The 233,841-nt window shown below is 53.7% G+C and overlaps 64 protein-coding genes across 64 annotated transcripts in view; 33 read left to right on the forward strand and 31 right to left on the reverse strand.

Annotated features, from left to right (window-relative positions):
* Positions 1-12,830: 12,830 nt before the first annotated feature.
* Positions 12,831-13,778, forward strand: CkaCkLH20_07716 (uncharacterized protein; the record flags this gene model as incomplete). Its single annotated transcript, XM_038890432.1, has 1 exon — positions 12,831-13,778. One exon carries the CDS (start codon positions 12,831-12,833, stop codon positions 13,776-13,778), a length of 948 nt encoding a protein of 315 aa, XP_038744040.1.
* Positions 13,779-23,790: 10,012 nt separating this feature from the next.
* Positions 23,791-26,859, forward strand: CkaCkLH20_07717 (putative alpha-l-rhamnosidase protein; the record flags this gene model as incomplete). Its single annotated transcript, XM_038890433.1, has 1 exon — positions 23,791-26,859. The coding sequence occupies one exon, from the start codon at positions 23,791-23,793 to the stop codon at positions 26,857-26,859; it is 3,069 nt and encodes a 1,022-aa protein (XP_038744041.1).
* Positions 26,860-27,624: 765 nt separating this feature from the next.
* CkaCkLH20_07718 (LamB/YcsF family protein) lies at positions 27,625-28,430 on the forward strand (the record flags this gene model as incomplete). The annotated part of the gene is made up of 2 exons (XM_038890434.1): positions 27,625-27,687; positions 27,741-28,430. The coding sequence occupies 2 exons, from the start codon at positions 27,625-27,627 to the stop codon at positions 28,428-28,430; spliced, it is 753 nt and encodes a 250-aa protein (XP_038744042.1).
* A 511-nt stretch (positions 28,431-28,941) lies between these two features.
* CkaCkLH20_07719 (acetyl-propionyl-coenzyme a carboxylase alpha chain) lies at positions 28,942-33,297 on the forward strand (the record flags this gene model as incomplete). Its single annotated transcript, XM_038890435.1, has 11 exons — positions 28,942-29,132; positions 29,185-29,455; positions 29,556-29,729; positions 29,785-29,818; positions 30,637-30,813; positions 30,873-31,125; positions 31,186-31,243; positions 31,303-31,451; positions 31,521-31,965; positions 32,030-32,165; positions 32,231-33,297. 11 exons carry the CDS (start codon positions 28,942-28,944, stop codon positions 33,295-33,297), a joined length of 2,955 nt encoding a protein of 984 aa, XP_038744043.1.
* A 1,982-nt stretch (positions 33,298-35,279) lies between these two features.
* Positions 35,280-37,590, forward strand: CkaCkLH20_07720 (uncharacterized protein; the record flags this gene model as incomplete). The annotated part of the gene is made up of 2 exons (XM_038890436.1): positions 35,280-35,573; positions 35,632-37,590. 2 exons carry the CDS (start codon positions 35,280-35,282, stop codon positions 37,588-37,590), a joined length of 2,253 nt encoding a protein of 750 aa, XP_038744044.1.
* Positions 37,591-37,743: 153 nt separating this feature from the next.
* CkaCkLH20_07721 (uncharacterized protein) lies at positions 37,744-38,461 on the reverse strand (the record flags this gene model as incomplete). The annotated part of the gene is made up of 2 exons (XM_038890437.1): positions 37,744-38,380; positions 38,436-38,461. The coding sequence occupies 2 exons, from the start codon at positions 38,459-38,461 to the stop codon at positions 37,744-37,746; spliced, it is 663 nt and encodes a 220-aa protein (XP_038744045.1).
* Positions 38,462-38,994: 533 nt separating this feature from the next.
* On the forward strand, positions 38,995-44,087 carry CkaCkLH20_07722 (uncharacterized protein; the record flags this gene model as incomplete). The annotated part of the gene is made up of 5 exons (XM_038890438.1): positions 38,995-39,154; positions 39,206-41,271; positions 41,325-41,391; positions 43,061-43,209; positions 43,266-44,087. The coding sequence occupies 5 exons, from the start codon at positions 38,995-38,997 to the stop codon at positions 44,085-44,087; spliced, it is 3,264 nt and encodes a 1,087-aa protein (XP_038744046.1).
* A 9,727-nt stretch (positions 44,088-53,814) lies between these two features.
* On the reverse strand, positions 53,815-55,392 carry CkaCkLH20_07723 (uncharacterized protein; the record flags this gene model as incomplete). The annotated part of the gene is made up of 1 exon (XM_038890439.1): positions 53,815-55,392. One exon carries the CDS (start codon positions 55,390-55,392, stop codon positions 53,815-53,817), a length of 1,578 nt encoding a protein of 525 aa, XP_038744047.1.
* Positions 55,393-56,776: 1,384 nt separating this feature from the next.
* On the reverse strand, positions 56,777-57,580 carry CkaCkLH20_07724 (hd family; the record flags this gene model as incomplete). The annotated part of the gene is made up of 2 exons (XM_038890440.1): positions 56,777-57,347; positions 57,408-57,580. 2 exons carry the CDS (start codon positions 57,578-57,580, stop codon positions 56,777-56,779), a joined length of 744 nt encoding a protein of 247 aa, XP_038744048.1.
* Positions 57,581-58,997: 1,417 nt separating this feature from the next.
* Positions 58,998-60,065, forward strand: CkaCkLH20_07725 (quinate utilization oxidoreductase; the record flags this gene model as incomplete). The annotated part of the gene is made up of 1 exon (XM_038890441.1): positions 58,998-60,065. The coding sequence occupies one exon, from the start codon at positions 58,998-59,000 to the stop codon at positions 60,063-60,065; it is 1,068 nt and encodes a 355-aa protein (XP_038744049.1).
* A 923-nt stretch (positions 60,066-60,988) lies between these two features.
* CkaCkLH20_07726 (glycoside hydrolase family 43) lies at positions 60,989-62,791 on the forward strand (the record flags this gene model as incomplete). Its single annotated transcript, XM_038890442.1, has 1 exon — positions 60,989-62,791. One exon carries the CDS (start codon positions 60,989-60,991, stop codon positions 62,789-62,791), a length of 1,803 nt encoding a protein of 600 aa, XP_038744050.1.
* Positions 62,792-62,933: 142 nt separating this feature from the next.
* CkaCkLH20_07727 (geranylgeranyl pyrophosphate synthetase) lies at positions 62,934-63,879 on the reverse strand (the record flags this gene model as incomplete). Its single annotated transcript, XM_038890443.1, has 2 exons — positions 62,934-62,989; positions 63,045-63,879. 2 exons carry the CDS (start codon positions 63,877-63,879, stop codon positions 62,934-62,936), a joined length of 891 nt encoding a protein of 296 aa, XP_038744051.1.
* A 3,155-nt stretch (positions 63,880-67,034) lies between these two features.
* On the forward strand, positions 67,035-68,231 carry CkaCkLH20_07728 (uncharacterized protein; the record flags this gene model as incomplete). Its single annotated transcript, XM_038890444.1, has 1 exon — positions 67,035-68,231. The coding sequence occupies one exon, from the start codon at positions 67,035-67,037 to the stop codon at positions 68,229-68,231; it is 1,197 nt and encodes a 398-aa protein (XP_038744052.1).
* An 895-nt stretch (positions 68,232-69,126) lies between these two features.
* CkaCkLH20_07729 (uncharacterized protein) lies at positions 69,127-69,695 on the forward strand (the record flags this gene model as incomplete). The annotated part of the gene is made up of 2 exons (XM_038890445.1): positions 69,127-69,283; positions 69,346-69,695. The coding sequence occupies 2 exons, from the start codon at positions 69,127-69,129 to the stop codon at positions 69,693-69,695; spliced, it is 507 nt and encodes a 168-aa protein (XP_038744053.1).
* Positions 69,696-72,855: 3,160 nt separating this feature from the next.
* CkaCkLH20_07730 (dihydroorotate dehydrogenase) lies at positions 72,856-74,355 on the reverse strand (the record flags this gene model as incomplete). The annotated part of the gene is made up of 1 exon (XM_038890446.1): positions 72,856-74,355. One exon carries the CDS (start codon positions 74,353-74,355, stop codon positions 72,856-72,858), a length of 1,500 nt encoding a protein of 499 aa, XP_038744054.1.
* Positions 74,356-74,691: 336 nt separating this feature from the next.
* Positions 74,692-75,577, reverse strand: CkaCkLH20_07731 (Mpv17/PMP22 family protein; the record flags this gene model as incomplete). The annotated part of the gene is made up of 2 exons (XM_038890447.1): positions 74,692-75,127; positions 75,189-75,577. The coding sequence occupies 2 exons, from the start codon at positions 75,575-75,577 to the stop codon at positions 74,692-74,694; spliced, it is 825 nt and encodes a 274-aa protein (XP_038744055.1).
* A 1,289-nt stretch (positions 75,578-76,866) lies between these two features.
* On the forward strand, positions 76,867-78,303 carry CkaCkLH20_07732 (het domain protein; the record flags this gene model as incomplete). Its single annotated transcript, XM_038890448.1, has 1 exon — positions 76,867-78,303. The coding sequence occupies one exon, from the start codon at positions 76,867-76,869 to the stop codon at positions 78,301-78,303; it is 1,437 nt and encodes a 478-aa protein (XP_038744056.1).
* A 1,416-nt stretch (positions 78,304-79,719) lies between these two features.
* On the reverse strand, positions 79,720-82,251 carry CkaCkLH20_07733 (uncharacterized protein; the record flags this gene model as incomplete). The annotated part of the gene is made up of 1 exon (XM_038890449.1): positions 79,720-82,251. One exon carries the CDS (start codon positions 82,249-82,251, stop codon positions 79,720-79,722), a length of 2,532 nt encoding a protein of 843 aa, XP_038744057.1.
* Positions 82,252-89,276: 7,025 nt separating this feature from the next.
* Positions 89,277-90,721, forward strand: CkaCkLH20_07734 (Nuf2 family protein; the record flags this gene model as incomplete). Its single annotated transcript, XM_038890450.1, has 2 exons — positions 89,277-90,551; positions 90,602-90,721. The coding sequence occupies 2 exons, from the start codon at positions 89,277-89,279 to the stop codon at positions 90,719-90,721; spliced, it is 1,395 nt and encodes a 464-aa protein (XP_038744058.1).
* Positions 90,722-90,871: 150 nt separating this feature from the next.
* On the reverse strand, positions 90,872-91,579 carry CkaCkLH20_07735 (uncharacterized protein; the record flags this gene model as incomplete). Its single annotated transcript, XM_038890451.1, has 1 exon — positions 90,872-91,579. One exon carries the CDS (start codon positions 91,577-91,579, stop codon positions 90,872-90,874), a length of 708 nt encoding a protein of 235 aa, XP_038744059.1.
* Positions 91,580-92,123: 544 nt separating this feature from the next.
* Positions 92,124-94,562, forward strand: CkaCkLH20_07736 (ap-3 adaptor complex subunit beta; the record flags this gene model as incomplete). The annotated part of the gene is made up of 3 exons (XM_038890452.1): positions 92,124-92,163; positions 92,227-92,369; positions 92,430-94,562. The coding sequence occupies 3 exons, from the start codon at positions 92,124-92,126 to the stop codon at positions 94,560-94,562; spliced, it is 2,316 nt and encodes a 771-aa protein (XP_038744060.1).
* Positions 94,563-96,143: 1,581 nt separating this feature from the next.
* CkaCkLH20_07737 (RTA1 like protein) lies at positions 96,144-97,285 on the forward strand (the record flags this gene model as incomplete). The annotated part of the gene is made up of 3 exons (XM_038890453.1): positions 96,144-96,378; positions 96,492-96,990; positions 97,048-97,285. The coding sequence occupies 3 exons, from the start codon at positions 96,144-96,146 to the stop codon at positions 97,283-97,285; spliced, it is 972 nt and encodes a 323-aa protein (XP_038744061.1).
* Positions 97,286-97,790: 505 nt separating this feature from the next.
* CkaCkLH20_07738 (uncharacterized protein) lies at positions 97,791-98,198 on the forward strand (the record flags this gene model as incomplete). Its single annotated transcript, XM_038890454.1, has 1 exon — positions 97,791-98,198. The coding sequence occupies one exon, from the start codon at positions 97,791-97,793 to the stop codon at positions 98,196-98,198; it is 408 nt and encodes a 135-aa protein (XP_038744062.1).
* Positions 98,199-98,248: 50 nt separating this feature from the next.
* CkaCkLH20_07739 (apses transcription) lies at positions 98,249-101,899 on the reverse strand (the record flags this gene model as incomplete). Its single annotated transcript, XM_038890455.1, has 6 exons — positions 98,249-98,971; positions 99,091-99,264; positions 99,333-99,360; positions 100,537-100,560; positions 100,614-101,766; positions 101,818-101,899. The coding sequence occupies 6 exons, from the start codon at positions 101,897-101,899 to the stop codon at positions 98,249-98,251; spliced, it is 2,184 nt and encodes a 727-aa protein (XP_038744063.1).
* Positions 101,900-104,536: 2,637 nt separating this feature from the next.
* On the forward strand, positions 104,537-105,111 carry CkaCkLH20_07740 (uncharacterized protein; the record flags this gene model as incomplete). The annotated part of the gene is made up of 2 exons (XM_038890456.1): positions 104,537-104,709; positions 104,853-105,111. 2 exons carry the CDS (start codon positions 104,537-104,539, stop codon positions 105,109-105,111), a joined length of 432 nt encoding a protein of 143 aa, XP_038744064.1.
* Positions 105,112-105,579: 468 nt separating this feature from the next.
* On the forward strand, positions 105,580-106,594 carry CkaCkLH20_07741 (uncharacterized protein; the record flags this gene model as incomplete). Its single annotated transcript, XM_038890457.1, has 3 exons — positions 105,580-106,299; positions 106,361-106,409; positions 106,464-106,594. 3 exons carry the CDS (start codon positions 105,580-105,582, stop codon positions 106,592-106,594), a joined length of 900 nt encoding a protein of 299 aa, XP_038744065.1.
* Positions 106,595-107,226: 632 nt separating this feature from the next.
* On the reverse strand, positions 107,227-108,728 carry CkaCkLH20_07742 (uncharacterized protein; the record flags this gene model as incomplete). The annotated part of the gene is made up of 4 exons (XM_038890458.1): positions 107,227-107,684; positions 107,741-107,995; positions 108,057-108,290; positions 108,599-108,728. 4 exons carry the CDS (start codon positions 108,726-108,728, stop codon positions 107,227-107,229), a joined length of 1,077 nt encoding a protein of 358 aa, XP_038744066.1.
* A 2,784-nt stretch (positions 108,729-111,512) lies between these two features.
* CkaCkLH20_07743 (zinc knuckle domain containing protein) lies at positions 111,513-113,169 on the forward strand (the record flags this gene model as incomplete). Its single annotated transcript, XM_038890459.1, has 3 exons — positions 111,513-112,175; positions 112,247-113,050; positions 113,116-113,169. The coding sequence occupies 3 exons, from the start codon at positions 111,513-111,515 to the stop codon at positions 113,167-113,169; spliced, it is 1,521 nt and encodes a 506-aa protein (XP_038744067.1).
* A 1,319-nt stretch (positions 113,170-114,488) lies between these two features.
* Positions 114,489-115,435, reverse strand: CkaCkLH20_07744 (cell surface protein; the record flags this gene model as incomplete). Its single annotated transcript, XM_038890460.1, has 2 exons — positions 114,489-115,264; positions 115,327-115,435. 2 exons carry the CDS (start codon positions 115,433-115,435, stop codon positions 114,489-114,491), a joined length of 885 nt encoding a protein of 294 aa, XP_038744068.1.
* Positions 115,436-123,367: 7,932 nt separating this feature from the next.
* Positions 123,368-123,904, forward strand: CkaCkLH20_07745 (uncharacterized protein; the record flags this gene model as incomplete). The annotated part of the gene is made up of 1 exon (XM_038890461.1): positions 123,368-123,904. The coding sequence occupies one exon, from the start codon at positions 123,368-123,370 to the stop codon at positions 123,902-123,904; it is 537 nt and encodes a 178-aa protein (XP_038744069.1).
* A 342-nt stretch (positions 123,905-124,246) lies between these two features.
* Positions 124,247-124,607, reverse strand: CkaCkLH20_07746 (uncharacterized protein; the record flags this gene model as incomplete). Its single annotated transcript, XM_038890462.1, has 2 exons — positions 124,247-124,306; positions 124,398-124,607. The coding sequence occupies 2 exons, from the start codon at positions 124,605-124,607 to the stop codon at positions 124,247-124,249; spliced, it is 270 nt and encodes an 89-aa protein (XP_038744070.1).
* A 724-nt stretch (positions 124,608-125,331) lies between these two features.
* Positions 125,332-126,738, reverse strand: CkaCkLH20_07747 (tubulin-tyrosine ligase; the record flags this gene model as incomplete). The annotated part of the gene is made up of 1 exon (XM_038890463.1): positions 125,332-126,738. The coding sequence occupies one exon, from the start codon at positions 126,736-126,738 to the stop codon at positions 125,332-125,334; it is 1,407 nt and encodes a 468-aa protein (XP_038744071.1).
* A 3,045-nt stretch (positions 126,739-129,783) lies between these two features.
* CkaCkLH20_07748 (NAD dependent epimerase/dehydratase) lies at positions 129,784-131,069 on the reverse strand (the record flags this gene model as incomplete). Its single annotated transcript, XM_038890464.1, has 5 exons — positions 129,784-130,085; positions 130,145-130,244; positions 130,303-130,475; positions 130,573-130,750; positions 130,812-131,069. The coding sequence occupies 5 exons, from the start codon at positions 131,067-131,069 to the stop codon at positions 129,784-129,786; spliced, it is 1,011 nt and encodes a 336-aa protein (XP_038744072.1).
* Positions 131,070-132,408: 1,339 nt separating this feature from the next.
* CkaCkLH20_07749 (amidohydrolase) lies at positions 132,409-133,686 on the forward strand (the record flags this gene model as incomplete). Its single annotated transcript, XM_038890465.1, has 1 exon — positions 132,409-133,686. One exon carries the CDS (start codon positions 132,409-132,411, stop codon positions 133,684-133,686), a length of 1,278 nt encoding a protein of 425 aa, XP_038744073.1.
* A 1,295-nt stretch (positions 133,687-134,981) lies between these two features.
* On the forward strand, positions 134,982-136,485 carry CkaCkLH20_07750 (glycosyl hydrolase family 28; the record flags this gene model as incomplete). The annotated part of the gene is made up of 3 exons (XM_038890466.1): positions 134,982-135,478; positions 135,532-135,656; positions 135,710-136,485. 3 exons carry the CDS (start codon positions 134,982-134,984, stop codon positions 136,483-136,485), a joined length of 1,398 nt encoding a protein of 465 aa, XP_038744074.1.
* Positions 136,486-136,687: 202 nt separating this feature from the next.
* Positions 136,688-137,224, reverse strand: CkaCkLH20_07751 (infection structure specific protein; the record flags this gene model as incomplete). Its single annotated transcript, XM_038890467.1, has 1 exon — positions 136,688-137,224. One exon carries the CDS (start codon positions 137,222-137,224, stop codon positions 136,688-136,690), a length of 537 nt encoding a protein of 178 aa, XP_038744075.1.
* Positions 137,225-138,502: 1,278 nt separating this feature from the next.
* CkaCkLH20_07752 (short chain dehydrogenase) lies at positions 138,503-139,537 on the reverse strand (the record flags this gene model as incomplete). Its single annotated transcript, XM_038890468.1, has 3 exons — positions 138,503-138,678; positions 138,737-138,959; positions 139,019-139,537. The coding sequence occupies 3 exons, from the start codon at positions 139,535-139,537 to the stop codon at positions 138,503-138,505; spliced, it is 918 nt and encodes a 305-aa protein (XP_038744076.1).
* Positions 139,538-140,086: 549 nt separating this feature from the next.
* On the forward strand, positions 140,087-141,547 carry CkaCkLH20_07753 (uncharacterized protein; the record flags this gene model as incomplete). Its single annotated transcript, XM_038890469.1, has 1 exon — positions 140,087-141,547. One exon carries the CDS (start codon positions 140,087-140,089, stop codon positions 141,545-141,547), a length of 1,461 nt encoding a protein of 486 aa, XP_038744077.1.
* A 326-nt stretch (positions 141,548-141,873) lies between these two features.
* CkaCkLH20_07754 (coatomer WD associated region) lies at positions 141,874-144,575 on the reverse strand (the record flags this gene model as incomplete). The annotated part of the gene is made up of 4 exons (XM_038890470.1): positions 141,874-142,879; positions 142,928-143,091; positions 143,147-143,562; positions 143,612-144,575. The coding sequence occupies 4 exons, from the start codon at positions 144,573-144,575 to the stop codon at positions 141,874-141,876; spliced, it is 2,550 nt and encodes an 849-aa protein (XP_038744078.1).
* Positions 144,576-145,706: 1,131 nt separating this feature from the next.
* On the reverse strand, positions 145,707-146,894 carry CkaCkLH20_07755 (uncharacterized protein; the record flags this gene model as incomplete). Its single annotated transcript, XM_038890471.1, has 1 exon — positions 145,707-146,894. One exon carries the CDS (start codon positions 146,892-146,894, stop codon positions 145,707-145,709), a length of 1,188 nt encoding a protein of 395 aa, XP_038744079.1.
* Positions 146,895-159,812: 12,918 nt separating this feature from the next.
* CkaCkLH20_07756 (uncharacterized protein) lies at positions 159,813-161,721 on the reverse strand (the record flags this gene model as incomplete). The annotated part of the gene is made up of 5 exons (XM_038890472.1): positions 159,813-159,900; positions 159,956-160,388; positions 160,458-160,564; positions 160,622-161,155; positions 161,222-161,721. The coding sequence occupies 5 exons, from the start codon at positions 161,719-161,721 to the stop codon at positions 159,813-159,815; spliced, it is 1,662 nt and encodes a 553-aa protein (XP_038744080.1).
* Positions 161,722-163,694: 1,973 nt separating this feature from the next.
* CkaCkLH20_07757 (uncharacterized protein) lies at positions 163,695-165,748 on the reverse strand (the record flags this gene model as incomplete). Its single annotated transcript, XM_038890473.1, has 3 exons — positions 163,695-163,898; positions 163,961-165,525; positions 165,592-165,748. 3 exons carry the CDS (start codon positions 165,746-165,748, stop codon positions 163,695-163,697), a joined length of 1,926 nt encoding a protein of 641 aa, XP_038744081.1.
* Positions 165,749-172,286: 6,538 nt separating this feature from the next.
* Positions 172,287-174,782, forward strand: CkaCkLH20_07758 (alcohol oxidase; the record flags this gene model as incomplete). The annotated part of the gene is made up of 10 exons (XM_038890474.1): positions 172,287-172,363; positions 172,417-172,642; positions 172,693-172,811; positions 172,871-172,918; positions 172,981-173,107; positions 173,167-173,303; positions 173,356-173,639; positions 173,689-173,911; positions 173,959-174,451; positions 174,504-174,782. The coding sequence occupies 10 exons, from the start codon at positions 172,287-172,289 to the stop codon at positions 174,780-174,782; spliced, it is 2,013 nt and encodes a 670-aa protein (XP_038744082.1).
* A 625-nt stretch (positions 174,783-175,407) lies between these two features.
* CkaCkLH20_07759 (FMN-dependent dehydrogenase) lies at positions 175,408-176,777 on the forward strand (the record flags this gene model as incomplete). The annotated part of the gene is made up of 2 exons (XM_038890475.1): positions 175,408-175,522; positions 175,573-176,777. The coding sequence occupies 2 exons, from the start codon at positions 175,408-175,410 to the stop codon at positions 176,775-176,777; spliced, it is 1,320 nt and encodes a 439-aa protein (XP_038744083.1).
* Positions 176,778-178,381: 1,604 nt separating this feature from the next.
* On the reverse strand, positions 178,382-180,109 carry CkaCkLH20_07760 (uncharacterized protein; the record flags this gene model as incomplete). The annotated part of the gene is made up of 1 exon (XM_038890476.1): positions 178,382-180,109. One exon carries the CDS (start codon positions 180,107-180,109, stop codon positions 178,382-178,384), a length of 1,728 nt encoding a protein of 575 aa, XP_038744084.1.
* Positions 180,110-180,595: 486 nt separating this feature from the next.
* CkaCkLH20_07761 (uncharacterized protein) lies at positions 180,596-181,627 on the reverse strand (the record flags this gene model as incomplete). The annotated part of the gene is made up of 1 exon (XM_038890477.1): positions 180,596-181,627. The coding sequence occupies one exon, from the start codon at positions 181,625-181,627 to the stop codon at positions 180,596-180,598; it is 1,032 nt and encodes a 343-aa protein (XP_038744085.1).
* Positions 181,628-183,200: 1,573 nt separating this feature from the next.
* CkaCkLH20_07762 (uncharacterized protein) lies at positions 183,201-184,046 on the forward strand (the record flags this gene model as incomplete). The annotated part of the gene is made up of 1 exon (XM_038890478.1): positions 183,201-184,046. One exon carries the CDS (start codon positions 183,201-183,203, stop codon positions 184,044-184,046), a length of 846 nt encoding a protein of 281 aa, XP_038744086.1.
* Positions 184,047-184,583: 537 nt separating this feature from the next.
* On the forward strand, positions 184,584-186,497 carry CkaCkLH20_07763 (uncharacterized protein; the record flags this gene model as incomplete). The annotated part of the gene is made up of 1 exon (XM_038890479.1): positions 184,584-186,497. One exon carries the CDS (start codon positions 184,584-184,586, stop codon positions 186,495-186,497), a length of 1,914 nt encoding a protein of 637 aa, XP_038744087.1.
* A 320-nt stretch (positions 186,498-186,817) lies between these two features.
* Positions 186,818-188,511, reverse strand: CkaCkLH20_07764 (cyclopropane-fatty-acyl-phospholipid synthase; the record flags this gene model as incomplete). The annotated part of the gene is made up of 3 exons (XM_038890480.1): positions 186,818-187,112; positions 187,166-188,289; positions 188,392-188,511. The coding sequence occupies 3 exons, from the start codon at positions 188,509-188,511 to the stop codon at positions 186,818-186,820; spliced, it is 1,539 nt and encodes a 512-aa protein (XP_038744088.1).
* Positions 188,512-189,949: 1,438 nt separating this feature from the next.
* On the reverse strand, positions 189,950-191,374 carry CkaCkLH20_07765 (uncharacterized protein; the record flags this gene model as incomplete). The annotated part of the gene is made up of 2 exons (XM_038890481.1): positions 189,950-190,397; positions 190,464-191,374. The coding sequence occupies 2 exons, from the start codon at positions 191,372-191,374 to the stop codon at positions 189,950-189,952; spliced, it is 1,359 nt and encodes a 452-aa protein (XP_038744089.1).
* A 1,694-nt stretch (positions 191,375-193,068) lies between these two features.
* CkaCkLH20_07766 (RTA1 domain-containing protein) lies at positions 193,069-194,390 on the reverse strand (the record flags this gene model as incomplete). Its single annotated transcript, XM_038890482.1, has 4 exons — positions 193,069-193,434; positions 193,539-193,912; positions 193,971-194,106; positions 194,157-194,390. 4 exons carry the CDS (start codon positions 194,388-194,390, stop codon positions 193,069-193,071), a joined length of 1,110 nt encoding a protein of 369 aa, XP_038744090.1.
* Positions 194,391-195,679: 1,289 nt separating this feature from the next.
* Positions 195,680-197,931, forward strand: CkaCkLH20_07767 (ion transporter; the record flags this gene model as incomplete). The annotated part of the gene is made up of 4 exons (XM_038890483.1): positions 195,680-195,816; positions 195,890-196,024; positions 196,100-196,923; positions 196,973-197,931. The coding sequence occupies 4 exons, from the start codon at positions 195,680-195,682 to the stop codon at positions 197,929-197,931; spliced, it is 2,055 nt and encodes a 684-aa protein (XP_038744091.1).
* Positions 197,932-198,848: 917 nt separating this feature from the next.
* CkaCkLH20_07768 (uncharacterized protein) lies at positions 198,849-200,213 on the forward strand (the record flags this gene model as incomplete). Its single annotated transcript, XM_038890484.1, has 6 exons — positions 198,849-199,197; positions 199,290-199,383; positions 199,432-199,489; positions 199,545-199,622; positions 199,676-199,937; positions 199,996-200,213. 6 exons carry the CDS (start codon positions 198,849-198,851, stop codon positions 200,211-200,213), a joined length of 1,059 nt encoding a protein of 352 aa, XP_038744092.1.
* A 3,294-nt stretch (positions 200,214-203,507) lies between these two features.
* On the reverse strand, positions 203,508-206,826 carry CkaCkLH20_07769 (importin-beta domain-containing protein; the record flags this gene model as incomplete). Its single annotated transcript, XM_038890485.1, has 3 exons — positions 203,508-204,075; positions 204,126-206,363; positions 206,489-206,826. The coding sequence occupies 3 exons, from the start codon at positions 206,824-206,826 to the stop codon at positions 203,508-203,510; spliced, it is 3,144 nt and encodes a 1,047-aa protein (XP_038744093.1).
* Positions 206,827-208,332: 1,506 nt separating this feature from the next.
* On the reverse strand, positions 208,333-212,968 carry CkaCkLH20_07770 (uncharacterized protein; the record flags this gene model as incomplete). The annotated part of the gene is made up of 2 exons (XM_038890486.1): positions 208,333-210,653; positions 210,706-212,968. The coding sequence occupies 2 exons, from the start codon at positions 212,966-212,968 to the stop codon at positions 208,333-208,335; spliced, it is 4,584 nt and encodes a 1,527-aa protein (XP_038744094.1).
* Positions 212,969-215,000: 2,032 nt separating this feature from the next.
* On the forward strand, positions 215,001-215,496 carry CkaCkLH20_07771 (uncharacterized protein; the record flags this gene model as incomplete). The annotated part of the gene is made up of 2 exons (XM_038890487.1): positions 215,001-215,116; positions 215,220-215,496. The coding sequence occupies 2 exons, from the start codon at positions 215,001-215,003 to the stop codon at positions 215,494-215,496; spliced, it is 393 nt and encodes a 130-aa protein (XP_038744095.1).
* A 383-nt stretch (positions 215,497-215,879) lies between these two features.
* Positions 215,880-218,374, reverse strand: CkaCkLH20_07772 (ring finger domain-containing protein; the record flags this gene model as incomplete). Its single annotated transcript, XM_038890488.1, has 4 exons — positions 215,880-216,988; positions 217,038-217,467; positions 217,506-217,968; positions 218,079-218,374. 4 exons carry the CDS (start codon positions 218,372-218,374, stop codon positions 215,880-215,882), a joined length of 2,298 nt encoding a protein of 765 aa, XP_038744096.1.
* A 2,023-nt stretch (positions 218,375-220,397) lies between these two features.
* On the reverse strand, positions 220,398-223,608 carry CkaCkLH20_07773 (rad4 family protein; the record flags this gene model as incomplete). Its single annotated transcript, XM_038890489.1, has 2 exons — positions 220,398-221,274; positions 221,324-223,608. 2 exons carry the CDS (start codon positions 223,606-223,608, stop codon positions 220,398-220,400), a joined length of 3,162 nt encoding a protein of 1,053 aa, XP_038744097.1.
* A 672-nt stretch (positions 223,609-224,280) lies between these two features.
* Positions 224,281-225,216, forward strand: CkaCkLH20_07774 (AN1-like Zinc finger; the record flags this gene model as incomplete). The annotated part of the gene is made up of 1 exon (XM_038890490.1): positions 224,281-225,216. The coding sequence occupies one exon, from the start codon at positions 224,281-224,283 to the stop codon at positions 225,214-225,216; it is 936 nt and encodes a 311-aa protein (XP_038744098.1).
* Positions 225,217-225,556: 340 nt separating this feature from the next.
* On the reverse strand, positions 225,557-226,482 carry CkaCkLH20_07775 (uncharacterized protein; the record flags this gene model as incomplete). Its single annotated transcript, XM_038890491.1, has 2 exons — positions 225,557-226,241; positions 226,289-226,482. 2 exons carry the CDS (start codon positions 226,480-226,482, stop codon positions 225,557-225,559), a joined length of 879 nt encoding a protein of 292 aa, XP_038744099.1.
* A 524-nt stretch (positions 226,483-227,006) lies between these two features.
* CkaCkLH20_07776 (uncharacterized protein) lies at positions 227,007-227,385 on the forward strand (the record flags this gene model as incomplete). The annotated part of the gene is made up of 3 exons (XM_038890492.1): positions 227,007-227,054; positions 227,150-227,274; positions 227,340-227,385. The coding sequence occupies 3 exons, from the start codon at positions 227,007-227,009 to the stop codon at positions 227,383-227,385; spliced, it is 219 nt and encodes a 72-aa protein (XP_038744100.1).
* A 1,162-nt stretch (positions 227,386-228,547) lies between these two features.
* Positions 228,548-229,519, forward strand: CkaCkLH20_07777 (gluconolactonase precursor; the record flags this gene model as incomplete). The annotated part of the gene is made up of 3 exons (XM_038890493.1): positions 228,548-228,604; positions 228,694-228,744; positions 228,821-229,519. 3 exons carry the CDS (start codon positions 228,548-228,550, stop codon positions 229,517-229,519), a joined length of 807 nt encoding a protein of 268 aa, XP_038744101.1.
* Positions 229,520-230,473: 954 nt separating this feature from the next.
* On the forward strand, positions 230,474-232,507 carry CkaCkLH20_07778 (uncharacterized protein; the record flags this gene model as incomplete). Its single annotated transcript, XM_038890494.1, has 2 exons — positions 230,474-230,752; positions 230,804-232,507. The coding sequence occupies 2 exons, from the start codon at positions 230,474-230,476 to the stop codon at positions 232,505-232,507; spliced, it is 1,983 nt and encodes a 660-aa protein (XP_038744102.1).
* A 281-nt stretch (positions 232,508-232,788) lies between these two features.
* CkaCkLH20_07779 (uncharacterized protein) overlaps positions 232,789-233,841 on the reverse strand; it is a gene marked incomplete at both ends in the record, with an annotated part of 1,527 nt that continues 474 nt past the window's right edge. The window contains one exon of the mRNA XM_038890495.1: positions 232,789-233,740. Within this exon, the coding sequence (XP_038744103.1) occupies positions 232,789-233,740 (952 nt within the window). The remainder of the gene's footprint in view (positions 233,741-233,841) is intronic.

The raw sequence follows: 233,841 nt of genomic DNA on the forward strand, positions 1-233,841 counted from the left end.
TAAGCTTATTATAACATAGATACTAACCCTTCTATCTTCCCTTCTTTCTACTTAATATTCTTATTATATAACCTATATCTACTTATAACTAGAATCTCCTCTCTTTACCACTCTCTCTTAATTATTACACCACAGCTTATACGTTACCCGGCATAATCGGCTGCTCTCTATACCGCCCCATCGAATCCGCTCACCAAGCCATACATACCATCCCTTTACATCCTCTAATACGCCCCCTCGGCCGGCCTGCCCGTCTGCTTTGCCTAAGCTTATTAAAACCTCCTCTACTCGCTGTGCCCTACACCGTATAAGCCCTACGGCGTATAGCTCTATAAGCCCTCTACTATACTGGCACTGTACTCCCTCCCGGGCCCTGAACCGGCCCCCATCTTCCGCCTCTGCCTCCCACCGCTCGCATACCTCCTGTGGTAGTCCGCAGTAAAAGCATGCCGAGAAGTCCTCCAACCGCCTCAGATGGAACATCTCGTGCGTCGTCTGCTCTATGCCATAATGGACCATCTCCCACTCGCCACCGCTCTCACGCTCCGGGCACCCCTCGAACTCGTGCTCTGCCTCCCTACCGCCCCGTCCGAGACAAAGCACGCACCGTCTGTGGCTCTGCTGTAAAAGACGTAAGAAGCCCTCGACCTCTCCCGCCTCCGTCATCTGCTGCCTCTCGAGCTGCCACCGCTGGATGATATTGCCCCTCTGTGCTGCTTCGAATGCTGCTGCTCCTGTCGCCTCTGACCCCGCCTCTGAGCCCGACCTCTCCGTCTCTGCCTCCAACCCTAACCCTGACGCTAAACAGACATCACACGTCTCCTCGTCCGCCTCGCAGCTGAACCGGTCCGTCCGCCCGTCCATCACCCGGTCGAGCACCACCCGGCGACACTCCTTGCCGTGGAGAAACGCCGAGCAAGCCGTCTCCCGCTGCCCTTCTCCCTGCACGACCACGACCGACCGGCTGCTGAGCCCGTCCCGCCCGCCACGCCCGCTCTCCTGTACGAATCTGCGTAGCTCCCGCGGCATGTCCGCATGCACCACAAGCCGCACGTCCAGTATATCGATCCCGAGACCAAGTGCGTTAGTTGCCACCACAATACCCCCGTCCGCTCCATCTCCTCTCCGCCATATCTCAAGTCATTCGGCTTTGCCCTACGCCGTATCGACGTCGCTATAAAACACTGGACACGCCAGCATCATCCCTAGCCGTTCTACTCGTCCAATAGAAGTTATATACACAATTACCTTCCCTCTCGCTTTTCCATCTAACCACTCTCTAATCACCTTACATACTTCTTCCTCAATTACGTCTGCCTCTTCTAGCCACCCTACTCCCTTGCTTATAACCGCCCAGACCTCATACGTGATGTTCTTCCATGTAGACACTGCACGAAACATCCGAACCCTGACCCTGTTGATGCCCATAAGCCCAAAGAACGCCGCCTCATCCGCCAGTACTAACGTCGCCATCAGACAGACCAGCTACACCCCAAACTCGCCAACCGCCGCCCCAAGCTCTCTCAGCTGCAGCCGGAACGTCCACGTTCCCTCCAGCACCACGTAACACTCATCCATAACGACCCTATCTAGCGCCTACCTCGCTTCCAGCCGCGCCACAAAGTCTTGGAAACCCTTACTTATAGCGGATTTGGGCGTCATAAATACCACCAACGCCGCCTAGTTGTTCTTATGGCTCTGCCACACGTGCGACGGGATCCCCGCCCGGGTGCACCTCGCGGCCATGTCCGTACGTAGCGCCACAAGCGGCGTCACCACCACCGTCACCCCATCCGGCGAGCAGTACGCCGGGAGCATGAACGACAAGCTTTTGCCCCCGCCCGTGCCCATGACCTGGACGATGGGGCTGTGGCCGTCGACGATAGCCCGGAGTACCTGCTCCTAGTTGCCGCGGAACTCGGCTCCGTTATCTCCCATCATCTATCTGAGCTGCCCAGCCATATTGACAAGCCGCAGCTTTTCAAACCGTCTCAGCCGTGCCTAGAGCCATAAGTTATCATGCGGCTCCGCCTTCCGCTTCATCGTTACCACTGCCAAGTCCTCTACCCCAAAGCCCAGAAACCAATGCCACTGCCGGCTGACCTTGCGGAACCTCTGCCGCTTGGCCGCAAGCCCCGAGCCGAACTGCATCAGCTCGCGCGCGTATACCATTCCCGCCAGCCGCGTCCCGTGCCCAGCCTATAAGTCCCATATATTGTCCTCAACCTCGTCATCCTCATCGTTAGCTGCCTAGCTCTCTTCAGCTTGCTTCCCAAACGCTTCGTTTAAGTACCTATTAGCAATACCAATAGCAATATGCCGCCATATACTGACGTTAACTCAGTTTCCCAACACCCTAGTGCTATGCCGTTGCATAATCCGCCGTGCCCGGTCCGTCGTCCATACCTGCTCTTCCTTCCACGTCCACTCGCCCATCTCGCCATCCTCGTCTTCCTCTCCGTCATCGTTATCGTCCCCTCCACCACGGGACCTCGAGATGGCCCCTTGCACCGTCTCATCCGCCCATAAGAACGCGCTATACCGGCCGGCCTCCCGACTGATCCCCTGCACCTCCTGCCAGAACGGGAGTATAAGCCATAGATACCACACTAGCAGCTCGCCCACCTCTCTTGGTAGATACCAGTGGATTACCTTAGCCTAGCCCATCGTCCGGTACCCTTTGTGGTACGCCGTCACGAAGCATATCATCTTATTATGGGCGAAAATATTGCACACCCCGCCGTTAGCCGTGTTCACCGTCCATAGCCCCCCAATCTCCATCGCCCGCCCAGGCTGTCCTCCCAGCGTGTGCAACAACATCCATAGACGCTCCCTGAACTGCTCAGCCGTGTGGCTGTAGTCCCGCACCGCTCGCTCGTCGAGCCTTGCCGCTGCCGACTCCAAGTCGAGCCCCCACCGTCGCCGTGTCTCCGCCAACTCCGTTAACTAGCGGAAGACCCACCCATCTCCCTTCCATACCCATTCGTTACGGTCGTCCAAGAGAAATAAGTACCCAACCTTGGTCTCACTGTGATCGTCCTCAATGGACGACCACGGGATGGCCGGAAGATGGCCTCTTTCAAGACCGTCTGGCTGCTGCAGCATCGCCAGCTCGTCCAGCAGTTCCCTGCCTTCCCTGGCGAGCTCGTGCAGCGCGTCCGACAGTTGGCCCATAGTGAATCGCACACGGCGGAACGAGACCCAGTCGCCTACCCAGTCGATGACGCCTGCTGCTGGCGTGTTATACTGGATATACATCCCGTACGTCCACGTGTCAAAAATCCAATCCATTAGTATTAGCTCCGCATCTTTATCGCCTAACGTCCGCGTCATAAACCGCCACACCTTAGACCATACATACTGGAATAAGCTTATGGCCTTTTCTGCAGCCTCATCCTTCCCCATCTCCTCCTCCAGTCCTAATATCTCATCGCGCCGCTCCACAACGGCCTAGGATACAACGAGCATCCTTGCCACCTTAATAACGGCTGAGTACTTCATTATGTAGTCTATGATCTAGATCCAACTTCCATCCTCTACAATGCCCATTACAGCTAGAGCGCTAATAAGCGCGTTCTCATACTGGCCTCCCTTGAGCTGGTGGTCTAGCATGCTGACGAGCATGTCTAAGCCGGCGCGCTCCAGTTCGTCCTCTTATAACGGCGTCGTTATGGCTGTTCGTGCTGTCTGCTCGAAGCTGTCCCATAGCTCGCCCTGCTTAGTCGTAAGCTCATACAGCGGTCTCTTGTCGTCGTCCATCTCCTGCGTTCAGTGCCAGATACACAGCAAGACCCGCCACACGTCCTTGTACCTCGCCCATGTGTCGTCCTCCATACGGTTGTCGAACGGCCTCACCAGCTTCACGTGGGCTTCTTTACGCTACGCCTCAAAGAGTACAGCGTGTCCAACCCTGTTCGGGCTCGACACGGCCCGTGCCGTATCCAGCACCATGTCGATGGCCTTCCACATGGCCCCTAGCACCTCCTCGTCCTCCTGAATTAGGCCTGCTGTTGCTCGCAGCTGACCTATATCGAGTCCTCATAGATGGTCTGCCCAGCCGACACAGTGCAGCCATAGGTTGGGTTCAAGCCGTTCGGATATTACCCAGATAAGCTCCTCATGGCTAGTCTTTACACGCTGCTTTTGGGCTCCCCGGAGCTAATCAATACGGCTAGCGGCCCATTGAGCTGCCGTCTATTCGGGTAATACATCCACAGCTAGTAGTCCTCGCCCAACCTCAAACCAGCGGCTGCCTATTCGGGATGGGAAGAACCGCTAGCAGAGAACGCCTATCGTCCACAGTACCTCCCAAAGCTGCTCTATCTTTTATTTTATATTGCCACCTTTTACCCAGTCATTCTTCCAGCTATGCTCCTTCCGGCAGTGCTCTTGGATTCTCCGGACTTACCGGCAGACATAGTGGCAGCTATGGCACCAAATGCCATCCGTCTGTGGCTTAGCTAGATGCTCAATTGGAGTAGATGCTGGGCTTAGGAACTAGATCTATAACAGCTCAACCTAGCTGCAAGTAACTCCTAGGAGATTTAAGATAGTGCTAATGATTTAAGCCCGCTCCTAGGCTATAATAGCTAGGTATCAAGTCTACAAATAGGTTGCTACTTCATTAGCAACAACAGCAAACTTATATATTATATATATATAAAGAGAATACTAGGTATTAAAAGTAAATAGCTCCATCTTCTAGGTAGAAGAGGGCTATAGGGATAAGGGAGGAAAGTGAGTAAATAGAAAGAAGCAATAATATAACATAATATTAAAAGGAATATCTAATTAGCTAAGCCGTGAGGTCAATACGTCTATCTACTGATTAGCTATTTCTACGCTCAGACCAGCCTCACAAGAACTAGGTATAAAAACAATTATAAGTAGATAATACTGAAATGAGGTAGTATAGAGAAGATAAATAGATATCTAAATTAGCCTAACTCTCAGCTTTTATTACATACTGGTTTAACTGATTTTACTATAGAAAACCTCAACGGACTCTACCCCCTATTATTTCAATAGACTCTACCCCATATCTTCATTAACTCCACTTTTTTTAATGTGTGGTTTTCAATAGACTCTACTAGAGTCCGTCGTGGAAGGTATGTTAGGGTTAAATACTACCTAATTATAGCTCTATCCTAAGTCCAACTAATTCTGCTCCAACGCCCGGACCACCTTCCGCCATTTGTATGGCCAATTTTACTAGAATCGCCTGCAAATAATACCTAGGGTAGTAACTTCTTTCTTAAGTTTATAAGTGCATTAGGCCTATTCCTAAAGTTCCTTTAGAGCAGTAGCGTTCTTATTAAATAGGTTTTATATTTCTTAAAAGTCGTTCTTAGTTTTCTAAAGCTCTTACTTAAGTTTATTATTATTATTATTACTCTTAATATTATCTCTATCCTTTATCTTCTAATCTCTGAGTTCTTAGGCTAGGCTCTGGGGAGCTTGTCTGCTAGAGGCTGTAGAGGAGGATCTAGGGGTAGGGGATTTAATAGAGGCGCAAGAGGACATCTTATCTATACTATTTAGTAGTATTAAAGGTTAACTTACTAAATAGGAGTAATTAAAGTATTATAGTTAGCTAATCTAATAGTAAGGTCTACTAATAGAAGCTAAGGGATAATACTAATAAATAGTATTATATTATTATAAGGTTATTAGTATAGTTCTAAATAGATTAGAGTCTTAAGGGTTATAGTGATTAGTTATAAGCCTAATAAGATATTTATAGTATAAGATATACTAAAAGTATCTAAGGGATGAATATAAAGTTGATTGCTAAAGAGCTATAGAAGTCTGTTCTTAAGCTGGGCTTAAGTCTATCCTATATATAAGTCCCAAGCCATTCCTCTGTACTTCTACCTTGGAGTCGTAGGAGTTGACTACTAACTCTATTGACTTTGTATTGATTGGTGTGCTTGAGAGTCGCTAGAGTTGACCACCGACTCTATTGACTCTCATCTTATTGGCTGAGGTTACGTGACTTGTTCTATAGTTCTTCCGTTCTGAGGTGAGTCCTTTCTGTTCCCGTGATCCTGTATATAAATGTGACGTTCCAGCCGCCCAGTTGTCCTTGTGGGGCTTTTTCTCTGCTAAGCATGCCTAATGGGTCGTAACAGGGGTATATCTCTATTTTACACCTAGGGGCATATAGATGCTTTTATACCTAGGGGTATATCTTATTTTACACCTTAGGGTAGATCTCTCTTTTATACCTAGGGGTATATCTCTATTTTATACCTAGGGGCATATCTCATTTTATACCTAAAGGTATATTCCTATTTTATACCTAGGGGTAAATAGATACTTCTATACCTAGAGGTATATTCCTATTTTATACCTAGGGGTAGATCTCTCTTTATACTTAGGGGTATATCTCTATTTTACACCTAGGGGTATATCTCGTTTTATACCTAGGGGTATATCACTATTTTACACCTAGGGGCATATCTCTATTCTATACCTAGGGGTAGATCTCTCTTTACACCCAGGGGCAAATAGATGCTTCTGCACCTAGGGGCAGATCTCTCTTTTACACCTAGGGGTATATCTCTATTCTACACCTAGGGGCAAATAGATGCTTTTATACCTAGGGGTATATCTCTATTCTATACCTAGGGGCAGATCTCTCTTTTATACCTAGGGGCATATCTCTGTTCTATACTTAGGGGCAAATAGATGCTTTTATACCTAGGGGCAAATAGATGCTTCTATACCTAGGGGTATATCTCTCTTTTATACCTAGGGGCAAATAGATGCTTCTATACCTAGGGGCAGATCTCTCTTTTATACCTAGGGGTATATTCCTGTTTTGCACCTAGGGGTATATCTCTCTTTACACCTAGGGGCAGATCTCTGTTTTATACCTAGGGGCATATTCCTATTTTACACCTAGGGGTAGATCTCTCTTTATACCTAGGGGTATATCTCTATTTTGCACCTAGGGGCAAATAGATACTTCTACACCTAGGGGTATATCTCTCTTTTACACCTAGGGGCAAATAGATACTTTTACACTTAGGGGTAGATCTCTCTTTTACACCTAGGGGTATATCTCTATTTTACACCTAGGGGTATATAGATGCTTTTACACCTAGGGGCAGATCTCTATTCTATACCTAGGTATAAATAGAATATTTTATACCTAGGGATATACTTTTAATATAGTTAGTTATTTATAGCTTAGTTATTAATTATATATTATAACTTTATTTTATCCTTATACTCTCTCTTCTACTACTACTACTACTACTACTACTACTACTACTACTCCTACTCCCTCCTCCTCACTCACTCCTCTTCCTCTTCGCCTTCCGGCCCTGGCCCCGCCCGCCCCTGGGCCTCGCCCTAACCCGACCGCGCCGGGGCCGTGGGCGGCTTCTACTAAGGCACATAGGGCCGTCACAATCTGAGACGCTTCCAGTACCTCATTCGTACAGAGAGTTCCATTCTATTACAAATGCGGACAGGATTTATTAGCCTCAACGGATTCCTACGCCCCCAAAAGGTACATTATATACGCTCCTACTTTTCCTTTAGTCTTCTATCGTCTCTACTCGTCTAGCACGCCTCTACGCCTCATAACCTCAGTCAAACGGAACGTTTAGCTATAGGAGTAATCACAGATCTCATGCGGACGTTCCACAGTCCTCTCCACGAGCACCCTTATTTTTCACTTACTTCCCCTTCCGACTTCGCTACGCCTTAAGCTATCCCAGGTCATAGTCCCTTATTATATCCCTACCAGCCGGTCTTTTCCAACGTACCGTCTAGCCTCGCAGCCCGCCCTCATTCTGCTCGCTAAGTACTTAACTTATAGGAGCCAATCTCAACATCTTATCGATTCCTTCCGCTTTCTAGTGTCCCTACGTGCCTCTACCATTATCAATTCTCTCTAAACCCAACCATAACTTACTCCCCTAACATTGCTCTCCCCACAGCTTACCAATAAAGCCCTATATCCTTGCGGTCGGAGTAGACATACAGTCGAGCATCTCCTATTTAGTTATTCCATCCTAGATAATAAAAAAAAAAGCCTCCCTTTCACTCCGTGGGAGCTCCGCCAGCTCGACCACCGCCATCGTCTCTTAGACCGTCGGCAGCGCATTCTTTACCGCCTGCTCGACTACTGCCCTACAGAAATTTCGAAACGGGCCATTCGCTATTTCGGATTCTCTCAATTTAGGTGGACAAACCAACACATAACGTAATTAGGTAGTCCAGCCCTCAAACCCTCGTGTGTCCCGCAGACTGATAGAATCCCTAGTCATTTAGGTCTTCTTATAACTCTACAAGCTTGAAGTTTTCATCCATTTAGTCACAGTAGATAGTGGCTGCTGCTAAGCTTTCATCTCTTTTTGGCGTGGAAAGCTTCCTCGCCCCTTAGGCTCAAAAGGTTACTAGTAATAATGTAACCACTGCGTAAACCAACTATCCGCTTCCCATCCCATTATGTAATATTTATGATGAAGATATAACACCGCACTATCTTACGCTCAGTTTGGGTTTTGCTGATCTCCACGCACCAATTCAATATGCTTCTAGAAATGCCAAGTGCTACAATTAACTTAATGCTGCATATTGCTGCCGTAATGTGACATACCCTGTGTATGTGAGGATTTATTAAAGCAAGTAAGAAGCTTTCTAGTTTGTTAGCCTCGGCGTGTGAAAACCTTCTTTACCTCTGTGGCTTAAGTTTGCGACCTTTTTAGGTGAAAGCCGAAGTACCTAAGGTTACTTTGTCCCGCATATCTTATTTATGGCTATTGCCCGCTGTAGACTCATACGGCGAAAACTCAAATCAAGCAGAAGCAGTAGACTCATACGGCGAAGACTTGAATTGAGCAGTTACTCTGTCCCGTCCTCCCGTCCCCGACACCGCATGTGGATTTGGTTGATGCGACTGTGCCACTTCCATTTACATACCTACATGAAGACCCGACCGCCCACTTTCTTCTGCAACACACAACGAAAGATTTCCCCTCTGGCGAACAAGATCCGACACGATGACTTCTTTCTCACCTTTCCTTTCCCTTCCCCGCGAAATCCGGGACAAGATTTACGAGCATTACGTTACAGTTCCAGGGGGGTACAAATGCGACCCAAGCCAATTTGCTGCAAACGTCCTAGCGCGCAAACGAGACAGGCTCGGCCACTTCAGCCTCGCCGGCATCTTGAAAGACGCGGACGGTCAAGCCATCGACCTAAACATGTTATATACATGTCGCCTCGTTGCTTCAGAGATGCACGGTGTTGCCCTGCGCATCAATACGATATCCTTCTCAACCGTCACTTCTGACCGGCTTCGCAGCCTAGCGTTAGAGCATCAATTGACGTTAGGACATGTCAAATCCATGCGGCGAGAGCTGACCTACTACGTCGTGCAGATTATGTCAGAAAAGTCTTTGAACGAACTCAAGCTCAAGTATCCACCATTCGTTCCGATCTTGGAGAAAATGAGAGCGGAAGGAGAATATGACATTGATATGATGTGGAAGGGCCCGTATGGAGAGGCCAATTCGCTGTGGTGGAGCTTCTGCAAAGATGTGCTCGAGCTGGGCCTGCCTCCAGATGTTGGCCATGAAGCTGTCTGTCGATATCATTCGGACTACACCCGCAGGTGGTACGAGGAGCTTACCCTTGACGATTACATCTCCTGTTTTGCTGACGTACTTGATTGTCAGCTCACAGACTGGTCTATCCCAACCGAAGATATCATCACGACTGTCGGCAGAGACCATATGGATCAAATCGAACAATCTCGGGGGATGAGAGACCGAGTAAAGTATCGCTTTTCAGCTGCGGCGGCAGCCATATTCTTTCTGAACAACCTCGATATTGGGCTCCGCACAACACTACGCAGGATTGTGTTGAATGAAGACGGCGAGGCTATTGGATATCCCCAAAGTCATGCAATGGGCTTGATACCTTTCTGCCAGCAAAATCCTCGTCTTTTTGTGGAGCGTCGTGTTGACCTCTGGAGGAACGCTCTTCAATGGGAAAAGTTCTGGTCGACGACTGGGTCCCAAAAATACAAGTATCAGGACACGCACCGAACAACTTGGCAAATAAGTTCTTCCCAGATTACTCAGGTCTTTAACAACTGGATCATAGAAGGCTTGGCCCTTGCGGCCGCAGGTATGCCTGCAAAGTCATTCCGCTTGGTGCTCGATGGCCAGCCACTACCTCATTTGGTCACGGAAATGTTTCAGTCTGTTGTCCAGCGGGACGTCGCCCGACAACTCGCCTGGGAAGAATCAGTGAAGCGAGGTATTATCTCCGCGCCGCCACTGTTCGACTCAGAGGTCAAGGAGAGTCTAGCAGACGGACATGTTATTCCCTGGAACCACTTCAAACATCTTCCTCGGGCTATAAGAGATATTGCCGAGAACAGATCGGTCGTCCGATGCAATTTCGACGTTGGAGAACCATGGGACGTGGAAATGATGGTACATGATAACAAAAACTGGACAGTTACCCAGTGGAGGAAGGAAATGGGAAATGGCCATGAACCGGAAACATGGGAAACGGAGGCTCCTCTGCCACCGTGGAGATCTGTCTTGGAGGAAAATCTTGTCCCCATACCTGATGTGCTGGATATGGGCGTCGGTGCTTTTCTTGATAGTCTCACTGATTCCTGAGGCTGGTCATACTTGGCATCGTTTGTGTAAGGCCAACAAGAAATAAGGGAATCTGCTTGGCTGTGTATGAAAAGTTGGACAAGCTGGAGTCTATCTCTAAATGAAGCTACCGTGTGTTTTGCTTGTCCAAAAATGCGGATTTAGAGACTAGTCTATCAAAAGCCACTGGAATTTATTCTTCCCGGAAATCTAAATCCAGACCACCAAGACCAGATATTCAGTTACATTGGCTAATGTTGTTCCAATTTCTGCTACAAGGCAATTGCAGCCCCTTTCTCGGCAAGCTTGACCGCAGCCTCGTTACCTTCAGTGCCGGCGTGACCCTTGCACCATTGGAAACATGTTTTGACTGTACGCTGGCGAATGAAGTCGAGAATATCTCTGAACAAGTCCTGATGATAAACCGGTCGCCCAGCCGCTCTCATCCCATTCTTTATATCGTTCCGTGACGGCTGAGAGCACATACTGGCTGTCCGTCCAGGTGAACATAGCTTAGTCCTTAGGCACGCTCTGCAATGCGCGCAAAACGGCAGTGGCCCCTGCACTTTGGTTCGTCTTATAGTAGTTGCTTGCTCCTTGTACCGATTCTGCGAGTGTTCTGGCTTTTGGTTAGCGTTGTCATCGTATGATACTCTTCTCTTAAACTCCCAAGGCAAGCTTGATTCCCACGGCGCAGAAGAAAAAGTAGAGACCAAGGCTCAGAATATGGCAGCATTACCTCTCATCGTTGGGTCCAAAGTATACTCCCAAGCCTGCTATCCGAAAATCCGGTTCCCCTTTGTCGGGGTGTTTATTTACTAAACTGCTGCTATTGGTATACACCTCAATCATACCGTCCGGCAAAGGGTGAGATCTTGCACGTCTGTTGTCGACCATTTTATTCACTGTGTTCAAACTCTTGCCCATGAAGTCCAAATAACTCGCATCATCGTTGACATTGCCTATGTCGTTATCTCCAGACTGTTCCGCATCGGGGAGAGGGGGAGCGTTAGGAGCCACTCCAGTCCGTTCCTTGACATAATCCTCTGCATCTTGGCGAGTGGCGACAGACTAAGTGTACCACTCCCGGTGTGACTGCTTTTTTATTATATCAAAGTCAGCAACCATGCCCGTGAAATTGCTGCCTACGATACCGCGGTATTGAGTTGTTCTGAAGCCCTTGCCAGTCGCGTCTCTTACAAGGGCTTGTCAACCACAAATGCATGCGCTTCCTCAGAATAAGTGAACATGTCGTCTGTGCAGTTCACAAAAACGTGAACTGGTGCTGCCCGGCGACGGGTGGTCACAAATGGGAAGGGGGGGGGATGACACCCACGGTGAGCTCCACGATATCCAGCTGTCTGAGCCCGGCAATGGAACCAGTCTGAGTTAAAACTTAGGCATGGCCTCTCCGAACGCCGTACCAGAGCGGCTTGTTCACGTCTATCTGCACTTCGGCTGCAGCTTTGATGCCGCCGGTCATAGTATTGGTCGATGATGTGAGAAATCCCAACTCCGGGTTTATAGTGGAGCGGGGGCCGGCCATCAGGCACGCAAAGGCCCACTCACGTCGGACCAATCCATCCCCACCCGGCCCAATCCCGGCCTGCTAACATTTAAGAGTATCAATAATTTTCCGTCGACAGGCTAGTAATAAGGCTGCTTTCTGCAATTTCCACCTCTCTTCTTTGTCGTTTTCCAGCTGTCGTTGGCCAACCCCCGGCTTGTCGTCAGGTGTACCTTGAAGGCCAATCGCTTCGGGCTTTTTCGATCCGGGATCGGTCTTGGCTACTTGCCAAGCGGTCCATCTCCGCCGACAACGTCGCAATGCCGAATGGCGCGCTTACCTGGCCATAGGACGGGATGAGAGTCTCCGGGATAGCTAATTACTCCGTGGCGCGCTTGGGCACGATCAAGCCTCGCAATTTGCACACACACATGTTCGACAGAGGTAGGAGGTAGATAGAAGCTGCGCAAGAGGATCGCAACTGACTTATAAAGCCCCGGCCAAACCGTAGATTCTTTCCGCTTTTGTTTCCAGATGTCAGGCGATAACCCGTTTCCCTTGTCTTTGCTCCCCTCCTCCGGAACGCCAGCCAGCGCAGTAAACCGCCACGGAGAGAATCCAATCACCAGCCCAGTCCGCAACTTTGTCACGAAGACCCTGGAACGGTGAACGCAGAACACAAGATGTCACCCATGTGGAAAGGAATCCTCAATGGCTTGATTGCTATTGCGTCGCTGGTTCCGGCTGTTAGCGGCCAGTATCCTAACCCGGGCGTCGTCTCGGGCAACATCAATGTCCATGACCCTACTGTCGTCAAAACCCCGAGCGGCACTTATCTCATGGCCCACACGGGAACCAACGTTGCTCTCAAAACCTCTACCGACCGCACCGTGTGGCGTGACGCTGGCGCCGCTTTTCCTAACGGCGCCTCATGGACAACTCCTTACACCAATGGGGACACCAATCTCTGGGCACCAGATATCTCATATCGCAATGGAAAGTACTTCATGTACTACTCAGCATCTACTTTTGGGTCACAGAAGTCGGCAATCTTCCTTGCCACAAGCTCCACCGGTGCGTCGGGATCGTGGACCAACCAAGGGTTGGTTATTGAGTCCTCAAGCTCAGTTGACTACAACGCCATCGACCCCAACCTTATTGTAGACGCGCAAGGCAACTGGTGGCTCTCATTTGGCTCCTTTTGGACAGGAATCAAAATGATTTCACTGAACTCCAGCACCGGCAAGCGGTCAGGCACCAACCTGGTGTCTCTTGCTCGTCGTACCGTGGCAGATGGTGCTATCGAAGCACCTTACATCACTCGTCGTGGCAATTACTACTATTTGTGGGTGTCGTTCGACAGGTGCTGCAATGGCGCCGCTAGCACCTATCGTATTATGGTTGGTCGTTCCACTAGTGTGACGGGCCCCTTTGTGGACCGGAACGGGGTGAACATGATGTCTGGTGGCGGGACTGAAGTGATGGCTACCCACGGCTCCATTTATGGACCCGGCCATCCATCAGTGTTCACGGATTCAGATGCTGATGTTCTTGTTTACCATTACTACAACAGCAACAACGCCGCTCTGTTGGGAATCAATCTCATTCGTTACGATTCGGACTGGCCGGTTATTTATTGATCGAGGTCTCTTTGGAACACAGACGTAGCTTGTATCATAGGGGTCGTTCTCAGAGTCATATAATAAGCTTTAAGCTCAATCATGATATAACACTCACGAGGATGAATCACACCTTTAAGCTTGCATCTTGAATAAGTTACTTAGCGCTTGTGCTTGTGGTTCAACCAGACAATACCGATCAGAAAAGGCTGTCGTGACATCCTGTGCATAGCTTGAGACCCCCACACGCAGCCACTTTCCTCACGACACCCGGTGTTACTTACCACTGGAAAACGCACCTACTGCCAGAGTCTTCACTTGTCTTCATTTGACTCCTCGTGCAATACTGTCAATGTGAGGCTGCGTCTTTCCCAGCTGCTCCGTCTGCGCGGTGACAGTCCAAAGAAGTGAGAATACATTTCTTGCTTTAACAATCAGCGAAACCATGGGTGTAAGAAATGGGGTCTTTTTTTGGTATTCTGGAATCTATCGTTGAAGTGCGGGCTCAATCTCTGCTCCAAGTGAGCGTTGGCGCGACCCTGCCAACATAATTGGCATCGGAGATGTATTGAATCCACCCCAATTGAAGCGGCCGAGGTAGGCCATTCCTTCTGTTTTCCTGCTGAAATTGGTGAGGCCTCTGTAGCGGCCCCTGCACTCAGTCCAGTATCAGTGCAGAAGGAATGGGTGGTAACATTTCATGCAGTATCCTAGCAGGTTGTGAGTTGAGTCGTTTTCAAAGGCCTTGACACGCATCCAGACGAAGCCATCACGATCGAGGTGGCCTAAATGTGAGAACCATGCAGTTTGTTGTTTTCAGTTCTTTTATGTCCTGCCGGGTGTTATCGATTATGTAGGTCTGCCAATTCTAGCATCTTGATGCGCAGAAGACCCTCAGCGACTCAGGCTTATCGTACGTTGCGTTCGTGGCTTTCCCAGATCGTGTGCAGTTTGAGGGACAATAATTTATTTTGTTACTTGCAATTATCGACATTCCGGCGCCTTCAACCCTCATTGGCAGCCACGATTTGTGCCACATAGTGTAGGCAAGTGTGCAATCCCTGATCCTGACTGCGCTTGCCTCCACCTATGGGAGATATTGCTGGTATTTAACAACCTGAGTGGAATGTCGTTCATAAAGAACATTGTCCGAATAGACATAGCATGGCGTCAATGTGACGTATCAGTCAGGGTGTCGTAGTTCGGCAATGAAGGATTCAGTCATTGATGAAAATAATATGCCGTTTGGAATGGGTTGCGTGCAAACAACAGGCGTATAAACAAGAGTCTCTGCAGCTGCAGATGATGGCTACTTTGAGCCTGGTCTTGATGGATTTGGGTGGTAGAAAAAAGGTTGTTGATTGAGTTTTAGAATGATGCCGGGTACCGGGTTCATCCATAAAAAAGAAGGTCGGCTCGTGTTCAAAGGTGCGCACATGCCAGTGAAGCTACAGCACAATTTGCCTGTTCTAGGCAGAATGAAAGCTAGCACTGGAAGGAAGTGGGTGCCTCTTAAGAAAGGACTAGTTCTACGTTCCGTCTTACTTGATATACTAGCAGGAGCCACCCTCGTTGACCCTCGTTGACCCTCGTTGACCCTCGTTGACCCTCGTTGACCCTCGTTGACCCTCGGTGTTACTCAGCCTCAGCGATCACGCCGGGGCTTCAACATTCTCGAGAAACACAAGCAGGCACGGCTCGCACACAGACATCTCTTTGTGCTTAAGAGAGTTCGCCTGATACATATATCATGGAGGGTCGCTACCACCAGTCGCGTTCCATGATCTGTATAAGCAGGAACTCAAACCTAAGACGCAGGTATCATCGCGGGCAGAGTTGAGCTTGGCCCATTGGGTCCAGCGGCTTGACGGCTATGTTTCATACCTGTAAATCTGGATTGAGAAGAGGTTTACCTTCGGGCTGATCAAGATTATCCATGTATAAAAAGACAGGTCAGCCCACTTCATGAGTGTACCATATCTCTCAATGGATTCCTCAATACGAATGTCACCACGGCAATTCCATACGGCGAGCAAATTACACATTTCCGACGTTCACATGAACCATGGCAAGAAACACCATTCCTCACGCCCGAGAGAATGCCGCGAACACCTTCAAATTTCCAGAATTACATGACGATGTGTTTCGAGCGGTTCGAGACGATGTCCCATCCGCGTGGTTCAACCGAAATGGCTCCAAGCATAACGCGGTGAACGAGTATTCCACCAACGTCATGGGGCGATTCACCTGCGTGAACATGTCCTGCTCCAACAAAACCTGGGGTAGCAAGATGGTGGCTGTTCTCATCAGGGGTTTCAAAAACAACGGTTACGATGCGATCGTGTTTAACCAACGCTGCATTTCATGCAGGAAACTTGGCACCTTCATCCTAGATGAAGATTCTTATGCCGAACGAGTGGCGTATCGACTAAAGAAATGGGCGGGAGTCAATGTTGAGCTACCCTTCTACAACTCTAAGGATGGTCCACCCCACGAGAGCGATCTTTGTGAAGGCTGCAAACGAGGATTTTGCAAGCGGCGTAGTTCAAACACCTATCGTTCATAGATTGAGATAAACTTTAAAGTTTGAAGTTCGAGGTTAATTATACTAGTGACTTGAGTTTCTAATGGAACTCATTACGATATGCGGGAGGCCTACTAGCATTATGAGGATCATTATATTGCCTGGTTATGTAGTTCCATAGGCAGAGTATTGATTGGATGTTTGGGGAGTTAAGAGCGAAGAACAACGCCTGTTTTATAGGTGGAAGTTTAATGCGTCCTGAAGAGCCATCGCTTGGCCTTTGAGGGTTTAGTGAGTGGGAAGACGACGTGGGTGGCATCCATTACAGCGGTGTCAAGTGGCACTTTAGGAATGTTCCGATTCCGATTGTTATCAGTGTTCCGATCACTGATAACGGGTTCCAAGTCAATCTATTGGTGGGATCAAGGCGCAGAGATAAAGTTGCATTTACTGAGGGCTGTACAATCATAGACATAGGCCCGGCACCTCCTACATTCAGCCTTTAGGGTGGATGCATTCCTGCTGATGGTCTTCTATGTGTTGCTTTGGGCCTCTCCTATTTAAGGAAACTAGCAGAAAATGAGCTTTTGCAAAGTGATTCTGCGTGGCTCTCTCTAATAAGAAGTAGTTGAAGAGCCTGAGACATTTGGCCTCATAATAATCTATAGGCTGCACGCGCACCTGGTTTATAGATTACATTACGTCTTGATCTGGCAATCAGATTTCAGCTAAGTTACTGAAGAACCCTTTTCTCTAAAATTTAGTTATCGTTGTAAAAGTAAATCTCGGATTTTCTAAGTATCTTCTCTTCAAATATCTACGGTGGCTTCTTAAAACCCTCCCATCTCTCAAAACCATTAGTATGAATCCCTAGAGAGTCCAGCATTCTACCAACAGTTTGATCAATAACCTCCTTGAGGCTCGTAGGTCTCGTGTAGAAAGCGGGTACGGGTGGAAATATGGTGGCTCCAGCTCGTCGAAGAAACAACATGTTATCGAGGTGAATGTCGTTCAATGGTGTTTCGCGTACTGCGAGTGTGAGTCGCCGTCCTTCTTTGAGCGTAACATCGGCAGCGCGGGCTATAAGGTCATCACCAAACCCTGCCCGAATAGCTGCTAATGTTTTCATGCTACATGGAACTATGATCATACCATCATGTTGGAACGAACCGGAGGCAACAGGGCTGGAAACATCGCGTGCGGTGTAGTTGACAGTTGCAAGTTGTCGAATTTCCATCTCCGTGAGAGGAGTCTCGTACTTGAGCGTCGCAAGAGCCCACTTGCTCAAAATCAAGTGGGTTTCAACTTCAAGTCCGCGTAGAACCTCAAGCAACCGGACTGCGAAAACAACACCGGTAGCACCGGTAATTCCGACAACCAACCGCCTCGGTCGATGTGGCATGCGACGAACTAAGTGTTGGGTGGCCGGTTTCCGTGGGGATGTGGAACTGCCTTGACTGTTGCTGAATGACGTCGGAGACAAATTCGATATCGTTGGCTTTCGTTTTCGTATTGTTTGCGACACGTCTTGCTCTTTCATTCTTTTGAGTGTGGTGTGTATACGTCCCGCTTTCAAAAAAAGTAGCGGCCGTGGAAGAATTCGTCGCATAGCTTCTGTTGAATGTTTTGATGCCGGATACTTGGATGCTGAAGTCCGTAAGCAGAGATTGATAGTTACGGCTGATGCTTGTGACGATTCGGCAAGCTGGCAAAACTTTTGATTATCCACTCAAGCCTCGTTTGAAGTATTGGTGGTGTCAAATTATATGACCGGACATAGGTTCTGGATTTATTTATTTGACTTCATTCAGGTCAACCCAATTGAACAACGCGGATCATTGATATCTGACGCGTAGTGGAAAGCTCCCATCTGCAGTAGATCGCCAATTCCGTTCCGCATGACGGAATAACACAGGAACGACTTAGGAATGATCCGGAAACGGAATGCAGCCGCTTGGCACACAATGCATGCACTGCTTAATTTGAACTTTTGCCGTAAGCTCCATATTGAAAAGATGCTTCCATCTATGATCACAGCGGATGCTGAATGTTTGTGTGAACTCACTCAACATTGAACCTTCAGAATCTTTCAAATCCTCGGCTTCTTTAGGCACTGCATCAGCTCGACGTCAGTTTTGATGTTCATTACGGCTGCGACGACAATGGGGAAATTATTTCCGCCGTGGATTCCAACGATACGCCGGGGCATTCGATTTCGGCATACAACAGCCAGAAGTCCAGAGCGAAACAGCATCGGCCACATCCAGCCCGATGATTTCGAAGCCCAACTGGACTTCAGAAAGTTCCTAGACGTCCTTCGCCGTGATGGCGACATTGCAGAGATCAACGTTGAGGTAGATCCGCACCTAGAGGTTGGGGCAATCATCCGCAGGGTCAGCGAAACCTGTGGCAAGGCACCGCTCTTTAACAACGTCAAAGGCTGTCGAGATGGGCTCTGGCGTATATTTGGCAACCCAGCCAGCTTACGGTCAAAAGAGGGTGAAAAGTTTGGCCGTATTGCAAGGAACATCGGGTTACCACCAACTGCCAGCTGGAGAGATATTTCGCACCGCTTTCTTTCATGGAAGAAATCTACTCCCTTGCCACCCAGGATTCTCCAGAGCGGGCCTTGCAAGGAAAACAAGATTTTTGGCAATGAAATCAACTTGGAAACCCTACCAGCTCCGTACCTTCACGGCGGTGATGGCGGCAAGTACTTGCAAACCTATGGTATTCACGTTCTGCAGACTCCAGATAAGACATGGACAAACTGGTCAATTTTCCGAGGCATGGTACACGACAAAAACCATTTGGTATGTCTTGTTGGTACGGGACAACATAACTCAATCATACGCGACAAATGGCTTGAAAAGGGACGGACAGAAATGCCTTGGGCCTTGGCTTTAGGAGTTCCCCCTGTGGCTAGCATCGTCGCATCAATGCCTGTTCCGGAAGGTGTGTCAGAGAGCGAGTACGTTGGGGCTGTGACGGGCAGGCAGCTTGACATGGTCAAATGCGAGTTGAGCGACTTGTTAGTTCCTGCCAGTTCCGAGATCATCTTGGAAGGATCTATGTCATTCGTGGACAAGGGATTTGAGGGCCCTTTTGGCGATTATCTCGCAGCAGTCTTCGACAACGAGAAGCAATTGGGGCCATTGTTTCGTGTGAATGCGATCACCCACAGGGACCATGCCATCCTGCCAGTCTCGTGTCCAGGATATATCGTGGATGAGTCTGTGAGTCAATCCTTCCTGCAATACTCTTAAAGCTGTGTACGGTTCGATAACTGGTTCGATGAAGCATACTACGGCACAACTAGCGGCGCCAGAACTTCTTCTACTTTGCCAGCAAAACGGATTGCCAATAAAAGAAGCCTTTGCTCCAGTTGAAACGTTGGCAACTTGGTGTGCGCTGCAGGTTGATACTCATAAACTCCGCGAGATGAAAACAACATCGCAAGAATTCTGCACAAGACTTGGGCAAGTTGCGTTCAACGATAAGAGCTGCATGCTTATCAACCGCATCTTACTAGTGGGAGACGACATTGATGCATACGACTGGAACAGGATTATCTGGGTCTTCAGCACACGTTGTAGACCTGGGCATGATGAGTACATCTTCGAAGATGTTCGGTCTCATCCGTTGACCCCGTACATGTCCCAAGTCAAAGACGCACCTCGCCGTGGGGGAAAAGTCGTCTCAGACTGCTTACTAGCATCTGAGTACCACACACCTCGGAATTTCACTCATGTTGACTTTGAACATTCCTATCCTGATCACGTCAAGAGAAAGGTGCTGGCCAGGTGGAATTCAATGGGCTTAGGCAAGCAGTAGATCCGACTGAGACGCCCAGAAATCAAGATCATGTTTAGACTCAACATTGGTTAATGTACTTGAGCATAACTCAATTACAAGATTGCACGATCAAACTCTTTCATACCGATCGCGAGTGGATGTACGTAGAGTTGCTTACTTCTTTTATGCTTCTTATGAAACTATTATTCGACTCTCAGTACAGGGTGATGAGCGAGCCTCGCCCAAAAGAAAAAAAGAAAAAGACAAAAACAGTATCGCAATGGTCGGGAAAGCTGCCACATGACAGCGTTTCTCATTGCTCGCTCGAGTGATCAGCAAGACCACAACAGTCAGAAGGTTTTTTTTCGCCTAAAACCCTAATAAGTAAACCCCATTGACTAATAATACTGAATTATGTAGTAGTCTTGAGACTTCGATCGAACCGCTGCAAAGTAGGCAGTGGCTAACATTGCTAACTGTATGACTATACATCTTCAGCATGATACGGGGGAAACACCCGGATCCAATGATGTAATGGTGAATCTTGTGTGTTTAGCTAAGTAAGCATTACCAATACACGTCTGTCCCGAACCACAAAAATGGATAACTCTAGTGTCTGAAAATCCGATATAGCGAGGGAGAGCTTCAAGCTCGCCATACCTCCCCCCTCCTGAATTTCCACCTGGATCCAGGGCCTTGTCCCAAAGATCAAACGGGGCTGTATTCCGCAACAGGTCCAGAACCTATTGAAGCACGGCAGAACGGACAGTTGCGCTCTTGTGCCTTTTCAATGGCTTCCCAGCACGATCCACAAGTGACATGCCCTGTGAAAGGGTTAGTCGAATGCATAGAATCATCGGACGTTAATAATCGGTGACTTGTGGGCGCCTACCGCAGTTGAAAACGTTCAGAGTATTGTTGTCCTCGAAGCATACCGGACAAGTATCTTTGGCAGCAAAATAGCAAAGCACTGTTTCTTGGTTGATTCCACAGCACATTGCCGAGGTTTCGAAACACAATCTGCATGCCCTCTGTCGAAAGGTATAATTGATTAGTAAAGGCATTGTATAGACTTTTATGCCAGCTTCAAACCCGAAATCGAAAGGGGGAACTTACGTGCTTGCACTCAAGGAAGAGTCTCGTCTTGTCCTCGGCCTCGTCGCAGTTGCAGTTTTTCACCTGTTGTTTGGCCCTTAATTGACTGACAAGCCAGAAACCCAGCCTAACATGTGCGTCCAAACCCTCAGAAGCATGATTCTGTGATGTGGAGGTATCCATCAAAGGCTGGTTTTCAAGGGCGGTTAGGGAATCTGCGACAGCCAGGAGTGCCTTGAAGTGGACATTGTCTTCTGCAAGTGAAGCTGGAGCGGCGGCTAGAAGTCCCATTGAAATTGCGCTGTGCGATGGCGGGCTAGCAACATCTTGTCTGGGCAAGATTCTTGAGTGTTGCGTTGGCTGAACTGGGTTATCTTGGTTAAGTGGCAGACCTAAACTGGGCGTTGAGCTGCTAGTAGGAATCCGGCTGATGGTAATGGAGTGATCTCGGAAGGATGAAGCCTGACTAAGAGGGGGCAGTGAATTGGGAACAGAAGTATAGTTGGTTGACGGTGTGTTGCTGAGGGTCGATACTGCGTTTAGACAGGACGTGCTGCTTCCGCCCGATGGGCCACTTGAGTGGTGAGAAATATTTGGAAAGGACGTGCTGTCTTGGCTTAGAGGCCGTCGTCTGAGGAAGAAAGGGCTGAGCAGCGGAGGTGAAAATTGGCGACGAGGTGGCGGGCTGGTAGGAAAATTGGCTGAGGCTGAGGGCAAAAGCCTAGGTAGTTCTGGACGTGAAGACTTTCCAGCGGTAGCATTGATAGAGCTTCGAGGGTGTTCCGCATCGTTGGCCCAAGCCCGAAAGGGAGGTGGGCTGCTGGGGTGTCGGAAATCAGGCGATACATCTTGCGAATTCTCGGAATTCGAGCGCTCGAAAGTGCGACTTTCCAACGAGGCGAGACTGGAATTGCTCGTCGAATCGGTACGGCATAGTTGTAGGGCAGCTCGGTTCATCGAAAGGTCCTGATAAGAGGTATTGGCGTCTCTTTCCTGTAACAACTGTCTTCCTGTCGACGTACGCCTGTCCCTGTGTGGAGTCGATGGCTGTTGTGGGAGCTCTGAAGTCGATAAATCGACAAACATTTGCCTTTCTCGTACAGCAGGACTCTGCGATGTTTGTTGAGTGTTAGACTGACGTGCAGCTGTGGATGTGGGTAAAATAGGCTCAGCGTAACGCCGGCGTGGAGAGAAGATCGGTTCGTCTTCCGCGGGAAATGTTTCTCGCCGACGCTTCCCCAAGCGCGCAGCTAAAGGAGAGTCTGAAGCCATTCGGAAAATCGAGGGACTCTGGCGTAAGGGGGTATGCAATTTCAATTGACCGGCACCGAGTTTGAGATAGCTGGTAAAGGATTGCTGGCTGCTGGGAGGTCCCAAGAGATGTAGTTGAAACGGGAACGTTCCGTGCAACGATTCCGAGCGATTTGTTTACGTGCAGTGCCTGGTCCCTTACCTACCTAATGAACAGGAAGGTGAAGCTGGGAGTAGAACCCGGTGCCTACCTGATTTCTTTTTGGTCCCCACGTAAAGTAGGTACCCCGAGGATAGAATCGGCGAAGTAGGTAGGTACTCGGAAGCGTGACTTCTGGCTCTTTTCTGCTTCGAGATATCTTGCACCCTAAGGCAAGTGCGACCGTTCTAGAAACACCAGATTTCAACAGAAATTCATCTGTTTAGAATGGAAAGACGGCTGCTTTTGAGAATCTAACTTGGCTCCAAACCAAGGGCTTTACTTTTCCGTTGCACCTCGGGAATCGTGAATATAATCAATTGAATCTTTCTTCTACATCGCAGAATTCCGGAATATCTAAGCACGATGGCTTTGGCTGTTGCATCATTACGTCTAAGACCATAGATGATCTGAACCTTCCGCGCGAGATGGACGCATATGGCCGATTGTTCAGGTGAGTGCTCCGTATCATGAGATTGTCCCGCCCCATCAAGTGCTGAACGACGCCAATGAATTCGCCGACTTCACGATTTCTGCCCGGCTCGGCAGTACTGTCGTTTAAGTGTACTGGCCCAATACCCCTCAGATATGTGGCGTTGTTCAACATTCGATGTGATGGTAGTGCTAAAAATGGAAGCCCGACAGTCCCCGCTTTCCCGGGCTCCGCTTCTCCGCTTCCCCGCTTCCCCGCATACTCTTCCGCCTGCTAGCCCGGCTCGTCATAAGTCTCGGAGCTAAGAAAACAATGGACCGAGTTCGTCAGCCGGTGGCATATAAGTCGGTCCGAAATGCAATGAGGACCAGCATTTGCGAAATAGACCATCTGGGTCACTCAAAGTAAGAATTGGTCACAAGGGACCACTCGGGCTGATGATCTAGCGAACGATCTTGTTTGTGGCTGCCAACGCTTGCCACGAAACGACCTCGGAGCTTCATTACAAGGCGCACGTCGGATGATTGATGCAGCGAACTGCGATTGTTCTAACCTCGTAATAATGGTTAAATCTAAGAGTACAGCGGCGAAAACGCCCATATTTTGAAGCAGAGTTCACGATTGTTTTGTTTGTGACACTTCTTGTTAAGTGTTGAGCGTTGTTGCTTGCTTCACAATGAGACTCCTCCTCAGTTTCGTTATCTCTTCTCTTCTCCTACCAACAGCAGTTTCTGCCATGGAGGAAAGTTCAGTTCAAGTTGTTCGACTCAGCGTCGATGGTCGTTTTGACGAGCCCTTGGGCCTCGGCAACCCCCTTCCTACACTTGCCTGGACACTTTCTCAAAGAAGTGGCTGCAGTGATCTCGTCTGCCCTGGGGACCGACAGACCGCGTACAATATTCAAGCCGCCGCTACTGTTGCCGATCTCGATGCGATGAAGTTGATCTGGGACTCTGGAAAGGTCGCCGCCAACCAGCAGCATGCACGTTTTGGAAAACGTCTTGGGTCCAGAGAATCAGTTGCCTGGAGACTGCGGGTTTGGGATGCCCTCGGAAACCCCTCGAGCTGGTCGAAACCCTCGACGTGGACCACAGGTTTGCTCAGCAAGGAGGATTGGGGTGAAGCCCGCTGGATTGACTATCCCGATCGCACCAACAGTCAACCATTACCCCTCTTCCTCAGGGAATTTACCATTCCTAGTGATAAGGAAGTGGTCGACGCTCGTTTTTATCTATCGGGAGTTGGACTTCACCACGCCACCGTGAACGGAGAGCAAGTCACAGATGAGGTCCTGGCCCCGGGCTACTCCAACTACCAGCTGTCGAGCGAATATCGCACCTATGACATCAAGACTATCCTACGCGCTGGACTCAATTCCATCGCCGTCCGCCTGGGCAATGGCCCAGCTTATATACGTTCGGATGTCACGAATCCGGCTGTTGGGCGCAATGCCCCTTACGCATGGTGGCAGAGCCAACTCAAGGGCAGCAGCACCCTCGATCAGAGCGTGCAAGCTGGAGCTACCTCGGTGCAACTCAATAACGTCACTGGATACCATTTGGGCGGCACCATCAACATCGATACGGCGGCGGGCGGCGACAATCTTGAGTCGCGCACCATTGCCAGTATCGACAACAAGACTTTGAGCATAACCTTCGATCCTAGTTTACTTCATTCTCATGAAGCTGGTTCGAAGGTAACTGGTTCCGGAAACAACATCGCTGCCAGAGATCCCTCGGCCGGTGCTGCTGTTACCCCCCGCCTAATCGGCCGCTTAGAGATCACCTACGCAGGCGGAAGCAACGATACCATCGTTACCGACCGATCGTGGCGCACAGCACTTGGTCCTCTTGTCCTTGATGCGTGGTATTCTGGCTCCGACTACGATGCTCGTCGTGAGCAGCCGGGATGGGATCTTCCCGGCGCCAGCCTTAACATGACGGGCTGGATTTCAGCTGGGATTGCTCCGCCTCCGAACCTCGCCACAAAGCTAGTGGCTCGAGCTGCTGAGTACGTCAAAATACAAGAACGCATCACGCCTGTATCGGTCACCAACCCTGCTCTTGGAATCTGGGTTTTCGACTTTGGTCAGAATTTTGCCGGATGGGCCCAGATCAATCTGCCTGAGCTTCCTGCCGGTGTAGTTGTTAAGGTATCGCCCGCTGAGTCTCTCAACGCCAACGGCACTATTGAACAGTCATCGCTGGGCCCCGGAACCCGTGGGACCGACTTGTTCTATACTTACACAACGGCGGGGCGCGCTGGCGGAGAAACTTGGCATCCTGAGTTCAACTACTTCGGCATGCAATGGGTTCAAGTCACTGGACTCCCCGACAGCTTTGAGCCACAACCAGACTTGATTACTGGCATTCGCTTGCAGACAGATGTCCCGGTCAGCGGAACCTTCAGTTCTTCCAACAGCCGCATCAACAGGATTCATAAGATGTCTCGGTATTCGTTCGCAAGCAACCTACTGTCAGTGTTTACTGACTGCCCTGGAAGAGAGAAGCTGTCGTATCCTGCCGACTATACCATGCCCATGGGAGCTATCTACCGCAATTTTCACGTTGACGCCCTTTTGCGAACCAGCATGCATCACTTGGTGGAAGGTCAATCTGTTGCAAATACACCAATGTATGGTAACGTCGCTCTCAAAACACCTGTCTATGACTGGGGGTATACCGGTCGTTTCGGTGACGAGATCAACTGGGGTAATGCGATCGTTCTTGTACCATCTTTTCTCTACGATCTCTACGGTGACACGACCATCATGGCCGAGTACTACGACCAGATGACCGACTTTATCGACTACATACAACGCGAAAAGGCCGACGGCTACATCGTCGACGCAGCTCTGGCTGACTGGGTAGCAGACGATGCCTCGACCTCTGGTCGCATCACTGGTACATGGGGCTACTATCTTACTACTCGAGCAATGGCCCGGATAGCCAACCTCACAGGACATGAAGCCGATTCAAGTCGTTATACGACATTAGCAGAGAATATCCATGCTGCATTCAACGCTGCTTTCTGGAATGACGCCAGTGGCCGGTACACAAATACTGGTAATAACGGGACTAGTAATGCTACCCAAGCTACACAAGCACTTGCATTAGATGCTGGCCTCGTTCCAGAGGACCGCCGTCAGCAGGTTCTTGACGCTCTTGTGGAGCTCATATGCTCCTACCCATTAAGCACAGATCGGAATCCTCATTTAAGCGGTGGTCACTTGGGTTTGGGACCTATTATAAGAGTACTTTCCGCCAGCGGCCGTGACGATGTTCTCTGGGAATCTCTACAAGAGAACGATAAGCCCAGTTATGGCTTCTTCCTAGCTTCGACGACGGCCAACCCAGATGGCTTCACTACGGTCGGCGAAAACTGGGACCGCTCCTCGTCCAAAAATCACATGATTCTAGCACAAATCGATGAATGGTTCTATGCTGGAATAGCGGGTATCCGTCCCAATGCACTCAACACAGTCAGCTCCACGTGGGAGAATCATCTTGTGTTCCAGCCAAAACCGATTGGTGATCTGGTCGCCGCTACCGGGACCTTTGAAACGCGTTGGGGGAAGGCACGCAGCGAATGGAACAAGACGGCTGATGGCCATTTCACATTGGAGGTCACGGTTCCATGCAACACCCAAGCTGAGGTTCGTTTACCAGCAGCGGGTGATTTACAGGCCTCGGTCCGTGCCAGGTGGGATGGAAATGCCAATGGTTACGCATATTTCACCGTTCCCGCGGGGAAGCACAGCTTCAACACTACATTCAGAACACAGTTCCTCGTTGATATTGAATGAAGAAAAGCTCCGCATGCAGATAGCCGTCTCTTAGTTTGACAGAAAAAACAATACTTTTATTTTATGCTTGAGGCGAAGAACTTCTTCATCCCTTGCTCAAAAGCGAATGGCGGTGCCCACGGAGAGGCGTGCCGGACCTCTCAGAATCGAGTCTTCCTTGGCGTTCATCCGCACTCGTATCTATTCCGTGGTTTCCGTACTGTATCAAATACAAATCTGGGTGTGCTCGATGTCGTAGTTGTCAGAAAGCTTTCAGAGAGTGAGGAGCGAACACCGCCGGCGGAGATGGTCTAAGAACCATAACTGCAGTTGCATCTTAGCAGGTAGCAATGCGAGATAGAAGAAGAAGATTGCGGTAGATCACCGTTCCTCGTTTCTCTTGTCTGTTGACTCGGTAGCCGGCCGGTTGTTAGCTCGGTTGGGCGTTGCACTCGGCGAGTGACCGCTGCGGGTGGTCTTGGCGGCCGGTGGGTTTCGGTTCCTCCAAATCATGACGTTGGAGTAGTGTTGGACGCCGACCCTTTCCGATAGGCCGTAAACTCCAACATGATAACGAAGTTCTTTTGGAGTCAAGGCGGGGTAGCAGTGGAGCAGTTGTGCAAGGAGACCATTTGGGAAGCCGGCCATTGACGCTGTTCCCGACCTGACGTTGCCAACAGTGAAAACGATCTGGCCCTGGGTCGCTCTGCTGTCCCGACTTTTAAAGCTCAGGGAATCAAATCGTTCAACGTCGGGCCAATACACCCAGAGCATACCAATTTCAATATGGCCAAGAAGCAAATCGAGGTTAATTGTGATATGGGAGAGGGTTTTGGCAGATGGAAGATGGTAAGTGACTTGCATTCATTGAGGCCTAACCAATTCTAATGACTTCGGAACAGGGCCCAGACGAGGAGTTGATGAAATTCATTGATGTCGCCAACGTTGCGTGCGGGTTTCATGCTGGCGATCCCTCCATTATGCTACGGACTGTTCGTCTGGCCAAGCAACATGTTATCCGAGTCGGAGCGCATCCCGGCTTTCCAGATCTCTTTGGCTTTGGCCGAAGGAGAATGGAAATCGACCCAGAAGACATGTATGCACTCATGCTCTATCAAGTCGGCGCATTGGTCGGGATCCTGGAGGCGGAGGGAATGAAGCTCAACCACATCAAGCCCCATGGACAATTATACTTCTACGTCCACCGCGATGAGGAGATCCGAGACGCCGTCGTCAGAGCTGTCAGCAAGTTCGACGTTCCGTTGTATGGCCTACCACATGACACAATGAAGGAGGTCTGTAGCAAGTATGGTGTCACGTTGGTTCACGAGTTTTATCCCGATATTCAGTACGACGCGACTGGTCATCTTGCTCCAGTTAAGGGGGAGCAAGCCAACGGCAAAGTTGTGGGAGAAAGGTTGGCCAACTTCGTCAGAGATGGACATGTAACCACTCCGGACGGCGCTCGAGTTGATCTCGGATTCGGCGACGTTTCGAAGGCGAGCTTTAGTATCTGTGTCCACTCTGATTTCCCCGCAGCGCTGGAGAATGCTGCTGCTGTCAGGAGTGTTGTAGATCGTCTATTCAATTAAGGCTAGTTTTAGCCGTTCTCAGACTTCATGCTAGCTAAACATTTGTATCCGTGAATTTGGCCCGCATGAAGCTCTTGTCGCCCAACGGCTGAAGCGTAGATGAACCGCAACTTGGAAGTCTAGCTTCCAAAGCCACGAACATGGGGGCTGCAGGGCCTCAGGCTCTGGTCGGTATTGGGATAGATACGGTTCACTCAACCCGCAGATCGACCTCACACCCCTCTTTTTCAGACAGAGTTTGCGGGGTCAAAATTGGAGGTGCTTCTCCAAATGGAAATATGTCGCCCAAAACTTCCGTTCAGCCGGAGATAGGACCAAAAATGTTATCATAATGCGATGCCTATCTCTTGACCATGTTTGATAAGCTCCTGGGCGTCTTGTACGTCACTGCCTCCAGCACCAAGTCGGATAAATACTACTGCTAAGTGCTAACAAACAGGTCCATTTCACGCGATGGACTAACTTTCGTCATAAATGCCCCCTCTTACTTGACTTCATCACATGCTCCAAAATGCAGGCACTCAAGACTGTTCTTATTGCTAATCGCGGCGAAATTTCCGTCCGATGCATCAGGGCTTGTAAGAAATTGGGAATAGAGACGGTGTCTCTTTACACGGCAGCCGACTCCGGCTCCCTTCACGTTTCTCTGGCCACTCGAAGTGTCCTTCTTGAAGAGGACGGTTCCGCTGCATTTTCAAACATGTATGTTTCGTTTACGAGTCAAATAACCTTGGTCAATACTGAGCACACCTAGCGACAACATCTTGAAAATTTGTCAAGATCACAATGCGGACGCAGTTTTTGCAGGCTATGGTTTCCTCAGCGAGAGTGCCGAGTTTGCTCGCAGAGTAGAGGAACATCACATGGTCTTCGTTGGCCCTGATGCAACATCAATCGAAGCTATGGGTATGAAACATACGGCCCGTGAAGTTGCTATTGCCGCAGGAGTTCCCGTGATTAAAGGCTCTGGGCTGCTGGGCAGCCCTGATGACGCGGTTGAGGCGTCGAATATCATTGGTTTGCCAGTAAGTTCATCGTAACCACAAGAACAGCACACGACGAAATCGGGATGGTACATAGTGAATAAGCCGAGACTCGGAATACACTAAAAGTACGTTTCTCCAGGTCATGCTGAAGGCTTCCGGCGGTGGTGGTGGCATGGGGACTCAAATATGCTGGTCCGAAGAAGAGGTACGCAACGGTTTCTCCTACGTGAAGGGAAGAGCGCAGGCTCTTTTCAAGGATGCCGGTGTCTTTTTGGAGAGGTATTATCCGAAATGCCACCACATCGAGGTTCAAGTAAGTCTCGAGTTCTGCGATACGCATTTTGAAAGAACAACTATTAATCATACAGATTTTCGGGAATGGTTCCGCTGTCATCCACTTTGGTGAGCGAGAGTGCAGTATTCAACGACGATTGCAGAAGGTACAGAAGCCCGCGGAACATGCTTGTTGTGATTCGTTGTGAAAACTAACTGTTTCAAGGTGGTAGAGGAATGCCCGAGTCCGCATTTGAGCGACAAGCCTGAGTTGCGGAAACACCTACTCGAATGCGCTTTGTCTCTAACGAAGGCCATCAATTATCGTTCTGCTGGAACTGTGGAGTTTCTTGTGGATGATGAGTCGCACGATTACTTCTTTCTAGAGATGAATACGCGTCTTCAGGTTGAGCATGGAATTTCCGAGTTATGCTATGGAGTCGATATCGTGGAGCTGATGTTGAAGCAAGCCGATCATCAGCTGATCGGAGCTGGAGGCATTCCGACTGAAGAGCTGCTCCCTCTTCAAACGGACCATCCCGTTGGGGCGGCCATTGAAGTGCGCATATGTTGCGAGAATCCGGCCGCGGGCTTTCTTCCATCTTCTGGTCTAATACAACAGCTTCAATGGCCTCATAATGACCTAGCCCGAGTTGATACCTGGATCCAAGCAGGTACTCAAATCAGCTCGGACTTCGGTAAGAGCAAGACCTAGCATACCAACACTGCTAAATATTTTAGGCTAATTACTCTTAAGACTCTCTTCTTGGCAAGATCATGGTACATGAAGACAATCGAAATTTGGCAGTTCGGGCCTTGATTGATGTGCTGCAAAATACCAAAATTGGCGGCGTTGTCAATAACCTAACCTTTCTACGTCATGTTATTTCATCCCAAGGTATGTAATGCGACAGTTTATGGAGCACCCATGTTCTAATATCATCAAGTCTTCAGAAGAGGACACACGCTTACGACCTTCCTTTCTGAGCAATACAAGTTCTCACCTGTCGGTTTCCAAGTCGTGAACCCGGGTGGTCATACAACTATCCAACAAGCCCGCAACCGCAACATCAAGGGATTTGGCGTTCCTACTGGAGGTCCCATGGATGACCTCTCAGCAACGCGTACGTATCTCATGGAGTGTTAACGACATATCGGAAGATGACTGACGCTCTCCGCGAAGTGGCTAACCTCGTCGTGGGCAACCCTGAAGATACCGAGTGTTTGGAGGTAATCATGATGGGCCCTGAGCTTGTGTTTCTCAACACATCTGTGATATCAGTCTGCGGCGCTGAGTTACCTGTCACGTTAGATGGCAAGCCCGTCGACATGTGGTCCCGTATTCAGGTTCAACCGAACCAGAAGCTCAGGCTTGGTATTGTCAGCGGCCATGGATGCAGCTGCTACATTGCATTCAAGGGAGGCTTCCCCTCAGCGTACGTAACCTTCTATTTTCATCTTTCAAGTTGGCTCAACATTCTGACAAGATTCTGCAGTGCCGACTGGTTGGGCTCCAAATCAACAACGCCGAGTCTCGGCTTGGGAGGACTGCAGGTAAGGATTCTGCGTTCCTCTCCAACTATCGTACTATTCGCTGATGGCATATGATGAAGGGGCGCGTATTGAAACACGGCGATTACATTGAGCTGACAGATCCCTCTCTTGGCGAGTCCATGCAAACGATCAGCCTGCCGGCGCAGCTGAGGCCTCCGCTCGACGTCGCCAACATATACGTGATGCACGGCCCTCATGATTCTGACGAGTTCATTACCAAAAAAGGACGGCATGATCTTTATTCGACAATATGGAAGGTCAATCATAACTGTAGTAGAACTGGTATACGGCTCGACGGCCCTGCCGTTGACTGGGCGCGTGAAAGCGGCGGTGCTGCGGGCGCCCATCCAAGCAACGTAGTTGACTACCCGTATCCTTCTCCCGGCGGGGTCAACTGGACTGGTGATACACCGGCTATTTTTCCCAGAGATGCTCCTGATCTCGGTGGGTTTCTTTGCTCGTCTACTGTTCCCTCAGCCGACCTTTGGAAGTTGGGTCAGATCAAACCAGGGCACGCTTTCAGGTTTTTACCAGTGACATACGATATGTCTCGCAAGCTTGCCAGAAAGAAGAAGGACTTCATCGCTGCAGTCCGCGAGTTTCTTGCTGAAGGTGTCATCATTCCGGTGACATTAGTTTTGGACGAGGAAGAGCATGGCACTAGCTCTGTGCTTAAGAAAGTGAAGGGTACCACAGATGCTTCAACCTTGATAATTCGTCAGGTAAGTCCAATTGACTCTTGGTGTTCCAAAGACGCAACTATACTGGCACTGACATCACGATAAGGCCGGCGATACTGCCGTTCTTGTGGATCTTGGCTTCCAAAATGCCACGCTCGAAACTTCTGTGCGGGCAAACAGCCTCGCCTCGGCCATTCAAGCCTGTGCAAAGAAATACGTTTCCATCCGCATCAACATCAGCTGTTAGTGCTCCTCGAGTTGCATTGAGGAACGTTCTTCTCGCATTGAAGTGCTAACATACTTGTAGCCGTACTGCTAGAGTTCGACCCCAACCTAATTTCACAGGCAGAGATTGTCAATCTCATCGAATCATCTAGCAGCGACGTCAAACGCGTAGATGTTCCCATGAAGTGCCGGCTTCTGAAGTTGCCAATAACATTTGATCATCCTGCCTTGAAAGAGTCGGAGGAACGGTACACCAAACTGATTCGTTCAAAGGCGTCATACCTTCCTGACGGCGTCAAGTATGTCCAGGAGAATAACGGTCTGGTAGAGAGAGAGGATGTCTTCCGTATCTTGAGCAGCCATCGTTTCATGGTGGTTGCTGTAGGGTTCATGACTGGCCTCCCACTCATGCTACCCCTCGACCCTCGAGTACGGCTGTCAGCTCAAAAGTATAATCCCCCGAGGACGTCAACGCCACCAGGGACTGTTGGACTTGGAGGCCGCAGTTTTTGCATCTATCCTGCTGACCAGCCCGGCGGTTACATGCCCATCGCGCGTTCAATTCCCGTCTGGGACACGTTCTCCCTCAGGAAGGGTTTCGCCGATGGTCAGCCATGGCTCTGTGAGCCCTTCGATCTCGTGGAATTCTACGAAGTAGATCTGGTGCAATACTCTCACATAGAGAAGGCCTTTGAGTCGGGAACCTGGGAGCCCCTTATTGAGGACACCACGTTTGATAGCGCGCGTGAGCTTGCAAACGAGGCTCACATTGAATCCTCCCTTGAAGGCAAAGAGTTTGATCAGCGCCAGAAAGCTGCGGCAGCGGAGATGGCACGTCGAGAACAGAGGCTGTACACAGAATGGAAGGCCGAGACCACTAAGGATGATGGAGATGCCGCCTCAGAAGGCGAGGAAGGGTCCTGTGGCATCGGGGTTATTTCTCCTCACCAGGGTAAAGTTTGGAAGAGTTTGGTGAAGCTGGGAGACAGGATCAGCACAGGTCAAACTGTTGCGATCTTGGAATCCATGAAGATGGAGATTCCTGTCGTTGCGACTGAACTTCATGATGGCCTCATGGTCAAAGCAATTATTGCGAAGGAGGGTGTTTTGGTTTATCCTGGTAGTGCTGTAGTCATGGTAGCCAACTAGTGCAGGTATGAGAAGTCGGAAGACTTCAAGACCATGTAATCACTGGAACCCTCAGGACACCGCTTTCCTCCGCATGCTATGTCGTAACTGCAACATTTCAGATTGCATAAAACGGAACTTGATCGGCCAGTCATAACTCTGCACGAGTACATATGCGAGTTGGGCAGAGCTTTATTGCAACCCCCGCGATTAAGTCGTACTTCTGTACATCGTCGCACCGTTCATTTGAACCCTCAGACTTGCGCAGAGATTCATTCACCCTCCAGCTAAATGTCGAAAGGATTTTGGCGTGGTTTGTCTACGCAGCATCTTCTGTGGTTAACTTACGGTGGCTACATAGTCCGTGACGTCCGGCGGGTAAGGTAATAATCGTGACTGGCGGCGGTGCGGGCTTCCGAGTCGGCATCGTCAATAGGCTCACTTCTGAAAGCGTAAGGGTCGTCGTTTTCGATATTATGGGCGACAACGCAAAGAGAACTACTGCTTGCAGCCTCAGGGATACGCGGGTGCCATTGAATGAGACGTTTCAGCAGAGCCAGACTGGAAAAGTGCGCTGGACATGTCTGCAAAGACATTCGGCAAACTTGGCATCATTGTCAACAACGCTGGCGTCATTTATAACTCCTGTCTCAGCATTGAAACCAGCGAGACCAACTACGACCACGTCATGAGGGTTAAGCTTGAATCTCGCTTCTGGAGTACGAGCGTTGTGATTCCATACTTCCTTGATCGGGGAGAAGGCGGACCATTGATCAACATATCCAATACTTCGGCAATCCAACTACGCCCAACTCCCGTCTGTTATGAAGCAAGCAAGTGAGGACTAACAAACGCCACAAAGGGACTTGCGTTGGATTGGATCAAATAAAACATACGGTACAATGTGATTCACCTAGTGGCAGGAGAAAGCGGGATGTGAGCAGTCATGCAAGCCAGGTCACGCATAGTCGTTTGCTGACAGTTTTCAGGATTTCAATTTATCTTGACGAGCCGAATACTCAGAAAGGTTGTGACCTTGATCGCTTCTCTCATCCTGAAGATATTGGCAGTGGTATGACCTTCTTAGTTAGCAATAAACCCAGCCTAATGACTAGGGCATCTCTGGATAACGGCGGCGTGGGAGTTTGAGGTTTTTAGGCACTGCAGTCTTGGACTTGTTATTCAGCCCGAAGGGACAAATGATCATGTTAACGAGTGAAAACTCAATTGTTACTACAAAATAACCATCCACTGATAGACACTGAGATCCACGAGGACGGTTGTATTGGGCTGCAAATCAAATCAAAAGGTTTCTCACTTGTCTTCATGGTACCCGGCGCCGTAGCCGGTGTCTGGGTAACTTTGAATGGCAGGATCGCATTTAATATGGAAGCTTTGCATTTCAGCCCGGCTCGGAATTGCAAACTGGGCGTCTGTTATGTCCTTAGGCTGGTGCCACTGGACACTTTCTTAGCCGGGTCTTCTAACAGGGTCCTGATTGTACCTTACCGGGGTATGAATACGTGAAGGTGAGAAACACTAGGATTGGTGTGTTGATATCAGACAGGTATCAGAAAAAGTCTGGGCAATACGAGGAAGTGATGGCGGATGGAGAAAAATGCGTAAATGTTATGGGACAAGGTCAGCGAAAAGACTTGGAAATCCCAGGAGGTGACAACTACACCGATACTGACCGAGGTGAGCGAAGGTGAGCCACGGTCACTGGTACCTAGGCAGGCATCAGCCAGAGACCCTTGACCGCCTAGCGTCAAGGTACACTGTCCCTACCTGCCTGTACTGGGCTGATCCCTCCACCGCTGTTTCCCCCCACCATCAACCTAATCAACACAACAAATGCGCTTCCTGCATTTGGCGTCTGTTCAATGCAATACCGACCCTGTCGAACCTGCGCGTCCCCCTTTTCTTCGAGGCGTTCGGCCGATGAGAGATTCAAATCTGAACTCTGATTATACATTCCCGCCGTTCTGCAGCAAAATGTCGTCATGGCGACTCTGCCGCCCAACTCTCTGCTTGCTCGATCCCGGCAAACGCGCGCCGGCGCATCAACAAAGGCTTCCTCAAGTGCAGCTGTCACCACAACAGTAGCAGCACCGCCCATTGCAACGTCCAATCTCAGTGTCTTTCTCACCAACCTTCGCCTGCTCGACTTCCCTTCCTATCCTGATTGGCCAGGGTTCGACGCGCATACCTTCTCCGTGCAGAAGAAGCGCATTCACTGCGTCGAATGGACCCTCTACCAACTGTTCGTGCTGTGGGATCCGGAGGAAGCGCGGAATGTACGTGAAGCAGTTGTTGACTCACGGCCAATGGCATTGCTGACAATTACTGTTCTAGAAACTTCAGCCCTTCTTCCCGCCCCGAGAACACGTCCAGTCCCTAAATCTGCGAGCTGCCCTCCTGCGAAGCCTCGAGCTAGCCAAGAAGAATGGAGTCCTCGGACGAGACGCCGTGGTTCGCAAAACCATGTTAGACGAATGCAAAGGCGAAAGACTGGAAGAGGTCCTCGCCGTATTTTCCTCGGCTGTCTTGAAAAAGATGGTCGCCGATGTTGCGGAAGCCGAGTCTGAATATCCTGCAATCGCTCAGCAACTGGCTTTGGAAAACCGTGGTTACAGCGCTGAGCGGGCCGAACTGATCACGCTTGCTATAGCCCACAGGGTATCGATTGCCAATGCCATGCGGCGCAAGGACGGAGCGAGGAAGGAGTATCGCCGTCTTGCCGACTTGCTCGATTCCAAAGAGCTGGGAATCGTCCGGAGAAAGGAACAGGTCAAGTCGGCTCGAGAACATTCCAAGAGTCGGGGCATTTCAGACGATCTGAAATTGGATACCTGGAGGACGGTCCGTAACAACTGGGCTGGGAATGAGCAGTGGATGGAAACTTTGCTCTACGGAGACGCCAACGCCCGTAAGGACGGTTTGTTAGCGGCGCCTTTCGATCGGGTATGGAGACGCCTGCAATCCGGTCGCCTCTCTGAGCTGGAAGACCACGGCAAAGGTCTGCTGGAGCAACTGGATGGCCGCGTGCAGACACAGAGGGAGAGACTGGCAAAATGGCAGGACTTCCGTCATAGCATGTTCGGCGGCCAGATCCCCTCAGCTCCTGCTGCGGCATCGCGGCCGGCAAAACCAAAACAAGGCCTAGATCTCGAGTTCAACAAACACGAGAAGCTTCACCTCGATCGGATGGGTTCGAGCAGACAGCTCGCCAAGAAGACCCCTCATCTGACCTCGGAGTATGCTGACCTTCTGGACGGATGTGAGAGAGAGTTGGCTCAAGTTGGGTCTGCGCCTTCGGTTGACCTTACCCAACTACTGGGGCCGCCGCCCCCGACCCGGCAATCCGGGCACCCAGAGCGACCGGATGGTATTTCTGGAACAAGAGAGAGCCTTGGGGAGGAAACAATCTCGGAGCTGAGCGAGCTAGAGGAGGAGGGACAAGTTCACCTTGGCCTACGGCGACCGTCGATTCAGGATTCCTTACCCCAATCACGACGTCTCGAGCGTCTGTCCATCAAACTCCCCGACGACATGAAGAAAGCGGCCGACTTGCCACGACCTCTTCCCAGCCCACCGGTGTTGCCACCAGATACCCACGACGAACTCGCAATACCGCCGCCCACCCCACCTTTGCCAGACGATGAAGAGACTACGGAGAAGATTTCTAGTCGACCTCCAAGCCCTCCGCGACTGAAGCAGCGTAGTGTCTCGTTTGACAGCGAAGACTCGCTACCTGAACCGGAGGCTCGATCGCCTACGCAGGAACTTGCAGATCAGATTCTCAACGACATCAACAACGCCTCGCCCTCGCCCGCCAAACGTCCGAAACCTCGTCACACTCTGTCTCTTGCGGAGCGGACAAGACTCTCAATGGCACGGTCATCACGAGGTGTTCGCTACGACCCCGATGACGACGATGACGACACCTTGGCCCTCAAACCCTTTTCTACTCCAAACAAACCGATGGAGGACATCACAATCAACATCACGGACGAGGACGACTTGATGTCTCGCACGAGGAGAAGCATGGCAGGTTTCGAGGCAGCCCGCCAGAAAGCCCAGTTGGATAGGCAAAGATCGTTAAAGAAATCCCGCGCGCGGGCAAGGACCGAAGGCAGCCAATTCCCAGTCGTAGAAGAGGAGACGCTGCAACTGGACCCGGATGCGTCCATCCTTGCGGAAGAGTTGATGACTGTGGAGGATATGGAGGCCGTTTTTAGGAGCCGGCCAAGGATCAAGACGAGTCCGGCACCCTCGCCCTCGAGAAGACCGCTGGAGGCGGAGGATGTGTAGACGTCAAGATGATAAGACAACGACTATTCGATTAACGTTACTCATGAAACATAATACACGGGCTTCGGCATTGGAAGATCTCTATGATTGCTACATGTTGTACAGTTCCAGGAGGCCGGCCAACGTCGACTGCTTGCCACCGTGACAGCCCGACTACCACCCCTGGTTCGTCAATTCCTGCACCCGCCTCACGGTTGCCGAGAAGCCCTCCTTAAACCTCCTCTTGAATCTCTCAGCCTTGAGTCTCTTGCGCTTCAATCCCGGACGCTCATGTCGCTTCTGCATCTGCCACAGGCGCTTGATTCTGTTTTTGGCGACATTGATCTCGAGCGTCTTGATAGCGGTGAAGAAGTCTCGGCCGGCAGTGACTTGGAACGTGCGTCCCGTCGCGGGGCGAGTTCGGATCTCTGGCGTGCGCGCTGTCGCTGGGTAGTGTTTTTGAAGGAAGTCGTCGTGTTCAAAATTGATGAGTTTGGCTATGTCGAACCCGTCAGATGTGGCATCGTACGCGTAAGGAGAGTCGGCCTTTTTGCTGCGAGGGGCTGCCGTCTTCGAGAAGGGTAGGCGGGGGGTCGACGTCTGGGCGGGAGTGTTCGGCACGGTGGGCTCCTTGGTGGCAGGCTTGGAGGCGAAGGAGGACGGTTCGTTGTTGAAGCGGATAACAGAGGTCGAGAAGTTACGCGGCTGCGCCCAAAGCGGCTGGCGAATGGCTTGTGAGGCCTGTGAGCAAGTCCCACGAATGGAGCAGGAGGTGAGCAGTCTCCTGCCCAGGAACCCAATCTCGGACGCCCTGAGCGAGAGACAGTTAGCCAAAGGTAGAAAATTGTGCCAGAGTGATATCTTACATGGAGATTGAGGGCTGGCTGGCCAGGATACGGCGATGTTCGGGTGTGGCTCAAGTTGCGCTGGATATCGAATTGTCACCACGCGAGCTCCTCCGAGAAGATTTCCTGGGAGGATGGAAGGCCCGGCAGATACGTACCTTACCTTGCACCTTCCATCAGGTACCTACTGAGTGTGGCCTAGGTAGATCCATATGGATGGACCTGATTGGAGCAAAAGCCGACACGGATAAGTGTGACACCGAACTCCCGATAGACCCACAGCGATACCCAATCAGACACCCGTCGCGTTACAAGGCTGCTGCGCGTTGGCCTCGCGCCGAATTTTGAATCTCGAGAGCTACCCAAGCTCGACCTGTCTCCAGAACCACGCCATTGCCTGCGACTTGCTCCCAGTCACCAGTCGATTCCGCATAATCATCACAAACCCCTCTCTACACGATACCGCCCCCGACTTGCGCGATCCTGAATTCGGCGGCCTTTGCCCATTAGTTGCCTGCAGGCGCCGACGGACCAGCCTGGCAAGCATTCTTCAATCAACAGCATCGCTGATTCTGATACAATGTCGTACAATCCGTACGGAGGTAGGCCTTTCTGGGCCCCATACACTCACTTCTACTCACCCGAACTCTCAGCAGGAAATCCTTACGGGCCTCCTCCGAGCTATGGCGGCTTCCCAGGATCGAATGCCGCGCCTGGCATGGCTCCCCCACCTGGTTTAGGTCCGACGCGCCACGCAGCACCCTCTCGATACTATACTGACCGATTCTCAGGCCCTCCGCCAGGCATGTCTTCCGCTCCAGGAATGGCACCACCTCCCGGTGTCCAACAACCCAACAACGCACAAGCTAACCGACAAAGCGGCCTGCCGCCCAGCTTCCAAGCTCCCGCGAACCTGCCCAACATCAACTTCAGCGCCCCCGTCATCCGACTGGGAACCATAGGCGCCAAGCCGGGTGTCCCTGAGTTGGGAAGGAAGGACAGCAATGCGCAGACTGGTGGACGGCCAGGTCTGGGCATGGACCGTGGTCTTGACCAGTCAAGAGCCGCAGCTCGAGAACACATGCAGTCATTGGTGCCACCTACCAATGAAGAAAAGCTACGCACATTGTTCATCCACAAGATCCCAGATGGCGTTGGCGGCGATGACGGCGTCGAAAGGCTTCTCAACGCTGTGGGAAAACTACGCAGATGGGACGCTGCGGTCTCTGTTCTGTCGGACGGCAAGGGTACAAAATTTGGTTTTGCACAGTACGAGGACCCCGACTCCTTTTCAGCCGCTGTCGATATACTGCAGGATGTCAAAGTCCCTCTGAAGCGCCAGAATCCTGCCGAAGCCCCTCCCTCCGCCGCCGACGACGACGACACATTTGACGGTGTCGAGATGGTCAAACTTCAGGTTACAGTCGACCCGAACTCCCTCAAGTACCTCGAATCTTACAAGGAGAGCAGAGGCGATGACGGCGCAGCTGAATCGAGAGTCCATGCTGCAAGGACAGCGTTGAGGAACGTGGTCAGGGATCTCGTTTATCCCAAGACAGCGGTGACCGACGGCGAAGGCGACATCGCGATGGGCAATTCAGGCGAAAATGTTGAGGTTGTCAACATTCCTCTCGCACAAGACGATGAGCTTGCAGATATTCCTGCCGAGATGCGTGAAGTTGTCGCTGCTGAGATCGCAGCCTTCAGAGAGCGCAGTAACAAGCGAGACATGGAACGTCTGAAGCGCGAAGAGGAATTGGAAGAGATGGAGCGAAACCGAAACGGCCCTTCACGCCCATCCAGACTGGACTCGCCGCCACCATCCAACTCCAACAACATCCCCGTCGGCCCTCGGGGTGTACCGAATGCTCCGTCAGGCCCTAGGGGCCAGAATGGCACCCGGTCAACGTCTTTCGTTAATGGCGGCATCTCAAACACCGACTTCTCCGTCAACCGAGAGGATGAAGACACAGACGCCGATGATGAAGAGCTCTACCAAAGGGAACTTTCCAAGCAAAAGTCCGAGGAGGAGAAGATGTACCTTGAGGCAGAGCGAAAGTGGGTGAATCGAGAGCGCTCCCGAGCAGCAGCTCTAGAACGAGAGAAGGACCGCGAGATTCAAGAAGAGGAGAGCTTCGAGAGACGGGCGCAAGAACAGTTGGAGAGAGAGAAGGCCTGGGACGACGAACGCGAAGCCTCCAGAAAGAACCACCTTTACTACCGCGACCACGCTGCCTGGGTGAAGAAACGACAAATTGAGAGGGCCGACGAACTGGCTAGAGACGAGGCGGACCGCAGAGCGGAGGAGGACGAGCGGCGCAGAGAGGCGGCAGACATGGAGAAGGCGCGTGGCATGGCCGATTCGTTCCTCGACCAGCAGGCTCAAGAGATGGAGCAAAGGCAGCAAACCACTGTCTCCGCGCCAGCGCCTTTCAAGTTGTCTCTTGGTGCCGCTGCTCAACGTTCACAAGCACAGCGTGCCGCTCCGCAACGGCGTACTGTTGCCGAAGTGGAAGGCCTTCTCGATGACGAGGAGCAGGATGGCACCGCCAAGAGACAGCTCATTCCCATCCAGTTCGAGCCTACGACTGCTGCAGACAAGATGACGGAGGAAGAAATCAGCAAAGCCGTTCGCGCACTTGCACAGGAAATTCCGTCCGAGAAAGAGGGTTTGTGGAATTGGGCCGTGCAGTGGGACTACCTGGACGACGCCATCATTCGCGAGAAGCTTCGGCCGTTTGTCGAGAAGAAGATCGTCGAGTACCTCGGTGTGCAAGAAGAGCTGCTGGTCGAGGTCGTGGAGGAGCACTTACGCAAGCATGCCAAACCCTCGGAGTTGGTTGAGGAGCTTGTTCCAGTATGTACATCAACATCACCTCTTGAAGTTTTCATGGCTAATTTTTTTCTTAGGCTTTGGATGATGAAGCGGAGGACATGGTCAAGAAGTTGTGGCGCATGGTCATCTTCTTCACCGAGAGTGAGAAGAGGGGATATCCGGCATAGTGTAGGCAGCCCGTCACGATGTATCTTTACCAAGTTTCTCTCGGCAGCAGGACCAAACAGAGCCGGTGCTGCTCATTTCTGGGACGCGGACTCGCCGCCAAGCATTTTCGCCTAACAGGACTTCCTGCAACAAAAAGTGAGCGAAAACATTAGAGGCGAATCCCAAACTAGCAGATTTGAGAATCCAGCAACTTACTCTGCTGAACCAGATTGCCGCCGCCTCTGCCATCAGTTGAAGCTGAACCAACCCCGACTTGACTTGTACGAGCTATGCACAAGTTCTCGATATTAAGAAAGATAAGCAGTCGTGAGTGGTGAACACTATTTATGTTTTTCTGCTTGTGTTTTCTAAATAAGTTCACTTTCTTTTCACAAACCATCCCCTCCCACCGCACGAGCGCGAGCCTTCAAGGCCGCAAAGTCCCAAGGCACCGGAGAAGGCGACGGAAATGGCAGGCCCGTAATATCGTATCCGGTATCGTGGGGGAACCCTTCTCCCGGCGGGCCCTCAACCCAGGCGTGCCGGCCTACCTACCTAGTTAGCCTGGAGATCACTCAGCCCACGGCACAGGGGTAAGGCCTTTCGTTCGGCTCACGGCACACTGACAGAAAGCTTCGCATCCATCGCTACCCTGGACATGGATGGTGACACTAACTACTAAGTCTTCGGTGATTCAATTGCAACAGAAGCGTGCATTTCACGAAATCCACGAAGTCTTCGTCGAGTCATGACACATTCTTGCAGTGGAAGAAGTTCAGGCTCGCTTCCTCGTTGGTTTCGTCCTCTTTGCTACATGTACAGTTATCTGTGAAGTACTTACTTTGATTGGAGTAAGCGGAACAGACTGCGATCTCTCTCACCTTAGTGAACGAGCGCACTGGGATCTCGGCATCCATTGCCCTCCATTCGCGCGGCTTGAGATCAATTGGGATCACATATGGTGGGGATACCCCCTTTGAGTCATGGATCTGTTCATTTCAATCTTAGTTTCGTCTATCCTCATGTCTACCACGGTTGATCCCGACTCTTCCTGGCTCAAGGAACTAAGCCGAGCTTTCCCAAGACATCCCAATTCTCTTTTACGGCCAATTGCATTGCGATGACCTGCAACCTCTGCCCACTCGGCATCGAAGTATGGTGCACGCTAGTTATTGCCCAGGAAGTCCCCAAGACCCTCCAAGACTCTCCAAGCCCCCCAAAAAAGCAGCAGGCCCCACTGCCCCAAGCATTCGATACGAGGTCAGTCGGTGTTGCTGACCACCCAAATCCTGGCTGAGGCCATACGGAAAGTGTCGAAATTGACATGCTTCGGGATAGGCGGTACTAAGGTAGACAAGCCATTGTCACGGCAGGCCTAGCCTCGTATAATTGACTTTTCTGCGAAATCCTTCATGCCGCCATGCCGCCAAGAGGGGCACTTCCCTGCCGCCAGGAACTGTGTTTCCATGCCCTTGGGCTGAATTCAAGAGATAAACTCGCTGTCCGCATCGTGTTGCTGCATGGCGGCATGCATTTGTCTCAGATGGCTGAAATGCCGACCACAGCATGCCGAACATGTTCATCCCATCACTGAGACGCTCATGTGTCGTTTTGCTGACCTGTGGCATCATCACCACCATTCTTCTGACAAGCTATCGATTAGACTGGGAGCATCAGGTCTTGGACCTACCACAACCTCTGAATAACGAAAGCCGGACCTCCCTCGCGTCTGCGTCGGAACCGAGCCATATCGTCGGGTCACGTTTCGCTTACGCGCAATATGCAACAGACTTGAACTATCTCTGTAATGCGGTAGGTTTTCTTGACGCGTACCTCCTGGGTGAGACATGGGCTAACATCGACGCCAGGTCATCAACTTCAACCGCCTTGAGCGGCTTGGTACCAGCCACGATATGGTCCTGATTTTTCCTGAATCCTGGACGAGCGGCACTTCGCAACAGGCCAAGGCGATCCGTAAGGTTCATGTCGAGTACCCCGAAATCGTGCTGCGGCCCTTCGAATATCTGCGCATCTCCAAGACGAAAGCGAGCGCCACCTGGGCCGACAGCCTCAATAAGTTCCACGCTTTCGATCTCGGAGAGTACGAACGTGTTTTGTTGTTTGATTCGGATACCCAGGTTTTGAACAGCATGGACCACATCTTCTCGTCACCCAAGGCCGCCGTCGCCTTGCCTCGCGCGTACTGGCTGAATGAAATCGATACGCCGGTTTCTGAGCAAGTTTTGAGCTCTCACGTCATGCTCATTGAACCGAACGAGAGCTTGCATAAGAAGCTCGTTAAAGGCTCGCTCTCGTCGGGCAAGCTAGACATGGACTTGGTGAACAGCATGTTCAAAGACAGCGCGACAATCTTGCCGCACCGGCGGCTGGCACTTCTGACGGGAGAATTTCGCGACAGCGATCATCAGAAGTACCTCGCACCCGGCAACGACAGGTGGGATCCCGTGAAGGAGGCGTCGAACGCATATCTGGTACATTTCAGCGATTGGCCCATGCCAAAACCTTGGGAACCGCGCACGAAGGCGCAGTGGGAGGCCGCGTTACCTGGATGTACAGACGAGGGGGCGAACAGCACCGATCAACCACAATGCGCCGACCGCCTTGTGTGGACTGGATTTTACGAAGACTACGATGCCGATAGGAAGCGATATTGCAATCACTGGGGATGAAGAGATTGGGGATGACCAGTCACAAGCAGCACATGAGCTGGGCTTGCTGGCCACCGATTGACTTCGAACAACACAGAAAGGCCGTCTCAAAAGACGTCGTAATGCCCCGGCTGCATCATACTCGATGTTTGAAGACGGAAGGATCCCTCAAATGCATCATCGACACCAAATTCCTTCGTTGGCCACACTCCCGAAATAGAGAGTGTCGGGAAAGGTCCGACACCCACGGCCTCAGACATTTAGGTGGCCTTCATTACGCACAACGCCCCAATTCAGTCCATCAGCTTACTAGCAGCCTTTTACTGTCGGTAGACTGCATACGGTTTTCTCATCGGAGCTGAAAAACTTAAGCGCCGTTTGTTGATAAAAGGAGTGCTCATCTTGACGTTGGGCCCATTCCATGGAAGACGGTTGGTTTGACTCACGACAGGAATGATCTAGTGCGATCAAGGAACGATTGCCAATGCCACGTCAAAAACCCGTCGTCTCGACACGGATGTCGCTGGTGAATATGAGTGGTTCGCCGGCGTGACGTTGCTGTAGGATGCAGCCGCTGCGAAAGCACGCCATTCGTGCCTGGATGTTGCAAAAGACTACGCAACAGGGCCGCGGCCGGGGATGCATCGCGGGGCTGTACCGGCGAGTGCCGTGGCGATGTGGAAGTTGCCATATAAATGAAGGATCAAACAGGGAAAAAAAGCATTTTGGGTCCAAGGCTGGTGGCTTCTCATCTTGGGCAACAGATCAGTACATCCTAAACCATTGACACCGGATCACTGGAAGCAATGTATCTCAAGTCTTTTGCGGCCTATGCCGCGCTTCTATCTACTGGCGCTGCTTCTCGCTTGACGTCCGATGACAGCCAACTCCCTCTTAGCCCTGCGGGCACATCCTCGCGTCGGCCCAATATTGTCTTCATTCTCACCGACGACCAGGATCTCCACATGAACTCCCTGGACTATGTACCTCTCATCAAGAAGCACCTAATCGATCAAGGCACCCTCTATAAGCGGCATTTCTGTACAACAGCAGTCTGCTGCCCCTCTAGGGTGACACTTTGGACTGGCAAGGCTGCACACAATACCAATGTCACCGATATCTTTCCCCCATATGGTGAGTGACGACAACTTAATGAGTTGACCGTTACTCATTCCAATTCAGGCGGATATCCCAAGTTCGTGGCAGAGGGTCACAACCAAAATTACTTGCCCATCTTCCTTCAGAATGCCGGCTACAACACCTACTACACGGGCAAGTTATTCAACGCACACACCGTGGACAACTACGATAGCCCTCATGCAGCTGGATGGACAGGGTCTGATTTTCTTTTGGATCCTTTCACGTACTCTTACCTAAATGCGACATTTCAACGCAATCAAGATGAACCGATCAGCCATGAAGGGGACTACAGCACCGATGTTCTGGCTGGCAAGGCTCTGGGTTTCCTCGACGACGCCCTTGCTGAGGACAACCCTTTTTTCATCGGCATTGCGCCGGTGGCGCCTCATTCGAATGTGCAAGCCAATGTCATCAATAATGGCAGTGAGCACAATCCTCACGGAATCATAGCGACGCCACCTATTCCTGCCCAGAGGCATGCCCACCTGTTCCCTGATGCAGTCGTCCCACGGACAGACAACTTCAACCCCGATAAGGAGTCAGGGGCCAACTGGGTAAGACAACAGCCCAAGCAAAGCCACGAAAACGTTGCCTTCAACGATCACTTCTATCGCAATCGGCTTCGGGCACTTCAGGCAGTTGATGAGCTCGTCGACTCCGTTGTGGCGAAGTTGGAGCAACATGGCATCCTTGATGAAACGTACATCTTCTACACAACGGATAACGGCTATCACATCGGTCAGCATCGTCTTCAACCCGGGAAAGAGTGCGGGTACGAAGAGGACATTAACATCCCATTGATCGTCCGGGGACCCCGAGTCCCGGAGGGCAAGGTAGCGGAGATCGTGACCACACACCAGGACCTGGTGCCCACGATTCTTGGTCTCGCACAGGCTCCCATTCGAGCTGATCTCGATGGTCTTGCTATTCCGCTTACCAAAGATGATTTTGCGGATGCTACGAAGACACGGCACGAACACGTCACGGTTGAGTACTGGGGCTTCGCTGCGTCCGAGGGCCCCTGGGGGTACTTCGGGAGGAATGAGTCCTTCGTGTTCAACAACACCTACAAAGCCCTCCGCGTGGTTTCGAAGGAGTATAACCTATATTACTCGGTATGGTGCAATAATGAGCACGAGCTCTATGACCTCAACGTGAGTTTTATCCCGACCAGACTCTGGCCCGATTGGTGAGATACTGACTGAGCTGAACTCAGACCGACCCGGGTCAGTTGAACAACCTTCTGCATGAGAAGTCGACGGCTGCATCCCTTCTTGGATTCTCAATTGAAAAGATAGTTTCTCGTCTTGACTCTTTGTTACTCGTGACAAAGTCTTGTAAGTGGTCTGTCTGCACCCGACCTTGGCGTTCTCTTCACCCACAAGGCAACGTCGACAATCTGCGCGATGCGCTGTCCCCTCGATTTGATAGTTTCTACCAGCAACAGCAGGTCCGGGTTGAATACTCGCGCTGTGAGATGGGTTATTTGATCGACGCTGAGGGCCCGCAATTTGAACGAGATGGACTTGTTTACTGGAAGGGCCTCAACTGGGGCGATTGGGTTTGAACAGGTCGACAGACTATGTCGCATTGTGCACGATACCTTCCAGGGAACTAGCCGGTATATGGATTCATTGACAATGTTACCGCGACCTTCAAGCTCAAAGCTTCATAGCCGTTCCCACCATAACTCAATGTTTCGCGGTCAGTGTGATTCAATCCTCAAATGATAATGAAAAATCAACGATAAGAATAGATCAGTTGCACTGGAGTGAGTAAGCAGCTACAATACTCGGCGCAACCGTGTCAATAGTCTGGAAGATGTCTTTAGTCAATGAGATCATTAGATCCACCAATCGGTTCTTGAAAAGCCAGCAGGCCGCCATTCCAGCAATATGATTTGCGGGTTTTCTTTGGCGCAAGATCCAGTATCAACTGAACAGTAACACCTGCTTGCCTTCTGCTGACTTTCCATCAGCACATTTTGAACACACCAAGGAGATCTGCGTGGGTCACAGTATTCGGTTTCATGTGCAACAGCAATGCCTCTCAGTTCAACATTCACCCAAGGAGTCTGAACTTGTGGCCAGTTACCAGTTGGTGCCTCGACAACTAAACACGCTACTGGGTGGCCTTCACAACAACCAACTACGCAACTTTGAGTGAGTAACCCCAGATGGTATCGTACCATCATGTATACTCGCACCTGCTCACTCAAATAGATGGAATTCCGGAACATTTGTCCCGTGAGATTTGCCCGGGCGCGAAGGTACAATCTTTTCCAAACTGCCCGCTGTTGTTTTGTAAGTCTCTTAGCGGACATTAGGCAACTATGAGAAGATTTGTACATCACTGCAGGAGAATTCGGTATCTTGAAACGGACTTACAGACGGGGGAATCGATGTTCTAGACGTGGATTTTGGAAGCTTTCATGAGGTGAGGTACCACCCAGAACCCTCTTTCAAGTCTCGGTTTAGTATGTCTTGGCTTGGCATGCACTCCAGAATACCTGGTAAGCTGGCGCGCCGTTTCCATGTGTTTCCAGAACCATACTTTGAAAGAAGCAGATTCTGATGTCCTTCGCGTATTGAAGTCATTGTTGAAACTCATCCATGTCAGGCAGTCCGGAATCGATCTGGACCAAAACCGCTTCATTCGACGACGCTTATCTAGACTATACCATGACGACCAGCGAGCTTCAATGCCACAATGGAACAAGAATCAAGCGGGTTCTGTGCCCAGGCCAATCGAGATCCGGATTCCATCATCCCTTTCACAGTCTTGCCAGATGGGTCTTCGGGCCTCAAGGCATAGCTTCGCTCGAATGCCACGTCTACATGCACGGAGACTTTGCTTATGGCAGCCGGGCCGGCACGGGAAACATAGTCTTTCGTAGAAGGTCCGAAGACTCACGCGGTTATCGGATGTACGCCTGGAACGATTTGGATCGGGTCAACTCGTTCGAAAATATCAGGAGAAGAGGGGCATGCCCGGCGCAATCATTCATGAACGTGGAATTGTAAGATTTCTGGTCTCCAAGGGCCGTCTTTTCAATGTTCAAACCCTCTGATGTGACCTGCGATAGAGGTTAACAAAACTCGACCTGCGATGTAGGCAAGTTTATTGAAGCTAGCACGCAAGGCATTGAAACCAATTGCAAGGATTGGGTAGGGTCGCTCAACGGCAAATAAGGAGCTTGTAGAACGCGGAAAATTCCATTTACACCAGGTACTACTCCCTGCTAATCGGTGAAGACGACTGAAAAGGCTGGCCACCAAGACAAGTAATATGCAAGCTTCGATTGAACCGAGTAAAATAATAGCTCTTTGCAGGTGTTCGCCATCGAACATTCGCACCAGTGATCCTCGCATATCGCTACCTGAAAACTGACTGGTCGTCCAGATCCAGTCCCGATGCAGACAGACAACTTGTTTCGCCTCAGCTGAGATGCAACAGAACATCAGACGAGTCGCCTGTTGCTGATTTCCAAGCGTCGAATACTTGCTGCTTTGGTCGAATGAAACAGATGGCAGTCCAACCACCGATTACCCATTTCCAAGCCCGTTTCATTCCCGTGTTGGTCTGTGTTTGATTCACACATGTTAGGCGGAAAAGCATTCGGAGGAGGGAAACAAAACGGACTCGGCGATAGGATTAATGACGGCCTGGCCAAGGCTTCTTCTTTGCCTCCTTCGCGACGCGAACTTGGCCGATGACATCGGGACCGCAACGGCGTCAACCTTCAGCAGAGTTTCACATTCCAAGTCAGCTGGATAATGAGTCAGATGAGTGAATGTTTCCGAGATCCCGCATCCGACTTCGCAACAGTCAGATTTGCTGTCTTTCCGGGTGGCACGGGCGAGATCCGGCGAGGAGCAAATTCTGACCCTGGAAGATCTCATCTGCAACGGCCGGGTGAGCCCCCACGTGCGACTGCAAGTCAAGGATCTCGGTAGACTGCATTTCAAAAAATTGATTGTTACACCATCTACCGCATTTTAAGGGGTCCTGCACCGAGTTACCATGTCCAGCCGGCCGGGAAACAACCGGGCCCCGCCGGCTCCCCGGCCATTGTGGGGGCCGAGGATGACCGAAGTCGTATGGCGGCAATGGCGCAATATGTCGCAATAGCATGGACCCAGAGCCTGGATCCCCTTATCGGCAACTTTTCATCCTGCCAAGGATGTCTTTTGCAAATTCTCCCATCAGTCATCGAGTAATGAGGACCGGGAGCTTAGGAAGAGGAAATCGGAAGTTTGTGTAAAGTCTGATTGGCCGACGTCATGCGGACATTTGGGGATCTCGGCGGGTGCGCGTAGTATGCCTTGCACAGATGCGCCGTCCCCGGAAACCTGAAAAGGTTCATCCTAGCAAACAATGAAGTCTGAGAAAGGTCGATGACACCTTGGTCATCTTCGATCCGTGACGGCACACTTGCGGCTCTTTGTCTCTTCCATCTCTACAACCCACGCAGGAGCGAAGCGATTCGACCATGGCTCGCAGCAAAGAGACGCTGCATAGCAGCAGAAGTAGAGATGAAGAGACCGAGAGAGTGGTAGACGAAAGGTCGCCGCTGCTGTCGCGGGCTCGAAGAGAATCGAGTTCGTCAGGTGAGAGCTCCTTGACTTCGTCGTCGTCCAGCGGAGACTCGGACGGTCAATTCCTTCCATGGCATCTCACACCGTCGACAGAGGTCGACGAGGCGTGCGTCGATATTGAACGCACCGCACCCGCCCGCGCCGACGATGCGACGGAGACGAAGACCAAGGGGACGCCGGCTTCGGCCGTCATCAAGATCGTAGCGATCTTGCTGGTTGGGACATTTACCGCCAACGCCGACGGTTCTTTGGTCATGGCCACGCACCCGACGATTGCCTCCGAGTTTGATGATCTTGAGAATTCGAGCTGGTTGTTTGTTGCTTTCGCACTTGCCGGAGCAGCTACTCAGACTTTGGTCAGTAGACAAGTGTTTGTATGGCGAGCCACCCAGGGTAATCTAACTGTGGGATAGTACGGAAAATTGAGTGACATCTACGGCCGCCGGGCCTTGCTTATGGTATCTTATCTACTATTTGCCATTGGATGGTTAGTTGGTCAGGGTTCCTGGCAAAAGATCAGAGGCTGACAGATATAAGTGCAATGGTTGGTGTTGGCGGTACGATGTGGCAGGTTGTTCTCGGCCGTGTAGTATCTGGATCTGGCGGTTCATCGTTGAACGTGCTTGGATTACTTCTGATCACGGGTGAGTATGCCAGCCAAATCTGAGACGATCACTTCTGACCTTGATAGACCTGGTACCGCTCCGCGAAGTCGCCGCATGGCAGGCCGGTCTCAATCTTGCCGCCACTGTAGGCCGCAGTCTCGGTGGTCCTCTCGGAGGGTGGCTCGCAGACACGATCGGTTGGCGATGGTCGTTTCTCGGCCAAGCTCCCATCTTTCTAGTCGCAGTTGTGCTTTGCTGGCTTTTCCTGCCGAAGGGAAAGCCTAGTCAAATGGCACAAACAGAAGTCGAGGAGGATGTCAAGCCTGAAGAAACGAAAGGTAGCCCCTTGGCCAGGATCGACTTCTTGGGAGCTGGGCTGTTGGCGCTTTTCATTCTGGCCTTCCTCTTGCCGATCGAAATCGGAGGTACGAAGGTCCCTTGGACGCATCCCGTCATTTTCGCGCTTTTTGGTGCTGCGATCGTGTTGGGCGGCTTGTTCGCTGCCACGGAAGAGTGGTGGGCAAAGGAGCCGATCTTTCCCTTGGAACTTTTGAAGCACCGAGACGTCGTCATCACGTACTTCATCACCGGTGCCCAAGTTGCTGCTCAGCTCGGCCTCATGTTCTCGGTGCCGTTATACTTCCAGGTCACTCAAGGAGTATCGAACACAGTCGCAGGGCTCCATCTCTTTCCAGCAGTGGCCGGCAACGCCATTGGCGGGATCGTGGGTGGTTATCTCATCAAAGAGTAAGGCTCATATTTGGCGGCCAGACCTGTTTGTTTTGCTAACTTGTATAGAACTGGCCGCTACAAGCATCTTTTGATCGTCGCAAGCATAGCCTCGTCGATTTCGTACGTCCTTCTCCTTCTCCGGTGGCATGGAAACACCAACGTATGGGAGTCGCTCTATATCTTCCCAGGAGGTTTAGGAGCTGGTCTTGTGCAGACAGCCGGGTTCATCAGTGCCCAAGCCGGCGTCAATCCGAAACACAAGGCGGCAATTACATCCGGTGTATTCTTGACGGTTCAGATCGGCATGATCATCGGCCTTTCGAGTGTTAGCGCTGTGATGATGGAGACGATGCGATGGAAGCTGGGCACATTGCTGAAAGAGATGGGAATTGACGCAATTATGCGACAAAAGGTGAGCCGAATCCGCCGTCCCAGGACCCAGGTCTTTCTTTTGCTGACACAGATGACTGTAGATTATCCAGAAGGCAACTTCGAACGTGGAATTCATACACCACACTGATAGTAACGTTGCGAAAGCCGTCGTACAGGCATATGTCGAGGGACTGGGGTGGAGCCATGGCTTCTCACTTGTGTCATCTGCGCTGGCGTTCTTTGCGGCCTTCTTTCTTCGGGAGCATCAGCTTTGATTCATGAGACACTCATAGAGGTAGACGTGCGATCATTGCAGGCGAGCAACGTTGCGACGACATTCGTTCATAGAGACTCATTGTGTATCATAGTTGGTGTACTTGCTGGATGTCCGGCGTAATGGCGAGTCGCGTTAGAAAATGGGCATGTTCAGAATCTTCATAAGACACGCTGCTGATAAGGCTTCTTATAATAAGATCCAGTCTGTCTTGTCGCAGCTGGAGGTGAAAATTTGCGGTAAATTCGGTATGGCGAAGATGGACAGCAAACGCGACCGTTCGCAAGACAGTGTCAAACTGTGAAGCACGGGCCATGTTCTCGGTGTACATCGGTGAGACGCTTGCCCGAGTGCATCCCGTCCACGTCTCCAACTTCCATTTGAACATGATCATCGTCATCCAGTTGAATCTCATGAACTCCAGAACACAGCTCACCGCGCCCAGAATTTCATAGTCCCGAAGAAATTCGAAAATTTCGGCATTTCACATAATCCTCACTTGCGGCGACTCAGGCTCACGTCACTCAGCAACCCCGCCCCTTTCCATATTCATCAGTAGTCTCCGAGCCCTCATCGAATTCGAAAGTCTAAAGCGGACAGACCGCCTCGGCGATCCATCATCATGGTGTAAAAGACCACCCGAACCCTGACCTTTCTTTGCTCAGGGGCACTCAACTGACAACCTCCCAGCTCAGACGCCCTCGCCGACGCAGCAGGGGCGAGATTGGCCTATCTGATGGAGCGGCTGGTAGTCGAACACCTCGGCCACCGCATGATCGTCCTCGACGACGGCGACTACGACGATGAAAGCGAAGCACTCTCGGCGGTAGAGCTCGAAGAGCCATGTCCCAACTGTCGGTCTCCGTACCACGCCATCCTCGATTGCGGGGCCGACTGCGGCTACTGCGGCCAGGACTGGCACACGGTCGACGTGTGCGAGAGCATCCCGCGGAACCACTGCAAATGCACCACCTTCCCGCAGCGGCACCTTGCCAAGCGCTGCCCCGTCGTTTGCACCGCCGAATGCCCCAAGACGGAGAATGGGGAGCCACCGGGGAGCGACTACCACCGCAACGCCATGATCTGCAAGGCTCGGTGCTGCATGTGCGGGCTGCTCGGCCACGCAGGCCGGGATTGTCACCTGAAAAAGTGCCGCTGCGGCACGAGTCACCTGACGATCGACCATCCTCCCGGGAAGAGGAAGTGCGTCGTTGAGGACTGTCCGAGGTTCTTCTGCACGAGGCACTGCCAGAACGCTGACTGTAGGGTTCAGTTGCAGAAGTTGGGGGAATCTGTATGCGGATCTTGCGGCGCGGATCAGTCCACGCTGTTTTCACAGCGGCTGGGTGAGGATCACCAGCGGCCACCTCCGAAAGGCTGACAAGTTGCTTCCCGGGAGATGAGGCCAGGTTTGGGCGGTCCATCCCTTCGTTCAGTTCTCCCCGTGGTTCAGGGCTTCACCGTTAGATCAACAGTCATGGTGTTCTCCCGAAGTTGAATCTGCGGGAACAGAGGATGGCCCGGCGCTAAAAGAAGTGCCTTGGGCTCACTCGCAACTCTGTCGAGGAGCGACCTGGCCACGAGGCCAAGGTAGCACGAGGATTGATGCCGCACCAAAATACCAGTTGAAGAGGGTGACGGACGAAGATGGATAGGCGCGGGTGGTTTGAAGCGACAACGGTTGTTTAAGCATTATGATATCACTGCAACACAGATGCATTAGCATCGAAGCGGCCTATTTCTGACTCGCGCATTTGTGATTCCATTCACGATCGAAATCTCGTAGGTGCCCAATCTTGCACACTCTAGCAATTATATCAAAAGAAACTCCAAGCCCAGCCTGATGGGTACGCCGTCCTTGGCCCAGAGCAAAAACAAGACCAGGCTCCGGCCAGCGAGTACGCCAGTATGTAAGTAGGTGGTATCACGCGCAATTCCCTTAACTCCCCGCCGTCAGCAGAACCTAGACCGAATGTGTGTAGCAAAATGCAAAACGCCGCTCGAAGAATCATCCACAAGTTGCAATCTCAATCGTCCATCCATCCACCGTCGTCACCGTCAATTTCGATCTTCGTACCGAGGGCTTCTCGGCCCTGGCGGATCATCTCCTTCAGTCTCTGGTTCAAATCGTCAATTCGCGCGTCTGAATCATGCTCATCGCGGACCCTCCTAGCCGCTAGTTTCTTGGCCTCGGCATCCAGACGAGGACTTGCACGGATGGAGTCAACACCGAATTCCTTCTGTCTTCCCCGTGACGTCGCTGCCGATGCATTGCTATGCGAGCGTCGGTGTGACTTGGGGCTGGTCTTGGGCTGGACCGGCGAGGGAATGGCGCTTTGGCGCATGTTCGGGTTGCTGGGTCTCGCGAAGGGATTGGGGCTCATGCCGGCAGGCTGGGTCGGCAGAGGGATTCGGCTCGGAGACGGGCCTGTAAAATGGGTAGTGGTTTCGGGCGACCAGGCACCGGCGAAGCTGGCGGGCTGCCGCGGAGACATTGAAGCGGTTCCAGCGTGAGAGATGTTACTGTGGCTGGTAGTCGGCCTACGTTGGGTGTTGGGAGTCGAGCTAAGGCGCGGCTTGGGGACACTGATTCTGCGTCCGGTCACCATGGATGCTCTTGTGTTACGAGACACCGGACGCGATGCTGGCCGTGGCAGAGTTCTCCTGTGGGCAGCAGCCTGGTCGTCCACCACAACCCAGTTGCGAAGCTCATCATGGTTCCCGGCGCTAGTCTGCCTACGCTTCACAGCTGGGCGTGACGGAGTAGTTTCGGGGGCAATGGTATCTTGGATATCTTGGGCCTCGTGGGCAAAGGGGTTTGTGGTCGTGAAAGCGTTCGCAATGATGAAGTCGGGCTGAGGAAATCCACCAGGCGGCGTCATGTCGAGGACAGGAGCGCTGGGCTGAGGACTCTCGATGCCAAGGACAATCGACTTCTCCGATAGCTGAGCTTGAAGCTCGGGGCTGGGCTCGGGCGCCGGACTGGGCAGGCTCTGGCCGTCGATAGTGTAGGCTTTGCCGCCTCCAGCGGAGAAGCCTCTGAATGGACCGGCCTTGCAAAACTCCCAGACTTTGCCGACTACACCGCCAATGGTGTTGATGGCAAAACGGCTCCACCCCAGCGAAACGGGCTGGGGCTGCACAAGCATTGTTGGTTGAGAGCAGACGGGCGACTCTATCTCCTCGTGGGGCCGTTTCGATCCCAGCTGTCTCCTGTAGTCGGCATCCGAGTAGGTGCTCTCGTCGAGTGCGCCGTTCTCGAAGGGCGGTTTGGCGGCAGTGCCGGGGGTCTCGAGCTGGCCGGCGAGTGTGTAGCGGGCCTCTCGGTTCGGCTGGGGCGTCTCTTGATTCGGGGGCAGATGGCCTGAGCTATCGAGGCTCATGTTCCCATCGCACCAGTCGTGCAGAGGGGTCGCCTCGCGGGAGACATCGTTTCGACGTTTACGGTTTCGCTTCGCAGCATCGGAGTGGAAGCTTCCAGTAGATCGTGCTAGGTAGAAGGAGGAGCTTGCGGAGGGAGAAGAAGGGGTTCGGAAGACACCGGGGTGAACTCCTCCGGGCTGTGCGTCGAAGTAGGTACCGGGCATACGGTACTCGAAAGCCATGCTGAGAATTGCGGCCGTTGTTATTCCAACGACGATATGCAAGGACAAGCAGCTCCGCGCGATCGGATGATGGTTGTGAAGGGTCCGCGACAGAGACAGAGGGGGGATGCGAGGGCGAGCTAGGTCTTGGCTTGAACGGTGGTGATTCACACTGTCGCAGAGCTCAGAGGGAGATGTTCATGGCCGATCGGTGGTGCCAGGGCGCAGGATTTGCGTCGAATGTCTCGGATGATAAGGACTCTGTGTTGTTCGTGATGGACGGTCTATCTGTCGTCTGTCGTGTCAGCGGCCGTGCGATGGACAGTTTTGCGCGCAAGCCGGACGCTGTCAGACTTGACGTTGACAGGCGACGGAGGTGGACGGATTTCCGTGTTGACAAGGCGCGTGATGACGGGAGGAGGAGGTGCTGTGACTCTGTGAGCCAAGCAACACAAGCCAATGTCCGGGGGACAGCTGGTTTCCAAGGTTGGAGAAATGCGGCGGTGGGCGGGAATGGGTGTTATTTTTTTTCGGGGTAGCAAGGAGTAGCTGTCGGCGACCAACAAGCTTCCACCCGGTTGTGTTGGGTGTATTGGTGTGTTCGATGGCGTTTGCTGCCTGCCCAAGCTTCCAAGTGCCGGCAAAGCCCTTCTAGCTGAGTCGCTGTCGCACGCTGGTTGGTCGATGTGGCGGGTGATAGGACTGATCAACAGGCGGGAAAAAAAGATTGGATATTCGAACCAACTTGGTGGTGGCGTTCAGGTGACGTCGAGTTCGTTATGCGCCAGGAACGCAAGGGATCAATGATGCGAATGACGACGTCGCGGAAAAGGAGAAAACGAGTAAAAGCAAGATTGCGATGAAAGAAGACACTGTTGCTGTTCAGTGCAGAAGGGATGAGAAAGGTCGGATTCCCGCTGGAACTCTAATTAAAAATTAGAAATAAAAAAAATCAATAAAATGGGAGGTCGGTCTCGGTATGGGAAGACGCGACGGCGATGGAGTTGCCGGGGTGCTCGCCCGGGGGGCCGTGTCCGAGTCCCCGTACCTAACGCGTAAAATAGAGGGGCAATAATACCACACCGCCTCCCCAATCTCACGATGCTTGACCTTTGGTAATAGGGCCTTTGGTAATAGGCACCCCGTATGTTGGAAAAGTCCAATTCCTAGCGTCTATGGATATCAATTAAAAGCCTTCCTTCCTGTTGCCCATCTTCATGCAGCCATGCAATGCAGAGTGTCATGATGCGAAAACCCATCGCAGCTTCATCACCGCCCCGCCCCGCCCCGTGCCGTACCGTCCGACCATCCTGGCATCTCTCTTTTTCCAGCCCAAAAAAAAAAGTAGCGCCAACGGGAATCAGTCTCCCCCATCCGTGTCATTCGCATTCCACGCAGTCCTCCCTTAGTCGCGCGTGTAGTATTCGTGCTGCTGCTGCCTCGTGTCCTGCTTCACGCCACCGTCCACCTCGCCATGGACGTGCTCCTTGGCACCCCAGAACTGATCCCGCTCCTTGAGCAGCGCATCTGCCCACTCCTTGGTCTCGGGAAGCGAAAACTTGGTAGCGACGTAGGCGAACTCGCCAAGATCCAGCTTACCCTCGCCGCGCTTCTCGTACTCCATCATCTGGAGAAGCAGCTCCATCTTGTCCAGATCGTGCACGAAGTGGCTGTTGAGCGTCTTGGAGTCTTCGTACTCTTGCCAGATCTCGCGGATCTCGGCGCCGGCGAGACCACCATACACGCTTCCAAGCAAGCCCTTGGTGATATAGTCCATCGTCTCGGCTTCGCGTCGGTTCTTCTCGGGCTTGGGGACGCCGTCGACTGGGGTGATGTCTCCGACGAGCGACTCGGCCATGTCGTGGATGAGGCACATCTTCATGCATCGGGCGAGGTCGACACGCTTGGCGAGGTCGGGCGGGCAGAGCATCGACAGGAGGGACATGCGGTACATGTGATCGGCAATTGACTCTCCTCTGTGCACCATCATGTTATTCGAGTGATATCTCAGCAGTACCGATAGGGAATAGGCTTACCTTTCAACGCCGAAGCGACGCCAGCCCTCTCGTTTAGTCGTCTTCAGACGTTCGAGCATGTGGAAGTAGGGCAGCGGCGAGGTGGAGTTCTCAGGAGGCGCTCCAGAGGAGGCCTTCAGAGCCTTTTCGACAGTCCAGGTTCCCTCGACCTTGGGTGTCGCGACGTAGCCCAGGTCTGGCAGATGTTAGCAGAGGGGTAGCAGAGGAGCCGCGTGGTCCAACTCGCTCTTGATGTCTACCTCGCCGTTTGCGGCAGAGGTGCCGTTGGTGCCGTTGGCACCGTTTGTGCTCGATGGCGACATGGCTGTGAGCGGTGCGACACTCGAGTTCAGTTGCAAGTCTTGAAGAGACGTTGGAGGTGTTTCGGCGTCGTTGCGAAGAGAAGACGTCGCTAGGAGGAATTGGAGGAGATTGAAGTGCGCCTGGGTGCGGGGCAGGTGAGGAACGGAGAACTATCGCGGGGTCAGTTGATGGCGCTAGCCAGCCCAGAATCACGAGGGCAGAAGATGACACCAAATGAGCATAGGCTTACCTAGAAGACACTGGAGTCAATGGGTCGACTGATATGAGGAAAGGCATGAGGAAAGGAAAGGAGAACAACATAAACACAGCGCGGGCAGGCGAAAAGAAAAAAGGGTCGTCAAAAGGAAGGAGCATCCCAGCTTGATGTCACCGCCCAACCGCCCTGCGCTGCGGCTTCCCTGTGATTCCGCGCGACACAGTGGAGTACCACGACGCTGGAACGGACATCGGCCCCACCTTCGGCCAACCGGCCACTCACGTCAGCGACATTTGTGAGCGATGCCGCCCTCCGTCATAGGGCACTCCCGTCGTAGGTAGGCAATCCATCATTTCGCATCCTCAAATGGCAAACAAGCTCTATGCATCTTGCCTGGTTGCTTGCTTTTCTGCAGTTTCTTCAGCCTCTCAGAACCGAACAGAGCAAACTGACCTCCCAGTCGGATTCCGCTGAACATGCACAGCTGTCGACGTGGTCTCTCACTGTCCTTTACCATGTCCGCCTTGGGTCTCAAACTCCTACTGACAAGCCGGCATTGGATGACAGTCGAGCTAGCTAAATAACTTTCAGGTGTATTCTGGCGCAACTATCAGACCATGTCTGTGCCTTTACACGTTACACAATATCGACATTTAGCAAGGCCTACTAGTCTGGTTGTCTGAGCAAGGAGGGCGGCCGTTGGGAAAAAGCCAAGGTTCGCATCCTCGTCGAATCCTCGCGTACCTATCTCACGAGAACCTGACAACCAACATTTTCAGATCTGCATAGATATCCACAACAGCCATACTTTCTGCCAATTGCGATGAGCTGGGCCGTGCCGTACTCCCGTCCTCCTGGGCTGTCGTGAAGTGTCCGGATAAGAACAAAACCGCCTCATGACAACTAACGGCTGTTTCATTATGCGGGGCCCCGGACCCAGCATCCCACGTCGCTTATTATCCCATCAACTACCCCGCGATATCATCCATCAGCACATTCAAACGGGGTATCTTCCTCTCGGTCGTTCTCATCGCCATCACGGTACGATTCCTTTATCACCCATTCCCCGAAGCACGTTCTCGAATCTCGATATGGCTGCATCTCACCAAAAGATTTCCTTCGCCGTTATCGGCGTTGGTCTCATCGGCCCACGTCACGCCAGAACTGTCATCCAAAACCCCGAAACCACTCTCGTCGCCATCGTCGACCCAGCACCAGCCGGCAGGGAACTGGCAACCGAGCTGAACGTTGCTCATTATGCGTCCGTCGACGACCTTGTACAATCTCCCCACCCTCCCGAGGCCGCCATCGTCTGCACCCCGAACCACACCCACGTCAAAATCACCAAGCAGCTGGCTTCTCACGGCCTCCATCCACTCATTGAGAAGCCGATTAGTTCCGACCTTCCGAGCGGCCTCGACCTGTTGGACCACCTGAAGCAGACAGGCGTCAAGGCTCTCGTGGGACACCACCGTCGCTTCAACCCTTACATTTATGCCGCAAAATCCAGTCTGGACGCCGGAAGCGTAGGCAAGATCATCGCCGTCAACGGTGTTTGGGCCTTGTACAAGCCAGACGAGTACTTCGAAGGTCCCGGCGCCTGGAGAAAGGGCAAAGACGGCGGCGTCATCCTCATCAACATGATCCACGAAGTTGACATCCTCCACTATCTTCTTGGGCCTATTGTCAGAGTTCATGCCGAGAAAACAATGTCAGAGAGAGGCCACGAGGCGGAGGAGGGAGCTGCACTCACTCTTCGTTTCAAATCCGGTGTTGTCGGTTCTTTCCTAATCTCTGACAACACCCCATCGCCATTCAACTTTGAGGCCGGCACTGGCGAGAATCCTCTCATCCCACAGACACGCGGCACGTTCTACCAGGTATTTGGAGCCAATGGTACTCTCAGCGTCCCCGACATGGCCCTCTGGACATACGAAGACAAGAAATCGTGGCACTCCAACATGGCTACGCATACCATTGACGTGGGCAAAGGTGTCCCCTTCGAAATGCAGCTGAGTCATTTCTGCCAATACATCCGGGGTGAAGTAGCTCCGAGTTGCACGCCACAAGCTGGTCTTGCCGCATTGATCGTTTGCGATGCCATCAAGCAGTCGCTGGAGTCAAACACCACAGTTGATATCCCGGAGTACGAGCTGTGATATCTCCACGCGAGAACGGGCTGGACGTGGGAATCTGGCCAAGTGAGAAAGACGATCTGCACCACCAAGGGAGGATGCGAATCTGTGATACCAAGATCGTGATGGAGATATCATGTGTAGTGAAAACAAGAGCAGCTCGACTGCGCCGCAAGTTCATCAAGGCATTATGACCGTGCGTGTCGAATGCGGGGTCAGATCGACCTCGATCCAACTGACATCGCTTTGAAGCGGAAATGATCATTTCCAATGTAACGTCGCTTGCAGCGGTAGAAGTCCTCCATGTAAGCACATGTTGCCGTACCCGATGCTCACAAGTCCAGATACTTGTAATTATCCCTTCGGCGTAAGGGTCCCCGGTCGCAGACGCCCTCGTCTGTTCAAGGAAGGTCCCGATCTCTGACATCTGAAGTCCTTTGCCATCTCGTTCGGACCAGATCTCTTCCACCGGTCCCCTTCATGCGCGCAAACTAAATTTGAAAGGCTTGGCCAAAACCTAATTCGAGCCGGTGGATCCAAGGTTCAAGATCTCGAGCAGGCCGGGTACCGGTCTAACACCCCCTTTCACCAAGGTGGCAGAGAGTATCGAACAGCCAAGTCTCTGCAACTCAACCCGTTAGTGACGTACATTGACAAGTTCGGTTGGTTCAGCAGGTCATGTCTGTGAGGGGAAATTGTGGGCCATCTCAAGGCCCGGGCCTTGTTTGCACAACGGACCAGGGACTCAATAGGATGATGAGATGAAGGATCACGCTGCTCGGGCCCCCAGGAACTACTCACATCTGAAAGAGGGGAAACGAGGGTCTGATGGGACGCGGTCTCGTGGTATAAGACTCCCGTCATGTCGATACGGCCCCAGGACTTTTGTGCCACTCTTCGAATCGACTGCCCTAGTTGCTGGTGTCTTTCACTTACCGTACTCGAAGATGCGCCTTTTCAGTGCTCTGATAGGGACGATCTTACTCTTCCCGTCCGCATGGGCCGAGTCTGACAACGGCAAAGGCCGACAACCCGAGTTCTATAACTCGGCTCGACACGCCGCGGCAGATCCGTACGTCTTCTACGACTCGGAGAGTGGTCAATATTACGCCTACTCGACCGAGGGCGCTGATTCTGGATACCACTTTGCAATCTACATAAGCCCTGACCTCTCGACATGGAGCAAGCACCCAGGCGGCGTGTTGAAGGCGTGTTACGATGATCAGATGAAACGGATCGATGGCGGCCAAGCGTGCTGGGCCCGCGATTGGCAGTGGGCTCCCGAAACCTACTACAACGAGAGGACGGGATGGTACTTCTTCTTCTTCGCCGGACGCCTGCGCGAAGACATGGCCAAGGACCACTTCCGGTACTCCAAGTTTGAAGAGCCGTCCAAGCTCGGTGTGGCCGTCTCCCGATCGCCGACGGGGCCATTCAAAGAGATTCGGTCAGAACCTATTGGATATTACCCATTCGACCCTAATTATCACGATGTCAATCTCATCATGAATGAGCAGCAAATGCTGCCGCCGCAAAGTCTCGACGAAGGCAGGACGGCGCCCAAGGGCACCTACATCCCCACCATCGATCCCAACATCTTCTTCGACAGAGATGGCCGCATCTATCTCTACACTTCCCGGAATGCGTACAGGAACTGGAACTGGGACGAGAAGCTGGGGAAGTACATCGAAGAGTCAAACATCATCGTCGTTGAGATGAGTCGAGCGTGGTGGGACGACCCTTTCGCGCGGACCATGCCCGACATTGCACCCTCGGAGATTGACGTTCATGCAAAAGACGCACCAGAATTGCCGGCTAACATCACTTCTTACAACGGCACCGGAGAGATTGGGAGTCCGCCGCGGAAGGATGGCTGGAAAACGGTCATCTCGTACGGCGCTGACCCCCAAGATTGGGAAAACTTCCATGTCGACGACTACAAGAAGAATAACGGCACGAAGAAAGACCGGCGGTGGTCTGAAGGGAGCACGCTGATTAGGCGGACAGGTAAAGACGACAAGCCAGTTTACCTGCTCACCTACAGCGCCAACAACTATGAGGCCTCCAACTATGGTGTCGGCTTCGCAACGGCAGAGTCTCCTCTGGGTCCTTTCCGCAAGTCGGCTAAGAACCCCGTCTTGTCACAAGCTCCGGACGCAGAAATCCCCATTTACTCTACGGGGCACGGAAGTATCGTCGCTTCACCTCCTCGCAGCGGAAGAGACAGGGTCAGCGCTCAAGGGATCACCCACCGCACTCCCGAGGGAGCCGAGCTATTCTACGTGCATCACGCTCGAAATGATACGACGCGTGATCGCTCCATCTACACTACCCGTATGACGCTTAACGATTCCGCAATCTATTTCGGCTCGGACGATGCCATCAGCATGAGCTTGACGCCCATGGACCAACCACTGCCGAAGAACACATACCCACTTCAGTTCGACATTGGTTGTCCCAGGAGAAGAAATGCAGGTTCACAGTTCGAAGTGCGGGTGTTATCGAAGTCGGGTGCCCCTTTCGATCTGACTGAAGGCTCGAACAGAGTCGTGGCCCAGCCCGAGTCTATCGAGGCTACCTCGGTTGAAAAAGGCAATACAAGGGATGGCTCCTTTGTGCTCAAATTTGAAAACGGCTCGGTGAAAGAACTGGCTTACCAACGCTTTGGCGTCAAGGGCAACTGGACAACCATCACGAGTAAGCAGGTCAGCTGTGGGCGTGTGGAACGGCGGCTCACTTCACAGTCGTGAGATGAGTCGAACGCGTAGACTGTGTTCTTCGAGTACATACTGCATACGAGGGGTAGGCTTTGAACCAGAATCCCGTATCAACTGGGAGCAGTTTCCTGTATAAAACGTGTCTTCTTATATTTAATGATAGCCATAATGCAGATTAATCTTGCCTGGTCATATTCGAACCGAACTGAACAGAAAATCGCCCAGTCTCAACTGGAAATACGGTTCACAACTCCGCTCCACCCTCGCCTTCTTTGCCACAACTCACTCTGGCTCCAATGCCTCTCGATGAACTCGACAGAGAGGGGTTCTGTCTTTTTCTGGGCTGTCCATATCTCCAATATGGTCTTGCTCCTCGACTTGTTGATGATTCCTACCCCCTGGCCACCTAAAGATCCGACCCTCTCGCGTAGAATCATGATGAGTGAATCGAGTTTCTGCAGCGCCTCCTGGTGCCTCTCTTCCCAGATTGAGAACTCAGACTCGGCGTTAACAATACCACACTCTTGAAAGTTGCCCTCAGCATGTTTTCCGGTAATGATGTAGGATGTTCGACCGAACCAAAGCTGATTCATGTGGGTCCCGATCGACTGGAAGAAGCACGATGCCTTCAATTCTGCCATCTCACTGGGAAACGTACCGGCTCCAGCCAGGCGCACCTTTGTCAACCCGTCCGTGCTTAATTGTTCATATCGTCGTCTGAGCCCAGCGGAAGGTTTGATGTTCCCGAACGAGGAGCCCCTCTCTTGGTATGCGGGATGTTGTGGACCTTGTGGCAACTGCGAGTATGAAGCATCTGCCTCGTGGCAGACAGCAACGGTGACACTTCCGAGCTTGTACTTGATAACTCGATGGTGGGAAATACTGTCACGGAGCTCCGCACTATACGATGTGAACGCGTCCTCGAAGGCATGACCCCAGTTAGGACGCTTGCGGGGGTCATTATACCGCCGATTTTTCTCTTCGTCGGCCGCGATAATCAGAGTGTTGTTGATCAGATGCATTTGCATAGCAACTGATCTCTTGATTCCGGTCTTGACAAAGGAGAGCAAGCTCCGAATGGTGTTCCGGGTAAGGATCACATCAATGTCGTCGAGCTTCATTTGGGGATGCAACGCTGTGAGTGCAGAGAACATAGGCTCAAATGGCCTGCGTTGATTCCTGGCTGAGTTTATATTCGAGTATGCAATGCCTCGGTCAGCTTTCAGCTTGACGGGACAAGCTCGGTGCGTCCATTGACGAGCAGCGCCTAGAACCGTTAGATTACTTCAGAAGAGGCCCCAAACCAGCGTCGGCCCGAAGATCATGACGGAAAGTAGACTGTACTGGTTTCAACCGACGACTTGGAACTACTAACCTGGGACGAGTATTTCAGGATGCGGCGCATTGGTCCAGTTGTACGAGCACAGCGTCTCGTAGCCTCCGGCGGATGAGACTGGCACGCCGGTTGGTATTATGGTCTCGGCAATCACAATGCCTGCTGGGTCGGCGACTGTCTTATAAAACCAATTATGCTTCCCGGATATGAGTTGAGGCTTTGACTGCAAATAGGGTTGCGAATGAATTGAGCATAGTGGTTGGGGAAAGATGTAAGAGAGAGTCTCTGAGACAGGTGGCGACGGAGATCCCGAGGGTTGGGTCGGTTGAGCAGCTGGAGACGGAAGTTCGGTGACAATCGGCTGTGGCCGTCTGGACGACTTGTTCAGTCCCGTGATTGAAGGCGAAAACGCGGGAATGCTCAATGGCCCGGGTCTGAACGAAGCCTCTGACGCACTTGGCGGAACGAACTCCGGGGCGCAGGTGGAGAGCGGTCTGGATTCGAGACCTGGAGCAGCAACGTGTCTAGAGTGGACAGCCTCCAGGTCTCGGCCAGGGCGGTCCTTTGGACAGGCAAGTCTGTAGATTGACTTAAAATGCTCATCTGTTTTGCTTAAACGGGGCGAGAAGCGCCAGGGGCTGTGAGCATGGCCCGATTCAGGGGACTGAGGTTCAGCGTCGTTCCTGGGACGTCTTCGCCTCGCTGCATGTACCTCGGCGAGGGAACGATGATCACGAGCCTCCAGGTCGCGTGATATTAGACTACGGATTCTTTTTGTGACCGAACGAGTGTCGCGGTTGACCGGATGAGTGTCGTGGTTGAGTTCCAAGAGGCCTGAATCTCTGATGGCCTCATGATTGTGCTGGCAAGTTGGTACTTTCCGCCCCCGAATGCGAGTTATCCGGGGCAGCAAGGCTCTGCGGCTCATACCTTAGGTATTCCTTTTTCCTTCCTGGGGGTGAGAAAGAAGGTGGGAACAAAAACGATATCGGGATGATATTCAGTGAAATAGCAGTTGCGCAATTCCTCCGAAACATGCTGTAGTGTGAGGTCAGGAAGATGATGGTGAGCATTTCAACTGGCGCAAATCTCGCGGTTTCGCACGGCCAATCACTCTGGCGACAATCTAGCCCACACTGTGGTTGTGGTTGAAGACCGCACTGTGACGTCGTCAGTCGCATTAAAGTGACGAGCGCGACACGGGCGACATGAACTAGCCGACCAAAAGGCGGAAAGAGAACTCTACAGTAGCAATTGAATAATCACATGTTTAATGGCACAGGAATAAAGATCCGCCATCTTACCACAGAGCGCCGGTTCATCTCAGCAGCACGTTCAACCCAATTGTCGTACTCCCCTGAGTCCCCTCGCCTCCCTCCCATCCCTCGACCGTGCTTCAACCCTTTCTTTTTCATTAACTACCACTCCTTGGGAGATGCATCAATGTAAAACTAGACCAATCGCTCCAAAGTGCAAACAGTAAACGGGAGGAGGCCCAGCAAGACAGTACGTTGGAACATCTCGGAAGCCTAGACATCAAAACATTGCCGGTCCATTGGAGTTAAAGAGTAAACCACAGCTAATATCACTTACGCCACCCTCAAGGTAGTAGATACGGACACAGTAAGTTTCAAACATGCCCCTGACCAGTGCAAAGCTGTACTTACTCTCGCTGCAACCATACTTCTCGCCAAGGACTACACCGTTTTTGCGTTGTCAAAGACTTCAGACTTTGCGCCGTCAGGCAGTTTCTGTAGATGATCGACCACACACAGTCGTAAACCTCTCGTGTGAAGTTCCTTTTTATGAACATCAGGCGGAATAAGGAAGCATGCCGTCGATGGCTTTGGTACTTAGGTATAGCGTTCTACGGCTACACTTTATTCCTTGAAACTTCAGCGTTGAAGATATAGATGGTTTCACAAGTTGGGTTCCGAGTCGAAAGACGGCCTGGTTGTGTGTAGCTTTGGAACGTAAGCCCTAGGCAGGTGCATATGCATTATCTTCAGAAAGTCTGGCATTGAGCGGAAAATTCTTGGTGACAAAGACAAGTTCTCATAGGGTTGGTCCGATCTAGGTAGGGGCAAAATAAATAAACCCGGCTGACCGTAGGTCTTCCAGCCATAACGTCGCGTGCAACTGGAGAAACGCCCAAATAAATAGCAGTTCGTACTTGTCAAACAGTTGGATGGCAAAGGAAATGGTGGAAGAAACCTTGCCGTTTTTGAAGAGTAGGTGTTGCAAAACACAGCATGTCTGGCAACAGGCTGGCTGATTTGTGTTTTTGAGGGTAGCTCGTAATGCCTGTGATTTTCGTCCACAACTCATCTGATGCATCTGACTATTAGACTTATGGCTGAAACCTTTAGCTCTATTCTGACGTCTGAAATCTGAGTGTGGATCGTTCGACCAAGCAGTCTATGTTTTGAAGACGTTGCGTAGCCTACTTGACCTGATACATGCGAAAGAAATCGAGAGCAGGTGTTCAAGGGCCTTAGCCCGGCTGTTCTTGTCGTGCGCGCAACTAGAAGTCACATTTACTGTTGACTGTTTTATCTATCTATCACTCTCACACAAGAGTCATTACACATTAACTGCGGTGACTATGTTGCAACTCCTGTCATAGGGATAGACTGGTGCTCAGGACAGTATGCTAGAATTTCAACTCAGCCCATGCATTCTCGCCCTGCTTTCTCTCTGCTCTTTATGTACCTTTCCCAACATGCAATCATGTACGTATAGGTTGTCTGGGGTGGACGTGGCGGGGCATCAGGACAGGTGGGGTGCTAATCAATGACGGGAGCTTGGGCAAGGGTAAGAGTAGTCATCTTGCGAGACGTACTATGATGGGTCTGCAAGACGTGTATATAAATGCCATGGGAGGGCCTGAAGTTGACAGTGCGCTTAGCATCTTAAGGCTCAAGTCTCTCATCGCTCAACATGGCCCCTCGTTTCCGTGCCGACCAAGTGGGCTCTCTCATTCGGCCCTCTTCTCTACTGAAAGAGCTCGACTCTCTGGGTTTCTATTCCGACAAGCTGTCCAAGGGTCAAGCCGCAGTGACATCCGATGCCATTGCCTGCGCGACCAAGAAACAGCTTGACCTCTCGATCCGGCCCATTACTTCCGGTGAATATGAACGCACCATTTTCTTCGGCGGTTTCTTCGAGAACCTCCAGGGCATGGAGGTTCGCTCAGATCTTCGGATCCCGCATGATTTTCGTCCAGGCCTTCCCAACATCACCGGTCTATCCAAAATGGGCCTCAACCACTTCGCCGCCGTCATCGCCACTGGGAAGATCAGGCATGTCACCTCAGCTTACCTACCTGCTTGGGAGATGATCAAGAACGCCGTGCCTCAGGAGCACTGGAAGGATTGCAAGATGGCAATCCCATCCATATCCTGGCAGCACATGTATCTGGCCAAGGGGACGGCCTATTCTCCAGGAGTTTACGCCTCGGACCGAGAGTACTTTCTCGACCTAGCTTCCGCCTATCATGCCGAGCTCAAAACCCTGTACGACGCAGGTCTAAGATCGGTTCAGATCGATGACCCCAACTTGACCTTCTTCATCGTTGAAGAGTTTCGAGAGGGTCTGCGGGGCGATGGCATTGACCCTGACAGCCTGCTGGAGCTTTACATCTGGGCGCATAACGAAGCCCTCAAGGGTCTTCCCGCCGACTTGCACGTTGGCGTTCACCTCTGCCGTGGAAACATGCCCGACGGACCCTCATTTGCTGAAGGGTCATACGAGAAGATTGCCAGCCAGGTGTTCCCCAAGCTGAACTACGCCACTTTCTACCTGGAGTTTGACGATCCTCGCGTGTCTGGTCACTTTGAACCCTTGAGGTTTGTTCCTCGAGGCAAGAACGTGGTCTTGGGTCTTGTATCGACCAAGTTGTCTGAGTTAGAGGACAAGAGTGCCTTGGTCAAGCGCGTCCATGAAGCTTCGGAAGCCATGGCCAAGGGACAGAGCAGAAGCGCGGCTGAGGTTCTTGAGGATTCGCTTGCCATAAGTCCCCAATGTGGCTTTGCCAGCCATAACACCAACAAAGGTGTGGCTTCGGAGGAGAGAATGTGGGAGAAACTGGTTCTCGTAAGGGACATTGCGAGAACTTTGTGGAGTGATGCCGTCTAGAACATACTTAGCAAGGACGTATCTAGCTACATATTACAGAATGATCGTTTTCTCTCGGGGGCTAAACAATACATCATGGAACCTCTGCAACTAGTGCTTGAAGTAAATGGGTAGGACTCTTTGGACTCGTCTAACCCGCTGGGGGCTGTTGAAGTCTTCATCAATCGCCGAACTACCTTGTGTATTTTCTTTTTTTTTTTCCTACTTAGAAAAGGCGGCAGTTGGAACGTCCAAAAGAAGGTGGGGGATGGCCAGAACCATAATGATTCTGGCTCGGAGCTGGAGTCTAGACTAGCGCCGAGGCCGAGATCGATGTGGAGTTTGGACAGCACCAACCCCAGTTGTTCAGAGGGGCAAAGCGAAGCACTATGCGTCTTTTCATTCAGACCATTGTTTCTTCTAGGGACTTTAATGAACGTGGGATAACTCTGCCATACGTTTGGTCAAGTTACCCAATCTTGAATAAGGGGTTCCCTTGAATGTCGCGTTGCTATTTGAGGTAAGGTAGGTTAATGTACCCTGGAAAGTTAGGTAGGTTGAGGGAGCTCCCGCCCCATCCCAAATTCAATTGGTTCGGCTGATGTTGCAGGCTGAAATGGAAAAGCCCCGTAACATACCCTACGTTGTGCTGCCGTCACTCTTTCAAATTCGCTCCTTTGAGAATGCTGGTGTACAGTTCTCTCGATAATTGAGGATGTGTGTAAGTCGTGGCTTATGTAATCTCGCAGTAAGGTAGGTGCATGGTCAGGTAGCTCGCCAGGGTTCCCCACGCTAAATTCAAGCGTCGCAGGGGTACGGAGAAATGCCCCGCGTCAAAGCTCCCCGCTAAAGTAAAGCTCCAACTTCGCGTCAGAGTCCAACTTTGCTTCGACTGCAGCTCCGAATCCCCTCGCCCATGAACGCCTTCTCGCCGCGACTTCTATCCTTCAAACGTACCATGGCGACCATTGGAACTCTCCAGCGCATCACTGCTGACAAGCTCTCTGCCATACTTCTGGCTGAGCAGGCTGCGGCCAACCCATCTGTGGCCGTGGTTGACGTCCGCGACGATGGTTCGTGTCTACCCTCAAGGTCTAAACATTTTGCGTCATCACTGACATCTGCCTAATGGTAGACTATATCGGCGGCCACATCAACGGCTGCATCAACGCGCCCTCCCGCACCCTCGACGCCATGATGCCCACCCTCATCCGCCGCCTCGAAGACAAGAAGACGGTGGTTTTCCACTGCGCCCTCTCACAGCAACGCGGACCCAGCGCCGCCCTTCGCTACCTCCGAGAACGTGACCAGATTCTTGCCTCCAAAAAGGCTTCGGAATCGTCAGATGATAAAGCCTCAGTGGAGCCTCAGACCGTCTACGTTCTCGACCGTGGCTTTGTCGGGTGGCAGGAAGTCTATGGCGAAGATGAGCGATTGACTGAGGGATATCGAAAGGAACTCTGGAGGGATGGGTACTGGGGCTGAGCACATCGGACCATCGAGGTGCCCCCATAGATTTCACTCGCTTGCAACAGCCGCATATCTACCCTTCGACGGTGAAACCTTTGCGGGCGATGTCTAAGGTGCAGCTCTTCGCTATCCAACGCTACGTCGGTGCTAGGTCTTTAAAACCTGCTCTTGCCTGTACTTAAAGTCGCGGTACGAGTGCCAATTCTTATCGGTTCTCCCACCGGCAACTACACCTTCAAATTACTCGCAACAAGACCCAGCAACGCACCACAAACTCGGCCCCGGAATCTTCACCATTCACATCATTCACAGCAATACCAAGAAACGCACCACAAACTCGGCACTGGCACCCGTGCGGAACCGCTCTCTGAATCGATGTCCATGACCACGATGCAACTTCTCAACTCGAAAGGAATCGTAGGCATCGGTACTGGCTGTGGTATAATTGGTTTCTTCATGGTTTTGGGGGCCATCTGCCGTATAAGCAAACTCCTGAAATCGAGGGAGGACCAAGTTTGCCTTCAGGTCGTGATTGGAGCGCTTCTACTTCTCATTGGATGGTCTATACTGATCGGGCCTGTTCTTACCTATTACGCGGTCGTGGTCTGTCTTTTCGTGGCTGCCATAGTCCCGTCATTGATCTTCAAAACATGCATCGCGCCGCTTTGCGGTCCCTTTGCTTGTGCGAGGCGGATCTCAATACGCGACGTCTTGCACACAATCAGCATTCCTCCGACCACCATCTTCACCCACTGGGAGCGATTTTCCTTGTGGATGATAGGAGCTGCTGAACCTGGGATTCCCTCTCAAGATATCTCTCTATCGCACATATCGCCAGGGGGGGTGCCCAATCGCAAGGAAGATGGCATCGAGCGGGCAGGAAGTTCCGCATGAAGGTTATGTCGAATTTGAGCAGATGAGAGAAACAGACCTGGGCTACAACTGCGTGTCTCGGAGTTTCGATGCCGCTGGTTTCAAGTTTGCGATCCTTCGAGGCAGATTTTGAAGCTCTGTGATACTCACTGATCACGGTCTGTGCCATTGTCCTCGCAGCTTCATGTGTCACCTACATTCGAGCCCGTATTAATCCGTACTTCGACACACAAATAGTCATTAAGACAGGTAGAAATCAGACTTGCCTAGGTTCATCATGACATTGGGGCACCGTTGATGCATTACTTCCTGTCGGCCTTCACAAAAGGTCATGCCAGAGATTGTCATGCGCTGGAGCAATATCCAACCCTATCAACCACATGAGGAACCAATAAGCTTCAGGTGAAGTGATTTGTGTGTTGAGATGAACTTCACTCTCTCGCCATTGTGACGGCAACTGCTGGAGAATGGCTTGACTACACTGAACATTTCAGGCAGCAGATTCGCTAGCCGAAAATATCTATCTCCATGCTCATACCGGATCTTGTCATGAATCTAATTAGCCCAGGTGTTTCCCTTGGATGCTAACACTTCTGCCGAGGCTCTGACTGATGGGTTACAAAAGGTGTCCGGAGAGAAAACTTTGAACGGATGAGAATAATGATTATACCTTTATGGACCAAGGCTCGACTAGGTGTCCAATCGGACCGACAACAAACGAGACAGCAGTAAACCCTTAGCAAGGCTTTTCAGTCAGAGACAGTCAGACATCATCCTCAAAGTTAGTGACACATTCGCTGTGATCATCCCAGACATCTCCAAGCTATCTTGGTCTGAGGATCCATCGTCCCGGACCACACGCACATCGGGCAACGATGGCGACGGTCTCTTACCACCTCGGTCCAAACGCGGGCTTGCTCGTATTTCTGATTCGACTCTTTTACTTAATCGGCTGCACTGCTGGCTTCGCAGAAACCATCATGTTGATGTACGTCGACGCATCAAAGCCGGAACCTCCAGTTCCAAAGAAGCCCCTCCGTCGATTTGCCTTCTGGCTCGTCCATTCGATATTCAGTGGACTAGTCTATGGAACACTATCGGCGGCCTGCTTCCCATTCTTCATTTTCTACTTCATACCCTTATTTGTTCACTGGCATTTTAGTCCGCCAGGTTTTCTTGAACAACATCTGCGCATGGCGTCCCTGCTCAATAATGAGATTCTCGACATTTCCCTTTCGGTCTGCGCCGGACCCTCGCCAAAGAAACCAACGGGTCCGAAAGAAACAAAACCAGCGGTTGCGGATGCGGCAGAGACTAAGTACAACATCACGACATCTCGAAAAAGGTGTACTTGCCAGCAGACCTATGAGCAGAGGGAGCCATCAGATGGTTCCGAAGAGATCACTGGACTTCAAGGAATAACCGAGCGCGAAATGGTACAGTCATTAGTGGACGAGGTCTGTCAACGCGTCAGGCAGGAAGTGGCACGCCGCCATGGCGAGGAGACGTCGATCGTGGAGCAGGTTTGCCAAAGTGTCAGACACACAATTTCTCGTCGTCTCAGCGAGGAGGCATCTCTAGGAGACCTGCTTCGCCGAGACCGAACGGGAGATACACTTTACAGTCGACCGCAGCACCTCGAACGGAATCTTCTCTCAGAAGTTGAGACTTGGCAACCTCAGGACGAGGGTCATCATGGCGACGACCAGACGAGTCTGAGTTCCACGGGGAGTGAGCAAGATACTGATGACAATCTGCGGCGCCATAAAGTGGTCCAAGAACAGGAAGTCATCTTCACCCCGTCGACTTCGTCTGCTGGTGGCTCGTGGACAACTGAAGGAAGGGGGTAGGAAGATAAACCATGGGTTACCAGCATGCGCGAAGAATGCTTGAACCAGAAAGGTTCCAAGGAAGTTGGCGCATTCTTCGGTTCCAACCTTCGGATACCTTTGAAGAGATACCACTTACTTTCTGACAAATGCCTGGGTTGTACTGGACCTTGCTCTGGTTGTAACGAGCCTTCCGACAAAAGCGATGCAACAGATTGCGCCGAATACGAAGGCCTGGAAGGCGGCTGCTTTTTCGATACTGACGACGACTGCTTTGAATGGGCGGGCTTCGTCGGTAGAACACAGGCCATCTGGACATGACCTCCGGGCATAGTTAGTCAGACAACTGTGATGAGGTTCGTTATACGGTTGTGATGATGTAGACAACTGCATGGGGTGCTCTCTGGATGGAGGCGCTGGGGATTTAGAAAAGAAATTCGTCGCGTTGAGCGGTCAATTCTATTTTTGGTATTCTACGCCTGATCCACCATCTCTTTCTTTATCCTGGTGATTGTTCCCGGTCCGCCATAAGTCAAGCCCGTGTACACCATAGCCACACTCGCGCCGGCGTTGAGAATCTTCAACGCCTGCTCTCCGTTCGTGACACCGCCCGTAGCGAAGATGACCTTTCTCGGTGTGTCCTTGCCCTCGATCAAGTCGTGAACCTTGCCCGACAGAGTGCCATCCATGGAAGGGATGGCAGCAGCCTCCTCGGCGGAGCCGCTCTGCAGCGTCTGGGCATCGAGCTTGCTGCGATACCTCTTGACCAACTCCAGGGTCCTTCCGTACATGGCGGGCCCAGAGTATCCGCCCGTCTCCATCAAGGCCTTCTGCTCCTTCGCCGAGAGCTGGACGCCCTGCGGGACGACGCCCGTCCTGCGCTTCGTGGTGTTGCCAACAATGACGCCGTCGACGCCGCTGTTGCAGACCGCCTGAACGATGCCCTCGACCTGAGCATCCTCCTCCTCGTCGGGGGAGACCTTGACCATGACCTTGGGGCGAACCTTGCGGTCCACCTTTGCGGCTTCATCCACGACCGCGCTCAACAGTCTTGTCAGAGGCTCGGTAGCTTGGAGGTCGCGCAGACCAGGGGTGTTGGGGCTGCTGACATTGACCACCAAGATATCAGCGTACTTGGCGAGAGCCTGAACGCAGTAGACGTAGTCCTGAGCGACGGCCTTGACATCTCGCTCGTCCGTCTCCTTGTTCTTGGCGATCTGCACGGCCAGAAGACGACCGGGGAGCAGACTGCCCGCGGGGACGCCAGCCTCGCCGTCCAAAACCTCCTGCTCCGTAGCACCCACCTTGCGGGCGAATCTGCGGACTCGCTCCCTCAGCGTGGAAGCCATGCTGTCGGCGCCGCGGGAGTTAAGGCCGTACCGGTTGACCATGCCGTCGATGCTCGGAACGCGGAAGACGCGCGGCTTGGGGTTTCCCTCTTGCGGGCGGGGCGTGCAGCCACCGACCTCGACGACGCCGGCGCCGAGGGCGAATAGAGCGTCGGGGATGTCGGCGTGCTTGTCGAGGCCGGCGCTGATGCCGATGGGGTTGGCGAGCTGAACACCGTAAACCTCGCTCACGAGAGCCGGGTGTTCAGCGAGGGTTCTATCGCGTTCGCGGATGTGCAAGCCCAAGTCGTAGAGGGTCTTCATCATGGTCGTGCCGGCATGGTGAGCTTCTTCGGCGTCGCTGTAGAGGAAGCGCAGCATGGGAGGGACGAGCCAACGGTGAATCGAGGCTCTGGTATCGGTGACGTAGAGGTAGGAAACGTAGAGAGAGCCGGCGAGAGCGGTGCCGTACAGAGCGAGCTTCAGATTCGAGCCGGCCTCGGATTCGGTCGACGAGGAGCCAGCGCCGGTCGAGGCATGACGTCGGGGGAGGTTGCTAGGGAGTCTCGGGCGGGCGACGATGGGATTTCTGGCCGAGCGGAGGGCGGATTGCACGCGGCCAGATCGCATGCAGAGGGACGCCATTGCTGAGGAGAGCTGCTGGTCCTGGCCAGCACTCAATGGCTCAGCGTTGATGCGGAATTGCGGGTTGGAGTTTTGCAGATGTCACTGCCGAGAACGGGGTTGACGCGAAGTTTGGTGGTCGACATTTGGCGTCGGTTTAGAACGGAGGACAGTGCGGATATGGCGCGAGTTTGTACTGTAGCCAGTCTAAGGTATTTTCTAAAGAATTAAATCGTAACAGATCATGACGTTCTCCATGTCTAAATCCGTCTAGTCCAACGCCGTCCCAATGCAACTACAAATGAAAAAAAAATTCCCGTTGAGCGTGTCTAGGATCTTTCCACTCCATCTTTTTGTTTATGCCTCCATCTTCACTGCGCCCTTGTGAACGGCGATGTCCTGCACCGCGCGGGCTTTCTCTCCAGGGTGCGCCCTCTCCTCCGCTTCCTCGGCTTCCTCGAGGACTTCGGCTTGGCGGTTCAGGAAGCTCAGATACGTCTGCCAGCCCACCGCGATGACGCCGGAAAAGACGCTGCGATATTCCATCGGGATGAAGGAGAAGCTGAAGGCCGTCACGGCAGGCCAAAGCTTGCAAGAGTTGACGATGCTCACGGGAACGGTCCGACGGATTCGCTCGATGATTTGCTCGAAGTTATCGCCAGCCAGGAACGCCTGCATGCCGAAGAAGTACGAGTTGAATATTGGTGTAAAGCACACCTGGTTCACGACAACCTTGGTGCCGAGGGACAGGAGGCGCGAAGCGTAATTGAAGTTTTGGGAGAGGAAGATGAACCTGTCGGCCACCAAGTCAGCACTTTGTCGCACCAAGCGTACGTCGATCGAACAGCACCCACCACTTGTAACTGGGGATCGAGGATATCGCGCCGATAATCAGCGACCGCGCCGTTCGCTCCGGATCATACTCGTTGCCGCTCATGTTCTGGGCGGAGAGGTCGGCGCAAAAGTAGATGACGAGGGAGCTCACGAACTGCGTCGTCAGTGGCCTCTTGCGCTGGGCGCGCGCATAGCCTTCGGCGGCCCGAGTCAACGGCCCGAGTCGCTGCCATAAGGGGATCGTCGCGACGGTGTTGGGTACGGGAATCGGGTCGTCTTGTCGCTTCGGCTTTGGGGGCTCGGTGCCCGAGTTGGACGAGTTCGCGCGGCGTTGTTGCTGGGAGAAACGGGTGCGCAGACCCGGGGTCTGGCGGCGCAGGAACACTCGAAACAGCGTTGCGGTCGCCATGGAGTTGTTGTTCGGGGGTCGATGTTCAGGATATCATGCTCGTGTTGCTTTGAGGAAGGAAAAGAAGGAGTTGGAGGATGAGTGAGAACGAGGTGTTTCCGAGGGATGACATAGCGGACATGCCGAATTGTCAAACCCGCCTTGCGCCCTGCCCGCCAACGCAGCGCAAATCATCCGTCCTCCACAGCGGGAAACCGCGGCACTGACTCCCGCTGGACCTGAGTTCCATTGCCGATGGCGGTCCTGTCGCCGGGGTCCGGGTCCTGCGTTCCATTCCAGGTCCATGTCACTCAGATTTGTCGGTGGATCTGGCTGTTTCTGCTGCTGTTTCTGTTGGTCCGTTCGCTTCTTGCGTGCTTTCTCCGACTGACCAAGACGCCTTTCACGCCGCCAGCTGCCAGCCACGTGTCAAGCCCTGTGCCTGGTTGACAGCTGTCAGTCACCCCTCATTGCCCCTCCAAGCGATGCCTCCTGCTCACTTGACTTCCCAAGACACCAGGCTACCTTGTCAGCGTACGCGCATGTCTCTATCGCATGACTGTTTTCAATGAGCAACAGAGTCGCCTTCGTGTCACTTGAGGCGACCCAGCCTCCTTGAAAGGAATCAGCCTCTTCCCTCAAGATTCCACCTTGTGAGGCGGTCACCGAAATTCCTGCGGTAGCCTGCTGAGGACGGGTCTTGAGGTGGCCTTTGTGTCTATTTCCAAGACCAAATTGCGAATCAAACTCGTGATCTCGACGAAAAGTACGGGACTTACGTGTAAGAAATGACGAGCCACGCTGGACGCTTACCCGGCTCACAGCTAAACTTCAACCAAAGCGGTCATACCTCTCCTTGCCCTTTGCTATAGCTTCAAGACACAGCTTGAGGAAGGCAGACCTCAGTCTGTCAACCAGCTGGGTCCATCTGATTTCCGCTCGCAGACTCAGACAAAGCTCCTTCTCCGTCAAGTGTTATTGATTGATGCTTCTAAGGCAGCCGCTTTCCACTGCTTGGGCAGAGACAGTGATCAGACGAAAGAAGTGAAACTGCAAGAGCTTACATCGGCATAAGTATACGGCGAGGCGGAAGAGCAGGAGCCCACTTCAGGACACGAAAGGATTGATCACGACCAACAGAGACGAGGAGCGGCAAGAGGCTCAGAAGAGCGATAGGAAGAGGCACACACGAATGCGGACGACTTGAACCGACAAGGACTATCACAAGGAGACAGCGAAAGCCCCAATATCACGGATGGCAGAGTAAATTGCGGACGACGAAGACGAGGACCACACACGCAATCGACAAAATGTGGCTCATCAACACCAACACCTTCGAACTACAAATGTTCAATGGTCCCGAAGTGCCCCCTTATGCCATACTATCACACACCTGGGGTGCCAACGAGGTGACTTTTCAAGACATACACGACCTGTCTCTCGCCCGTACGAAAGATGGCTTCTTCAAGATCCAAGGCACCTGCTTCCAAGCTTCTCGTCACGATATCAGCTGGGCTTGGATCGACTCCTGCTGCATCGACAAAACCTCGTCCGCAGAGCTCTCCGAGGCAATCAATTCCATGTACTCGTACTATCTGCTCTCTCGCATTTGCTTCGTCTACCTCTCCGACGTGCCCCCGCTTTCTTCTTCCCCCGTTATGAACGCTCTGCCATCCCTCGCCAGATCTCGCTGGTTCACGCGCGGCTGGACCCTCCAGGAACTCATTGCGCCACGAAGGTCCATCTTCTACGCCTCGGACTGGTCGAGTATCGGCACCAAGGGCCTTCATCGAGGCGAGCAGCCCTTTATCGCTGCCATCGCCAACATCACGGGCGTGTTCGAGTCGGTGCTGTCCAACACACGTTCGCCGCGCTACTACTCTGTCGCAGAGCGCATGTCGTGGGCCGCAACACGCCAGACCACTCGCCCAGAGGATCTTGCCTACTGTGTCATGGGGCTTTTTGGAGTCAACATCCCAGTTCTCTACGGTGAGGGTTTGACGCACGCCTTCCAACGGCTGCAGCACGAGATCATCCGCACGTCCCCCGACGAAACCATCTTCGCGTGGAGGGTCGATCCGGCACAGGAGCTGGTCGATCCCCACACGGGAGAACGCCGACGGAGGGCCGTCAACTCTTCCGGTCTCCTAGCCGCCTCCCCCGCCGATTTTGCCCGGTCCCACGATGTCCACCAGCGCGCCCTGCATAAGGCATCGCCATTCCGCCTGTTCAGCATGACCAACATGGGGCTCTCCATCGCTGCAGAGTTGATTCCGCTTCCTCCTCCTGGAAGTCCCCGGGGTAGCCCGCAGTTGCAGTCACAGTCGTCCAGGCCTCTGGTCGTTTTGCCGATTGGGGCAAGCGACAGGCCGACGAATGCCGGTTCACGGGCCCGGGTGGGGTTGTATCTCGAGCCGGTCTTACCGGCCCCGTCACAATCACCTTCGCCGGTCCCGCGGCCGGCGTCGCCTGCCCTGCCCCTGCCGTCGCCGTCTTACACCCAAGCGTTCTACCGCCGTGTCAAGTGCGACGACTTCTCCTTTGCGCCGTCATCAATGGGCGGTGAATTCCCGACCGGCAACAAGACGGACATCTTCATATTGGACGATGACCAGTTTGCCGAGATGCGGTGGGCAGACCGACCGAGCTCCGCTGCAGGCTCACCGTCTGTCGGTGGAAGACTGTCCATATCGCCTAGCGCCTCGCCGCGGGCTTCGCCGAGGCTAGGTGGTGCGGAGTTGAACTGATGCGAGCCAGAATCCGTGCGATGGCGAGGAAGTACGACGGCGATAAAAACAGGGTTAGGAAGAAGCGACGGGGGCGGGGGCAACGATGAACGACGAATGGAGATAATGAAGAGACACGGGAAGACAGGAGCATAAGATACCAAGAGCAGAACATGGTGATGGGGGAAGACAGGTAGGAATCATCATCATGGGATACACGAAACATATTAGATAGAAGCCATTCCAAACGTGGAGAGGAACAAGCGAGAAACACCGAAGAGTTGGAGGAGTATATCATAGCTGTGAAAACAAACACGGGGCAAGAAAGACAAGGTCGCCAAGCAGGATGACAAGGCGTTAGCAAATGCAAAATAGACACGAAACCACGAAACATTGACGTTAGACACCATCCACAAGTCAGGACATGGCAGAAAAAGTGAGACTCAACCTCTTTTCCGACGTTGCTCAACATCTATTCCTGACATCACAGCCATCGGTAATATCCAGTGCGTTTGAATCCTTTTCATTCAAAGTGTATCCTTCTACTCCAGAACATGAGACTAGGCTCCCCTTGCAGGGTGAGTTACTCGGGTATCTCATCCAGGAAACCTTCCTGTACTACATACATACATATCCAAAGTCGGCAGTACATGTCATGAAATGCCTTCTGTTCTTTGTGCGTCCCTCCTGTCAAAGCCTTCCTGTCCTGTTGTTTTCCCAATCCAGTCTAAATCTTTTCGGCACGCATGATTCCTCCCCAAATGTATATCCGCTCTTCCTGTGCCGCAAGAGACTGGACCGAGGATTTCCGCGGGATTGCTTGCCACCCACAGGATGGGGAAACGGAAAGTATCCCGCAAAAGGAGTGCTGCGTGCTGTACTGCCGCGAGAAAGGGGACTGCTGCTTCCCTCTTCGAATGTAAATAGAAATCTCAAAAATGTCTCCGGCCTCCTCTCCGTCATTGGCGGAAGGGGGGAAGAGATGTGGTATCAAACGGTATATGCCAAGAACACGAAACGAAAAGAAGCATACCGCGCGAGCGCGCGCGGATGCACCGTGAGAAAACGCGAGTCGTAAGGTCGTATCGTACAGATCAAATGAGATCAGAGAAGCCAAGGGCTGCCGGTTGTCGAGGTGATGAGAAGGAGCGAGGATACCGTGGGGAGATATCAAGATGAGGTTAGATAGCCAGCCAGCGTCGAGATGAGTTGATTTGATTTTTGTCGTTTTCCAAGTGTTTTTGTGGTTTTGTCGTCAGTGGCAAAGGAAATATTGAGAGTTGAATGAGTGAATAGGGTCGGTAAGACAGGTAAGGAAATGTTAATGAGCGTCGTGTGTCGAATGTCGTCGACGAAGAGAGATAAGGAAATGTGAAAGATCGTCGTCTCGCTGGCTGGGCTGGCTTATCATTCCTGTCATCTTGAGTAAGTCCCCATCTAGTAAATGGCATCGCTGGTCCTCCTCTGGTCAACACTCGCGCGCGGCGAGACCTCGAGCATCTTGGTGCTGCTCGAGCTCACATGCCTGGCGTGACCTCTGCTGAGGCTCACGCTCGTGGCACGTTGAAGCTGGGGCGTCTCGCCTTCGGAATTGTCGGGCGACGTGTTGCTGCCGTCCTCAAATGCGTTGAGCAAGCCCTCGCGGCTCTTGATTCTCTGATGCTGCACGACCGGCGTTGCACGCTGCTTCTCAACCGAACCCCACTTCATGTCCGCCTCGTCCATCAACTCCTCCTCATCGCTGCTGGGAAAGGCATCGCCGGTCGACTTGCGGGGCGTGCGATCACCGGCAAGCATTTCGCGGGATGGCGTGGCGAGGTTGGAGAGGTACTCATCGTCGGCAAGCTCCTCCTCCGTGTCGTTGACCGAAGGCGAGTGGCTGCGGTTGCGGGGCTGGAAACGCTGCATGCTGGATCGCATGCCGGACGATCTGCGTTTGCCGATGCGGCCGGAGAGCCATGAAGCCTCGGAGTCGATCGAAGCCAGGGAGACAGACTGGGGCTGCTCAGGCGAAGGCTGGATGCTGTGTCGCAGCGACGTCGGGGTTTGTCTCATCTTCTCGAGCTTCTCCATCTTCTCGTCAACACGGCGCATATCTGAGGTGGGAGTGTCGTGCCTCACGACGGCGGGGGAATCGGCGTCGTCAAGAATGTTTTCTGTAGTCCGGACCTCTGAGACAATGGGCAGGGGAGGCTCTTCCACTTCTGGCGACCCCACGCGCGAGTCGGGAGGGCTAAGGGGAAGCTCCGGCAGGTCTTCTCTAAAGCGCGAGCGAGTGCGCTTGGGAACGCCGGAGCTGACCTTGCGAGGAATGTAATTCATCGGTGGTGGGATCGCTTGCACCGGCGCTTGTGCTTCCTCTGCCGGTGGTGGTGGTGGTGGTGGTGGCGCCTGCATCTGGGTCTGGGCTTGGGTCTGGGCCTGAGCTGCCGCCGCGGCTTGCATCTCCTCGCGCGACGTATTCGAGAACGACGAGGGTCCGGAATTTCTTCTCTTTCTGTTACCCCAGCGGAAAAGGGCTGAAAACGACAGACGAGCACGCAAGGTGGACTCGGATGTCTTGCGGGGGGTCTCGTCGTGTCTCGACGACAGTTGTGAGATGGCGTGCTCCTCATCCGGCGCGTTGGGCGACTTCGACCTCGACTTCTTCGAGCGGAGAAGACTCCGTCTCAATCTCAGGCTCCCCTTGGGCGTCGTCTTCGTGCTGGGCTTGCGTTCGGGTTTTGTGTCCGGCGAAGGCGGTGAGAGGGGCATGTCGGGCTGAATGCTGGATGTGCGGTGAATGTCGGGGTCGATATCCATTGGTTCCGGTAGTGGTGCTGCCTCTTCTCTTGATGATCTAGCGGGTCGATACGACGAGCCGGATGCTCGTCGCTTCAAGTTGGCCGAGGTCATCACGGCGGGCGTGGCCTCGATCCCCAAGCCGACGATTTCTCGTCCCAACACTCCTCTCTCCATGTTCGGCGGCGGCGGCGAGCCGCTATTCCTGGCTTCTGCTTCGGCCTCGCGTTGTTTCTCTGCCCGTCGTGCCAACCTTCTCTCGACTCGTTCCTGGTCCCGTTGTCGTTTCCTCTCTCTCCTCCGGTTGTCCCTCTCCATCAACTCTCGCAAGTCGGCGGCGTCGAGGTCATCGGCGAAACTGTTTACTCTCTTGTGTGCCCTCACCACTGACTCGGGCACCCTCTCTGAAACTTTCCTTTTTTGGTGATGTGGGCGTGATTGTCCTGAACTGCTCTGGCCAGGACCCCATCTCGGAGAGACGGTGTATCGTAATGTCGGTCGGGGTGCCAATGCCTCGAGGGCGGACACCCGGAATGAGTGCATCTCGGAGTCGGATGACATGCTCGAGTGAATCGATATCGGTAGTGAAACGTCCGAGGCCGGATTTTCAAAGCTCCTGCGGAAGCCGAGGCCCGTTTTGACCCTCTTGCTCTGTTTCCTCATCGGCCGACCGGATGTCCAGTCGTCGGCCGCTGGCCGTACCGGCGCGAAGTTGGTCATGGCCTTGATTTCCGCCTCACGATCCGACTCTTCTCTCCTCCTCTTGCTGGACTTCATGTTGATGCGGGAGGACGAGCCCTTCTTCTGGCCGTTGCGTGCATTATGTAGGGTTGGCGCCCGGTGCCACGCGGGATCCCCTTTTTCTTCTCCGTCATTTCGGTCGGCTGGGAAGAGCCCTGTCAGCCGGCCAGGTACCGGTGGACCCGAGCCTTTTTGCCCCGCGACGCGGATGGAGTCGTTGCGACCGGGGGAGAAGCTGTAAGTACGGGTCCGTCGGGTTAGCTTCTTGGAGGGGTGAGGGTGCTGCTCGTCGAGACGCTGCTTCTTCGGCGTTGCCGCCATGCCATGGCCATGGGAGGCATCGTTGGTGGTGAGACCTCGCAGCGGCGGCGCCTCGACGTCGGACAGGTTTGCGCCGCTTCGCGAGCGTTTGCGACCGCTCCTCCGGCGAAAGGGCCAGAGGGCCATCTTCCTGCGTCTTGCGTCGCCAGCAGTCTGGGAATGGGGGGTTTACGTATGTGTTAACGCTTGATACTGGGTTGTTCGTCGCAGGACCGGCTTCTGTATGGGTGCATGATCGGAGGTAATTATTCGAGATCGGGGGACATGTGCGTGCTGGACAGGCGGCCTCGTTTAGATCTCAATGCTGTTGGATCTCGGTGTCTCTCTTCCAAACTTGGGCTGCAGTCTTGGAGTTGCCACCAGTTTCGCAATGGGCGAGCAGAACGAGGGTAAGGCTGGGTTTGTCCCGAGCGAGAGGAATACGGGAGGCTTGACTGCTTAAAGAAGGCGCCAGGATTGTGCAGCAGTTAATATGGGTTTTGGTGTCTAGGAGATCCGGATCGTTGTTCGCAGCAAAAGAAGCGAGTGGAGGAAAGACGAGGAAGGGTACGGCGTACCGGATGCTACAACAAGGAAGCAGTAACGGTACGTGTAGGGGAAAAAGAGGGACAAAGTCATATGCTATGCAGAGTGGCAATGCCTGGGAAGATGATGGATGGAATGACGGATGAAGGCCCCAAAGAATCACAGCAATCAGGGTCAAGACGAAGATGCCCTGGCGACTGAAGCGAAGGGGGCAGCAGACCTTTTCCTCTTTTTTCCTTGGTGCTCACTCCAAGTGCTGAACCTGCTTGCTGGACCTGGACTGGATTGACTTCAGACTGACTGCAGCATATGGCGTAAGTAGCCATACATACTGGACGAATAGAAGATCTACTTCGTCCTTTAGACTCGGTACATGCAGATATTGGACACTGATGGGACGAGGTATCCGTAGACAGCTGGGCTAGAGGAAAGAAGCCGGCGCATCTGCTGGACTGTGTACTTTGTACACTACAGAGTACCTCGCGATGCAGTACGTATCCATTCTGCGTAAAAGGTACAGTGCTGACCGAATAGGAACAGGGCTGCTCGAATGGGTGGCAGGGCAAAGGGAGCATGAGCCGGGCCCTTTGGAACCAGACCACGAGAAGACGGTTGGCCAGGGTTCACTGGGTTTGGGTTGGAAAGGTTCAAGGATCAGTCAAGGGCCAGGGGGCGTGTACACGACATGGGACATGGTGTGTGGCCCGCCGCCGGGGGTATGTTTCTCGTTGTTTCTCCTTCTCCTGGTCCCTCTCTCTCTGTGAGGTGGTGCTGCTCGGGACAATGTGCGTGAATCTGTGGTGTGCTGTGTGGAATACTCAATATTTGAATTTGAGAGGTGCGCAACAGACAAGAAGGAGGAGACTCAAGCGCATTGCATACGCAGACGACTCAGGAGACAGCTGGCTGGGGGATGCCGTGCTCGCTGCAGCATACCATTATGCAGTATGAAGTATTCATATGCCTCTGTTCCTGTTGTTGCCCCTGTACAGAGAGAGTACCGTAATAGAAGCAGACTCCGGACTGTTGGAAAAAAAGAAAGACAAAGAGGGAGAGCGAGGGAGAGCCGGATACCTAGGTAGCGCAACACGCAGCCTCCGGCCGGCAGGGGGAATGACAATGTCGTCGATTGGACATGGACTAGGCTTGATCGCCGCAAGTTTTTTCTCTTTCAGTGTCAACGGTGTGGAACCGTCGTCCTTCTTTGCAAACCACGCGGTACCCGGCTGCCCTGGTCTGGACTGATACCTAGATTGGAGACTGACGAAGCATCTTATTGCTTATTAGCAACCGAGAGACGACAAATGATGCGATGCCATGCCATGCAATGCGATGCGCTGTGTGCTTGGTGTTTGCCGTCGCGCTGGTTCCTGGCCTGGCATGACCTGACTGATGTGCGGAACGGATAACGGGGAGCGGCGGCCGGCTGTTGAAATGTCTCTCCCCTCGTTTGGTCTGCTGCCCAATGTGCCAATCCAGCCAGTGACAGTCCCGCCACCCTGGCTTCTCGATGTCTCAATGTCTCAGTCTCTTGATCTGTTTGACGTCTTGCTGTCTCGCTGTCTGAATGTCTTAACGTCCGTCTCTCCTCGCCCTGGCTTGTCTCGTCTGCTGCTGTTATCTGTCATTCTTTCCGTGCATTCTGCTGCCCAGCCGCCGTGGTGTTGAACATGGTGCTCCGTACTGCGTAATAGCTGTGCCTCCAAAGGTAAAGCTTGATAGAGTTTCCCGCCCGTCTCATTTAACGGTCGGAAGAGGAGGGTCTCCTGGCCACCGCCGGCGATGTATTGTCCTGGGCAGAGAATGCGGAAAAAAAAAAGCATGCTCAGGTGCCAGAAAGGCGAGAAAGAAGGGATGTGGGAGGGATTAAGGCAAGGCACCCGTACCTTACGGTATCGTATCCGCGCTCTCGTCCCGACTCCGACCTGTACAGTACAGCACAGCTCAAGTGTGCCGTACCATCTTTCTTTCACTCCACTGCTGTCTGCGAAACCGAAACAGCTCAATGGGAAGTCGCGGAAAACAGGAACAGGAATGGAGTCAGGAACAGCAGACAGAAAGTGGATGTGATGCTGGGTATGAGCCTCGCAATTGGGTCGTCTGTTCAGTTGCTGCAGTGTCGCTCGCAGACTGATGCAGCGCCAACGTTTCTTGCCGAGGCGGTCTGCTCCAGTCGCCTCTTCTTTGAGCCTGAGTTGTCTGAGTCTTGAGGCTGGGATCCTCAACGGACATCATTCCAAGGATGAAGGGAATGCCGTTGTCCCTGAGTCATAGACATTCCCCTAGGAGAGGGAGGAAACCAAGATGATGTGAGTCCGACTCGAGCACTCCCAGCCTCCATTGACCATTGTCGTCAGGAGGCATATCGACTCGATCAAAGTGTTCCTCTTTTGGAACGTCCATAGTGCTCTCATATTGCTATTCCTTGCTGTGCCACATATTGGACCCCGAAAAAACCAACAAGATCCAAATGCGCCGGCTCAATCCAATCGTGACCCACATGCGCGCCAGATGTGGAAGATAATCGATTCTGCCCTGGTTCCGACCCAAATAATTCCTGCTGGGCGTGAAGAACGGACGGAGAAACAAGCCCATGGAGACGAGCCTGTGTGGAAGCCACTGAAAACCCGGCGTATCCTGCCGGCTACTACGGCCTTCTGTACCGGCACCCGATGGCTGCGTGGCTGGTCATTGCGTCCGCCTCCGCGCCGTCGTGATGCTTCGGCTAAGTCCCAACATGTGCTGGCAATTGCGGCATGCTCTAAGCTTCAGCTTGTCTGTTACGTCCAGAGTCGAACCGACTGACGTTGTACATGGTGAAGTCGCTGGAATCAGTCCTCCGCTATCCCACCATCTGTCCTGACGTTCCTGTCGCGCCTCGTCTGCCCACCGGGCTCAACTCACAGACGGTCGCACAGGACGTGGCGTGCGCTGGGCTCTTGCTCGCCATGCGCTTGTCGTCGGTAACACTGACAATCATTTGGCACCAGCCAACTACCGGCCGTCCCGCCGTCAGACTGAAGGCGGAGGATCGACTTGGATAGCAGCCATTGCCAGCCAACAATGGGCGACAGGTCTCTCTCTGTCCAAGAACTAGTGTAGCGCGATGACCAGCGCGACTCCTCTTCCTGTCAAGAACTCAAGCTTATCCCCTCACGGGTCCATCCCTCAAGTGACGCCGCGGCCAACTGACTGGACAAAGCACACAAAGGCGACGGTCCACGACCGAAACCGCTTAGTTATTGAGGGGAAGACACCATCTGACCACTCTAGCTTCGATGATAGCGTCCCTTCATTGCCTCCGTACGCCGCGTTGGCACAGAGAACCACAGCGGGTGCTGCTTAGTCGTCTTTTGGCCACATGAGGGTTTCTATTCCGGGTCGTTGCCATCTCCATAGCTGTAACCCAGGCCGGAGGGAGAAACACTCCAGTGGGTGCACTGGACGTGAAAAGAGCTGGCCACACGCGTATGTAGAGGAAACTGCGCCGTCACCCTGTTAGACGACGCTGTGGCACCCGTGTGCGTGGCCAGAAGGGATTGCACTTGTAAAAACCCTGAACCGTCCAGACTCCAACGTGCCGTTTGCCAGGCACAGGGGCCAAGCGCCGTTGGGGCAGGGATCGTCGCATTTCGCACAAGTATCGTTACTTTGGCGGCGGGACACGAATACTTCAGCCGTCTCGTGGTCTCTGGCGTCGGAGGCTGGTATCGGGCACAACTTTGTGACCGTCAGGCAACGAACCGCTACGGCCAGTCTAGTCTGTACGAAGTGCGATCTTGGCCCGGTGGGAACCTGCAGGTCGTTTTGGTGGAATACCCTCAATTTTCCTTCGTATTCGTCCCCAACTCCCTGAACAGGCGGTTCGAAAGATGCTGCAACCCGTATTGCTGCGGGCTGTCCACGGCCTCGGGGCCCGGCACTGGCCGCCGTCGACATGGGCTTCGACTCTCAAAGGGCCTGGATTCACGTCCCCATCGCTCAAGATTTCTGACTTCTCATTTCTCCCCGCCTGTTGAGATCGGAGTTTTGTAGTGCGCTGGGCGGATAACCGTACCGTTGCCCCATTGCTGTTGTCATAGCATGGCTGTCTGCGACGCTGAGACTTTTGGCTCCTTTCCTGACGTTGCATCTTTGCCATTATCTGCTTATCAGCTCACCAGCCTGAGACTCTGTTCATTATCCGAAGTCCCCTCCTTCGCGGCGATGCTACCGAAGGTTTCGACTATGAAGTCATGGCCGCCGCGGCTGGCAAGGCAGGGGCAGCATTCCAAGGATTCGACGGACTCTATGCCACCTGAGAGTCAGGACGTCGTAACGGGAACTCCTGCAGCTCTTGCGGCGTGGCTGCAAGTGAGCGAGCTTCATCACTGTCTGTGGCTTCTTTCAGCCTGCTCGCCCGGCGGCTGACCAGGGTCCCGATTCCTAGCGCTCCTGAGGGCGATCAGTTAAGATTGGCGTCCCATCACAACGTCATGGCGGCGGGGGCCGTTCCTCTCGTCGACTTCCCAGCTTACACGGCGTAATTTCGTCATCCCTCACCCGCGGCCTCAATCTGCTTCCTTTTTGGGGGCGGGAAATCACTCCACGGCTTCGAGCTGCGCGGCTTGATGTAGTGAGACTCTCAGGCGGCGATTGAGCAACCTTCCAACGGTTGCATGCGAGATATTGTCAAACGTGTCGTGCTCCCCCATCTTTTCTGCTGAGTGGTCCAATGTATCCTGCAGGTATCGGCCGCATCGTCGCTCTCGTGCCTGTCAAACTCGACACGTAGTGCAAACTCCCCGGATGATGTTGCTGGTGCTGCGTTATGCTGCATGCTGAGAGTCGCGGCACTGATCGTGTTGGGTGAACAACTAATACAGCCATATTAGTCCGTCGCTCATAGCGGGACCTTGTCCCATCTCGCTGCTGCGTCTCGTCTCTTAGTAGGGATATGCCGTGCGGCTCTGTGCTCATCCATGCCGTGTATGTCGGTTGCGAAGGTCGATATCGAAAGCAGAAGCGACAGGGCCTTCGCAGACCACGATGTCAGAGAAATCTCGTCGCAGAAGCCTGACACAGACGCCATTGAGAGGTATGCCGGATGACTGCAGATGTCGAAGATTCGAGGACGAACCAAGTCTCCCTCGTCAACCTGACATATGGATCGTCGTCACTGGCCTGCTGCCGCTCATACTGCTTGGTAGGTAGTTCGCCATGAATTTGGCAGCGGCCAGAACGATTTCTGCGCGTCACACGCGGACCTCCATCGGATGTTTTGCTCTTCTTGGTCTGACCTTCGGATTAGGCGTTCCTCGCGAGCGCTGCTGGATGGCTGTCAAGCCGTCAGCATCGGATCTGGCAGGTCTGTTCTGTGGCTGCGGCGCAGACCAGAATGCAGCAGGTCAGAGCAGATTTGCGCATTTGATTTCATGGCCAATAGTGGTTGAGCACAACCCCTTTCATCTGATGAATTTTGTCCCTGGCGTCCACGCTAGGCTGGGACATGCCAAAAAGCAAATCCAGTGTTTCGACGCTTGCTGGGGCCTGTCGAAGGAGGGTTTTGAACCAATCGTCGCCCGGTGATATTGGAAGTCGGCCTGCAAAGGGCAACCAGTGGAAAGACGCGAACAACGTGAGATGAGTCTGGGTCCGAAGAGACGGATTTGATGGCGCGGGAGATGAAAGTCAAAGGCTGCAGTCAGTCGAGACACACAGGACAGGGCAGACTCGGAAATGCCTGGATGCCATGTGGGCAGACAGGCGGGAACGGGCTGGGGTTCAGCGCAGATCGCCGCTGGTGGCATTGAAGGGTGTGTTCATCTGCCCATCTCGGTCCCGTTCGACTCGAAATTGGCAGTTCTTTGGCCGTCTGATTGGTTTCAATGGAAGCGAGCTTGAAGCCGTGGTGATTAATTGTAAGGCGATTTGTCGTCAAGCGTAATGGCTACTGGGGCTTGTAGTTGTTCTAGACTGGACAGTTCGGTCCGCTTTGGATGTCCTGGTGACGCCGGTATTATTTGATTTTGCGGGGAGCGGTAGGTACTCTGTGCAAGTGAGATATTGTCCGAAATCAATCGATATCCCGGGGCCGTCTTTCTGTGGTATCCGTAAGACAGGTGGATGCGTCTTCATGTCGCTTTAATCCGGCCCAACGCTGCCTCTGTCTAAGAGGCACGGCGTGTGTGTGGACATGTGCTGATAGAGCCCTCGAGTCGTCGCTGTCCATATTTTGCATGGCCGCTTCGCGACAAGGTTTCCTTGTGCCCCGAACAATCTGTCGAAGATGAGACTGTTTCTGCTTATTGACGAATCGGCTTTTGGACGTTTGCCAAAAGCGATGAAGGCAGGCACGGACTGGAAGGCACCGGGAATAGCTCGGACGGGACTGGACATGCTGGACAAAGTGATGACTCATTATCACGTGATATCGAGTCCTTATCGATAACGACACGTTGTCGCAGCAACACGCCGCCCGACCGGCCGGTTCTGTTTATGGCAATTAAACTCACACACAATCTTTTGACACCCAAGAGTCGCGACGACCAGCTCGAGCATCCAACTACCCAACTTTTGGACCGATTCTACATATACCACATCGCAGCGCATTGCTCCCGGAAGGAGCTTATCATCCATCGCCCAAGATGTCGTACAATCCTCGAATGAGCATCATCCCTACCTCCCAAACCCAGTCACGGAACACACGCAAGAAGGAAGATGAAGCAGACGCGTTTATGCGCCTTCCGGACAAGGAAATTGTCGGCTGCATAACGGACATCGGCATTCCTTTCACTATCGCCGACCTCCAGAAACCGAACCCCGTCCAGGTGCAGATGATCTTCGAGTGGTTTGCCGAGCTCCTGCTCAACGCAACCCGCGAGAGCGTCGAGCCTGCCATGCGCGCCGCCGCCGAAGACATCTGTGGTGAATACTCCGATATTGTTCCTCCCGATACGCGAAACCTCATGGGCTTCTATGTCTCTCTGCGACGTCTGCTTTCGGAATGCGGAATTAATGATTTCAGCTTCAACGATTTGTACAAGCCCTCGCATGACCGACTGGTCAAGATCTTCAGCTACCTGATCAACTTCGTGCGCTTCCGCGAGTCACAGACGAGCGTCATCGACGAGCACTTCAACAAGGCCGAGACGACCAAGGCCCGCATTGAGAACCTTTACTCCGAAAACCAGGAGATGGAGGTGCGCATCGCCGACATGAAGCGGAACCGCAAGGCCATGGAGGCTCAAGTCCGGGAAAAGACAACGCGTAACGAGGACTTGAAGCAGAGGTTGCTGGACCTACGGCGAAACCAGGAGCGAGTAGCAGCGCGCCTCGAGGACGCCAAGGTCAAGAAGACGGAGCTTACTGCCACTCTGGAGGACAAGACGGCGCAGAAGCTGGCGTTGAAGCAGGAGAGCCAAAAGCTGAGGCCCTACGTCATGCAAAGTCCCTCGGCGTTACAGGCCAGCCTTACGGAACTGAGCAATGCGCTCAGCAGCGAGAAGGCACACATTGACTCGCTCGACCGCCGCTCGCGCGCTCTACAGACTTCTGCGGACTCCTTTGCGGTGGTGTCAACAGACGTGGCGTCCTGCATCAAGATCCTTGACGAGATTGGCATCGAGCTTGCCAAAGAAGAGGAAGAGAACCTCAAGAACTCCAAGCAGCGCGATGCCCTTTCCGAGCGCGGTAACAACGTGCGAGAGGTCGAGCGGACCGAAGCGTTGCTATCGAGACAGCTGCTCAAGTGGAACGAGCGGACGGAGAAACTACGTGAACAGAGCTCTGCCAAGGCCCAGGAGGCCAAGGAAAAGATGGAAGAGCTGCGCGCCATACACCGGAAGCTCACAGAGGAGCGGACGGACAAGGGCAAGGACATTGAGAGAAGAAGAGTTCGCATTGAGCAAACCGAGAAAAAGGTACGGCCAAAGCCCGGAGCACTTGACATCATTCGCTAACTCTGTAACAGATGGTTGATCTTAAGGAGAACATCGAGAACGAGATCCACAGCGCCTACGACGAGTTCCTCAAGATGGACTCGCATATCAAGCTGTACATCACAGAGATGGATCAGGCCATGCTGTCGTGAGAGAATGTTTTGCCGTACATGATTCTTTTCGGTTACGAGGACATGAGTTGAGGATACCCGGGCTCGGCGTTTGGGGAGGTAGTTTGTTTTCATGGGTACCGACATAATGAAATACCAGGCATGCAATCCGTTGCGAATTTCGTTTCTACTTCAGTGTTGGTCTTGGGGTTTCTCTTCTGGCCATTGAATGTCCCAATAGCCTGTTTGGAATCGGAACCAGCGACCCAGCACTCTTTTCACATGCACCGTCCTCCCAGTCCATCCGCCCTCATCCCTTCTCAAGCTCCCACTCAGCACTGGGGCGTCTTCTCGCAGGAGAGCCTTGAAATCCTGGTGACCTCCTGCGCCCTTGGGTTCCACGATGATTGGTTTGAACTGGGTCCGCTGAGCTGCTTCGACCAGCACGGCGGCTGAGCTGCCAATGCCTTGCGCACTCCATTCACTGCTGTCCCGGTGAAGATCAAGGAATCCGTAGATGAGAAGTAAAGGGAGTTTCTGCTTATTCGATGGCAGAGGAGGGTTTGGAGGAGGTGGTATCGAGGAGTCCGCAGGGGAGAAGACGGATAAATTGGCGCGAAGATGGGCGACGGTCGGAACGAAGATGAGGCGGATGTGACGAGCGATGACCTCCCGAAAAAGCGGCGCTCCGAGGAGAGGATGCGGAGGATCTTGGTCCAGATGTGCTTCCCAGCGCTCGAGTCGTTCTTCAGTGACCTGGCTCTTGATGTCTGCTGTTACTGACGAGACGAATTCCTCTTCGGGACAGCCAATGATGATAGTGGTCGGATGTGCTTGGAATGTGACGATGTAATGGAGCAGCTCGGTTGGCGAAGCTGAGGAGAGAACCGTTGGCGTCATTATCAGAGCGATTTCGTAGGAGTACCAAGCAATATGCCCATCCTGATTTCCAACTGTGCGGTATTTTTTTTTAAAAAGGCGTAGAGTAGTGGCGTCTTTGCTCGCGGAAATGTCGTGTAAGTGACATTCCGAAGTGATAATTCCACGATGCCAGGACATCAGGTAAGCTTTCAGATCTTGGTGGGGCTAAACCTCCAGGTCCAGTGGATCACATTCCGGGCAGGTTCACATGGCGCCCTCTGGCGGGGCAGCCCCCTCAAGCTCGTCCCCTAAACCGATTTTGGGGGATTTTTTAGGTGGCCGGGGCGCCTGGATCCTGTCTGCTCTTCAGGCGGGTGCAAGCCGACGGGACAGCTCACCTCAGCACGCCAGCCAGTCAAGTCAGCCTCTGCCCCTCGCCAGTCCTCATCCGTCCTCAGCCTCCGAGGTCCCAAGCACGAGACGTCATTTCCCTCCCTGCAAACACGGTAGCTCTCCCTTCTCCAACGCACCTCACCTAGGTCACGAAGCTCGATATCCGCTTGGACTCTGCCCGCCGCTCGCCATGGAGTCCATAGCCAGGATTTCCAGTCTGCTCGAGAGCGGTAGGCGCTCCCAACTACCGCTGAGCTGACCGTCTTTTGTTCGCTGACGTCTATCCTGTCTAGCTCGAGAGCTCACCCTCGATGCCGCCTCGGCGACGCGCAGCTCCCGCAGCACCGGCCGCCCTCTCGACCGTACGCAGATCAAGAAGCTGCTGGACAGTCGAAATGAGCGCGAGGTTCTCGACGGCTTGCGCCGCGTCCTTTCGGTACGCTTCCGGTCGATACCGCCCGCTGCAGAACATCATGGCTAACCGAATCGCGTCCAGATGATGTATCGTGGCCAGAAGACGCTGCCCTTCTTCTCCTCGGTCGTCAAGAATGTCGCCTCCCCGAACATCGAAATCAAGAAGCTCGTCTACATCTATCTCATCCACCATGCCGAACAAGAACCCGACCTCGCCCTCCTCTCCATCAACACCATCCAGAAATCCCTCTCCGATACCAATCCTCAAGTCCGCGCACTCGCACTCAAGACCATGTCCGGTATCCGAGTCCCCGTCATCAGCCAAATCGTGTCTCTCGCGATCAAGAAGGGCGTGGCAGACATGAGCCCCTACGTTCGCCGCGCGGCTGCCCTGTCTATTCCCAAGTGCTACCGACTCGACCCGACCCAGCTACCGCAGCTTCTCGACTACCTGACAACGCTCATCGGCGATAAGCAGTACTTTGTTGCCGGCGCTGCGGTGTCGGCCTTCCTTGAGATATGTCCCGACCGCATCGATCTCATCCACCAGCACTACCGAGCACTGGTCAAGAAGATTGTCGACATGGACGAATGGAGCCAGCTGGCGACGTTACGAATGATGACATACTACGCCAGAAAGTGCTTCCCGAGACGAACACGAAGCGTGAAGAGCCAGGAAAAGACGGCAGATTTGGGCGATTTCTACGGCGAGACTACGCAAGATGGAGGGGAAGAGCAGCAGATCGTCGTACTGGACCCGGATCTGGCGATGCTCCTCAATGGGATCAAGCCTCTGCTCCAAAGTCGAAACTCTGCCGTCGTCATAGCAGTTACGAGATGCTATGCGGAGATCGGGACGCCGGAATACGTCAAGATTGCCATCGGGCCGCTCGTGGCACTGCTGAGGGGCGCACAAGACATCCAACAGGTGGCTCTCTACAACATTGTGTCGGTTTGCCTGACAAGACCAAATGACTTCGTCAAATACGCCAGCCACTTTCTTGTGAGGGCTACGGACCCTGCACAAGTGTGGGAGTTGAAACTGGAAATCCTGACGCTCATCTTCCCCCATTCGCCGCCTCACATCAAGAGCCTGATCTTGAACGAGCTCGAGCACTTTTCAGGGTCCACAAACAAGGCATTGGTACGAGAGGCAGTGCGCGCCATCGGACGATGCGCCCAGACGGATTCGTCTACCGCCCCTCGCTGCTTGCGATTGTTGTTGGGGCAAATCACGAGTCTGGACGGGACCTTGGCAGCCGAGTCCCTAACTGTCATCCGTCACCTAATTCAGCAAGATCCCCAAGGTCACGTCGGCACCGTCGTTCGTTTGGCGAAGAATCTGGATTCCGCAACAGATCCTCAAGCGCGGGCAACCATTATATGGTTGGTTGGAGAGTTTTCAGGTCTGAAGGGCGAAGATAACATCGCCGCCGATGTCCTACGAATTCTTCTCAAGGACTTTGCCAGCGAGGCCGAGGCAGCCAAGGGCCAGATTCTACTGCTGGCTGCCAAGGTGTATCTGCACCACATAAATCGGCTGAACGAGAACAAGAGTGAGGAGGAGGCAGCTATTTCAAGTCAGGATGACCACCCTGTGGCCAAGCTTTGGGACTATGTGCTGCTACTCGTCCGCTACGATACATCTTACGACCTCCGCGACCGAGCGCGCATGTACCGGGCGTTGCTCTCCGTTCCGCAGCTGGCCACGTTGATGCTGCTGGCGCCAAAGCCAGCGCCGCAAGCACCAAGCCCCTCAGAAACTCGCAAGGGGTTCATGCTCGGTTCATCAACGTTGGTTTTGGCGGGAGGTGGTGGAATCCATGGGCTGCGCGGCTATGAGGCCCTTCCCGACTGGGTGGCCGATGGCGCGGAACCAGACCCGCGGCTGCGCGATACCGAAGCGGCGCCGTCAAGCTACGGCGAGGAGAAGAGCGTGCCGGCGAGCCAAATGCTCGACAGTGCGGTGAAGGCTGCGCCGACCAAGACCAACGGCCTCGGCGAGGGTGTTGGAGGGAAAACGCTCGACGACTGGCTGGCAGAAGGCGACGCTGAAGAAGAAGAAGAGGAATCCGAGAGCGAAGAAGAAGATGATGACGACAACGACGATGAGGAAGAAGACGATTCCGAGGACGAAGATGAAGAAGACGACGAAGAAGAAGAGGAGGAGAGCGAAAGTGACGACGACGAAGCGGGTCGTCTGGTCAAATCATGACAGCACGTCCCAGGCACCAATTCCTAGAACTCACCTCGACAGAGGAGAGAGAATATACAAATACAACAAACATGTTTTCCGAAACTTGACAAGCTTTTGGTGCACCCGACTCATGACCGAGAACAGTCTATCGGGCCACGCAGAACCGTCGGCTACGAGATCCCACTCAACCATCACACCATGTTAATCGAAGACGGGAAAGGGACACACGATGCTGCGGACAGGTCGACTGGCCCTGCTGGCTGGAGTGACAAAAAACGACACGTGCACACAGCGTACCTTCTCCTTATCACCAATCTGCAGATAATTCGTTCCCACGCCCTACTGATTCGGCGAGATTGATTGCGCCGACAGTCTGGGCGTCGTGTTACCGTCCTACGGGGTTTGCTCCGGCGGGTTACCAACGAAATGGGAAGCCACGCGGGCAGCAGGCATTTTAAGGACATTGTTCGCAAGGCGATCCGAGAGACCCGACGGACCCGCTCGCGTGTGCAGCCGAAATATCTCGGTTAGGCACTCGAGAGACGCCTGGACGACATCGCTTAACTCGTACATCTCGTTTAGGAATTGCAAAACCCGGCCTAGTGGGCACGATGCGGACTTTGGCCAAGGCGCTAGAAGGAGCTAAGACTCGGGGTGTTGGCCGTGAGAATTCCATTCCCTACCGCCACTGCCATTGCCATCCCGAGCCGATGTCTCTAGCGTAGGGGGACGTAGGTGATCTTAACGTTGTCGTCTTGTATCTGTCTTGCAAGACGATGAGCCGCAAACAAAAGGTTTCGGAGTGGCACACAGTTTCCCTCCAGGAAAAAGAAAAGGTTACGTTGAAAGAGGCGAGGAGTATCGAATCTGTTTATGATTCTCAACAGGCATTTATCTCTCCCGCTCCTCTACCTTATTCCGTCCAGTGTGACACTCCAATGTCATCTCACTGGATAGAACATTCCCACATTCAATGGTCATCCAATGGCCGTCAAAGTCCTCCCGGTTTACGGGCGCATTGCTTTCCCATTCGAGCAGTCCAGCGGGTCCTCGGGTAGAGCACTGAGATCTTGGCTCCAGGCTTAGCGTCTTCGTTTGCCGCACGTCTGTTCTTTCGATGATTCAACGGGAGCTGTTCGTTTCGTTCGGTTTACTCGTTCCCGTCATACCAGGGCGGCGCAGCGACATGCCGTTGAGACGGCTTTCCTCAAGGTCCACCGCCCCCCTAATATACACGGAGGATGAGAGAGAGGAGGGCACGGCACATGTTGATGATTCCGTGCATGCATACATATCTAGATCTGGCGCGCCGTTCGTAGCTCGCACCGCGCCTACCTCGTTTCATCTGTACATGTCGTTTTGTTTCGAGCCCTTCTCTTCTTTGCGCTGGTGACTTGATAGATCTTCCGACGTGATTCATTATTCTGGACTACTTCTCGACGAGCAAGAGCTCATTCTACGGCGAGGGACGAAGAAGGGAGGGGAAGAGTAAGCACGCAGCTTCCGTATCACTGCCGCCGCGCCGCACATATCTCGAAGCTGCATTTCGACACAACACTAGACGCTTAATCCAACGCCGACTTCACGAGCATCACCAAGATGGCGACAAACGGAACTGCGGGGGTCCGCCGTCCCTTCAAGGAGTGCACCGAAGTCTCCGACTTCTGTCCCGTCGAGATGACGGTGCTGTCTTACTATCCCAACCTCGGCGCCAACATTTTCTTCGCCGTCGCCTTCGGCCTCGTTGTGCTGGTATCAGGCTTCCTAGGCACATGGAAGCGAACATGGACCTTCATGCTCTTCGTGACTGGTGGTACGATTTTGGAGACCGTTGGTATGAAATCCCATCAGACAGCCTTTCCCTTCATCTCAATCACGACAAGATGAACACATGCTCCGAGCTCCTGGCCTCTTCTTATCTGAACACAGCTAACATGGTTCATCCAGGCTACGTCGGACGCGTCCTGATGCACGACAACCCTTGGAACAAGGACGCCTTCCAGATGCAAATCTGCACCATCATCCTCGGCCCGACCTTCATCTGCGCCGGCATCTACCTCACCCTCAAGCACGTCTCCGCGAACCTCAACCCGGCCCTCTCGCGCATCCGTCCGCGGCTGTACCCGATCATCTTCCTCCCCGCCGACCTCACCTGCCTCATCATACAGGCCATCGGCGGCGGGCTCGCGGCCGCAGCGGGCCAGACAAACAAGAAGCTCCTGGACGGCGGCAACCGCGCCATCATTGCCGGAATCTGTCTCCAGGTCGTGGTGCTGATGTTGTTCGGGGTGGCGGGCGCCGACTACTTCATCCGCGTGCGGAGGTGGGCCGCGAGTCCCGATACCGATCCCGCGCAGCTCACGCTGTGGCACCAGAAGAAGTTCAAGCTGTTCATGTACAGCATCGTCGGGGCGTATGCTTGCGTCATGATCCGTTGCATCTACCGGTATGTCCTTTGCCCATTTATATTATGAGAGAACAGTTGTGCTGATAACCGACGCAGTGTTGCTGAGATGGCCGGCGGATGGGGCAACCACATCATGCAGGACGAGATCTCGTTCATGATTCTCGATAGCGGACTCGTGCTGATTTGCGTTTCGCTGCTGACAATCTTCCACCCCGGTGTCTTCTTCCCGCAGATGGCCAACTCGCGCAAGGTGGATGTTGGGGAAAAGAACGAGGCGACGACTACGACGACTCCTGAGGGCACCAAGGTCGAGTCGGGACGCGAGTCGGCATGAAAAGGGTCACTTTCACTTGTAATAGGATGAAGTTATCTTAGATGGATAGAAGGCCAATAGGCCTAGTTTCCTATCGAACTAGTTTGATGAGATTTTGCGTTTAGATTACAGACACATTATGACATGATCAATGACATATCCATAGTCTTTTTGAATCAAAACCATTGTTCCATTTCGCCATTCAAGAACACAACACTACTACACCGCTGCCTTTGTGTAAAAACTTTATCTAGCCAATCTCAACTGTTTTCACAATGCACTGTTCAAGTATCTACGTTCTTTGACTACATCACAGAGGCAGCAAAGACACCAAGCTTCCACCGCACCCTTTATCATAAAGTCGACTGTCCAGGACCAGAAGTGACCAAGACCATCTCAGTCGTTCCAGCAATCTTCGCAATACTGTCACGACGAACCATATAACACCCATAACTCCGTGCCCAAACCGGTGAGCCCATCATCATCAAGAAACCAATCCGATCCAGCCCAGACCACTGACCAGACAATGTGCCGCGCAGAAGCAACGACGCTCCAAATCTGCACCCTCTGCAGCACATCCGCCGTCAAGCCCTGCGGCGCCGTCGAAAAGTGCCCCGCCGCCCCGGCCTCCGAACCCCACTGCGGCGTCCTCCGCGTCCCGGCCCCCGGCCGCCCCGACCCGGACGTCGAGCACACCTCCGGGCTCGAGTTCGAGTCGCTACAGGTGGCCCGCGGATACACCGCCATCAATCCGAACCTCCACCGCCGCCCCAAGCCCAAGGCCTACACCTGCGAGCTGTGTCTCGACCACTACGGCCCCGAGGAAGCGAGAAAGAGAGCGGCGTGGTGGCGCAAGGAGCAGAGGTCAGTCATCAAGGGGATGAGAGTCACGCCGGGGCTGTCCATGGCAGGTTGGGTTGACGTTCTTCGATAAAAAAAAAACAGTACCATGTTCTACCCGGGACTCCGCAAAGCCCCGCCCGTCTAGCTGTCCTCGCCTCCGAGGTAGCGGTACACGACCGAAAAGTCCCTCCCCTTACACCTCTCCTCCCCCTCGGCAGCAGAGTACACCTCCGTAGCCCGCCCGGCAAGTTCCAGCCTCGCGCCGGCTTCCTTGGCCGCGACGACGGCCAGCCCGAGATCCTTGCGCATCAGCCCGATCCCGAATCCGCCCTTGTAGTCCCTCCCGGCCGGACTCCCCTCGACCACGCCCTTGACGGGGTTATTCACCTCGCTAGGCCAGCACTTGCCCGTACTGACGTTGATCACCCCCGCGAGCACCTTGGGATCTAGCCCCCACTTGATGCCCAGGTTCATCGCCTCGGCCGTGGCGATGTTGTTGATGGCCAGCAGGTAGTTGTTCGCCAGCTTGGCCGAAAGCCCCGTCCCCTGGGGCCCGCAGTGCAGCACGCGACGGCCCATGCGGAGGAGGACGGGCTCGATGCGCGAGAGGTGGGACTCCTCGCAGCCGAGCATGAAGGTCAGGGTTCCCGCCGTGGCGCCGACGACGCCGCCTGACATGGGGGCGTCGACGAAGATGCCGGAGGGCTGGGCCGCTGCGACGGAGGCGGCTACCTCGCGGGAGGAGGAGGGGTCGATCGTGGAGCAGTCTATGAAGATGCGCGGGCGCGGGGGGAGGTCTTTGAGGAGGGATGCGTAGACTGATTTCACGTGTGAGGGCTCGGGGAGGACTGTTATCACAGTGTCCTGGAAGGGTAAGTTAGCGATGCCTGCTCGGGATCCAGAGAGATGAAGTCATGAGAGCTGAGAGAGAGATCGATCATGAAGTCATGCAAGATGGCGTGAGAGAAAATGAGTGAACATACTGCTTCCGTGGAAGCGTCTTTTGCGCTGTCGACGACGGCAACCTTTGCTCCACCGGTCTGCGACTGTTCCATTTCCTTGGCCAAGTTCGAGACGGCTTCTTTGTTGATGTCAAAGATGCGGATGTCGTCTTTGGGACTCAGTCTCGACTGAAGATTCTTGGCCATTTGATAACCCTGGAATGTGTCAGTGGTCTCATCAAATACGATTCGAGGTCAAGCTTCGAACGATGGAGGGTGCTCACCATTTGACCCAAGCCGATGAAGCCATAACTATCCAATCGCCGCGGCGTGGTTGCAAAACCACGCCGCTGAATAAGTCGGAGAGCTCGAACCGTCGAATTGATCCTCATCTTCAAATCCGTCGTAATTATCGAATCAGAGGCGTCTATTGAGGGACAGAAATAAGAGGAAAGGGAAAAAAGGAAACGGCTCACACCCCGAAGAGCTCAAGCGGATGGAATGCGCCTCCAACCGAGCTACCCCAGCTTCTCGGTCTGCGGGGAGGGTTACGGTTATCCGGGGAGCCGGCCATTGCCGGTGTTAGCCACAAGTGTGAGCGCGGGTGACCTTGGCCCGACCCGCGCGAGATCCCCCAAGTTATCCCCCTCACCCTGTGCATGGTGTTAGCGGCCCCGGATTGGAGAAAAAGAGGACCCTTGGGGGTTCGTGTGTGTGCCGGGATGCCAGAGGGTGTCACACAGATTCAGGTACCAGGCAGGAGGGTGGCAGGGCACGAGGATATATCTGTAAAATGGATTTTAATTCGGGTTGGTAGATCGAGAAAGACTAAGCTCAAGCTGGTCGAGCTGTAGAGTAATCTTTGATCGTGTATTTTGGCATCGACCTCTGCGGCATCACTTGTCGAGGACGGTCCGGCGCCATTATAAGACAACCTCGTTCTTGCCTTAGGGTCACTTGTCAGCCGTCTCGGAGTGTTTGAAGAACCATGAATTCGATTCATCTGTCAACCGGTGCTTGTTGCTAATGAGCGACGACCTCAAACTGACAACGCCCAGAAATATCGCACAAAACATCAAGACAACTTGCCATCTGTACATACCCACCATGCCCAAAAGCAGAAACAAGCACCAGGAACGATACATCGATTACAACACCCTCAATCCTAAACCGTGCCTCGCCTTCCATGTCGCCCGTCGCCTGAAACGCGATCTCAATATACACGTAGTTAGTCCCACATCAACAATTCCCAATAGAGAGAGAGGGAGAGTGAAAGAAAGCCGGCCTGGATTGTTCCCAGGCTCTATCTGGGTATGAGCGAAAGAAAGGCAACGTAAAAAAAGGTTTGCCACCAGGTCTGCATCCCAGCAGCATCCAAAGAGCAACCGGACACTCCGTTGCTCCCCAGGCCAGACCACTCAACTCTCGATTCCGAAATGCACCCCGAATATCAACCCCCCCACACTGGTAACGACGTCTTCTTAGAACGATCCGGTAAAGTATGAAAAAGCGCTAGGTCAACAGTTAGCACACATCATTATGCATAAGGACTCGATAGAACATACCCCACGGCTACTGATAGCGCAGTCATGCCAAAGATGGCGCGCTTGCGCATACCCTGCTTCTTGATTTGGACCTGGGTCTCTTGGGTCTTGGCCTTCTTCGACCGGGGTTCTTCCGCAGTCTCGGCACCACCTTCCTTCTTCTCGTCCTCGTCATCCCCTGTTGAGATTTGCTCGGCGCCTCTCTTGCCTTTCTTAACGGCTGCATCCTGATTTGAGGCCGCCTCAACCATCTGCTTGGCTTCAGCGATCATACGGGCTGTCTCCTCGGCAGTTGGCGGCTGAGAGCTCAGTAGGGGAAGCTGGAGAGACACAGCAGTGTGCTTCGTCTCGTTTCCGTCCTCGTCTGTCTTGATGTCTTGGTCGACAAAGACCTTGGCCTTGGGGTCTTCCTCCCTCGGTTCGAGCACGACGCTGGGTTCCGCCTCGACGGTCTTGATGACAGTCTCCGCTTCGGCAACCTTGTCCTCTTCAATAACGCCGTTCACTTCGAGCTTGGTGGTGGTAGTGAGAGCAGGCGTAGTTTCCCTCGGCTCGACGGAATCGGCCTTCGCCCTGCGCTTACGGGGCGACCTGGTAGGCCTGGGGATCGTAGTCTTGGTCGGGCTGGCGGAGCGGCGAGATCTGCGGAGCTGAGTCGGGGTGGCAGGAGGAGCTAGTTGGGGAGTGGGCGCCTTGACGAACTCGAACTTGGGCGGCGCGGCGATCTTCTTGGGCGGGCTATCGGGCGCGTTGGAGACGGAGATGGTGGCAGGATCGAGCAGAGCGCGGATCCACGGCAGGATACGGTACTCCTCGGCCAGAGTCAAGGCGTGGTCGGGAGGAATCCACACGTTTCCAGCCGTCTCCTCGGGACTGGTAGTGGCGAGAGACTTGATGTACTTGCGCTCGGTTTCCTCCTCGGATGCCTCGGCGTAGGGGAAGGTGGCCTTGAACATGCCGGTAGCAGAGACGAAGCCATCGTGGCTGCGGCGCATCAGGAAGTAGCTGTTCGGGCTGGACTTGAAGATGCCGGAGACGATTCCTTTGGGCAGAGGGGCGCGAAGATGAGCATAGTCGAAAACACCGAGGGTAGATCCGTCGCTGTCGGGCATGTTGACCATCTTGGCCGTCAGTTGGGTCTGACCGAGGCGGCGGCGGGCAACGAGATCGCCGTCTGTGGCAGTGTGAGCAAAAGCCTCGGGCGCAATCAATCAGAAAGTCCTACATGGCGGTACATCTTCGAGCATTAGAGGGTTGTGCTTCTTAGGCAGGTGCCTCTCGACGGAAGGGGCTGTCGCGGAGGGCATCTTGATGGTGATGGGCTTGCGCCGTTGCGATTGGTGATTAAAGTGAGTATGTAAGGTGATGGCGATGCGCGCGTGAAGACGACCGGGGGTCTGAATGCTCGGATCGCGTTCGTCGCTAGGTAGCAAGGCTCGATCGGAGGAGTAAAGGACTATTCGGCGCGTCAGTCTGAGCACCGGATATGGCACGTTGGGCGCGCGAAAAAGGGCGAAGGTGGTGTCGGGTGTCGCTTACTGGACTCGTCGGAGCTGATGGACGTGACAGGTGGGTAGTCTTGTCGCGTATCCGTTCCTTACCTTTACAGGTAGGGTAGAAGGTTGCCGGTGCAGGGTGTGGAGATGATGTCAATGGAAAAAAAGGATTAGAATTGGTAAATGGAAGCAAACGGGAGTAGCGTCCCGTGAGGGTTACGAAAACTCAAAAGGGCGACGAAGTGTCTCGAGACTTTCAAAAGATGGATGGTTGGAAAAAGTCGAGAGAAAAAAGAGAGGAGACGGACGAGACGGGCGTGGATGGGCGCAAGGAGGAGAAGGAAAGTACGAAAGGGTCAAGTCGCGCGCGCGCGCAAATTGGAGCACCCGCTTTCCTCTCTCTCCTCTCTCTGTCTCTCACACACACCCGTACACTGAGGTGAGCACCGAGCAACGACGGCGACAGCGACGGCAACGGCAGTGGCAGCACCCGCAGAAGCACTTGCGCGCCAGCTGTGATAGGTGGTAGCTCTGGCAAGTGACTTCACGTTTTGGGGGGCGGCGGGAGGGTCCTACAGTCCTCTGTTCATTGGATTAAATTGATGGGGGGCATGGGGGTTTCCGCGAATGGGCTGAATGAGAATCTCCTGATGAAGAGTGCGAAATAGACAGGTACATCATTCTGTTGCTCTGTAATGCTCATATGGAAGTACCTCTTTATCACGTATACCACCTGCCGCGTCTCTCTACCAAGCGAACACCTCCCCGGCTCCTTCCCCGGAATGCAGACGCAACGAAGAAAAAAAAAAGTCCCCTGAGCGAGAGGAAAATTATCAGATGCGACGGTCCCTTTTTCCCTTTCCTATTCGGTGACCCTGGTTGATTTTTGGCAGCGATCTTTTTTTTGCAACCGTCCGACAGCTCTCTTCGGTTCAGTTGAGCACACGTTGCCTCAATCTTTGGACCGGAGCTCCTGGTCACCATCTCTGCCGACACGACCTCTCCTCTCCTCACCCAGCTGATCCCGGTTCTCAAATCCCAACATTCTCGTCGCGGACGCGAAAAGCTCTGAGCATCCTAGGAGCCGTTCGCAGCTAGAAGCGGGGACAGGGCCACAGCGCAAGGGGTCTCTGGTGGCTTCATCGAGGGTCTCTCATCAACATGGATGCCCCCTCCCCTTGCCGCATTCTTCGTCGCAACGAGACGAGCAGCAGCCAGCTCAAGGACTGAGCTCTGAAAGCTTCCAGGAGAGCAGACCGCGGGGAGCACCCAGCCCGCTATCCGTACCTACCTAACGGGCCAACCCTACGGATACCTCTGATAGCTTCAAGTCTTTGTACCCACGTTGCTTCTGCAGATTCGCGGGCAATCGACGTGTCCAAAGAACAGGACATGCCTTTTCCCAGGCCGTCCGATCTGGCGGAAACCCTCAAACAAAGGACGATCTACTTTACGCAGCAATGATGCCGACAATGAAGCTAGAGGGCATGACTTCACCATCTCCTTAATCGGAGCGAAACGAGCCGGGCCCCGGCACTCGATGGAGACGGCGGCATTGGCTGAGCAACGACAATCGAAGCCAAGGGGCCAGAAAATGCCATCTCATCGCTTTGGCGGGTTCCAAAGGCTCGGAACGTTTACGGCGATGATACGAATGGCGATGCCGGCGAAAGTGACTGCCGGAGCCGGGTCATGGTCAGAGACGGGAGCGGGAGCAGCAGAAGCATTTATCCAATCTGCATAAACATGCTGCACAAAATGATGACTGCGCCTGGGGTGCTCGGCAGTCCGATCCGCGCTCGAGATAAGACAAGAAGAGCCTCTCGTCTCTCCAACATCTACCTATCTGTACAGATGCAGGACGCAGCCTCCTTATTACCTAGGCCAGCACCCCGCATCCTGTGAGACTGGTGGCTGAATTGACTTCCACGAGGCACATGCGTCTCCTGATAGGTACCAAGAGGTCTCAGGAACAGAAGGCAGAAAACAGACATGGCAAGCCAGTGTCAGCAATCAACATCCTCGAGAGCTGCAGATTGCAGTCGTCCAGACCGCTCTTCAAATCGCCTGGGCCAATATCGACGGACGATCCCCTCTTAGCCCCTCCATGCCGTGTCGAGATTGGTCGTCAATGACACCTCAGGAGGGGCAGAGTGTTACACGGAATACCTTAGCTGATGTACCGTCGTGGAGGGGTAATGGCCAGACGATTGGGATGTTTTCTCTCCAAACACGACCGTCCTCTCCAACGATGAGTCGCAGTGTCATGATATCGTGCCCAAATCAAAGTAGAAGAAGCTGGAATTCTGCATTCCCACGGCAGCCAAAGCACTGCGAGATATGCACGCGAGGGCTTTGTTGATTGTGCTGGTTTCGTGTGTGAAGTTCCATCTTGTTCCAGATGTCGGCCAATCAATGCGAGCCGAACCCCACCAAGCCCATCGGCCAATGAAACGCCCGAATTCGTCTAGTGTAGGCCATCCTGAATCCACAATCCACAGCTCAGGAGTCCACTGCCCGCCGGCTGGCCTGTCCGCGACCAGTCCTTCAGAGGCTCCTGCTGCTCCTGCTGGGCCTGCTGGGCCTGGGCCGGGAGGCAAGACGTGGAGGCGCGAGGTGAGGTGAGGGGCACCTCAGGAAGCGGTGACCTACCTGCCTTGCTGTACCTTGCCCGGCCAGCGAGTACCTTACCTGAGGTAAGGTAGCTGCGACTACTGCCTGACCTTAACTCATCGACCGAACCTAAACCTCAACTTCTCCTCAGAGTAAACATCGTCACAGACCTCATCTCTGCTTACTCACTACCTTCACTGCCGCTGCTGCTCTACATCCGGAGCTCCCACAAGCAAACGCACTCGTTCCTCGCCAGCTGCACATCTCCAAATCTCTGTCCAGAGCTACCCCCATACCCCACCATGGCCTCCCACGAGCAAGATGACACCATGCCTGAGGAGACTCAGGGCTACAAGCTCTCCCAGCCCAAGCAGAGTCTCGCTGAGTACCAGAAGATGGGTGAGTACTGAATCTCTTTGATCTTGATCAGAGTCTTCATCCACATCGCCCTCAATGCAAGTCTTTGTGTCCATGGTCATGGCCTGGGTGGACTGGACAGCTGGGGACTGGGTCCTTTGTGCCCCTCATTCATTCACTCACCTTGTTTGGATGTCGGTGTGTCAAACAAGAGCTTTTGAAGCCAGGCCTTCACCTCGGTGACATTGAGCAAGTGCTCATGGTGTATTTGATATGGGATAATCAGAAATCACCAAGACCATGGAGCATCACAACCAGGAAGGAGCATCCAAGGCAGGCGCACCTTCCCTCCAAGCAACCACCAAACAAACATAAACACCAAGCTATCTTCACCACCACCACCACCACCACCACATCACCACATGGCTTTTTCTTTCTCCCCAGATATCACCACTTTTTACCTCTGTTCTTGGTGTTTTCTTTTTGGCGTATTGTAAAGCACGCAACTCCTTCATCGCAATATGGAGAGGTTATATGAGGGCATGCGCCTTGTCATGCGCCGTCAGAACCGCAGTAATGCTCTTCGAGATCGCAATTCCATTGAGATACCCCCTGCACCCCTCAACACCCCTTCCGAATCCCGCGCCCAGTCGCCAACACTTGGTGGCAGTGGCGGAATTCCGGTGGCTCTCGTGGAAGGCCAGCTTCACCGAGCGCGAGCACTCTCACGCCCTGTCCCTCCAAACCCTCCCAACTCCCCCAAATCACAGCCTCTACAACAGCAAAACCCGAGTCTCATCCGGGACTTCTACACCTCACCCAACGCCGTCCGGGCAGCCCACGGTGTCGAGACATATGAGCTGCAGCAAGAACGAGATCGACACGATGAGAGCCAGACGCCGACTAACCCACCCGCAGACGAGAACGACGAGTCTCTCCAGCGCTACAAGGAGTCCCTCGGCCTCGGCGGCGGCAAGGACCTCTCGGACTCCTCCGACCCCCGTGTCTGCATCATCCTCTCCCTGACCATGGAGTCTCCCGGCCGCGACCCCGTCACCATCGACCTGTCCGCCCCCGGCTCCGAGGCCAGCCTGAAGGACAAGCCCTTCAAGATCAAGGAGGGCGCCAAGTTCACCATGGTCGCCACCTTCAAGGTCCAGCACGAGATTCTCAGCGGCCTGCAGTACGTCCAGGTCGTCAAGCGCAAGGGTATCAAGGTCAGCAAGGACTCTGAGATGCTGGTAAGTCTCCGTTCCGTTGGCAAACATCTTTCAGACGAGCCCCGTATTGACGTTCTCGCAGGGCAGCTACGCTCCTAACACCGACAAGCAGCCTACCTACACCAAGCGCTGTAAGTTCACGTTGTCATCATGTCCCGGTTTGGTGGACTGACTCCCCCCTTTAGTCCAAGAGGAGGATGCCCCCTCCGGCATGCTCGCCCGCGGCCACTACAACGCCATCTCCAGCTTCGTCGACGACGACAAGAAGACTCACCTGACCTTTGAGTGGTCCTTCGACATCGCCAAGGATTGGTAGATTGGAGGAAACCGTTAATAACCAACTTGCTCATTTCATCCACGTCCCCGATAAGCGAACAGTGCGATCTTGTCCTCCCCAGGCCGTCGGCCTCCGTCCAAAACCAGTAGCAACAGCAACGATTCCGAGGCGACGGCTACGAGTCCATCCGATTTGCGTGGGGAACGTCTTGCGGTCGATTGCTTGGTCAACTTGGGAACCCGGACAGACGGGGCCTCCCCATCACTCACTCACAAACAAAAATGAAAGATATACACAACAACAAACACCGCCCTTGTAAAGGAATGGTTGGTCAGTTCTACAGATGATGGAAGGGCTGATCTTGCTGAATTTTTGCTCCCGCCTCCTAAAGGTCCGGCACATGAAGTCACGAATCAATCAAAATTGGTCGGTAGATGGCAGGTAGTTCTCAGGCTCGAATTATGTTCCGAGCTCTGTATACAAATCCATTGGATCTTCATCGTTCTCTATATGCCTGTCTTGTCCCTCCTTTACGTGAGATCTCTGACAGATTCCGTTGTCGGTGATGCTCGTCGATCAGCCATTGTTCACTATGGTTTCATAACTTCTTCAGTCGCTAAAGAAGACCACTGGAGAGATCATGTACGACATGCAAGCTTCCATAAGTTGCACTACAGGAAATAATCAGGGAGAGCGTTCCCGTCTGCCGTCTTTTCCGCGCCAGGCTGCATGTCTTTGTGCTGGTCGTTCTCTGGAGCAGCAGCAAACACGTTGAAGAACCTCTCGCCCGTGTCGCTGACCTCTAGCACGCTGGCCATGTTGCCGCACCGGTAGCAGTAGTTTGGAGCACTCCAGACCGTGCTGAGGCGGTCGTCATACAGAACCTGGAACCCTTCCTGACACAGCTGATGGGCTCGCAGGATGTGGTCCATGTTGTTGACAGCCAGGAACTTCTTGACGACCTGGGCGCCGAATGTGTACCCAGCTCCTCGGGGGCTCAGGGAGAACTCGTCTCGCTCGGGGTCTGGGTCGGACCAGACCAGGTCGGCCATGGGGCCTTCGTGGGGGATTTCGCGGAAGCGGTCGATGATGACGATCTGGTCGATCGAGTGTATAGACGGGGAGAGACCTGTAGGGAGACACTGATTAGTCCGGCGCGCAGGCTGTCGGCAGGGAATGACGTACCGCCGTGGACGCAAAAGATCTTGTCGTTGATGACGACACTCAGTGTCAGAAAGTCAAACATGTCGGTAAAGTAATGCCACACGTTGGCGTTGCCGTATTTCCTCGAGCACTCCGTGTAGAAACCATAGGACTGGGTGACGCCGCGAGATTCATGGTTGCCTCGAATCAAATGAACGCGATTGGGGTATCGAAGTTTCAAGCACACAAGCAAAGAAATGGTCTCAACGCTGAACATGCCGCGGTCAACGTAGTCTCCTGCATGGTCGTCAGTCGTCGGTATCCTCTCCACGCTCGGCACGCAAGTTGCGGCGCCTACCCAGGAACAGATAATTGGTGTCTGGGCACCACCCGCCAATCTTGAAGATCTCGATAAGGTCGTAGAACTGGCCGTGAATATCGCCAACAACGGTGACGGGGGCGCGGACGTGAACGACGTTACTCTCGCGCATGAGGAGCTCTTTCGTCTTGGCGCAGATGGCCTCGATGACGGACTCTGCGAGTAGTTCCCGTTTGTACAGGCGCGAAATACACTCGTCGAGATCGACGGAAGCTATTGAGATCAGGCGCGTCAGTCCAAGTTTATGCGGCGGCTAAGAGCTTTCCAAATCGCATGGCATGGCGTACCTGGAAGTCCGGGCATCTTGATGGATGGTTGTGCGACGGGACGGCAGCAAACTACTGTCGGTGTCTGCGTATGAAGATGTCGTAAAGGTCTCTAGAGGCAGAAAGAATATAGACTGCAGCGGGGAGCCGCTCAAGAAGCAGGTCGGCGATGACCACTTCTACTCCAAGGGCGGGTGATATGTGGTGATGAGCTTCGTGGTTGTGTAAACATGATCGAGGACGACGGGCCTTTACATGGAAGCTGGGGTGCGCGGCGGCAGGAGGCGGGCGAGTGGTTGAGGTGGACGGCGTGGGCGTGGGGTGAATCGACGCGGGGGAGGTAGACGATGGTGTTCGGTCGGGTATCGCAGGTCGGTGTCGTCAAGTCGGTGGTGTAGAGGAGAAAAGGAGCGACGAGAACGAGGGCGCGGCGGGAGAGATGCCCTCGGTGGAAGAAAATGTCGATATTCTTTTTTTTACCTTACGCAAGTGACAGCTGTAGCGCCTGCAGAAGAAGGGACGTCATGCTGCAATCTGAATGTGTGGAAGTCCCGTCGGCCAACTCAATCCAGCTCGGGACGGGAGCTCGGACCTGGCTGAGAAATGCGAAATCCAGACGAAAAAGACGATGCTGCCAAAAACGGACTGGCTCGGTGCGTTATGGACCAGTCAGCGAGCGAGACCGCCTCGCTTACGTACGCCGGGGGCCGGTCTTTAGGGGCAAAGGCTGCTACAAGCCCCTGACAGAAGCGCTGAGGGAAAGTCTTGGCTCTTGGCCAGGGAAGCCCGGCTGCCTGCCACCTCACAGGCTCGCTCACCTCAGTGCATGGAAGCAATCAAGTTTTCCATTGGATTGGACCTGAGGTGGACTGACTGGCATATAAAGAGTAGCTCTTCCCCCAATCCAACCCGTGGTCAAAGTCGAGACGGCCGGCGCTGTCTCTCCCCTCTCATACACCGCTTCTCGCCCTGTCCCGTCTGAATCTGGTTCGGTTTTTTCTCATATTCGTCGTCAATTGCAGCAGAACGACGAGCCCGTTCTCGTGTTTACCTATTTCTTCCGCCCGTCGACTCTGGCTTGCATTCTGCACGTTTGGAGACTCCGCTCCCGCTTACGGGGCATTCGCGACCAAAAACTTTCCTTTTTCCCCGTCTTGATCATCTGTCGCGTTGCCCTCCGCCTGGCCTGGCCTGGCCTTCTTGTTCCTCCAAGAAATCAACAGCACCCGACATCTGGCGTCTGTAATGCTTCGGGTTCCTGGCCTGGACCGGAATCTCGGTCGCGTTTCCTTTGTCTTTGACTGCCGACTACTCTGGCCCATTTCTGCGCGTTTCAACCTGGTTCTTTCGTGGTCGCGAGCTATATCGGACCTGCTTGCATTGCATGTCATTTCTCATCAGAAACCAAATTGGCCTAGAATATCCAATATCCGTCTCAGCTCTCCCACATGGGATATCTGAAATCCCAGCAGTCAAGAAAATGCAAAATGATACTCCTGCTTCTGGGACAGGTCTTGTCAAGATAGCCTCTCTTCCTCTGGCATCTTCACTGCCAGGGCGCTGTGAGGACGTAGTGCCTCGGCGTTTCACGCGATGTAGCTGCTATCATCTCATTTCTCCTATCAACTGTGGAAGCTGCCCTTGAGACCAACTCCAATTTCATACATCTCGCACGGTACAATGGCCTCACACTGCCTTACCAAAAAGCACAATAGAGACACTCAGCGGCAAGCGGCATACCACACACAGATTTGTAGGTGGCATTCGGGCTTGCAGGTTCAAGTAAGGTTGCTAGACTCTACCATCTCTGTCTGCCAACGCTTGACTGGACATGCTTGGCCCTCAGCATAACTGGCCTGTCTCTGTGCCTTGCTACTGCCTCTTCCCGGCTTCCATGCTGAATCAGGATGAATCTACCTGCTGCAACAAAGAGGAAAAAGAAAGCGTTGTCGGCCCGACGTATTTCCGGTCTTTCTCGTGACCTCCAGGTAGGTCGGAAGCTGTTGCCGCTGGTGTTGGCGCTGCTGCTGGCGCTGGCGCTGTGCCTCACCGGGTAGGAGCCCAGCCCCACTTTCCGCCCGAGCCTGGGCGCGCTCGCGCAACCTTGAACTTTGGTCAACTTCGTCGCGCTTTGCTACGCCCTCATCCTTGTACCTTCTGACAAGCGCCAGCATCTCCTTGATATTGGTCTCTCAAGAGCGATATCAAAGTCGCGACTGCTCGACTGACCTCTTGGGACGCAGCCCCTCCGCCTGCGCGCCACTGGACTGTCGCGGAAGGAGGTCCCGCCGAGGTGATGCGACCCCGCGACCATCATCAGCGCATCTAGTCGACCACCTCTGAATGGCCTCATCTCTGTCTCGAGCAATCTAAGGAGATTTCCCCCATCTTTAATGAGAGTCGTCATACAGAAAGTTGCCTCCAGAACGGCATTGCGCTCCGTCTGCCCATCTTCACTAAGCGCTCAGCTGACTGAACTCTCGCAACGCAACCATTGAGGTTGGCATCCCCCTGACTTTCAGTTGACTGCTTTCTTATTGTTCCAATCTCTAGGCTTTCTCTTATTTTCAACACACATCAAGCAGAGACTAGGCTTCTCCGCGGTTCGGTGTTGCTTCTGGCGTGCTCGAGACAAGCACCAACTATCGACTGGAACATTTCACCAGACGAAAGCTTTTCTGATACAACACCCTTCCATTCAACCATACTTCTCATTCAGTCTCAGGCATTTCTCTCTCTGCTGCTACTCGTCCTTCTTCGGCATCGCGGCTCTCCCACAAGATCTACACACCACTTTCCCACCCACGAACTCGCTTCAGTCATGGCAGATCACGCTCCAGGCCTGGGACCGCCTACAAAAGAACCCAGTTGTATCAACTGTGGCGGTATTGGACACTGGGCTGTGGCCTGTCCCGAACCTGCGAGAGCGAAGCCAGCGTAAGTCTACTGCAGTCGCATCGGTCTAGTTGGACCGATTCTTGAGCCGTGCCAAGACTGACTGAAGAAAGTGGACTCTCACGAAAGAATACCTCAACAGGCCATGACTATGGAAGAGGAAATGACAATCATCACGCCGGCCGGAGATCGGGGCCGGTCGTGACAAAATATCCAGCTCCACCCGGCGGCAATCCGATCGTCACTCGCTACGCACCCCCGCCCAGTCTGCCCCATGCTCCTCCGTATCCCGGTCCCCCGCAGCCCTACCCGTCTTATCCACCTCCTCCGGCCAGCTATCCTCCTCCCCCACCTCCGAGTAACTACCCCGGCTATTCTCAGTATGCGTCACCGCCGCCGCCCCCGGGTTCCTACCCGCCGCCGCCGCCACCACCACCACCCGGCGCCTCCGGTCCTCCGGTACCGTCTGCGTCTTACCAGTACCCAGGCCCCGGCCAGTACGGTGGCCCCCCTCCACCTGGGCCGCCGGGGCCTTCCGGACCGGTGCCTCCTCCTAGCTATCAACCACCTCATTACCCTCCGGGTCCAACATATCCTCCTCCTTATGCACCTCCAGGTTACCAGTCCAGCCCCCCTCCGCCACCTCCGAGCAGTTCTTACCCTCCTCCTGGAGGAAGCTACCCTCCACCGAGCTATGCCCCCCCGCCCTCACAACTGCCGTACGGTTCTCAACCTCCTCCGCCTCCGCCTTCTTACCCTCCACCGTACAGACACCCTGATACGGGCTATGGGCCACCTCCTCCTCTTCCAGCCCCTCCTCGCGGTGCGCCACCGGCACATGGCTTACCTCCGATACCTCCTGTGCCACAAAGGAACCAACAGTCACGAGACCGAAACAACCGCCATCGCCAGGGGAATCAAGATCGTCGAGATCGACGTCAAGATCGGGGTCGCCGCAACAAGCATGGCAACCAGCCGCAAAGGGACTCATCACAACCTCGCCCAAAGTCTGGGAACATGGAGAATTCTACCGCGCCGAAAGCAAGCTCTACGCCAAAAGTCGAGCAGGCCAAGGCGGCATCGATCGCTAGCGGGACTCCCGAAAGCCGCCAAGCAGCCACCGTGTCCGAGCATGATGCTGATGACGATGATGACTGGACATGGGAGGAGAAGACGATCTTCCAAGAACCGCCGAAAACTCACCAACCTGACCCCATCGGCAAACCTCTTCCTGGACCTCTGGACTACCATGATAACATCATGTTGCCACCGGCATGGAATGCCACCTGCATCACGTCTGAGTTTGTGAAGGAGGACAACCTCGAAGAGTTTTCGCGACCCATCCGGGAGACCGAATTCTTCTCCACTTTGAAGTATGATCCTGTTTTCTGGAAGCCTGCGCCAAGCACGAAAGTCGCTAGGAAGCAGCCCGTTGTCAGAGAAAAGCCGTTCAAGTCGTCACGTCTTCCCGGGTTTCCCTCTCTGCCGCCAAAACCGCCAACTCCTGAAACCCGATTCGCAAATAACCGGAAGCGCACGTGGGAAGATTCGCCGTATCAGCAGTCGCCGGGCAGTAGCTATCAGGAAGGTGAGAGGAGAGACCACGGTCATAAGAGGCAGAAGGGCGAACCGCACCCGGGGTACGAACACGCATCGCCGTACGCCCGTCGGGGAAGAGACGACGACAGGTCGATCGATCGCTACCGGACCCAAAGACCGGAGCGCGCTGAGCATGCTACGGGCGATGTCCACTTCAATGCGTCCGGCGACAGTAGAGAAGCCGGGCATTCCTCGCGGGACAGGGAAGGATATGTTGCGCGTCACGACAGCGGCTATCATAGCTCTCGTCAGATGCGACGACAGGATTCTACCAACAGCATGCACGAAAGGAGGCCGGCAACGCCGCCATATCCGGGAACACCGCCTCCTGACAGTCGACCGCAGAGCAGAAACGGTTCTCATCAATCGTGGCGTCGCGGGTCTCACAGCAGTCATGCCGACTCACGCCCTGCATCCAGGCAGTCCATGGCCTCGGTCGCGTCGCACGGCAGTGAAGGGTCAGAACTATCCGACTTGGAGGCCGAGCTCCTTGGGATCGACACTAAGACGAAGGGCGGTAAAGAGGGCAAGCTAGGTGAAAGCGGAAAAATCCGGAAAAAGGCCCCAAAGGTCAACGCGGCATACAGGTTGGTCGTCCAAAGCTCTCTTTTGGGAACACCCGTGGCTAACTCAAGCTTAGTCGTCGCTGGTGATTCTAGCCCGACTCTTCTTCTTGTTTACGGAAGCCATATTTTTAAACCATGCAGAACAACAGTACCAAAAGGTGGGCAGGCAGGCAGTTCCTGCACAGATTTCACAGTGTTTGATTCTTCGACGGCGACGGTTCCGCTTTGTTTTTTGGTTTTTGGTAGTACAGCGGCACTTCATCAAGGCCGGCATTAGGATGGCCTCCCCGTCGATGGCCGAAAGCATCTCCTCGGCCGGGAATGTCGTCGCGTGATAGAGAGACGTCGTCGGTTGTAAGCGACGACCAAGACGAGGTGCACTAGGTCTTGAGCAAAGTCCGAGGACGACATGCGAATGGCCAGTTCAAAATCAAATTCGCGATTCAGAATTTGAAATGTTTCCTTGCCCCTGATTCGCCACGCTTGTTTAGTTTCGCCCTTCCTGACACAAGTCCGGTGTCATGTTGCTCGTGTGGTTACGAAGAAGGGATGCAGCCTGAGCGAGGCTTTCCACTTCGGACGGTCTTGCCCTCCGGAGCAGTCGACAAACAGCCACACAGTTGTTTACTCGCGGCCGTGGCTAGGTGGCAACCTGATGAATTGTCAGTAGAAACAAGCTTATCCGACGGCGTCACTCGATTTTGACACCGTCTGATAGACGTGGGGAAACACTCATATAGCTCTTGTGATATTGCTGATTTTCGAAGAATCATCAAAGTCCAAATTCACAGCGAGAATGACAGCAAGCAATGTAGTTTCAAACTCCGACTTGGCGTCAATTGCCTATGGAAAAGTGACGACCTAATAATAAGAAATGTAGAATACAAAATAATAAAGAATGGCCGTTTCCAAAGCTCTATACCCGTGTCTGGAATTCCCAATCGAGCTCCGGAAGTCCCTGACTCCCTGCGGGCAAGACTCGTAAACCCCCAAACTCCTAGGCTTGACACCAACGAATCGCTGAGGATCTCTCAAAAACCCACAACCCTGATCTCTCGGGAAAGGGAGAGGAGAGACGGAACCGCTTATACGCGGTTGTTGATCTCCATGCGCTTCTTGAGGCGGTAGGCGACGGCGCGCTTGCGACCGGCGGCGGTCTGGGTGAAGGCGACGGAGCCACCGAAGGGGCCGGCGGCGGCGCCGTTGCGGACGCGGGCAACGCAGACGTTGGAGGCCATGCCGACCTTGCCGTCGCAGGTCATGCCGGCGGGCATCTGGATCTTGACGGGGAAGTCGGTGTTGGTGGCCAGAGACAGACCCTGGATACCGAGTCCCGGAACATCCTGGGTGACCTGGGCGCTCTGGAAAGCCTCCTCCTTGGTACCTCCGGAGGTACCGTCAACATCGGCGGTCAAGGGACCGGCACCATCCTGGTTGATCTGGCGGAAGGTCAAGTTGATGGTGCCGTCGTCGGCGCAAGTGGGCATGCCCTGAGCAGCACCCATACCGGCGGTAGCGGCGACGCGGGCCTCGGGGGGACCGTTCTGCTTGTTGCCCTTGTTCTTGCCACCACCACCGAAGAGGCCGGCGAGACCCTGGCGGACGTGAAGCTCGGCGCGCTTGGCGGTGTTGGGGATGTTATCCTCCTGGCCGACACCGGAAGCGGCGCCGTTGTTCTTGGGTGCGGAGGCACCGCCCATGAAGTTGTTGATCATGACATCGGCGGTGACGGGGCCGTTGCCCTGAGTGCGGCCGAGAGGGCCGACCTCGCCGGAAGCGATCTCGCGGTCACGGATGATGGCGGTATCGGCCTGGGAGCCGCAGCCGTTGGAAGAGCAGTCACGGGGAGTGCCGTCAGCGACTGGATTGTGATGTTAGTATTAGATGTCCGAATCCTTCTCTCTCTGAAGTGTTGCTGCTTACCGGTCAGACCGGGCATGGTGACACCGTTGGCGCCATCCATGGACACAACAAGGCCGTGGGCCGAGACGGAGGCGGCCAGAGCGGCGACGACAAGCGATTGGGAGCGCATTTTGATAGTGAAAGTGGCGAGCTGGGGAAACTTGGGAGTCGGAGGAGTTTAGATTAGAGAGTGCGTAGGTTAAAAAGCCACCGGGGCTGGTTGTGTAAGAAGGAAGAGAAGAAGAAGAGAAGGCTTGCTTTGTTGTTGATGCTGTGTGATGAGGGAAAGAAGAAGGTTAGATTTGATGGTGTGGACGGGAGAGTTATATAGAAAGATCTGGATGGTGGTCCTTGGCATTCCATTTTTTCCTCAAGGCCAGGGGGGACGAGATTTGACAAATTCCAAAGGGGGGGTGAGAGATGGGATGGAATTGACGAGGTTCGGAATCAGATCGTTCCATGCTGTTTGGTAGTGTAGCTGAGGTAGTGTGTGCAAGGCAGACGAGTAGGAACTCGTTGATGGCCGTGGTCTGTTCTCAGCTGAACCACAACCGCGTTTGCCTCTTGTCACTCTCGCCCTCACTCTCTGCAGTTTCTCACAATGAGATCCCAACGCCGCCGCGCGCACAACCCCAGTCGGCCTGGCCTGCGTCCCCGATGCTACCTTGCACCTTGCAAACACATCGTCAGGGTCAGTGTCCCCTTCGGGTGTGGCTAGGACCTTGGGGAAGGGAAGGGTGGACGGCTGGCCGTCAGTCAAAGTCAACTTCAAGCAAAGCTCGGTATCGCGTCAAATCAAGTGGCACAGGCATGGGGCATAGGGGGGCGTGAACGAGGGCAGAAGGGGCGTGTGTGAGTCCTCGTCTCGTTGCTTGAACGTGTATGTACGAAGAAATGAAATTCTCTCTGACTCTGATGAGGGTCTTTGCCGGCGGGCTGATGGACTACCATGAGACGACAAGAGGACGAGTCCTCATAGGGAGGGAGAGGGAAAGACAAGAGCCCCGGCAGCGTCGGAGAAGGGTCAACTCTTGATACTACCAAGATATTCAAGATGATCTGTCGCGTTGTGGGGGATGAAGTTGAAGCTGCCAAGATGCGGCTCAGAGCAAATCGCATCTAAGGTGCTGGAGTAGGCGCCCACATGAGGAGACGGTTGAGGTGGGAACCTCCCGCGAATCCACCCGCCCACCTTCACTACCTTACCATCCATGTGTAAGTCGGGCTACTGCGTGACTGCGCCTCACCGGGCAGCAGTGGCATGTACATAGCAGCACATGGTGTATGCGATGTACGTTTGTATGTGTATGTAAGAATGATTTGAGTGATGTGCAGCAAGCAAGTGGGTTGTGTGAGAGGTTGCGAAGGGGTCGCGATGATGGAAGGATGCGCGGCCGGGGTTGAAGCTCGAGAGCGAGCGGTGGGATGTGGATGTGGATGTGCGGTTAGGTTCAAAGATGCATGAAGCTTGGCGAATCTTTGCTCGTGAATCTGTTTCAGTGGAGTCTTGGCGTCGGATGGCCGTGCTGTGCCTGAGTGATTTGAGTGAGTAGAGTTGCAGTAGTCAGGAACGAGGTGAGAGTAGCTTCAGGAACAGGAACGGGCAGACAGTACTGCGTGTGTAGTCAGCAGCCAGAATGAGAGGTGAACGAGTGCTTCAAGAGATCCGATTGGTTCATCAGTCAGGAACATGATGCACCCTTCTTACGGCAGCCAAGAAGTTTACGGTTTCGGCGATCAGACTGGGATGTCGAGTAGATCTGGGGCCGTCTTGGTTTACTGATGTTCACAGGGTCTCTTTTCTTCTGGTGAAGATAACCGTACATACTGAGATGCCGTAACGAGGAGCTGAGGCTAAGCCTTTCTCTGGCCCCGTATATTTCCCCTGGCTGTAACCAAGCGTCTTGGTATTGGTCGGACTAACGTCTCCTCGCGTGTCCTCAGCCTTGGGATCTCCGGGTCTGGAAACGCTGGTAGGCCTCGGTACGTGTTTTGGAGTCAGGAAACGCGGCCGTCCCCCGTACGGAGCGGCTGCAATGTTCGCGGGAGGCGAAGCGCCATGCGAGGTGGCGCCGGTGGTTTTGGGCTTGTTTAGTCGGTGGATCATGATTCAACGACGTACATGAGAGCGATGTGCGATCTGTGATGTTGGAATGTTCTTTTCGGTAACACGGAGTCGGAGTATTCCAGGACATCGAGGGAGCCTGGAGGCAGATCTCGGAGCGTTTCTTTTCGGCCTCCCATGAATGATCACCCGACGATGTGAGGTTCGGCTCGGGGAGGGTTCCCTTCGGCGCGGTTATGGGTTCTATCGCGCAGGGAAGCGCAGTATAACCTTATGGCGCGCGATATCTCGCAGCATCATGACCGACAACGAGCAGTAGCGTAGAGTATAGCTGCCGACAGGACAGGCAGGCTGATAGAGTTCTTTCAAGCCGTCGCCCTGGGCCCTAGACGCTCGGGTCAAGAAACAGAAGGTCGTAGACGCGCCGTAGAAGACTTCTAGCGGGCTTGGAGGGCGTGGGAAAGGCGTGTGATAATGGCTGGTGGTTGTGGACGTGGCCGTCATGAACATGATGGACCTTCTCACGGAAACGGCGACCGTGTGACTGGGAGACCGTGCGAAGCCAGCGCCCGAGCTGGCAGCGAAGTATGTGGCTTCAGGGTAGGACAGAGTGTGTGGCTACCATTGATACTGTGATATGTGGTAGCTGAAGTGGACGAGGCGAGAAAACGGGAATGAGAGAACTGTGAATGGAAGCGGGTTCGATTCGGAGAATTACGGTGAGAGCAGCAAAGATCCCGTCTCGGCCAGGGGTCACATCCTGTTAAAGATGGATACGTACTGACACCCCCTGACTTACGGCATGAAACGGGAACCAGAATAGTGTCAAAGCTTGGGCAGTTGCGGTTTTAAGCTCGTCGTGCGTGCTGTGGTTTGTACCATACCTTGGTATGTAGTAGGGGTTTCCGAGGCAGCGGATAAGCAGCCCTCTGCAGATGCGATGCACACCATCAACAACTCAACAAGTTACAAACACCACCCACTTCACGACACCGAGGACACGGAGGTACCGGCAACGTCATTCCCTTCTCCATCTCTTATGCTTAATTGTGCACTCTCACTAATGTAATGTATCCGTCCCCAACGTGGCTGAGGTAGGCTGCACCGCATGGCATTAGTTGGGCATTAGCTAGCATCGCCTTCCCAATTCTCCCCTCGTTTTCGCCTTACCATACATTCCCTCCCTCACTTCATCACACCTTCATGTCTGTCACCTCACCACACACACACACACACACACACACACACTTACACTTCACTCGACTACTTTGCAGTCTTACATAACGTACGTATCTTGGCGGATAACCTTACATTACCGCGCCTTACCTTGCCTTAGTTCATCGCCTATCACCCGCTTCACCTCCGACTAATGCAGGCACAGTGCTGCCAAGTTGTCATCCCGCAACTCTATCGCATTCACTATTTTATTTCCAAATTATCGTTTCTTATTCTTATTCTCAGATCCAAACATACGGATACTCACAGACTACTTCATGCTCCGTTCATTCAACTCGGAATGCTTGAGTTCGTACACAAATCAAGCCGGTCGCCATGCCCGTTGCAGTATCTCACTTTCGTCTCGTCCCAGGTGAACGGTTCGTTCACTTCATGCCCTCCCGTTTCTTTTGTTGACTCCTCAAAATAACAACTTTTGCCGCCTACTACCCTGGCCTGCGTGACAGTACGGTCTCGAAGGCCTTGCCCTGCGACTTGTGGCTGACATGACATGTGGCTCCCGTCCGCTCAGACATGCCACCGGCGAAGACCTGCGCACCCTCGGGCCTCTTCTGTGACAAGCTTGGTACACCTGGGCAGACTTGCTGCCGGCAAGAAGCAACCTCAAAAGATGGGATGTGTGTCTGTCTCAACCACTCAACCGCCGTGACGTCGGATTCGTTTCCCACGCCCGCGACACATCTCCCACACGCCCACAGTTCGTGGCCTCAACTCGTCTCCCGCGACGCCGAACCGAGAGCTCGCAACTCGTTTGAGCCGGTGTAAACGTTTCCCCGACCGAACAAGACATCGGCCTATCGTGCTATCGTGACCCATCTCATCCATCAAATCGAAAATTCGTTTCCCCTGTCTCTGCGCGGATCACCGTCCTGCCGTCCCTTCAAGGAGGTCCCGGACTCGTCCACCACAGGCCTCCATGACGGCACCAAACTGGGGTATCGTGGTCCCCTTACCGAGTCGCCAATGCCGCCCGCTGACTCCAGAAACTTAGAACTCATCTCAGGTCTCTCAAAGGTCAGGAGAAGCAGGGCGTTACGTCCTGCCATGCCTGTCACCGGTATCCCGGGCAAGTCACCAGGTTGGTCCAGGCTTTCTCTGACTGCCTGGCGAGGATGGCTGTGCAAAATCGGATCACGAATTCCAATTCTTTTTGACTTCTGCCAAATAACCTACACAGCGGTTCCCAGTCGACAACCCTCTTTCTTCTCTTCGACCCTATTCGCCCCAAACGCTCCCACGTATGGCCTTCGTCCCGTCCGTACGCTGGCCTCCCGGTAGTGGAAACCTGTCGACGAATGCCAGCGTCTTCAAGACGAGATGGCTGGGCTCCCACCCTTCCTGCTGGTTTGTTGGACACATGACATCCCTGCCGGTCCAGCGTTTGATGATTTGATTCTCCCGCCCGCTGCTCGCAAATCATGTTACCCTCTTCAAGGTGCTCACCCGCAGCTTCTTGCAGCCGCCGCCGTTTTCTCTTCATCTTGCATTGAGATTATGGTTTTGTCACTCGTCAAACCAGCGGCAGCTCGACCAAACAAACGGCGGCCCTGCGCACATTCGGCTTTAAGCCGAACCCCAAAAGACGTCATAGCCACTCGTCAAAATCGTTACCGAGTCTGAGACCTTCAGGACAGACCGAATCGGCCGGGCCCGGTTATGGTTGATCGCAGCTTACTCGCCCGATTATGCTTAACTGTCCCCAGACATGAAGAAGGATGATGTGGCCGGACGTTCATCGCCATAGCGGAGAAATTTGTCAACTTCCAAATTTCAGGCAGCACGGTTCAGATGACCTCTCGAGTAAGGCTGCAGGAGCTCGTGCAACGTTCGTCGACCGGCCATATCTCGGATGAGCTCGCTTGCGGTATGAGCCTTGCTCTCCCGCGGCTTCTGAGACGGCGGCGGCGTGACGGGTGGCTACTGCTGCAGCTATTCTTGGCTTCGATCCCCGATCTGGACCGCGGCTCACAGATGGTGTGATTGGGACTGGCCTCCAGGCATCTTGCGAACCCATCTATCACCTCCGCTGCCCACCATCTGTACTAAGGTCTGTTTTTCACCAACGACCTTCGTTCGATCTGATGCTACGCTGAACGAAAGATGAGGCATGGCATTTCTTCTTTCCGGTATTACCAGCGATAGCGGCGTTTTTTTCTTATTCGTCTCTGGTCGTCTGGTTGTGAACTGTTCGTTCGTTCGCTTTCCTCACGTTCAGGTTGTCCAGGGTAGCGAGACGAGTTCTTTATTGCCCCTTTCTGCCAGCGGTTAGCGACCGAATACGGAAACGTCAGACCCAGGAAACTCTCTGACAGCGCTTCAGGTCAACTCTGTCCAGGACGGGCGCCAAGCCTGCTCCCCAGAAGCAAAACGGCCACCATCTCCGCGCATCTGCAACTCGTTCGAACCAACCTTATGGGCAGCCCCTTATTCGCATTCCGCGATTCCTCAAGTCCGCGGCATGAAGTCCATCGTGATCAGTCTTCCAGTCCGCGATGCCCGGCCTGATGTTGTTTTGTCCGTGGCTCCCACGCGAACTGGCAACAAGGTTTGCTCGAGTGAAACGAACTCCTATGGTTTCCCCACTGATCGGAGAATCGACTGCAAGTTTCCCCAGGCGGTCCTCCGGTTTCATCCCGTCGTGTTTCCGGACGATGGTCCAACTGGCCAGGCCCCCGAAACCGGTCCGGCAAGCCGATTACACAGAGGCGGGTCCTCGGTGCGCCCGTTGCCAAGGCGGCTGCGGCTAGAGCTGTCGGCGCAGTCTGGACTCAGCGTGATGTGAGTCCGATATCCATCTGTAAATGGTCCGGACTGAAAGGGAATCCTAGATGCCGTTCGATCGAGATGAAAGCCCATCTTTGGGACTGGTCTGGTCTGTTATGAGGTTCCCGCCTTGCTTACTGCCATCTTGACTTAGACCGCACATCAATGTTACATCCCATCACCGTGGTTTCCCAGCTTTCGGTAGACGTTCAAGAACTCGAAGCATTTGATAACACGCTGGCTCACTGTCCCAACGGAAAATACCATCAGCATATGCCTCAACTGATAAGAAATCTGGCTACTACTCCGCCATACGTTACAGTTTAGCTCTCACGCTGTTTCAACTGCATCACCCAGACATCGGCCAACACGAATGCTCCTCCACAGCTGAATATCGGAGGCATCAATAAAGTCGCCATTTGCTGCCAAGGGAAGGGAAGAATCCAGAAAATTTGACGGCTTCGAGGCAGTGAGCTCTAGGTATCTACATCAGGTTGACAACAGCACAGAGCACGAGTACTGGAGCCGTACTTCCAAAGTGAAATCTTCTCAAACTAGAACTGGAACTGACCGTAGGCTCAAGAAGACGCATCTTCAGCTTCTTCTGTCTGCAGCCTGTCCTTGCCCAGACGTGGCTAACGCGGCTTTCAGTGTTGATACTATCCCCGCGCTTATGGGCGTAGGTTGAGGCAAGTAATCGTTACTTGGATATGTTTGATTGCTCTCTTAGTTCAAGATTCGGAGGCTGACTTAACGACATAGTGTGGTGCACTTGTTCTTTAGAGCCTACGTCGAGGCACTTGGGAAGGCCAGACACCACTTCACTAAGTGGGAAACATGGAGCTGAAGCGCCGCCCCTGCGATTGAAGTTCGAATTCGTTCGGAATCAAAGCTTCATACATCAAAACGGAATGAACGGGTCCGATAGTATCGCGAATCAATAAGGGTCGTGGCGCTGTGGTTGTTTCCGTCGTGTCGTCATATTGTGATCTCGTGGCGCTCATACAAGAACCATGCTGTCGCCGTGCTGCCGGCATGCTGTCGGTGGGATCCCCATGCATAGGACGCTCTCTTCAGCGGATATTTAGAGCTTTTGGGGAATATTTGCAGCGACTCTTAGTATCAAGTCGCAGTGAAGGACACGACAAACAATAGCGAGCGAAGTGAAAACCTCACCGACGGGCCCGAGACCGCGGGGAACGACGCCGGGGTTGCATCCGCTGCCAGTTAGGTTCCCTTGGTATGGAAGGGAACAACATCCTCAAAGCAATTAGGAGTCGCAACGGTATTCTCCTGCTGCCGTTGCGACGGCAGATGAACACCGTTGCCATCGAGTTGCCGACCATGAGAGACATTGGCTGGCAAACATCTCATCACGGAGCAAGAATGACAAGGAAAACACAGCACGATGCCCTTAGCAGACATACTTGCCAAACCTGTGCCTTAAGATATTGGCAACCGTTATCTTTGTCTACGCCCTCTTTCTCGCTGTCTATCGTCTGTTTCTGCCCCCGCTCGCCAAGATTCCAGGCCACAAGCTAGCGACCTGGTATGAGTTCTATCACGATGTCGTCCAACCGGGCCACTTCACGACCCATATCCAGTCGCTGCATTAGCAACATGATCTATACTCGCAAAAGAATTCCATATCGACGCTGAAGCCTCTCAGGACCGATAGTTCGGATCTCACCGGCAGAACTACACGTCGATGACCCGATGCACTTACTTTGACACGCTCTATGCCCGCGCCGGCGGACGTCACAAGTACGACCACCTCGAGTCGCCCGGGTTTGAGGAAACCTTTTATGATGCTTTTCGTACGATTCACAGCGCAGTTCCTTTCGGCCAGCATGTTCCCTTTTGTTTCCAAATTCCTCCTCCCGGTGTAATTTGTCAAAGCCGCCCAAGCAGAGATACTGCCTCTGGTGACGCTTCGACGTGTAAAACACGTGGCGTGCCCAGCCGCTCAGTGATCTATCCAACAACCTATCCCAGGGTATGAAGGATCTGAATGAAGTAATCAGTAGTGACCTCCCTGAATTGGAGAAGACTGACACTCGGCTCGGGGACGAGGCCCAACTCGTGGTCGATGCTGGTCTCGTCACTACCTCGTGGGCGCTGACGCTTGCCACGTTCCACTTTGCGAGCAAGGCGGATGTTTCGTCAAAGCTGCGCAAGGAGCTCGTTGCCGCCGGTTTTGCCACCCAGTGTCAAGAGCTGAAGAAGTTGTCATACCTCAACGCATGCGTGCTCGAGTCCGTCCACCTTTCCCATGGCGTTGTGGTGCGCGCTCCACGACTCGCGCCGGATCAGGAGCTGACTTATGGCGGATGGACAGTCCTACAAAACACCCCGGTGTCCATGGCCACGATTGATGTGCTCATGACGAGGGACTATTCCCTGAGCCCAAGTCTTTCGTTCCGGAGCGTTGAATCGCGAAGCCAGAGCTTGAGAGATTCCTTGTGGCGTTTAGAGAAGGCTCTCGACAGTGTTTGGGTGTCAAGTAAGGGATGCTGTATCAAGTCAATGAAATAAGAACAACTTATTGATGTAGTCTGGCCATGGCTGAGCTTTATATCACGATTACAGCGTTGCCTGCACGAATTATTTTTGAGCTCTTCGAGACAGGACGTGCAGATGGCTCACGCATGGTCAACCTCTTAAGAAGGTTTGACTCGAAAGGCGTCAGAGTGAAGATCAAGGAGCGCGTGTAATTTACGATACTTCTTTCCATTTTTTGAGAAGACGCTACAGCTAATAAACATGTTTTCATGGGACACCAGAGATGACCGGTAGTCTGAGTACTATCGTGCACAAAAATGATGATTTTCGATTGAAATAAGATACTCCTGAAGCTAAACCTTCCCCGCTGTCTACTCAGATAGTATGCAATAAGATATTGTCGTGTTGTACATCCCGCTTCAGTTGTTCCCGCGACTGCTAGTCGTCAGCGGTGATTCAGTTCATAGGTAACCTCAAGGCAGCTGGTGGTGACCTACATGGTAGCTCCAGAAGAGTCCGAGCATACCGCCTTCCCAGAGACAGCTACACATTGACCCTGGCCATTGTCCAGAAGTCTTGTGCCATTCTCAAGATTAGGGTCGACATCCGTGCCAGCCAGATCTTGGAGGGCCTGTCGGTCTGCCCTTTGTTGAGCCTTGCTTCCGCCGCGATTTTGAGGTGATGCGGCCGTAAGGCCCAGAATGGCGGTGAGGACGAGAGCGATGGAGACCTTCATGGTGAAATATTGGAGAAGTACGTGGTATTTATACAATTACTGCGATTGCAAATATGAATTGAAATGAATCGGCCGGCCGAGAGCTGAAGTTGCGTGTTGTAGAGAGTAGCTGAGGAACGATGAACTGACTGTTGTGATATTGCTGGCACATTTATACATCAGTTCAATCTTGCATCCATTCAAAAATTGAGCCTATCATGGTTTCCGAGTTGGGATGACATTCGGCTTTGGCCGGTGTCACCAACTTGACAGGCGTTCCCTGGCTCTTTGGGGTTGAGTCGACTCCTGTCACAGACCCGAGACAACCCCACAAGTGAAGCACCTTAAGAGAGGACTTATACACCGTAAAACACTATCATCGTAAGCGAGAGACTCGTAACGCCCATGTTAATCAGCAGATTTCGGGTTCATAATGGCAAACGAGAGGAAGTAAAAGCTCATGATCTACGCTTCATGTTTGGCACGGTTGTAAAGAGTTTCAGAGATGATCATGATCTTCGGACAATCAGGCGGGGAATCCAATTCAAGCTTGATTTAAGATGCACTGCAGCTTAGCATACACGAAGTGGATATGCTTCTAGAAGTCCGGGAGTCCGGGGAAGCCTAGTCATTCGGGGAAAAGTTACGATAATCAGCAAGTTTGGTCACCGAGACCGCATGCGCTGTATGTTCTTAACTACTTATCTCTATTTTAATCTACTTTTGTCTACTATCTAACCATCTCCTAGTTCTCTGGAAGAATCTCTGTGATGTTGCTTTTGGCGAGCTTGTCAGTTTCATCCAGAACCTGGATCATCCGCTTCTTCACCAGAGCGTTATGCTCATCATCGAGTCTGGCTTTGCCCATGTGCTCCATAGAAATACAAACGACAGACTCCATGAGGCGTAATGCCAACGGGCCAGCCATCCCAACGTCGTAAAAGGCCGGTGTCTCGTTGACTTCCAAAAGCCAAGCAGTCCCACTTGTATCAATGAGAAAGTCCACAGCAAACAACTCGAAGCACTTATTCACCGTCGTGAACTTGTCCGCCATGGTATGGGCAGCTCCGCGGAACAGCTCAGCCGAGATATCGCAGATCTGTTCAAAGACATCGGCTTTCCAATCTCCTGGGAGTAAATCATCTGGAGCTGCCCAGAAGTCCCTCATGGACTGCTTGTTCACGAAGACGTCTTCATCCTGGAGCGCCGTGTTGGTCAAGGACGACTTGAGACTGGGGTTGAGCCAAGGAGGTTCATAGTCTTCCCCGGCCAGCAGAGCGAGCATCTCCTTGAAGACGTAGACTTTGAGACGGCCCATGGAAAGTACGTATGCCCGAGCATGCCACTTCCTCTTCTCCATGGGCGGAATATGAACGATGTATCGTTGAGCCACGAACTCGCGCATCTGAGCTGAAGGGATTCGACCTCCTTCCTTGAAGACGTATTGCGGCTTTGGAGCTCTCTGAACACCCTCATCGGGATTTTTCAGAGAAAGTCCTCCTGTTGCAGTGATGAGAGCATCCAAAGAGTCCAGACCAGGTGTTGAAAGGGTTGGAGAAAAGCCGTCAGGTTTGCCGTTTGCCTGCTCGCTCAGATCTCTCTCGTCATCCTCATCAATTTCGTATTCGGCGAGCTCCAGGTGACTTGCAAGCTCTTCCATCGTACTGAATAGACGGATGCCGGCACCGCAATCGACCAGTGCAGGCTTGAGAATCCACCACTCACGCTCAGAGGCAGGCTTGGCATCATTCTCTTCGAGAGAGTTCAGGAGTGTGAGGTCGTCAGCCGCGGTCAAGGCATCGTCGACATATTCGGCATAGTCCAGAGACAGTCGAACCGTTAGTGGGACACATCTCTTCAAGATACTCTCAGGTCTTTTGGCCGTCCAGAAGTCCACCACTCGAGCCAGATAGTCTTTTCGAGCCAAGGCGTCGCTGTTCGGATAGGCATTGATGAGGGCAGTTTCTGCCGCATTCAAGACAGCAAAGTTGCGATTGAGTGCCCATCCGTCACAGAACTGAAAGACACTTTTGGCATCTGACGGGAAGTCATCAAAGTCATCGATGAAGACGGCGTTCGGAGCATGTTTTCGGATGAACGACTTGATGTGGTCCCCTAACCAAGGAGCTGCGGGTTGAATGTACACGTGCATCTTGTCTCAGGTAGTGGCGTCCGAGATGTTGCCTCCTTTCAGCGAGAGTCGATATCTATCTCAGGGGGTAGTGATGCTTGCCGAGGAATCGTGTAATGGACGGCTCGGGATTCCATATGATTGGTTGGCGATTTCGAAGGTAGCGACAAGTCCCGTACCCGTCGATGACAAAAGGTGGCCGCAAATCGGATGCCAATGACCTGAAAAGAGTAAAAGAGAAAACCACGAGCTTACTGGGAATTTATACAGCGATCTGCATGGCCTTGAACACTTGATGTTTGAATGAAAGGCCATGAAGCTGGACCGGCCAAGAAGTATGCCAAGCTGAAGCACTGGATACCCATTACCTAACAAACCCAGGTTCTCGACATTCATTATTTCCATTAGACATTTTCCATTAAATAAACGTAATCCTTACCGAACATCGACCGAATAACCTCACCGCAATCGGTTGCCAGCTCGAGAGCCCATGTTTTCGCTGTGGTTTACCAATTTACCTACCTTTGTGTGGTTTACCTACCTTCTGAGTTTACCCAACTTTTGTTGCTTCTCCTTGTATAGGTACTGGGTATGTATAGTACTGATTTTATTCACCTTGCAGTTTACCTACCTTTTGTTGCCTGGCCCCATCAGAGTTTGTCTCGTTACAAGTACCTCGGCCCATCTTTTCGCTGACAGTATCCTTGGAAACCCCCTGATCAATATGGTTACATGCAGACTCTGAAGGATGTAAATCCCACGTACACGTGTGTTCTTGCAGAAAGGTGGGAACTGATTACGTTCAGTAATGGAAGGCTTTTCATCGGACTCAGTCTCATACACTTGATGGTTCGGATGGGTGAATCGCTAGTCCAACACTCATGTCGTTGGACAATTCGGCTGCGAGACAGCTGTTCTCCACCAACGCAGTTCGCTCCGCAATACAATGCAGTCACCCTCATTTTATTTGGTCTATTCGACATCTCGTCATACCCACGAAAAGCTGTTCTCGTCAGTTCGCAGCTGAGCGAAATTGACTCTGTTGAGAGAAGCGTGAACGTATACTAAACAGAGTGTCTCAATTGCGAACACGAGCCACTGAATCTCATGTAAAACTAAAAAGTTACCTTGTCAGTGATATCCCCTTGAAAGACTCGATAACCTCTTTGCGTATCACCGATGTTAACCTCATTCATATTCTAGAAGATCATTTGAATATGTGGCAAAGGTCGCCAGTAAATCTTGGGATAGACCAAAGCTAAAGACGCCTGACTCAAATGCTCTGCAAGCATGAGCCTTCTCATACTCAAGGTCGGACACTAACTCTCACAGTAAGCAAGCACGCAAGTAAATCCTTTCACTGGAACATTAGGCCAGTTCATCCTAAGATCTGCGCCTCATGTCATGCACAGCCTTGGCTCATCGACATGCAGCACTTCAAGCTATCTATATTGCTACCCACCACATGCCCTTAGCCACCTTATCGAGCCAAGCGAACAATTAAGCGTAAAGAAACGTCGAAGATATATAAGACACTTTTTGGGGTTTCATTCCTCCACTCACTTCCCCTGCAATATCTAGTAAGTTTGCACAAGCTTTTGACTGCCAGCCAGAGTTCAAAGATCGCAGACATGCTATTTTCTTCCCGCTCAATGTGTGAGGTTGCATAGTCCCGCAAATCTATCAAAGATGTAAATTTCAGACCACCACAGATCTGCGGCTGATCTTGGGGCTCAGGTCAGGTTTCAACGGTGGTAAGGATATGCGCTGACTGTGCGCATGCAGCAGATCTGCAAGGAAGTTCCGGAACGTTGCAAAATGTCAGCCCTCAGACTCTCAATAAGCAGTTTTTTACTCCTTCAGTATGAGAGAAACCGATCCAGAGAACTTAAACTTTGGCTGAAGACTCGCACGCTTAAGGCATTTAAAGCTGAGCAATCAAAGCGTAGAACAATGCATAGGGTTTTGTTACATATTATTGGCGATGAACAGGCGATTGTGTTTCCCGAGATAGCCGGATTCTAGAACGTGGATATGGGATGGAAACTTTCGATGATTAAGTGAACAGAAAACGTGACGCTCACGCTGAAGCATAGTCAATGCACCGTCCCGAGGCCCAAAGTCTTCGGGGTATATCAACCGCCTCGTGCTCTCCCGTCGTCACTTGCATGTCGCTCCGCGTTTTGCAACAACCCGACACTCAAAACCCTGGCGAGACTGTTGTCAAGATGAAGTTGCTTGTTTCTCTGTTTGTATTCGCGGCTGCCGCGTACGCTGCAAGCCCCGAAACGCTGATGCAGTACTCCTACGACCTTCGTGACCCAATCTTGCTCGGCAGGGGTCACCCACCCGACTGCGGCGATGACAACGAGGGCGAGAATGGTGGACCAGTTGGTGACAATGGTGGATCTCCGAGTCCAGGTCAAGGCTCTAGTGGCAGATATAATGTCTGCTGCAGGTACAATGGTCAGCACAACAAATGCGTAGGTCAACGCTTCTCGATGTGGCGTCTACATGGTGGCTAATTTGATGTATAGATATGTTTGGCTCGCTGCAGGGCGGTTCGTATCTCCCTTCGGCAGGTTCTATGGAGAGAAGCTAATCTTAATACAGGACTGTAACGCAGGCATTTGCTTGATGTAGGCTCAAAGTGTCGCTGGATGGTTTTTCGACACAACATGGCATCACCTGAGACGGCCGCTTTTATTTCTTAATACCACAGTCCTCTAAGCACAATTGATGTTCATTTCATATGATCTCGCTCATGTTTTCTTCTGTTCTAGCGCAATGTAGTATCGGATACTAGCTAGGCTCATGTGTTTTATTGTTGAAAGGGACTAGAGTGTGAATATGCTGCATGCTGTCAACATCATAATCCTTGACCGTCAAGCCATATCTTCTACTGCAAATTATGGTAGTGAAATGCCGTGGTGTCTAAGGTGGCCTCACTCGTCATTACTAAAGACGCCAAAGTGACATGTAATAACATCAGGTTGAATATCTGGGCTTCATTGGCGTCTTATACTAGTCTACAGAATAGCTTGGGATAAACTTCTCTCCGTGTCTCTACATGCCGCGAATTCCTGCTTCAATGCTCTCCTTGAACGGAGTCCAGCCCTTCTGTCCAAAGTACTTCTGGAGTAACTTCTCGGCCTCGACAGCAGGCGGCAGCTCACTAAGGTCACGGCCCTCGTTCTCCGGCTTTTCTGCAATCAGCTTGTTATCCGGTCTCAATTCGTGCAAGACATCAACGAAGTCAGAGAAATTGACAGGTTTGGCGGAACCCCAGATTCTCTTAGACTTCACAGGCTCAGCAAGCATGGCGATGGCGTGAAGGCGTGCAACATCGCCCACATCGACATAGCATTCTAGAATGAGATATCAGGTTAGTCGCCGCGTAATTTTGGACGTTAAATAGGCTACTTACGTGGCATGAAGGCGCGAAGCATAGCATCTTGACCTCTCAGTAAGTCGCTGGCGAACTTCATGGTAGAGCCCGCAATTTCAGGACGAAGAATCTCTCCCGTCTGTGGTGACGCAAGCATTAGACTGATAACAGCGACTGAAACCAAACGAATTACTTACGTTGAAATTTGGAAGAATGGCGTTGAACACGTAGCCAGGCTTGTGCTCTTCAACCCATTTCCAAGCGGCTCGTTCTCCCTCTGCCTTGGACGCCGCGTACACAGCACCCGGCTTGAGTTCCTTCGGGGTGTTTGGGTCCCAGGCCGCTTTAATAGCAGCCTCGTTCCAAGTGTCTGTGTAAGGTAATTAGGGCTTTGTTCGTGCAGCAAATTATGCAACCCAGTGTTGACATTGAACCACTCTAAGCATAAGAAACACGTGAAGACGTACCCTCGTTAACAACAGCAGTCTTGTTGTATTGGGGCACTATCGCCGCAAAAGCAGACGACGTAAGAACCACGCGCTTGATGCTGCTGTGCTTTGCTGCAGCCGCCAAGGCAATTTCGGTTGACTTCACGACCCAGGGAATAACCTTTTGAGGGTCGTCGCTCAAAGAGAGGTCCGATGCCTGGGACATGTGTGAGTGGTCAAGATCTTATCAGCAAGCCAGCACAACATATTGTTCATACCACAAGAGCAACGCCAGATGCGTCAGTCATTGCAAGCCCGAGGGCCTCTTCATCGTCGAGATGAGGTACAATGGCTTGCTCAAAAGCATCGCCATATTTACTGAAGTACTCATTCAGGAACGGCTTTTCAGATCGAACGGTGCCGCGCACGCGGTAGCCCAACTCAAGAAGTGTGTTGATCACCTGGGCTCCGATGTATCCGTTTGCCCCGGTGACGAGAATCAACGAGCCCTTTGGCAGCGCTGTGAGTTCAGACATAGTGACCAAGGGATCTGTATGATGACAGGAAAAGTAGGGTCACTAGGGTGTGCGATCAAAAGCTTGACGAGAAGATCCAAGAGCGGTTGATAAATCTAAAATCAAATGCATGCAAGAACCGGTGAGACTCAAGACTTTACTCCTCCTGTGTTACTAATTCCCTGTGGAGATGGACCAGTTGTCGATTAGTAACATTTCCATCACCGTCTCCCGCCAAGAGTGGGTTTCTCAGGATAACTGCGACCCCTCCTTCGGGGGTTCGGTAAGCGATTGGAGATTCAAGGTGGTGTTCCTGCGGTATTTACGAATCGGACAATGACGTAGCATCCACGGTTCATTTGAGGTTTGCAAATAAGGGAAGCCGGACGCAGCTCGAAGGTCATTGCGATGTTTTTGACTACCGAGTTGTCACTCAAGCTTTTAAAGAATACAGGAGAGATTGACTTACTTGAATTGAGTTGATGTTTCTCACTCTGCTTCCGAGAAACAACTCTACTTGAAATTTCCGTCGATGAGTGGGAGTTTCATGGCTTTCTACCACTATTTTACGATTCACTCATACAACATAGGTGCGCAGCATGAGTTCATGTCGTGGTCGAACGGTGTCGAAATCAACTAAATGTCGGCATCATTTTTTATTTTTGAACTACCTTATCCAATTCAACATAGAATGTGTTATTTCTTGTGTCTGCATTCGCGATGGACGACGGTAGCAAGTCAATCGGCGCCAGGTTATGCCGTTCCAGGTCGGTGATAACCGCCGGCTGACCCGTGCCGGACCCCATCGGGCTCCGACACGCTCCGGAGCGCCGTGTCTCACCGGTACGTCCGGTGGCTGGGTAGCACACGTCACCAAATATCTCCGTTCCATCAATCCTTCGAACTGGAAGCCCGGTTGAGATCGCTCGGGCCCGAAAGATCTCTGAAATCGGCCGACGTGGAAGATACCGCTAGTCTGTGGCCACTTACGTCGCTGAAGGATCAGTTCAGCTGGGCTGTGGAGGCCGCGCTATGGCTATGCTAAGCTCTGCCTTGGAGGGTCTTAGTGCTCAGCCAACCCCGTTACGGAATGTCATTCGAAATGATGTGTAGGCAGTAAAGAATTCGCGATGATCTTTGCCAAAGACTAATACGATTTCGCATGAGCTAGTTCACGACTGAATCCTACAGTGACCATTGCGGGCGGTTGAACTGCCCGACGGAATTCAAGATCGGAATGTTCACGACATATAATATGAAGAGGCCTGCTGTCACCTGGAAGCAAAGTCAACGAGCAAAGTCAACGAATTAACACTTCTACCACATCAATTAGAACTCAGCCTTTCAATCTGATATCACAATGCTCAAATTACTCCCTTTGGCCTTCGCGGCATCACAGTTGTGCGCAATCAGTCAAGCCTGTCCATTCCATGTGGGCGACGAAGAGCACACTTCAATCAACAACGTCAGGCGCTCTACATCAACAACGAGCGTCAAGACTGCTATCGAAGACATCCGTCCTTTCAACGGCCGCAGATTCGGCAAGCCACAGAAAATTTGCCTCGACGGCGGCCACATAGTGCCTGCAAGCAAATGTGCCGACGCCCAAAACATCGTGAATGGCACCGGCAAATTCCTCATCCCGGGCCTGATCGACAATCACGTCCACTTGACCGATGTTCAGTCGCTTGAAGACTTTACTTCATATGGCTGCACAACTGCGATGCAGATGAACTGTCAAAACTACACGCAGTGCGCCCTCATGGCACGACAAGAAGGCTTGGCCTCATTCGTGTATGCTTCGATGGCAGCTGTCGGAAACGGAAGTCTTCACGATAAGCAGTATCCAGCCCGTGCTAGGGATACTCTCATCTACCCGAGTACAGACATCCTGGAGTGGACGAGGTGGCAGATGGGCAATGGCAGCCACTTCTTGAAGATCACGGCTGAAGTCGCTGGCCCTTCTCTGGAGCAACAAATTCAGATGGTTCACACCTCCCACAACGAATTCCAGAAACAGACCATGACACACGCCTCAACAATTGCAGCCTATGAACAGGCTGCGGACTCCTTGACCAACGGAATTCAGCACGTCCCGGACGACGGGGTCCTATCGTCAGCTGTGATTCAGCAGATCCTGGATCAGCGTCAATACGTTACGACGACCTTGAACATCTTCGAGTACGGGTATCGGGAGCCCGCTCTTGAAAAGTTCTTGAACATTCAGCCGGGGAGCAACCGCACAATCGATAATGCGCACGCAAATGCTCACCTTCTCCATAAGGCTGGAATTCCAATTCTTGCTGGAACCGATGCTGTCGGTTCTTTGAAAATGGGCAATACGACCATATCAGTTCCATTCGGCTTGACGCTTCATTTTGAACTGGAGAATCTGGTTAAGTACGTTGGCATGTCGCCCGCAGAGGCGATTAATGCCGCCACCCGGGAAGCTGCCAGATACCATTGCGTCCCGGACAGAGGCTCTATCGAGATAGGCAAGAGGGCGGACTTGGTGATGCTGAACTCCAATCCGCTGGCCAATATTTCCAACACGCGGGATATCGCAAAGATCTGGACTCTGGGCGTCGAAGCACAGGTGTATGCGAAGAACGAAACCACGAGGAACCCAGGAGCTTGAACGTAGTTAGTGAACTAGTTGTACATATTAGTAGCCACGTCCTCAATACAATGTCTAATAATGCTGGGAACCCCAAAACGCATGTCCATCTGTCGTGAATGGTCCTGAACCCTGGCCAGCAGCCAAAAATAAGACATACCTTAATACTGATTCCAAAGAAAATCTGCAAAAGTTGATTAGTTGATAATCTTCTTGAGACATGAGTTGAATTGAGACAATCGAGATCTTATAAAATCACTCCATATTGTCTAAGTTGTGTGCGTGAGAATTTAACGGGTTGGTTACTTGGTGGTTGCCCCGGAAAGCGCTACGTAAGGTAGTCTCCATGCGGTCGCCTCGGTAATAATTTCCGAGAAACAACACCATGATGTCTTGGCAAGAAACGCCAAGTGGCTAAGCAGCCAAGAAGCCAGCCAAGATGACTGAAGCTTTGCGGCGCCAGCGCCGCAGAAAGATTCCCTCTCTTGACCACGCATCCACTAACCATCTCCCATCCACATCACGGCGCGGGGGACGACCAGGGGCAAGAGAGAAAAAGAAATGGATCACTGGGGGAAATTGGCATCGTGCGGGGGATTTTGACTAACGACGCAGGTCGAACCCATCCGATTGTCGGTCAGTTTTCTCCGGCGACAGCGGTTTAGAAATCCCATCAATCACTTGCGCGCGTTCACCAAACAGCGTACTCGACCCTGGATACCGATATGCAGGCTACCTGCACAATCTCCGAATCCACTTCAGCCAACAAGCCCATCTCTCCAGCTTCCCCAACTTCTCACCTCGTCGAGATGCAGGTGAGGTTGGTCACCCCAGACCGAGCCCGGGTGGCGACCCGACGAGACGGGCTGTTGATTACGCGGATGGACTGATATGGGCGATGGGCGAGAGGAGAGCCGAAGGCGTGATAGGTGGAATGGAACGCTGTGGTTTCTCCCCTCGTGCAGCAAAGGCCTGGTTATTTCCAGATGGCTGGGCGAAGCGAGACTAGCTTCATATCGGCCCCTGCCATCTTACCCCGACTTTGGGGAAATAAACAGTGGTTTTGGAGCTCTTGCAATGTTGGTCATGATGATCTTTGGAAAGGCGAGCGAAGAATTGAGGAGAGCTGTGCCAATGTCCCTTGGCGATGCAGGTCCAATGCCAAGCTGGCCGAGTATATGAAGAGGCTCGGCCTCACAAGAGTCGGAATGGATGGCTGATCACCTCTCCCGAGCAGCCCTTTCTCTTGGCAACTCACTTGGCAATCCTACTCAACGTGTGTGTTTTCTCGACGTCGCCCAGTCTCACACGCAGCCATGAGAGTCTCGTCCCTCTTCGCCGCCTTGGCAGCCGCCAGTACCGCCATCGCCAGCTCGATTGAGCTCCCGGCAGGCGTACCGCGTAACATCCAGGAGTTCCGCGAGAAGCATCCCTTCGAGAAGCGCGGTAAGGACTGCCACCGCAAGACCTACACCCTCCGCGCCTCCAAGGACGACCTGGACGACATCTCGGATGAGTTTCTCGAAGGTTTGAAGAAGGCCAACAACGGCGGTACTCTGTACCTCCCCGCCAACCAGACGTTCATCATCGGCAAGCCTCTGGACCTGACCTGGCTCAACGATGTGCATGTCCACTGGGAGGGTGAGATCAAGTTCACCAATGATACGCCATACTGGCAGGCCAATGCCTTCCACCATCCCTTCCAGAACTCCATCATGTTCTGGAAATGGGGCGGAAAGGACGTCAAGCTGTACGGTGAGGGTGTCTTGAACGGCAACGGCCAACGCTGGTGGAACGAGTTTGCTGGTCTTGAGTGAGTCCCTGCATGTATCTTGATCGCCTTTCAAATCCGCTGACAAGCTGTAGAATTCTCGACCCCAGCAACTCCTACCTGCGCCCGATTCTGTTCTATGCGGAGAACGCAACGGGCTTGTCTATGGAAGGCATCCACCTTAAGGACTCTCCTTGCTGGACTACCTTCATTGTGACCTGTGAGTTCCTCGATATCTCCCTCTACTCGCTGGCCGGCTAACATTCCTTCCAGCCAAGGACATCTCCTTCAAGGACGTTATTTGCACCGCTGAATCCAACAACCACACAGCGGAGCCCAAGAACACTGACTTTTTCGACTCCCTGAACGTCGAGGACGTCCGCGTCGAGCGCACATGGGTCAACATCGGCGACGACTGCTTCTCTCCCAAGTCCAATGCCAGCAACATTCACGTCGACACCATGTACTGCAACGGCACTCACGGTCAATCCATGGGTTCGCTGGGCCAGTACGCCGGCGAGAAGAGCTTTGTTAAGGATGTCGTCATCGAGAACGTCTGGATGCTCAACGGCCAGCACGGCGCCCGCCTCAAGACCTGGGCCGGACCTAACGTCGGCTACGGCTTCATCGATAATGTCACCTTCCGCAACTTCTGGCAGGCCAACAACGAGTACACCGCCTTCATCGATTCTTGCTACTTCAACATCAACGCTACCACCTGCGAGCAGTACCCCTCGCAGATGAACATTACCAACATTCTGTTTGAGAACTTTTCTGGATACAGCAGTGGCAAGTATGGACGCGCCGTCGCCAAGTTGACCTGCTCGACCAACCCCAATGCTGTTTGTGATAACATCCAGTTCAAGAACTTCAACATCACGACTCCTTGTGGTGGAGAGCCCGTTATTCTGTGCGATGGTATCAAGGGCGGCATAGGCATGCCTTGCATCTCATCCAACAGCACCGAGGCCAAGGAGGCTTTGGCCGCTAAGTGCACGACGGCGCTGGCAGAGGCTACGCCGTGGGTTGTTAGACCTTTCGACGAGTAAGCGGGTATATCTTGTTGCTTCATTGCTTTCAGGTCATCACGAAGGAATCTGAGTAAAAACCGAAAAGAGAACCCGTCGATTCAACTCTCTAAAGGCGATGTAAATTCATGTACAAACTTTGACTGCAAATACATTTTTGATATCCCAACAAAATCAAGTCCTTACTCCCAAATAGTACAATTATATCATACTCCACAAGCCCTCACAGCAAAGCAGCACCGACGATACCGGCGGCAGCAACAACAACAGCCACGACACCAGTCTCACGAGGACCGGCGTTGGGTGACTTGGTACCGCCGCTGCTAGAGCCGCCAGCACCGCCTGTCGCCTTGGAACCACCAGAACCGCCGGTAGCAGTGCAGACAGGGACTTCGGTCGTCAAATCGGTGAGCGTGGAGCACTGAGACAGAGCGGAGGCGATGGAGGCCGAGTTGGAATCGACCCAACTGAGGACTGCGGAGGTATAGCTGGCGTAGTCGGAGCTGAGGTCGGACGGGACGGTGACGCTGCAGGGGTTCGTCTGGACAGGGGCGGTCATCTCGTAGGAGACTACCTTCGCAGGCGGTGTCGGCGCGTTGGCGTAGACGGTAGCCAGGGCGTTGAGGCAGGGGTCGGCCGAGGCCATGGTTTCGGTCTGGCGGGGGAGGATATCGCGGCGAATGTGGTCAGGATGGGGGTTACTGATGGCGGCGACGGCAGAGCCGGCGAGTGCCGCGACGAAGACGATCGAGTTGTGCATTTTGCAGAGTATTAAGTGAGTTATTGACCTTGAAACTCGATTGTTGACCGTTGAGAATTGTGGGAAATGCGGTTGTCTTGTTTACACCGATAATGAGTAAAAACGACAACAAGGACGGATACTCGGCAACGCCCTCATTAAATAGAGGACATGGCAATGACTACCCCTAATCAACACCTGGACGCCTAATCTCCAATAACAAGAATAAGATCATCGCGAGTGAGCCGGCTGGCCGCCATATAGACCGTGCCCTCTCTAGCGGTAGCCTAGCTCTGACAGGATGGCGTCGGGAACATGACAAGAATGTCAACAGATCAGAGCTCAACTGCTATGATTTCGAACGGCTTGATACTGGACCGGAAACAAAGGTTGACTATGGCTTCGGGGATGGCGACCTGTTGGCTTGGGCTGAGGATATCCGCATTCCAAGATCAAGATGTGCCTTAATTACTACTCAGATAAAAGGAGGCAGTTGTGAGCTTAACGAGCTTAGAGCCGTTTCGACGAAGCATTCAGGGGAAGTGGCGCAACTAGTCGTCAGGCTAGACGCGAAGTAAGCTAGAACGACATGAATTGGCTGACTGGTGCCTAGAGATTAGGCCGAAGTGATGGGAATGTCGATTATCGGTCGTTCATTTCCGAACATCTGCCTCATACTTGGGGTAGAAGCTCTTCGGAGACAGTTGAGAGAACCAAGGGGCACGTTGGGCTGAATGCAGATACTCGTCCATTCCCTTCTATACCTTGGTACCTACACTAGGTACTCAGCAATATCAAAAGAAGACGCAAAACGTGAGCCTTTCAAACTAAAAGTTCGCTAAGCTCCTTCTCGCATCTTGTCGTTCTAGGACCACAGACGGTGGTCAGCTTGGCGATAGAAGATGGGCTTACGAGTCCACGGAACTCAACGTTATGTTTCTAAGCCACGGCATTTAACTACTGATTCAGCCCTGTGCCACAACTTCTTGGCAAATCCAAACCTATCGTGAATTCAACGGCAAACGCCAACGTGGCGTCGGCTGAGATCCCTTCAATCACCTCGCGTCAACGGCCTCCCGAAGCGGCAATCAGCCGAGCTGAAAGCAAGACTCAGCCTTCAATAAATGAAATATACCTTCACTATTATTCGCTAATACATCTAAAAACTTGACTTCAGATACAGATGGGATGATGGAAAACAAAATAAGCCAAAACATTTGCGTGTTGTGTCGCCTCTCGCGTGAGTGTGCCCTTCTATTGCGCACGGGGCCAAGAGACCTGCCTCTTGACTACACTCACTTACTCTTGAAGACCAACGACACCAACCTTGAGAAACTCAGGGTTCCTGTCAAGCTTCTCTCTGATCTCTCCGCTCCTCAACTCGTCGATATCCCAACCCGCCCAAACGAAACGGCCGTGCAGAAACCGGGCCTCTTCGGAAGCCGCCCACACGGCAAAGTTGCCGCTTAAGTCGGCTTTGTAATTCTCATTAGCACGGCCCGGGTTTGAGAACTATACTCCAATATCACTCACCATCGTCAAAAGGAACCGCATCTTCTGGGACCCCGTTCTGCTTGAAGACGTCGGTGTAAACGACGCCAGGGTGGAAATTGATGACCTGCATCTTCTCGGCGGGGGTGTCCTTCGCAATCTGCTGCAATAACATGGTCCCTGCATTCTTGGTCAGGCTGTAAGACGGCCACGGCCCCGATTTGGCGATGTTATGGATTGCTTCTGTCGAGACGTTGAGGAGGAACTTGGATACTCATCAGCAGCCGAAGAAGACGCCATAAATTTTGTGAAGAAGAGACATACCTTCCCACGATCTTCGTCTCCTCTCTGCTTGTAGAACCTCTCCGTGAAATCTAGATGCGAGCGGACGTTCACGATGTATTGGCTCCAGATCTCGTCCCGCCCAAGCTCCAGAATCGGACTTCCTTGAGTCGTCACGCCAGCATTGAGAACCAAGACGTCAACATGGACGCCTTCAGACTCCAGAGCCCCCCAAAGCCCGTCCGCCGAGTCGAGATCGCTCACGTCGGACTGTCGACCGTCGATCTTGACCGAGGGGTACTCCCCTTGAAGCTGGGAAGCGGCTTCATCGACGACTTTCTGGCGCCTGCCGAGAATGATGACGCGTTCTGCACCGGCCTGCGCGAAACCTCTAGCAATGGCGAAGCCGATACCGGCTGAACCGCCGGTGATCAAGACCGTTCGGCCCGCTTGAGACAGCTCCGGGCGGGCGGGGTTGATTGTGGGGTACGATTTCTTATGGAGGATCTTGGTGAAGGTGGTGCCATCCTCCCCAGCGGTTTTGATGAAGTGAGAATCCATCCCGGTGATATCTATGCAGGCGTCCTTGGAAGTAGACTGAATTGCGAATGTTGTGTCCTTCCTATGCTGGTTGAGCTTGAAATCTGTTGCTACTATCCATCAAATCCTCAAATATTGTCGAAAAGCAAAAGATTTACTCTTATACATACCATCACCTCCAACACAATACGCGGTGCCAAATCTGCCATTGCAATAATACCGCTTGTAGAACAGATGCCAAACACGGACAGTCGGGCCCTGTCAAGCCCCGCACTCCGGGAGACATCCCGCAAGTTTTCCGCAAATCGCCCGCCGAAAACCCGCAACTCGCCCGCACGAGGCCCCACTTTCCCGCATACGTCGCCCGGCTTACCTTACATGCCCAAGAATACCTACCTCTCCTTCTTCCTTTCAACCCTCCTGCATTCTTCGCCATAGGTCACCAAATTGGTAGCATTGCCATTTTGAGCGTCCGATCAATCAGGCAAAGCTGCCCTATAAGTCACAAAACACACACTCAAAAGCCGCACTTCAACACTTCACACCCGCCCGCCCGTCCGTCCACGAGACATGGCGCGACTATCGAAGCAAAAAGCCTGCACGGCTTGCACGGAATCCAAACGCCGCTGCGACAAGACTCTCCCGTCATGTACCCGCTGCGACGATCGGGACATCGACTGCCACTACCCACCCACCAAGCGCCGACGGCATCGGCTCCATGAGACCGCCGGGACCCAAGATCCATCCGCGGCAGCTCCAACCTCCGCAGCGGTCGATCTATTCTCCCTCGACGCCGATCCGCTGCTGCCCGTCGGACTGTGCAATGCCCCGTGGATCGACTTCAGCACTCTCCCGCCGGACCTGCCCACAAACCTCGCCTCATACGTACCGTCAACATCAACGAGTCCCGAAGATGCATACCGCTCCCAAAACATCACCAACCCCCCTATCAGCTCCCAAAACAAGACAATCATCGATAGCCTAGCCCAAAGTAAGTGGTTCCTCGCCCCTTCAACATGGCACATCGACCGCCGTCCCAACCCGCAGCGAGACACCTACCCGACCTCGGTCCTCACAAACTTCACGCGCGGCCTGCAGACCTGGGTCAAGCGCTGGGTCCTCCACGGCCACAACCCCTTCATCCACCGCAGCATGTACGCGGAAGGAAACCACTTCCCCTCCGCCATCCAAGACGCCCTCACCTCGGCCTCGCTCTACCACCACAAGACCCCCGACAACGAAGCCTTCGTCCACCGCATCCTCGACGAGCGCGTCGCCGCCCTGATGGCGTCCCAGCCCGTGGCCGACGAGACGACCCTCTGTGTTCCCTTGTTAGAGACGCGGGACCATTTGGCGAGAGTCCAGGCCCTCTTCGTCTACACCATCATCCGCCTCTTCGACGGCTCCGTGACCCAGCGCACGGCAGCAGAAGCCCACCTCCCCACGCTGTCTCTCTGGTGCCGACAACTCTGGGACTCGGCCGTGTTGGATGCCAACACCCTCTCCGCGGACCTCATCCCGGGGTCAAAATACTGCACTCCCTCCTCCTCCGGGCCGCAAGGTACTAGCGGCCAAGACACATACGACTCGGACCTCGCCGTCTGGAACCTCTGGGTCCTCTCCGAGTCCGTCCGGCGAACGTGGCTCCTCGCGACGTGCACCATCGGCGTCTACGCCACGCTCAAAGGGAACTGGTCAGAGTGTCCCGGCGGCGCTCTTTTCACGACCAGGGCAGGGTTATGGGACGCGCCGTCGGCGCCGCGGTGGGCGGCTATGTGTCGCGAGCTGGCATCGTCGGGGGGGGAAGAGGACGTGTACGCGCGACTGAGGCCCGACGAATGGGATGCTGGGAGCTGTGGCAAGACGTTCTTTGTCCCGTCCTTTCGGTCTGACGGGCTGTTCTGCAACGCCGCGGCCGCCGAAGTTGACGAGTGCGCTAGGCACCTGTTCACTGTCATCTGGGGCCTTGACAGGGTTGAGAGTTGGGCCTTGAGAACGGCTTCGGCGGGGGAGGTTTGTTTGACTTACTAGCGGTAATACAACTGCGTAGACGCAGGGCGTTGGGTGTTTTGGCTTGGCTCGGGCAATCCATCTCGAAAATGTTGGCTACAGTAATTATGCTGTTCATGAAAATAATCATCGCGATCAATAAACATAGTTACATACAACTTTTGCGAGCCAAGAGTACGAGAGGGGATGACATGATGCACAAAACAGCTTCCATTTATTTGCAAGGCATGATCATTACCGTCAACGCCCGTCGAGGCAGACCAAACACTTCGACATCTAGGCCTTTTTACGATCCCCAATCCCTACTGTAATCAAATTCCATTCGAGCCGACCGAGCACTGACTCCACTACTCGTCATCCTCTTCGGCCTCGGCTTCCTCAGCCTCTTCGTCTTCCTCTTCCGCCTCCTCGGCCTCTTCTTCGGCTTCTTCGGCTGACTCCGTTCCGTTGACCTTCTTGATCTCGGTCACCGCGGGCGCGGCGACACCCTCCTTCTCGAGGCTGAGCCACTCATCCCACTCGGGGAAAAGCTCCTCGTCCTCGACAGGAACACCAATCATCTTGGATACACGGCCCTTCTTTCCCTTGTCGAGGCTCTCCTTCCACTCCCTGACGACGTCTGCCGTCAAACTGGGCTTGTATGTTTGCGAGAAAAGGACGGCCTCAGCTAAGCGGCCAGTCTTGGTGAGAATCTCTACGCAGCCAGCAACGTCTCCTAAGAGCCACTTGCAGCTGAAAGCGACGTTGTGAGCGCCGGCGTCCTGAGCCTGCTCGGCCAGTTTTGAAAGGCCTTGGCGGTCGGAAGTGGAGGAGTAGAGAAGAAGGAGGGAGCCGAGGTCCCTGGCATGCGTGAAGCACTCTTGAGCCACGGCAACTTGCCATCCTGCGAGCGCGGCATCACCGACCGTCTTCCACTTGTGCTCAACATCGGCCTCTCTGGCAAGCTCAAGGGCGGTGTCAAGCTGGCCAAGTCCGAGGGCAAGCTCGAACTTGTGCTCAGGGTCAGTGGCGACCTCCAAAGCCAGCTCCTTGTGGCCTTGGCCCTCCAAAAAGCGGGCGATCTTGTTGAGTTGATCTGCGGGAATGGTGGGCAGCAGCTCTTGCGCCGTCTCCATGTCGTCGCGGAGTACCAAAGTCTGGTACTCAAGAACAGGCAGGGACAGGGCGAATGAGGTGACGGAGACATCCTTGTCGGCGAGGTAGATCCTTGAGTCACGCTGGATGTAGCCCAAGATGTACATGGACTGGTCGAAGTGAGAAACAGTGTAGGTCTGGTCACCCACAAGGTAGTTCAGCCGGTTGGTGTTGTTTGTGTAGAGGAAGCAGTCGCCGACCCATTCTCCGGTGCGGACGCTGTTGTAATGTTAGTACTGGAACCATCGGCTTGGATATCGAACATACCTCTCGTTGATGTCGGTGATGACCTCGAAAGCGGCTTCAACGCCATCCTCGTCGGCCTGACCGCTTTGAACACCGTCGACGTAGGCCTCGCGCGAGAAGCGGAGGACGTAGAAAGTGTCGTCGCATGCGAGAGCAACCAGCTCACCGCTGTCGGACCAGTACACCTGTTTTGGTCAGCAATTTGATCTTTCGGGCCTGACGTGTACGATTTGGACACACCTCTCTTGGCTCGACCTCGATTCTTCTGACAAGGCCCCCAGTTTGCCAGTCAAAGAATGAAATGCCACCTTGACCCTTGACACCGAGCAAAACACCACCAGTCAGACCCTCGGCCTGGAAGCCAACATCGAGGCCACCCGACTTCTCAACAAAGTTCTTGTAGACCTTGACGCTTGTTGCCGACTCGCGAATGGCAAAGTCGTTCGTGTTCTCCTTCGAGGCCCATACGAAGTCCAATGCGGAACCGAAAGCCTTGTTACGCCACGCCAGGGCCGTGTAGATGATGTACTCTCCGTCACCGCAGACTGCGACGAATCGGCCGTTCGGGTTGTGGATGAGAGTCGATGGGTACACTTCGCAGGTACCCATCTCCTTGACGGGGAGGTGGATGGGCTCGTTGTCCTTGATGGATGCATCTGCAGACGTTAGTTATACTCGCGCAAGCTTCTGATTGCCGTGACCTACCTCCACCCTTGATGATGGCCGAAACAACCTCGTTGTGGCGGGCCCAGATGAGCTTTCCTGAGGCGTCCATGGAGACAGCAGGCTCTTCGCGACCAAGCTTCACGACGACCGCGCCATCATCGAAACCAACCGCAACGCCCTGCTTGCCCTTCTGGTAGGAGACACACCACGCGCGCTCCAGGCCATAGTTCAGTGACTGCTCGAACCGATACGTGTTGGCGTGCCATATCCTGATGGTGCCGTCCTCGGAGCCGGAAATGATAACTGGGAGTTCGGGGTGGTAGCACGCGAACGAGACGTTATTCGTGTGGCCCTCGAGGGTAGCGATCAGAGACTTGGTGGTGTAATCCCAGACCTTGACAGTTCGGTCGTCGGATGTTGTCAGGAGATAGGGCTTGTCGGAGTGGGGGTAGTAGTCGACGTGGTTGACACCCTTGGCCTCGTGCGCCTCGAGGGTGAAGTTGGGCGTCGCGGAGCCGAGGCTCCAGATCTTGACGGTACGGTCCAGGGAGGCGGACGCGAAAGTGTTGGTATCCTTGGGGTTGATGGCCAGGCCCATGACATAATGACCGTGACCCTCAAAGACCTGCACGCACTTCCAGCCCTTCTCCCAGTCCCAAAGCTTGATCGTCATGTCATCGGAGGCGGTCAGCACGAAAGGTTGTGTCGGGTGGACGGCAATGGCTCGAATGTAGTCAGGATGGGCCTCGAAGGACGTGATCTTCTCCGAGGTATTGTAGTTGTAGACGCGAATCTGGAAGTCATCGGAACCGCAGACAATCCAGTTCTTTCTTGCGACGAATCGTCCGGCGCGCACAGGGACGTCGGTGAGCTCGAATGTCTTGACGATTTGCTGGGTCTCGTACGACCAAATGTAGACATGGCCGCTGTAGAGTGTGGTGAGAATCCATGGCTCTTGGGGGTGGAAGTCGATGCCCTTCACCCGCTCGCTGCGGGCGAACAATTGTCGCTGGAGGTGAGGTTAGCTACAAGAGCTTGTTCAGGAGATGACAGACTGGCGATAGCTGCAAAGCTACCAGGAGCCTGGCCAAATGATTGCTCTCCAAACAATGCAGAAAGCTTCCGGGGCGAAGTCCAGATGGGTCATACCTTCACGTCAACCTTCATGGTGAACACCTATGCGAGTGCCAGCAAGGGAGGAGGAGAAAGGTGATGGTGTCCTCGAGAAGCCAAGTGGGGGTGATATTCGGCGCTGGTGACGACTCTCAAGGAAGGTTCATGTGTCGCGCTTTCCAGCAATTCCGGTGTATCAGTGGGTGTATTAGGATAGGCCGCTGGAAGCCGGTCGCGGGGATGGTTCGGGGAGCCTCGAGAGCGGGTGTCGTGGGAATTGATGGCTTCCAGAGCTGAAGCAGTCGCAATAATTTTGGCTAGATCGGTATTTCGAGCTTCAACTGTGTCCCTACCGCGAGTTCAGGAGCTAGTTCGTGCCTGACAGATGTGGCTTTTGCCTAAGGCACAAATCCACCAGCCACGCCCCCTTCCAGACCTCAAGAATCAGCCACGCACACCGCTGGCGCCACTGTCAACACCTGTCATTTTCGGTGTCGGCTTAGTTCCCATCAATGTTCATACATCTGTCCTATCGATAGCTTCAACTGGTGTCACATAATGAACTATCTTCTGCGGTCGAGTTGCCAGTACACGTTTAAAAAGAAGAGAAAAAAAAGAACAAGAAGAAGGTTATAAGTTAGTCTCATTATTCCCATCATGTGGGAGAATTCAGGGAGATATATGATGCAATTTTCAGCAGCATAGACAATAACTTGAGTGTTTAATCCTCAGCTAGTCGTTGTCACCTAAATCACCTGGTATCACAGCTTGATCATAAGATTTTTCAGTTTAAAGTCTGTAAATATTCATATTTGCCATTCGTCGCATTGATAATGCGAAGTGGCTCGTGACCTATGTCTTCGTCGACCACCAAAGGGTGGAAGGCAGTAAGAAATACTAATGCGCCCAAAGATGCTGAGTCCTTATCCCCAACGCCTCGCCTGTAACCGTGATGTATGCTCAACTCCAAAGAATCCAAAACCCATTAATCATAATGTGTTTACAGTCGGGGACCTTGTAGTCATTCCTCGCTGTCGGCCTGAACTCTGCGGACCACTTCAACTAACATGGGGTGGATCTTCTCCGTGGACTGAATGCCGCAGATCTTGGTGACAACATCCTCAGGGCCGTTCTCAGACATAATCTGGGCAAGCTCCTTGCTCTCGTCATCACCCTCAACTTCTTGGAAGCGGAAGGCCATCTCGGCGGCACGGAGCAGGGCGGAGCAGTCCTGTCCCTTCTCGGCAAGCTCGGCAGCGGGGCCGACAAAACGCTCCTTGCGGCTGAGCTTGCGGAGGGGAGCACGGCCGACACGCTCGACGGCATCCTCGAGGTGAGGGTTGCCGATGCGGCGAATGATCTTGGCGGCATACTCGCGTTGAGCCTTCTCATCAATACCGTGCTTGCTGATGATCAAGTTGCTAGTCTCCTCGAGAGCCTTGCGGACTTCAGCCATGATGGCCTTGTCCTGGAGAGCGTCGTACACCGTACGCTTGCTGCGGTTGTATCCGTGGTAAGCTGCAGTGGCGTGACCAGTGTTGACGGTGTACAACTTGCGCTCGATGAAGGGAGCAAGCTCATCGACCCAGTTGATGCCCTCAATGCTGGGGATTTGGTCAAAGGGAGTGCGGTCGACAACCCACTCGTAGAACTTCTCAAGCGTAACGTCCAGACCAGCGTTGGGGTCCTGGGCGGGAACAATACGATCGATAGCTGAGTTGGCGAAGCGGGCACGCTCATTGTAGTTTTCCAGGCGGTGGGGGGCAGTGTTTCTGGGGTCCTTGATGTGCTCGGCGAGGGTGTCGGTAGCTCCAATAGCGTTCTCGCAGGCGATGACAGCGATGGGAGCCAAGTCGCTGGGTCGCTTGTCAATACCCTTAGCGATGACAGGGGCAATGAACTTCAGGATGTTCGGGCCGACAGAGCAGGTGACAACATCGGCAGTAGCAATCTCCTCAACGAGATCAGCCTCGTGCGTTTTTGAGTTGATTGCGCGGTAGTTTGTGATGACGTTCTCGTTGGTGCCCTCGGCGCCAACCTCAATGACACGGTAAGAGGGAGTCTCGTTGAGCTTGTCGATAAGAGCGTCGGCGACATCGGCAAAGATGACCTCGTAGCCGGAGTTGTGAAGGAAGCAGGCAACGAATCCACGGCCGATGTTTCCGGCGCCGAAGTGGACGGCTTTCTTGGTTTGTGTTGTTGATGACATTTTGAGTATGGTTGTAGGGTTGTGATAGTAAGAGATGTGTTTGAATGAGGATGAAGTTGTGTTGTGGAGAGGTCAATTTGAAGCTGTAGTGTGTAGATGGAATTTGGATGTGATGATGATCTGGGACGAAAAGATGAAGTTGGGGGAATCGGTGTTATCTTATATTTTGGACTACTTCGCCTTCACGAAGGGCACCACGATGTAATCGAAAGCAAGTGCCTGCCATGGGATTGCCTTGACGTGTGAAAGGCTCACTTACAGTGGGGGCATCGGCTCGAAGTGGAAAGCGTGAGGGGCCTGGACGCACAGGAGGGGGGATCCATGCGATACGTCGTGGTGACAAGCACCCCCCCCCCCCACCTCCTACGTAGTGAAGTCACGGTGTAAATGACGATACGTATCTCTTCTCACTTGAGGCATCCCGGGAGACTCCTCATTCTGAGGCAGACGCCTCCGTGTGTCAAGGACTGGCCCGCCCCCAGTGCAATGACATAACGCCGCAGCATCCCCAGCCATGCCATCATTCCCACTTATTTCCTGCCTCCTGCGCGAATAGACGGCGTCCTGCTCACTCTTCATCCCGTCACCTTGTCTGCGAGTCTCCGCTTCATTGAAACGGACCGGCGTTGAATTAGCTCACGACTGCGGCCCTTACTGCGCAGAAGAGCCAACGAAAATGTAGCATTTCGTCAAGGAGTATCCGTACCAGGTACAACAGCTAGTACAGCCTACTTGCTCCACTGAGGGGAGGGGGTGTCAGCAGGAAAACCACTGCGCGAAAAGGAGGGGTGCAGTTCCTCCGTTAGGTCGAGTTGGGATGGAGGTGGATGAATGGGGATGTGGATGAGGCACAATGGGAACCGACCAAAGGGAAAGGACGTCGTCGGTTCGTCATTGGCATTCGTCGAGTCCCTTTGTCCTGTCGTTGGTGATTGCATTTGCATATTGATGCCCTGGCGAACAAACGGTGCGGGAGAACAGCGGACCTGGACTGCTTGGCCAGGGCATGTGAGGCCCGGAGCAGCTTCAGGCTGCTGCCGCCGCCATCTCTCCTTCTGCTCCCTTTTGATTCCCGTTGCTTTGGATGGTGGGATCTCTTCCATCTTCATGCCCGTCAGAAAACAGTGGTTCCACTGGATTCGGGCCAGAGTGACAACAATGGCAACACAGAGAGGCGAGGGAGGTCTGAAAGGGTCATCCTTGGGCAATCACGAGCGTAGCATGTGCTGAGTGCTCTAGCGGCTGGTGTGCTTGAAAGTGAGTGTGAGCGCTGGATGGTGTGGCACACCACATATCCTCCAGCATGCCCGCGCTATCGCTTCAAAATAGACCAGCCGAGACATCGATGCTCTGCTGAACATTTGTCCTTCAACCACTGTACACACTCTTGATGCCTGCCTGCCCTGTTGCCTGCCTGTACACGGGATGGTGCTGTCCTTCGCTGAAAGGATGTCCCGCACGCCCGCTCCGAAGAGTCCAAGCCCCTCTTCCCCAGGGCTTGTTACGGCTCGGGTGCTTGTGGATGGATGAAGGCGATGCCGGTTCCGTCCGGCCTGGAACCACGAGGACCCTGAACAGAACCGTGACATGGAACATGTGGCGGCCTGGGCCGCAACGACAGTAGGTACTTGGGGTAGCCGCAAACTCCAGGCGAGCTTGAAGTCTTGTGCGTGGACTTGTACGACGCGAGCGATGTGTGTGTCAAGCAATATCGACGTTGGCTCGAGAAGGAGGTTCGGCGCAGCTGGCGACTGGCCGTGGCAGAGGAATTTTTGTGCGTTATCGTGGCATCGGATCGCAAATCAATCGCAATCGTAAATCAGCGGCCAGTCACCAATAGGTCGCGCTATGGGAGTCCAGGGACTGGTGCTTTCGTGGGCTGTTCCTGAATCTCCCTGCGTCGCTTCACAATGGATGGGTAGACGGCCCGCCGAAAGGGCCGAGGAGCAAAAGAAACCGGAAGCCGTGGCTGCATTACCCAATTGCGTCTTGCGGCGGCTGTATCGTGTACATGACGATGGTGTAAATGCGGCAATTATTGAAGGGGCCAGCCTGCAACTCGGGCGGGAAAATAGGTCGTGGACCATGCGATGCCACGCCCGTTCCGTCAATCAAGCGCAAACTTGTCAGAGAGTTTGATGAAGAAAAGCCATAGTTGATCGATCGAGGCTTGGACGGGGCCGCGTCTTTTGCGATGGCATCACATGGATCATGGACATGGAATCACGGCATTGCAGCCCCTCGTCGATGGATTTGGCGGAATGCCCCTCATTCTGTTCGGCGTCGCCTTGCTTGAGGTCCAGAAAGGAGCCTTGCCCCTCCTTCGGCTTCGGGCCCCTGGTTTTCTGGCGTGTCGATGGTGGTTGCAGTTCAGATTTCAGCCATGAAACGGGACGGATTACCGCGAAGGAGGCTGTTCTGAGTACCGAGAAGATTACGGCGGCGGCTGTGGTCAGGCTTGTCGGCTTGTCATCGCCCATGGCAGGGATGGCGGTCGCAAAAACCGTGGTGTGATTCGTGGAGAGGGCGAGATGGCGCCACTCGAGAAGTTGTTGACGCCGACGGTGACGAGACGGGCGTGCTGCAGCGGAGATTCGGACAGACGCTGAGTGGACGGTTGGAAAACAAGGTTTCGCTGGGCCAGAATCTCCCAATCCGTACACTACGGATATCCCTGAGATATGGTGCGGGTTGGAGCTGGTGGGTTGTGGCTCATTGGACCGGACCAGTGGTTGATTATTGATAAGACGACATGGGTACGCGTACGGGCGGTCGGTCTGGATGAAGTTCGGCTGGGCTGCCTCTCGAGTATGTTTCTGGAGTGACGATTGGCTGGCGATACCATAGTAGTGGATGATTGCGCCGACGATGCTGGAGGTCGGGAGACTGGAGTGGTGAAAGCGACACTGCGGACGAGAGGCAGACACGACAGTCAAGTCGTTAGCGGAGTTGCCCCTCTTGCTGTTTGTGGCCCTGTTCGCCGAGGAACAGCTGCAGGAAGGGTGCATTTTGCTGCAAGTTCATGACAGACGAGACAATAGGCGATGAGACAGAGGGATTCCGTGCTTGATTCGATAGCGTTGATTTGACCATTGTTGATGGGATTTTTGCCATTGCCGTTCGCCCCGCGCGGTTAGGCGAAAAGCGAAATATTCTCTGCCAGGTGTTGGATGCTCTCCATGTTCTGATGCTGATGCGTAAGGTACCTAGGGAAGGTATGGATACTGCAAATCCGTGATGATGCCGATTGCGTCGGCGGAGTGTCCGATGGAAATTCCAGTTCACGATGCTTCGATTTTTGGCCACACTCAGCTCAGCAGGTTGTGGTTTTGGAGGAGAGACATCTGGAAAGCTCTAGAACTTGTACTTCTCCACGTTCTGTAGGGCAGAAAATACCTCCACCGGACCCAGCGTTGTGTTTCCAGGTGGGGTCCTTTCTTCGAGTGTTTCTTCCTTCCGTTCTTTATCGTCAGGAAGTGACGGTGACTTTTTTTTTTTTGCCTTTGCGCTTGCTTTACTGAGGGTGAGGGGCAGGAACGGACGACACTGGGCCTGGTGGAGGGGTTTCCACGTTTTGTGGGTCAATATGAGATGTACCTGCCACACTCTCCGGCCGAGTGGAGGTACAAATCGACGAATAATCGTGACTTCCACGATCTTGTGGAAGTCGCGATCCCGGCTTTCCATCGACGCTGGGGACCTTTTCCGTCTACCAATTCATTTCCATTACTCAGGCAGAAACAGACACCCGATGCTTCCGTTTGCGGTTTCCTCCAGGCCCGCCGCTGTTCGCTGTTCTGGCCCGAAGTTTCCGTCCCGCCAAAATTCAGTGTTCCACGTTCGACCCGCAAATGCCCGCGGACCCGATAAGGAAGGAACCCTCCTCCGCCTCCGGGTTTCTACCGGCTCAGTCCCTTCCCTTTGGTTGTATGGATAACCCAATATCTCACCTCACCTCGGGCAGTCAGCCTTCAAGTGTTACCTCCACAGCATCACATCGCATGCATTATCTCACCTCACCTCAGATTCAGCCTCGACTTGGCATGAACGTTGGTGACATTTTCTACAGGTCACCTACTGCGACCATGTACTATGGTACACCTTTGCTTTGCACCGCATAAGCTACCGCAGTACATTAGGACCGCACGACACCACTTGCCGTGTAGGATTTGCACCCAACACATACTAACGATCTGGCCGTTGCAACATACCGCATCCATAGTCAAACACAACTTGCTCCTCGGAAACAGGAGTAGCCACTGGAACACCACACCATACTCGGCAATCTAGGCCAGGCTGAATAGGTTTCACCTCCTCCATCGCCGGGAGCGAGGCTTCCAATCTGTTACATGGAGAGGCTGACACTGAGGCTGACCGTCTGCTCATTTCTCGCAAGGGGACTCTGGCCTGTCTACGCATCTACGATGACTGCGATTGGCTTTTCACTCCATTTCCTGAGAAGCCCACACCATCACCACCGCTGATACAAGCGTCCCGCGCCGACCCTCGTTGTGTCGCCGGCCTTATCCTTTTCAGCTTGGGCCTTGAACCTTGATTGCTCACTCCTTACACTCTACTCAGCATTCGTACCAAGGAAGAATACACCGCAATCTTGGACGAGTTTCGTCCTTGTCATCCGCTCCCGCTTCTGCTGTTCTTCTATGCAGCTACTCTGTTTCTCTTTACGTTGCCTGAGCCCCTGGCTGCGACGTCTTGACACCAATGCACGACGGCTGCCATTTCGCCATGATGCTCACCTGCAGACTAAGAAAACATTGTTGGGACGATAAGTTGAACACCTGAGCACGAACAAACAAACAAACAGACGCTACACGGCAGCACATCGTCGTCATCGCAACCAAGGGTTCGTGTTGGCCTCGGGGTTTATTCACCCAATCAAGAACACTCCAACCACCATAGAGCCAACAATACCAGAGACGATGGGCCATAGAGTCCGGATTCTTGTCAGAGGCTCTACCCCATACTTGAACCTGCCCCTGGCTGCTCCCGCCCGCTGGCCGTCGATGACATTGCTCCCGATCACCACTGTCATGCCTAAATCAGGTAAGAATCACGCCGATCACGTTCGGGTCATCGTCTTAACTCAAGCGAAGTAGCCTCATCGGGCCGGAGCCTTGCTCCACGCTTCACCATCTGAAAACGACCGTTGCGTTTTGCACCGCATTCTGCATTACAGCCTGTGCTTCGCGCATGCTGTGTCACTAACCCGAGTCAAGGAAAGGCGCTACTAATTACCATGCAGAACGCACAAGCGCACGGAATGACGTCGAGATATCCCTAGCGGGCGGCCCAAGGACATGAGGGATCTGTCACGTCCTCGACTACGTCGCAGCTAACGGCCGGCCGGTCGTCAAACATGGCGGCGGCACCTGTGTCCAGAAACCCTCGTCACGTAAGAGCCCAACGAGAAGCGCGACCCCGTCATCCCCAACCGTACAATGAGGCGCCGCAGCTACGCCGCTGTATTCCCTCAGAAGATAAGGCCTTGCCTTGTCTTGTCCAACAGGACGCTGTATATAATTGGCACCTGGTTGGATACGTTATGTCCCGCCAGACGCATCGGGTGTCTCGATGCTGAACCAACAAACTGAGAGCAATTCGACGACAGTGGTTCATCAAGCGGCGAGAAGGACACATCCCAGTAATCTCACAAGCTCACCAGTGGTAGAACTTCGTCCTTGGTCAGCCAATTAACGGATGTTACTCACTCCGCCGCAACGGAGTTTACAAGGATAGTCATCGTGAGAAATCGACTACCGCAGATGTCTCTACGCGATCTGACTGGCCAGAGAGTAGGGATAAGAAGAGAACCCAGGCCCGACTAGCCTCTATCTCATCACTCTGGCTTCAGTCTTGGCATACGTCACTGCGAGATATTCGCTATGCGCCCTACGTCCGCCTAACCTTGTCGCGCCCCGCGAACCCTTCCCACATAGACCACAATCATGCAATTTGACTGGTTGAGGCTGGCTGCTGCTATTCTGCACAAGGAAATCCTAGGCACCAAGGGTCTTCTTGTTCACTCTTGGCCTCCACCCAAGTCGCAGTACTTACGATCACACCCCCTGGAGGTGGACTTAGCACGGAGACCCTGGTCCTACTGCGACCTGCGTCTGCAAATTCACTGCCCGCCAAGTGGAAGTTTGCCAGAAGAAAGAAACCGTATGGACCCGTCATTCCTTGACATCGTCGGCTACGGCAGATGGGTCCTGGCGGTTTAGTCAACTCAAACAACCTTCATCCAAGGAGTACGTCATTTATGAAAAGAAAGCTCAGGCTATCGTAAGTCTCAGGCTTCGGAGCGGCGTGCCAGGGCCGGTCTGATGTTTGACGACATCTCACGGCAACTGCTCACGCGAATACACCCGAGTTCTAAGGCTACCTTCATCGCACTTGGCCGTTCACACAACTTTCGAAACTTCCGGAGGCATGATATACATCGATCAATGAGCCTCACGGAGATATTCAGGAGATATTACCTCTCTGGACCATACCGGCCGCTGTTGCATCTACCCTTCTTTGAACACGGCGTCTATCCCACAAGATAAACGGTGGTCATAGCATTGTTCGAGTCGTTGACCACCCGCTCGCTGGTGGGTTACCCCAGATGATCCCCAAGATGGCGATGGATCAACATAAGGTCGCTGTGGGATGGTGGATTTCACATGACATTCAGCTAGCAAACGCTGCTCTGGTCTGGTCAACCGACCCGCGCGTTACCGCACGTCAAAAGACGGGTGCGGGTTACGCGTTTGACGCGGCCCTTCTTTCACCTGTCTGGATACAGCTGTTTTGTCCTCGGTTCATCAGCCCCACCCTCATCACGCTGTCTTGCGCATGACATCGCAAGTTCCTCGGTGGTACACCCGACTAGACGCGTGGTATAGGCCTTCGAGAACGTATTGAGCCACTTCTCATCTTGACAATCAACGGACAAAGCCAGTATGCGAGGCATAAGGGTTGTTCGGAGATTCTCGACGTCCAAAAACGCCGGCTTGGGCAATGCTCGAGCACTCGGTTGCGTGGACCAGCACAGTTGTTTACTATGTAGTCGGCTGGGACGGCCCGATATCGAAAATGCCTCTTGGACGCTGACAACGGGAAAATACGACAGAGGGCATTGATCTGCAAAATTGCTCACTGCCCCCCTATTGGCAGTTTCGTTGGCGGCCTCACCTCTGCAGCGATTCTCAGCAGAAGCACATGCACTACTGCCTACTGCTTACCACATGGGCGCGGTTTGATGACTCCCTCATTGCTACCCCGTGAACAAAACACAAAAAGTGTGCCTCCTGTTACAATGATTTGATCCTAATGTTCAACAGACACATGTTCTCCATGGGGTAAAGCATGCACTGTGACCAAAACGGACGGGACTGATTTCTCGGTGTTGCTGTCGACAGTGGGGCCGATTTTCTCCGACTCACACTCGCAAACGGGCTGCAGTCCTCACTTGATCCCTCCAGCTGCCACGTACGAATGTAGCACGAGCGCGCCGGTTGACAAACGAACTGCCCTTCGGCTGCTGATATCCCACAGGTTTGGCACATTATCTCATGGAACCGAGGTCGAAGACCAACCAACTGGGCGGCGAGCGACGGCCACACAAACCATCAGCGGCCGACGAGGGTCATACTCTCACAAGCATCAAGTCTTGAGAACTTCCCCTCCATCTGGCGAAGGATCTCACCTTGCGTCTTGCTCTCATCCCGCCAGGCAAACCCCGAGCCGCCAGAGCCCACTTGGCTTTCGTAATGCCGCATGGCGGAGGGGAACACAACCGGTGCACAGCACGGCCGTCGGCGTCGGGTACACGGCAGGGTACGAGTCCCTTGGCTCCTGGCGGTAGACGGCTTCCGCGGGGTCAACGGCCGATGGCCAGCACACATCACGGAGAATGGCATCCCGGACAGACGTCCATTGGACGCCAGGTGCTCAATGCGCATGCGCTTTCACCGTGATGAAGTTGGCTGCTTCGACTCGCACGCATATTGTGACAAACCCCACAACTTGCTGGCGTTCGCCGCAGTGGTGGCGGGTTCTCACGGCGGGCGCTTTTCTCTGTCGATCACTTTTTGCATCTGAGCCCGACGGGTTGCCAGAGAGTCCCATTTGTGCTAAGCAATGTGTGGTAGCGGACCGCGTCCCTTTCCACCGACTCAGCGAAGAGAATCCGTCAACGTGCTCAGCCATTCCGAAATGCACCGACCTGACCTGCAGCATTGCCCAACCGACGCGCCGTCGTGGTCCAGATCAGTGATACGAGGCGTGTTCGAGTCAAGTATCGTGAAGAATATGCGCCCCCACAACGGCCGACGCCGGTATCTGGTCCTCCCCAGACCAACCAGCGGAGCTGATTCATTGGGGATTGCGGATAAGACCCTGAAAGACCTATCTGTGATGTGAACTGGTCGTGGAGATTGAAACGCGATACTCCATTCGCATGCCGCGAAGGGCTGCGGCTTCATGGAGAACGAACGGAGCGGTGTCTGTGTCGTTGTTTTAGTCACATCCACCTCCGCATCGCAAAATCGGGCCTCGACACTCGAGCCCGAAGAGATAGAGAAACCCCGGCCATTGTAGGATCACGCCTTTTTTCTCTCTTATGTGGAGGTTCGTTGCGAAGGGGTCGACGTAGTGTAGAAAAAGAGGACTCGCCGATCAACTTGCGGCGGGAGTGGGTATGTAACCGTCGACCCAGTTTATCACCAAAGGGGAAGACCCATGAAAAGACCCAGACTCCGATGCGATGCATCGACGAAGGTGGCCGTTGGAGGTTCTAGACACGACAAGACTTGAGATCATCGTCCTGGGGCGTCCGCGCCCGTTGTGCATCATGCCGATGTCACCGCTTGTGGGAACGCGGACGGGCTGTGTTGCTTGTGCTGCCCCTGGCGATCGATCCGTGGGGAATCAGATGAAGACGAGGAAGAGGGGGTGCATCACCTGCCTCTTCTGTGTATCTTTCAATCATATGGGATTCGTGATTCGGGTGCTTCGGTCTGGATGTCGATACCGTGATGTTTCTGTGGGTAAGGGATTGGTTTCGGTGGAGGAGGGCCGTGGGTGTGGATGACTTGAGACTGACGACAATTTTGGGTCCGGATGAGGGGAGTTCGCCTTCGACCTTTTCCTTTCTGTGGTCGGAGACTTCGAGATCCCCATCGTGACATTGTTTCGTTGACACTCGTCTCTATACTGCCAGAGAACGAAGGCACTTCGATATCGCTGCCACGATAGACGTGGCCAGATCCCACGTCGACTGATCGCCAGTCCAAAGACGAGTTTTGGTAGCAAATCCTTCTCGCCCTTACGATAGGTTATTGCCTCCGAGATCGGCAAGACTTAGGTGTATCCCGCAACCGTTTTGTCAGACGATGAGGAAAGTAACGGCGACACTCGGCAAGTATCGACACGATCCAGAAGACCTGTCTTGCACCACGACCAGTACCGACTACTTTGACTTACCCGATCAGGCCAACCTAGTCCACAAGCTATTCTCATAAATGTGGTGATACACATGCGTTACGTCGTCTCCCAGGGCACATGGTGAGTTCTCGGATCCCACTAGTCGACGGTCTCTCGGACGATTAGGTTTGAGCTGCCAAGGCGGTGATTTCTGCCCTGGTTGCGTTATTCAGGTGTGTCATGATCTCGGTCTTGTGTTCCTACCTAGTCTGAGTAGAAAGCAATTACATGGATACATCGTGATCTCTCGAGTCAATGGAAGCAACATCGTGGGATTCCTCGCGGTTGCTCCTGAGACGCGAGAAGTCATTGTGGCCATGCGGTGGTGTGTTGCTGGTTCAACGTTTCGGGCGTGACGGTATTGTCATTTACGTTGTTCTGCCCAGGTTCGATGGCAATGACATCGTATCAAGATGACTCCAGAGCGAATCATGATGCCCCTAACGATACTCGCCAGACACCGGCACAGATGAAGAAGGAGGGCATTCTTGAATGGGCACAGCTCGGAGTCTCAAGCCGGTCGCAGCCCGTAGGTCTGCCCGTAGGTCTGCCCGTAGGTCTGCCCATTGAAGTAACGTCCAACACCTGCGTGATTGGCACTTCCTCAAAACAACGCCTGTCGACAATTGGTCATTCCAATGAGAGCTTGGTCGCACACCTTTATGAGGAGTTCTTTGTCGATACCCTCTTTAACCCAACGCTATTCATATGAGCAAGGCTTGGGAGCGAGACTGGGTGAGCTTTGCTTGATGACTCCCTCCATTCCATAGAGGTTGGAAGTGCTGAAGCATACCCCGTGCCGAGATTTGAAGTATGCAAATGCCCGCGCCCAGATCTATCCAAGCGACAGAAGCAACACAGATCGACTGGCCGAACCTTCGCACGAAAAATGCGACCAGCGCGAGCTCAAGTGTTCCTCGGAGATACATCTCGCTTTGTCGACAAGAGCCACCACTATCGAACGCTATATATCTTTCTGAACTACTCATAGCGGGGTTCAACCGCTATCAGAATAATCATTGTATGACACCTAGGACGATGAAGGACAAGAAGACGACACGTCGGACATGGATATTGTCCTAAGCCGTCACTGAATTCCTCGAGTATGCTACCTTGATTTTCGTTTCATAGTATGTGATACTCAAAACGGCGACCAACATGGAGGAGTTGTTCATGTGAGAGCCTACAACTAGGGAAAGCTCCTTATATAAGATCACGTTGTTCATCGTAGTAAGCTGAGTGTGTTTTGGAGACGATTTAGCTCTCGACTACTCAAATAAAAGGTACTCCGGCTTGAAGCATGCATTCAAGGCCCGACAGAACGGTTTCACTATCTCATGACATGGCCTGCTTGGCAACATAGACCAAGAACCCCAATTTGCAGCAATCTCAAGTCTTTTCGGCAGCCTTTCACACGATGCCATATCCATACAAGGCTTCAGAAATATCCCGCAACTGTGAATAACACTTGGAATGCACAGAAAGCGACAGTGCAGGTGGACGACAACTCATCTATGGAACACGGCGAAACGGATGAGAGGTGTTAAGATCCTGCTGATCATTTCTCTAGAGAATGATGAGAATACCATGGAACAATTGCTGGCGGTCGTTGAGCAGTTGGAGAAAAGACGGTGGGATTTGCTTTGCATGAAGCACTGTGAGGATGGTGACGACGATGCTAACGGCCCTTTATGTTTTCCCAGCTTCATTAGAAAGCTCTCTAGCCCGCCTCCCTGTCCTTCATCACCCGACGCAATCACCGCTGATGCTTTGCAGAAGACAGACCAGACGTAGCCCCATCGTTCTTATACGCTCAGCGTGTGACTGACACTTGACCCCAATAACCAACGTTGCCCTCGCAACTCATCCACGTTGACGGATTCCCAGCCTTCTGATTGAGACTCAAGTCTACGGCTAGGGGGCTATAAGAGATCTTAAACGAATTTCTATTCACCCTTTTGCGAAACAACAACAGCGACATGGGCTGCTTGGCAATCTTTGCTTGATAAGATTCTAGGCCACAGCCAGCACCATATGGCGCCCAGCACATCACATCAATATGATGGGTTCATGAAGCGAAGATCCCATGATGCGCTCATACATAATCCGAACTGCATAATACCTGACGCAATACATCCAGACCAACACCGATGGACGGAAAGGCCAAGATAGCCCGGCTGCTCCAGATGATGACTCCGAGGATGTTATTGAGTTAGGCTGCAATTCATCCCAACGACGCAAAACTGTCTGTTTTCCGCCGCTGGGCTCCATTGTCCCAGCAACATATTCCCACAGTCGTGATGCGGCTGAAGTCCCAAAGCGATCGTTGTTTGAACCAGAGAGCATTATATACACGGTCAAAATTGACGTTGTGACCAGCAAGTTAAGCCTCTGGTACGATGCCATGTGGTGGCAACGGCGCCCACATGGTGTAAACCTGAACGAGCAGAACACGAGTCGAGTTATTCAACATCAGCACGGGAGGTATGGAACCGTTGACTATGATGGGGATCTTACGTGCGCAAAGGGTTTGCACCATCAGGATGAATCCAACGCTGATCCTCCCCGGGACTTGAGTGTACTGACTCTGTCTATATATTCCAAACAATCCATGTCTCCGTAACAAGCTCTACGAATGAGAAGGGACCAGGAGCGATGAAGTTGATCACAAACACGGGCTCTACCAACGCATAATCAACCCGGTCGTCGCCGAACACGCCCTCTGCCCCATTAATCCATCCAACGTTCCGCGTGCTTCGTCTCCGAGTGTCTCTAGTCTGAACCTATTCACCACACGATACCCTCAGGGAAAGACACTGAGCCTCTGCCCAGCGAGCTGCCCATTGGCTCATGGCATCTACACATAAAGATGCAGCATTTGTATCTGGTTAGGAGCACCGCCTCGATGTCGAAGGGTCCATGTTCTAACTGCACTGTTGCTGCCCGGGTGGATAGAATCACGAAGCGCCCCTCTCTGATTTATACCAAAGTAACCAGTGATGCCACCGCTTCTAATGAGAAAACGTCGTCATGGGTTGAACGTTCAACATCAAGTCTTGTTGGAAGCTTGGAACTGCCCGACAGACTCAGGGACGAAGCGTATCTGGCGTCTCAAGGTTTAGCAGGACTACAGATGAGCCAAGAAGGCCCTTCAAGGTTGTCAGCTAGTTATTCACAGAAAACACCGAGTGATGGGTATGACGAGAATAGACTGAATAAAGCTCAGGAAGAGGGAGGTTGACTTGGCTTCCACTTTGACGCTTTTTGCAGTGCACCATCGTGTAAGAAACGTCAGGGATCTTTTCTTCACAACAGATTCGAATCAACAGGTGTAGGTCTTGATGTGGCTTTTATTGAATTGTGAATATAGCTTCACTCCCCCTTTCCAATTTTAAAACTTTAAAAACACAACACGCAGGGCATTAGTCATTACAGGTTAGAGTACTTCTTGAAGGCGCCAATCAGGCCACCCGTGGAAGCGTCGTGACCCTCGCCGTTGCCGGCCTCGTCGAGCTCCCTGCGCGGCGATTAGTATCGAATTGGTCAACAAACAAGGATAAATGTGAACATACTTGAGAATCTTCTTGGCCAGGACCTTGCCCAGCTCGACACCCCACTGGTCGAAGGCGTTGATGTCCCAGACAGCGGCCTCAGTGAAGGTGAGGTGCTCGTAGTAGACAATCAGAGCACCAAGCTCGGCGGGGCCGATGTGGCCACCGACGAGAATGCTCGTGGTAGGGCGGTTGCCGAGGAAGATCTTGTGGGGGACGAGCTCCTCGGGAGCACCCTCGGCGCGGACCTGGTCGGCAGTCTTGCCAACCATCAGGGCCTCGGCCTGGGCGAAGTAGTTGGAGGCAAGCATCTTCTGGTGGACGTTGTCACCAATGGGGTTGTGGCTCTTGGCAGCCAGGATGAAGTCGGCGGGGATCAGCTTGGTGCCCTGGTGGACGAGCTGGAAGAAGGAGTGCTGGGCGTTCGTGCAGGGCTCGCCGAAGAGGATGGGACCTGTTGCCGATTGAATTGTCAGTCTATCTGAGGTCTTTCAGGGCTAGTCAGGTCTGCGGGATTGCTTACCGGTGGTGTACTTCGCGGGAGATCCATCCGAGGTGATGGTCTTTCCGTTGGACTCCATGGACAGCTGCTGCAGGTAGGCGGGGAAGCGGTGCAGGTACTGGTCGAAACTGTTTTGCTTATATTAGCCTATGCTCTTCCCATCGTTTCCATGGACTGACACTTACGGAGCAACCAGGTGAGTCTGGGCCTGGAAGAAGTCAGAGTACCAAACGCTGAGAAGGCCTCCCAGGACGGGAATGTTGTCCTTCAGGGGCGTCTCGCGGAAGTGCTTGTCCATGGCGTGGGCACCAGCGAGGAACTTGTGGAAGTTGTCGTAGCCGACGTAGATGGCGACGCTGAGGCCAATGGCACTCCAGACGGAGTAGCGACCGCCAACCCAGCTCTCGAAGCCGAACATGTTCTTGGCATCGATACCGAACTTGGTGACCTCCTCCTCGTTGGTGGACAGAGCAACGAAGTGCTTGGCGATCTCGCCCTTGTTATCCGTCTTCTCGAGGAACCAGGACTTGGCAGTGTTGGCGTTGGTGGTGGTCTCGGCAGTAGTGAAAGTCTTGGAGGCGATGAGGAAGAGGGTGGTCTCGGGGTCGGAGTTGGCAAGGGCCTCGGCCATGTGGGTGCCATCAATGTTGGAGACGAAGTGGAGGGTCATGTCCCTGGCGCCGTAGTGCTTGAGGGCCTCGGTAACCATGACGGGGCCGCTTGAGGACGGGTTAGCAGACGGGACGGAGGGGTAGCCGGAGCTGGAGCCGGGAGCGGAGACTTACAGGTCAGAACCTCCGATACCGACGTTGATGATGGTGGTGAGCTTCTTGCCGGTGAAACCCTTCCACTCGCCGCTGCGGACCTGCTCGGAGAACTCCTTCATGTGGTTGAGAACGGAGTTGACACCGCCGTCGTTGTTCATGACGTCGACACCGTCGACCTTCATGTCCCAGCCGCCAACGTTGCGGAGAGCGGCGTGGTAGACGGCACGCTTCTCGGTGAAGTTGATCTTCTCGCCGGCGAACATGGCATCGCGCTTCTTCTCAAGACCGGCCTGCTCGGCGAGCTTGACAAGGAGGCTGAGGGTCTCGTCGGTCAGGAAGTTCTTGGAGAAGTCGAAGAGGATGTCGGTGCCGGAAGCTTCGTTCTTGAAGGTGCGGCTGTACTTCTCAAAGCGATCCGGGTCGGAAGCGAAGGCCTCCTTCAGAACGAAGTTCTTGCCGACATTGTCACGGTGAGCCTGGAGCTCGGCCCACGCGGGGAGACTGGAAGCTTGAGGCATTTTGGAACGAGGTCGGCTGGTGCTGGAGGAAGGAGGATCGTGGGTGGTCTTGTTGGAGGAGGAGGAGATGTTAGCTGGGCGTCTCTCGGGGGAGGAAGAAGTTTAGGTGGGAAGGATGTTGATGATGAATTGATGGGATAGTTGACCCAGAAACGACGTGGAATGAAGAAGAAGGGAAAGAATGCGGCGTGATGTCGTGGACTGACTAGGTATGATTGTGGATAAGGCAAGGCAAGGTGAGGTAGAGGTCACAGGTGGGAGCAAGTGGGATGGGTGCGGCGTGCAGAATCCAAGCCAGCCAATGGCGAGGCCTCGTGGGTGATGGCATGTCTGGCGTGGAGGGGTAATGGCGTAGAAAAACAGAGCTGGAACGCGGGGCACGGCACGCTGAGGTCGGGTGGTGAATGGAAGCACTGACCTGGAACCGGGGGCGGAATGACGCTGTAGCACGGGAGCTATGTGCCTTAGCTAGGTGCTGTGTGGTACGTGCTGTCGAAAGGTGAGGTGCTTCGGAGGGTGCTCAGTAAGGCCGATGCAGATGATGATGAACGGGAAAATGAGAGGGGGTATAATGCCAATTCGATGCTTACAGGAAAATAGAGATGACGAGAAAGTTCGGAGAGTAAAAGCCGGGAAACATGCCAGCTTTTAGAAGGCCCCGGATGGCTTGCAAATCCGACTCGAATGGAGCTCCGTTGCCGAGTCTCAACATGTTTCTCCGTCTGGACAAAAAAAAAAAAAGCTTACATAACCCGCTTCACGATAGACAAATCTCACCGTGACACCTAAGAGAAATCCGGACCAATTCACGACGATGACATCTCCCATTCCCCTCCGCGGCCCCGCTCCGTCCTGCTCTGCAGCCACCTCAAACCACGACTATGGACACAGGCCCCTCTCCTCTCGCATGGGTGCGCTTGTCACGCCGTTCGTTTCTCGAAACCTGCCTCATTCATGCTAATCGCCTATCGCCATATCCCAGCGTCCCGCATACACAGCCGTGCCAATTGACACTCCTAGCCGTATCTGCTATATCCGACGGATAGGTAGCCATGACGGACGGAGCGGCGCTGACGCTGGATGGACCTTCAAACCCCCCAACCCCAACCCCCCACCCACGGATCGCGAGGCCAACTCGATTTTTTTAGGGGCCCCTCTCCGGGCCGCTACCATCGTGACTTTCGTCGGGGTAATGCTTTGCCGGATACCAGGGGCCGAAATGCCTCGCTCGTAGTTTCTTCCGTTTCTCGGTATACACAAAGCTGCTGGCCCTTGAGTGAGCCATGTCTTCCTCCCCAACAACTTCGCGCCGAGCATCGTGAATCCGAGACCGGCTTCATAATGGGGGGCAGGAGCGGACAGTCCGACGCGGTGGGGACCGCCAACTCTTCGCTTACTAAACCCGATCCATGCCGTCCCGGTAGATCCGACGCCCGACGTCACACACCACCCGGCCCGAATCCGTCCCATTGCCAGAGGGCGGGAGCCTAGCTAGGTCATGTCATGCACCATCCCACCGGATCACTTTGGCATCTTAAGGATGATGCATCACGAGCTTCACACGCTGTTCCGATCTCGACGGAGGAGGTGCGGTGCACAAGAAGACGCGGTGGACAGCATGTACGCGTCGCCGTCTCTGTGGTCCCGGGCCTGCCATGAACGATGCTGAGCGATTCTCTGTCTTTCTGCTCAAATGATCTGTGCCTATCTACATTCCGTTTTCCCCTAGGCGTCATCATGCCCGTTCCAGAACGCCGTACAAAGACGAAGACGCAAGCTGTTGCGCGCGCGAGTCGAGTCGTCGTGTCGAGTCGAGTCGCTTTGCCGTAAGCTGAGGTAACCCTTCAACTGAATCACCAAGTCCACTCCACTTCAATGCTTTCTAGGTAGCCGACCCTTTCTTTCTTTCTTTCGTTCGTTCGTGTTCCCCTTGCTTGCTTTGCTTTGCTTGCTCGAAAAGAAAATGGATGCGCTTATCGGTCCTGGATGCTGCCCACAAATGACGGGTCCTTGACACTGCCACCCGCATCTCCCAGTCCTGCAATCGGTCGGTTGTAGCTGAAGCCCTGGAACTGGTTCTGCATCGTCTGCGAGAGCATCGGTCCCTCAACGTACGAGTCCTGAGGCACTTCCGACGTGAACTCCGAGTCGAAGTTGGCCGTGTCGAGAGCGTCCACCTGGGAACACACAATGTCAGCATCTTCACCCTTGCAATCGCGTCTGTCAGGTTACTACTCACCACATTGGGCTTGAAAGCCGGCTCGTACTTGCGCTGCAGAAGCTTGCGCCAATCGATGGCGTGGAAGAAGGGATGCGCCTTGATCTCGGCTGACCCGTTGGCACCGAGACGCTCCTTATAGTCACGGTTGAGAAGCTTGGTCAGGAGATCCTTGGCGGCAGGCGGTACCACGTCGTGGCCGGGGAAGTGGAGGGGCTCCGAGAGAATCTTGCGGTACATCTCGTTCGTGTTCTCGTCGTAGAAGGGCGGCAGACCCGTGAGCATTTCGTAGAGAAGGACACCCAGCGTCCACCAATCCACCGTCTTGTTGTAGCCCTGTCCCATCAACAGCTCGGGCGCCAGGTACTCGGGGGTTCCGCAGAAGGTGTTGGTTCGGTCCTCGTCCTTCATGTCCAGCTTGCAGAGACCGAAATCGCACAGGGCGATGTGGCCCTGGTAGTCGAGCAGAATGTTCTCGGGCTTGAGATCGCGGTAGATGACGTTGAAGCCGTGGAGACACTCGAGAGCGCACAGGAGCTCGGCCGTGTAGAACCGGGAGCGGTTGACATCGAATCTTTGCTCCTTTTGCAGGTGGTGGAATAGCTCGCCTCCGTTGACAAAGGCCAGCACAAAGTAGAGCTTCTCAGGGGACTGGAAGGTGAACTTGAGGGGGACGATGAAGGGGTTGTTAATCTGCGCCAGTACTGATCGCTCGGCCAGGGTGTGGGCGACTTCCGAGCGGGAGATGATGTGTGCTTTGCGGATCGTTTTCAGGGCGTAGATACGGTTCGTGTCCTTCTTCCGTACCTGCATGACCTTTCCGAAACTGCCCTTGCCCACCACCTTGAGGAGCTCAAAGTCCTCGATCTTGAGCTTTCCTGCGCGGTTCTCGACGTACTCGACGCCGATCTTGAGCTTTCCGGTTCCGTACTGCACATCCACCCACTCGACGCCGCTCTGGCCGAGAGCGCGTTCGCGACTAGCGAAGTCTGCGGCGGCCTTCTCGCGGTCCTTCTTGCTCGCCTTGGGGTCCTCGGCAAAGGTGTGCTTCTCCTCGAAACGGGGGTTGATGCGTACAACACCAAGGAAGATGTCCTGACTGCGGCCGGCTCCAGGAGGGGCCATGGGGTTGCGCATGTACAGGTGGATGACGAGCTCGGTCACACGAGAGACATCGAACTTGTACTGTGTGTTTCCTCCAGCCCACAGGGGGCTCTCCGGCGTGCCCTCGACCGAGTTGACAAAGACCTGCATCTTGTCGAAATCCAGCAAGGCGTAAGGCATGTACTTGCCGGAGATTCTGCCATGGTTTGTGGGGATGCCGCTGAAGCCGCCGCCGCCAGAGGTTTGTGGACGGGCGGAGCCGTTGATGAAGGAACCGGCGACTCGTTGGGAGGAGGACGGGCGCACGGAGCCAGCAACGCTGAGGGCACCGCCGGAGGATACGGAGCCTTGGTGTGAAGAAGCAAAGGCTTGTCTGTGTTGTTCTGGGAGAGAGAATCCTTGGCCCTCGTGCAAGGTTACGACGAGGATACCGGGCTTCGGGGGGTTGACGACGGGTGCTTGCGCCATTGCCTCGGAGGCAGCTGCAACAGTCAGTATCTAGCAGACGGCGTCTTGGACGACGCAGACGGATGGATGGGTGTGCGTACCGATGGTGCCTTCGTTCGAGGGCGTCGCGGGACCTGGCATGCCAGGTTGAGCCTTTTCGCTGTCGGTGATGGTTGATGTGGAAGGCGAGCGAGAGAAGGTGTTGGCCAAGGGACCCAAATGGGTCTCCTTGAGCTTCTTCGTGAGCTTCCACGACATTTTGGAGGATGGAATGGGTGGCCGAATGCGCGGCGAACGAATCGGCGAATGTCGGGGGGTCGGGAGGATCAGAAAGTTGTGATGTTTTTTTTTTTTCTCCTCTGATCCAAAGGAAGCGGATGAATGATGTCTGGCGTAGGTGAGGCGAGGTGAGGTGAGGTAGATAATGCAAGAGAAGGAGTCGCTAGGGTCGTGATTTGTTGGTGGAGGTTCGAGGTTGCGTACGGAGACGCTCGTTCGCCCGTTCGCTGGAGGAACCCCGCAAAAGACGGCCCCCCTCTCTGTCTTTGGGTCTTGGGTCTTGGGCTGACTTCAGGTTGGTGCTGCTTGGTGGACGGACTGGGGGGTGGTACTTCAGTACTCTTTCTGTGGTGAGACAACCTGCGCCGACCGGTTTTTTGGGGGCTTGGCTATCGATAAAAAAGATAGGTACGAAAGTCACCACAGCAAGAAGGTGTTGGTAGGGACGATTATGAGTGGAAAAAAGAGGGAAAGGGGAAGAAGGTCGTGAAGGGATTCGGAATGGTCCCTCTGGCAGGTCACAGAGGCCAACACAAGACAGGACTGGGCTGGATAGGTACCTCGAGCAAAGGGGACAGGATAGGAGACTCAGACTCAGACGGCAGAACTGGACGTGGATGGACGTGGACTGGATTCAGGGGTTGAGGATCTTGACTTGATCCGTTGGCGACGTTTCTGAAGCTGAAAGGACCAAGGGACCCAGCAGTTTTATGAGGCAGGTGGCCGTAAAGTAGTGCGCCTCACTTGAGAGTTTCTTCCTTCCTTAACTTTTCACTCTCTTCAGTCCATGGAAATGCTGTTAGCAATTCAGGTCGACGTGTGGGAGCCGAGAGGCGGTGCACACGCTGGCTGATGGTCGCTGAAGGGATGGAATTAGACTGCCCAGGTGCCGTGGACCGTGGACGAGTAGGGGGAAAGGAACCTGGAAAGGGAGGGAACCGCTCTGTCAGTTTCCCACTGAGTAAGGGGAAGGATAAGGGGGGGAAGGGGCAATGATGAAATCACCCTTCGAGCCTGCGCCAACCTAAGGTACCTAGGTCCGCCTAGTTTCTGACACCCGCACTGTACGGGCAGAGCGACACAAAGTACACCCTTTCTCGCCCGACGAGGCAGTTGACCAGAAACGAGAGTGGTACGGCAAAGGCACTTGAGTGTGTGCTTCAGGGGGATGTTCGGGGGCAAATAGGAAAGAGGGGCGGTGGACACAAGCTGGCGCAGGTACGAGACACCAACAGTGCGAATATCTACCGAGGACATGCTTACCGAAGCAGTTCAGCACCCTGGGACCCCTCATTTTAGTACCAAAATTGCCTCTCACTTCTTCTCTCACGTCAAACTGCCCTGAACTGCGTATTAGGGGGCAGTTAAATATCAGAGACAAACTAGTTGATCTCAGCTGAGAGATAAATATCCCAAGTCCATGTTCATATTTGGGAGGCCTGTCTGCTTGAAATTGGCATTTGTGTTTTAGGACAAGGCTACATTTGCATCTTCCGTTCATCTATGGATTTGCCGCTTCTATTGGGCAACTTGATCCAAGCTAGGAGATTGACCTTATTCTTTGTCAACATTCGTTGCTGATGACCTACACTTTAACAGCTCGTCAGCCACTCAACAAAAGCGCACTCGTAATGCTGACAACCACACGTTGGAAATAGAACCAGACAGAACCCAAAGCCCCATCGCGCTTCAGCCCAACTCAGGCTTCTCCTCGTCCATCGGGAGCGGATTGTCAAGCAGCCTCGAGTCTCGACTGCTCCCTCGGAGCCCCCGTTGCAGCAGCCCGGCACCACAATGCAGGACTGCAGCTCAAGACCCAACCGGCGGGAGCCCTGCGTCGATCCGTTACAGTCCGGGCACGTGAGCAAGGGACCCCATACTTCCACACGCAGTAGCACTGTGTTTGAGGAACTTCGAATTAATCACGAATTGTCCTTCAATTGAACCGTCTGGCACAAGTTGAGACACAATTGGCTCACCGTGTACTCTGTCGTAGCCTGAGCACACCGACATTCCAATAAGGATATGCGCCAGATCTTCTCACGCAGATGCCATGTACGCAACCACGATGCAATTGATCGTACTCCTACATTGCATGTGCTAGCGCTGGCTTTCTGCGCTTAGATTCTTCAGCTCACCAGGGCGGACGGCAACAGACTTATTTTCAGCTTCAGCTGGCTCGACGCCGCCAATTTTCGAGTCAAAAGTGAAGGGTCGTCACGTGAATGCAGCAGATAACTTCTCTTATGTAAGCTGCCATATCAGTCACGTGCTGATCGGCTGACATAACATCGTCCGGGGCGGGGCCGGACCCGGATGGGGCCAGTCAGAAGAATGGAAGTTGCGTCCGGTGTGCGGAAGGAGCAGTGAAAATCCACCTTCCCGACCTGACTCGGGTCAATGAGCCTCAATGGACGCCGACAATATTTCAACGTCCTGACCACGCAGCAATGGAACCCAACGTCAGATGGCGGCTCCAGTGTCATGGACCAAAATGCAGGAAGGGTCCCAGGGCAACTGGATTCCGTCCACGGGAGAATAAGGAACAATCCGGGTTCTTCCCGACCTCCTACTTCCGTCGGCATACTCTCCACGCGGCGGCGGCGTCCATTGCCGCGACGTGACGGACAGCCTTGGACTCTGGGCTAGCACATGCTGTTGCAGTCTCCGATCACCACGACGTCAAGAGATGCGGCTAGTACAGTTACCGGTGCATCTACAGAAGCATCGGCTGCATCCATCATGTGGCATTCAACACCTTGCAAAGCCCGATGCAAAGGCCGCCCGTGACCTCTCCAAAGACCGATGCTGATATACTTCCTCATCACCACTTCTCCCTTCACTCCAAGTTCTCAACAACATCACAGGCGCATCAACTTTGCCGTCGGCTTCATCACCACCTGGGGACGCGCGCCAGGTTGGCTGTTCTGCGCCCTCATTGTTGTTTCAACCATTCTCCTGGCCTCTTCGATATTCATGCAATGTCGTCACGTTGACTATCGCCACTGCGCACATCCTGGGTCTCAATCACGAACGCTCAGCATGACCTTCAGATGGCTATGCTTGACGACCTTGCCCAACCCGCCGTGCGAGTGAGTCTTCAACTCCCAATGCCTAGATTCATTGTACTCGATAGTGCGGTTGGCTGACAACAGCCCAGGCGACATCGCTTTACACATGGCTGTCACTTACCGTATGCCTGTAGCTATGTTCGGTTTCCTCCTTAAGCCTGGCGTTGTCCTTGGTTCAGCCTGATGAAAGCTCGACGGCCGTCTCGATATTAGCTCGAAATTGATCTTCGAAGATTCCCCAAATTACCGATGGATTTCACGGTCAATTTTTCGCAGGCAAATGCCACACTATTGCCTTCTTTGCGCATGGTTTCATTTATCGTCATCTCTCTATCAAGTTGGAATGGACGGCTAAGATGCCAGCCAGACCAAAACCACGAAGCACATCGACTGTTGCTTTTCCGTCAAGTCGTCCATATGCACCACCATGTTTCGAGCGATCTGGTGTTACGGCCATGGCTCTCGCTATTTCCTTGCTGGGGGACGTTTAGGCCACGAATGCGGGGTGCGTCAGCCAAGCGAGCGGCACAAGTTAACGAACATCTCAATGGCCGGTTGGACTTCGTTGGAGCCACCACGCTTCGCCAGAAGTTCCATTCGCTGCATGCGTGCATTTAACGAGGCCGGTTCAACATAACCGTGGAGAGCTTCCTGTGGCCACCACTGCTACCGCCGGGTCTCTTTTCGGTCGCCTTTGCATACCGATGCATGGTTGCCGAGCCGCAGTACCCACCGGAGGCCGTGTTTCCGTTGCGAATGATACGAGATCGACAATTCGAGGACTAACGAACTGAGAATCTTCTCCAATTTTGCTGCAAGTCGAAGGCGCAGTTCATCAACCATCAACATCGCCCTTCTCTCCGGCATACCGTTTACGAGAGCTCTGCTTCAACCCCGCAACAGCTCCAGACTTCTGAAGACTCAGCCCCGTGGATACGGGCGCCCACTCGAGTCATCTCCTCTTGGTCTCTCCACTTGCAACCGTCGTCCGAGGAGGTGCGATCGCCCCCGATGTTGATTGTGATTTGAAGCGGTTTGGTTGCACTACGTCTGTCGTTTCCAACGCTCTCTGGGGGCAAGTTCTTGGTACTGGGAAGTGCCGTTGTTTGCCTATCTATGGTGGTTTCTTGTTGATCGGGCGGGATACACTAGTTCTCGTCACATCGCAGCTGTCATGCAGTCTTCTGGCGAATGGGCAGAAGTGTTCCAACAAACACCGTGACAAGAGTCCAGCGGATACCATTGGCTTGGCCGCGGGGTAGTTATTGTTTCCCCAACGAGTTTGTCGCCTCATATTGGTATTGGTGGCTAATGTGGCTGCAGAGCAATCATTCTCGTCGACAATCTCGCTGTGTTATTACCGACATACCTCATCCCCGCACCGATGTAAGCCATGTCCGTTCCTATTCGTCTCAATTCATTGAGACTCCTTCCGCTGAGACGCGAATTGCCGTACGATCCGTCTTCAGAGAAGGTCACGCCGGCCAGCTCCGCCCCATACTCAACTTCAGCACTTTGTTTTCATGGGCTTGAGGGAGTAAAACCTTAAAGAGGCTCGTGACCTGGGTGCTATGAACAGAGGCCGAAGCTGGACGCTCTCGAATTCGTCGTATACCTACAGCTACATGAACCTCGGCCGTGGCATGGGACGGAACAGCCCATGAGAAGCTTCAATTGCCGCGAACCCCCCCTTCCCAATAGAGGTATTTGGGGAAAGAACTTTGGAAAGCTCCGGCAAGGGACCAGATGCTTGGGCTCGGCAGACTTTGGGGGTCCTTTGGACGACGCAAACAATTGACGGGTGCCCGGGGGACCGATGCTACATTGGCCAGATGTTCGAAACGCTCAGCAGTCACAAGCCTTCCGGGAATGTGCTCCGAATGGTGGGAGCCCCCACCATCAACGGATAACCTCGAGGGGCATCACGACGCATGGGAGTGGGGTTCGCGTGCAGCTTCCTGCACCATGATGAGAAGTCGGCGACATACTGCAGCAACGATTCGTTGTTCTGCAACACTTTGATGCCCGCAGCTATTTTGATTGCTTCGATTGTCTGGCATGAAGGCAAACGATGCCCGGAATGTTGGAGGGAGGTGGAGAAGCGGCTGGGCATGATACAAAGCCTCCAATCGTACGTCGCGATCTAGCCAAGCGTTGGCACAGCAAGCTTAGACTTCAACTCTGCGACCAACATCTCGGGGAAAATTCGGTGAGTGAGCTTGACGTCAGGATCTCCTGACTCAATTCTCCTAATTTCGAACCTACCTTCTCCTCATCCGTCCAGCTGAAGGTAGGGACTTGGCTTGTAAGAAAGCATTTGGAGGATTGGAGGGCACGAGAAACGGGCTAGACGCACCCCATGCTACCCCGGACTTTGAATTGCGGGGTGCAGAACGCGGGGGGCGGCAGTCATCCCGCCCCGGATACTGTCCATGCGGGACCATCGGATCCAGCATGAGTCCGGCGTCTAGCTCGTGAGGGGAAACGAGGTAGGTCGGAAATGGAGCGAATGGAACGAGCTCCAACCTTTGTTGGACATGAGCTATTCATACCTAGCTTCCACTTGGGCTAAGCTGGCAGCATGAGACATGCTGAAGCTTCTAAAACAGGCAGACGGCGCTTTGGTATGCAAGGTTTGCGGCTCAACTTGTGTAGGGGACTGTGGTCGACTCGGCGTTATCAGATTCTTGGCGCCGTCGTACATACGAGGCTTGCGGTCCTCCACTCAATCGTCGTCAGCGATGAACAATTGTCACGGAGGTGTTGGACTGGCGTTGGACGGAACCACACTCGGGCCTGCGGAAGATGCAAGCTGGAAGGGCCGGCAGTGGGCTTCTCCATCTCCTCACTCTCATAGCTGTCCAAGATGTGCCAACGGCGTATCAATCTGCCGCATAAAGCTGCTCTTCTTGCTGCATCGACCATTGACAAGTGCGGGGAAGCTGGGAAGCATGTTGATCGGGGCACAGCCATGCTGCCATGCATTGGCTTTGGGTGATACACTTCACAGACGCGCGTCGATGATAGGTCGCAACCCAACAACACCGGATGACACGGACTCTGCATGCTTTGGACCAAATCACATCGCAGAACCTCGCGAATCCTGGAAGGATAGCCCATGGATTCCCCTCATCGTCGTCCTCCCTGCCGGATCTTGGGTTTGAGATCCTGGAGGGTCTGGAGTAAAGTCGGGGTCGAGAACTATCCTACCCAAAACCAAACGGCGGGGAAGACGAGCATAGAAGATCTTATGCACAGCTGTCCTCCCATCTATTTAACGCTCGTCCCAGCCGACGGGTTCGAAATCACCTAGAACTTTCATCTCTACAACCGCTTTATTAGTGTTGCAGTTGAACTGGCACGGTGTTCATGCCGCTTTGACATCTGCTGCCCACGCTGAGTCTACCTGTCTGAATACGTGTTTTCATCTTTAGTCTGTCTTCAATATGAGCGGCGCACTTCCCGAGGAGTTCGATATCATTGTGTGTGGAGGAGGTAGTGCGGGATGCGTGGTGGCTGGACGGTTGGTCTCATCCTTTCAGATGTTGTTCTAGAAAAACACTAACAGTGTGACAGATTGGCCAACTTGGACCATAATCTCACCGTCCTTCTCATTGAAGGCGGTGCAAACAACCTCAACAACCCATGGGTGTTCCGCCCGGGTATCTACCCCAGGAACATGAAGTTGGACTCCAAGACTGCTACTTTCTACGAGTCTAGACCTTCAAAATGGCTCTCTGGTCGATCCGCCATTGTTCCCTGCGCCAACATTCTTGGCGGAGGTTCTTCGATTAACTTCATGGTCAGTACTCATCATCTGCTACTTCGGGATGCAGCTCACACAACGGTCAGATGTACACTCGCGCATCTGCCTCCGACTACGACGACTTCCAGGCCAAGGGATGGAGTACCAAGGAGCTGCTTCCTCTCATGAAGAAGCACGAGACGTATCAACGTGCCTCTCACAACCGGTAGGTCGGCATCCGTTCGGCTGGGCATCGAAAACTTTGCTTAACTCGTCATGTGACAGAGACTTGCACGGATTCGAAGGCCCAATCAAGGTTTCCTTCGGCAACTAGTAAGTTCAGCCCAACTCTCGATTACGAACATCCGAATTCTAGACTAACCATTACTGTCAAGCACCTACCCAATCAAGGACGACTTCCTCCGAGCTGCTGAGTCTCAAGGGATCCCTGTCGTGGATGATCTGCAGGATCTGTCAACGGGCCACGGAGCCGAGCACTGGCTGAAGTGGATCAACCGAGACGTGAGCTCACCTTCCCGCGTTCATGTTTTGGATCCGGTGACTGACTCAATATACTACAGACGGGCCGTCGCAGCGACAGTGCTCACGCCTACATTCACGCGACTCGTGCTGTTCACTCCAACCTGTACCTTGCTTGCAACACCAAGGTTGACAAGGTCATCATTGAAAACGGCCGTGCCGTCGGAGTCAAGACAATGTGAGCAATATCTCGAGAAGTTGATATCGAATCACGACTAACATAGAGCCAGCCCGACCAAGCCCCTGCACCCCAATGAGCTCAAGGGCCGCACCTTCAGAGCCCGCAAGCAGATTGTCGTTTCCGGCGGCACTCTCTCGTCCCCGCTCATCCTCCAGCGCTCTGGTGTTGGTGACCCCGCCAAGCTCCGCGCCGCCGGTGTTGAGCCGATCGTCGACCTCCCCGGTGTCGGTCTGAACTTCCAGGACCACTACCTCACCTTCTCCGTCTACCGCGCGAAGCCAGGCGTCGAGAGCTTTGACGAGTTTGTCCGGGGCAACCCCGAGGTCCAGAAGCGTAAGTAAGGTGTTCGGTTTGGCGCTACATGTAGCTGACAGTCGACCAGGTGTGTTCGACGAGTGGAACATCAAGGGAACTGGCCCGCTCGCCACCAACGGCATTGATGCTGGTGTCAAGATCCGCCCGACTGCTGAGGAGCTCAAGGAGTTCGAGAGATGGCCTACTCCTCACTTCAAGGACGGCTGGAAGTCATACTTCGAGAACAAGCCCGACAAGCCGGTGATGCACTACTCCGTCATTTCAGGTTGGTTCGGTGACCACATGGTCATGTAAGTGACTCGTTCCACTGCGAAGCTTCCGGTTCTAACAACTTCAGGCCCCCCGGCAACTTCTTCACCATGTTCCACTTCCTCGAGTACCCCTTCTCGCGTGGATCTACCCACATCACCTCTCCCAACCCGTACGACGCTCCCGACTTCGACGCCGGCTTCATGAACGATGAGCGCGACATGGTTCCCATGGTCTGGGGCTACATCAAGTCTCGCGAGACTGCCCGTCGCATGGAGGCATACGCCGGAGAAGTTGCCAACATGCACCCAACCTACGCATACGACTCCACTGCTCGCGCCAGGGACCTCGACCTGCCGACCACCAACGCGTACGCCCTACCCGGCAACCTGTCCGCTGGTATCCAGCACGGAAGCTGGACGCAGCCCCTCAACGAGGCGGACAGGAAGGCCGACCTCAAGAAGACGGTATCCAGCAACCGCGTTGATGTTCGCGACGAGCTCAAGTACAGCGATGATGATATCAAGGCCGTCGAGGAGTGGGTTAAGCGCCACGTCGAGACCACTTGGCACAGCCTCGGAGTAAGTGAATCCACTATCCGCGCGGGAGTTCGAAAGCTGACTCGTCATCTAGACCTGCTCCATGGCCCCCAAGGAGGGCAACAGCATCGTCAAGCACGGTGTTCTGGACGAGCGCCTGAACGTCCACGGTGTCAAGGGCCTCAAGGTCGCCGACCTTTCCATCTGCCCCGACAACGTCGGCTGCAACACGTACTCAACCGCTCTGCTCATCGGCGAGAAGGCCGCCATGCTGGTCGCCGAGGACCTCGGATACTCGGGCGAGGCCCTGGAGATGAAGGTTCCCAACTACCACGCCCCCGGCGAATTCGTGGGTGCCACCGCTCGTCTGTGAGAAGCCAATGGGGACGCGGCATATACTTTTCCTTCCTGTGACTACCTCCCCTCGATGGAAGTATGTTGGGAGATCAGAATGCCTGGAAAGTCCGATGTATTTATTTTGAGTTGATCGCTGTTAGCCTATTTCCAAATGAGATGAATGATGATGCATTTGCTTTCATGCAAAAAGGAGACGAACCGCAATGTGCGTGTTTCCGAATCATCTGGAATGTGTACTGGTGTGGGTTCGTTGTTTGAAACCGTCTTGTCGTTCAGCGCTCGTCCGACTAGCTCATCTCTAATTTCAAATACCGCGTGCGTGAGTAACCAACCGGATGCACGTCAGGCGGCTAATCGTGGGAATTCCGTGGAAATGTCGTTATTTGGAGAGCCGCAAAGCTTAGACACCGGCCCAAACTGCCGGTTCAGTGGAAACTATGGCGTAGTTCGGATCATGAGCTACGCGTTACGTCATGACCCGGACGATCTCGAATCGTCAGCTTTCACATGGATGGGATTCTCTAAAAGAGAAGTCCGGTTTCCACAACAAAACTCGGACATTCTTGATTGAATTCTGCCTTACCAAGCTGTGTTGTTGAGTACACATCGAGATCTCAGATTGTCACGCACGCATACCCACCATGTCGGACCCCAACTCCCCTCACATCAAGAACCGCGATACCCCATCATGGGGACTCTACCAGCGCGACAACTTCTGGAAATTAAACGACGGTGAAGTACCTCAATTCAACACCCGTGAGTTTCTCTCCTGCAAGTCTCAAGATTCCCAAACTGACGCGACTTAGACCCCGACAAGCTGGAGCAGCTCGCCAAGGAGAAACTGACCCTGAACGGATGGTTTTACGCCTCTTCGAACGCAGGCCTCTCCCACACGCACCAGGCAAACCGCCAGGCCTTCTTCCGGCACAAGATCGTGCCCCGCCAGCTCGTCGACACCAACGAGCGCTCCACCCGCACCACCATCTTCGGCCACGAGGTCTCGGCGCCCTTCGGCATCGCCCCGATCGGCATCAACAAGATCTATCACCCGCAGGGCGAGCTCCCCGTCGCCAAGGTCGCCGGTGAGCTCGGCATCCCTTACAGCCTGTCCACGGCCGGGTCGTGTCCGATCGAGGACGTCGCCCGCGCCAACGACGCCGGCCGCGGCTCGGCGATCGACGCCCTGTCGGCGGACAAGTCCAAGATCCCGGAGGGCCCGCGGTTCTTTCAGCTGTACATGCCCCACGACGACGAGCTCACGATCTCGCTGCTGAAGAGGGCCCACGAGAGCGGGTTCACGGCGTGTATGCTCACCACGGATACCTGGCAGCTCGGCTGGCGACATGACGACGTTGCGACGTCCAACTACGCGTTCTACCGTGGCATCGGGGCCGATTTAGGTCTCACGGATCCGGTCTTCCAGAAAAGGCTCGCTGAGAAGGGCATTGACCCGAAGAAGCAACCTGAAGAGGCCGCCGCCTTCTGGATCGATAATGTTTGGCACGGCCGCGCGTGGGGTTGGGAGAAGGCGGTCTGGGCGAGGAAGAAGTGGCAGGAGATCAGCGGAGGCAAGCCGTTCCTGATCAAGGGAATCCAGAGGGTCGACGACGCGGAGAAGGCGGCGGATCTAGGGTTCGAGGGGATCGTGGTCAGTAATCATGCCGGACGCCAGGTTGACGGGGCCATTGGCAGTCTGGATGCGCTAGAGAAGATTGCGGAGAGGGTGGGTGATCGGATCGTGGTTACGTTTGACAGCGGGGTAAGGGGTGCAGCGGATATCGTCAAGGCGCTTGCGTTGGGGGCCAAATTTGTGTTTATTGGGAGACTTTGGATCTGGGGGTTGAGCATTATGGGAGAGCATGGGGTTAGGCATGTGCTCAGGGGTTTGCTGGCCGATCTGGATATTTTGATGAATGTTGCGGGGATCAACAGCGTTGCTGATATTAACAAGGACTTGCTGGAGTCTTTGCCGAAGTCGTACACGCTCATCTCTGAGAAAAGCAAGTTGTAGACGGGCGGAAATGGAGTTAAATCATCGTGTTGCGAGGGACGAATCATGCACAAATCCATAGAATCATCCTGATAGACCTGTTTGGGTTGAAAATATGTACATTTTGATTGACAGCGTCGCTAATACGTTGTGCCAGGTAATGTTTATACAGAAGAGAGTAGAGCGAAGTGAGAGTTTAAATCACTCAAGGAGCGCAGAAGCAGGTGTCGTTGAAGCAGTCATATTGCTTGTTTCCGCACTACAGAGAAAGACAACCATTAGCAAAGCTCTTTGAACCAGAATAGATAGTCAGTGTTCATACTTGGGCGATACACTGGTTAACCTTGGCCAGGCTGCATGAGCTCTGAGGAACCGGGTTGGGGGCAGCCATGACGGCCGTGACGGCAGCAAGGACGAAGAGAATGTTGAACTGCATGATTGCTGGTGATATTCTGACGAAAAGCCTTGTAGGTGATGCGGATTGAGTTGAAGTGGCGATTTAAACGGATTATCAGAAGAGCGGATGATGAGGTAGGCTCAACAACTGGATATACGACATGCTCACAGGCTTATATACGTATTCATTGTCAGTAAATTGACTACGGAACGACACCAGTTAATCTCCATTCAGTCAGTACTCCCTAAGGCGTCGTCAGGTATTGAGTAAGGCGCGCTTCTGTCGTAGATGTGCAGCTCGATCTCCATGGCCCGCATCGTGAGGTGCGAATATGGTGATTGGCGGATCATCTTGGAGCTCTGGTCAAGCAAATAAGCCTTGAAACTCAAATATATTGATTAGAATAGAGTAAAGTCTTGGCGGCTCCGCGTGGGCTCCAGTTCGTCTGACTCTTTCACTCACTTACACGTTGATCACAAATTCTGCCCACAAGACACGCCCGCAACATCGTCGACGACACCAACCACGTTTTATCTGATACCGACGTCTGGAGTGTTGAGAACCGGTGCCGCGGCGTCGGTACTTGTGGGATTAATAATCTTATTCCTGGAACAGGTATGGGGATTGGGAGGATCAATATGCGGGATGGGATCGCCAAGACATGACTCGACGAAATAGAGAAAGTGAAATAAGTGTATGGACGAGAAATGTGCCGGATGAGAAGCGACGGTCAGCGGATACAATGATAACTCCGCAGCCTGGGCTCGTTACTCGTGCGCCGAGACGTCAGCTTCCAGCGACAATGTTGACCGATGACAACACTTACAAGCTGTGTTATCGTTCATCGGAAGCCCGGGAGACCTCCTTTGCCCACGTACGGAACTCGCATCATCCCTGGAGAATTGTGAGGCCATGTGGCTACAAAATTCAGATAGATTGATTCCAACTGCGCTTATTTCCACTTTCGTCGAGTTACCAACTGGGAAACTACTCATCTTGGTGGTTTCAGCTCGACTCAGAGTTCAAGTCGCCTTCTTCAAACTTGTAACTTGTTCGAGTGTTGAGTAGTCCTCTGCTACTTGTCGCAGTCTTGTTGCTCTGTCTCAATTTATTGCATTAAGTTCAAATCGTGTAAAACCAACTCATGCCGTTCGAATGTTTGACAATGAAAGAGGATAGAGAAGCTGGTCTCCAAACGACATGATGGAACTCCCACTCTGCTCGCAACTCACTCCTCGAATTGCCAAGCAACCGCTTTCTCGTCTCTTCGCGGAATGTATTCGATCGTGGTCTCCTTCTCACCATCCTGAAGCACTAACTTGTAAGTGTTGCGAATATCCTCGATGCAAAGACTGGCTCTTGAGGTTGTGATGATGTGCGCGCCATCCCATAAGCCCGCCCTCGCTGCCGGTGAATCTGCAATGACACCCTTCACGACGCGCGTGTGTACACTGCTACGATCGAACCCGTAGTCCATGATTGGAAGATGGCAGAGTTGGAGTTTGTTCGACTCGCCTTCGAGGGAAAGGCCGCTGAAATCCATGATGTGACGTCCACGGAGCATGTCCTCGTATTGCTGGGCGGCCGGAAGCTCGTCGCTGCCGAGATACTTCTTGAGGTTTTCCAGCCATTGCTTAGAGCGAACAGTCTCCCCTTGTCTACATCTCCTTGAAATATCAATGACGATATCGTCGAGGGGCCCCTTTTTTGTGATGTCTCGTCGGCCACTGCGCCTCCGAAGATACAAATCGAGGAAGAGGAGGTAGGCCAGTCCGCGCTTGTAAGATATCCACTCAGCGTACCAGTCGGTGAACATTATCTCTGCCGCATCACGAATATCAACAGAGATTCGCGGACTAGTATAGTAACCCTGCAAATGGTCGTTCAGACTTCGGATGAGGAAGTCTCTTCCTCGGAACCCAAATCTGTAAGGCAGGAAAGAGCTGTAGAACTCAGCAATGCCTGGTTTGTGGAAATGCGTTAGCTTCAACAGGTCTTCACCGAAAAACAAGTAGAGCAAACCTTCAATGAACCACTCATTCTCGTAGCCATCTTCTTCCGCGCTAATACCGGCAAAGCTATGCACCATCTCATGGGTGAACAGCAAAACCAAGGAGTCGTCCGTCTCGCTCGCCGTGGCGTTCTCGTACTCCAAAACGTAGCTCCCATTGAACCCGCTTCCGCCAAATCCCACAGGTGATTTGCGAATAATAATACGGTACGATTCGCCCGTGACCCCGAAGAAGGCCGACAGCTTGGGGAACAGCGCGGTATTGTAGGCCTTCAGGCGTTCAAGGTTCGGTGGTAGGTCACCAAACCAGTAGCAAGCAGCGAATCCCTCCTCGCTCGCCGGAGGAATCTCAGGATAGCATTTGACAGGTCCAACCATGTAGACCGTGTTCCAAAGAGTATCGGAGCGACCTACGCGAACAATGGGCCTTGTCCCTTCGCCATAGCTCCAAACACATCTCGTAGACTCGGGAGCATCAGCTGGCACGTTCCACTTCACTACGTTGGTGAAAACCTCATCGGATATCAGCAGAGGCAAGAACCACTGCCCGACACCATGCACTCCGCCTTGATCCCTGCGTAAATCGATGCGTGCACCAAGAGGAGTCGTTACATCGACATGACGAGGAAAGACGTCAAAAGAAAGAACGACATCGCCGCGAGTCTCTCTGTCGAAGGACCAGTGTTGCTGCGTGTTGCGACCTTCAGGTGGTAAGTCCCGAAACCGAATCGGCAGTGGACCCAGGTCGTCGGTAACTTTGACATCGCGCTCGGTGAATGGATGGGCTGGGATGTTGTCTTTAAACGGATAGAATGAGAATACGGGCCTATCAGCCTCGAACTTCGGGTTTTGTAACCGGAAAAGCACTGAAAGACTGCTGACCCCATCCTCGTCGAAGCTGGGCGTGAGTTGGAGGGAGAGGATTGGAGGCTGAGGAAGCTGCATATCGTGGATAGTTGGAGCTTCGTTCGCTCTGCTTGTTGAATGGTTCGAAATTGTTGCGATTTGAGACAGGATGCCGATGATTGAAGTACTTTGTTGACAATGGATGTTGCGAGTTGCAACAGACTCTATGTTGCGTCGTACGGATTGACGTGGCTCTTCCTAATGAGGAAGCTGCAACGCCAGCTAGCGGGTCCAGGATAACACGGCACCAGTAGGTAACCTTATGCGACTCGGGTTGCTGAAGAACGTCACGATTCTCCTTTCTGATTAGTGCAGCGCAAAAAATGTTGATTCAGCAGCTTAGTATCCGCATGGGAAGCGACAGCCAGGATCAAGCCTGAAGCCAAACCAATCGTCGGTGTCGCAGGGTGGCGTCGTTTTTTCGTCGCTCTCAAAGGCCGGATGTGTTGGTTTCATTCGTTTCTACACGGACCCATCATATTCCATATGATCAGACTTGCTTATTCAATATTTCCCTAGTAGCCTCTATTCATATGTTATGTGATCCGGATTGCCCTCGATCCATTCAGAGCGCATGGTGCCTGGATTTCCATCCCTCCCTGGAGTCACCTTAATTTCTCCATATGAATCCTCAGATAATCTCCCGACTACTATCATGTTTGGCTTGACGTGTACAACTACTACGTCCTTGTGAATCGAAAGTCTGATCAAGTGGTTTTTGATGAATGCCCGAATTGTGAGAACGACGGCTGGTACAAATGGCTTGATGAACCGTATCTTCTTCCCATCGGTCTGAATCCAATGCAAATCTTTGACGATACGTTTCCCGAGATCGAACCAGTCATTGTTATCGAGGTATTCCGCTAGTGAAGACTTGAAGTATCTGTCCGGCTCCTCGTGCAGACGAATCATGGAGATGGTAGCCTCGCCGTTCTCTTTGCCAAGTGTCGCTGACACCGCACCGTCTACGGGCAAAATGATTTGATAGCCGACAAGCCTCATAAAATCTTCGATTTTTGACCTTTGATGCATCTCCTTCCAGCTGCCAGGAAGGAATATGGCGGGGTCGTTCGTGATATCCTCGTCGATTGTCTGGTCCTCTATTGGGCTTTGAAGGCCGGCCCTTAGTTTCTCTAGTCGATTGAGAACCTGTCTGGTGTATGCACGTATTGCCGGTGGATCTTTGTTTCGATTGAGATAATGAACGAAGTAGTCGACGTATCTCTCGACGAAAACTTCGCATTGGTAATTATCCAGCCCTCTGGCATATCGGAAGTCGTCATCATACCACCTAGCGCCCAATCGCTCGGCCAGCTCATTTCGTCCCTCTACGAGAGCGTCTTCAAGAGCAGTTTCCATCTCTTCGCTTTGTTCCAGGTCGTTCGTCGCTTGGCGCAGAATGTCGCCGCAAGTCAGGATGACTCGGATACGTCTAATCGTATCGTTGACTTTCTTCGTGTCACCCGCAACGGTGGCGTAAATAGGGTCCAGAGGATCAAGCAACGACTCCGTGGATTGTAACACTTCGTTACGTCGTGCTCTTGTGTCTCTACACATTTACTGGCGAACTTTGACGGAGGTAATTTTCTCCAAGTCAGAGAAACCTGATTATGTGCGAGTATCCTTGGGTATGGCGAGATGTCGAATAAAATCATCGAATGTATTGTATAATGTGGTGAAGTGCCACTGCTGTTGGGTATGGCGAACTGATGAGAGCGAAATATAAAGGTAATGACCGGCATATTGAGATTGAATTACGCATGAGAGATTGCGACAGTTGTAGTATTTAAGAGAGTAAATGGAGATCCACAAATGTGTTCTCGCTGGGTATGGCGAGTTGTCGAACAGAGCGATTGCAGTTATTAAGAAGATCCATGGACCATAGCAGCTGTAGACAGTGGCACTCCGCGAGTCCGCCATTGCTGCAAACTTTCTCTCTTTTCCTACGACTCTTCGAAATCTCGCAATAACAGTGAACACATTCTTTTTTATCCAGTAAGGTAGTCTGAAATTGGCTTCCAGGCTACCATGGTTCAGTACAGCATTCATCAAGGTCGTGATCCAGGTCGACGGTGGAAGCAAAAGCTTATCTCCTCTAAAAAGTATATAATCCTCTCGGCTAAGACCGCTCTAGATTGCTGACTTTCTATAAGAAACAGAAACGATTTGAAGGCGCCTTCGTTGGAGAAATTTGGAACAGAAATAGGCGAAGACAATCAACTGGAACAATCTGCCAGCTGGCGAAGTCATCTGTAGCTGGCCTTTGACGAAGCGTTTTCTCCGTCTCGTTCTTCGCGGCCGGTCGAAACCTCTTCGTCTTTCATCGCGGCACTATGTAAGTAAGCCTTCTTATGAGCGCACGAGTTGTCGTTGGATCAATTGGCAGTTGGCTATTCCAATGTCGGAATAGAAGCGGGCGGAGCCCTCCATTAGAAGTTGAGCCAGGGCCAGCCAGGGGTATCAAATGGAGCTGTGCCACTTTGGCGCTGCGGGCTCGCTTTGACTTGGCCCCCAGCAGCAGACGAAGCAGAGCTCCACATCAGTTCTGAGGATTAGCTTGTGAACGTTCTCGGCAGAAGCTTCTCTCAACATCAGTCCTCATGGCGGGTCGCATGCAAAACCCAATGTCTCCTCAACTGTCTCATCGATGGGTGAAGACATGTAGGTGCTTTTGGCTCATGTGCTGATCGCTAGAGCCTGCATTTGTATACCTATGTCATGGGAGCATGGGTATGACTGCGCCGCTTCCATCGTCGTTGCTTGTTTTCTGGAGCTGGAGGCCTAACCGCCATATCCACAAGCAGAAACTGTGATTCAAAGGCCTTTCCACTCAGCTTCCATCGACGGTGGGCAGGCTGCAGTGCGAATTATCTCGTCAACTCTGGTCTCCATTTTTACCCATCTCTTCTCAGCCACAGACTTCATTTTCGCCAACAAAAACATGCCGATCTCTTCTGCTAACCCATGTCGAGTAAGCACAACACAACATGAACCCACCCGCCGTCGAGGAGATGATTAAATACTGCCTGCCCCCTTTCCAGACACGAAATGACTGTTTCTGACCACAAGTTATCCATTCTGAACTCATCGAGCTCTTCTCTCCGCCGAACACTTCGTATCCTAAACAAACATGAGCAAGAATCCCTTCGCAGACCCCCCAGCCGAAGTCGGCTCGTCGGCACCGGACGTCGCACCGCCCGCTTACACGCCCCACGATGCCGTCGCATCCTCTTCGAGCTCCGCGCCCCGGCCCGAACCCCAAGCGCCTCGGGAACCATTCCACATGAGCGACTCCACGTCGCCCTACCTCCCATTCCCCCCAAGCTTGAACGTGTACTACCAATGGAAGTTTACGCGCACCTTCCACCTCGGCGATAGCGCGAACCACAAGCTCTACGCCCTCTCGGCCTGGGGCGAGATCGGTAGCAAGGGCCCCGGCATCCCCTGCATCATGCTCCACAACGGCCCCGGCGCCGAAGACCCCGCGCTGGCCGTCTGCTGCGAGGAGAAGAACTGGACGTTCCGGTCCCGGAGCATAGACGGCGTCATGGTCCTGCCGTCTGTGGACGCCCCGTCGAAAGAGCGTGGGACGGAGACGATCACGGAGCTGTTGCGATCGGAGACCTCGAGCCGTCAGACCGGAGTCTCGTTCGGCTACTCTATCGAAGTCGCGCAGCCCGGAGGTGGGCTACGGCGGGAAGATTTCGAGTGGAGGAGAATCCAGGACAAGGAGAAGCTTGATGGCTACAGCAACGGGTTTGAGTTGTTTCGCGCCAAGCCCGGGCAAGGCGGCGAGCCTGACGACGAAGTGCTTGCTGTGGTTCTTTTCAAGGGAATGCTGAATGTGAACAAACCGTTGAACTTTGAGTTCAAGGGGAGGAGTCTGTCCGGGGAGCTGGGTGACCGGTGGGCTGTCATGGCTATCATGACGGGAATCAGGATCTGGTTTCTCTTCTTTTCCAGCAGAACAAAGTGAGGGTTTCATGATGTACCCTGTGGGTTGGTTTCCTACGGCTTCAATGGCAAGCCATCCCCCATCACGATACCCGGAAGCGACAGTTGGTGAAGGTAGAGTTGAAGAGGTCTACGCCCAATTCCATAGCATATGGTAGTGGCATTAGTGTCAGAATCACCACATAGACATCACTCCTGATCATGATGGAATGATCAAGATAAATACCAGACACCAAGAATACCCCTGAGACTTCACCGATTACATTATGGCGTGGAGGCCATGTCTTTATGACAAAGTTTAAGACTGATAACCTGTTTGTAATGTCACCTAATGATCAACGGAAGTTGTTTGCCCGGCAAAGCGTGGGATGAGTTGTTTCCGTGACCCATCCAATCACACTCATCTCAGTACCACACTCTCCATGATCTTTGCTTATGTGCCAAGATCGCTCAGCCTGATTGAACATGCGTCAATTCTAGGGCATCAGCTTGCTTTCACCACCTTCATCAGTCAATACCAGACACGCGGTCGAGCAAAACAATCTCGCCAGAGCCCAAGATGTCCATCCACGCCCGTCTCAACCCGGATCATCGCGAGATCAGACTCGTCCGTCTTATCCCGCAACCCAAAGCTCGCGAAGAAAGCAACATCCCGAAGCTCGAACTCCAGCTCCGGTCCGCCTCGCTAGAAGACGACGACCTCGCGTACTCGGCGCTCTCATACGTCTGGGGCGACGCGTCCAACACCACTGAGGTCGAAATCAACGGACTCCCCTTCCTCATCACCATGAGCCTGCACGGCGCCCTCCTCCAACTGCAGCAGAACGGCGTGGAATGTTGGCTCTGGGTAGACGCGATATGCATCGCGCAGTCCGATGTCGATGAGAAGAGCCAGCAGGTCAACATGATGCGCGAGATCTTCGGCCGCGCGCAGACGGTGTACATGTGGTTGGGACCCGGCACCGCGGAGACCGACAAGGCGATGGACGTCATCTCCGCACATGGACCCGGGCTTCACGCTTGCGGCGCTGAGGCTTTCCGAATCGACCACAAGAAGAGGATCGAGTTGTGTCGATTCAATAGGGGGAGATTTCTTCGGGAAAGCAGCTCTGAAGGTGTCGTGCAGGGGCCGTCCTCGGCGTTGGGCGTTGCCGTTGAAGACCTCTTTCACAGCTACCTGGCGAACAAAGACGTCCTGCAATCCGGTTTCTCTGACATCCTCGGCCGAGATTACTGGTCCAGGGTCTGGATCATCCAAGAGGTCGCCCTGGCGCAGCGTTCAGTAGTCCTAGTGGGGGAAAAGGCGGTCCAGACCGAGGGCTTCGACGCCGCGATCATGTCGTTGGTGTCATGCGGGGGATGGGATCTCACCGGGCTGACCGGAACCCTGGATTGCATCAAGGCCCTGGAGGTGCGCAGCAACCGGCAGGTCGATAGGTGTAATCCACAGCTGGTGGACGTGCTCTGGGTGATGGGCGCGGCGCCAGGGCGGCCTCACTACACCGCGTCGGACCCGCGCGACATCGTGATCGGGCTGCTGGGCGTGATCTGGGAGGGGGAGAGCAAAATGCTCTCTGCTGATTACACGCAGTCATTTGAGGAAATATTCACCCGGGCCACGAGGGTTATGCCTTTGAACAACGACTCGTTCGGGAAATTTGGCCTAGATTCCGTCAAGCCGGGCGAGGCCGACGGCTTACTGCCAACCTGGGTCCCCGACTACCGAAAGATTGGCATTGAGGGCGTCCATCCATGTCGCATCAACCATTGTAGGAGGTACAACGCCATGGGGAAGAAATCGCTGCGTCAGAGTGCCCTAGCCGGTCCGGCTCAGAGCAATCGGGTTCTTTCTCAGTCGGGGTATATAGTCGACGAAATCACCGAGGTAATGAACATCCCAGATGATGACGAATTCTTCGGAGAAGTCCAAGTAAAAGACCCCGACGCCTGGTTCGAGGATTTTCTTGCCTTTGTCGGGTCAGAACTTGATGGTGGATATGACGACGAGCGCATCTGGAGGACTACGAAGCCATTATACTACGCAACCGACGACGTCGAGAACTCAAAAGAGATACGTCAAATCATATCTCAAAAGGGAAGTTTGGATGTCGCCAATCTGACAACTGCCCAGAGTGACTTTATTCACGGCAAGGGTTGTTATCGGCCGGACTGTTCCCACCCGCTTGACGATAGCCATATCGCGGCCTTCGGAAGAGAGTGGCGATTTAGTTGGGCTTTGCAGAACCGGGAGCGAACCTTCTTCAAGACGAGCGAGGGCATGCTTGGGCTAGGCCACATAGGTCTCGAGGCGGGAGATATTGTCACACTGATCTGGCAGGTAAGCTCGCCAATCGTGCTGCGGCGGCGAGCTGAAGGAGGATTTTACTCTCGAGGAGATGCGTACGTCGACGGCATCATGCAAGGCGAGTTCCTCGACACCGACCCGGAAGAGGTACAGTTTGCCATACACTGACGGAGGACAGAGATGCGAATAAAGTGATTCGCATTGAGACCAAGTAGACTTGCGACATGGACGTGAGGCGGCGCGTCACGTCGCCGCACTGTTCTATGTGACCCGATCCATACCTGTACAGCATCTAGTTCAAGCCCAAAACTTTTTCAAAGGTCCCGATCTCATACCAAACATGAACTTTGTATGTGTGAAAGCACCCATCCCTCCCTTTTTACATAGCCCTTCGACTCCGAGTCTCCGAGTCCAAACACCAAAAGAGGATTGGAATCTTCCCTCCATTGACGCGTGTAAGCCGTTTCGGCAAATTGCCTCTCAATCGCTTATTGCTTGAGGATGGCCTTGCCCTTGGCCTTGGCGGCCGCGAGGGCGCCGGAGAGACCAAACTGGGAGGTGAAGCCGTTGAGGCGGTCGGTCGCGTTGAGGTTCTTGACGACGACCATCTGGAAGCAGGTGGCGCTTCCCTGGCGCGAGGCGATGACGGACCAGGCGAGGAAGAGCTCCCAGATGCGGTACCAGCGCTGACCATACTTGGCGGTGACGACCTCGGAGTTGCCGAGCCAGTTACGGTACCAGCGCCAGAGGGTTCCGGAGTAGTGAACACCGACGGTGTCGACGCTGTAGGAATGTTAGCCACACGAATCATGACGACAAAGATTCGAGAAACTTACCTCTTGACTTCCCATCCGGCCTTCTCGAGACAGCTGACGTAGTACCAGAGAGGGGTGGAAGCGTCGGCACCAGGGAAGATGTACTTGTTCAGGAAGGTGCCCCAGATGAGATCCTCGTACTGCCACGGCCTGCGGAGACCAGAAAGCTGGACGTACATGGAACCGTCATCCTCAAGCATGTCGTAGCACTGGCGGAAGAAGGTTGTGAGGCGCTTGATACCGACGTGCTCTCCCATCTCGAGCTGGGTGATCTTGTTGAACTTCTTCTTGGGGATATCGCGGTAGTCGGAAACCAACAGCTGACTCTGGCTCTCGGGGATGCCGGCGCGGCGGAGGGCGTCGTTACCCCAGGCGGCCTGGTTGCGGGCGAGGGTAGCTCCGGTGACGTGGGCGCCGTAGTTGACACTGGCGAAGCGGGCAAGGGTTCCCCATCCGCAGCCGATATCCAGCATAGACTCGCCCTCCTTGAGCTCGATCTTCTCGCAAACGATGGCCATCTTGTTGTCCTGCATCTCCTCAAGGGTCTCCTCGCGAGTGATGTCGGAGAAGATACCGCTGGTGTAGATCATGCGAGGGCCGAGGAACCAGGCGTAGTGGTCGTTACCGCTGTCGTAGGTAGGCTGAACCTGCTCCTCATCCTGTTGCTGAGAGTGGAAAGCAACGTCACGGAAGAAGGTGAAGAGAATGAACTGCAGAACAGCCCAGGTGAACTGGAAGGTGCACCAGTCGTGGCGGTACTCCATGACCTCGAGGCAGTCGCCGTTGAAGTCGACCTCGCCGTCGAAGTACATCTCGTAGAAGGTCTTGATGGGGACCTTGTTGCGACCGCTCCACCTCCTGCGGTCGGCCTCGTTCTTGAAGGTGATGTAGTGCTCGACAGGGCGGCCGGGGAGCTTAGCCTTGTCGTTCATGCGCGGGGAGTAGGTCGAGAAGCCCATCCAGACGACGATCAAACTGGGGAAGAAGCAGAGGAGAACGAAGAAGATGTAGGTCTTCAAGCCGCCTCCGAAAGTGCGGGTGAGCCACCAGGGAACACCGAAGACCAGACCTCCGAGGAGGTAGTTGGAGAAGGACTCATGGCCGGGACCCTCAGCAGGAAGGGGCGCATTGTGAATAGCCGGGGACTAGAGGTGCGACACGTCAGCCTGAGCTCGGAAGAGGCCAATTGAGCTCAATAAGCATCAATTGGACGGCGGGAAGGAGCAACCAGCTCAATTGCGACTTACGTTGGTGGTCTTGACACCGCAGTCCTCGTTGGTAGCGAATTTGGCGGGGGGTTGGGGCGGGGTCTTGATAAAGGTGATGTCGCCCTCGAGCTGGTCGCCCTTGAGCTTCTCGGAAGCCATGGTGAATGAATTGATGTTGCGGACGGGAGGGATCGCAGCTCAAACCACGGGATGTTTCTTCACGATCTCTCGGGGGAGGATGTGGTGTTTTGTTAAAAGTTGGAGCTGTGGCCGTGTGGACAGATTTAAGCAGGAGCTCATTCCGTCATTCTAGACGCGCCCGCGACTGGGGTGTGTGGACGGTCCCAGGTCCTCACCGTTCCAACGAATCTTAGTAACCAGCCTGAGGGCACCATTGCGCGTCTTTCGGCGGCCGGACGGTTCCACTACAGTGGAGTGTTTTCATGCAGGGGGCTGTAAAAAACAGCTCCAGGTTACACATGAGTGGTCAAAGACCGCAAGGGTCGCTAAAACACCCCACAACCAGACCGTACCGCCAAGTCAGTTGAGGCCACGAAGTGCGTAAAAAGTCTTCACCGCCCACGTCCCCCATGGTCCAAAACCCCTGGAACTTCCGGTGATAAGTTCCCAGTTGGTTGGGGTTTACATGCCTCTATTCATCCGTTGTGATTGGATCTTCAGAATCCCAGTTCTCAGATACCGAGGACCCCTAAGAGGGAAAAGGGGGACTTTGGAAAAGGAAATGGGAAATTGGCGATCATGACTTGAGTTCATCTTGAACTTCCAGTGGCTGCTAGGTGACGGGTCTCTCTCTGGTTGCTATGCAATTCAAGTCTCCCAAGCTCACAAAAAAATATGTGCGTTGTGAATGAAATCCACAGGCTCCTTTCTTTTTCTCGTGTTCGTTCTCATCATCTTATCTATTAGTAACAGACGGTCGACGTAGCCGTTTTATCGTCGTCCGTTATCGAATTCCAAGACCGGTTTCGCAGTCAGACGCTAATCTCCAAAACCCCAGCTCCGATTAGACTACCGATGGTGGGTTTCCCCCGACGGAGTGGGGCCGTATAGCCGGCCTCCATCCTCGGCCCGGAACCGGACTCAGTCGGCTCCGACATTCTCCTCAGAATGCGGAGATGCGCGCCTTGGCAAACTCCGATAAGCTGGATATCGTCGTTACACTACAGCACACTACCTAATTATCTGCCATCAAGTCAACCAATCTCATCTCACCAAAACGGCGCTGCCAACCTAAGCAGTCTGTACGCGAAGGCTGTTGTGAGTGAAAATGCCTGCCACGCACATGAAATACCTCGAGGAGAATATCGAGTGATTGAGATATAGATAAATAACTTTCTGTGGATCAAACTGTCTCTTTCGTTATACGCCGTCGCAGAAGAATCCAGCATATGGCAATTGTCAGTGTATTATGTACGATGCAGGATATATACGCCATTGGAAGCATTCCAGCTTCGAAATTACCATGCCACTGTGGCCTTAACGCCAAATGTTTCGCAACTCCATGACGCCCCCATCTTTAGATTGGTCATACTCCCCTAGCGCCCTCATACTCCTACACATCCTTTTTGAACCCACCTTACATCCACATCAGATTCCGGCTCTGCCTCCGGTTCTGCTGCCACAACGGCGCGTCAGCTGCGTCAGAGTTCCCACCGGCGCCGGCGCCGGACTCATTCCCTGTCGCCTCAGTCGTTCCAGTCGCGGTGCTGTTTCCGCCCGCGCTTCCCTGGCGTGCCTCGTCCCCGTCAACCCGAGCAATGGCGTGGTTGAAGCCGCGTGAGAACTCTGTCATCTCGGTATGCTGCGTCAAGGGCACCTCGTCGTCCCCAGATCGAGTAGCGCCGGACGCGACGGCGCCACCTACAGCGCCGCCTGGGACGAAGCCTCCGCTAACAGCGTTACCTCCCGTGATGGACGTGGTATTACCGTGGGCACCGGGCATCATGGAAGGGTGTCCGTAGCCCGCCTGATCAAACATTTCACCACCGGGAACGGCAACAAAGTCCTTCTGGTTCGTTACGGGGCTAGAATTCAGATTAGCTTCTGATCGGGATGTGTGCCCGGATTAGGGGGGATAAATGCGGTCTTACCTGATATAAGAGGGAGCCTTGCCCTGGCCAGGACCCAGACGCTGGTTTCCTGCGCGCTTGCGCTTGCGCATCCAGAGAGCCAACGAAACAAGGCCGACGAAAAGAGCCGCGCCGGCAATGGTTCCGCCGATGATGGCGCCGTTGCGTCGGAGTCTCTCGTCTTGTACGGATTGCGGAGGTGGCGGCGGAGGGCCACCGCCTCCTGCCGGTCTCGATGGGGTGGCACTTGGTGTACGGCTTGAAGAGGCAGACGAAGTGGATGAGCTTGATGATGAAGATCTGGAGCTCGAGGAGCTTGAGGACGATGACGATGAGCTAGAGCTCGACGATGTCACCGCTTTCGTGATAAGGCCTGAGATGTGAGTGATGGACACCGTCGTGCTCAACCCCGAAGCAGTAGCGGCAACACTGGTACCCTCACTCGTCGTACCGCAACCGTATTGGTAGGCTCCTCCGTCAAAGGTGTTCTTGAAGCATACGTTCGAGCCCTGGCATGTGAAGATATACGGATCGGAGGCTGTTTGAGTCGGACTGCTGTTGTCTACACAGCTAGTGTAAACACCTGTTGTGCAAGCAACGCCATTCGGGCAGCAGCCAACAGCAGAGGCGCTGGCATCCATGGCACAATGAGATCCGGCGGAACATGTTGCTGGGAAGTTCGGGTCGCCGCCGAGATAACCGCAGACGGTGTTGGTGCCAGAATCTTGTCTCCTCCCAAGGTTGCCGAGCCATGGCATGGGTGTAGCCAGAGGCCAGTTGAGAACGTCTAGTGTGCGGAAAGCGATGTGCTCCTGAGCGTTGTCCGTCTTCTGAGGTATGACCAAAGACGCATCGGTGAGGGTGAAGACACTCGAAAGCAACATGAGTGCTGCCGCGGGCGGGAGCCGCGAAATGAAGTCGTGAGATACCATCGCGGCGATGAAGGCAGTCTTCACCCGCTTTTCGAATCCTTCCAAGAGCCCCTCCTTCTGTGTACACTATATCCTTGGCGAAGACGTATTAGATCTGTTGGTATGATAGATCCCAACTGATGGCGCTCGATAGGACCTGTATGATTAAGAACAGTTACAGAAGCCAGGAAAGACCAACGAAAGAGACAGGAGGCCTGAAAGGAATAGACGCGGGCCGGAGGAGAGTAGGCAGAAAGGAAACAACGAAGAAGAACAAAGGAATCCTTTCGAGGGATCGGAGGATGAGGTGCAATTTAGATCGGAACAAGGGCATGGAGGACGAGGGGGGTGTTCCGGGGGGCCTTCACTGGCAAGGCTGATGCTGATTGGGGAGCAGTGGTTTCAAAGATCCTCCCATCATAAGCATGCGCCTTTTCGCTCTGGGGAGCCCAAAGAGAAAAATGGACCATGCCTTACCGTCGTATCACGGCTGCAGGTTGGACGCACCGCTTGGGGCGAGGACCGGGGTTAGAAGATCTCTTGATCGCTAGAAACGCTCTGCCGTGGCGATGAACGAAAGCGCCAACCGGGCCCAGTCCGTGCGGATCTGAGAACTTGGAAATAGGTAGGCATCAAGTCCAGCACCGACGGCGACTTTGCCGAGTATGCGCACGCGAGAGAGTAAGCCATGCCGAATCAGATAAAGAAGGAATCCTTTTCTGAGTGTTCTGCCCACCGTCCGGTTGAACTGATTGATTGTGGCCACAACTGACATGAAGATGGCCTGAACTAGGTCATGATGGGGACTGTTGGTTCGAGAGTGTCATGTCCCTAAACGAGAATAGCCGCCGTCGACTCGGCACATCTCGCCTCGGCAGACCAGTCGTTCTGCTGTCGTGCTTGCATGGTCTGATACAGGCACACGGCGGCGGGCGACCCCAAAGTTCGTTTGTCTTTTGTTGGAACCAGCTTGACGGAAAAGCCCCCCAGTGCACCTCAGGGGCTATGTCTTAGCTTCCAGCTTGGGGGCCCAACATGCCGGTTTGACACGTTTGGTGAGTCGGGTCCGAACGGGCAATGAACAGACAACTCGTTCGATGGGGGGGCATTGAAGGAGTTGAGACCCAGCGCATCTGGACGGGGAAGCTTGAAGGAAGTGAGTTTGCACCGCGTCCGGCAGGGGCATTCGAGGCATCCTTCTCGCTTGTTTACTCTGCCACTCCACTAGGCCGGGCTCAGCATCCTTCACAGAATTATCGACACTGTATTGCCATATTAAGTTGTACTAAGAAACACAGTAGTACGGCCGTCCGTTAGCGCCAACCGGGCTTCTTTTTTTACCCCGCGCTAAATCCCGGTCCGGGTGGATCCCCGTGGCGGTGCTGTCAACTCGGCACAGTAGGCAGTCAGATTATCGTACTTCGTTCTTAGGCATAAGAAACCACCAGATCGTCATCCTAAGCCTGTGATGAACTTTTTTTGTTCTGCTCAATTATTTTCTTTTCTGAACACGACTTTTTTCAACCACTATTAAAATCCTCCAGGCATATCTCTCTTAGGCATTATCCAACACCATTAACATTACCACAGATGTATGACCCTCAGATATGTCACACGTCCGTCAATCACATTCCAAACGCCCTAGCTATGCAATCACTTAACAGCAAGATCGTACAGTCCCCGTAGACAGCGTCGGCCAGGCTCTGACCCACTCACTACCTTCGCGCATCAGTTCGCTCGTCCGTGTCATAGCCAGTGATTGCCAGCGGTCTCTCCTCCAAAGAGAAGACCTGGCCGTCTTCCACGACTTTGCCAGACTTTCTCTGCTTCTTCTCCGCCTTCGCAGCCTGTTTGGCTTCCTTCTTCTCCCGCTTCAAGTGCTTCTTCTCCTTTCTCGACAGTCTTGGGAAATCGCTGTTTTCGCCTCTGAGAACGATGCCTGGGTGCACGACGTTGAGGAGGACGAGCGCGAGAACCATGGGCAGTGCGTCCAGCCCGAACGCGAAGTTCTCGTTGGCAAGAATAGGGTTATCAATGTCCGCGCCGGGACCGAACTCAACCAGTCGAAAGATGATCCGGATCTCCGCGGGTGTCAGCTCAGTCCGTTCATCCCGTCTTGTCAAACACGTCTTTGCGATATTTTGAAAGACGGACAGACAGCAAGAAGAGATCGCAGGGTACTTACGATGATGAGGAACAATACCACGTACATCACCCACACCAGGGCCTTGACCCGTTTCATATTGAGGTCGAGCCTCTGTGCCCGCCGCATCTTCACATAAAACCGCCCCATTAGCCCGCAGAAGACGATGATGAAGGCGAGCTGGACACCGCAGCCGCTCATGTAAACCTTCTGCCCGATGCGTAGGATGGGGTCGTCCGGCGAAACATCCGTGTTGGACATCATGGCGCCGCCGACGGCCTGCACGAGAAAGCACACGATATCTATCGCTACGAATATCTTTGTGAGTGCGGTGGCCTTGATTCGGAGCACTCTCTGGTCTGGCAGGACGAAGTACACGAGTCTGGCCGCCATCATGTAAGCGAACGCGTTGATCCCTATCGAGAGTCTGTCAACTTGGACACGTGAGTTACTGCGGCACATCATGAAACGTACATAGTGGTGCAAGGAGGAAGAGGAGCTGGCCGCCAATCTGATAACCCATCTCCTGCTGATCCCGAGACCCGAGTGCTCGGAGGATGAAGGCTGTCGTTTCCCACGAAGCGCCAACCACAATCACCCAGCAGAATTTCTGGCACGTGTGAGGAAGACATGTCAAACCAAGTGATCGGTGTCACGAACCTTTCGATAAGCGAATGCTTGGATGAGATGTGCAATCATAGAGAGTCCGAAAACCGCAGCGAAAGCGATGTTGCCTTCAAAATTGGGCTCGAATGGGTAGTAAGAGTTGCATGCGTCGCTTGGAACGTGCCCATACTTGCCCGGGAGTGCCGTCGTGCATCGTGCTTCTAGAGATGAAGTGGTGCTAGGGACTAAGGTTGTCGTAGGCGTTCCTGTTGCGGTAAAGGTAGACATGATGGATTTAAAGTGTGATATAAGTGAGGTGTGTTCAGCCTGTCGTCTCATCTGGTCCGAACTCCATCTGAAGTCATTCAGGTTATATCCATTTTCAACTCATCGATACCACCAGCTGGATTGGTAACCATCACGACGACTGATCGAGGCTCAGCAATGGGACTTTGGTGAGTTTCGGTTGTTGGCATCGGTGCATCACGCAACGCCGCGTCACTGAACAAAGCCTCTAAATCCTTCGAGAGGCTTGGCAACGGGAAGACATCCCCTAGGCTACCTTATTTGAATGTGAAAACCACGATGAAATTCGTATTCGAAAGCCGTCGTCTGCGGACCGCGCCGACCCTGGACCTGCAGAATTCTTGGATATGTGGCTTGGCATCGTCTTTTCCTGACGCGTCCTATCCCCGAATGTAGCCGAAAGGCTGGAATAAGCTACTTTGGGGCGTCTCCAGATTGTCATGATCCCAGGTGTTGAGAGTCATGAATCTCAAGAGCATTTTCCTAATTCGAAGAGTATGCGAGCTGCGACTGGACAATTCAGAGCCAGGTTTAGCCTGAACAGACGGCTCCATTGCGAATGATACTGGAAACACAACGTCAGTCGAGGTTTCGATATGGTAATGAGCTTGGCGTCAACGTTCAGAGACAAGGTGCGGGGCGATCTTCAACTGAGCTTCTTCTACATGTTCGGAGAAATGATAGCATGTCTTAGTATGAGACGAGACATGAGTTCTTCATGAAACAGCGAAGAAAACATGAGATCAATATGAGCAGAGCTTCTTGCTTCTCTCACTGAAAATCACGATGAGAGAAATTCTCAAGATTCACTGAGGTTCTGCAGCACCTGCCCTGCCCTGCTTTTATTCTTAGCACGGCAGCCCACCTGAAGGCGCTAAACTGTATTAAGAGGAGATCAATAACACGGGCCAATGGTCATCTGTCGTTTCGCCCCCGCGCGTCTCCGCCCCTCTATCGTTTCCACTAAAGTAGACCCACTTTACCCCCTGTTCAATGCAGAAGCAGGCGCGACAGGCGGCACACTCAGACGGCAGGGGGTAAGGGACCAGTATCTCGTCTTCGGGGTCCTTCTTGGCTCGGCATCCTTCTCTCCTTCTGCTTCCTGCTCGCTGAGGTGTTGTCGTCCGGACGCGAGTACACGGCGCGCCGTCATCAATTGCTTACCATCCATCCCTTCCGTCACAAGCCCGCCGCTGCAGACCACCGGCAGGAGGCTTTCTCGCTTCGGTTGCCTTCGTTCCATTGACCAATCCCATCTCGCGGCCGCCAAAATGCCCATTCGCGTCAAGAAGAAGAACTTGCCGGCGGAGCGGGACATGAGCCCTGTGTCCATGCGCATCGACACGTTTGAGCTGCCCGACATTGAATCGAATGACAGCTTCAGGGACGTGGTGAAGAAGATCTCGGTGTAAGTTTCGGGCGTCCTCAGACTTTCCGGTGCCTGTGTCGGGGTTTGAGACGATCACTGACGGGCGGTACAGTTACATCACCGATGTCATTGTTCTGCCGAGCACTTTCGAGCAGCTGAGAACCACCGCAGCCGGAGAGTGCTTGAGGATCTTGGTCGATCACCTCAATGCCACCTGCACCAACCCGGCCACCGTCAACGCTTTGCTGTAAGTCATCCGGCATCACAATGCAAGACCTCGATGCAACTGGCTTTTTCAGCAATTTTTTCTAACATTTCTTAGCGCTCTCAAATGGCACTATGCTGTCGACGAGACCGAGTCCAACAAGGGTCTTTGCGAAGCCCGCGCCAATGCATGCGAGATTGTCGCTTGGCGCTTTCTCACTCGCTTGTCAGAACGCGAGGCCGTCGACTACTGCCTCTATGAAATTCCCGACCCCAAGGAGTCGGAGACGCCGCCGCCCAACATTGACGTTGAGAGCAACGAGAACTCGCCTCTGCTCTCCGGCGGTAGCTGGTCCGGCGCGAACAGCAGACGTGCTTCAGTCCGCCCGGGAAGCAGCGCCAAGCGTTATCAGCTCTTGTCGTCCCTGTCCAGGTTGACCATGAGCATGCACGCCGATCAGGAAGAAGAGGAAGAGGACGACCCGACCTCTCCCTTCACCAACTTGAACGCCCTCGAAATTGCAGCCGTTGCCGATGCCAAGCGTTTTCTCAGCCAGCATGTCGTGCAGAAGATTGTCACTGGCATTTGGAACGGAGATATCATCTTCTGGGACAGTCTCTCCGTTCATGCCGAGAAGAAGCCCCGCTTCTACAACCCTCATACCACCGACGTCTTCTCTCGTCTGAGAGTTCCCAAATACCTCAAGGCTTGGGAGGCCTTCTTCTTCCTCATCTTCCTCATCCTCTACTACTCCGTCCTTGTCCAGCAGAACACCGAGCGCATCACCCACAACGAAGTTGTCTTGTACATCTGGTTGGCTGCTTTCCTCTACGACGAGCTCAGCGAATGGGCTGATGCCGGTACTATCTTTTACGCGACGGATATCTGGAACATGTTCGACATGATCATGATAGGCATCGGTATCACCTTTGCCGTTCTGCGTAAGAAACCCTTGTCGAGATTCATGGCGTGACGACTAACACATTTCAGGGGTTATTGGCATCACAAATCACGACAGAGAGATTACCGACCTTGCTTTCGACGTTTTCGCTCTTGAGGCCCTTTTCATGGTCCCTCGTGTCTTCTCCCTCCTCAGCTTGTCGCCTTACTGGGGTACCCTCATCCCGTGCCTGAAAGAAATGAGCAAGGACTTCATCAAGTTCATGGTTCTCGTCGTCATCGTTTACCTCGGCTTCCTGACGACATTCTCCCTCATTGGTCAAGACGCCTACAACTTCTCTCACATGACCATGATCCTGACCAAGATCTTCTTCGGTTCTTCCTACGTCGGCATCGAAATCATGGAGGACATCAACCCGATCTTCGGCCCGACCCTCATGATCATTTTCATTATCCTCAGTACCTTCCTCCTGATGGGTTCCCTGACCGGTATGCTGTCCAACAGCTTCTCCCGCGTCATCACCCACGCCCGCGAGGAGTACCTGTACGTCTACAGCGTGTACGTGCTCGAGGCGTCGACTAGTAACCGACTCACGCACTTTTACCCGCCGTTCAATCTCATTGCCCTGGTCATCTTCCGCCCGCTGCGGCTCTTCCTCCCGTCGGACGACAAGTTCCGCCAGAGCCGTATCATCCTCCTCAAGGCCACGCACTTGCCCATCGTCGGCGTCATCCAGATGTACGAGAGCGTCCGCCGCCGTGTACTTCCCGAGTACACCGGCTTCAAGGGACCTCGCAGCGCAACGAGCAAGCGGTCCAGGAACGCCCTGCAAGTCAACCGTCCGCCTTCAGGCCACCGTCCTGGAAGGTCTCCGTACCGGTACAACGACAGCCACTCGAGGCCTCAAACCCGCGCCGCCGATATCGAAGAGACCGACGCCCCGTCTGCCGTCGAGGTCCGCATCAGCGAGCTCAACGACAAGATCGACAAACTCACTGCTCTCGTTGAGGCGATGCAGCAGCAGCGATCTGGATCTCCCTCCCCTTGAGCTGGTCCGTTTGGCAGCGACAATGTGCAGCCGAGCTCCAAGCTCGGCCCCGCTGCCCTTTTGCCCCCCCTCAGATGTTTCGTTTTGCTTATCCTCAGCTTTCCCCGGCTTGATGTCAGGATAGTGTGCAATGTGTGAATGTGAACTGGCCTATGTTGCATTTTCGGTGCGTTTTTGGTTCGGCGTGCATCTGCATTTGGTTAAGAGCGTGAGATATGGATGGATCCGGATGTGTTTGTGTTCATACGTTATGTCTGGCTGTATATGGTGTACGAATCTGCGCGTTGGATTGTGTTTGAGTGTCAGCCCTTTCTTCTAGGTTACTCAGCGAATTCTTACTAACGTAACATTTCCACTCATTGTGACGGTGAAGCATCCATGACCTAACTGTCTATGATGTCTTTGATGGTGCTGGCCCAACAAGCAACGTGAGCGCGAAGACCGAGACGGTATCGTCATCCACCTTGATGCAAGGCCGGTAGCCTTGACGGCAGACATAAGAAAGTCTATGGTGTTTCCTAAGCTTGCGCCAGTACTTGGAGTAGGCCATGGTAATGCGCTATCCTTGGTGCGGAATAGCGGCGATGATTCATCGTGACGACCCTTAGACAACAACACCTCGCACTGCTGACTTTCAAATTGATGCGAGCAAAAAAAAACAATGGGTGAAGATCACAACGGTGAACAATGATTGGTTTGTATTACATCAAGTAGCCTATCAAGCCGCTTGACTGGGATCACCCGACGATGGCCGACAGACACATCGGGTCATCCCTAGCTGCATGAGAGACTTATGATGATGCGGCCGCTTGTCCGATCTAAACGGTTACAAAAGCAGCGAGTTGCGCCTCCTCAATATCCAAGATAGCCATCCGCAATATCAATCACCAACTCAGTGCCCTTGCGCCAGGACCACAATGACATACCTCAAATCCGAGGTGGAATACGTCGACTTAGACGCCGATTCCCAGCCACTCCCAAAGTACGGCCACCTCTCCAAAGAGCACCCTGACTACACCGCAGCGAAAGCCGAAATCACCGCCATGTACGCACCCCTCCGCGCCCAGCCGACCTTTGCTGCCGTGAGGGAAATCGCCGGCGATGCGGACGCCTCCATACCGCCCGGTGGTCCGGATCGCTACCGAGAGGTGGTTACCGAGCTGCTTTATTTCAAGGCTCGGGATGGGCAAGAGATTGAGCTCAAGATATACAGGTCGCCCAGTGTCAGACCAAATGCAGTCTTGATGTATCGTATGCACGGAGGTGGTAAGACTACCACGACCGTCCAACGAGAGCTTACGAAGTCTATGGATGAACGCTTCTTGATGCGGCTTTGCTGACTTGTGAGATGGGTCAAGGATGGTGCGTGGGACGCCATGAAGTCGACGGCGCTGAGAATGTATACGCCGCCACGAACAAGAACATCGTCGTCGTCAGTGTGTGCTATCGCAAGTAAGTCTGTGAGCTTCTCGTGGACGTTTGCTTTGCTCATCAATGCAGGGCGCCAGAAGATCCGTTTCCTTGCGGCCTCCATGATAGCTACGACGGACTTCTATGGGTGCGTTCTTCCGAGAACTGAGTATCAACTTTGCACATCTCTAACTCATGTTCAGTGCAAAGCAAATGCAGAGATCTTGGGGATTAACCCTGAGAAGATCATCCTGAGCGGCAGCAGCGCGGGCGCCAACCTCGTGAGTCGCCGATGAATGCCCCGGGTAAACATCAACTGAACCCCGCGTCACAGGCCGCCTGCCTCGCAATCGAGTGTAGAGACAACGGCATCACAGGTGTCCTTGCGCAGGTGCTTCATTTTCCGTCAATCTGCCACCCCAAATTCTTCCCGAGGGAAAAGTACGAGTATGGAAGCTACATACAGAACAAAGACAACCCGGTCCTTGACATATTGTTCATGGAAACCGCCATCGACGCCTACTTGCCCAACGCCGTCCCCGACCATCGTCACTCACCGTTGCTGGCCGAGTCCTTTGAAGGCCTCCCTCCTGCACGTAAGTTTCAGCAAGAAATTACAACGCGGAGATGTTTCACAGGCTAACATGATGATAGTAATACAATGTGCGGGAGTGGACGTCCTGCGCGACGACGCCTTTGCTTACGCGGATGCGCTGAGGGCTTCAGGGGTGGATGTTGAGTTGTATGCGTACGGCGGCCTGCCTCACTGTTTCCCGGCTGTGGTACCGACGGCTTCCGATACTTTGGTGTTTTATAAAAGATACAATGAGTTTTTGAGGGAACAGACAAACCTGGATGCAGATGCCAAGTAATTAGCAGCGTGGTTCCGGAGAAATGGTGAAGATATTGAGACCGGCAGACCGTCTGTCTCAAGCTAGATGGATTTTTCTTCCGCGTAGTCTGTACCTATTCATCTATTTGGAAATGCTCGATTAAAAACCGGGTTAGAGGTTGTAGTGCCGCGCGAGAGACTGCATTAGGTGCCCTGAAGCTGCTGCGTATCATGGAGCGGAGTTGACTCCGGCGGCAAGTGGGTCTGGCGGCTGCATCTGAAGTCTGAGCCAGGGAACGCAGGAAGGACTCAACAACATTTCATGCATTTCATGCATTTCCAAATTCCATTCCATATTACACAGATGATTAAGTAGGTGCTCGTAACCAAATTTCGCCAGGTCGATGGTAAACCCACACATCCTTTGCATCTCGGCGCCTCCTGTCGTTCCTTCTTATGCCCCGCGGAAAGGCGTGGTGGCCAAGCTCAACCCCGCCTTCCCCCGCCTCGAACTAAACCTCGCTCGCCACAGAAGTAGTCAGCCCAAAAAAAAACTCTTCGCAAGACTTCAAAACTCAACCACAGAATACCAACACCAAAACAATCATTGATAATGACGAGCAAAAAGAAACGTCGAGCTCACGCTCGTTGGTGATGACAAGAGTGGGATTCGAACCCACGCCAATTACTTGACTAGCACCTGAAGCTAGCGCCTTAGACCGCTCGGCCATCTTGCCTGTTGCTGTTGAAAAATTTGGGCGAGTTTGGGCCCTTGTCGTGTGCGCGTGGGGAGTGTCGCTCATTCTGGCCAGTTTGTGGGATTGCGTGGGTTGCCACGGGCGGGCAAAGAGTCTTGCTCAGTTCAAGCGGCTCAAACCCCGATGGTTTTCTTGTCTCAATGCCCTCCTCGAGTGTGCGCTTTTTTTTCCCCTCTTGAATCAGACAGTTTCTGTCTTGGTTCGTTCAATTGGTTGAGCTGAAGTTCGGCTCAACCTTTTGACCTGAGCGGTGTACGGTGTAAGCGCGAAACAGCGGCATTTAAACCATCTCACTCACCTCTCATTCTCATAACTTCACCTCATCCAGCATCACAATCAAATTGGCAGCAGCCTATTCCGGGATGATAACATCAGAGTAACACTGGCTAGCGGCGACTCTGCGAGTACTATAGTCTTCATCAGGATGAGGACAGCTTCCTGTGAACCACGGTGCATCCTGCTGGATTCAACTCGCAAGCACCGAGGCTTTGCGACAGAAAAGGTGTGGATCACTGGCGCACTCATCGTCCTAAACAGCTTTGATCCTATATAGTGAAAGCATGTAACCGACGCATCTGTCTCGTGTGACAGTCGACAAAATCACATATTAGCACCGCTTTCCAGGTCATCTCTTACTCAAGGAGTTACTATACTACATAGTCCAGCAGATGCAGCCCAACGCATTGGACAAGTCGATTGAAAGCTCAGGTGGGATATGCTTAGCTATAGCTTTGCTGATCGTTCTATTACCCAAGATTTCCGTCAGCGTCAGAAAAGCTCGAACATAAGTCATGCCGTATCACCTTCAACAGCCTTGACACTCACTTCGAGCACTAAAACACACACACCCAATACTTGAAGAGTGAAAATGATAATGACGGACAAAACACCAAAACCAGTCGAAAGATATCAAGACACCAATTCAATCTCAACCATCCAAAGTTGAAGAGAACAATCCCGATCCCATAGCTCGCTTCCGGATACTCAAGTGAATTTCTGCCGAATCGCCTGGGCTCGTTCGAGTTCTCGATCCCGTCGACCTTATGAGAGATATATGCCAACCCTCAGCTTCCAATTGCCTTCCTGTTCTTGCCTGACTTCCTGCCAAGAGAGCCCACAACTGTGCATATTGCAGTGATATAAATACGGCGGCAGGCACTTGTTCTATGGCGGCAGCCACTCACGCGTTCTCGTCGAGCTTCGAAGCAAAACGACCTGAAACTCGCGACTTCCAGCGCTGACATTGCCATGCAGAAGCAGATGACCCAGTCAGTCATATTTGATTCATGAACGCAAAGTTTTGGGGCCGCGAGGCCTATCTCATAACTTCATTGAATACCCGAAACCCTCTGATATTCACCTGCTATACAACACAAGAGAGGACGAAAGGTGCTGGACGTAAGATCACAGCAATTCCCGCCTCCCGTCGGAGCTGTGGCAAATGCATACCTGGAAAGACGTCGACTCCTCCCACCCAGCTACCAAGCTTAGAGACGCAAAACCTCACCACAACCCTTGGTGCTCCTTTTCTTGCAAAACAGACCTCGAGCGCCATCACCATTTTATATAACCCCAATCTCTCACCCCCCCGAACCATTCACACCAAATACGCGTCGTCACGACCAATGCAGACGAGAACCCAAGCGTGTTCCAGCTGGGGCTATAAAGACGAAAAGAACGACCCCGACCGGCTTCAAACCTCTAACCGCAAACCTAAGATCACCGCAACGACCCTTTCCTAGTTGCCCGCCATGCCTCGTGTCTTCCAGCCGAACTCTCTCTAGCTGCCGAATGTACATCGGGTTCCCCCAGATGTACGAGGCAATTTTCATATGGTGAATAACCCAAGAGCAACAACAACGATGCCGAACGGGGCTGATTCGTCCCTCGCACCTGCCCATGACCTCGCGTCTCATAGAACCTGTGACCACGCCTCAGCGAGAATACCCATGGAATGAACCATGACGGTAACCCAAATCTTTATTGTTGCCCCCGAACTTGAAGTAGGCGTCTTCAACGCGAAATCTCATTTATACTACATCTCTTGAACTGAGACGGCAACCCACTAACAGCAGCGACCGGCCTGAATGTTCAAGCGTGAGCGTATTCTCATTCGCAATAAAAAAAGGTTTATCTAACATTATCGACGCCTCATGAGCACCAGTTGAGCCATCATTCGTTCGCAAGCCCGTACCGTACCCCCCTGTACGCGCACCGACTGCCTGTTGTTCTTCTAAGGAGTTCTATCTACAAGTCGTGTCCTTCCTCTTCCTTCTCCTCCTCGTCGCCCCTTTTGTCATACCCTGACGTCCTCTGACGGCTACGAGCCGCGTGAGAAGACGTCGCCATATACATACCCCTTTCAATGCAAGCTCTCACCACTAACCTCAATGCTGAGTGTTGAGAGAATGAGCGCCTGATTTCTAGCGCATCCAAAATGTGCTGCTGAAGCATCAAAAATAATACTGCTTTCTCAGATTCCGCATCCTCGCAGAATTTACCGGCAATTGCGGCTGAGTCGGATTCGTCGATTCTCCCGACGCCTCTTCATCACCTTGACCCGCCGCGGCGCCTTCCTACTGGCCCGCAGCATTGGCTAGCTCGTTGAGCTTTCCGCGCTCTTCTTCGGTGAGCATGCCGTACCACTCCTGGAAGTTGGCCACGTTCTCGCGTGCCGCACGGAGGAAGAACTCGGTCAGATATGCCTGAGTCTCGTCGTCGCGCTGGCGGGCACCAGAACCCTCGATGAAGGACATGAGGTCCTCCCTTACACCGCCCAAGCTAAGGTCGAGGGTCTCGGGCTCGTCCTCCCAGCCGTCGTCGTCGTTCTCCTCATCAGCGAACTCGGCGGCCGCGGCGACCGCTGCGGCGTTGGCAGCTGCGTTGGCACCTGATGCGGAGAGGAGCTCTTCGATGAGAACCTTGAGAATCTTGAGGGAGGCGGGAATAACGGTGTATTGATCGGGGTCTTGAGAGTCAGTATCTGATAATGGCGGGTGTGATGCGTAGTACTCACTGGCCTTGGCGCGTGAGCGCGTCATGATTCTACCGTCATTGTTGTTGTTCATGACAAGGTCACCCTTCACCATTGTCTGGGCAAGACGCGGGTCGTTCAAGGAGTAGAGCTTGGAGAGAGCGATGACGCTGCAGAAGTTAGTTATGAACAGCCCGAAGACGACGATTGGTTGACTTACTTCTGACGAATCTCATCGTATCCGGCAAAGCTCACGGAGTTCTCAAGCCATTTGCTCAGCACGACTTGGAGACCGGTGTTTCCGTGGATCTGGATTTGGCTGAGGAACTCAACGACATCGTGGGCGCCAACAAGAGACAGGCGCGCAAAGACAAGAATCAAAGATTGGATGAAAGGAGCGGCCTCGGCGGAAGCCAGTCTTGTAGCGACGGCCTGGAGGAGCTGAGGCAGGAAAGGGCCCAAACGCTCCTGGCCGGCCTTCTCGACGAGCTCTGCCGCGAGTCCACCGACCTCGGAAGCAGAGTTGTCCTCGATGGAGGGACCTAGAAGACGGTCGATGATGTGAAGGCAGACCTCCAGGCCGGAGCGGCCGCTCTCGTCGTGCCAGCCAAAGACCTGGTGGTGGTCGTGCATAAGGAGGTACTTGACGGACTCGGCACCGGGGCGAAGGACCTCTCCCTCGTTAGACTCCATGAGGAGACGGTTCAGCTTGGGGAGAGTTGCTGCAACAAATCCGGGGGGGAGGGGCTCAGAGCCGTGCTCGACCAGGGCGGTAAGGAGTTCGGTGGCAACCGTGACAAGAGGGTCATCCTGAGTAACGTTGGCAGTGTTAAAAGCCGCGGTCAAAGTAGGAAGAATCTTGGCACACAGCGCAGTGTAAGAGGCGGTGTCGGAGAGTGCGCGAACAATCTCCTCGAAAGCTTCGCAGATGAGCATGGTAGCCTGGAAGTTGGAGGCGCCAAGCTTGGCAACCATGAAAAGGAGGTCGACGGATGGGACGTCCTGGGACAGGGCGATTCTGGTGTCGATGTTGATCGCGGAGCGCAGAGACTCGGCAAGAGTGACGAGAAGCTCATCAGCGTCCTCCATCTCCTCGGGGTCCTTGTTCTGCATGTACTGAGCAATGGCGTTGATGATGGGGACCTGGCGGTCGGCGGTCACTCGGCCAGAGCGAACGAAGCCCTCAACAGCCTTGATGCAGGCCACCTGGACAACCTCGGACTCCTCGGAAGTGATGCACTGAATGATGCGGTCGAGGAGGGCGGGGGGCGTCGCGAAGCCTCTGGCAAGGGTGCCTCCGACAAGGTATCCACGAGCTCTCAGGAGAGGCTGCTCGGATTGGTTGACAGCGAAGTCAACAAGGCCGAGGTAGGCCGAGGAAACGGCTTCAGGGATGGGCTTCTCCATATCCTGGAAGTCGCTCAGGAGCATGTTAAACAGGTAGAGAGAGGCCTCCTGACTTCTCCACGAGGAACCGTCGCCGGGGAAGAGGGTCTTGGTGTAGCCGAAGAGACCGTCGACGGCCTTCTCGCTATACCATTCTCCAAGCTTAATGAGCAAGTCGCCGGAAGCGGTGCGGGCGGTGTAGTTGGCCGTTACGGAGGTCTCTTCAGCCAGGTACAGAGAGCAGTCGATGTCCCACAGCTCTTCCTCCTCGCGGCTGATGCGAGAGTACCCAACAACCATCTTCATAACCTCGACCATCCAAGGTGTCTCCTGAGCCGACGCGTGGGCGGCCAGCTGAGCCTCGAGCTCTGCCTGGACAGGGGGAGCACGGAAGCATTGGTTCAAAAAGTCGAGCTCCTCCAAGATCAAGAAATCCAGGGTGTAAGGCAGGCTGTCAGAGTCCTCGAGCCGGCCCTGGGCCTCGTGTCCTATGTAGAGGTCCTCGTGAGGCTTCTGGAGCAAAGAGAGCTCCTCCCAGACGGCAGTGAAGAGGCTGGTGCTGTGCGGCAGCAGCAGGTTGGGAAAGACGGACTTGACCTTGAGTAGGGTCTTGACGACTTGCAACTTCATGGCGATAATGTGGTTCCAGCTCTCGGGCTGGCCGCTGGCGAGCTCGTTCGGGGCGTCGGGCAGACGGGTCTTGAGAACCTGGGCGAAGAAGGGGTACCAGTCCTTCAGGGCGTCCTCGGCGAAGGCCTTGACCTCCTTCATGTGATCCTCCTTGACAATATCCATGAGGTCGAAGCAGGAGCGGAAGACGGAGATGGCGAGGGCGCGGAGGTTGGGTTTGCGACCCTCGTTCAGAGCGACCTCGGTCACGGCCTTGACAATGTCACGGGCCATGGTGAAGAATTGGTCCTCGCTGAGGCTCTCGTCGATGATGTCGCCGAGGACGCGCAGGGCGCCGTGAAGCTGGGTATCGGTGCTCGTGGGGATGACGCCCAGGACGGTGGGGAGGAGTTGAGGCCATCGTTCGGGGAAGTCGGCTGACGCGATCTTGCCAATAGCATAGCTAGAAGGTGGACAATGTCAGTGACCCGTCTCAATGGTATTCGTTGTGCGCGCGTGCGGCTTCGTCATGTCGACGACACCGCGGCACGGAGGGATTGACTCTTGTAGATACCGCAACCACCATACCTTGCCGCAATCTTGACCAGTCTCTTGTCCTCGTTGCTCAGCGCAATCTCGAGCAGGGTGTTGCGCAGCTGGTCGCGCGCGGCGTCGGAGATCTCTACAGGAGGCTCGGCGGCGTCCCTGTCCTCGGGGCTCCAGTTCCTCTCGATGAAAAGGCGGAGCGCGCTCAGGGCGGCCTGGCGAATACCGGTGTCGATGGAGGTATGGTTGGCGATGTTGGCCAGGGAGGTAGGGAAGGCCGGGTTCGCGCGCGCGTGCTTGAGCTCGATCTCGGCCTGCTGGCGGGGGCCCTGTTCGGAGCTCTGGGTGTTGGCCAGCAGGGAAACCAGCTGGTCCTCCATGATGGGCTGGGTTTACCGGACACACGCAGAAGCAAAGTTTGGTGTTCGTCTCTCGAGTGGTTCGCGGGTTACTGGGTCGATCCGAGTTCGTATGCGTCCCGGTTGTTCGGTGTCCCGGTGTACGCCGCTCGGTGTGTTGATATGCCGCAGAGAGAAAGAAAACAGAGAGCACAAGACCGGTGGGAAGGCCCTCACTTCTGTTTTGATGCAGAAGGAAGGTAAGGCGCGGGAAGACGTCCGGGCACAATTACAACGGGCGTGGCTGACTCAGAGTGACGCACGCAGGCTAGAAGAAGGGCGATGAGGTGGGAGGTGGGCTCTCTGGAGGAATATGTGCGTGTGCGTCGTGTATGTTGTGTGCGTTGTGCGTAGTGGTTCTCTGGTGATGTTTCTCGTTGTCTGTCTCTTTTTTGGCGGGGTGGTTTACCGTTTAGACGCGCGAGTGGAGCCGCCAAAAAGTCGGGTGCCACGGGCAGGGCAGCCACAGCCCGTTCTCTTACAGGCCAGTGACTTCCAGGTTAGCTGGCTTGTTTCCTACTGGTGACTTGTTTACACTGGACGTGGACTGAGAGCGGCATCCACCAACCCGCCGCAGAAACAACCTTGGAAAACCAGACAAGGAGGGGAGCAGGAGGAGGGGTCGGTCGGCAATTTTTCAGGTGGCAGGCACTTGGAGTAACTTTCACTGGTACGTACCTTTCGGACCTCTTTACCGCCTGGCACCTCCCTACCTAGGGACCTTAGGTCCCTCAGCACCAAGCACCCGGCGGATTGGGGGGAACGGTTCAGGCACCATTTACGCCAAAAACACGGGCACGGGCCGCATCGCGGTAGCAGCAAACCTTCCCTTTCTTCATAAGGGTAGCGCGGGGTCGTCCATCGCGTTCGAGCGGTGTGTGCACATCAAAGACCTCTGAATCGTCTCCAGAGCATGTGTTATTTATTATCGAGGCATCCTCTCTAGACTCTAGGTGCTCACCGTCTTGCCATTAATACACCAGCCGTAAGCCACGAACTCCACTTGAACTCATCACGGGATCCAGAAGACAATCACATCAACACAGTAACGACTTCAGTTCATATCTCGATTCATCCACCATGTACACATTTAACATGCTTTCCACCAGCATCCAACACACGCACTCCTCTCCATCCACCCACATTCCGTCCATCCAACGGAGCCAAAGCCAACCTATGCAATTCCGATCCGGTCCATGTCGGCCTGCTAACTGCCCACCTGCCTGCTCAGGCTCCGACCAAAGTCCAGTCTTCAATCCTTCTCCCGGCCCAAATCTGGAGCCAGGTCGTGCGAGAATGAGACACAAAAAAACAACAAAATCAGACCGCGGTGGTAGTTGAAAAGTAGTAGTACACCTCCCCCAAACCCTGTAGTCGCTCGCAAAGCAAAATTCCCCGAAAAAAAAACGCCACAAGAGCCGTTCCGACACATCTTGCCAACTGCTCGGGCTGGATCCCTTCCCACACCGTTTTTTTGTCTCATTCGCCCTAGGCATCCGCGCCTTTCATCAGTGTCCGAAGGCTGACAATCTCCCGCTTCAATCGCGCGTTCTCTTTCTTGACCCGTGCCGTCTCCTCGCTGTGCTCTCGTAAGCTTCGGAGGAGGTCTTCCTTGTCCTCGCGGCCCTTGCCCTTGAGCGCCTTGACGATCTTGCCCAGCTCGCTGTTGAACTTCTCGTACATGAGCTCATTTTCTGCCGTCGACTCTCTGTACAGCTGATCGATGCTCTTGACCTTGGTCTCCGAAGCCTTGAGCGTGCTTTCCATGTCGCGCTGGATGGAGGTCTGCCGTTCCGTGAGCTCCGACATCATGTTCGGGATTCGCTCCTCGAGCGTCTTGACCGAGTCGGTCAGCTTGCGCAAGTCCAAAGTGTTGGTCCGCGAGCCGAGACCCGAGTTGACCCGCGACATCTCCTCGGCAATCTTTGACAGTTCCGACTTGAGTGATGCATCGACGTCCTCGACCGCCTTCTTCTCCGTCTGCAACCGCTCTCGCAGCTTCTGGGGCGACTGAAGGCGAAGCTTGCCGCTGCCCGGGGGCTTGCCAGGACTTGTAGAAGGTCGTGGGATGGAATCGGTCGAGTGGCTACCAACCGGACGCGTAGGCCTCAGCGTGGGAATGTTCGACGTGGATAGGCCTCTGCCGTGTCCCTTTGGTGTAACCTTGGGCGTGTTCTCCCGATCGAGAGGTCCAGGGGTGTGCGGAGTGTGGAGGATCTGTAGTGGATCTGGTGACGCGGGGTTCTCCTTCAGACGTGGCGAGACCATTCGAGGAGACCGTAGACTTTGGGACGTCGGGCTTATCGGTATCCTAGAAGGGGATGGTATCCTTGGTGTCGAGTTGAACTTTTCCGAAGTCTGCTTGTTGATGCGCAGAGGCATCAACGCTTCCTCGATCTTCTCCTGCGGGTCGTCAATCGTGGCCGCAGACATCAGGCTCCTCAGATCAGAAAGCGAGCTGCGCCGTTTCTTCTTGGAAGACTTGACCGGAATTTGCTCAATCTCAGGCTCGCCAATGGTCTCCAGGCGCATGTCGAGTCGCTGCGAGCTGGTTGGCCTGGGAGCCTCATCGAATGCACCAGCCAACGGTGGCCTATCGCGGGAACCAGGCCGCCTTAACTTGTTAGGCCCAGGCTGTGTGCCTGTGCCTGAGTCGATAGATCTTGCGCGTCCGGACGTCATTTTGGACAGACTTGAACTCGAGGAAGCGTCCGCGGACGCAGGATGACGGCTATGTTTGCTGAGGGTGCGCCAGACAGATGGCCGTTCCGAGTCGTTCTTGCTGTTCTGACGCAGCAAAGAATCGAAACCAAACTTGCGGCGAATGGAGGATGTGTTTGACGTGAGCGAGCCCGTGTGTGACTTCCCACCACTCCGAGAATTCATGGACTCAAATGCTTGCTGAACGGTCAAGTGGATGCTGCTGGGGTCATCGAAGATCCTATCGCAGTCTTCAACAAGGCGATCCAGGAGGTTGATGTAATTTTGTGCGGTGCCATCATGGACCAGAAGCTCCGCAAATGATACTGTCAGAATGCCTCTGTCTCCGTCGTTACCGCAGCCATCGAGCAAGTCAGCCAGAAGTTTGATGAGAGCCGTGAAAGCCCTTTGGTTCTGCGGCGCCATCTCCTTGAACATGAAGTTGACAAAGTCGGCAAAGTTGCCTGGCACCTGGCGGTTCATCCGCTCCAGCAACGTGTCGAGCGCTTGCTTCGTCATGATGGGGCCCATCTGCTCGCACCATGCGATGCGGATGAACTTTTCAAAAGCCACGAAAATGACATCGGCGCCCAGCTCGGACGAGGCGTCCAGGTCAAAAGGGCTCTCGATGAGGCGGTTGTAGAGATCGTTGACCGAGAGCTCATCTGCCACTGAGCGGTTCAGCAGCATCCGTCCGACAATGCTTCCCTTACGAGACTGCAGGCTGGCAACGTATCCCGTAAATGTCTGTTCCAGCCGCACGAGGGGATTCTCAGGCCGGTCGTCGCCGCTCATCTTGATGCCTTCTTTGCCCCTTGCAGAGCCGAAAATAGAGCCTTGTTCGCTGTTTGCCCGCGATACAGGCGGAGGGAAGACGTTGGTAATAGGTGTACGGGTATGCTTGGGTGGGCTGTGCGCCTCAGTGTTGGTCGAGCCTCCCCAAATGCTGGAGAAGAGCCCCTTAACGGGTGACGAGGCAAGGAAAGACCTCGTCTTCTCTGCTCTGGTCATGAGAGGCAGGCCCTTCAAGATCTTGGTATAGTAGGAGACGAGTGCAGGCGCCAGTCGAAGGTTTGAGGCGTTGAACTGCAAACTGAGCAGTTGAATAACTGAAACTAGGTTAGCAGATTATTCATGTAAGGAGTAAGTGCCATTACTTACTTCGTCGAGTGAGCGTGGGCAAAAAGTCATCCAATGCCACGTCGTCTGCAAACTGCCTGCCATTCAGACCGGCAGTCTGCATATTCACCCGCTTCATATCGCCACTTCTAACGTTGACCGTGATCTCCACACCGTAATGACCGATAGGTGCCCCCTTGGTACCCTTGTCGTGGTCGATCACGATGCGAATCGGTGCGGGCTCTCTTCGGCCCTCAATCAACTGATCGGCGCCCTCCTGGAATACAGCAGCGAAGAATCCAAGGTTGTTGTCCGGCATTCTGACAGAACGAAGAGACCAGCAAGGATCTTCGCGCTCCTTCTCGGAGAATCTGCCTTCAACACGGGCCTTGACGATATCCTCTGTCCATTTTGATGCCTTGGCTTCAAAGGTCTCCTCTAGCACGAAGCACCTCGAAGTGACGGCCGTGCCTGTGACCCACTCGCCAGCATGTGCTCCCTTCATTTCCTGGGTTGAAGTCATCCAAACCAAGGTGCTGTCTGCCGACTCGGTGAATCGCACATCTGCCAGGTTGTGCCACCCAGTAAAAGCAAGTTCATAGGACGCCTGGCCTCCTGCGGCGTTGGTCATGGACATGAGAAGCCCAGCTGCTGAAGGCTTATCGATTTCGCGCAGGAGGTCGCGTCCGTTCATCGGCTTCGGTCCCAGCTTCTTCAGGATGACAAGGCAGTCTGAGAATAGAAGGAAGATGCCGGCGCGTTCTGACATTTGTGGCGGGTCGAGTGGCCGGTAAGGAGCAGGTAACTCCACGAAGTCAGCCGCAAGAACCAACCTGCCTTGGGGCTCCAGATCGAGAGGCCAACTCTCAACCAAGTTTCGCAGGCGACCCGTCACATGGGGTTTCTCGGGGACTGGCTCATCCATTGAGCAGATGTTGGTGATGATGTCACGCGCTTTGAGCATCGGTTGCAGCGCAGGGTGCGTCATGGGAAGACACTGGACGATTTGGTCGATGAGCAGGCTGTACCGCGGGAGGCGCTGTACAGGCTCGATAAGAATGGAGCGGACAGTCTGCTCACCCTTCTGGATGACCCGTTGCCTGAAGCTCGACTGTTCATCAAGGAACGAGTTGAGAAGAGCGGGGAAATGCTGGCTTGCCCGGATGTAGTCCTGATAGCAGTCGGTGAACTGAGGGAACCACTCAAGAAATATCCTCGCAAAAGCCAGCGCGCCGCTGGGGTCTTTTGCCTTTCCTGGAGATCCCAGCCTCGATCCCGTCAGTGCGACTGTCGTTGTCTCCATGTCCCTCAGCGCCTCATCTTCTGTGTCGTCCATGATTGCGCGCAGCTCTTGCATGAAGGCGGAGTTGATCTGCAGGATCTTGTCTGCTGCGACTGGGAATAGCTTCTCGAGTTCCTCTTCGGATGGACTCAGGCTGCTGGTGTCGCGCTGCTTCGCCGATTGCCTGAACTCGTCGGCGATATGCTTGACCAGCTCATTCAGCTTCAACACATATCTCTCTTCGGTATCAACCAGCTCCCCGAGCTTCATTCTCAGCTCCACCTTCTGGTCCTTGGAGAAAGACTTGCTGCGATTCAGCGAGGTCGGCTTCGACGGTGCCCTCTTTAACCTCGAGGTCGGCAGAAACACGGGGTCTCCCAGCAGCTTCACTAATGAGGTGTATCCTCCGTACTGGCGCAGGGTCGGGTCCAGAATATCATCCTCGTCCTCGGGCACCTCCTCCAAGTCTTCAGGCTGTAGCGGTACGATCGAGCCGGGCGGCAGGACAAAATCGACGTCGACATTGCTCAGGTGTTGTGTCTGGAGCGCGGTCCGCAGTGTCTCAATGACCTCTGGAGTGTTCTCGCTCTTGATCATGTTCTTGGCGAGGTCGGCGGCATGTTGCTCCCCGAACAGGGCGGGCCCGCTTCCCGGACGGCGACCCCTCGTGGTCGGGTACGTGTTCTTGAGGTGGTTCTTGACGACCTCGGGCAGCTCCTGGAAGTATTTGTAGAGACCGAAGGCAAGGCCTCGGTAGATCTCGTCGCCCTGCCATTCGCGGGGCAGGTGGTTGACGACGGCGTAGAAAGGGGAGTTGGGCTGGATGGTTAGGCGCGGGAACGACTGGAAGCCGGCGGGGCTGTAGACGTGGATCTGTACGCGGGAGCTGTTGAGGGTGTAGTTTGCGGTGGTGGAGGAGCCGTGGAAGATGAGCACCGGCAGGTGGCCGAGGAGGGGGTCGGCGGCGTGGTAGAGGGTGAGGTGCTCGGCGGACAGAGCCAGCTCTTCCGTAACACGAACCATTGTCGGTGAGCTGGCGAAGACGAGGGCGATGCGGTCGGTTATTCGGTCGATCGGTCGGTCGGTCGCGTGGTCTCGTCAATGGGCCAGGGTCATTGCTGACTGGCTGGCGTACAAATCGCACAAAAGGGAGAGGGAGCAAAGAGGGTAAACGAGTGTGACTGTATGCGTAGAATTGTCGATCGCGACAGGCGCAAGTCCTTGGAGGCGGTTGGCGGTCGAAATGCGTCGCAACAACGGGGCCAACAGCAATAGCAACAGCAGCAGCCGATCGCGATGCGACGAACGGGACGAGAAAGTAGCAAATCGTAGAGAGGGTAAAAAATAATAATTAGCGACAAAAAGAGCGTGGTGAAAGTACGACGAGTGCCAGTTTGGCTAGCGCGGAGAAGTTCGACGAGAAGACGAAGCTGCAAGCAAGCCAGCGACGTGGTGTTGTGTCGGTGTGAGTTGGCTGGCGTTGAGCTCGGCCGGGATCGAATTCGAGTCGAGTCGAGTCGCAGTCGCAGTCACAGTCGCAGTCCGTGGCGGGCGGAGGGAGGAGGTGGTGGTGGAGGATCCTCTGGGCGATCGAATCGATAGTGGCAGAGGGTAGCGTATCCGTAGCGATAATCGGCCGCCTCTCAGTCTGGAGCTGGAGCTGGAGGTGTTTCGGTGGTAGTGGGACGTGGATTGGAGGTGGTTGGTGCGTGGGGCGGTCGTGTTGTTGTTTGTTTATTGAGGCCGGTGAGTGAGGTGAGATTGAGCTGCAGCCGTTGCTACTGCAAAGTCCAAGCCCAATGCAATGTTTAAAGTGAAGGGTCCTCAGTGCAAGGTACCACAGAGACAGGCAAACCCTGTCCTGTCACGTCTTTGTTTTGTTGACGTCTTTGTTGGCTGAGATGCGAATGCAGTGAAACCAGAAATCAGGCCTCTGTTTTTCAACCACTTCTTCACCGACACTCCATGCAAAATGCGAGATGAACAAAGCGACAAGTGATGGACAAGTGGGAGAAGAATGACGACAAACAAGGCGCCAACGACAAGGGGGAGGAGAGGGAGAGGCTGGGATGAATTAAGCGAAACGACGAACGCCTCATTCGACTGCGGTCTGGGTCCTCTCTCTATCTCACTGTTTCCCAAGTTTCGTTTCGCTTGAGATGAGAGACAACAAACACACGACAATTTTAATAAATCCCGAAAAAACTAGAGAAAATGAGTGCGGGATGAACAGAACTATTGACTGGGGCTGCTGTGCTATGCCGCCGGCTAGTAGAGAGAATTTTCATCAACTGCTGCTCTGAGTGGTGTTGGTGCCGACGAGGTGCAGATAGATGTGCAGCTGCAGAAGCAACGCCAGCATCAGAAAAAAAAAGACAGGTCCAGGCCAATCGATTTCTACGCGTAAAGTGCCTCCCTCCCTTGTCCAACTGATATGGATAACTGAGGTGGTGAAGCCAGTTGTGAGTGAGTTGAGCGGGAGCATCGAATTTCAACCACTGAGACTGCACCTGACGGGACTGACATGACGGGGATCCACACCTCACCGATACCCGAAAGTCAACACACCACGGTGACCACTCACGGACAGTAAACACGCCAGCTGCCTTATGTAAGGTGGGGTCCCTCCCAAATCCAACCAGCAACACCCGCAGCCTTAAACAGGGAACTCGGCCCTAAAAAAAGCTCGGATGGCCAATGCGTCCAATCATTTCCCACTAGCTCCACCAAGTCGGACGAATCCCTGTCAACTTCAGAGGGGAAAAAAAGGGCAGAAATCAGCAAATTCGAATTTGGGCAAATGACGGGACACACAGGCACAGGCCACTATCGAACCCCTCCTCCCTCCGTCTCTTCAGCGCCTTCCCTGTCTCGTCACCCAACAATCCCCGCACCCAATTAGACGACGTCCGATTCAACTTCAACCCACTGCCGCACACGTGTGAATCTCTCACCCATGAAGAACTGAACTCTGTGGACTCGAACCAACACGTGTACACCGGCGGTCAAGCCAGCCCGAACGAAAAACCACCGGACTGTAAAAAAAGAAAGAAAAATGTCCAGCCAGGACGCCGCCATTCCCTTGACCCATGCCCCGGACGGCCGCGGCTACAAGCTCATGGAGCTGCCCCCCGAGCTCGAGGCCCTGCTCACTGCCGAAGATGCCCCGGCGTAAGTCGCATTGGACACCCTCGACGTCACTCCCGAGCCTCACCACGACGTCTCCCTCCGTTCCTGGTTGGTGTTTTGACGGACGCCCGCTAACTCGGCTCAGCATCACACTCACCTCAACCCCTGCCTCGGCGCTGCTCAAGACGCCCGACAAGACTTACAAGCTCCTGCAGAAGAACACTTCAAACTCCTTGATTCTCCTCACTCCACATTCCTCAGCACCATCCGCCTCGGAAATGCCCACCCAGGGTCTCGGCGCGATTGCTACCATCCACGAGACCACGGAGCTTGTCGCTCAGACGGAACCCCAGACCATTTCCAACCTCAAGAATACTGGCAGCAAGGGCAAGTGGCATGAGAAGTTCGGGCGGGGGCGGTAGTCCATCAACTTGTTTTCCCTCTATCATGTTCTTTAAGGCCGCTTGTCCTTGGAGCAAATTGATACCCTGCGGCGTTACTATCATCGTTATTATCTTCATCGCCGTCGTCGTCGTCGCGGCTGCTGTTTTCGACGTTCTGAGGGGGTTTCACGACGCCAAACACTGAATGGGTGTGAAGGAGTCTGCTTCTTTTACTATTAACGCATTAATTGTGGGAATAAGCTGTAATGAGAACACCCGATACTGCTCCGATACGTTTTGCGTCCGGCCGAAAGACAAAATACCGCCTGAACGCCGCGCTGATCCCCTTCAGAAAAGCCTTGTTCCCCGAGATCCATCCTGAAAAGAGCCCATCCGAGTGTCGAAATAAGAATCGGCCAAAGTCAGTCCAGCTCCAGAGGGTCGTCCATACTCCTTCCAGACTTGAAAATCTCTCCGTTTGCGTGAACCCGTCGGCCTTGGAGGCCCATCACCGCCGACATGGGCGGCATTGAGTCTTGACGATGAGCCTCACCAGTCGGCTGTTGTGCCGGTCGCTTCGGGTGACTGGAAGAAGCACCCTGCGTTTTCCGCTGGACTGGCTGTGGAGCTTGGTTCCTGTTCTTTTGTGCAGTCGCAAATCCACCGTTGGATCCGTCAAGTCCCAGAATTGGTCTGTCCATGTTTTTCTGAGCCTGGGGAATGAAGTTCTGGAGGTCGACCGCGGGGCCACTCGCACTTGCAACCACATGCTGCCCTTGGTGAGACGGTCCAGCCATGGGACGGCCTACCTGCCAGTTTGGATCTGCTGATAGATTGAAAGGGTACATTGATGGGGAATGCCATGGCCCCATCAGATTGGCATCGCCGTGATTTTCCTGCCCTTGTGCCTGCTGGAGGATATTTGGGAACCATCCAGCGTCCGCAAACATTTGCGGCGCAAATGTCGCGTGTAGCGAAGGTACGGAACCGACGCGGTGATCCTGTGGCGGGAAGTAGAGGTCCTCGGCTCCGAGAACACCCCCAAACAGATTCGGATGTAGCGCAGGAGGAGGTGGAGGAGGCCTAACAGGAGGAGGCGGAGGAGGCCTGGCTTGAAGCATAGGAGGTCTCGGCTGCGCGTTATGTATCCGCTCCTGGTACAATGCCGCTCTCTGCTGGGCCCTCGCTCGAATCTGCTCCTTCTGTCTCCGTTTCAGTTTGTCTTTTTCCTCCTTCTGGGTCTTGGAGGCCTCTTCGGACAAGTTGAATTTGAGGAGGTCTTCGTCCAAGTCGGGATTATTCTCCATGACCTTCTGTCGGGTCCGCGTCTCGGCTTCCTGTACCTCTTTATCGTGTCGTTCCTGAATAGGTTCGAACAAAGGACAGTTTCCCTCTTTTCCTCCTCGCGTACGATCGTTGAAATGGGTATAGTCGCATGACTTGGAGCATATGTAACACTGCACATTGCGACAGCCCGGCCTTGTGCAAGTCATCTTGTTGCAACCCTCTTCCTTGATAAAGGGGGTGGCACCTGTGTTTGTCAGCTAAGCAGTTGTTGGATTCCTTCTAAACAAACTTACACTTGTTGCATTTGCGAATCAACGCAGCTGACATGGCTTCTTCGATCTCGCGACGAGCCGACAACCCGTTTGCGCGTGCTGCTTCCTCGCAAGTCTGGGGGATGTGCGTTTCTTCCCTACAAAGTCTGCAGCTGACTACCTGACAGTCCTTGTTGGCGCAGCTGAATTCCTTGTTGATTGCGACGGAGGGATACTCGGCGGCGTATGGGCAGAAAGGGCAAGTTTCGAGGTTTTCGAAGCCAGCCGCTATGAGGACGGCTTCACACTCGATGCGATCCAGAGCGGCGATCAGCTTGTCGTCGAGGAAGATTGCACGCTGCGAATGCGAGAACCCAGCACTACATCCGTCCATCGACATGCACTTGAGTTCGAATTTCGTGAGCCCAATAGCATGTTCCGCGCTGCGTCGCGCACACTCGACACAGAACCACTGCAGGACGTTAGCTAGTTGACTCTCTGAGAAGGAACGTGGAAACTTGCGTGCTCTTGGTCCGATTTCGAACAGGAAACCATGCGGTTCAGGGCGAACGTGCCCCAGCAGCAACCGCATTCCTGGGTAGTGCCCTCCTCTTCCGCTTCCCGGAGATTCCTGGCTTCAGCTCGCTCCTTGTCGTAGACGGCAATGCGCTTGGCCGTTTCCGCGTAACATAGCTGTCGAACATCGCGCAGCTCCTCAAGCGCCCTTGTTCTATCGGGAATAGTTGAATTCTCGATGGTTTGGCCCAATTTTGCGGGTGTCAAGTCCATGTCAGGTGCCGTTCTCGTCTTTTTCATCTCAAACCCCGGCTTTACTACTTTGCCATCTTGCCAGCCACGGTTGATCTCGTCGAGGGCAAGGTACGTGCGAAACAGGAGGTTCTTATTCTCCTGGAAAAGCACGGCGATATTCTTCGAAGTCGCTCGCGGGAAATCTTGGGCAAGCACCTTCTTCCTATATTGACTGTTAATCTTGGAGTATTCTCGAGACGCACTCAAAGACCGGATGGCAACGACGATGACAATGGCGGTGGTGACATGGAAGTAGGGCAGTAAAATACGTACGAGACCTTGATGTAAAGCGCAGCGGTTTCCTCGGGACGGTCCGCATGGTCGTATTTGCGTCGCAGCTTGGACATCTCATCCCCATCTTGAGAAGCCTCTCGCTTGCGTTTCAGACTTTTGACGCGAGATATCTTGGGATACGATTTGGAGCCAAGGATCTCCTCAATGACCCGATCAGTATCGTACTGGAACTTTTCGGCCGTCTTCTCGAGATGGCTGGGGCAGATGTCGGGAAAGAGATCCAGAAGGATGGCCGTGCAGGCGCTTCTGATCCCTGCGTCTAGGTCGTCGTCCATCGGGATGGCGTAGAAGATGAGGCGAAGCTCGAATACAGAAAACTTCGCACAAGACCGTGATTGGAAGGTAGCGAGTGGTCCTTCCCACCTGCCTGTCGTGCGGAAGGAGTAGAGACGAGACTTCAGACAGAAGTGGTACAAATTAGAGAATGGCGAAAGGTGACGGAGGCGATCTCGTGGCGGATGGTCATGTTCTGCGTGTGTTCGTCGCTTCTTCTGCCGCTAATTAGCTCTTGTCTGATTCCGCGAGGTATGGAGATGGAAGATTTAAAAAAGCCGCAAGCCGGGAGAGTGCCGGGTGCCCGGAGTCTGGTTTTAGGACTGGACTGCACCCTGTTGGGTCACGACGGGACTCTTCACTGCAGCTTGATGGGAAGGTGGCGGGCAATACGCGAACGCCATCGAGCCGCACATTTGAGGACAGGTGAATGTGATGGAAGGTTCAGGCAGACCCGCCATGGAAGGTGGAACTAACACCACGACTGCCGACAAAAGGAGAAGCCCGACATACACTGCACTTGTACTGACCGGTGATCGCCAAACGGCGCAAGATACTCGAGTCGACCAGTTCGCAGTCGATTGCTGGCGTTTATACCGTAGGTAGGGTAAATGTAGGCAGGAAGTCCGAAGCGAGCGGATGCCGGTTGAGAGACCGGGGGCTTCAGAGGAATAAACTTGTGAAGAGGATATAAATCGCTCGAGAAAATGAGTTGTGGTGTGATAGCCCCGCGGTACTGGTTGTTCTCGCCTGCGTCGACGAAAAAGGCAGTCAAGATGGTCGATTCCCAGAGACGTTGTTGATATATGAGGTAACGAAAGGAACCCAAACGGACGACGACGAGGAGACCCAACACTCAAGACAGATCAAGGCGACGAAGACAACAACAGAAGCAAAGACAAAGAGCACCCGAGGTAGAAAGAGCGCCCTGTGCCTTGTGAAGTCGCCAGATAGGTAGGTCAAGGTAGGATTCCAAAATATGCGGTGCTAATCTTCAAAAAGCTCACGGCTCGGCTTTGCTCTTCACCAGTGGAGAGCCTCCTTTCAGGCCCTCCCTGACAATCGCCTCACTCCTCGTTCGTTGTTGCGCTTCGGTGCCTCGCTCGATATGGAACCGAGGCGCAGTCAGTCGCAGGCGGCGGCGCCCGGCGGAATCAGGCAACTTTCAGTCGGTCGCCTCTTGTTTTGTTTTTCGCAGATGCGCAACGACCATGATGCGCATCCGGATCGCGGGAACCATGAGGTGATGTCGGCGAAGGGGGTGAGAAAAGGAAAAAAAAAAAAAAAAAAAAAAGGGACTGGCCAGGCCTTCGGGCTCAGTGGATCGTCGCAAATGGCCTCCCCAGGCCGGGAACTTGGGCGCCCTGGACCACACCCTGGACGCCCTAGCGTGCATTCTGCAGGGAGTGCCCCAGGGGTGCGGTGCGGAGAGGCTCGCATTGGAGAACGGCAGTCCGGTGCTTTTGACCTCCATTCATGATGTGTTTGCTAAACATTTTACGGTACTACCCGTCCTGTCGTTTGCATGCACAAACAGCGGGAGATTGCTGAAGAAAATTCAAAATTGGAGAAACAATCTTGGCGACATGTCGCAAAATTCCGGGGGAACATCTGCCCAATAAAGTGAGTTGTGGCCGATATTGGTATGACATGAAGTACTCGATATACAGTATATACGACGGAGAAATGTCACTTTCATGGATGTCTCTAAAATGATCAGCTGATTCAACTCACCCTACGAAAGATGTTGTAAATCTGACCCCTCTCGACCTGGGCCAATGCATCCGGCGCAATGTCGAGAACGGCGAACTTCAATTGGTGATGGCAATAAATACGTCTCGCTCTATGCTTGGCCAACCAAAACAGGAATGACACATCTGATGGTGACACAGACTGCTGTCTTACTTCCCCAAGGCGCAATAACTTCCAGCTGACGTCCCGTGCCTGCAGAATCCTAGGCCCCAGCAACTTGTGAGGCATCCATCAAGCGCACACCTGGTCCGCCACCCAGAAAGTACGGATATATTAGCGGTAATCCTCATCTGAGTCCTCAAAATCCTCATCTCCATCGTCTTCTTCGTCCTCGTCCTCGCTCTCGGAAACAGGCTTTCTTCGCCGCCTCGTTGACCGCCTAGACGTAGCTTTCGTCGCCTTCTTCGCCCGCGGTTTGGCTTTGACCGGCGCGGGGAGGGGTTCTGGCTCTGGAGAAGGTTCGTCGGCGCCGTCTGCCACGACTTCCGTGCCATCCGCGACTTGCGTCTCATCACCACCGTGATCGACCACCAGGGCGTCGCCCATCTCCGCGTCCTCATCATCCTCATCCACCACAGGGAAGAAACCCGACGTAAACCGCTTCGGCTCGGCATCTTCCTCATCGTGCCCTTCAGGAAAGAAACCTCCAGCCTCCTCCTCATCGTGTCCTTCGGGGAAGAACCCACCGGCCATTTCCTCATCGCGCACCCGCATTGCCTCCGCATCCAGCTTTGTCGACTCCCCTTCTTCTTCTTCTTCCCTCTCTTTGGCGGCTTTCGAGGCACTGTTCTTCTGGAACACAGGTACGCTGTCATCAACATGGCCGTAATCTTGACGAATGCGCTCCACAATTCGTAGGCCCTTGAGAAACTTGCTCCAAAGCCTCAGGGCCTCCTTGCGTCGTTTCTCGTCCTCTTTTCGTGCTCGCTCTACCTCGTCTTTGCGAATCTCCTCCATGACCTGGTCGTGATATTCTTCCGCAATGACCACACCCTGAATGACGGGCACTGCCATCCGATGTCCAAATTCGAAGTCCACCACAGCTTCTGCGTAGTCGATCCCAAGCCTCTTGCAGACCTTCACGGCCCCTCTGAAAGGCACATGAACAGCGCCCTCAGGACACATGTGTTCGGCGAAGAGATCGATATTGCTGAGAAAGAGTCAACAAAAGAGATTCAATAGATATACAAGTGACTGACCCGTATCCGTTCTTTGGTATGATGCCATCCTTGATCGGCGGTGGAATGATCCAATCCGTCTGCTCAAAGCTGTACAGTCCCTGAAGAACTTTCTGGCCGCTAAGGGCTTCGGCCTCTGCGAGTTCTCGTCGCCTGTTGGTCGTTGCAGCTCGATACGGCACTCTCTTAAGCGGCTGCTCGCCAGGCTTCGGTGCCCTGCCTTGCTTATGCCATGTTTCGGCACTTTTGACATTGACAACGTCCTTCCTTGAGTAGACTGGTTCCTCCGATATTTCTCCCCCTTTGCCTTTGTTCTTGAATGTCTTGACTGGAACTGCAGTCGGCAGAAGCGCTTCCTCGCGCTTGAGGTGTCTTTCAAGGCAGAACTCCTTCGACTGCTTGTAGTAAGCCAGCGTCTCACTGCCCTCCTTGACTTCTTTCTTCTCGGGCTGGGCTGGTGTCAACTCAGTGGAGTTCTCGATCTCGTCTTCCTCTGTAAGTGGACGTTTTCGACTACCCCTGACGAAGCCATGCATGGCGGATTTGAACCAGTCGAAGTGTTCGTACCGCTTGACCTTGCCATGTTTGTTGTAAATAGGGACTTTCTCGAGCGGCATCCTCGTCCCCTTGGTCCTTCCCGGCCATAGCTGTTTTCTGAGATAGCGTACCGTAATATCCTTCGCCGTTCCGTCAGGGGAGAAACCGATAACATATGCCATTACCTCCTTTGACTTATCTGCCTTGCCTCCTCGCGGCTCCAGCGATTCGATCAACTCTCTGTTAGTACCGACAACGTTCTTGACGATTGGATCAACCGGCAGATACTTCTTCGTGACCGGTGACATGACCTCAGTCCAGTAATGTGGGAACTCCAAGTCTCTGTCAAACTTCTTGGATGACACTGATTTCCGTGGTGTAACTTGCATCTCTATAACCGATTCATCGTCGCTGTCTGGATGCTCTAGGCCAAGCTCATCGTCTGTGTCGACCAATTCGATTACTGTCTTCTTCTGGCTAGTCCGCCTCGATGCGCTGCTTCGCGAGGATGTCGAAATCTTCTGGGTTGGCTTTAATCCCTTCTTCGCCGGTGTCTTGGGCCCTTTCTTCGTTTTGTCAATACCTTCGCTGTGCTCATCGCTGCTTTTTGACGTTGACGCGCCGCTTTTGTCCTTTTCAGGATCCGCTTCCTCCAACTTCGTCCAGCCAAATCCCAGTGGTTGCAAGTTTGCGACCATCCGAGCCTCCAGTCCCAGAGCCCTCATAAGAGCTGTGAATAGCTGGGACCCCACGTCTCGACTTCCTGTGCAGTCTTGGGCGCGCTTCCGAAACTCTTCCAGGTCGCGGATCCGTTCTCCGAAGCGTTCTTGATTGTGTTCCTCTTCTTCCCATGCCTTTCTGAGTTTGCCGAGGCGTTGAGGGTGCATGTAACCCCACTTGCGAATGCCCGGCGCCGTGATGTGGAACCGTTGCCTCCACCACGCCGTCAACGACTTCATGAGTCTGAACAGAGGATCGCCGTGGCTCATGTCGGCAACTCCCTCTTCCAGTCTCTCCGCCGCAGAACCCCAATCTCTCAAGTCTTCCTTGTCACTCTTCTTGGCTTTGCCTTTTCCGCGCGTCTTCTTTGCTGGCGTCGGCTTCTTCGGCGGGGATGGTTTCGGCTTTGTGTCCAGTCCACTAGCTCTCTTCCACCTGTCGACTTCATCCCAGAGACGGGGCGGAACGTGGGACATCATAATCGCCTGAACTTCGGGATCGCAGAGCCAAGAATTTCGGACGGCATTGTGCCAGAGTAAATACTGCACATGGATGCAGTGCGTCACGTTCCTGACCTTCTTCTCGCGCTTCGTGGGCCCCTTCTTGTCGCCGTAAGGATCTGTCATGGACGTACCCAATCCAGCGTCGAGAGTGAGCTGCAGGTCGCCACCAGTAGTCGGGGCTTTCGCCAGAGTGGTCCTTGGTGCAGGAACGTCCTCGAACTCGATGTCGTCGTTATCGCCATCGTCGGATGCCTCCTCCGCCTCTTGCGCCTTCGGTCTGTCACCCACTGGGACGTCCTCAAAGTCTCCGTCGGATAAGTCGGTCAACGAACTGTCCTCGTCGCTGTCGCTCAATACATCCAGAACGGAGCGACCCCCCTTGGACGACTCGGGTGTAGCAGTCGCATCCAGGTCATCGTAGAGAGTCGGCTTTCGCGTGCCGTTGGCTGCGGGCTTGCCATTGCCTTTCGCCACCTGCTGGCGCTTACTGCTTGACTTGACTGGCGATTCCTCGCGCAACCGCTTGCGCGGCACGTGGGGAGGCATTGTTGTGGTGATGTTGAGATAAACGGCTGTTCATGTTTCGGGGATGGGAGCTTGAGAAGCTTTGCAGGGGAGATGCAACAAAAGGGCAGCAACTGCGTCATTGATTTGCGAGAAACGCGAAGAGCGCGACGCACTTTAAGGGTCCGGGGTCCACTCCATCGGGTCCGATGGGAAAGCGGGTCCCGGGGATCACCCCTCCTTCACTTAATGTCGTTAGTTGCATGTCCGTGTCTTTGAAGAAGCCGATGTGGATGGCCAATGGTAATGGGATGATATCTAAGAGACAAAGACCTTTTTTTCTGTTTGTCCCTTCGCTGTCGCATACAAATCGGAGGCTTCTGCAGGCCTGGCAATGTTACCAGACCGGGTTCCACGATCCTGGACCGATATGGACCTCCCCATTTCAGGCTCCTAGCTGGCCGCGCACGCCGTACTTGGCGCCTGGGCTCGTCCGCCTCAGTGGCTGCCCCGCTGAAGGCAACTGACCAACACCTCACGGAAACCCGCCAACTGGCTCCTTCCAGACCCTTCCGCAGCCATTTCTCAGCAGATATCGCCATCTCACTCCTCAACCTCGAGCCACCGACTTGCTGAGGTCTACGTACGCCCATCGCACGAATCGCTCTGGTATACACTCTTTTACGGAATAAATAAAGCTCACACGTCATCACCATGGCGTCCTCATCCAATTCCGACGAGACGAGCTACGTCAAGATGGACGAGTCCAAAGACGGCTTCGACGCGACCCTCGTGGGTAAGCACTGCGAATACGACTACTGCAACCAGCTCGACTTCCTTCCCTTCTTCTGCCAGAGCTGCAAGCACACCTTCTGTCTCGACCACCGCTCCGAGTCCTCCCACAAGTGCGCCAACGCCGGTGCCTGGGCCGCGCGCCGCCGCCAAGCCGAGCTCGCGAAGCCCGCATACGGCGCCGGCCGCCAGCTGCGCGACACCGTCTCCGAGAAGCCTTGCGCCTCGCCCTCCTGCAAGACCACCATTGGCACCTCACTAGTCACCGGCGTCCACTGCCCGGGCTGCAACCGCGACTACTGCTTGAAACACCGCCTGAAGGAGGATCACGACTGCAAGAACCTCGTACCGCTCGGCGCGCGCCCCGGCTCACAGATCGACGTCGCGGCGAGGACGAGAAGCGCATTTGATAAGTTGAAGGCGTGGGGAACAGCGAAGAAGGAGCAGGCGGGCAGAGCGCTACCGAAACCGAAGCCCACCTCCGCCTCGGCGAGATTGGTTGCCGTGAACAAACTGAAGAAGACGGCGAAGGGCGACGAGAAGTTACCGCAAGAAAAGAGGGTTTACCTTTACGTTGAAGCCGAAGCGGAAACTGCCAAGGCCAAATTTCCCAAGGGAGAATTCTTCTTTTCGAAAGACTGGGTGGTTGGAAGAGTGCTGGACGAGGCGGCGAGGAGGTTACAAGTGGAAAACGTGAACAACCGGTCATCGAACGAGCAAGACAAGCTTAGAGTGTTCCATGTGGAAGGGGGGAGGTTACTGGAATTCAACGAGAAGGTCGGGGCCTCGTTGGTCAGCGGTAACACTGTCGTCTTGTTGCGCGGTGTTGGCCCACCGCCCGACTTGATGGAGGTTTAACGACATGGAGTGACGACTTGATGAAGTGTATTGTTCATAGAAGCATTTTCCGTTAATCCATATATACCCTTGATTACACCACACGCCAACGAGGCTACTGCTGAACCGTCTGCAGGCGTTTCCACGTGTGAGATTTCCTAATGCACCGAACCAAAGCCAACCATTGAGTAGAAATATCCGACCCCATTCCATAAGTTTTGTTCCTCATCGACGTCAACGCCAGAAATCGTGTGGAACGCTCCCACCACGACGACGACAGGCGACGGCGGCGAACATGGAGGACGAAGACGAGAAAGATGTTAACAACGCCAGCGTCCATGCCGTCCTTGAAACTCCAAATCTACAGTTCCTTCTCCTTGGGCCGCTTCGCCAGCAAGTCTTCCCGGCCTGTGGCAGGTGCGTCGCCGACGAACTCCTTACCACCGTACGACTCGAAACCCTTGTGGAACACCCATTCGACAGCGTTCTCGACTGGTTCGTCGAAAAGACTCGGCAAGAAGGGAACAACAGCGAGACCAAGCCCAATGGGACCCCAAGTCCTGATTCTCGCGTTCTTGACGTTTTTCATCGCACGACCAGAGTAACGTACCACACTATGGATCGTGAAGGCCGGCAGACCCATACTGGCAATGCTCTGGAAGATTCCTCGCTGGATCATGACGGTACGGTAGTCGTCCAACGGCGCCACCTTACCGCCAGGGACGACTTGGCTGGGTTGCGTCGCGTCCGTCACTGCACCCGGCAGCCCCGTGGCCTTCGCTTGCCTCTCGGTGAGCTGGAGATGCGGGTTGAGGATGCGCTGGTTCGACCAGTACGCTTTGTAACCCTCGTAACTGACATCACCCAGTATGTACAGCCACGATACACCATAAGCGCCCCTGACTAGAAGAGGGTGCGCGACGGGACGGAAGGACTCGCCAATGTCAGAGGTGTAGGCGACATATCGGTGTGCAGACAGCAGGATTGTGCGTATTCTCGTCGCATACGCAGCGTAACGAACGTTGGACTCGGTAGATTCGGGTGCGCTGGAGCGATGTCAGCAGAGCTATCGGGAGGAATCGAGGGCACGTACTACCCGTCCACTAGCTCATCGAAGAAGTTCTCTTCCTTGTCGGATCTGTCGACAATCTTTTGCAGGGCTTTTGGAAGCTTTTGGTGTGGTGGAAGCCTGTCGGGGTCGAAGTTCTTGGCGCCATTGCCGTTGCCACTGTCCTTGTCCTTGGACGACTCTTTCGGCTCCTCGGCCTTCTTGTTTCCCCACCACATCGTGAGTTTATTCGATGGAGTATACTTCGTCTGAATTGTAGGCTGACAGAAAGAAAGGAGGTGTTGACGGGTTTAAGTGCGCATGGATGGCGACGGTGCTGATGGAGGGGGAGACAGGGCGAGGCGACCTCTTGCGCGCCGGAAACGCCCGCCCGCGGCTTGATCTTCTGATCCAATATCGGGAAGTGACGTCGGCTTCGCTTCCGCTAAAGCTAGCAGCTTCCCTGGGCTGAGGGGACGGGACCTGTGAGTTATGAGCAGCTTGCGCCACAGTTCCTGCCTCCATACGCGGTGGCTTGTGATCCGGGGATATCGGTCGGGTGGCTGCATCCCCCGCTCTCCGAACCGCGCTCTGCCGCGGAAGCTGCTCGCCTGACATTCGAGGCATCCTTTTTCACAGCTTCCGAACGAATTTCGAGCTCCGAGTATCGACCCGGCTTTGAGTCTCAATCAACACCAATCCGCCCTCTACCCCATCGAACCAATTCCCCTCCGAAGGCTCGAAAACCCCCCAATCCGCCAAAATGGTTCAGATGTACACTGTCGCCGGCCGCCAGATCGGCTCCCACTACGTACGTGCACCTCCGAGTCCGCATGTTGCTCCCTGCGACGCCTTCTCCCGACCAGCAAATTGCAAATACAGGAAGCTGACATTCGCATCCAACAGCTGGCCATGGGTGTCCTCGCTACCCTCTTCGGCGGCGCTTTCTACGGCACCAGCGGCAGCAAGCCCAAGGCCACCGCCGCTCCCCCCATCAACGCCTCCAGCTCCGACGAGGCCGACTTCATCAAGTGCGTCATTTTGCCCGGGCAGACGGAAGCCGTCCGTGTCGGATTTGCGCTGACAAGTGATACAGGAAGTTTTTGGACAGCGCGGACAAGGACGAGAAGGCGAAACACTAGACGACGGGCGATTGGACGAGTCATTGGTCAATTACGACCTAGTGTATTCATAGAGAGGACTTGGTCGATGGGAATGAAACACATTTTCTGACCAGCAGCACGATGGCGAGCCGCTCTACGGACGTGACAATCAGCTTTATGGACGACAAAGCCCCGGCAGAAAACACAGACAATGCCGGGCAGGAAGTGCAGCTTGACACACCACCGCGGGGCCGTTCTGAAATCACCATGTCCAAGCTTCAAGTACGACGCATTTTGTTCGACGTCTCTTTCTGGGCCAACGTACAATAACCTCCGCTTTGCCGAAGAGACTGGTTGGCCCTGAGAAATTACTACGTCTTGTAGAAGGACCAGTGGCCCGGGAAATATTGAATATCACTTTTGCCTCTAGTCTTCCGCCAACCGGAAGCGAAGGCACAAACAAGTCTTTAGGCACACAGTGACCGGCAAGAGAACCGGGTTGGAGTTAACCTAGATAATTATCAGTGGCGAGCTCTCAGATCCTTGGATGCTTTTGGTCTGTGGACAGTATGAACACTTGGGCTTACGAAGACTCCTGGAGTTCGAAAATTGAGGCAGAGCCTTTGCAACAATCGCTCTTTTTGATGCGGCTGGTGGATATATCGCATGGACCTTGAATCGGATACTTGACACTGATGAACTTCACAAGCTGGCGGCATCATGCATCAAAAGTACAGCAAATCAGTTCCAGCGCTCAGTTTCCAGTCGAGCTCCTCAATACAGTTGACTTCTTGTTGCCTCATCGCAGACAGCCGTGGAACGGTGGCAAATGTGGCATGTGAAATTTGGCCAGCAACACAAACTCAATCTCAATGCGTATGTTCCCTCCTGTAAGAAGAATGACAGTCGTGATGAAGGACAGCTGCCGAGAAATGTTGGCAGCATCATCGGCGACCCCAGTTCACCAATAATCTGAAGTCACTCATCATTGTTTTTTTAAATGGTTTAGGGTATGCTCTTTCCTCCCGATGATGGTCTTATCGGGGCTGCGTTTGTATCCCGAACTGGTGGCCCTTGCTGGGTAACTGAACCAACTGGCCTTACCCTAGTCGCCGGCTGGGCTGGCATTGCCTTCTTTTGACCAGCTGCAGACAAAACAAACTTGACAGAAACAAAACCATGCCGCAAAGCAAACGACACGATGAGTAATAAGGTCTTCACGAAAACAGGAATTGAAGTTGAGCCAACGCCTATACAGGTAAGCAGGCCTGCGACCCAGCACCGGGTCGTCACGATCTAACAAGGCATCACCAAGAGGGTCGAGTACTCACTAACAATGCGGCTTAGATCAGAGATCGCCGAAACCATGCGCCGCCAGGGGACTCGCAAGACAATAAGGTAAAGAAAGCATCATTAGTACTCAGACTTCGAAACCTGAGACGAGTCAACGACCTCTGACCAGGTATGCGTCTAGTCTGATATTTCAATCATCCTGTACGACCCAGCCTTGCGGTCAATTATCGGTCCCAGTCCAAACCACGCCCTCCTCGCATCATCCGCAGAAGCCAGCGCACACGCTCTCTTCCACCGAGGCTGCGTCTATGTCCCCTCTCGCAGAGAGCTGTGGACCACCTCCGCGCCCCTTGCGGCAACCGACCCAACCCGACCAGCCACCATTCTCATGTCCAAAGTGATCGTCACTCTTTCCCCGGAGGACGGTACCCTGACCTCCGAATGGTCCAAACTCAGGCCCCCTCCGACAATGGCGATGCCGGCGAACGGGTGCTTGGCAGGCGACGGAATTCTCTGGTGCTCGCAAGGCACGCTTCAGCCCGAGACCGGCGGAGTGTTCCACGCGCCCGCGGGCCGGCTGCCAAGTGCCGTGATCACGTCGTACTACGGCCGCGACTTCAATTCGCCTCACAGCGCCGTGTTATCGGGAGGCGGAGTTTGGTTCTCGGATCCTTGCTGTGGGCATGAGATGGACTTCAGGAGAGAGCCGCAATTGCCGCCCTCGGTGTACCGGTACGATCAGATGACGCGGGAGGTGAGGGCTGTTGCGGACGGCTTTACTCGACCGACTGGGATCGCTATTGATGAGGATTCTTCAACACTTTACGTTGCGGACTCCGGTGGTGTAAAGGCTGAAGGGAATCTAGATTTGGTGCAGTGAGTGCTGAAGTCCTGACATTGTAGACGAAAGCTAACACGCCCAGGCCGCGAAGTATCTACGCCTTCGACATCATGAAGCGACGAGGATCAGTCTTTCTCGCTAACAGACGATTGTTTGCCCTTGCTAGGAGGGGGGCACCTTGTCATCTTATGTGTGAGAAGGGCAACGTGTGGGCTGCGTGTGGTGACGGCGTTGAGATCTGGAGCGAAGGTGGCTCGTTGCTGGGATTCGTCAGAGTGACTGGTAAGTTTTGATGTTCAAGTTGAGAAACTTCATTCTTGGTCAGAACATGCATGCTGACTGCCAGGAGGCGGCGTGACGAGTTTCTGCAGGGGTCCAGACAACACTGTGTTTCTCTGTGCAGACCAGCGACTATGGAGGCTTCAATTCCCGGGTGCGAGTGGCAGAGCTGCATCCAGAGCTGCATCCAGAGCAGCATCCGTGATGTCGCCAGAGCTCTCGTAGCATGATGATCATCAAAATGACCGACCATCAAGTCAGCTTAACGCAACATTGCCGATGGGTCACCTCGAGTTAGCTGCATTCAAGTTCTAAACAGAGCCCCGTCGTTGCCTAGCCTGGCCGGGCTGTGTGGCCCCCAGTCGAAAAGCCTTGTTGTAGCTGATAGGATTAAGGGATCGCGCAGCACCCCCAATGTTACTTTTGTCGCTCATTGGTTGTGCATGGTTTCGGCTGGGTCTTGATATCCCGGGGCGGTAAATGCAATAAGCGCCAACCCCAGCCGATCAAGGCGACAATCGCAACGCTGTGTTGGTTCTTCAAAAGCAAATCGGCCCATAATGTTGCAGGGGCATTGGGAACCAACAAACGGTCTTATTTCGTGTCCGCCTTCCCCGGAAAACAGAAAAGGAACGGAGACGCCTTTGTCTTGAGTCCCGAGGACACCCACCTGATGATTCCACCATCTTGGCAAACCAATTCCAGTAACCCATCATGGACAACTCTTCAAACTCGGACCATGGGCGCGAGGAGAAGAGTCGGTTGAACGCGACCGTCACGAATGCGACCAACGGGACCAACAGGACAATAGATTGGCCTGCGAGGAAACTCGAAAATGGCACTTCCCGACTGTGGGAATTGTTCTTCACCGTGGTGTCCATCATCCTGGGCTGTTTCCTCGTCATATACGTCGGCTTTTTGTTCTACAACAATGGCAGAGACACAAAGGACTTGCCGTCGGAGGCAGACTTCGTCTATGAGCTATCCCGACTTGTGCGTATCAAAGTTTCAACTTTCCATCTTGCAAGTAGCTAATCTTAACAGGGTCCTACCATCGTGCCGTTGATGTGGGCGTTTGTGGTAGGAAGATCCATCCGAAGCTATGCCCATTGGCGGCTGCAACAAGGCGAATCTATCGGTTTCTTGGACAAACTCTTCGGATCAACCACAATGGCCGGCACCGTAACCACGATAGTCGAATCCAAGCGCATCGGCATTTCAAGCATCCTGTTGTTCGTGCTTTGGTCTTTGTCCCCTTTGGGAGGTCAAGCAACACTCCGAGTTCTGTTATTCAAGAATGAACCGGCTACGTCGTTCGTCGAGATACCCTACTTCAACGTCAAAACGCCCTTCCCAACACAGTTCGAAGTGTCCAAATACGCCGGCGCACAGAATCCGGTTAACTTCCTGTTTCAAAGTGCCCTCGCACAACCCAAGACGTATGACACAGCTCGCATGGACACCTGGGGCAACGTCAAGATTCCTCTTCTGGAGCCGTTGCTCGCGGAACAAACCCCGGACGAGAACGGCTGGATCAACTTGAACAAGTCTTCCACCGGTTACAAGTACTCATCCCTTCTGGGAATGCCAATCGGAAACCTCTCGGAGACAACCAACACGACTTTCTCCATGGAAACGTCGTACATGACGATGGACTGCAGGTACATCTACCCACCCTTGAACAGCACCGCGACAGGCCTAGATCGCTTGAATGTGATCACAGAGGCGAACGCAACCGATTCATGCTCAACTCAGGGAATCGGCACCTGTGCCACCAAGATCAGCTGGGGCGGCCTTGGCACGTTGCCGTACCCCAATGGTGTTAACGATCAAACTCTTGCACGTTGCGATGACCCGGAAATTCCCACTCAGAGACTCCTGTACTGGAGTTGGGACAGAGGAGACGAACCACTGGAATCAACCTTTGCCAACTGCACCACCGAAACTTCGTACGTCGAAGTCAAGGTTGACTGCAACGGATGGGACTGCAACGCAGCAAGCATCCGGCGCTCGCAGCTACCAGACCTTCCAAACAAAAACCTGACCTTCTTCGATCAGTGCGAGGGTGTATCCGCCACACAGATTGGTGCCCAGTACTTGTTCGGCCTCCTTGCGACGCTCACGGATCCCATGGGAACGGTTGGGGCCCCATCTGGCATCCAGGGATACCTCTACGATCCGTCCTGGGGCTTCAACGCGACGGCCGCCCTCTACATGACAGAAGCGTTGAGCACGGTCGATATCAAGGACTTCACTCTCCGTTTGGGGCAGGTGCTCAACACCTACTGGCTGGCCACGGTGGGAGCGGAGCCGTTGATGTTGGGTCATCCGGAGAACTATGACGGTCTTGGCAGCCCTGGCACCATCACTTACAACTTCACGGGTACGAATGCCACAGTCCTGAACAACGTCATTGTCTTCCGATATGACCAGGGCTGGATGGCTGTTCTTATCATTTCGACCGTCGTCTTGCTGCTCTCCGCGATAGCAGGACTTATCCTGGACCTGAACATCTGGGTTCCGAAGTTGCTCATGAACGTAACGACATTGACGAGAGGCAACCCGAACTTTGGAGTTCCGCTGGGCGGAGGAACCACACCGGACGAGGTGAGAGGCAGGTTGCTTGCGGATGTGAAGGTTAGATTTGGTGATGCTGATGACCATGGTTCGCGCGACCTGGTTATTGGCGACTGCGTGGAGGACGGAGGACGAGTATCAAGGGTGAGGGATAGAATGAGTTTCAAATGAGGGGGGGAGGGACCTAGTGATATCAGAACTACGAGTATTTGGAGGATTTCATAACGGCGTCTCTTACATCTATTTCATATTATTCGGCAATGCCTGGGAGAGTTCGTTCAACATTTGATAACAAGATTGCATGTAGATCCCTAGAACGATACAGAACCTAAACGAGATAGTTTCTTGATAACACGATTCTGCCGCAGTGGCAAATCATTTAAAGGCTCATTCCATTTTAGTCAAAAGGTTCTCGTGCCGTACATTGTCTAGATGCCAATACAGCACGGACTTCAGCGGTCCAGACGTCTACAAAAGCCGAATTCCTCCAACATCTGCCCAACCACAACCATGCCACCAATAGCTGGAGTGAATAGAATGCCAGCTCCGATGATCACATACCAGTAAAACGATGTCTCGATGACCCAAAAGTACTTGGTCACCAACCAGTCTATCACGCGTTCCAGGAAACTCGCATTCTCCAGAGCATACGCTATCGCATCGTTTGCCCGGATCTTGTAAACGCCGTGGATCTCAGAAGGGAAGATGGTGCTCAGCCGGATGAGAGGGCCCATTAAGATACCAAATCCAAGCCAGCACAAGATCCACACTCGCTGGTTTATCGTACTCTGGCCCGGATTGAAGCCGGTCAGGCCTGCGACGATGACGAGTGGAACCAACAGCAGCACTGTCGTCAGAGCGAAATATGCCGTGTGAGCCGCTTGGGAAGGCCAAAACGTCCTCAGTGGCTCTTTGATATTGTCCAAGTCGACGCTTGCCACGAGACCCGAGAACCTGCCGCCCTGCCTCCTAGCTCTGTCGAGGTCCGGGGTGTGAACCAGGTATATACAGTTATACTCTGGAGTGAGCAGGAGAGCGACGAGATTGACGAGAGACATGAAGGCGTACGGGGCTACGGTTACCCCAAAAGCTGCGTACCCGTATCTCTGAAGCTGATCACCCCGAGTCCGGTAGACCGTCGTTATACCCCATATTGCCTGCCCGAGAGCGAACAAGGCTTTGGGGATGTTGTAAGTACTGCCTAGTCGAATATTGGAGCGGTCGAGGTGGTTGGCCCCGGAGTCTGGGGACGGCTTCAGCGGAGTTCCCACCGGCACCTCGACCAAGATGAAGCCCTTGGGTAAGAGACAAGTGCCGTGGATGGTGCGGGAGGAGTGAACCCACCTCCCGGCGCCTCGAAAGCGAGACCTGTACCAGGGAGGTGCGGAAGCGTCGGGGTCATACCTATGCGTACTAAAGTTAGAGACCAAAAACGATTCGCAATTTCATGCTTCCTCGGGGGGGGGGGGGGGGGGGGGGGGGGGGGGGGGGGGGGGGGGGGGGGG

This window comes from Colletotrichum karsti (assembly GCF_011947395.1).
Source record: "Colletotrichum karsti strain CkLH20 chromosome Unknown Scaffold25, whole genome shotgun sequence".
In the NCBI taxonomy this organism is placed as follows: Eukaryota; Fungi; Ascomycota; class Sordariomycetes; order Glomerellales; family Glomerellaceae; genus Colletotrichum; species Colletotrichum karsti.